We start from the raw sequence: 287,705 nt of genomic DNA, 5'->3' as shown, positions 1-287,705 counted from the left end.
TGGTGGCGCAGTGGTTGAGAGTCCGCCTGCCGATGCAGGGGACACGGGTTCGTGTGAGCCATGGCTGCTGAGCCTGCGCGTCCGGAGCCTGTGCTCCACAATGGGAGAGGCCACAACAGTGAGAGGCCCGCGTAACGCAAAAAAAAAAAAAAAAAAAAAAAAAAAAAGGCACCAGGCTGAGGGAACAAAAACCCTTTCTCTAATTTGTCCTTCAAGAGGGTGCACTTTTTCTGTTGGCCAAAGACTAATGGAGGCACTGAATAGGAACAGAGAAAAGCAGCTTGTTAGGCTGGAAGAGGGCGAATGGAGCACAGCATGGGATGAGGCTGGAAGGCCTTGAAGACTGTTAAAGACTCTGGATTTTGTTCCAAAAAATGAGGGAAGCCATTGGAGAGTTTTAAGCAGGAGAAGGACACAATCTAATTCTCATTTTTTAAAGACCCCTCTGGCTGGGGTGGGAGCATAACAGATAAGTAAGGGGACATAACCCTGCCTTTTCCCACCCTCACTTCATCTCCCATCATTCTCTTTGAAGATGGTCGGCCCCTTCTCACGCCTACCCTCTACTTTCCAAAACATTCAGGCAGCCCGTGCCCCACTTTCTATAGAAAAAAGTACAATTATTTCTTGGATCTAAAGACCTGTGAGTGGGACTTCCCTAGTGGCTCAGTGGTTAAGAATCCACCTGCCAATATAGGGGACATGGGTTCGAGCCCAGGTCCGGGAAGATCCCACATGCCGCGGAGCGGCTGGGCCCGTGCGCCACAACTACTGCATCCCGCATGCCTCGAGTCTGTGCTCCACAACAAAGAGAAGCCACCGCAATGAAAAGTCCGCGCACCACAACAAAGAGTAGCCCCCACTCGCTGCAACTAGAGAAAACCCATGCACAGCAACGAAAAAAAAAAAAGACTAGTGAGTGGAACACAGTGCGCCCTGGAGACCTCTTACTAGTGGCTGAGAAATAGGCAGTTGTTTGGAGGTCTGATGTGAGGGGCATCCCCCCAACACACTCCAAATTATCTGCCACGCTGCCTACAAAACCACTGTTAGAGCGGCTTCTCCCTTCAGGCTAAGCATTGCTCACTCCAAATGATGGCTAATGGGTACAGGGTTTCTTTCGGGGGGGGGGTGCAGAAAATCTTCTAAAATTAGATTACGGTGAGAGTTGCACAACCCTGTGAATATATAGGGCTGGCCAAGAAGTTCGTTCGGCTCTTTCCGTTAAAAACGCGAGCGAATTTTTTGGCCAACCCTATACTAAAACCCATTGAACTGTACACTTGAAGTGGGTGGATGTTATGGTATGTGAAATATGTTGATAAAGATGTTTTAAAAAAAAAGAATTGAGCTGTCCACTGTGCCTAAAAGCTCATCATCAGAGCAGCTTCACTTCTGGTTAAGCATTGCCCACTTGGGGCTCCTTTTGGCAGTGCTCACTTAAATATGAAGGAGGGGTACCCTACAGAGGGAGAGAAGAAGAGGTGTCAACCCAATCCCTCTTGGGCTGCACAACTTTCCGAATGGCACTTAACCTCTCTAATCCTCTATTTCCTCCTCTGAAAAGTAGAGGTAAAACCTTGCCCTCCCCTGTGGCGTGAAGTTGTTGTGAGGAATGAGTGGTACCATTGATGAGCTCATGCCATGTTGGTTAAAAGCAGAAGCTGTGGTCCCAGACACCGTGGATTCAAATCCCTGCTCTGCTGTTTACCAGCTGTGTGACCTTGAGCAATTAAGCCTCTGGCCTTCAATCTTCTCATCTGTAAAATTAGGATCATAATAATACCCATCTCAAAGCGTGGTTATGAGAATCACATCTACGTGAAATCTGTGGTACAGTATCTGACAAGCAGTAATCAAAGTTGGCACTAAATATTAATAAACCCATTAATCCTCACTCTACTGTAAGGACTATATCTGGCTTGCCACAGTTCTCTTCCCAATGCCTGCCGTATGGGCGACACTCAATAAATATTTAGTTTTTAAATGATCTGGGATTTGAACCCAAAACCACTTTGTCATGATTTTCAAAGTATGATCCAGGGCTGCCTGCCTGGATGGGCCTGACCCCAAGAATCAGAACCACTGCCTGGCTAGAAATCTGGGTTCAGTGATAGATTCACCGTGTGGCTGGTCTTCCCCCACCTCGGTCTCAGCCTCCTTTTCTGTAAAAGCAAGGACCCTCTGGACTTCCAGGAAAGGAATCCAATAAAGTGAACTCTGGCAACTATTAAAGAATCTTTTCTTGCTGAGACATTTTCATTTTAACAGAAGCTCCTTAGGGTCCCGAAAGCTATTAAGACCTGTTGAAATGAGGCTATGGCTCAAATTTTAGATGCTGCCAATTGCAGAGGCGGAGAAGGGGTGGAGGGAGACATGGGAGGGTTTTCAAGTTCCTTAGAGTTTCCCCGGGGTGAGAGCCTGTGTATCCTCATGGCCAGCCCTGCTTCAGCAGGTGACATCTCCTGGCATCCCAAGTAGGTGACACAATCTCAAACCACATTGGATCGGCACTGACAGTACTATTTTTTTTTTTCTGTAAATCCACATGCCTCAGGGCTCATGCATGTGTGTGTGTGTGTGTGTGTGTGTTCATGCACACACATCACAGATCTGCAGGTGACTGGGTTGAGAGAGGGGGCAGCCATAGACATCAAACTCCAGAGTGCCTACAGAGCTCCAAAAAGGCAGGTCTTCACGACATCCTTCTCTTCAACTAGAGCCAATGTGCTCAGGAGTGCAGGCACCATCATAGAAAACTGTGCCGAAAATAAGAGTGAACAGAGGTAGAAAATCACTGAGCTTGGAGGGAACTTGAGGCCCACTTAGTCCATTGTTCTCAAAGTACAGTCCAGGATTGCCACCACCTGGAGCTTGTGAGACAAGCAGAGTCTCAGCTACCAAAGGAACGTGATGAATCAGAATTTGTATTTCACAAGATCCCTGGTATATATATACATACCACAACTTCCTTATCCATTCATCCGTTGACGGACTCTTGGGTTGTTTCCATGTCTTGGCTACTGTGAATAATGCTGCAATAAACACTGGGGTGCGGATATCTCTTCAACATCCTGTTTTCATTTCCTTTGCATATATATCCAGAAGTGGAATTGCTGGATCATACAGCAGTTCTATTTTTAATCTTTTGAGGGACTTCCATACTCTTTCCCTAGTGGCTGTACCAATTTACATTCCCACCAACAGTCTACAAGCATTCCCTTATCTCCACATCTGGAATTTGTATATCTATACGCAATGGACTATTATTCAGCCATGAAAAAGGAGGGAATCCTGTCATTTGCAATGACATGGCCCTTGAGGGCATTATGCTAAGCAAAAAAAAAGATAAATATTGTATGATATCATTTATAGGTGGAGTCTAAAAGAGCTGAGCTCGTAAAAATGAGAGTAGAATGGTGATTACTGGGAGCCTGGGGCAGGGGGGAACTGGGGAGATGATATTTAAGGGTCCAAACTTGGAACTAGTAGATAAATAAGTCCTGTAGGTCTAATGCACAGCATCGTGATTACAGACAACAATACTGTATCATAAACTTCAAAGTTGCTAAGGAACTAGATCTTACTTATTCCCACCACAAAAGAGAAATGATAATTGTGTGCTGTGATAGAGGTGTCAGCTAACGCTACAGTGGTGATCATACTACAATATATAAATACATCAAGTCAACACGCTGTACAGCTTAAACTTACCTGTCAATTATATGTCAATGAAAATAAATTTTAAAATAAAATAAATAAATGAGATCCCTGGGATCCCAGGAACACTGTCCTAGTCCAACACCTTCATCTGCATTTGGAGGCAAAGTGAGGATCAGAGAGGGGCATGGTTTACCCCGTGTCACACAGCACATCAGGAGCAGAGCCTAGACAGGGACCCAGGCTTCCTTGCTGCCAGTGCGTCACATGTTCTGGCTCTGTGTTTCGACACACCCTGCTTCCTTCTCTTGGACGCTCTCGGCTCTCTCCTCTGCAAAACCACGTGTGACCTACAAGACCCAAGAGGATCTCACCTCCCCATGGAAGCTGGCCCCCAGAGACATCCTTGGTGGCAGAGTGAGGGTTGCTCTGTACTTTTAGTTCTGTCTCACAGGCTACTGTTCCCGCACAAGACCTGTTCAGACTTTGGAAAAGAATTCAGAGCTCTCCACGAGAGGAAGGCATTTGCTACAAAAGGTCAACAACAGAAGAAATACTCAGTGTACCAACTGTGTCCATCAGGGTCTAGGCAGGAAATCAGAATCCAGCTCAGATGGTTCTCGGGATTCGAATGAAGGGGCTATTTACAGAGCTGGGGGACAGGCTTAAGGAAACCTGTGAAGGATGGGAGGCCCCCAGGAACTAGCCTCCCTAGGCTTGAAGCAGCAAAGAAAGCAGTAGGGGAGTCCCAGCCTGGGGGGGAGATGGGGAGGCTGGAGCCAAGGGTGAGAGGAGTGTCAAGAGTGATGCAACCGCAGCCAGACTTAAAATCCAAAGCAAGGAGGACGCAGGGAGAAGGGCCTGACCCTGCTGTCTTCCTAACCTCCGACCTCCTGCCGTGCTGGCCTTTGGCTGAGCCCAGCTACAGATGAGAAAAGTGAGTCCGCGTGCCCAAGGTCACCCAGTGGGCGAGCCAGGATTCAAAGCCAGGCCACCTGGTCCCAGCATCCATGCCCTTAACCTTTTACTTTTCCCATTTACGTTCATTCACTCAATTATCTACTATGTGCTGCTCAGTATTCCAGGCACTGTGGTTTCCAGATTCTGGGTTTTCCAAATTCTTTTCGAGACTTTTGTAATCAGAACACACTAAACACCGTTCCTGCTAAAAGGGAGAGCGTTTTCTCTGCTGTAGGACTTGATGGTGGGGGAGTGACAGCGGCTTTGGCTTTCGTGGAGATGGATGGACAGACTGGTAGGAGAAAAGTCCAGGGGTTCTGACCAGTGTTGGATTCATGCTGCTCCCAGGGGCCTCTGCTGGGTCCTGGGTCACCAGCAGGGACCTTGACCTGGGGGTGGGCACCTGTGGCGGTGGAGGCCGGGCCTGGGCCCGTGGGGCACGCTGGCCAGCCGGGGAGTTCTAAGGTCCAAAGCTCACTGCTATGGGAACTCCCGCCCCTGCAAACAGCCCCCAGCCTGGACGTTCTCAGACCTCTGCCAGAGGAAGAGTGACATCTGTGTCCCCATGAGGTCCTCACTCTCTAGAATGTCCTCCCTCGTCTCCAAGCTGGAAGGGCCCATGGGAGTCACCTGCTCTGTCCCCCTCATTTTACAGAGGGAAACTTGGGCGCAGGAGGAGACAAGGCTTGCCGAGGGCCCCATGGCCAGGCAGAAGCCAGATCCGAACCTTGGTTTCCCGGCTCCCAGCCCAGGGCCCCTCCCTACCTCCACAGTCAGAGTCCAGGGAGCAGATGCCCCCAGGCACACTGCTGCCAGGCTTTTGTCCTTGTTCTTTGCTGGCCTGGAATGGCTCTTCCAAAGGTCACATCGTCCTCATCCTTAGGGTCCCAGCTCAGCCTGTCACCTCAGAGAAGCCTTCTCTGACCATCGCTTTGGAATGGCATTCCACTGATCCGGGTTCAAACCCCTGCTGGGTGACTATGGCTTAATTACTTCGCCCCTCTGAGCCTCAGTTTTTTCAGCTCAAAACGAGACTTCAACACTCACCGTAATGGGCTGCTGCAGGGCCGAGAGGGGGTGTGTGGCATAACCAGCATGGTGGCCCGCACATAGTAGGCGCTCAATAAATGCTGCTTTCCTGCCAGTTCCCACCCGAAGCTGGAAGGATCATAGGATTCACAAGGCTCAGCCCTGCCCTCAGGCCTCTTGCAGGGGGATTGGGGGGTGGAACACAGGAGCCCAGAAACCTCAGCCTGATGGACAGAAACAACAGGACACAGAGGAGCAGAGAGGCCCCAGTGTGGGCTTCCCTGCGCTCGGCGTGGGAAGTTCTGATCCCAACCCCAAATCCAGTGCCTTTTATGACCCACTGGGAAGAAACCCTGTCCCTCCTGCCACAGTCAGTGTATTGAGGCAGTCCAAAGACCCACCCAATTTCAAGATGAAGACACAGAGACCCCACCTTTTGATGGAAAGAGTATCAAAGAATTTGTGGGCATATTTTTAAAGTACCACAATTACAGAAAAGCAGAGAGTGGTTAATGCTATGATGGAGAAAGTACAAAGGTTTCTGGGATCTCAGAGGAGGACCTTCCTCTAATCCAGGGAAATATTGAGGTGATCGGGGAAGGCTTCCTGGAGGTGGGGGCAAAACAAAACTCACGAATATAGGGAGTTCTTGGGAGGCGAGAGATCCTTACAAATTAAGCACAATCCCTACTATAAATTTTGTTTCCCAAAATAAAATTTTATTTTCTCTACTTACTGCAAATACAATATATCCCAAGAAAATAAAAATTGAAATACCAGCAAACAAAAAGTTTTTCAAAACACTCATAATCCTGCCCATCCAACCAGAAACAATCCCTCGTAACTCCTTGCTAAGAATTTTCCAGATTGGCAAACGTGAGAATAGAACAAAGAAATAGAACCTCACCCTATGATGCCATTGGCAATGGGCCCCTCATAAGCATCTTTCTGAAGTATCAAGAAATACACTTATTTCTACAGTCTCACTTTAAATGTATGAGAGTTAGTATACCCAGTGCGCTTTTGTTGAACGCCTTAGGGTCCCACTCTGACCTTGCTGATGTCACACGGAGCAGCAAAGGGCATCCTACTGCTGTGACATATTTCCACACTGACTTAATTATGTACTTAGAGTCAAGTTCCAGCAGTAGAATTACTGGGTCACTGGGCATGCAGGTGTTTAAAGATTTGCCAAGTTGCCTTCCAGAAGATTTTACCACCAGCAAGGCTTGAGAAGCCTGTTTTCCCATAGGGGACGGGAAGCGGGGGTGTGGGGCGGAGATTTCTTTTTCACATAAACAGGTGAGTATATAACTCAGCTGGCTTGGACTCCCAGCTCTGCCACCTGCCGGGTGTGTGAGCTTGAGCCGGTGACCTGGCCCCTCTGAGCCTCTATAAAACCGGGCCTTCCTGGAAATGAACATGCGGTCTTTTTGTGGGAAGAGGGGACAAACAGTGTCACCTGGGCCCAGGCCAACCCATCCTCTCACCCGGGGCGGCGACAACAGGCTTTTAAGTATGACCCATGACCCCAACAGTGTTGCAAGCAGGTTCCAGTCACTAGGCCTCCCCTTCCTGATTCCAGGAACCCGCCCCACTCAGGAGCTGCCCCAGGGCTCAGGCCTCAGTTACTTAAGGGAGCTGGGCCCAGCCTGAGGCTGCGACAGACCTGGCCCAGCCCTCTGGGAGCCCAGGATGGGGACCTCGGCTGGGGCCCTGTCCTCCCTCCTGCTGGGAATACTGCTCACATCCACCCCGGGGGCCCTGGGTGCCAACCCTGGCCTGGTCGCCAGGATCACCGACAAGGGCTTGGAGTATGGTAAGGAGCTCTGGTTGTTGGCTGGACTTGGCTGACCCGCTTGGCCCCAGGCGGCGCTGGGTACGGCAGGGGACACAGAGGGGACTCTCTCCCTTGGGGTGGTGCAGCCTTCCCGGCCAGGCAAACCTGGCTCGGGTTCTGGCCTCGTCACCCAACCCCTGGGCCACTTGGGCACGTTACTTGTCTTAGCTGTTCCCCACTAGCCAACAGAGATAAAGATTTGGGTGCGAGTAGTTGATTTGGGAGATTGATTCCGGGAAACACTGTAAGAGAGTAGTGATGTGAGATGAGAAAGGCAAGGTGGCCAGGAGAGGCGTATCATTAAACCAGCTACCGCCTCAGTGATGGGAACAGTTCCGCTGGAAAATTTTTGCTCGAGTTTGAAAACATATGCCTTAAAACTAGATGTCAGGGACTTCCCTGGCAGTCCAGTGGTTAAGACTCTGCACTTCCAGTGCAGGGGGCACAGGTTTGATCCCTGGTCGGGGAACTAAGATCCCACATGCTGTGCAGCACAGCCAAAAAATAAATAAAAAACAAAAAAATATATATTAAAAAAAAAACCAAAAAACTAGGGACTTCCCTGGGGGAGCAGTGGTTAAGAATCCGCCTGCCAATGCAGGGACATGGGTTCGAGCCCTGGTCCAGGAAGATCCCACATGCTGCGGAGCAACTAAGCCTGTGTGCCACAACTACTGAGCCTGCGCTCCAGAGCCGGCGAGCCACAACTACTGAGCCCGCGTGCCACAACTATTGAAGCCCACACGCCTAGAGCCCGTGCTCCGCAGCAAGAGAAGCCACCGCAATGAGAAGCCCGCCTACTGAAACGAAGAGTAGCCCCCGCTCGCGGCAACTAGAGAAAGCCCAAGTGCAGCAACGAAGACCCAACGCAGCCAATAAATAAATACATTTAAAAAATTGATGTCAGAATGGTGGTTACTACCCAGAAGGGGCACAGGGAGCCTGCAGGGGTGCTGGGAATGAATGCCCTGCATCTTGCTCTGGGCGGTGGCTACATGGGTGCATAAACATGTAAAAATTACCTGGCAATACCTTTAAGATTAGTGCCCTTTAGGTTACACCTCTACGGATGTTATACCTCAGTTTTAAAGAATTGGAATATAGTTGATTTACAATATTGTGTTAGTTTCAGGGATACAGCAAACTGATTCAGGGTTTTTTTTTTTGGCAGATTATATTCCATTATAGGTTATTACAAGATACTGAATATAGTTCCCTGTGCTATACAGTAGATCCTTGTGTATCTATTTTATGTGCAGCAGTTTGTATCTGTTAATCCCATACTCCTAATTTGTCCCTCCCCCACACCTTTCATAACCATGCTGTTTTCTATGTCTGTTTGTTTCTGTTTTGTATATAGATTCATTTGTAGTATTTTTTTAAAAGATGCTAAAACAAAGCCTCAGAAATAAACTGTCCAAGGGGCAAGGGATCTAGGGTGTTTATGTACCGCTCCCCTCAGCACTGGATGGAGGGCTGCTCCTCAAATTTATGGAGGCTCAATTGCCTTATCTGTTTACTGGGGTCATAACATTCCCTCAGGTAGAGCTGTTGGGAGCCCAGATTGGCTGGGGACAGAGAGAGGGAAATCAAGGAAGGGTTCTTGGAGGAGGTGAGGTAGAAAAGATACATTAACCAGGGACAAGAGATAGCATTTTCGCAGAGACCAGCTCATGCATTTGCTGGAGGGAGGACTGCAAAGTGGTATGAGGCGGAGTCGGGGACACCCCTGGTCATCTGTGTATACACACCCTCCCTGAGGGCAGAATCCTGGGTCTCACATACCTCAGATAAACAGAAGGTCCTGCTGAATGCTGTTTATATTGAAACGCTAGATCAGGCAAAATTTGCCTTTGGCTCCTTTCCACTGTGTAAATGTAACCAGTCCTCCAGAGTTGGACATTTTGGTCCTTTCTATATATATATATATATATTTTTTGTTTGTTTGTTTGTTTGTTTGTTTTGTTTTGTTTTTTCCGGTACGCAGGCCTCTCACTGTTGTGGCCTCTCCCGTTGCGGAGCACAGGCTCTGGACGTGCAGGCTCAGTGGCCATGGCTCACGGGCCCAGCCGCTCCGTGGCATGTGGGATCTTCCTGGACCAGGGCACGAACCGCTGCCCCACCAGGGAAGCCCCTTTCCATATTTTTAATGACATAAACCCTGCATTTACTGAGTACCTGATGTGTCAGGCACCAAGCAAGGATGCTTTTTTAAATAAATTAAATTTAATTAATTAATTTATTTTTTAACATCTTTACTGGAGTATAGTTGCTTTACATTGCTGTGTTAATTTCTGCTGTATAACAAAGTGAATCAGCTATACATATACATATATCCCCACATCCCCTCTCTCTTGTGTCTCCCTCCCTCCCACTCTCCCTATCCCACCCCTCCAGGTGGACACAAAACACGAGTTGATCTCCCTGTGCTATGCGGCTGCTTCCCACTAGCTATCTATTTTACATTTGGTAGTGTATATATGTCACTGCTACTCTCGCACTTCATCAGAGCTTCCCCTTCGCCCCCTGTGTCCTCAAGTCCGTTCTCTATGTCTGTGTCTTTATTCCTGCCCTGCAACTAGGTTCATCAGCACCATTTTTTTAGATTCCATATATGTGTGTTATTTGTTTTTCTCTTTCTGACTTACTTCACTCTGTATGACAGACTCTAGGTCCATCCACCTCACTACGAATAACTCAATTTCGTTTCTTTTTATGGCTGAGTAATATTTCAGAGTGTATATGTGCCACATCTTTATCCATTCATCTGTCAACGGACATTTAGGTTGCTTTCATGACCTGGCTATTTTAAATAGAGCTGCAATGAACATTGTGGTACATGACTCTTTTTGAATTATGGTTTTCTCAGGGTATATGCCCAGTAGTGGGATTGCTAGGTCATATGGTAGTTCTATTTTTAGTTTTTTAAGGAACCTCCATACTGTTCTCTATAGTGGCTGTATCAATTTACATTCCCACCAACGGTGCAGGAGTGTTCCCTTTTCTCCACACCCTCTCCAGCATTTATTGTTTGTAGATTTTTTGATGGTGGCCATTCTGACCAGTGTGAGGTGATACCTCATTGTAGTTTTGATTTGCATTTCTCTAATGATTAGTGATGTTGAGCATCCTTTCATGTGTTTGTTGGCAATCTGTATATCTGCTTTAGAGAACTGTCTGTTTAGGTCTTCTGCCCATTTTTGGACTGGGTTGTTTGTTTTTTTGATATTGAGCTGCATGAGATGCTTGTATATTTCAGAGATTAATCCTTTGTCCATTGCTTCATTTGCAAATATTTTCTCCCATTCTGAGGGTTGTCTTTTCATCTTGTTTATGGTTTCCTTTGCTGTGCAAAAGCTTTTAAGTTTCATTAGGTCCCATTTGTTTATTTTTGTTTTTATTTCCATTTCTCTAGGAGGTGGGTCAAAAAGGATAAGCAAGGGTGCTTTTTATCCTGTCAGCCCCTTTTTGCTTTGCAATGATCTCTTTTAACCCTCATGCCATCCCAATGAGGAAAGTATTATTATCATTGCTATTTGACCGACAGAGAACACCGAGGTTGAAAACTTGCTCAAGGTCACCCACCTAGAAAAGTGCCAACACCAGAATCCTAGCCCTAAAATCCTTACAGTCTATTCTACACAGGCTAGATGCCATGAAGGACAGGAAAGAGGGTCACCCTCCAAGCACACAGCACTCCTCCCTCTCAGAGCTGCTGACAAAGACATTGTGTCCTCATCCATAACATGGGCATGAACATAACTACCCCACCAGAAATGCAATGATGCCCCTGTGTGTTTCTCTTGCTACTTGGTGCTCTAGAGGGGCTCAATAACCTGCAACTGCAGTTAATGCTAATCAGGAAGTAGACCTCTTTCCCCAGGGCAGGTGGGAGCCACTGAAGTGTTTAGAGGGAGGGAGGCAGGCTGACTACGCTGACTCCCAGCTTTTTCCCATCCACAGTGGCCCAAGAGGAGCTGGTGGCTCTGCAGAGTAAACTGCATGATGTCACACTGCCCGACTTCAGTGGGGACGCCAAGATCAAATACCTCGGCAATGCGCACTATGAATTCCACAGGTGGGGCTCTGAGGTGACTGGACAGGGGCCCGGGGGTCCAGAGAGGAAGGGAGGGAGAGCCCCAGGAGTGGCTCGGGACGTCTCTAGGGCAGACGGTGGGATGGTTCCTCGCAGAATTCAGAGGGAAGTTTTGGGAGGAACTTGGGCCCCTTCATTCATTCATACAACAAATATTAATGAAGACCCGCTAGCTGTGTGACCTGAGCCTCAGCTTCCTTATCTGTAAAATGGGGATAATTTGCTGCCTCTTTGGAGTGATAATCCAGACTCTGGCCTGGCCACTGGATGTAGCCTGGAAGGGAAGCTAGACCTTAAACATTGTTTTAAATAAACCTTAAATTTTGGATGTAGTAGCCCTCTTAGCCCTGAGGTTGGCACATCTGGAGGAGTCAGCTAACGTTTCCTGGACGCAGTGGCATTTGAGCTGAGTCTTCAAAGGATATTTAGACCTGAGCAGCTGATGCTTTTTTAAAAAAAGGCATCAAACACTTTTTGAAGGATTGACAATGGAACGGGGGCAATCGAGCCCACAGCTCATCACGTACCTCTCTGCTCACCACTGATGGCTTCATTCAGTCCTTTTTTTATTCAGTCCATCAGTAAACATCTATTGGGTACCTACTGTGTACCGGGCAAAGAAGATGGAACTTGACCATTCTCTTCCCACTGTTGGCTCCACAATCCATGTCATCTTGGTTTGCTTCTCTCAGCCCTTTTGTGTCTCTTCTTGAGGCTGCCTTCGGCCTCTTCTGAATCTGATTCCCCCACCTGGAGGTGTGGAGGAAAGTGATGATGGGGTGCATCTATGCACCCTACTCAGGATCCCAGCCAGGGGCACATGAGCTCTGATCCTGACTGTGCAGCTTTGGGCAAATACATCCCTTCTGAGAGGTTCTATGTCCCCCTCTGTAAAAAGGGAACCTGAACAGTGCTGAACCCACCTGTGAGACAAACTGACATAATGCATGTAAAGTACTTGGCATGGCCGCCTGGTCAGCGCAGGGCACACAGCAGGTACGTGTGGGGAGCCAGAAGCCTGTCTGATGCAGGCTCAGCTGGTCTAGTCCCCGTAGGATGGGGGCGAGAGCAAGACCCCTGCTGAGGCTGGACCTGCCTCTGCCTCCGGGCTGATGCCGCTTCTGTGGGTCTCTCTCCAGCCTGAACATCCACAGCTGTGAGCTGCTCGGCTCTGCTCTGAAGCCCCTCCCCAGCCACGGCCTGCATTTCTCCATCTCCGACTCCTTCATCAGAGTCAAGGGCAAGTGGAAGGTGCGCAAGCGGATACTGTAAGTTGACTCTGCTTCCAGGCCCTCGGAACCTTGACTTTGGCTTTCATTCCACCCTTCCTGGGTCCAAGGTGTTCCTAGCTTCCCCCATAGCAGACCCCAAGGCAAGAATTCAAGTGCAAGTACTTTATCTGGGGAGCGACCTAAGGAAACATAGAGGGGGTGTGCAGAAGTGAGGTGGGGAAGAAGGAGGTCAGCTTGGCAGCTACCGGAGCTCAACCCTCCCAGGGACCCCTGGCGACAGTGTAGGCAGAGCACACCTCTGAGGTACCCCAACCTCCTGTTTGCCATTGGTCAAGGGTAGCTCTCAGGGGCACGACCTCTCCAGCACTTTGAACTGTTCTCTGACCTCTGAGGTCCTTGGATGGAAGGTGGGTGAGTCTCCTTGGGCTGCCATAATGAAATGTCACAGACTAGGGGGTTCAACCAACAGAAATTTATTTTCTCACACTTCTGGAGGCTGCAAGTCCAAGATCAAGATGTGGGCAGGTTTAGTTTCTTCTGAGACTTCTTTCCTGGGCTTGCAGATGCCTGCTCTGTTGCCATGTCCACACGTGGTCATCCCTCCATGAGCCAGCACCCCTGGTGCTTCTCTGTGTGTCCAAATCTCCTCTCCTTAGAATGACAGATTGGACTCTAGCCCACCCTAATGGTCTCATTTTAACTGAATCACTGTCTCAAATACAGTCACATTCTGGTTACTGAGGGACCTTCAACATTTGAATCTGGGGGGACACAGTTCAGCCCATAACAGGAGGGCAACTATGGGTGACCTGACCATATAGACACTGGAGACCTGCCCTGTCCTACACAGTAGCCTCTGGCCACATGTCCTTACTGAATACATGAAAAGTGGCTGGAACAGATGGGGATCTGTTGTAAGTGTGAAACACCATATTTGAAGATTCAGCACAAAAAAGAACATAAGAAATCTCATTAATAATTTTTACATTGATCACATGTTGAAATGATAATCATATACTATTAAAATGATTCTCACCTTTTTCCTTTTTTTAATGTGGCTGCTAGAAAATTTTAAATTACCCATGTAGTTCACATTATATTTCTGTTGCACAGCACTGCTTTAGAAAGATGCTCAGTATATAGGTCATCTATATTTGCATATTTATTCAATTTCCATGACAGGAATGAGGCCATACTCTTCAAGATCTCTTATATGAGCATACGAATATCTACCTCATTCTTTTTTTTAACTTTTTTTTAAGATTTTTTTTTTTTGATGTGGGCCATTTTTAAAGTCTTTATTGAATTTGTTACAATACTGCTTCTGTTTTATGTTTTGGTTTTTTGGCCACGAGGCATGTGGGATCTTAGCTCCCTGACCAGGGATCAAACTAGCACCCCCTGCATTGGAAGGGGAAGTCTTAACCACTGGACCACCAGGGAAGTCCCTGTAGTATTTTTATTCAGGTGAAATTCACATAACATGAAATTAACCATTTTAAAGTATACAATTCAGTGGCATCTAGTACATTCACAACGTTGTGCAACCACCACCTCTACCTAGTCCCACAATATTTCCATCACCCCAAAAGATGCTCCACACCTATTAAGCACTAACTCCCCATTTCCCCCTCCCCCAGTCCTGGGCCACCACCAACCCGCCTCTGTCTCTATGGATTTGCCAATCCGGGACATATAAATGAAATCGTATAGTATGTGACATTTTGTTTCTGGCTTTTGTCATGTAGATAATATTTTTGAGGTTTATCCACACTACAGCATGCATCAGTGCTTTATTCTTTTGTATGGATGGGTAATATTTCACTGTATAACTAGACCACATTTGGCTTCATTCTTTTTAAAGGCTGCATAGCATAGATGCCCACAACTTATGGAACCTATCCCAACTAGTTGACATTTAAGGTTGTCTCCTCATTTCTTGCTATTACCTATGATGCTTCAGTGAGCTGCCCCACACATACATCTTGACTGGACGAGCCACAGAGTAAAGACGTAGAAGTAAAATAACTGGGCCAAAGGTTTGTGGTTAAAATCAGGATAGATCCCACCAGCTTGTGTTCTAGATGTGCTTTCCCAACCGGTGTTTTGTTTTCCCATATCTTCACAAGCACTGGGTATGAAAACTTCTAAACTTTTTATCAACCTGTTAGGTGAAAACTGACATCATTGTTATTTTCACTTTTAATAACTTCTCATGTGCTTATTTGCAATTGAACTTCCTGTTCATATCTTTGATCCCTTGTTTTTCCTTTTGTCCTTTCCTTATTTCTTTGTATAGCCTTGTTCTTTGTGTATTAAGGAAATTAACTCATATATTAGCCCACATGTCATGGAAATTAGCTCTTTGCCTGGATCAAGAAGCAATTTTTTTTTTTTTTACTTTGCGTATGGAATTTTTTTGTTGCTGTTCACTAAAGTTTTAATTTTCAGTGCTGGCAAGTTTATCCACCATTTCCTTTAGGGCTGCTGAGACTTAGATCTAACCTAGAAAGGCTTTTGCCCATCCCTGACCATAAGTAAATGAACCCAAGCTTTCTTCTTGATCTTTTATGGTCTTATTTGTAATAAATCTTTGCTTTGTAATAAATATTTGTAATAATTTTTGTAATTAAATTTTTACTGCAGCTTCACTTATTTGGGGCTAAGAATTGAGATTTATATTTTCCCCCCAAATGGTGGCCGACCCTAGTCTAGGAATCAATTACTACTTCTCTTATCTCCTCTAGGAAACTAGATGGCTCCTTTGATGTGACAGTCAAGGGCATCACCATTTCAGTCAATCTTCTCTTGGGCAGCGACCCCTCTGGGAGACCCAAGGTCGCTGTTTCTAGCTGCAGCAGCGACATCCGTGATGTGGACGTGCACGTGTCGGGAGATTTGGGGTAGGTCACCATCGGGACACTCACCAGCTTGACCCCTGGCTGCAGCCACAGGCCCATTTAGCCCAAGGCCTGGTCACCCATAAGCATGAGGGTCCAGGCGTAATGCACGGGTATATCACGTGCACTTGGAGGTAATTCTTTGGGGGACCTGCTGAAATTAACAGAAGCAGATTTACGCTCGGAGTACTGGTGTGCCGTTGCCACCAAAAGACAAACTTCACCACCAACAGGCAAGTGCAGTCTGGCTACTGAAGAAACACAAAGGCTTTTGGCCAAAGGAGAGTTTGTGGAAAATATATAAACCCTTGAGCAAGTCTCTTCAAGTCTCAGTTTTGTTGATTAGAAAAACATGGGTTCTCCAGCCCCTCCCCCAAATCTACTGACTTTGGGGCACAGCAGGGGGCTGGGATGCCAGAGGCACTGAATCAGTGAGTGTGCTGGGAACTGGGACTCTGCATATTCATCCCATCTAGGGTTCTGGGACACAGCAGGGGACCAGAATGGGGTGGGGAGGGCTCCCTCGGGGACTGGCCTGGCTCTCCCTCCTGCCCCACTGTCCCTGCGTTCAGTGGCAACACACTGTGCTTCTCTCCCCAGGTGGTTGCTGCATCTCTTCCACCATCAGATCGAGTCCAAGTTCCGAAGAGTGTTGGAGAGCAAGGTAAGAACGTCCAGGCGGCTGGCGCTGCCGGGCCACTCGAGGGGCTCGGCCCAAGTCCTTCATGGGCTCTGGCCTCGAACAGCCCTAGGGGCTGGCCCAGGCACCCTTGGGCTCAAGGCCCAGAGAGGACAAATCAAGGTCATGAAGCTGGCGTGCGGCAAAGCTGGGGGCAAAATGTAGGTCTCTGGACTCCGAGTCTATCCAGTTAGACAGGAAGGGGTTAGATGCTTGGCCAAGGAGCCAAATGGGGCTGCTTGGCTTTGCTCACTGCCCGCCCCGGCCCTGCAGGCCACAAACGCAAAAAAGAAAATCAACACTTAGGTGGCTTCAGAGACCAAGCAGGAACCTTCGGGAGTGTGTGGACCAGGTGGGAGTTCTGGTTCCTACCTGGGCGATGAGCACCTGCTTTGTACGCGGAAGCAGCAACAGAGTGTCAGTTCTTCCCGTTAAAAAAATTATGTGAAATCTCCAAATTTTGGAATCTCTGGCTCAAAGAAAGAGGTTTCATGTTAACTTTCAGTTCTCGCACTCACTTCGCCCCAAAATCCCATTTCTGGGGTATCATATACCTGGAGCTGTGTCTGTAGCAATGACTGTGCTTGGGAAGGAGAAAGTAACAGAGGAAAAAACAGGCGCACACACCGCTCTTGGTACAACATCTGGTTTGGCTTTGAGTGCCTCCTGGTGGTTGAAGAGAGAATAGCATGCAGACCCCGCAGACTGGATGTAGCAAGCTGCCTTCTGTTCCCTGTCTTATCCTGGTGTCCTGGGGTCTAGGTGAGCTTGGGAAATATGCCAGCCTCCTTCTCAAGCACCCCATTGCCATGTTGCCATGCCTTTCTGAGTGGGACATAATATTCTTCAGTGGTTTGGATTTATACTCCCCTGCTGATGATGGAGATAATAATGATTAATAATAATAATATATAAAAATAGTACCATATTACAATTAATAATAATATAATAATTATCAGGGTAATAAGTTACCCTGATAATTATTATTTTGATAAATTAATATAATTAATGTTATACAGAATGTGTCACTCTATATAACTATTCTTATTTATAATAATAATGGTGGTTATTTGTTGAGCCTGTGGTTTGGCTAAGAATAATGTACTAATCACTTCACATAGGCAATGCCGCTGGATCTTAACCACAGCCTCTGAAGGAGATACCGTTTCCCACGTTTGAGGGAGAAGGCTCTGAGTGTGGAGTAACTTGTTCAGTGGTCACCTTGTTGACAGGAGGCTAGGTCAGGATTTGAATTTCCTGGAGCTGGGAGCAGCTTGTACCAAAGGCCTTGTGGGGGCTGGTGTCTCAGGAAAGATGGAGATCTCTCTCCCCTGACCCCTGATCTTTTTTTCTTAAATTTATTTAGTTATTTATTTTGGCTGCGTTGGGTCTTTGTTGCTGTGCGTGGGCTTTCTCTAGTTGCGGTGAGCGGGAGCTACTCTTCGTTGTGGTGCGCGGGCTTCTCGTTGCAGTGGTTTCACTTGTTGCAGAGCACGGGCTCTAGGCGCACGGGCTTCAGTAGTTGTGGCACGTGGGCTCACTAGTTGTGGCTCGCGGGCTCTAGAGCGCAGGCTCGGTAGTTGTGGCACACGGGCTTAGTTGCTCAGCCGCATGTGGGATCTTCCCGGACCAGGGCTCAAACCCGTGTCCCCTGCATTGGCAGGCGGATTCTTAACCACTGCGCCACCAGGGAAGTCCTGACCCCTGATCTTTATAGGGCTTCAGAAATCTTTCTCCCGGGGCAACTAAGAGCCTGGTGCAGGACCGTTCGGCTTCCCCATTCAGGGAGGGATGTGGTATCTGACTAGCAGGGCTAAGAATAATGAGTCCTTGCTGAGTGCTTACTCTCTGGGCCATACACACTCATCTTCTTATAACCTCACCCCACCCCCGCCAAACACCCTGGAAAGCACTGGGCCTTGTCACTGTATCCTGAGGTGAGGACCCCAAAGCAGAGAGAGATTCTGCAAAGGTCACACAGCCAGTGGAGACTTAGCAGGATTTGAACCCAGGTTTTCAGACTTCCCTACTACACCCTTAACCACTGCCCCAACCTGCCTCTCTGGGAGACCTTACTGCGTGTCTGGAGCCGAAGCACCTGAAGGCCTCCCTTCCCCCATTGGGTGAGGTCGACAGAGTTTCCTGGCTCCTTTGAAACCAACCATGAAGGTTCCTCACCACCTCTTTCCTTTATTTCTGGCATCTCCCCATTACCAAACTCTTCTCCCAGAAACTAGGCCAGCTGCAAAGGGAGGTAAAGATTTCACCCCTTGTCTGCCCAATCCCCAGCCTAGTCCTTCCCCACAACCCTGTGCCTGGTTTATGTCTGCTCACCCTTTAGCTTGCCCTTAAAATGCCACCTCTTCAAGGGAGCCGTCGGTGACTCCCTCACTAGGCCAGGGCCCCATCCATGCTCTTGGACCCCCCTGCCCACGTGCCCCTCCCTCCACTGTATCTGTGCATCCGTTTGCACCACAGGTGATAGCTGGTTAATCAAAAAAGCTGTTTAAAGTGAGGACTCACTCATACACACCTGAACAAAGAAAATATTTACATATGAATCCAATGTTTTAAGATACAGTAAATGTAAATGCAGTTGACCCAGGCCCAGAACTGTTCTTTGCAAACAGTCTCTTGATTGGCATTGCACTGTCCTTTCATTCAACAGGCATCTGCTACAAATTCCAGCTCAGATTTCTTTAACCACAATGAGAATCTAAAGACATTTGCAAAGCAATCCCAATGCAGAATCCTTCTAGATTTTTATGATTGTCTTCCTTGTAAGCTTTTCTGGTCCACACCAATTTACCAGCATTTTCTTTAAGCAACTCACCTTTCCAAAACACTTACTATAGGTTTTTGGGAATTCCCTGGTGGTCCAGTGGTTAGAACTCCGCGCTTTCACTGCCGAGGGTGTAGATTTGATCCCTGGTCAGGGCACTAAGATTCCTCAAGCCCTGAGGCATGGCCAAAAAAAAGAAAAAAAGAAGAAGGAAAGAAAACGTAGGTTTTCATAGAAACGACTCGTCTCAGTCGTATTTCATGGGTTTACATAAGAAATAATTTGAGAGATTGCAATAACAAGGAAAGCAAACAGGTTAGAGAACACACATTTCCTTTTCTTGAGACGCACGCCGTTCAACTGGGGCAAAAAATTCTGAGTGCTTAGTGTGTGCGGTAGTCCGCTGGATGGGAGGGTTCAGTCTTCCATGGGCAGCAGGGGACATGGGGACTATTGATCAATCCAGCTAACCTGTTAAGTGATGACATTTAAGAAGTATCTGCATTAAGTATACACTTATTTGTGTGGCCATTGCTACTTATTGTCTAGTTCTGCTATTTCAACTCTAGACCCTGGGAGACCAGGGCATCCCAAAGGCAAAGGTCCTTCATGATGGAGTTTCAGGCAGTGCCTCTAGCCATGTCCCCTCATCCGCTGCGTAGGTGACTACCTAGCTCCGATTTCCAGTCCTGGGATGGACTTTGACAGGACCAGCTGGACCCTATTGGGGTCGACATGGGGGCCGACATGTTTTTGATCATTTCTACTTTCTCAGTACATCATAAGCACTTATACATTTTTGTAGAATCAATGACCAGTTAGCAAATAAGTGAAATAATGGAACTAAGGCAATTAGCACAGGGCCAGACCAAAGCCAGGGAACTCACTCAGGCTTTCTCTTCCCATATTTTTCAGATTTGCAAAATAATCCAGAACTCGGTGACCTCTGACCTACAGCCTTACCTCCAAACTCTGCCAGGTAGGACACCCCACCCATCCCTGGGATACTTGATTTTTACTAATTTTTATAAGTGCATACATGTACCTTATAAAACCTTACATGGAAGAGAAGTGTTGAAAGTTAAAATTAAAATCCCCTTTTCTCCCCAAATTTTCTTCCAAGAGGTAACCTATTTCCTTTGAATGTTCAAATATAAATATACACATACATAAGCATATGACTATACATTCACATATGTATTCCTTTTGTTCATGAATATATGTGAATATGCATAATTATGAATATATATGTTAGTCTATAATAATAGAGACATTGTTCTTTTGTAACTTGTATACTTTGGAGATCTTTCTACATCAGCACATATAAATTGATCTCATTTTTTAAAACTTTTGTGTAGAAGTTAATACGGAGAGAAAAGTGCTCAAATCATAAGTGAAGAGTTTTTAGAAACTTTTCACGAACTGATCACATGCACGTACCAGCTTCCAGATCAATATACAGAACACGACTGGCCTTTCAGAGTCCTCCCGTGTCTCCTTCTGACACTGCCCACCCCTCAGGGTGACCACTAACCCAGCTTCTGCTAGCAAAGATTAGCTTTGCACTTTGTACATCAATGGAACCATACAGTAGAGTCTTTTATCAAGAGCTGGAGGCTTTCTCTATTCAACTTTTTTTTTAAAGGATACACATTTTATTTATTTATTTATTTTAATTTATTTTATTTATTTATTTTTGGCTGCGTTGGATCTTTGCTGCTGCGCGCAGGCTTTCTCTAGTTGCAGCGAGCAGGGGCTACTCTTCGTTGCGGTGCGCGGGTTTCTCATTTCGGTGGCTCCTCTTGTTGCGGAGCACGGGCTCTAGTCGTGTGGGTTTCAGTAGTTGTGGCACGCGGGCTCAGCAGTTGTGCCGCACGGGCTTAGTTGCTCTGCGATATGTGGGATCTTCTCAGACCAGGGATCGAACCCATGTCCTCTGCACTGGCAGGCAGATTCTTAACCACTGTGCCACCAGGGAAGCCCTATTCGACTTTAAAATATGAGGTCAATCCATATTGTTGCATATCGTGAGTTCATTCTCCTGCTGTGTAATCCACCGTGTCCATGTCTCTCCATTTATTTATCTATTGTACTATTGAAGCCCATTTGGGTAGTTTCAGTTTTAGACCATTGTGGGTAGGTGCTGTGAACATTCTACCTCCTGTGGATGCATGTCTTTGGGTATATACCCAGGAGAGAAATTACAGGTTCTTGTGGTGCACATAGGTTCAGCCTTAGCAGATCCTGCCAAACAGTTTTCCAAAGTGGTTTTAATAGACCTCTTTTTTTTTTTTCCTTTGGCCACGCCACGTGGCTTGCAGGATCTTAGTTCCCTGACCAGGGGTTGAACCTGTGCCCCCTGCAGTGTAAGCACAGAGTCCTAACTACTGGACCATGGGGAATTCATTTTAACAGCTGCACAGTGTTCTATCTTAATGGATGTCTCCATTTATTTAATAAGTCCCCAGCTGCTGGATAGGTAGGTTTGTTGCCGTCCTTTGCTATTGCCAACAGTGGGGCAGGGAGCGCCTCACACCACCTCTTCCCCTTCAAATGTAGCAAGTGGAGGCCCCGGATCTCGGCTACGCACATAAAGTTGGCAGAAACAGGCCCTGGCAAATTGTTGCGGTGTTCTCTCATGCCTTGGCCCCCAGGTCCTCCACACTCACCTGTTGACATTCCCGTTCAGCAGAGACCCAGGCAGGCACAGACACGCAAGTGCTTGGGACAGAAAACTCCCGTCCCTCCAGGGCCTTGGAGGGGAGTCTCTGGGCCCTTTGGACATGGCCCAGCCTTCCTGGTTATTTGGTTCGTACTGGTAGGAGGCTGGTTTCCTGGAAGATCAAGGTCTCGGTTGTAAACTTGGGGAGCAATAGCTTTGGCTGGAGAGTTTTTCCTATTGTGTGGCTTCCTAGGTGTGGAAGGGCTGCCAGACCTGAGCTCCTCCTGCCCTCAGGGGTGTGTGTGTGTGTGTGGGGGGGGGGCGGGGGAACTCCTCCGGCTCTGGGCTAAGCATACCAGCCCCCTTGTGGCTAAGTCACCAGTGGAACCGAAGAACCCATGTCAACTCTTTCTTGGCAAAGGAATTCTTTGCCCCCAGCACTGGGCTGGGTGGAGGGTCTTAAGGTAGAGGGGCAGGGGGCTCTGAAGAAAGTCACAGAGAGTGTGGGTCAGCCAGAGCCCTCACCCCTTCTCCCTCGGTCTGCCTCCTAATTCTGCCCTTCCCCCGTTCAGTCACCATGGAGATGGACATTTTCGCTGGGATTGATTACAGCTTAATGGAGGCCCCTCAGGCAACAGCGGAAATACTGGACGTGATGCTTAAGGTAAAAGGGTCTGGGGCGGGGGGCTTGGGCGTGTCCAGGCCCAGTGCGGGGTCGCCTCAGGGTCAGCCCTTCCTGGGGCCTCTTGTTCTCCTGGCTTCAGATCTGTCCTCATCTCCCCGTGGTTCCCACTGTGTCAAGGGCAGGGCGATATGGATTGCTGCGGGGTGTTCCCAGAGCCAGGATCCTCCCACGGTGTCTTTTTTTGTTTTTTTAAGCTTTTTTTTTTTTGGCTGTGCCTGTAGCTGTGGCGCACGAGCTTAGTTGCTCCGCGACGTGTGGGATGTTCCCGGACCAGGGCTCGAACCTGTGTCCCCTCCATTGGCGGGCGGATTCTTAACCACTGCGCCACAAAGGAAGCCCCTCCCACACTGTCTAAATCACTTAGGCCTTGAAACTTCCCTTCCCCCTTCCTCCCCTCTTTCACCTTTCCCACCAAGCAGGTGAGGTCAATCAGAGCTGGCCCTCAGTGGTGTAGAGGAGCTGGCCAGGAGGTCCTATAGGTTAATAGACCAAAGCTTCTGCGGATCGTTTCATTAAGGGATTCTGGATACACACTTTGATCCAAAGGAAAACATCCTTTTTATTTTTTAATTTTTATTGGATTATAGTTGATTTACAATGTTGTGTTAGTTTCAGGTATACAGCAAAGTGTATCAGTTATACATATACATATATCCTCTTTTTTTTTTATGTTGGGGGGTAGGAGTTTTATTAATTAATTTATTTACTTTTGCTGTGTTGGGTCTTCGTTTCTGTGCGAGGGCTTTCTCTAGTTGTGGCAAGCGGGGGCCACTCTTCATTGCGGTGCGCGGGCCTCTCACTATCACGGCCTCTTGTTGCGGAGCACAGCCTCCAGATGCGCAGGCTCAGTAGTTGTGGCTCACGGGCCCAGTTGCTCTGCGGCATGTGTGATCTTCCCAGACCAGGGCTCGAACCCGTGTCCCCTGCATTAGCAGGCAGATTCTCAACCACTGTGCCACCAGGGAAGCCCCCTTTTTTTTCTTTTTTTAAGATTCTTTTCCCATATAGGTCATTACAGAGCATTGAGTAGAGTTCCCTGTGCTATACAGCAGGTTCTTATTAGTTATCTATTTTACATATAGTAGTGTGTATATGTCAGTCCCAATCTCCCAATTTATACCTCCTTCCCTTATCCCCTGGTAACCATAAGTTTGTTTCCTACATCTGTGACTCTACTTCTGTTTTGTAAATAAGTTCATTTGTACCCTTTTTTTTTAGATTCCAAGGAAAACTTATTTAATGGTGGAGTTTCAGGCAGTGCCTCCAGTCCATGTTCCCTCATCAGACTCTATAGGCAACTACTTAGCTCAGATGTCCAGCCCTGGGATAGACTTAGAAAAGTTCAAATGGATTCTATCTCTCTCTCCAGGGTGAAATTTTTAGCCGTGATCACCGCTCCCCAGTTGCCTTCCTTGCGCCTGTCATGACCCTTCCAGAAGAACACAGCCGAATGATCTACTTTGCCATCTCTAATTATGTCTTCAACACTGCCAGCCTAGTTTATCACAAAGTGGGATACCTGAACTTTTCCATCACAGATGACATGGTGAGAATCATAGCACAACAGCTCCCACAAATGACACTGTCTCCTTCCTTCTTTCCTTTCCACGCATTTACATCAGTGAAATAGTAAATCATGACTAAGAAGAAAGATCAAGAGCAGGAAAATATGTTAGTATGATTTCCCTTTTCACTTCGGCTGCCAGAAAGCTCAAAGTCAAAGTTCTTTCTCCCTTAGAACAATTGTGGAAGACTTTGTGGCTTGCTTGTCTGTCTTTTACTTTTCCCTCCAGACTTGATCTGTTATTCTAATTCATACTTTCTTTCATCCTGATGGTCTGTGGAGGTTTAAAAAAAGATTTTAGTGAATGGGGCAGGACAATAGATACACTGATAAATGCAAAAGTTACATGGAATAGAAAATAAAGACCAAGTTAAAAGTAAAGCACAATTTTATAAAGACACTGGGCCCCCAAATTGATTTTTTTTAATATCACGAATCTCTGCAGGAGCTTCCTGTAGCCAAAATGGAAAGGGTACATGATTTAGTGATCCACAGCAAAAAGGAGAGACAAAGTCTTCCGAGCACTTAGCTCTGAAATAACTGTCTCTTTGTATAAAGAGATGTGGCTTTGTATGAAGGTTACTGAATTTTAGAGTGGATCACGTGGTTAATATTTCTTTCCGTTTCTTTAATATCTCTGGGGTTTAGATGGATGTTTCTTGTAGCTCTTTGTAAAAGCGAGGCCTCGTGAACAATGTAGGGAGGGTGGCGGAAACACAGTGCAGTCCAAACTGGATGGTCCAGCCTACCCTGGTAATAAATTGAGGACCAGCAGTGACGGATGGAGTGACATGTGTCCTTTGACTCCCCCACACCCAGGCCTTTTACTTCCATGGCCATGTTTGAGTCACCCTTCCCACCTGTGGTACAGTCCTTTCTTTCAGTGGGTGGGATTACGGTAGCTGTGTTTTACTGAGCGCTCACCGTGTGCTAAGCCTTGGGCTAGATGCTTTGTACCTACCATTTCCCTCAGCCCTCACAGTGACCCAACAAGTGGGGACGATAATTATCTCCATCTTATAGGTGAGGAAGCTGGGGCTCAGAGAGGTAAAGGCACTCACCTGACATCACATAGTCACGAAGCCAAGAGTCAAACCTAGATCTGCGTGATTGAAAATCTCACCCTTGTGGATCCTCTGATTGAGTCGTGAGTGTCACTTATGGCCCAAGGAGAGCAGTCAGGATCCCAAGGACTCGTGTGCTCATGGTGGATGCAGAACAGGCGTCTCGCCATTGCTATGGTAACCCGGAGCAGTCAAGAAGCTACATTATTGGGCTTCCCTGGTGGCACAGTGGTTGAGAGTCCGCCTGCCGATGTAGGGGACACGGGTTCGTGCCCCGGTCCGGGAAGATCCCACGTGCTGTGGAGTGGCTGGGCCCGTGAGCCATGGCCGCTGAGCCTGCGCTCCGCAACGGGAGAGGCCACAACAGTGAGAGGCCCACGTACCGCAAAAAAAAAAAAAAGAAGCTACATGATTGAATATCCCCCCACTTCCCCAACTCTCTTCAGACCTTCGGCTCCAGCCGGAGCACCTAAAACTTCTTTGTGTCCCTTTGCCGCAGGTTCCGCCTACTTCTCACATCCGACTGACCACCAAGTCCTTCCGCGCCTTCTGCCCCCGGGTAAGGCTTCCCTCAGCCCTCAGGGTGCAGGCTGAGCCCCCAATACTTCAGGGGTTTTCTTTAAAACCTCCACACTCCTCTCAGCTTGACCAAGAGTCAGAAGGCCAGCAGTGGGGCCCCCAGTGAAGGCCGTGGTGCTACAGGTTTGGGAACTCCCTTCCCTTCAAGGCCCAGATAACAGAGACCTGAGCCCTGTGTCTCATGGGACCACAGGTTGCCCAGTCTTTTGTTGACGATCTCTGACAATACCAAGGAATGCCGACATGTCCCACAAAATGTATCCTAATTAATAACACCAAGCAATTACAGAGGGCGTACTAGGGGTCAGGCACTGTTCTTGGCGCTTGAAAAGATTATTTTTTGAATGGATAATAAATTCTCACTGTTCAAGATTCAGAAGACATAGAAGGTTATAGAGTGGAAAGTCCCATCCACTCCTGTCCCCTAAACATCCAGTTCACACCCTGAGTCTATCAATATTGTCAGATCGTACACATCTTTCTGGGGCTATTCTAGTATATGTGAACAAATGTATGTCTTTCCTCCATTTTTTTACACAAATGGAGGTATACTTTACACTCCATTTTGTACCTTACTTTTTCCCTTAGTATACCAGGAGATGATTCCATGTAGGTAGATAAAGAGCTTCCTCACTCTTGTTTTCTTGGGAATCCAGTCTGCCATTGTATTATGGATGGACCATAGTTTGGGTAATCAGTCCCCCATGGAAGGACATTTACGTTGTTTCCAGTCTTTTGCTACATCAGTGTTGCAGTGAATAACCCTGTAGCTTGGTCTTTGCTGGACTAAGCTCTTCATGTTCCATATCTCATTTAATCCCACAGAAATCCACCTGTCCTGTCGCCTCTCCCCTACCTTCTGAGTCCCCCCAAGACACAGCTCAGACAGGTTGTAGTGTTTAAAGTTCCTTGCAGAAGGCTTGATGATGGCTGAGAGGAATTATAACGGTGGGAAAATGGTTGAACTTTAAATACTGCGGTACCTGGGTCACGTCCTTCCATAACATACCCTCACAGCAGGCCCTTTCTCTCCCTAGAGCCCCACAAAAGCCCAACCTGCCACCATGTTGTCGGCATTAGCTTTAGAGGGACCTTGGCTTCATCCTGGTTCCAACATCCCTTTTGCCCAAAAAGAGGAGGAAACTCTCCCTCTCCCTTCCTGCTCACATCATAATCAACCTGACACAGAAGCAGCTCGGGTCACCTTCTTAGTCAAGTGGTTTACCTCCTCAACCTCCTAAAGATCTCCCTTTTACAACTGAATGTAGATTTTATATTTGCATAACCAAAAAGCTCATGGGACTGTCGTTCCTCCACCAACTTCCCCCGTAAAAGGAACAGTCTTGACCCCAAAATAAATTCTAATTAAAAGGAAAATTGCCAGCTCTTTGAAATGGTGGGATCTAGGCGTGCTGTGCTTCAGAAACAGTGGTGTCTGGGCTTTGCATGTGCAGTTACCTGAGTGTGATGGGGGTATAGAGAAAAAAAGACCTCTCACCCATTGCCCAGGGAGGGGTGTGGAGTGAAAAAGACACCAGCCTAATCTTTCTGGAGGACAATCAAGCTTGGCAATCAATAACTGGCAGAAGCTTTAAAAATATCCCTGCCGGGGGCTTCCCTGGTGGCGCAGTGGTTGAGAGTCCGCCTGCCGATGCAGGGGACGCGGGTTCGTGCCCCGGTCCGGGAAGATCCCACATGCCGCGGAGCGGCTGGGCCCATGAGCCATGGCCACTGAGCCTGTGCGTCCAGAGCCTGTGCTCCGCAACGGGAGAAGCCACAACAGTGAGAGGCCCGCGTACCGCCAAAAAAAAAAAAAAAAATCCCTGCCCTTGGACTCAGCAATTCCATGTCTAGGAATGTATCCCCCAAAATAATAGCCAAGGGTACACAGGAGAGTGGTCTTTAAAATGGCAAAACCTTGGAGACAACTTGATGTGCAATAATGTTAGATCAATTGCAGTACCCATGCACAGTGGAATACAATGCATCCATGAGATATGTGACACAGACTCCGTATGTCTGACGTGGAAGGATATCCGGTTATACCTTCAAGAGAAAAAGGCACAGAGCATTTTGTGGAAATTAAACCAACCAAGAAGTGTCCTCAGCTTGATCTGACTCCCTCAAGGTTCTTCCAGCAAACCTGCATGTTTCCTTCTCTTGACATAATTTCTTCATTCTGCCCTCAGTTAGCCAGGCTGTACCCCAACATGAACTTAACGCTCCAAGGCACAGTGGTCTCTGCCCCGTTCCTGAACTTCAGCCCTGGGAATCTGTCCTCAGCTGCCCAGATGGAGATTGAGGCCTCTGTGCTCCTGCCCAACTCCATCAAGGAGCCCGTCTTCTGGCTTGGTGTGGTAAGGTCCAAAGGCTTGGCAAACATTGCTCCCTTTTCCTACATGCTTTTTCCCCCACTCCGCACCTGGCTAATTCCTTAAGATAGATCTCAACTTAAGTATCACTTCCTCAGATAGGCCTTTCTTGGTTGCCCTTACCCCTGATCTACCTTAGGCCCCTTGTCATTTTTTTTTCCTTGTGGCACCCTATTATTTTTCCTCATAGGACTTATTGTAAAGATACCAATGTAGCTGTTTGCAGGTTTATTTGCTTAATGTATGTTTGCCCAACTAAGTGAGTCTGGGCTATTGTGGGGAGGAAGGCAGAGGGGATCTTTGACCCGTTGCTCTGCTCTGTATCTATAGCTGACCCCTGAAGACTACATTTCCCAGGCTTCCTTGCACTGACTTCCAGCTAGGTCAGCCAATGGAAGACACTGTCAGGAGAACAGAGGGTGGGAGGAAGGAAGAAGCCAGAGTATTTCTTCTTCTCTCTTTATCTTGGACAGAGACTCAGGCACTGACTGTGTCTCCTCCGTGGTGCCTCCCCAATTCCTCCCTCTGTTCCTCCAGTCCTGGGGTGGAAGCAGCTTCCCACCTCTGCTAATCTCTGAGTTGCCTCTCCAACTCTTTTTTAACTTCTCAGCAATTCCATCATTTGTATAACCAATCCCCTGTATGAAATTCCCTCTTGGTTAAATATTGAGAGTTGTGTCTCCCTTCTCAATGGACCCTGTCAAACAGAGAAGGGATTCTGAGTTTTTTGGGGGTCCTGCTCACAGGATGGAGAACTTTGCTCTCTTGTTCCAGGTTTGAAACTCAGCAAGACAAATTTCTAGAAGAGTAATTGCTCCCAGATGTTATATCTGCAATTTGATATTGTTGTTATTGTTATCAAAATTGTTGTCAATATATTTTATTTTATTATTTTTTATTTTTATTATTTTGGTAAAGCAGAAAAGGATAGCTTTATTGCTTTGCCAGGCAAAGGGGAACACACCAGACTTCTGCCCTGAAAAACTACATGTCCCCGATATATTTTAAATTAAAACATAAGCTATTATTATTACTACTATTATTTACTCGGGCTGAACCTTGGCCCTGAGATAGCTAGAAATGGTCCCTTTAGAGATCTCCAGGCATAGGCCTCTATACCTTCTCTTGGTAGTATGTTCAAAGTTTAATTGCTATCATAGTCACCAATTTCAAGTAAAAATATTCAAGTCCAAGTTCAAATGTTTATTGAGCACCCATGATGAGCTTCCTGGGAGTCTAATCTAGTGGGCAAGTTCCGGCTTTAACTCAGATGTTTGCTTAGAGGAGACAGCAGGTCCTCATAGTTATCCGTTCTGTACATGACAACCTCCTTATTTAGACCTGTTTCTTTCTACTGGAATTACCAGGCCACTAATGTGTCTGTCATGTTGACCTTCAACACCAGCAAGATCACTGGATTCCTGAAGCCAGAAAAGTAAGTCAGCCTCGTGACTTACATGGGGGGCGCTCAACTGGGCTCCATCTGACGCTTCAGCTGATTCCCTGTAGCTGGAGGTGGGATGTAACCAGATCCCCCTGTCAAACCGTGGGGCCCACGGTTTGGGAAGGAAAGTTAAATTTTACCCCAGTTGGCCCAATTCCTTTGGCCAACTGGATCTGCCTCCATAAACTTCCTTTTCACCTAACCCCCATTACTTCCAAATTTCTAAAGAATTTACTAATACTGCTTTTTCTTAATCTATGAATTTTAGACATCAGCAATATTGACTTCCTGAAATTATAGAGACTGAGTTCTTTTATGCTACACACTTCCCCTCTGCAAGTCTTCCCAATAAGGTTGTATCATTGTTTTGGTTCCTCAATCACCTTTTTCACTCTCACTGCTACCACACCCTTGGCCCTGTGCCTTCTCAAGCTGGTGTCTCCTCCTTTCTGGGGATCCCTACATTGCTTAGGTTTCCCTTGAACATAATGCCCACATCTCTGAATCTTCTCTGATTTGTTATAGGATACAAGTGGAACTGAAAGAATCTAAAGTTGGAGTATTCAATGTAAGTTATTATTGTTTTTATTTATGAAATGATTAGGGTAATAATTAATTTAGAGTATTTACTAAACAATGCTTTGGCACCTATAATAGAAAATAGAAAAGGAGAAGAGCTACTCTCTGCCCTAGAAAAGCATAGAAGTTCTTGAAGACAGGAACCATAGGGCAGAGGAACAGTTACCCCCCCATATAAGACAGTATAATTAAATCATCTATTGGACAGAATTCTTTTAACTGCAAAGAATAGAAAGCCAACTAAAAGTGTCTTAAGCAAACAGAAGGAATGTATAGGATCATAACCAAAAAACAAAAACAAAAAAGCTAAGGCTAGAGGTTTCAGGCATAGCTGGATCCAGGTGTTCAAATTAGTACATCAAGAATCTCCAAGGGAAGGGGAGAGGGGCGATATAGGGATAGGGGGAAAACGGTTATTAAGGGATTATATAAAATCATGTGTGTGAAACTTTTAAAAATTGTAGAGCACTACAGAATTTAAAGAATCTTTCATTCAATTTTTTAGAAAGAAAAAATATATATATTCCAAAAAAAAAAAAAGAATATCTCTCCATTCTGCTTTCATCTGTGTTGGCTTCATTCTCAGGCAGGTTCTTCCCACTGGTGGAAAACTCACAAATTTCCTGTAGTTTCTTTTTTTTTTAACCCACCAAAAAAAAAAAAAAAAGCCCTCGTTGGATTAATCTATCTTGGTCATGTGCCCATTCTTTAGCCAATCACGTGGTCGGAAATTGGACAAGGTCAGTTGGCTGAGCTTGGGTTTAATCTACACTCCCCAAGCCAGGATTTGCAGTCCCAAACCACACGGACTGAGACTGGAAAGGAGGATTGCCCAGGAGAAAATAGGGACTATTATTAAAACAAAAGGAATTGAGTGCTGGGCAGGCAAAACCAAAAGATGATTTCCACAAAGAGGAAAAAGAATGGGAAGTTTTACGTGGGCTGAAACAGTCGAGGAGAGATTTCTGAAAAGAGGGAAGGTGAGGTGATGGCAGCTGCTCACAAGCCAAGGAGGAGATGGAAAGACTCATCTACAGTAGTTGGCTTCCTTTTTACCATCCTATGGATACTGGTTCCCTCTGACCACACTTTACCTGCCCCCCACTTCCCAGACTTTCCCTCAAGTAGAAGTGGAAAAAATACATCAAGTGTGGGGAGAAACATTGCCCACAGGGACCCTGAGGGATGACTCCTTTCAGAGTACAAAGGCTAAAGTCAATAATGACACACTAATATTGTATCTGTGCATGGCATGTAAAAATGTTCTATGAAGTAAATTATTCATATGTAAAGAGTCACAAAAAGACATCCTATCATGTTTTCAGAACATCGACTGTAAAAAATAAGACCTGTAGGGCTTCCCTGGTGGCGCAGTGGTTGAGAGTCCACCTGCCGATGCAGGGGACACGGGTTCGTGCCCTGGTCCGGGAAGGTCCCACATGCTGCGGAGCGGCTGGGCCCGTGAGCCATGGTCGCTGAGCCTGCGCATCCGGAGCCTGTGCTCCGCAACGGGAGAGGCCACAACAGTGAGAGGCCCACGTACCACAAAAAATAAAATAAAATAAAATAAGACCTGTAGAATCAGGTAAATCTGGATTCAAATTCAGACCCTGCTGCCCGATTTCTAGCAAGTCACTTTCATTCTGTGGGCCTCAGTTTTCTTATCTGTGAAATGGGGACATTAATATTAACTTTGAAGAGTTCTAGTGAAAATTGAATCAGGTGTAGATGTAATGCTCTGAGCCCTATACCTGGCACATAGCGAGTGTTAAAAGTTGGGTTTCATAATTTTTGTTTTGATTTAAAAATCTTTTTTATTATATAAGTAACTTATGAAAACATTTCCACTGTAAAAAGAAAAATTAACTACTAAAGATAAGGCTAAGCCAAACCTTGATGTTCTTCCTGGAGGATAGATAGTTGGGTGTGTAGTCTTCCAAATTTTTCTATCCCTTTGTACACGTATAAATGTGCATCTCAAAATAGTTTTATCTTATAAAGTAGTAGCATGATGTAGGTATCTACCTGAAATTTGCTTTTTTTCAAGCCTTTTGCCATGTCAGCACATACAAAACCACCCCACCCACGGGGTGGCCTCTCTGGAGGTTTGTTGGTGGGCAAGATGGTACATGTGGTTATGGTGTACCTCTCCTATTCTCCACCAGGTGGAGCTGTTGGAGGCGCTGCTCAATTACTACCTTCTCAGCACCCTCTACCCCAAGGTCAATGGTAAGTATCACTATGGATTTTTCCAAGTCAAGAGTGGACACTGCTCTTTCGGGGAAAGAAAGCTGGGACCAGGGCTCTCCTGCAGGCTGTGTGACCTTGGGCGAGTCACTTCTCTTCTCTGAGCTTCAGTGGCCTGTCTGTGAGACGGGAGTGTTGAAGTCGGCCTCACCTCATTCCAGGCCTCTAAGGAGGGTTGAGGATAGGGGCAGTTTTTGGAACACAGTAAACCTCCTCCTAAGAGAGAAAGAGGGGCTCACAGAAGTGCCCACACACACCCTGAAGTGACAGGTGAGACTGAGAACCAAGTTAATATACAGGGTACAAGGCAGCCCACCTCTAAAATCACATTCCCCAGTTAGTTGCCATCTCCCTGGTCAAAAAATAAAGCTTAAAGAGACCCTGCTTCATTTGGCTACAGTAGAAAGCAGGATGCAGGTGGGGGGCAGAGAGCAAATGCCCACTGGATTCTTATCATGAGTAGACGCTGCCCCATCCCTGCCACTGTCTCCACAGAGCACCATGGCTGAGGGCTCAGGCTCCTCTGTCAGTCTGTCTGGTATCAAATCCCAGTTCTTCCACTTTCTAGCTATGGAACCTAGGACAGGTTACTTGGCCACTCTATGCCTCAATTTCCTTATCTGTAACATGGGAATAATAATCCCAATCTTTGGTGGTAATTAAATGGGAATATACCATGTATAGGGTTTGCAGAGAGGAACTTCTTGGTGTAAAATTTTCTCTGTAATTATTTATTAACAAATCTCTCTCGATGTTTTGCTGCAACCTCCAGATAAGTTGGCAGAAGGCTTCCCGCTCCCTCTGCTAAAGCGTATTCAGCTCTATGACCCTGTTCTCCAGATCCACAAGGTCAGTGGGTTCAGCAGGGTTCTGAGGAACTGGGGAGGGGGGTTGGTTAGCTTTCCTGGTTTGCAGGCTATAACTCAGTGGGTGGGACCCAGCCCAGCCCTGCAGCTGGGAAAGCCTCCACGGGGGTGGGATGGTTCAGGGTCAGCTGGATGCCATGAAGCCGTCCATGTGTCCTTTAGAAGTGGCACCTCTATGGGGGCAGGAGGGATTTGACACAACCTGTGTCACAACTTTCCACCCCCCGCCGCCCCGTCCCCCGGCCGTGGGTGACCTGGGAGAACCTCAAGACCAGCTCGTTTTAAAAATACAGCAATCCTAGCCATGCCAACAGCTCAGGTTCTGAAAGCCATTTGTAAGTTTTTAAAATTTCTTCTAATTTCTTGGGAATTCCCTGGTGGTCCAGTGGTTAGGACTCAGCACTTTCATTGCTGAAGGCCCGGGTTCAATCCCTGGTCTGGGAACTGAGATCCCACAAGCCGTGTGGTGAGGCCAAAATTAATTAATTAATTAATTAAAATAAAATTTCTTCTAATTTCTTAAGTGGAAGAGCTTTGATGTATTAATAGATACATGTTTGGTGTGCCGTCCCTCAGAGACCTATTGCCCCACCACACTCATAGCTTGACTTCTGGTGTACTTCCTTCCAGCCTTTTGTCTCCTCCAAGCATTTTTTGAAATTGTTTTCTTGTTATGGATAGTTGCCTTGCTAGCGCTCAGACCTGTTTTCTTTTGGTTGCAGTCTAGTCTCCCTTCCCCCCACCAATGTTAAATTCTGTCCCAAGCATGCAAGGGACCATAATTTACTTAACTATTTGAATACCAAGGAATATGTCTGATTCTTCACCAGACTGTCCACTCTTCTGACCAAGCATTTTATGCGCCATCTGTGCCCCACGGTTCAGGTTATCTTTCTAGAAGAGCATCCGTAAGGTGGGATGACTGGGTTGGCAGGCTTGTGAGCATTAAAGGAGATGCTGCTTTGTGCCTGGTACATAGTCAACATCCAGCAAACAACAGCTACTAAAGAGAGGGACAGGCAGCAGAGCGATCAGGAACATTGAAACAGAGATCAACTGAGACATTTGAAAAACAAATATCCCGAGCCCTTTTGTGTCCAGAGATACTCAACATCCAACTATTGTTGAGAGTTTATAAGGAGTGAGACAGATCATTGTTCAAAGCAAGGACTGAGTGACGATTCATGCAGCTGGCCTCAGTTTTCTCCTGTGTAAAGTGGGGTGTAGCCCAGACCTCACTGGGCAGTTATGAAGATTAGAGCTTCTAGCTCAGTTTGGCACCATGGAAGTCATTAGAAATTTGTTAGATTGACCCTTGAACAACACGGGTTTGAATGGCCCCATGTCCGTGTATACGCAGGTTTTTTCAATAATAAATACAATACTATGGTACTACACACCATCTCTGCAGTTGGTTGAATCTGTGTATGAGGAACTGCGGCCGCGAGGAACCGCGGATACGGAGGGCTGACTCTAAATTATACGTGGATTTTCCCACCCATCGGTGCCCCTAACCCCGCAGTTGTTCAGCGGTCAACTGTATATACTATCATATCCAATAAAAATTTGAGATCAGCTCTGCCCATGTGTTTGACCCCCAAAGGCAGGGGATGGTTGCTGTGGGAAAGAATTGGATTTTGCTCTGAGTTCCGAATTCCCACCCCTTTGGTGATGGAAACTTATGAGGAAGTAGGAGAATAAACCCCAGCAGCTCACAGTTTTGTCTTATTCACCAAGGAGAGAGAATTTAGGTGACACAGGGGACATTTATGAGGTTTGCCAGGAAGCAGCAGCTTGGGAGATGACAGATTAATTGCCACCTTAGAGAAGGTAGCTGGCAAAAGCTGTGCTTTATGGAGACCTTGGGAACAGAGGCACACGCTCGTTTTACGCACTGACCTGCTTTCTGGCAGAGCTTGTGCTTCCCCAGACGTGGGCCTCCCTTTAAATCAGAGATGCATCTTTTTGGAGTAGAGGATGCTTTTACCATGCTGTCCTGTCTTGTCTCTCCTAGGACTTCCTGTTTTTGGGCACCAACGTCCGGTACCTGAGAGTTTGAGGACAGGGCGAAAGACAGGGCTTGGGGGCCACAGCTGGATTGCCAAGTTGCATTTCCAGATGTGCAGCATATTCCTGGAGATTCTGGGAGGATGAAGACCATTTCTGTTGTCAGCTCTGGGGGACTGGCCTCTGTCCCCACACTCCTCCTTTTCAGCACGTACACCCACACCCCCTCTAACTCTGGATTTTACTTTCCCACCAGGATGGACCGTCCTCCCCCACTAGCCTGTACTATCTTCAAGGGCAGGTTTTTTTATTCACCATCGGATCCCTGTGCCTAGCAGAGTGCTTACACTTAGTAGGTCCTCAATAAATATTTATTGAATGGCTCAGTGAAGGAACCATCTGGTACTCTAGCTGAACCCCCCTACTGCCAACCCTCTCTTATTTAAGGGATCTTTGGATGGTCAGCTCCATCTGTGGTCTTCAAGGATGAACCCTGACCACATTCCCATTTCTCAGCGCTGCTGCTGTGGGAACCTCAATGAGAGAACATGGGATTCCACTCCCTGCTCAGCCCTGGACCTGGTGCTGATGCTGGCTCTCTAAGGCAACTGTCCATCTCAGTTTGGGGGCAGTTCATGGGCTCATTTCAGTACGTGCTCCCTCTCTCCCTCCCTCTCTGTCTGCTGCAGACACAGGAGCCAGAGGGTCTCCGGGAGCAAAAACTCAGCCTCCTGCTGCCCTCCCCATTGAAACGGGTGTAAATTAGGAGGAAATGGATCTGTCTAGGTTTTGGGTCTGACCCGAATAAAAGACTCATCCAACTGTTGTTTATGAGCCCCAAGCCTGGAGGAAGAGGCCGTGATTTCTAATTACTGAACAACCAGCCTTTGATCAGACTTTACCGAACAGTCATTTCCAAGTTATGCGGTCGGGCCCCCGGGGACTGGGAATCAGAAGGCTCGTTGGATGCTTTCTTAATTGTGTAAATGAGCAGGTGGATGGAGCTGCCGGCTAGCAGATAATTCACAGGGAATAGACCCATTTACCCTGTGTGTGACAGAGATGCATTCCAAGATGGGACGATGCACTGTCACCCAACTGGAGGCGGGGTGAGCCATGGCTTCGCCTCGTCCCTTTTGTTCACTTGTCTGCCACCATCATCCATCCTGTGGTGGACTGTGAAGGGCTCGGCTTCATCCAGCACTGGCCACGTGGCCTTGGACCGGTCCCTTTCCCCCTTTCCCCCACTTTATCCTATGAAATAAGGATGATAATAATAGTAGCCATGTCCTAGGACTCTTATAATGATGATATTAGGTAATCCATGTAAAAGGATCTATTTAACCCTAGTGGGGATTCAATATTTATTGGCTGGACGTGCTTACTGAACATCCTCCTGTTTGCAGGCACTGAGTTGGTCAGCACAGGGGAACTAGAGGCAGCACAAACCCAGTTCCTATGTCTGTTTTTCAGGACATTGCCTCACCGTGGAAAGAGCCAGTCCTGACTCCAACTTACTTGTTTTGGGCCTTGGGGAAAGGCCTCTCTAAAGCCTGTGTCCTCCCCTGTCAAATTTGCTGGGAATACCTCCTTGCAGGGTGACTAGGGACTCAGTGGGTTCACATCCAGCTTCTGGGGGTGAGGGGAGGATAGGGCATAACCAGGTCCTGGTAAACAGCTGATGCGATTATCACCTGCCTTCCTTTGGGCTCCCCAGAAGCAGACTCTGAAACAAGGAGGCGGGTACAAGTAGTTTACTGGGAAGAGGATCCCAGGGAAATAACCAGTAGAGGAGAGAAAATGTGATGGTGGGGGGGGACGGGTTTCCCTGGTGGCGCAGTGGTTGAGAGTCCGCCTGCCAATGCAGGGGACACGGGTTCGAGCCCTGGTCTGGGAAGATCCCACATGCCGCGGAGCAACTGGGCCCGTGAGCCACAATTACTGAGCCTGTGCATGCGATGAAGAGTGGCCCCCGCTTGCCACAACGAGAGAAAGCCCTTGCGCAGAAACGAAGACCCAACACAGCCATAAATAAATAAATTAATTAATTTTTAAAAATTTGTAAAAAAAAAATGTGATGGGGAAGGGAAGGCAGCCTTTAAAGTGTTCATGATCAAACCAATTACCACCTTAATCCCACTCGGGAAACTCTGGGAGCCAGTGTAGAACACTCAGAGTATCCACCCAAGGGCTGAGATTGCCAGGATGCTTGTACATCGTCTCCCATCAACCACTGTTTGAGGGCAGCTCCTGGGGACATCAGTTCTCGGGTTCTTCTAGTCTGGGCAGGGCGGGCTCTAGCAGCTGTAGAAACCTCTCAGGCAAAGAAACGCAAGTGCCAGCAAGTGGAACTCAGGTTGGCGTGTGACTGGTAAGGTGGGTGGGGCCCACGCGTGGGGTAGGAGTTCACCAGCTCAAAATCCTGGATGTGATATGAGACTGTTGGCCACATTGCCTGGAAAAGCTGTGGGTTGGTCTCCTCTGCATATTTGTAAGAAACTCAGCCTAGTTTTCAAGCAAGCCTTCATTTCAGAGCATTCTAGAACGCTCCAGGACATTCCAGGGGATGGCCCCAAGAAAGGACTCCGGGAAGCCCAGGCACGTACTTGATGAGTACGGGGCAGCCAGGTTTGCTATGAAACAGGGGAAAAAAACAATTCTTTGTGAAAGAACAAAATATTTCTCATTCACCAAGCAAGGAAAGGCCATTCCTACCCCATGAGACTAAACACATTCATTCAGTAACAGAGCCTCAAGTTAGTGTCATCATATCTTGCTGGGGTAGCTCCAGGACAACCACTGCTGGCCCTGGGGTCCCCTAGCAGGTTCTGACACCCTGAAATCCGACTATAGACATGCAAGTATCCTCAAGAGCTCAGACCTTATAGGAGGACTGGCCTTGGGACAGCACATTCTGATATTGATGATCAGAACTCTGGGCTATCAAAGAACCATCGAGAGACTATAGAAGAACCATTGATAGTTATGCTGCCATAGAGCTCACGCCCACACAAACTAAGACGCCACCCTGGAGATGCTGCACCTCCTGGTTACAAACTGACTCCCCCTCTGCGCTTCACTAACTTCCCAAGAGCCCTCCTACAGCTACACACTGTTCCACGCTTGTGGACATACAAGACAACTTCCTCTTTCTTAGAGATTAATCAGATTTCCTGGTGGGGATGGACCACAATTTTTTTAACCAACCCCCTACTAATGGGTCCTTAGGCTGTTTCTGATATTTGGCTTTTATGAATGAGAAGTCCAGCTCCTTATTTTAACTGAAGTCCAGCATTTTAACCAAAATCTTATGTGTGATTTCTGGGGCCTGACCATAGGCAATTACAAAGGCTTTACCTGACAGGCCTCATGGAGGAAAGCTACCCTCCTCATCCCAGTCTCGGTGCCCAGACAAGGCACTGTGGTCTCTGAGGGGAGTTGCAGTCAAGGACTCAGGCACCCTGGACAGTTATGCTCTTTGCATATTTGCATTCCTAGCCCAGAAGCCTTTGTTCCTAAGTTTTGGGGGTTTTAAAATAAATTTATTTTATTTACTTTTATATTTGGCTGCATCGGGTCTTCGTTGCTGCACACGGGCTTTCTCTAGTTGCAGTGAGCGAGGGCTACTCTTTGTTGCGGTGCACGGGCTTCTCATTGCAGTGGCTTCTCTTGTGTGGATCACGGGCTCTAGGTGCATGGGCTTCAGTAGTTGTAGCACGCGGGCTCAGTAGTTGTGGTGCACGGGCTCTAGAGCACAGGCTCAGTAGTTGTGGCGGACGGGCTTAGTTGCTCCGCGGCATGTGGGATCTTCCCAGACCAGGGCTCGAACCCGTGTCCCCTGCATTGGCAGGCATATTCTTCACCACTGCACCACCAGGGAAGCCCTCGTTCCTAAGTCTCTTTACCTGAAACCTTAGGCAGAGGTTTTCAGAGGCCTTTGCCAAGGACTCTGTCAGGGAAAGAAGGGGGAACCTTGAAGATATTTTCCCCATAATGACTCACACTCAGTACTTTTCCACTCCCAGCCCTTCCCCCCTTCCCTCCCCCTGCTTCCCTGGCTCAGGGTCCAGGAACCTGACAGAGGTTTCTTTTGGGGGATCCTCATCAGTGAGACGACCCCAACACTTGCACCGAAACCCCTGATCCACCTGCACGTTGTCCCATGGGGGAAATGGAACAGGGGTGTCGGTGCTTTCTCTGGTTTGAGCCGCTCGCTTGTGCTATTGGAGTGAGTGACTGAAGGTTTCACTGTGGCTTTCATTTTGGCTTGTTGTTGCTTTAATCAACTCCTCCAACACTTGGCAGCCCAGGTCTCTCCAGTTCAGCTGAACCCTTGACAATAAATAGTGCTCCCGTGAAAAACTTCACCCATACATCATTTCTTATTCATGCATCCATAGAAACATAGGAGCACGTACATCTGTGAAATAAATGTCCAGAAATGGAATCCAACCATTTAAAGAGACCTTCCATCAATTTAGCAATGGTGTGTTTGCTCTCAGTCTCTCCTCTTTCACCCTCCCCCCTCCTCCTGAGTATGCAGGGGAGGGGACTCACATGGGCTCACAGTGGCGTGGGGGGAGGGTTATGTAATAAAGAATTCACCTTGGCTCAGAGAGGGGGCTGGTCTTTGCCCTCAGCCCCTGAGAAGTCATCTCTAGGCCCTTGGGAAGTCCTGCCTGATCAGAGTGGCTTGTCTAGCTGGGGGCACTGGACATGCCCGACAGTGTGATCTATGGTGGGGACTTTGGGTGACATGGTACCATCTGGACCTTCAAAGGGGCTGCAGATGGGGTCAACCACGTGGGTAGTCAACCATGTCTACAGATGGAGCCCCAGTAAAGACTGGACACCAAGGCTTGGGTGAGCTTCCCCAGTTGGCAACACTGTGCATATTGTCACACTGTGATGCTGAGAAAGTAAGGCCATCCACGGATCCACAGGGAAGGGCCAACTGGAAGCTCGGTGTTCGCAACTTCCCTGGATTCTGTTCTCTGCCCCTCTTCCACTGGCTGACTTTAATTGGTATCCTTTCCCTTTAACAAACTGTAACCAGGAGTGTAACCGATTTCCGTGAGTTCTAGAGTCCTTTTAGCCAATTATAGAACTTATGGGTGGTCTTGGGGACCCTCAAACTTGCAATTGATATCAGAAGTGAGGGTGGTCTTGTGACTGTGCTACCTCTAACTTCACAAGGGGTCTTGTATTCTCCGGCTCCGAAACACTGCTGGCCTCAGACTCTGAGCTCAAGGCCAGTGACACTGATATCTGTTCTCTGTGGTATGACCAGGCCTGGAGGGCCCTCATCTCCTGCCCCCCTGACTCATCCCCAGCTCTGTTCTTTTTGGTGCTACAAGTCCTGTACTGGTCAGGATCCCTAACTTCAAACTTCAGAATCCACTCTGGTTAATATAAGCAAGAAGGAGGTTTCAGTCTCCAAGGATTTGAAGACCATCAGTGGTTGCCATGAGCCCCGAGTATATGCCTTTGGTCCAGGCCTCTCTTCTGAGATCCCCACCTGTCCCATAACTATAGGCTTGACATTCACCTCCAGCTGACTGGATTAGGGGGCTGCACCTGGCTCATGTGACAAAGGAACCTGTCAAGGTATCCTGAGGATTTCCCTTGGAGTCAGGTACATAACTTCCCTCACAGCACATCTACGTGGGCCTCCAGCCCACAGAGGATTAAAACACAGCAGAATAGATGTCTGCTTTATGGCCACTAAAGAACCCAGAGCTGGATTCTCTCCATCCCTTAGAGAAGGCTCTCCTCCCACCTCAAGTGATCTCATGGTACCCTTAGTGCAGACCTATCATCGCAAACCCCAGGGACAGGTAGGCTGTTTTTGAAAGGATGCTCTCACCGCTGCCACCTCATCTTGGGGTGCAGGGCTAGTCCCAGAGCCATCACTGGCATCCCCCAGACCCAATCAAGCCCAGCTTTCTTTCAGCCCTACCCCTCCACCCCCAGCTAGCTTTCTAGGACCTGCGGTTCAATCAAAAGTGCCTCTCTAAGAACGCCCCCTGACAAAATCCAGGTGTTATCAGGAATGTGGAGTAACTGGAACACTTGTCCACTGCTGGTGGGAATGTAAATTGGTACAACCATTGGAAGGATCTGCTACAGTTGAACATGGATGTGCCCCATCACCCAGCAGTCAGACACCCAACTGAAATGCCCACCTATGTTCACCAAAGACGCATACTGGTGTGTTCATATACACTCTTCATCATAACCCCCAACTGAAAATAACCCAAATGTCCATCAGTAGTGGATGGATGCGTGGTGGAATATTCGCACAACAGAATATTAAGCAGCAGTGAGCACAAAAGAACTTCAACTGCGTACAGTAACATGGATACCTCCCACAAACAGAACGCCGAGTTAAAGAAATCTGACACAAAAGAGTACCTGCTGTATGAGTCCACTGACACAAAGTTCAAAAGCAGGTGAATCTAATTCATGGAAGCAGAGGTCAGGAGAGTGCTCATGCTGCCTGGGAGGAGGACTGACCAGAAGAGGACATGAAGAGCTCCTAAGGAGGTTTGATAGTGTTCTACTTCTTGATCTGTGTGCTGGTTGCATGGGTGAGTTCACTCTGTGAAGATCAATCTATCTGCACACTTATTATTTGTACACTTTTCTGCATGTATTCAAAGAAGTATGCAAAACATGCGTCAGTCTGTATTTATGAGACTTCTTATAGTGTCTTTTGTTATGTAGGCTCCCTAGAAACAAAGTTCGATTTTTCTGGGTTTATTCATCTACTATACCAGAGCTGCATGGGCTGTTTATTGTGGCATTGTTTGTGATAGCAAAACAATAACCAAACCCAACAAAACAAAAACTGAAGGCAACCCATGTGGCCCTCGATAAAGACTAACAGATAAATTATGGTGCGTCCACACAGAAGAATACTATGCAGTCACTGAGAAGAATGATTATATATGCAGACATGAAAAGACGTCAAGGCGTTATTAAGTAGAAAGTGTAAGCTATAGAACAGTAGGTACAGTATCATCTCCTTTTATTTAAGATGATATAGACATATGAATGCTTATATGTACACAGGAAATTTCTAGGAGGTTACCCGTTACTGGAAACAGAGGTTACCTCTGAAGAGTGGAAATAAAGTGTTCATTAGGTTGGGAAGTTTTCATTTTCCTTGTTGTGCCATTTTGTAGTTTGGATTTTTTTTACACAAGCGAATATTACTTTTTCAAAATAAAAATTGTAAGATGTCAATCAAAGCAATTTAGGCACATGCTTAAAAAAAATCAATGTACAAAATGGATAATCAACAAGGACCTACTGTATAGCACAGGGAACTCTACTCAGTATTCTGTAATAGGGACTTCCCTGGTGATCCAGCGGCTAGGGCTCCCCACTCCCAACTCAGGGGGCCCCGGTTTGATCTCTGGTCAGGGAACTAGATCCCACATGCCGCAGCTAAGAAGTCCGCATGCCACAACTAAAGATCCTGCATGTGGCAACGAAGATCCTGCATGCATCAGCTGAGACCCGGCACAGCCAAATAAATAAATAAATATTAAAAAAATATATTCTCTAATAACCTATATGAGAAAAGAATCTGAAAAAGAATGGATATATGTATATGTATAACTGAAGCACTTTGCTGTACACTTGAAATTAACGCAACATTGTAAATCAACTATACTCCAACATAAAATAAAAATTAAACTAAAAAAAAGAACAAAAACATCGATGTACAAAAGGGTCCATGATAAGCAGCAATGGTCTCAGAGGGAACAACTTTTAATTCCTTAAACGTTTCTGTTTTTAGTTCTGGATACCTCCAAATATTAAATAATGTTCCTGTTTCTCTCTCTCTCTCTCTCTCTCTCTCTTTTTATTCACCAATATTAAACAAAATTACTGACTTCATTAACCCACCCCATTTACAGTTCCTCTCTCAAAATAGTTATGTAACTTCATATTTTTGGCTTCTCTGTTGGTCAGTTTATAATTTCAGATACTATACTATAATTTCAGGTACTATACACATTTGTTTTTTGCTCCATCAACTATATATAGCTGGGGTCTCTCAATTTCTCTACTCACTGTGACCTAGCACCTCTCTGAGCCTAAGTTCCCTCACCTGAAAAAGAGCAGGTATGAAAGAGTCTGACTAGATAGCTAGTCACAAAACCATTTCTCTTTCTTCCTGGGCTCACAGCTGTTTCCCAGCCTCCCTTGCAGTTAGATGTGACCATGTAGCTGAGCTTTGGCAAGTGGAATGTGGGCAGAAGTGATGTGTGCCACTCTGGGTGTATGTAGCCCATAAACACCCCTATTTGAGTCTCATTCTCTCTCTCTCTCTCTCTCTCTCTCTTTCTCTCCCCTCCCACATCCAGATTTGACACCCAAGGTAACTTGAGATAAATGTACTGACGATGACAGAGCCTCCAGCAGCCTGGATTCCTGAATCATTCTGTATCACGGACTTCCAGTACTATGTTGAATAGAAGTGATAATAGTGGGCATCTTTGCCTTATTCCTAATCTTAGAGGAATAGCTTTCAATGTTTCACTAATGAGTATGATGTTTGTGGTGGGCTTGTCACATATGGACTTTGTTAGGTTGAGGTCATTTCCTTCTTCTCCTAGTTTGTTGAGTGTTTTTATCATGAAAGGGTGTTGAATTTTGTCAGATGCTTTTTCTGCATCTATTGAGATGATCATGTGATTTTTATCTTTCATTCTGTTAATGTGGTGTGTAATTTGCATATGTTGAACCGTCCTTGCCCCACACAGGTAAATCCCACTTGGTCATGTTGTATGATAATTTTAATGTGCCGTTGAATTTGATTTGCTAGTATTTTGTTGAGGATTTTTACATCTATAGTCATCAGAGATATTGGCCTGTAGTTTTCTTTTCTTGTACTGACTTTGGTTTTGACATCGGGGTAACACTGGCCTTATAAAAGGAGTTTGGAAGTATCCCTTCCTCTTTCGTATTTTGGAAGAGTTTGAGAGGTATTGGCATTAATTCTTCTTTAAATGTTTGGTAGAATTCTCAGTGAATCCATCTGGTCCTGGGCTTTTCTTTTGGGGGAGATTTTTGATTACTGATTCAATCTCTTACTAGTTACAGGTCTGCTCAGATTTTCTACTTCTTCATGATTCAACCTTCCTTGGTTGTATGTTTCTAGGAATGGTTCCATTTCTTCTGGCTTACCCAATTGTTCATTTCTGATTTTATTTGGATCTTCTTTTTTTTTTAAGTTTAGCTAAAAGTTTATCAATATCATTGATCTCTGTCAAAAAGCAGCTCTTAGTTTCATTGATTTGCCCTGCTCAGTTAACCCTTCGTTTCCCCCCAGCAAGAAAATATGCAGCCTATCTAGACCATAAATAACCAGATAATCTCTCCTGGTTCAGAATTCTAAAAACTTGTCATCAGCTCTACAGTTCACTTAGCAAATGATTGTGTGGCACTGTGAATTGCTATTTAAATATTTTGTTATCTTACGTCTCCTGAGTTTTATGTCTAACCTCTGTAAGTAGATTATACTTTCCTTGAGGGCAGGAAACAGATATTATATGTCTTTGTATCACCCATGCCTCATTGCAGTACTGAGTTGGGCACTTAATATGTATCTGGTGATTTGATTTGAAGTCTCTTGTCACTTAACCTAATTTTCCAATCTTTTCCCCAGCTATGGGCTGCCCCAGGCCCTTTTCACAAAGCTCCTCCAATTTAGAGTCTGCTGTTAATTGTCTCCATATCTTTGTCTATGCTGTGCTGCACATGCCCAGTGCCCCTGCGTTTGACTTTCATATCACTCCTGTTCAGATCACAGAGCTCCCCAAAGGATATCTCACCCGGTTCTCGCTCTTCCTGACGGGTCTAAGCCCTCTGTTGGGGCTCTGGAGGATATTCGGGAGGTAGATGAGCCATGAAATGTTAAGTCAGGAGGGTGGAAACCCAGGTCAGTAGGAAACAAGAGAGGATCTGAGAGGCCTACATTTTAAAGGGTCATCAAGGGTTGCAGGGATTAGCATAGTTAATATTTTGGTGAATTTCCTTGGTGACTTTCCATTTTAGGAGAGCCTGGGCATGGTTAAGGTCATGCAGAGAGGAACTATAGAGTGGGGTGGCTTCATAGAAAAAGTCCCTTTTGGATCTAATACTCCATGATTCAAAATTACTTACCGTTATGTGTTGAATTTTGTCCTCCAAAACAGATACGATGAAGTCCTAACCCCCAACACTTCAAAATGTGATTTTATTTGTAAATAGGATCTTGATAGAGATAATCAAGTTAAAATGAGGTCATTCAGGTGGTCCCTAATCCAATATGACTGGTGTCCTTATAGATTTGGACATAGAGACAGACACCCACAGAGAGACAAGATGATGACAGAGGCAGAGATCAGACATGCAGTTTCAAGTCAAAAAATGCTTGAGGCTACCAGAAGCTAAGAAGAGGTAAAGAAGGATTCTACCCAGAATCTCTGAGGAAGCATTGCCCCATGGATATCTTGATTTCAGAATTCTGGCCTCCAGAACTGTGAGACAATAAATTTCTGTTGTTTTAAGCCACCCAGTTTGTGGTACTTTTTTGCAGCAGCCCTAGGAAACTAACACACTTATCTTCTCCATGCTTCCTTCCCCCATCCATGAAATGGGCACCTAATGTCAACTTCACAAGAGTGGGAGGCTTTTTACTGAGATAAAAATATCAGTGGATTTTTATTTTTTAAACATTTATTTATTTATTTGACTGCGCCGGGTCTTAGTTGCGGCACACGGCATCTTCGATCTTCATTTTGGCATGCGGGATCTTTAGTTGCGGCATGCGAACTCTTATTTAAGGCATGTGGGATCTAGTTCCCTGAGCCGGGATTGAACCCAGGCCCCTGCATTGGGAGTGCAGAGTCTTAGCCACTGGACCACCAGGGAAGTCCCACCAAGGGGTTTCTAATTAGTTATGCAAAAGTCAGCTTCTCACTGAGTTTGCAAAATAAGCACAACTGTTCCAAGTATGCTTTTTTTTTTTTTTTTTGGCTGTGTTGGGTCTTCATTGCTGCGTGCGGGCTTTCTTTAGTTGTGGCGAGCAGGGACTACTATTCCTTGCAGTGGGCTCTCACTGAGAGCCTCTCACTGAGGTTGCTTCTCTTGTTGCAGAGCACGGGCTCTAGGTGCGTGGGCTTCAGTAGTTGGAGCATGCAGGCTCAGTAGTTGTGGCTCATGGGCTTAGTTGCTCCACAGCATGTGGGATCTTCCCGGACCAGGGCTCAAACCCATGTCCCCTGCATTGGCAGGATTCTTAACCACTGTGCCACCAGGGAAGTCCCTTGACTATACTTTTTTATTCTTTAACTATATTACTAGATTCTACCTCTTAATCTTTCATGAAGAAGTTCTGCTTCAATATTCGTAGATTAAATTAGTCTGTGAATTTCTTTTTGTTGCTTTGTCAGGTTTCGGTATTTATCTTAGTCAACTCAGGCTGCTATAACAAAACACTGGGGTGGCTTTAACAACAGAAACTTATGTCTCACAGTTCTGGAGGCTGAGAAGTCTAAGATCAAAGTCCCACCAATTTGCTTTCTGGTTAGGGTCTAATTCCTGGCTTACAGATGGTCATCTTCTGGCTGTCTTAACATAGCAAAGAGAAAGGGAGATGTCTCTCAGGACACTTTTTATAAGGACACTAATCCCATCATGGGGGCTCCATCCTCATGACCTCATCCAAACCTAACCACCTCCCAGTTGGAAGGCCCCACTTCCCAATACCATCACATTGGGAGTTAGGGCTTCAACATATGAATTTGGGGGGAGGACACAATACAATCCGTATCCGTATTAATACCCTTCCAAAAAAAAAATCACTGGGCAGTTTCCTTCTTTCTTTTTTCTCTGGAAGAGTTTGGTGAGTTTTGGAATTACCTGTCACTTGTAGATTTGAAAGAAACCATGGGGTTGTCTTGGACAACTTCCTCAGCTACTTCCATAGTTATTAGTCTGTTCAGGTTTTCTATTTCTTCTTAAGCCAGTCTTGGGAATTTTTATTTTTTTAATTTATTTTGGTTTTAAATCATCCAAATTTTCAAGAGGATTAACATTGCATTGTGTTAAATGGGCCTTCATCATTTCCCCCTTACCTTTATACTGTGTAATATCATGCAACAATTAAAGAGAATAAAGTAGATCTATATATGCTGACATGGAAAGATCTACGGTACGCGGGCCTCTCACTGTTGTGGCCTCTCCCGTTGCAGAGCACAGGCTTCCGGACGCGCAGGCTCAGCGGCCATGGCTCACGGGCCCAGCCACTCCATGGCATGTGGGATCATCCCGGACCAGGGCACGAACCCGTGTCCCCTGCATCGGCAGGCGGACTCTCAACCACTGCGCCACCAGGGAAGCCCGAGAATCCATTTTTTAAAATAAGCTTTTATTTTGGAATTAGAATCTCCTTTTTATGTATTAAATGGATGTAAAATGGTCTAAAAAGATACCCACAAATATCTAGTTGTAGCAGTATTCCCCTTAGACCTGAGCAAGAGGGACCTCCCCGTCGGGCTTGCTCTTTAGAGGGGCTGCTCATCCTCCTTCCAGATGCAACACATCCACAGAGGACATGCCCATCTAGAGTCTGAACCTTCCTTCTAGACCAGCCTTCCTATTCCTGGGACCCCAGCATTCATTCCAGAGTCTGTGGGGACCTTGCCTCAGGTGTGTCTTCCTGAGGATGGAGTGTACCACTGCTGTGACCACTGCTAGGTCCTGTTTGAGGGGTGTGTGGAGAAACCTGGATGTGCAGGTTGGAGTCTCCATCTGTGTATGCATGAGGCCCTGGTGGTGTAGACGGAGCCGGGCAAGGGAAGAGAAGGGAGGCCTTACACCACATTCTAGGAAGAAACTCTGGAGAGTCCAGGAATTCTAAATCCAAACGTGGTTTCTCAGGTCAATATGAAGGTATATTTGTCCAGGTAGCATGATAGAATGTTTCTATTTAACAGTTTGTTAGCTGGATTTACAAAAAGTATGTAGATATATGGTATGTGGGCCTTGGTTTGACTCTTGTCCTGGGCCCCGCAAATGTCATGGGGTTAATCATATTATTTCTGGGAGAAACGTGGAACTTGAGGGGGGAAAAGAGAGAGAGTGTGTCATGGGCTGAACTGTGTCCCGCAAAATTCATATACTAAAGCCCCAAACCCCACCCCACCCCCTGTACCTAAGAATGTGACTCTATTTGGAGATGGGGCCTTTTAATGTGTCGATGAACTTAAAATTAGGCTGGGCCCTAATCAAACTGACTGGTATCCTTCTAAGAAGAGGAAACTTGGACACACAAAGAGACACCAGAGGCTCATGTACAGAGGGGCGAACGTGTAAAGAGGGGAACTGTCTGCACCCCAAGGAGAGAGGCCTCAGAGGAAACCAACTGTGTGGGCACCCTGAGTTTGGACTTCCAGCCTCAGAACTATAAGAAAATAAATGTCTATTGTTTAAGCCACACCCAGTCTGTGGTATTCTGTTCTGGCAGCCTGAGCTGACTTTAACTTTTTACTCTATCTTTTTCTTCTTCTTTGACTTTTATTTCTAATGCCTATGTATCCGTGCATTATTTATGTAATTAAAAAATACATATTAAAATGTTCTCTTATCATGCTTGTCTTTCATTTCTCATCCTAATTATGTGTTCTCTGTATGTGGTCTTTTTCCTCTTGATTAGGCTGGCTAGTGGCTTCTCTATTTTACTGTGCAGGGTTTTTTCCACAATGAATCAACTCTTCCATTTACCAATTCTACCTTTGTTTCGTACTTTAATTCATTAATTTCTGCTTGTCTTTGTTCTGCCCTTCTTTCCTTAGTTTTTTTTTTTTTTCTTTTTTTTTTTTTTGCGGTACGTGGGCCTCTCACTGTTGTGGCCTCTCCCACTGCAGAGCACAGGCTCCAGATGCGCAGGCTCAGCGGCCATGGCTCACGGGCCCAGCCGCTCCGCGGCATGTGGGATCTTCCCGGACCAGGGCACGAACCCGCCTCCCCTGCATTGGACTCTCAACCGCTGCGCCACCAGGGAAGCCGTTTCCTTAGATGTATTTTGTTGCTCATTTTGTATCTTCCAGCTTTGAATGCTTGATTCATTTATATTTGTCTTTCTTTTTTCTTTTTCAGAAATATAAGTGTTTAAGAAGAAATTTCCCTCTCATAATGTTTTTTTATTTTATTTTATTTACTTTTGTCTGCGTTGGGTCTCCATTGCTGTGCGTGGGCTTTCTCTAGTTGAAGCGAGCAGGGGCTACTCTTTATTCCAGTGCGTGGGCTTCTCATTGTGGTGGCTTCTCTTGTTGCAGAGAACCGGCTCTAGGCGCGCGGGCCTCAGTAGCTGCGGCTCAAGGGCTCTAGAGCGCAGGCTCAGTAGTTGTGGCACACGGGCTTAGTTGCTCTGTGGCATGTGGGATCTTCCAGACCAGGGATCAAACCCATGTCCCCTGCATTGGCAAGCGGATTCTTATGCACTGGGCCACCAAGGAAGTCCCTCCCATAATGGTTTTAGCTGTATCTGATTGTTTTAGACACATAGTGTTTTCATCTTTGTTTTCCAATCTTGTTTGAACTTACAATTCTGACTTTCTTTTGTTCTCAAATGGAGTTTTAAAATTTGAGGAGGGGGTGCAACTAGAGATTATCATACTAAATGAAGTAAGTCAGAAAGAGAAAGACAAAACTTATATGATATCACCTATATGTGGAATCTAAAGTATGACACCAATGAACTTATCTATGAAACTGAAACAGAATCATGGACATAGAGAACAGACTGGTGGCTGCCAAGGGAAGGGGGTTGGGGGAGGGATGGAGTGGCAGGTTAGGGTTAGCGGATAAGCTTTTATATAGAGAATGGATAAACAACAAGATCCTACTGTATAGCACAGAGAACTATAGTCAATATCCTATGTTAAACCATAATGGAAAAGAATATTTTTAAAAAGAATGTATACATGTGTATAACTGAATCGTTTTGTTGTATAGCAGTAATTAACACAACACTGTAAATCAACTATACTTTGATTTTTAAATGAGTAAATAAATTTTGAGGAGGGTTTTTAAAAATATTTTATTTATTTATTTGGTTGCACTGGCTCTTAGTTGCGGCATGCGGGCCCCTTAGTTGCAGGTCCCTGGCTCCTTCGTTGTGGCATGCAAACCCTTAGCTGCCGCACGCATGTGGGATCTACTTCCCTGACCAGGGATCGAACCCAGACCCCCTGCATTGGGAGTGCAGAGTCTTAACCACTGCACCACCAGGGAAGTCCTGAGGAGGGGGTTTAATTTTTCCATATGGTTGGGTTTTTGTCTCATTTCTACTTTTTAATTTCTGGTTTTATTACTTGGTGGTCAAAGAAGTCTCTACTATGTCTACTTGGGGGAAAATTACTGATATTTTCTTTATAGCCATGGTCAAGTTTTGTAACTATTCTCATGGGTGTTTCAATGGGAGACATATTCGCTGTTTACATATCCATTTATTTGCACGATGCCGTATTATCACTAATATCAACCTGATTCATTATTTGATTCGGATCTTCTGTATCCCTTTGTGACCTGTGGCTCTTGGTAAAGCCCTTTAGCCAGTGTGGTTGAGCTGATTCATCTCTGTTCAGCTGGCATTGTACAAGGGTGATATCAGAGTGTGATTCTCACCTTTCTCTCCTCACCTTGCCCTTAGCTTGTTGGCTTGATATAGGAGCCCAGCTCGGAGAATTACAAGGGTGGTAAAGTTACAGGGTCATCCTTACAGCCCTGGTTCCCATCAACCCGGGGCTTGAAGACAGTCGCAAGGTGTGACCTTCCCTAACACTCTTGAGTCCTCTTTTGCTCTGAGTTCTCATCTTTCCAAGTAAAGATATTGGCCAGACCCTTCCAGACCCTCTTACTTACTTTTAGGAAATCTGTACCTACTTAATATCCAGGAGATAGGCAGGGACTCTCCATGTCTTCCTTAAATGTATTAGAGATATCTCTGTGCGTCTGGAAGGTACTCTTGCCAATTTGCTCAACTCTGCCACATTCATTTCAGATGACACGTGCTTCTGTTACTTGCTCCATCAATTTGTCTCTGCTGCTGCTGTTGTTCACCTGAAAGGTGCTGGAGAGGGTCAGCGGGGCTTTCACTCTGCCACCTTTTCCTCCTCATACCCATCAAAGCCAATTGCTTCTGTCTCTTGCCACGTTCTATGAAAGCCAATAGCTGGATCCTCACTAAATTGAGAGACTGTGTGCTGGTGTCTGACTCAGAATAAAAGCTATTAACTTTATGGATCCTTGGGGACACCTCAAAGGTCATTCTGAAACTAGAGTTCAGCGGGAAGCCCATGTGCTTGCTGATGAGGACAGACAAGGCATGTTAAGATGTCTTTGAGAGAGAGCACAATGGCTTCAATCATATGTCTTGAGGACAGAGAGATTCTCCCTATTGTGTCTCCCACAGGCAATTCGAAGTGGCTTCTACATAAGCAGAAATCAGGCTGCTCTGGTTTAATAATATTCCTCTTATTTTTCTGAGCAATACCAAGGAGTCAGTTGAGCTGTCTATAAACACAGTATTCTCAAATTATTTTTGCTTTTTCTTTACTATTTTACCTTTCTCTTTCTCCTTCCCATTTTGTTCTTTTTTCTTTCTTCTCCTGCTCCTGTAATAAATTTGAAAGCATCAGTGTTTCTAATGTCCAGGAAGTATTTTTATGACTCTTTTTCTTTGCTTTAGAACTTATTGGCTCTTTCTTTAACCATAATTCTCACCTCCTCATAGTATTTTACAAAACAGGAAATTTCTATTTACTGTAACTGGCAATTATTATATAAACATTCTTCATGTGTATTGGTCAGGTTTCAGCATGTTGTGCTGCAGAACAAACAACCCCAAGATCTTAGTGGCTGACCACCACAGTGGTTTATTTCTCACTCACGTGACATGTCAGTTGCAGCTCTGTGCCAAGTCCTCTTCATTCTGGATCCAGGATGCAGGAAGAAAGGGAAGATCCAAGTGCAAAAGGGACAAACTAGCCAAATCTAATCCCTTTTAGAGGGCTTTTCCAGGAGCCCACCCTTTCCTGGTTCAGGTGGGTCACTCAGCAGCCTCCTACAGAGCAGGCAGCTGCTCCAGCACCTGTTCCTAGTCTACAGCAGCCAGAAGCACTGAAAGGCTGGTAGCTTCCTCCAGCACCCCCACCTTTGGCAATTTTGTATTCAAGTGCTTCCATTGAGATACCTCAGTGGTATCAGGATAGCTTTCCCTTGTATGACAGAGGGCAGTTTTCTGGCAAGTTCCACTAGGGCAGACCTCAGTAACTTCTCTGCTGTTCAGTGAACCATAGCTGTGCCCAATCCAACAAAGTCTGGACCTCAGCACTGGGGGGAGGGCATAGGGGAGGGAAAGCTCTTTCTCAGCCCTGAGAGTCATGACTGCTCCTTATATCTGCTACTTCACCCGTATTCTTCAGAGTTCTCTTTACCTCTTACTAGGCAACCCCTCATTACTTCAATCCTCTGCTATAGTCAATAATTCTTTATATTACACTTTTCCTATTCAAATTACCATGTGGTTTTTCTCTCCTGATTGAATCCAGACTAATACACCAGCCCAGCTTTGTTGGCTCACATCTCATTAGCCAGGACTAGCTGCCAGTGCTGGGAAATGTAGCTCTTTAGCTGGGCAGGTGGCCACTTCAACTAATCCAGGGTTCTGCTAACAACAAAGAAGGGGAGTTGAGGTCTTGCATAAACAATGTGCGGCTTTGACCTCAACAGAAGTACATATTGATAAGGATGCCTTCCAGATCTCCAGTCAAACTTCTCTGCTTTCTAGGACATTTCCCTTGACCACACCCATTGGAGAAAATCCCCACCTTCCCACATCTCCAGGTGAACATTCTTACCTGTCCACGTCTCCAGGCTCATTTCACACCATCCTCCCCGATACCATGGATCCCTTCCCTTGAAAATCCCCTCAGTCCTCTTAGAAAAGGATTAAATAAGCGGAAACAAATTCAACAAGTATGATTTGCTCTATTATGAGCATTACACAAACTGAATGTCCCACAGTGTTCCCCTGAAACAGGTGGGAAGGGGGCAAGGCACAACCTTTAAAAGAATGACATAGCCTTTGGATGTGACATAAACTGGTTAGAACCAACTAGGTCCAAGATGGCAGAAGATTCTACGTCCAGTATAACTTGAGCTTCATTTTATGCTCACTGTAATACATTAGCATATGCTAAATGATACCAGGGCCATGACAGTTCTGAGACTAACCATAAAAGGCCAAAAAGTGGGCGGTGCCCCAATTCCTGGAAATCTCCACCCCTTCCCCAAGATAGTTGGAATAATCCTCCCACTCATTAGCCTATGAAATTACCCAGCCCATAAAAACTAACCACCCATATTTCGGGGCCTCTCGCCTTCTGAGATGGCCCACGCTCTGTCCGTGGAGGGTGATTCTCCCAGGGCCACTCTCGCCTTTCGAGGCACACCACACTCCATCTATGGAATGTGTATCCCTCTAAGTAAATCCACTTTTTACCTATTGCTTTGTCTCTCACTGAATTGCTGAGACATAAAGACCCTGAACTTCAGTAGGTCCTGAGACCAGATATGTGATTTTAATTAAAAGACAGTGGATTCAAGTCCCCATCTGGGTTTTGGCCAGGTTCGAGTCCCGGCCCATGGGTTCAAATCCCAATCTGAGTTGTGCGGTTTCACCCCCAGTCTTTGAAAACCCCCCAGTCCCTCCAGCCTCTCAGAGTCTCTAGACAGCCTGCCCACTGGCCCTCTATGTGCTGTGACCCATGTCGTGTCTGCCTCCCTAAACAGTTGAAGCCCCCTTAACAGGGGGACTGACCCAGTGTCTGTCCCTTGCAGCTCCCTGCCCAGTCACCCTGGCCCCCAAGGCAGGGAAGGGCATCCCCTCCTTTCTCAGGACGCTCCCCAAGCTCTCAGAGCCTGGGCCTGAGACACAGACATTATTGCTCCCCGTCTGCAACTCTGACTCAAGCACAAGTTCCAGCCAAGATGGAAACAGGAGGTAGTGATGGGAACTTGCTGTGTGACTGTGGGAAGGTTAACAATCTCCTTCTCAGGGGCAGCTGTGAGAGTTAAATGAGAAGGTGAGAGTCTTGCTAGTCACACAGTAAGTTCTCAGTAAATGCTAGTTGGGGTATTAAGATTTTACAGTTGCTTGGCTACCTCTTCAGAAAGAGAGGTCTCTCACCTCGAGGAGTTTAGGAACCTCCAAGTGAGTTCTGACCACTTTGAGGTCCTGGGGCATCAAGAGAAGTCACTCTAGGGCTTCCCTGGTGGCGCAGTGCTTGAGAGTCCGCCTGCCGATGCAGGGGATCCGGGTTCGTGCCCTGGTCCAGGAAGATCCCACATGCCGCGGAGCGGCTGGGCCCGTGAGCCATGGCCGCTGAGCCTGCGCGTCCGGAGCCTGTGCTCCGCAACGGGACAGGCCACAGCAGTGAGAGGCCCGCGTACCGCAAAAAAAAAAAAAAAAAGAGAAGTCACTCTGAAGGGACAGGACGGGAGAGCAGCTTAAGCAGTCAAGCTCTCCTGGTGGATGTTAACTTGAATTCACAGGAAGTTTCACAGGGAGATCTTTCCAGAAATGCAGAAGCTGCATTGAAAGTGCACACTGCACCGCCATCTACTGGCCATGTCTTGGAAGGAACGTAGACAAGTAGACAACTGGTCACATTGCTGCTGGTTAATCAAGTAGATTCCTGGCCCACACTCTCAGGGGTACTGGGGTGTCTGCATGTTTATCGAGTCCTTCAGTGGATTCTTGTGCAGGTGGTCCAGTGCCCCCCAGCTCTTCCCATGAGGGGACCCTATTTTAAGGCATGAACAAAAATATTCACAATGATGTGATGCACTGAAATGTACTCTGGCCCAAAACACAACCTGAATCTAATTATGAGGAAACATCAGACAAACCTAAAGAGAGTGACTGGCCTATATATACTCTTCAAAAATGTCAAGGTCATGAGAGACAAGAAGACTGGGAAACTGTTACCAGGAGACTGTTACAAGGAGACTAAAGAGAAAGGAAAACTGAATGTAATATATGATCCAAGATTTTCATTCGTTATGTAGGATGTTATGGGACAGTTGACAAAATCTGAATATAGTCTGCTGAAAATAGTATTGTATAAGTGTCAGTTTCATGATTTTAATCATTGTACTATGACTATATAAGAGAATGTCCTTGCTTTTAGGGAATACACACTTAAGTGTTTAGGGGTAAAAGGCCAACAGGTTTGCATCTGACTCGCAAACAGTTCAGGAGGGAAATTTATGTATATATATATGTATAATATTGATGAAGGGTGTTCAGGAATTCTTTGTACTCTTTTTGCAACTTTTTTAGCAGTCTGAAATTACACTAAAATAAGAAAAAAATTTTTCACAGCCCTACTGAGAAAATAGTGACATAATGCCACCATAAATCAGTTACACATTAAAACCTCACCTTTTTACAGAGCACTTAGTAGGTGCTGGACGTGTGCTTTTCATGGTTTATCTCATTAAATGCTCACAGCAATCCTATAAGAGAAATGCTACTATTACCTTCCAATTTTCACATGAAGAAAGCTTCACCTCAGACAGGTGAAGTAATCTGCCCAAGATCACACAGCCAGTAGGTGATAGAACTGGGATGGGCTCTGTCAATCCAGAGTCATAAGAATCCAACTAGCAGCACGTAGGGTCCACAACACTAGAAGACACGGTTCTCATTATTGAAAGGACTGGGGACCACTCCTGCAGTTGCCAGATTGAACTCTACCATATCCTCCAAACATACCTGGGCCTTGACTCTGCCTCTGTGCAGACCATTGCTCCTGACCGCTTTTGCTGTCTTTAGTGTCCCTCCCCTACATCCTCTTCGGGGCTGAGAAACCTCTTCCCCCATAGCTCCTTCCCAAGCCCTGTACCTAGGAGGGACCTGTCCCTGCTGTGCAGTCCCACAGCCCTATACCTGTCCTTCTCTCAGAGAATATCCTATTCTCCATCTCCCGCTATAATCCTTTGGCAGAGGCAGAAGAGGGAAGCTATTGCTGGCTCCAGCTCTGCACTCAGACAGACCTGGATTTGAAACTTGGCTCTGCCGTTTACTGGCTGTGTGATCTTGGGCAAGTCACTTCACCTCTCTGAGCATCTTATAAGTAAAACAGAGCTATGATAACCCAACTCATTATAAAGAGAAAGAAAGATGAGCTATATAAGACATTTCCTATAATATCTGGCAAGCAGCAAGTACTTAAAAATGTTAATTACTATTCCTGTGTCCTACCTCCATAATGACTGTTTTAAATTTTTTCAGATAAATTAGTTATAAGCTTGTGACAAAGTTTTACTTTGATCATGCCACAAAGCCAAGTCAGAGTTCCCTTTTGTTAAGGACATTTCCCAGGAAAACAGAACGGTTGGATAAGCATTATTAAACTTGTATCTTGAATACAAGATAAAGAATGTCTGATAATCAGCTGAGTGTTTGGGTAGCTGATTTCTCCAAGGAGGTTTTAATCTTGTTAGAGTTTATCAGAAAATTGCTTAAACATTTATCAAGAATGCTAATTTCCTCCCAGAAGGAGATTGTGAATTGCATCAAGCAAGAGAGTTCTATACCAGATCGTGATGGGAACACTCTGCTCTTAATCAAACTCATAATAATCAAGGCTGACATTTCGTGGGGGTTCACGATACACCCAGCATGGAGCTGTGTCACAGGCCTAGCCTTGAAGCAGATCCTGGATGTATTTTGTCACTGTGCCCTGTTCTGACTTAGTTCAGAGTCAGACTATGCAGGAGGCTACAAAATGCTGGTGGAATGTGTGAACGGGAGCAGCGGCCATCACGTCCCAGGACTTTGCATGATGTGGGACACACACCCTCTCCTGTCCTGCACACCACCAAGATGGAAACAAACAGGTTTCTGAGAGTAGAGACCATCCACTGTTCCCCCAATATAATGGGATGTAAGTCCATGACTTGGTTAGGCTTTCTGGTTCAATACTGACAAAGTGCTTAATTCTGGCCACAGAGCCTGGCAGAGAGACCAAAGGCTCATTACCAAGCATGGATGCCTTTCCTCTGGCAGACAATAAGGAGTTGGATCCAAGCTGCTCATTAGTTTCTTTAGGGATTTGTTGGACATCTTGCTACTACGTGAACAAACAGATGGACTTGGCTGTTGGCCACAAGGATATTTAAGAAGGAACGGATCTGCCTACCCATTGTGAGAAGCAAAACACTGTGTCTGAAGGGGGTGCACTGCCTCCCATATGGCTTGGGGATGAAGTCAGTGGTCTTCAAAGTGGGGTCCCCTGACCGGCAGCATCAGTATCACCTGGGAATTTGTTAGAAATGCGAAGTCTTGGTCCCCACCCCAAACTCACTGAATCAGAAACTCTGAGGTGGGATCCAGCACTCTGCTTTAACAAGCCTTCTAGGTGATTTGGATGCACATTCAAGTTTGAGTTAAATGGGGTTAAGTTGTAATACGTTTTCCTCTTTCTGTCTTCTCTGGCTTCCCCACATCTTCTCTTCCTCCCCATCATCGCCCATCTTTCTCCTCTACAAACCAACACCTTCTCATAATCTCCTGGGATTGAATATAAGTACTCAACTGGGTTGTGAGACCATCCGTGGATCACCAAGAAAGACGGAAGATTATCAAACTCCAGAAAATTGTCACATTCTCCCAGCTGAATGTTTGAGAACAGGCCTGCCTGGATGAGCTAGAAGACACCTTGATGGCATCTGAGGCCACAGCACCACATGCTTCTGAGGCAGAAACAAGATCAGGCCAGAGTTTGGGGCCTGTGCTGTCCTGGAGCCAGCCATGGCTGCTCAGAGGATGTTCAGAGCAAAATAGCTTAGGGGAAGAACAGCAACTGGGAGAGGAGGTGAAGAAATGGCTGTAGGTGACCACAAAGAGGCCTGGCACAATGGAGCCATGCAGAGGAAAATGCAGCAGCGACAGGATGGATCTATGGAAACACACCAGCATGTACTGGGCTCTTGAATGGATTTCCTGCAGGTCTGGGAGCTGATATTCAGTGTATGTTCAAGGAAAGGGTGACTCCTGAAGGCTGGAGAACTTGGGACACTCATGTGACACCTACAAAAAGAAGGCACAGTCAACTGATTCTTTTAATAAACATTTGCAATTCACCATGGCATATGCTGAATTTTTGGCAGAGGGCAGATCTGGTACCTCACTCTGGTACTGTGGTCCCTTCTAGCAAGCTCTCCATCCAGCTCCACAGCCATCTCTAGGTCTACTTAGACCACTTAGGATCCCAGGCAGCTCAGGGAAGCTAAATTTCAAAGCCTCCTGCTATGGACAGAGTTATGTAACCCCAAAATTCATATGTTGAAGCCTAACCCCCAGTGTGCCGGTATTTGGAGTAAGGAACTAATTAAGGTTAAATGAAGTCATAAGAGGGAAGCCCTAATCTGGTAAAATGAGTGTCCTTATAAGAGACACCAGGCATATATACAATGGAATATTACTAAGCCATAAAAAGAATGAACTTTTGCCATTTGCAACATCATGGATGGACCTGGAGGGTATTATGCTAAGTGAAATAAGTTAGATAGAGAAAGTCAAATACTGTATGTTATCACTTATACGTGAAACCTAAAATATAAAACAGGTGAATGAATACAATAACAACAACAAAAAGAGACACCAGGGAGGCCACTCTCTGTCTCTCTCTTGTCTCTGCTATGTGAGGACATGGTGAGAAGGCGGTCATCTGCAAGTCAGGAAGAGAGACCCCACGGGAAACCAAATTGGCTGGCCCAATAATCTTAGACTTCCTGGCCTCCAGAACTGTGAGAAAATAAATTATTTTATTTAAGCCACCCAGTCTATGGTATTTTGTTTTGACAGCCCAAGATAATGAAGATAGCTCCCTCTGCCTGACCTCACCAGGCTGTCCAGTTGTCCTGGATATACTACAGGGTAGGACAGGGGATAGTTCAAGAAGTGGCTTCTTTCAGATTGCTAAATGGGAAGCAGAGTAAATGATTTCCCTCCTGTCCTCAGTGTTCCCTCTAATGCACCTTTCCCCCTGCAAGCCAAAGTCCACAGAAGAGACACCTTGGACCCCTCAGCCCTCTGTCCAGGATCCAGTCTCCCTCACCAGTGGGCCAACACTAGCCTTGGGACATCCCAGATACTGCAGCCAGTTGTATCAGGAACTGGTCCCACCACCAACAGGCTGACACTAAATCTGAGACCCCCAGCCCCACAGTCACCCACTCCAGAACCCAGCCCTGCCCACCAGTGAGCCAGCACTAGCTCCAGAACCACCCCAGGACCACAAAGCCAGCAGCCCCATGACCCAGCCCTGCCAGCCAACCAGTGGCTGGCAGCCTCTACACAAGGTAGGGCCTGACAACAAACGAGACCAAGTGCCAGCCACACCTACCAGGTTGCCCACAGCAGTCAGTCTGCCACAACACTCAGCCCAAATAGTGGGCACCCCTAGAGCATATAGGGCTCTGGTGACCAGAGAGAGGAGTGTGCTGCTGAGATACATAGGACGTCTCCTACAAAAGGCCACTTCTCCAAGGATGGGAAATGTAAACAACCTACCAGATACACAGAAATAAAAAGAGCAAATTAGGCAAAATGAGGTGACAGAGGAATATCTTCCAAATGAAAGATCAAGATAAAACCTCAGCAGAAGAACTAAGTGAAGCTGAGATAGGCCATCTACCCCACAGAGAGTTCAAGGTAATGATCATAAGAATGTTCAAAGAAGTTGGGAGAATATTGGATGAACAGAGTGAGAAGTTAGAATTTTTTTAACAAGGTTAGAAAATATAAAGAAGAACCAGAGATGAAGAATACAATAATTGAAATGAAAAATACCTAGAAGGAATTTCTAGAAAATTTCCTAGGAGGAGTCAACAGTAGACTAAATAATACAGAGGAATTGATCAGCAAGCTGGAAGACAGATTAGTGGAAACCAATGAAGCTGAAAGAAAAAAGAATAAAGATTAAAAAGAAATAAGGACAGTTTAAGAGATCTCTGAGACATCAAGCATATTAATATTCACATTATAGGGGTCCCAGAAGAAGAGAGAGAGAAAGGGGCAGAGAACATATTTGAAGATATAATAGCTGAAAATTTCCCTAACCTGGGAAAGGAAACTGACATCCGGGTCCAGGAAGCACATAGAGTCCCAAACAGGATCAACACTAAGAGGACCACACCAAGACACATTGTAATTAAAATGGAAAAAAATTAAAGGGAGAATATTTGAAGCAGCAAGAGAAAAACAACTAGTTACATACAGGGGAACTCCAACAAGAATACCAGCTGACTTTTCAGCAGAAACTCTGCATGCCAGAAGGGAATGGCATGATATATTCAAAGTGATGAAAGGGGAAAGCCTACAACCAAAAATACTCTACCCAGCAAGGCTCTTTTCCTTCAGACTTGATGGAGAGATCAAAAGTTTTACAGGCAGGCTGGGCTTCCCTGGTGATGCAGTGGTTAAGGATCCGCCTGCCAATGCAGGGGACGTGGGTTTGAGCCCTGGTCCGGGAAGATCCCACGTGCCACGGAACAACTAGGCCTGTGAACCACAACTACTGAGCCTGCGTGTCTGGAGCCTGTGCTCGGCAACTAGAGAGGCCGCGATAGTGAGAGGCCCGTGCACCGCGATGAAGAGTGGCCCCCACTTGCCACAACTAGAGAAAGCCCTCACACAGAAACGAGGACCCAACACAGCCAAAAATAAATATAAAAATAAATTAATTAATTTTAAAAGAAAAGACCTAAAGAAGAAATACGTGGCGAATATCTTAAAAAAAAAAAAGTTTTACAAGCAGGCAAAAGCTAAGAGTTCAGCACCACCAAACCAACCTTAAGAGAAATGTTAAAGGGACTTCTCTAAGTGAAAAAGGAAGGGCCACAACTAGAAACAAGAAAATTACAATGGGAAAAAATCTCATTGATAAAGGCAAATACACAATAAAGGTAAATTAGCAGTGTGTAAAGCTACTGTGAAGGTTGAAAGACGAAAGTAGTAAAATCATCTATGACTGCAATAAGTAGTTAAGCGATACACACAAAAAAAGATGTAAAATATGATGTTGAAAACAGTAAATGTGGGGGTGGGGAAGGTAAAAATGCAGGGTTGTAAAAATGTATTTGAACTTAAGAGATCAGGAACTCAAAATAATCACATATAGCCGCGGAGCGGCTGGGCCCGTGAGCCATGGCCGCTGAGCCTGCACGTCCGGAGCCTGTGCTCCTCAACGGGAGAGGCCACAACAGTGAGAGGCCCGCATACCGCAAAAAAAAAAAAAAAAAAAAAAAAATCACATATAGATTGCTATATACAGTGGGGGGAATATAGTAAATAACTATGCAGTATCTTTGTATGGCGACATATTGTAACTAGACTTATGGTGGTGATCATTTTGAAATGAATAGAAATACCAAATCACCATGTTATGTAACAGGAGCTAACATAGTGTTGTAGGTCAGTTATACTTCAAAAACAAACACATAAACAAACTCATAGAAAAAGAGATCAGATTTGTGGTTACCAGAGGCAGAGGGTGAGGAAAGGGGGAACTGAATGAAGGCAGTCAAAAGGTACAAATTCTCCATTATAAGATGAATAAGTACTAGGGATGTCATGTACAACATGATAAATATAATGAACACTGCTGTACGGTATATATGAAAGTTGTTAAGAGAGCAAATTTTAAGAGTTCACATCACAAGAAAAACTTTTTTTCTATTTTTTTTTTTTTTTTTTTTTTGGCTGCATTGGGTCTTTGTTGCCACACACGGCTTTCTCTAGTTGCGGCGAGCGTTGACTACTCTTCATTGCAGTGTGCGGGCTTCTCATTGTGATGGTTTCTCTTGTTGCAGAGCACAGGCTCTAGGTGCGTGGGCTTCAGCAGTTGTGGCACGTAGGCTCAGTAGTTGTGGCTCGCGGGCTCTAGAGCACAGGCTCAGTGGTTGTGGTGCACGGGCTTAGTTGCTCCGTGGCATGTGGGATCTTCCCAAACCAGAGCTTGAACCTGTGTCCCCTGTGTTGGCAGCGGATTCTTAACCACTGTGCAACCAGGGAAGTTCCTCTATTTCTTTAATTTTGCATCTATATGAGATAATGAATGTTCACTAAACTTATTGTGATAATCATTTCATGACGTATGTAAGTCAAATCATTAGGCTGTACACTTTAAACTTATATAGTGCTGTATGTCAATTATATCTCAATAAAACTGGAAGGAAATTAATAATAATAAAACATACATACTACGCAATCTACAGACTCAATGCAATTCCTATCAAAATTCCAATGGCATAATTCACAGAAATAGAACAAACAAGTCTAAAATTTATATGGAACCATAAAAGACCACAAAGAGCCAAAGCAATCTTAAGGAATAAGACCACAGCCAGAGGCATCACACATCCTGATTTCAAACTATATTACAAAGCTGCAGTTATCAAAACAGTGTGGTATTGGCATAAAATCAGAAACATAAATGAATGTAACAGAATAGAGAGCCCAGAAGTAAACCCACGTGTATAAGGTCAATTACTTTACAACATAGGAGCCAAGAATACACAATGAGTAAAGAACAGTCTCTTTAATAAATGGTGTTGGGAAAACTGGAAATATACATGCAAAAGAATCAAACTGGACCCCACTCTTACTCCATACACAAAAATTTAACTCAAAATGGATTAAAAACTTGAATGTAAAACCTGAAACCAGAAAACTTCTAGAAGAAAACATAGATGGTAACCTTGACATCGGTCTTGGCACTGATTTTTTGGATTTGACCTGAAAAGCAGAGGTAACAAAAGCAAAAATAAGCAAGTGGGACTACATTAAACTCAAAAGCTTCTGCACAGTGAAGGAAACTGTCAACTAAATGAAAACACAACCTACTGAATGGGAGAAAATATTTGCAAATCATGTATCTGATAAGAGGTTAATAATCAAAATAGATAAAGAACTCATAAATTCAATGGGAAAAAAATCTGATTTTTAAATAGGCAAAGGATCTAAATAGATGTTTGCCAAAAGAAGATATACAGATGGCCAACAGGTACAGGAAAAGATACTCAACATCACTAATCATCAGGGAAATGCAAATGAAAACCACAATGAGATATCACCTCACACCTGTTGGAATTATTATCAAATAATATTTAATAATAGCTATTATCAAAAAGACAAGAAATAACAAGTTTCGGCTTGACATGGAGAAAAGGAAACCCTTGTGCATGCCCTGTTGGTGGGAATATAAATTGGTGCAGCCACTATGGAAAACAGCATGGAGTTTCCTCAAAAATTTAAAAATAGAACTACCATGTGATTCAGCAATTTCACTTTTGGGTATTTATCCAAAGAAAACAAAACCACTAAAGTGCAAAGATATATGCACCATGTTCACTGCAATATTATTTGTAAGATATAAAAACACCTAAGTGTCCATCAAAGGGTGAATGGATAAAGGAAATGTGGTATATATATTCAGCTATAAAAAAGGACATCTTGCCAGTGGTGACAACATGGATGGACCTTGAGGGCATTATGATAAGTGAAATAAGTCAGACAGAGAAAGACAAATACTGTATGATCTCACTTATCTGTGGAATCTAAAGAAAGAACAAGCTCATAGATACAGAGAACAGATCGGTGATTGCCAGAAGTGGCGGGCAGGGAATGGGCAAAATGGGTGAAGAGAGTCGAAAGGTACAAACTTTTAGTTATAAAATAGATAAGTCATGGGGATATAATGTACAGCATGGTAACCCTAGTTAATAATACTGCATTGCATTTTTAAAAAGCAATTATTGTGTTGGCCAAAAAGTTCATTCGGGTTTTTGCATCATCTTACAGAAAGACCCAAACGAACTTTTTGGTCAACCCAATATCTCATACCATTTTCAGGAAGATGACTTAAGTTTCTTTTATGATGGTTGTCAGAGGCATTTTTAAGAAATAACCTAACTTTCACTTGTGTTCGTGAAATAAGCTGGATTTAGTTTTGCTTGTGTGCTTAAATGGTTTTGTCTGCTCAGGGAATTCTCAAGTCCAGTCTCATTTTGTATTTAAGTTTAACACTTCTTTGAACCATTGTTTGTAATATGCAGTCCAATCTAAATTTAAATAATACAATGGCAAAGAGACACATGGGGAAGTCTGCAGCGTCTGCAGTGGGGCTTCTGGGGAAGTTTTTCATTTCTAAGAAAGAGACACAAGGAAGAAACAGTGTTTCTGTTTTTCCTGTGGGTGCTGTCATGTCAGGATACACCAAAGCAAAGTTGATAGCCACCAGAGGATGGTAACACATGGCGATGAGCAGGTTCAAGAGAATCACGGGGAAGGACAGCAAAACCAAAAGCACGCTGTGCCTGCAGCCCAACTTAACACTGCACCTCTTGTCATGACAGATGATAAATTTTCTTATTGCCCAAGCCAGAGGGCATCATGGATTTTGATTCCTTGCTGCCAAAATCCTGATACCCACCCTACTAAAATTTAAGGTCCATAGGGTAGCAGCTCTGCCTGTTTTGTTCATGGCTTTATCCCCAGCATCTAAAATACCACCCAGCACATGATAGATGCTCAATAAATCCTTGGTAAGGAATTAATAGATGAATTTGCTAAGTGGAAATAATGATATCCATTTGAGATAATAGACGTGAAAGTCCTTTGAGAAATGGAAAGCACCAGGCAAAACAGCCCATTATTTACTATCACTGCTAACTGAAAAGAGCAGCAGCCACCATTCCCGACAGAGGGGTTGGCCTGAAGCTCTCTGGTCATGCTCAGCATCTACCGCTATCGCCCAGCACCTGCACGGTCCAGTGGGCCTCAAGTATCAGGCCCTCCCTCCCCGCCTTCACAATTCTGCCTGAGCCAAAGACCATCTGTACCACTATGTACTATTTCATTAAGTCCGCTTTATATTAGCACACTCTTTAAACTCAGTTTCCTCCTAAACGATAACATTCATGAAAACAGAGTTTTGACATCCTGGTTATGTTTTTTTCCTCAAATAGACTAAAATAATTCTCTAACTATCAAAACTTAAAATATGCATTCAGGAATCATCTAAAGTGCATGTTGGCAAACATTTTCTATAAAGGACAGATAATATTTTCAGCATCATGGACTATATCTTCACAACTATTCGATTCTGTTGTAGTGTGAAAGCAGCCATAGGCAATGGGTAAATTCGTTAGTGTGACTGTGTCCCAATAACATTTTATTCTCAAAAAGAGATGGTGGGGACTTCCCTGGTGGCACAGAGGTTAAGAATCCGTCTGCCAATGCAAGGGATACGGGTTCGGACCCTGGTCTGGGAAGACCCCACATGCCGCGGAGCAACAAAGCCCCTGTGCCACAATTACTGAGCCTGTGCTCTAGAGCCCGCGAGCCACAGCTACTGAAGCCCACGCACCACGACTACTGAAGCCCGCGCGCCTAGACCCCGTTCTCCAAAAGAATTGAAAGTAGGAACATAAATGGCTATTTGTACACTGATGTTCATAGCAGCATTATTCACAATAGCCAAAAGGTGGAAACCACACAAATGTCCATCAACAGATGAATGTATAAACAAGATGTGATAGATACAAACAATGGAATATTATTCAGTGAATACAACTGACATATGCTATGTGAGATTTTTGGCAAGGATGGTGAAAGATAATGAACCAACGCCAAATATTATCCTGGAATGCTTGGTTAGTTAGCAAAGAAAGTTACGATTTTTCCTGCAGATTACTGTATCCAATCTACTGCTCTAATCATGGGCTATTTGAAAAAAACTTATTATAAAAACTTTCCAGTCTCCTTGGCCCCTCCTTCTCTGTTTCTGCATCTTTTGGCAGCAATAGGTTCCCCAGTTTCTCATGGGTTTTCCTGACCAAGGTCATTGGACAACCCTGCCTACTTTCCTGGATTTTCAGGGTAGAAGCATGTCCCCTCCAACCACAAAGGCCCACTTCACACACCACACACCCACCCACACACACCCACCCACACACACACACACACACACACACACACTCTCTCTCTCTCTCTCTCTCTCTCTCTCCCCTCCCACTGGCAGGAGGCATGTCTGCTATTTTTAATGTCAGCAGACACGTAGGTAGATTGACAAACAAGGCTGAGCCTGAGAATGGATTGTTGTCTGGAGGCTGGGAGTGACAGCTGACACACACTTATTTAAACGGATCAGCTGGTCCCCTTGCCTTCTGGACTTCTGCGTTAGCTAGGCCAGCACCACAAGCAGGCAAGTCTTCCTGAAGAAGTACACCACCTGCTGGGCCTCACGCCAGGGCCGGGCCCATCATAGGATACCCTAATAAGCATCATACCTGACAAGCTTAGAAAAAGAATCGATGATGCTTTGGATTATAGGTGACAGACACCCAGCTTGACTGGGTTTATGCAGAATAATAGACTTGATCAGAAAGTTCTTGTAAGCAAAAGCCAACATTGGCGGGAAGATTTTAAAGGCCTGACCAATGTTTCTCATGCATGTCCTGTCTACAACCAAATTCCGACAAAACTGCGGACAGTCTGAAGCCAGAGCCCAGGGTCCCTTCAACCTCCTCCAAATGGACTGCATTCAATTGTCCCTTAACAACGGGACATATGTTTTGGTCATTATATGTCTATTCAAGAAAGGATCAAAAATTCCTCTTGTGAGAAAGTCACAGCTTTAACAGTGACCAAAAAAGTTTATGTTGCAACAGGAGAATAAATCTGACTTTATTATTCCCTTGTGGTCTTTTATCAGATGGGTTTTATCAGACTATTCAAGTTTTCTTTCTCTTTGAGGCAACTTTTTTGGATGTTTTCTAGAAATGTGCTCATTTTGTCAAAGTTAAAATTTTTTTTTTGGCCGCGCCATGCAGCTTGCGGGATCTTAGTTCCCCGACCAGGGATTGAACCCTGGCCCTGGCAGTGAGAGCACAGAGTCCTCACCACTGGACCGCCAGGGAAGTCCCAAAGTTTAAATTTTTATAGGTGAAAAGTAATCTGTATTTTTTTAATCCCAGTTCTGTCCTATGTCCTTTTCCCTTCCTGAAATTATTTTTCTTCATCAGTTTCATGACTTTTCAAAGAACCAACTCTTAGCCATGTTGATTATTGTTGTATTTTTGCCCTCTACTTTAGTTTCTGCTCTAATTTTTATTCTCATTGCTTCTATTTTTTTATTACTTATTAATAAAAATTATTCAGCCTTTCTTCTAATATAAGCACGTGAGGCACAAACTTCTTCAGAATTACTTTAGCTACATCTCACAAGTACTGGTATGTAGAAATTTTCATTATCATTCAGTTCTAAGTAGTTTCTAATTCCCCTCTGGTTTCATCTTTGACGAGTTATTTTTGAACGCTTTAAATTTTCCAAATATATGGATTTTTCCAAACCCATTTTTGTTGTTATCGTCCTTAATTATACTGTAGTATGATACAAATGTAATCTGAATAACTGATTCTTTGGTATTTGTGACTTGTTTTGTAACCTGGAACATAAAAAGTATTTGTAAATGTAGGTGCTTGAGAAAAGCATATATCCTCTAATTTGGGGGTATATGTTTCTAGATATTTATTAACCATCGCATTATACATATCTTAAGTTGTAAAAGGAGGGGAACTATTTTTGCTTTCCTGGAAACTTCAGCATTACAGGCTATACCCTGAAAGCCTCAAGGCCGAAAAAAGACAAAAAAAAATTGAAGAGGAAACTTCAATAAATAATAATAGCTATCAGTTATTGAACACTTTCTGAAGCCACACCCTACACAGGCTTCCACATACAAGTCTGTTTAATCCTTACCTCACCATATTCCTGTGGAGGTGTGGTTCTCATTTCACAAGGGGAAACGGAGGTCAGGTGATGGAAACCCACATTATGTCACCCTGCTGGGTTAGACCCCAGGTCTGTGACTCGGAAGCCAGTGCTCTCACACCCCCTCCGGGCTGATGCCCCCAATTTACCCAACCCCCCCACTCATAATCACAGGAATGCAGCGCCAGGCACAGCAGCCCTCTTTGGACTCCTCAAATGACAGCCTTTCTGTAAAGGTGTCCCAGCAACTCCTTTCATGGAACTCAACGCCTTGTTTTCCAGACTGGCGCTGTCTGAACTTCCTGCAGTGACGGGAATATTCTATGTATCTGCACTGTCCAACCCCGCAGCTACCTGTGGCTACTGAGCACTTGAAATGTGGCTGATAAAACTGAAGACCTGAATTTTAAGTTTTATTAAAAGAGCCACAAGTGTCTGGTGGCTTGCCATAATGGACAGCAGTTCTAAGCAAGCTCCAGGAGGCACCCCGTTTTGTTTAAAGCTGCATCCCCAACACCTACAGTGCCCAGCACTGCATGTCCTGTAATGTTTGGTGTGTGGAGACATTATCTATATATTTATTGGTGACCCCTTTTAGGGCACAAACTGTCTTATTCACCATTGTACCCCTATATCTAGTATGATGTCTGGTTAATCTCCCACCAGCTGCTCCAGTGAGGCCTAGTTTCCCAGCCAAGGTTTGTGCCTTACTGACCTTAAGCCTGGTTCCTGGGTCACCCTGGATGAATGCTCTCCTCAGATCTCCTCAGGCCCTACAGACCTGGGATGGCTCGTGCTTCACACACTGCGGTAGAACAGGGCTAGCATGATGACCAGCGCCTGGTGTCCCCAGGAACACTTGTTCAGGACTGGCCTGTGTCCCACTGCTGCTGTTCCTGCATGGCAGCAAACACCACGCTCAGTCACAGCTAGCTCCAGTGGACCCAGACTCCTTCTCTTGGCATCTTTCCAGGCAGCTACAACCAGCTGAATAAAGGTGGCAAACAGAAGTCAGAGGACAGTCCTCGGAGTGAGACAGAAAAAGAACTGCCCGCTTCTACCAGGCAGAAGCCTGAAGCCTCTACCAGGAACTGGCTAGCAGGGCAGAACATTTCAGCCATGAAGAATGGCTAGCAGGGCAGAACGTTTCAGCCATGAAGAATGCCTGCCCCTGCACAGACCTTCAGGGTGTCAAAGCCAGCAGGCAGGCCTGACAGCCTGAATCCTGCCTCAGCTTAGCCAAGGTGGTTTCAATTCCAAATGCAGAAACTGGACAATTAAGTAGAGCCTTTCATCACGCCTTTGGGACATACTTTCTCATGTAGACGCCTCCATCTATAAAATGGAGATTAAAAAGTTCACATACGTGTCCTCAGTGCAACTGTTGATTTTACCCCAATTATCTCCAAAAGACTGAGTCCACCAATGGCAGCTCCACGTTCACCATTCTCACCTTTACTCAGTAACCTGTCCTCTCAAGTTGACACCATGTATTTTACACCCAGATAAGTTGGCCAACTTGTTCCAGTTTGCCCAGGACTTTCCTGGTTTTGGCAATAAAAGTCCCATGTCTGAGAAAGCTCTCAATTCCAGGCAAACTAGGCCAGTTGGTCACACAAGCAGGTACGTACTCATTAGCCAGGCACCCACAGCTTCCCCAAGACATCAGCACCTGTCTCACTCCGGTCCCCATCACCCTTCCCAAGCCCTGGCCTGACTGTTCCTCGACGCCCTCAACTCTCATAGGTCCTAACCTGAGCCAACCACCAGCGTTTGTTCACACCCGTCCTAACAGAACACCTCAAACAACAGCCCACGTGCCAAGCCTCAGGAGCAGGACGGAAAGGCTCAGAGTGGAAACAGGATTTGGCCTGTGACCCACTTTCTCCCTGCCCAGTCTCGCTGGCACGTGGCTTGTTACTGACTTAAAACGCAGGTGGGGTGGGTGCATACGGTGTATTGAATGGATGGGTGGAGAGAAACGCAGGTGGGGCGGGTGCATACGGTGTATTGAATGGATGGGTGGAGAGAAAAGTGATGATGATGAGCAGCAGCCAACTCAAGAGAAAAACTCTTGGTCGCTGAAGTCACGCAGGCATGGCAGAGGGACGGGGAAAGGCCTTCCCTGTCCATGGCGCCCAAGGGCACTGCTGTCGGGACTCAGAGCCAGCTGAAGGGGGCCCCAAGCCCCCAGTCCCAGTGCTTTGCCCTGATTTCTGAGTAAACAGTTTTTACCCTGCCTTTGCTGAGTAAACAGTTCTCCCATGACACTCTGAGCAGGCGGCGGGGAGCTCTTCATGTGTGGACTGCACTCTCCACTCTCTGCCCCGCTGGTGTCCACGAACAAAAGGAATCTACAAGAAAGGACAGACGAGACCAACGGTTGGGAGTTCCCATTTGCATAAACTCAAACCAGCCAACCCTCTGGCGGTGGATTCCCAGCCCATGGCATTAACTCACCTTGGGGAGAAATACCAGCAATGCCAGATCCCAAGTCACCCCAAAGTCACTGACTCATGGCCTTGGGACTTCCTCAACGATCTCCAGATCGAACGCTGACCTAGGAGGGAGAAGAACCATACAAGCATTTAATCTGCAGCACCATCTTCTCCCCAAGTAACATCACTGAGAGGGTCCCAATAGACTAGGCCCTACTAGGTATCACCAGAATAGGATTTCCCTGGTGGTCCAGAGGCTAAGACTCCACGCTCCCCAATGCAGAGGGCCCGGGTTCGATCCCTGGTCAGGGAACTAGATCCCACATGCCGCCAACTAAGACCCAGCACAGCCAAATAAATAAATATTAAAACAAACAAACAAAAAAAACTGACCTTAGATATCACCAGAATAGATGGGATAATAAAGGAAAACACCTCAAAGGTTCGGTTTTTAGAATAAACAATTTTCTTTCAAACAGTTCCCAATAAAGGCAACTGGCCAGATACACCAGAGCTCAGTCTGATCTCACTGTCAGAGACTTTGACACCAAGTTCCTACTGCATCTTGATCAAAGGATGGACCATCGTCCTCAGCAGTTCTCCCACCACTGTCATTACTTCTCTGCCCAGTCCGTCCCAAGGCCCCAGCAGATGTCATCCTATTCTGCAAAGACCCACTTAATATGCCCACCCAAGAAAGGCAAATGAAAGAGAAACTTCCAGAAAGACTCATTAGGTGCCCAGATGGGTGAAAATCAAGACTGCCAGGCCCATTTGAAGGAATAATGAGAAAATATCATTAATGCTTGAGGACACTACACAAGTGACCCCCAACTCAACGTGTGGGACTTTGCACCCAGAGGTTTAAAGTGCCAGGTCTGGGATGGGGAGGGACGGGGGGTAGCTAAAGTCTTTTCAAAATGGTCACCACCAGCCATTAAATGCTCCAGGCTGGCTAAGGAGCCCCAGGACCAGGGACTAGGCTGTGGGACAGGATAAGCCTCTGATGCAAAGGGGCAGAGGGCAGGTTTGAAAGACAAGGGAAGTCTCAGATTTGTTAGACGGCTACTGAGGACCAGGTGGTTCACAAATATTAGTCTCATCATGAGATGCGAACAAAAACATCTGGCAAAACAGGATCAAACAGGAGAAACTTGAATGTAGATGGAAGAAAAGGAGCCCTCAGGCCAAAAGTGGGGGGTGAGTGGGACCTGACCTCACCTGTTTGTCTGGGAGCCAGACATGCCTCTTGGGAGCACCACGTTGCCCCTGCAGAGTCTACTAAGTGAAGGCGCCAGGGCAGAGTTGCGGCCTCCACCCAACACATCTGCAGCGCAGAAAGGGAGAAGGGCAGCCCCCTGCTGACGGCTGACTACACGGCGGGAGAGTCCTCCTGCCGCACCACATCCTAACATGAACCAGAAAGCAAGCCTTGAGTCTACAGACACAGACTCACAGACCCACAGGCCTGGAATTTCTTCCCTAGTGAACACCTGGGGTCACCCTTTTTAAAAGAGAACCCACCAAAGCACAGATTAAAAGCAGGGGCTACAAAGAAGTTGGTGAGTCAAGGCACTCTTCTCTCTTCAGTGACTGACAAGAGAACTCCTCGGGCTTCTGGCAGACCATGACAAATGGAACCTTTCTGAATGATTCAGAATTGGTAGAACCCCTCTTTGCTCCTACATCTGGCCCACCTTTATTTTTCTTTCGACACCACTGGCTGCTCCTGGAGAAGCAATACACATTGTGCTCAAGAAACAGTAAAGGGGGGCTCCCCTGGTGGCGCAGTGGTTGAGAGTCCGCCTGCCGATGCAGGGGACACAGGTTCGTGCCCCGGTCCAGGAAGATCCCACATGCCGCGGAGCGGCTGAGCCCGTGAGCCATGGCCGCTGGGCCTGCGCATCCGGAGCCTGTGCTCTGCAACGGGAGAGGCCACAACAGTGAGAGGCCCGCGTACCGCAAAAAAAAGAAAAAAAATAAACAGTAAAGGGAAAAAACCCAAAAGAGTAAAGGAGCAAAGTCAACACACAAACAAGCATGTCGGTCATGGGCTGCCTTGAATAATGTATTATGGGTTGTCCTCCATTCCTGTTAAGTTCATAGAGCAGAACCCACGATTTACAGTTCTCCCATGTGCCCTTCAGCATTATCTGAACTTATTCCAGTGTGAGGTCCAAATACAAATGTATGGACTGGTTTCTGTCCGGAGGCTCCTTTACTTCAAAGACAAAGTGAACCTCCACAAGTCCGGGGCCCAGCCCGGTCACCATATCACATGTGGGCCGGCAAAGGCCCGTGCGCTGAAGGAAATGGCAGGACCAAAAAGCTAGTGTGTGAAAGCTCCAGGGTTTGGAGGGGACAACTGGGCCCTCCAAACACGGGGAAAGGCTTCCAGCGACTCCTGTCCCTGCACTATTGGTGACCAGGGCATGGGCAGCCCACGATCACTTGCGATGCAGGAACAGAAAAGGGCAGAAAGAGCCAGGAAGGACAGGAGGCTGGAGCCAGGGGCCTGGGTCAGGGAGAGCAGCCCAGCCTAGCCGAGTCCCAGCAGTTTCTGTCGTGTCCTGCCAAGACCCCACAAAACCTCTCTGCCAGGGGGAGTCAAGACACTTCCAGCATAAAAAACTGCAAATGCTTTCGGGCTGAAAAGATCAGGATCATGTGGTCATGGCAACACCATGAAAAATTTTTTAGAACTTTTGCTGCTATCCCAGCTTTGCTCTTCAGATGAAGACGTGGAGTCTGAGATGGGGTCACAGTGCTAGACAGGTTGAGAGGCGGGACCGGTCTCCATCACAACGGTACTTGCACTGACACCCCAGAGCTCGGAAGGGAGATGCCCCGGGGAGCCCTTCACCCAAGCAGGTTTCTAGGGCCCTCCCCTAGGCATGTGGGGGACTGCCCCACAGCAGGATGCTACTGTCACCGCACTTCCCCTTACACGATCACCCAAGCCCCAGAAAACACACACGTGACTTTACAAAAAACACAACATTCCAGAGAAAGGTCCAAAAGCCTTACCTGGGGCCCCGGGGCCTAGAGCCTGGCTGACACGAAGATGATGCCTCCTGTGGAGCCTCTGTGCACACAGACCCAGCTGCAAAGGAAAATCGGTGAACGGGCACTCACAGCAGGCCCTGGGGGACGCACAGAACACTTGGCACAGCAGCTGGCAGTCTCTAGCACCCACGAAGGCAGGCTGTTACTGCAGTACCTGAACGGCCACACTACGGTCTCAGGAACAAGGACGATTTAACCCTAGGAGGGGGTCTGCAGGTCATCTCTGACAGGAATAATACCTACGTTACCCTATGTGCCAACTGTGATCAATTTGCTGCTAACCAGTCTGCAGGCTGTGGCTGCCTGGCAATGACTAGAATGGACCGGGAGGGGTAACAGGTGGGGGGAGGGCCCCGTGCCTGCTACGTAGTATAAGGGCGACTTACATATGCATCCTCAACTATACTGGGCTTTGTCCAGGTCGGTCACTAGAAAAACACCCACAGCGGACCACGGGCCCTGCTCATGACCAGTAAGTCTACCTAGATTATAGTAAGTCTACCTTTCATTACAGAAACAATTCCAGTGGAGAAAAGGAAGCTGACCCGGTAGGCTGGCTTGCTGGAGGGCTTGGTTCCCTGACACTCTGCAATGGGAGGAGCCCTGTCACCTCACAACAGATGGGTCATCTCCACCTCTTTGGGGGTTTTTTTTGGTCCCGGTGCTGTGCATCAGGCACCAGACGCAACGCAAAACAAGGAGGCGCTGCCCTCAAGATTACAGCATAAGGGGCCAGATCAGCAAATCAACACTTTCTAGGCGATCAGCGCTGAGGGGCGGGGCTGAGGATGCGGGATGAGGAAGGGGTACGATGGGGAATCAGAGAAAACATCCAGAGGGGAGCCCTCCACTGCCAGCCCGTGAACTGCTAAGGCAGGGCCCTGTTCGGGAACAGGGGCACTCAGCGAGCACACAGCGCCAGGGACCAGGAAGCAACACAAATCAGTGGGAAGAAAGACATGTACGAAAGCTCCAGAGTTTGCAAGGGACAGGACTGAACCCTCCAAACACGGGGAAACGCTTTCAGCAACTCCTCTCCCTGCACTATCAATGACCAGGGCACGGGCAGCCCACGATCACTTCCGAATGCAGGTGCAGAAAAGGGCAGTGAGGCAGCGGAGAAGGGAGGCCACTGCCAGCATCCTGGGAAACGGCCTGGCCTAGGAACAGACCAGCAGACAGGTCACTGACCAGACTTCCAGCCTAAGATGACAGAACCACCCGATTGTTCACCAGTCCCTGCCAAGAGCTGAAGAGAAGACTAACGGCAGAAATACTGAGAACTCTTAGGTCCTGAAGGAATGTGTGTAAGTGGCACCAGGATCGAACACCTGACAGAATTCTCGCTCAGGCTCACAGAAGAGCACTTGGCTGGTCACTGGATGTGAATCTCTGTCCTCTGAACATCACAGCAGCCTCCATCCAGGCTCTCAGGAGCAGAAGGGGGCCCAAGCCTCCACTGCACCCTCGCTCTCCACACCTCAGCACCCAACATCTCTGGCCTCACAGCCTGCACACAACTCAAGTACTAGAGAACGGGCGGGACACCACTTACCTGGGACTCAGTCCCGGCTCTCCCTGACGACACGCTCTCCCTGACGACACGTCTCATGCAACAGCAGCCATGTGACACTCCCGCAGGGGACAAGAAGCCATCACGTGATCTGCCCAACTGGCAGGAAACCATTATGCTCATCGACAGGAAAACACGGTGTGTGTGTTGGGGGGATTCGGGTCTTAGGCAATGAACGCACTACAGCCTGACTCTCTCCATCCTCGGACTGCCTCATGCTTGGTCACTGCTAGTCACTGAAGGCTGTCCTGTATGGAAGAGACAAGTATGGGTCCCCTGAACATGGGGAAAGTCTTGCAACTTTTCCTTGGCCCATATTACCAATGACCAGGACACAGGCAGCCTGTAACCACTTCAAATCCAGAGGCAGAAAAGAACACAGGGCTGCTGAGACTGGAGACCAGGGTCAGAAGACCACAGCTGTGGCAAGACCCACTCCCATTCTCCTTTTTTAAAGCCTCAGAAACCAGCACCAAGCCAGGCAGAGGGCACTCAACAGACACCAGGTGCCAGGAGACATCGAAAGAGGTGCTGGGGGAATTCCCTGGAGGTCCAGTGGTTAGGACTCCGTGCGCTTTCACTGCCACGGCCTTGATTCAATTCCTGGTCAGGGAACTAAGATCCAGCAAGCCGTGCGGTGTGCAGTAATTATTAAAATATTAAAATAGTAAAATAATAAAAAGGCGGCGGGAGGACGGCCAAGTGGGACAGCTCCAGAGTTGGGAAGGGATAGGAGTGAACCCTCCAAACACGGGGAAACACTTTCAGCAACTCCTCTGCCGGCACTACCAGTGACCAGGGCACGGGCAGCCCATGATCGCTTCCAAATGCAGGGGCAACAAAGGACAGAAAAAGAGCCAGGCAGAGGAGCCCATGTCAGCAGCCGGCTCTCCGCCCAGGCAGGGGAAAGCTGCCCAGCCAAGCCCGGGACCCCAACACTATCCTCACTTCATGGAAAGACTCAATCTCCCCTCAGCAACAGAGGCCACAGGAAGACCAACTTCTCGCAAAAATGCCTCAAGTACTCCTCCACCCACAAAATACCAACTAAGTACCTACTAACCACCTGCCTGGCACTGGAGGTTCAAAGACACAGACCAGGCCTCTGCCCTCCCGACTGCTTGCTGTTTCCCCCCTGGAAGGAAAGGAAAGCTCAGGAGAATGAAGTAACTCACCCGAGGTTCCACGGCTAACGAGGGGCTGCGTCAGCATCTGAACTCAGGCCTTTCTGGCCCCCAAACCCAGCCCCAATCTCCTGCACAAGGCTTTGCAAGACAGTTCCCAGAACCCCCCTGAGCCCAGGGACCACCCCCTCTGCCGCATGGCAGGAAGGCCACGGCCCCCAGTTCAAGGCCCTCAGGAGCAGCACTTGCCCAAGGGGCTGGGGCGCCCTCACTTTAAAGCTCAAACACCCGTTTGTTAAAAGGAGGTTTCAACACTTTCCCTTAAAGCTTATTAGGAGGAAATGGGCTAACGCTCACCAGAGTACTTGGCCGGTAACCGACGAGCGGCTTTGGGGCCTGAAACGCTGGAGTCGGAGGTGATGGGCAGTGAATCAGGGGTTCTGGCGCCCCTCGGGCCAGGTTCACACGGGCTCTGCACGACCCCCTGCGGGACCTCGGGCCCACGCGTCACCCGACCGGTCTCTCAACATCAGCGGGCACAAGTCTCCCTACGGGGCGGGTGAGGCTCCGAGACGGCGCCGGCCGGTGGCGCGGTGACCCGAGGCCTCTTTGTCGAAGACACGAGGGCCGAGAAGTCGACAAGTGGCCCTCCCCGCCCCCTCGGGCCTCAGTTTCCCCTTAGGGTGGGGGGAGGGGGCGGAGCAGACCACGTGCCCAGCGCTCCCCTCAGTAACGCACCCGGGTCGCCGTGAGAGATGGCGCGGGACAGAGGAGGAAACACTGCAGCCAGTGCGGGAAGATGCGGACGTCCGCGGATGTTGGGAGATGGCGTGGATCCAAGAGAAACAGAAGCCACCGGAACCGGGAACCTCCTCCACCCGCTCAGCGGCGGCGGAACTGCAGCAGAGACGAGGCCTGCGGCCTAGAGCGGCGTGGCCGGGAGCGGATCCCTCGCTCGCGGTCCTGCAGCGATCTCTGGTGGATCGGAGCCCGAGTTCTGCGTCAGGATGACTTGGTAATTTCCAGAAGCAGTCTGAAATTTTGAAAATAACATTCCCTCACCTGTTTTGCTTTTCTGCGTGTGTTCTGTTTGTTGTCACTGATTTGTCATTAATTTGTAGGAATGCTGACTCTTCCACATGAGGAGCTTTAATTGGCAAAAGCTCTTTCTTTTTTATTTTTAATATCCAAGTATAGTTGATTAATAATGTTGTGTTAGCTTCAGGTGTACAGCGGAGTGATTCAGTTATACAGTTACATATATATATATTCTTTTTGAAATTCTTTTCCCATTTAGGTTATTACAGAGTATTGAGCAGAGTTACCCCTGCTATACAGTAGGTCCTTGTTGGTTATCCATTCTAAATATAGCAGCGTGTACATGTCAATCCCAATCTCCCAATTTATACCTCCCCTGTCACCCTTTCCTGCTGGTAATCATAAATTCGTTCTCTAAGTCTGTGAGTGTGTTTCTGTTTTGTAAATAAGTTTGTTTGATCATTTTTTTAAGATTCCACATGTAAGCAATATCCTATGATATTTGTCTTTGTCTGATACTTCGCTCAGTATGACAATCTCCAGGTCCATCCATGTTGCTGCAAGTGGCATTATTTCATTCTTTTTAATGGCTGAGTAGTATTCCATTGTATATCTGTACCACATCTTCTTTATCCATTCATCTGTTGATGGATATTTAGGTTGAAGAACTCACGTATTGTGTGGACAATAGGCATCTTGTCCGATTGACCATTGTATTGAGTTTAGTGGCTGGCACAGTTGAACAAATGAATGAATTCTGGCCATATAGTTATTTGGACACATCACCAGACTAAAATATTGTTCAGATGACCTGAAACTGGATCATGAGGGTGACAAGGAGATAAGCCTACAGAGGCGGGCAGGTGCTTTGCTAAAATGCCATCCTAAAAGTAAAAGCAGTCTTGAATCAGAGGGACTTGATCAAATTTGCATTTGGGGGACCTGGTCAGATTTGCATTGTGCCAGAGAAGACAGACAGAGGTCCCATAGTCCCGCGGGCACTGCAGAGAGGCTTGAGGGGGGGCTCACGGCCCCTAATCCCGCAAGCACTAACACTGCCTGCATCCTAGGCCGGGCGTCTCTCTCAGACCTGAGGCAACCCCGCCACTAACTTGGTCCACATTCTGAAGTGCAAACAGCCCACGCTGGTGTCCGAGCAAGCATCTCCCCACTTCAGATTCCTGGCGCTTCACGAAGTCAGCACAATGTGGAAATCCAGGCCTGACCGATGCGGCGGCGAAGGAAATGGGGTGGGGGGCCTCTGAGGGTGAGAACACTCCATCTTCTGTACCTGAGAGGAGCCTGTGGGATTCTAACACTGTGAGAACATTGGGGATCTCCGTGATGAGGAGGGGCCATGGGATGCTGTGGCTGGAAGGATACTGGACAAAGGGGTCAGGTGTGCACACAGCCCCAGTGTCCTCTGCTGCCTCCTGCTCTTGCCCTTACTCTCCCTGTGGCTTTGGCTAAGTGACCTAACTTTGCCCAGCCTTAGTTTTCCTTTTCTGGTAATGGGCAGAGTCTTAGTCCTCCCTCCCCCAACAGTGCTGCTGTGAGAATTAAGTGAAACAATGCACACCGAGAACACAGCACAGAGCAGATGGCCAAGCGCGGTAGTTGCTATACTTTGGTATTTCTGAGAAAGCCCAGGGCTTCTGTCACTGTGAGGACACCGTGACGTTATTTATGAGGCAGAGAGAGGGTGCTGTATTTGAAGAGCCTAAGGCAGCACTCTCCAGTAGAAACATAATGCCGGCCGGCCGCAAGTGTAATTTTAAACCTTCCAGGAGCCACATTAAAAAGGTACCAAATGTACAGAACATATAAACAACAAGGTCCTACTGCACAGCACAGCGAACTATATTCAATATCCTAGGATAAACCATAATGGAAAAGACTATAAAAAACAATGTATATATGTGCATAACTGATTCACTTTGCTGTACAGCAGAAATTAACACAACATTGTAAATCAATTCTACTGCAATAAAAATACATAAATTAAAGATAAAAAATTTAGGGACTTCCCTGGCAATCCAGTGGTTAAGACTCCATGTTTCCACTGCAGGGGGCACAAGTTCCATCCCTGGTTAGGGAACTAAGATCCCACATGCCACATGAGGTATGGCCAAAAATTTTTTTAAAACTTTAAAAAAATAAATAAATAAGGCTTCCCTGGTGGCGCAGTGGTTGAGAGTCCGCCTGCCGATGCAGGGGACGCAGGTTCGTGCCCCGATCTGGGAAGATCCCACATGCCGCAGAGTGGCTGGGCCCGTGAGCCATGGCCGCTGAGCCTACGCGTCTGGAGCCTGTGCTCCGCAACGGGAGAGGCCACAACACTGAGAGGCCCGCGTACCGCAAAAAAAAATAAAAATAAATTAAAAGAAAATAAAAAGGTACCCAAAAAGGTGAAATTAATTTTAATAGTATATTTTATTTAACCCAAGATAACCAAAATATTACATTTCAGTGTGTAATCAATATTTTTAACTTATTAATAAGATATTTATGATTTCTTTTCCTTTGTTCAAAGTCTTTGGACTCAGTGCTTGTTTTATACTGACAGTGCATTGCAGTTGGGACTGGCTACATTTCCAGTGCTCTGTGCCACATGTGGCTGCATGTGCCTGGTGGCTGCCGTATATCAGAACACGTCTAAGGCCATCTGGCTTTGATCAGCTCTTCAGAGCCAGAGGAGAAAAGCAGCAAGCAGGAGACTGAGAGCATGTCCCTGCCACAGGCCCCCACCACCCATGAGCCTGGAACATCCTAGGAGAGTCTGGGCCTCCTGCAACACTCAGGTTGGGAGCCTCGTTGTTCTGAGCTGGAGATTAAGGGAAAGGTGCCTTCTAAAAGCTGGGAAGGGGCAGAGCCACAATTCCAACCTAGATGATCTCCTGTACCCTTTGCACCCACGATGCTAGGGAGGGGATCTAGGCTGGTTCATTTCTGCATCCCCAGTGCCTAGAGAAGGCTGGGCATCTAAGAGGCATGGTTGATGTTTGCTGTTAGTGTAACAGGATATTAAAATGGACATTTCAGCTCAAGCACCAAGGAGGCACCAAGATAGTGGAATGAACAGTGGAACAACAACGAATCACAGCTGTGGTAGGTAAAAGGTGGTTCAATCTTGGCAGGTTTTGAAGGTTCCACCTGCTATCATGGCAGCGGCCTTCTAAAGAAGACATTGGACCAGATGCAGAATTTAGGAAGAAAATAACTGGAAAATGGTTACTTGTGACTCAATTCTCTCTTCTAATTTGAGGGTCTTAACAGTACAGTGTTAGACATGAAAAAGAGAGGGAATTATGGACTCTGTGTCTTAAAATATTCCCCCCACCTTGCCCCCAAGAGGGAGAGTAGGAGGAATTTCCCCTTTCTCTGGTGATCCTCATACCAGGAGCTTCAGCAGGAACACATGGGAGCTTGATAAGTGTCACCTGGAATTGGGGAGCACAGGTGACCCGTGCCCAACCCACTCCTCAGTCAAAAGTTCATTGTCGGGCTTCCCTGGTGGCGCAGTGGTTGAGAGTCCGCCTGCCGATGCAGGGGACGCGGGATCGTGCCCCGGTCCGGGAAGATCCCACATGCCGCGGAGCGGCTGGGCCCGTGAGCCATGGCCGCTAAGCCTGCGCATCCGGAGCCTGTGCTCCGCAACGGGAGAGGCCACAACAGTGAGGCCCACGTACCGCAAAAAAAAAAAAAAAAAAAAAAAGTTCATTGTCTCCTTCAACAAGTGTAAAATCTGGGATAGGACTGTCCACCTGCTGCCCAAGAGGTTCTGCCCTACAGGGAGCCTGCTAGGGGGAGGGGACACCAAGAAGAGGGCCTGTTCATATCACCGGGGGTACAGTCAAAGGGCACCAGGAGGGGATCTCTGAAGAACCCTTGAAACAGGGGCTGAGGGAGAATGCTCAGCATTAATTTCATGACCAGCCTGGAGAGAAATGTTCCCCCATCTCACTCGTCATTCCATCTGATCCTGATCCTGGAGGTACTGGGAGTGGGGGTGGGCTGGGGAGAGTGAGCAGAAACCTGGTGAAGAGAAACACATTTGGATAAGTAAGGGGAGAAGGTTCCCATCCCCTCCCAGCAGACAGCAACCCACCCTGTGCTTGGCGCCAGTTGGTGGAGAGCAGAGAAGTCTGACCTATCAATGATCATTGAAAACACGATTGATACATGAGATGGACATTTAAAATAATTGAATGAAAACTATGTTCCCCATTTTTAGTAATACAAGACTTGTTACTTAAGAATGATCAGAAGACTGATGACGACTGCCTGATATTTTTCTAGGGGCAGTGAAAAGATACTTCCACTTAGAAAGTTTAAAGAGACGGGCAAAAAAAAATGTTTTTATGATGACATACCAGAAGTCCCTCTTTCAACATACTGGTCACATTTATAAAGGATTGGGCTGTGGCTAGGAGGTCAGCATTCCATCATCTTGGAGTTTGTGACCTCACAGTGGCTGAGAGATTCCTGGAGCCTGGAGATGGGCGGGATGGGGAGATGGGGTCTCGGCTGGCTGGACAGATTGTCTGAAGGAGGTGATGCCCAGGGTCTAGGCTGGAAGCCAGCAGCTGGCCCGGTGAGCCCTGCAGGATCTCCAAGCCCTGTCCCTGCACTAAGAATGATCAGCATGCTGGCGGTCTTGCTTATTCTGTTCATCTTCCTCCTTGCCGTCTTACTGATTATCTGTTACTGCATCTATCGGGAGGAATAGGCTTGGGCTCCTGCAGGCTGGGACTGAGGCCCATTGGTAGCTTTGGCCAGTCCAGCCACCCAGGGCCTCTGCTGCCCCATGGCCTGGGTCTGGGCCTGTTTGGGAGCCTCCAGCAGCCCCCAGGCCCTCACTGGATGCTCAGACACACTGAGGTGAGACAGAGGGTCTCCCCACCAGGGTCAGTTCCCACCGAGGTGTCAGCATCCCCTCCTCCCTGTGTCCCCTCGCTGGTCCTCTGACCCCCACAGCCTCTTTGTCACTAGTTCTGCTTCTGCTTCATTTTTGTCCTGGGCTGAAGGCCCCTGGTTCCGGAGAGGGGGGTCAATGTTGGCTCAGTGAAAGTCTAAATGGCTCAGGCCTCTGCCATGCAGACAGACAGGAGAAGAGGTGGCCCGTTCCCTTCCCAAACAGGCAGGGCTGGGCCCTGGGGGACCGGAGTCCAAGCGAAAGACTGATAACCTTGGCCGGTGACATCAGACTTTCCTTCTATCTGCGGTGGACAATCCTTGAAAACAACCTTCTTGACTAATGAATCTGGATGGTCTTAGCTAATTAACTTGGGTTTCCCTGAACAACAACTTTGGACCTCCTTTGCTAACTAAATAACTGAGATGTTTGTGGCTAATTATACTTAAGCTTTCCTGGCTTGAGAATCAGGAACTTTCTTGCCTGAATACCTGGGCCTTCCGGGGTAACAATATTTGACGTTGGGTCATTATCTCTCACCATGCTAGCAGATTGTATCAATTCTTTACTCTTAAGACCTTGGGTTGTCCTGGCCAAGGGCAGCAGACATCCCTGACTACTTTTCTGGGACTTCTAGGATAAAAATAGAAGAATTCTTCTATGATTTCACCATTACATGTGATATTGACGGATGGTTTATGATGTATATTCTATTTTTAGAATTCTAAGACTCAAAGTTATGAATGAATAGTAATTTTTATCAAATTATGATAATCATGATGATGATGGTGATAGCTAACGATAAGCCAAAAGCTAAAAAAAAAAGCCCTTATGGTGTTCATGTATTTCAATGCATTATTTTACCTAATTTAAAATTTTTGAATTGTAAAGTACACATAACATAAAATTTACCATCTTAATCCTTTTTATTTTATTTCTTTATTTTTGGCTGCATTGGGTCTTCATTGCTGCACGTGGGCTTTCCCTAGTTGCAGCGAGCAGGGGCTACTCTTCATTGTGGTGCGCAGCCTTCTCATTGCGGTGGCTTCTCTTGTTGCGGAGCATGGGCTCTATAGCGCAGGCTCAGTAGTCGTGGTGCACAGGCTTAGTTGCTCCGCGGCACGTGGGGTCTCCCTGGACCAGTGCTCGAACCCGTGTCCCCTGCATTGGCAGGCGGATTCTTAACCACTGCACCACCAGCAAAGCCCCAGTCATTTTTAAATACTCAGTTCAGTAGTGTCAGGTACATTCACATCATTGTACAATCAATCCCCAGAACTCTTTTCATCTTTCAAGCTGAAACGCTGTACCTATTAAACACTAACTCCCTATTCCCCACTATCTCCAGCCCCTGACCACCACCATTCTACTTTCTGTCTCTGAATCTGACTACTCTGGGTACCTCATATAAGTGGAATCATGTAGTATTTGTCCTTTTATAACTGGCTTATTTTACTTAACGTAATATTATTCAGGTTCATCCATGTTGTAGCATTTGTCAGAATTCCCTTCCTTTTTAAGGCTGAATAACATTCCATTGTATGTAGAGACCACGTTCTGTTTATCTGTTCATCCATCAATGGACACTTGAGTAGCTTGTACCTTCTGGCTATCATGAATAGTACTGCCATGCACATGGGTGGACAAATATCCCTTTAAGACCCTGCGTTCATTCGTTTCGAGGATAAGTGGAATTGTTGGATCCTATGGCAATTCTGTTTTTAATTTTTTGAGCAACCACCATCCTATTTTCCATAGTGGCACCATTTTGCATATTTCATCTACTTTGAAGTTGAAAACTTGGGGTTCAGAAGGATTAAGTAGCTTGCTAATGTGTAAAACGTGGTAGACAAAAATTTCAAGTATGTCTATTGAATTCGTTTCCTAGGGCTGCCATAAGAAATTACCGCAAACTGGGTGGCTTAAAAGAGAAATTTATTCTCTCACTATTCTGGAGGTTAGAAGTCTGAAATCAACATGTCAGCAGGGCCATGCTCCCTCTAAAACTCTGGGTGGGAGTTTTCCTTTTCCTAGTGCTTGGTGGTGTCCATCAATCCTGCAGCTGTGTCACTCCAATCTCTGGCATTCTCCTGGGGTGTCTTTCTCCTCACTTATAAGGACACCAGTCATGTTGGAGTAATGGTCCTTCCTCCTGCAACATGACCTCATCTTAACTTACATCTTAGTTACATCTGCAAATACTATTTCCACATCAGGTCACATTCCCAGGTACCAGGTGTTAGGACTTCAACATAACACCTTTTGGGGTTATATAACTTAATCCATCGTATCTGTCTTCCTCCAAATTCTGTGATATTCACCATACTTTTGACCTCTTAATGTGATAAACTACTAGACTTCCCAATCGAAAGCCATGCTTGCATTTATGGGACAGAACTTCTTTGCTATTAGTGGATTATTAGACTATAAGCTTGGAGGAAGGCAGACACAATAGGCTTCTTTCATTCATCCCTTTGCCTCCCGTCATTATACAAAAACAAAAAACAGTATTGGAAAAGTGGTATAGCTTTTCCAGTGCCTTTATGGGGAAAAATCATTCGAACAGTTGTTTGGGGAATTATTTAGGTGGTAGTTTTTGTTGTTCCTTTCTCAATTTCCTGCCAATCAGGCTGTTGTTGACATCTGTTGGACACACCCACCAGCATAGTGCCCCATAGAGCGGAAGCGCTTATTTACCATGTATTGAATGAATGAATGAATTAATGAATAGAAGGTTCATTGGCTCAGCAGTGCCCCTGACCCCTTTTTGCTGCTACTGTTCTGTCTTGATGACCAGTGGCTCCAAGTGGCTGGTGGCTCTTCCTCCCCCTACAGCCTCCTTAAGCCCCCTGTGTCCACTCCTGAAAGAGCCTTGGTCCAGGCAGACCTAATCACCAGCCTACTCCTGCCTGGGTAGGTCCCCAACACACCCCCTTCTGGCAAAAGACCCACTTGAAACATCCATCCCTTCTGGAGCTTGCAGAGAGTACACTGCAGTTTTGTTTTGTTTTTAACGTCTGCAGACACACTGCTGACTGACAAATAAGGACAAGCCACTGATCATGGACTGTTATCTGAACGCCAAGAGCAAAGGTTGTCGTAACACATTTATTTCAAGACCTCAGCATGCTGCCCTGTTTGCTGGAATCTCCAGTTAGGTAGGCCAGTGTCGTAGATGGGAAAGTCATCTGAGATAAGCACGCAGTGCCTCGTGCAATGCCAACTCCCCACCCCCACCCCCAGTGATGGAATACCTTAATAACAGGCCATTTAGGATAAGTTAAGGAAAAGACTTGGGCATTTAGCCAGGAGTGTTAGTGACAGAAACTTAACTTATGCTAAAAAAAAAAAAAAAGAATTACATTCTTAGAAAGCTTATGTAACCGAACAAAAGGAAAGGCAGAGGTGGAACTGGGCTTCCAAGATGACAAACACCAGGGACTGAAATTCCACCAGTACTCTCTGTCCTGCATCTCCCCCTCTCTGTGTGTGTGGATTTCTGGCTTTACATTTACTCCGTTTCTTGTATATGGGGTGGGGGGGACATATGCTACATTTGCCCTGAAGTACATCTCCATACATCTTCCACTGTAGGTAGGCAGGATTGCCACATATGGTTGTGCAGGTTGTGTACTGCCCAACTCATGGATGTGCCATTCACATCATCTGGCTGAAAAGCAGAGATGTTAGGGATACTTGGCTGAACATAGAAAACACTTGATGTTTTCCTAGCACATCCTTCTCTCGTCCAGCAGAGTCACCCTACGTTCTACCATCCTGAAGGGAGGGGTTCAAAAATCTCCATTCTAATCCTTAAATGGTGGGCCCTTCTAATGAAGACTCTTGGGAATATCTTTAAAGGGCAACACTTTGGGGGAATTTTCTCACAAGCTTCATGAGGACAAACAACTAAGCCCGTGAGCCACAACTACTGAGCCTGTGCTCTAGAGCCTGCGAGCCACAACTACTGATCCTGCGTGCTGCAACTACTGAAGCCCGCACGCTGCAACTACTGAAGACTGCGCGCCTAGAGCCTGTACTCTGCAACAAGAGAAGCCACCACAATGAGAAGCCCGCGCACCGCAATGAAGAATAGCCCCTGCTCGCCACAACTAGAGAAAGCCCGCACGCAGCAACGAAGACCCAATGCAGCCAAAAAAATAAATCGATAAAATAAATAAATTAAAAATAATAATAATAAATAAATAAATTTATATTAAAAAAAGACACCTGGGTATGATGTTTTCTTTGTGGGAAGATTAACTGGTTCAATTTTTTTAAGTGTTATGAAATTATTTAGGTTTTCTATTTTTCCTTAAGGCAATTCTGTTAAATATATTCCAGGAATGCGTTCATTTTACCTAAATTTAAAACTTTATGGGCAAAAAGTCAAACATATTGTTCTCTAGCTTTTTACCCTCCGCTGACTGTACACAGCCCCTTTTCCCATTCCTAAAGTTGTATGGCTATGTTGCTCTAAATATGGTTAGGCTCATTTTCTGCCATTTTGGTTTCTACTCATTGTTTTATTGATTTTACTTTATTTGAATCATTTCAATTGTCCTTTTCCTCATTTTTTTAAGCCCTCAGAAACCAAGAGCAAACTGAGACACATGGACTTTTTCTTACATTTCAGAATCAAGTGAGTGCCTCTCCCATTGCAACAATGAGAATTTCTTTCTTCTCTTGTAACATTTAAAGATTCATCTATTACAGGCCATGCAATGAGATGCTCTATCCAGTTTCTAACTTTTTCACATCCAAACACATGTATCCACTCCCCCATCCCTTCCCCCACATCAGCTTGTGCATCTTCCTTTTCCTCCCTTTTCTGAACATCTTCCCATTCCCCCTTTCTGTTTGAGTCCTTCAAAACCCTGCTAAGGTACACCACCTACAAGAAACCACCTTAGTTTGGAAATTGAAGTATGACTCCACTCATAGCTCCACAACTAGCCTCCAAGCTCCTTTAGGATCCCTTCTCTCACACTTGAGATACATAATTAAGGAAGAAAGTATAATTTTCCCAGCTTGGGTCTCACGCCCAAACATTTCTCAGGAGAGGGCAAGACACCATAATTGATATTCCCAACAAGACTGAATTCGACAGGAAAAGTGAATGCCACAAGAAAATCAGGGAGAAGGAGTAGACAGGTCAAAACTACAGATGTCCTAGCCATTTAATATTCAGATTGGCGGTTGGGAAGAGGAAAGGATGCTTGGAGACTTGGCAGGTCAGAGTTTCCGTTCTAATCCACAAGGGGACGCGAAAGAACCGCTTGCGCGGGTTCCGCCCTGGGAGCTGCCGCTCTAGGCTGCATCCCGCACCTCAACTGCATTTCCGCTGGCGCTCCACCGCTGGAAGCTGCGTCTTGCGGCCTAGTTGCCGCGAACCGTGCAGCATCTTCTCTCGTCGTCCACTATGACCTGCAGCCGACAGTCCCGGCGCCCTGGGTGAGTAATTGCGGGGTCGCACTGCCCAGGGACCCCCGGCGGCCTCCAAGGCCGGTGCTCCGTCTCCCCGCCCCCGACAGGAGGGGAAACTGAGGCCTGAGATGGGGGGAGCTCCAGCCGCAGGTCACCTCGGAGCCCTTGTTCGCTCCCTGTTCTGAGCCCGTCCCCCCTGCCGCGTGTGGACCTTTCGGGACTCGTGTCCTAGACAAAGAGGCCTCGGGTCACCGCGCCACCGGCCGGCGCCGGTTCGGAGCGTGAGGTCCCCTGGCCTCACCCGCCCCGTGGGGAGACTTGTGCTCGCTGATGTCGAGAGACCGGTCGGGTGACGCGTGGGCCCGAGGTCCCGCAGGGGGTCGTGCAGAGCCCGTGTGAACCTGGCCCGAGGGGCGCCAGAACCCCTGATTCACTGCCCATCATCTCCGACTCTAGCGTTTCAGGCCCCAAAGCCGCTCGTCGGTTACCGGTCAAATACTCTGGTGAGCGTTAGCCCATTTCCGCCTAATAAGCTTTAAGGGAAAGTGTTGAAACCTCCATTTTCCAAACGGGTGTTTGAGCTTTAAAGTGAGGGCGCCCCAGCCCCTAGGGCAAGTGCTCCTGAGGGCCTTGAACTGGGGGCCGTGGCCTTCCTGCCATGCGGCAGAGGGGGTGGTCCCTGGGCTCCGGGGGGTTCTGGGAACTGTCTTGCAAAGCCTTGTGCAGGAGAATGGGGCTGGGTTTGGGGGCCAGAAAGGCCTGAGTTCAGATGCTGACGCAGCCCCTCGTTAGCTGTGGAACCTCGGGTGAGTTACTTCATTCTCCTGAGCTTTCCTTTCCTTCCAGGGGGGAAACAGCAAGCAGTCGGGAGGGCAGAGGCCTGGTCTGTGTCTTTGAACCCCAGTGCCTGGCAAGTGGTTAGTAGGTACTTAGTTGGTATTTTGTGGGTGGAGGAGTACTCGAGGCATTTTTACGAGAAGTTGGTCTTCCTGTGGCCTCTGTTGCTGAGGGGAGATGGAGTCTTTCCATGAAGTGAGGATAGTGTTGGGGTCCCGGGCTTGGCTGGGCAGCTTTCCCCTGCCTGGGCGGAGAGCCGGCTGCTGACATGGGCTCCTCTGCCTGGCTCTTCTTCTGCCCTTTGTTGCCTCTGCATTCAGAAGTGATCGTGGGCTGCCCGTGCCCTGGTCACTGGTAGTGCCGGCAGAGGAGTTGCTGAAAGCGTTTCCCCGTGTTTGGAGGGTTCACTCCTGTTCCTTCCCAACTCTGGAGCTGTCCCACTCGGCCGTCCTCCCGCCGCCTTTACATATGCTTCCTGGCCCCTGGTGTGCGGCTTACTGAGTGTTCCCTATGCGAGGCCCAGTGCTAGTTGCAGAGAAGCTTTTAGAAAAGGAAGGTAAAGCATGGGCTGTGTCTAAGGAGCTATGGGCTGGCTGTGGAGCCACTGTTCGGGTAATTTTCACCAAGGGCTTCCCTCCAGGAAGCCAGGTCTGCCTCCCCCCTCTCCCCTTTCCAGGTCCTTAGTCAAGCATGTTTCCTGGTGTGATGTAGTGGGGGAAGTGGCTTGATGTGAGATGAGGGCACTAATCATACTTCATGGAAATCGTTGGTTTTCTTGTTTTTTTGCCTCTCTCTGCTCTGATCTCAAGGTCAGTGTGTGAGTTTTGCCTCTCCGCAGCCTCAGTGCCTGGCAGGTGTCCGGTGCTCAGCAACTGTGCAACAACTGCCCAGGAGGAAAGAAGGAAAGGACAGACGCATCCCGGTGAGGTGGCATGGCCCATCATGTCATGGAGAATCAGGGGAAGACTGCTTGTGAGCCAGCCAGCCAGGGGAGAGGTGGGGGCACTTCCTGTGTTTCCTTTTCTTGGAATTGTTCTTCTTGTTGGCCAGTATTTATCCCTTGGAGGTCCCTTGGCATGAGATGGAGCCCAGTCCACCAGGGGAGACTTTCCCCATGGCCTGCAGTTATGGTGGCAGGAACCAGAGCAGTATTGCACTTGGACAAGGCTTCAATAGACACCAGACCTCACCTCTGCAGGCAGCCTGAGGTGCCTCTACCCCTCCTACCCCACCCCTGGGTCAAGGCCAGACCAGGCCAGGCAGGTGCTGCACGCTCCCAGACCTGTCCTGGACTTTTATCCTGTTCAAGATCCAGCTTCCAGAAACTGTACAGTGTCATTAGAGTTTGCACAAAAGATGATCTGAAAAGGCCTCTGCCTCAGATGCAGATGAGCTGTTGTCCCATGTGGAGTTATAACTTCCGTCCTGTTCATGAGTGGTGGCGTGGCTCGTGGGTGGTACCAGCAGCGCATGTTTGTGAAGTGGCCGCGATGCACGTACTCGGCCTGGGCTTCCCAGCACGTGCTGTGGCCAGGTGGGATCTAGGTCACTCATCCAGGGCTTCTCGATTGTTGCAGAGGAGACCCTTGAGATGTGTCCCCATCCTGTCAAGAAGTGGCTGGACCACGTGCTGCTGAGGTGAGCTCTGTTCCCTGGAGATCTGGGGCTTTGCCTCCCTCAAGGTACACACAGGTCCCGCCGTGGTCCTGGAAGCAGCTAGAGGAGAGACGAGAGTGGCTTCGACCCGGCCCTCAGCGTTACCCTGTCTGGGGCCTTTGGGAACACACTTGGTTCCTCTTTACGTGCTTGTTTCTGAGAGCCCCTGGGGAGCCCTTCCTCAGACTGTTTGTTATGTTGGCAGCAGAATGTGTGAACGGAGGCAGGGAAAGGATTTCGGTATGCCCACCTGTACCCAGGTGTCAGTCACTTCTCTGCCTCCTCCTAACTTTGGGACCTTCTCTTATCGCTGGTTTCATCCTCCATAAAGCAGGACTACAATGAGGCCATTTGTCCTCAGATCACCTAGTCCCTGTCTTTTACAACCTAAGAACTCTGTCACTTTTCTTTCAGAGGTGTCCTTCCTTTGTCTCTCCCTTCCGGGCCACGTGGAAGGCTTTTTTGCAGGATTAGAAGCACATACTGGGTCCTTGTGCTCTGTTAGGCCGACTGCTCCAGGCCTCTGCCATTGGCCTCGTTTTTCAGCAAGCCCTCTGTCCTTTCCTGCCCCTGCACTTGGAAGTGATCACGGGCTGCCTGTGGCCTGCATTTTGGTAGTGCAGGCAGAGGAAACGTAGGGTTGTCCTGCATTTGGAGGGTTCACATCCTCACCCTGTAGTTCGGGAGCTTTCCCACACACTCCTGCTTCTTCCCTGCCACACCTCGGACCTCCAGGGCCTTGGGGTCTATCATGCGTGCATTAGTGTCGTTGTTGGGGCATTCGCTTCCTGCCCCTGCTGTTGGGAACCAGGCCCTGTGTGCTGCTTAAGTTCCCCTTGATGCCCAGTTGCTATCAGTCGGCCATGGCACGTTCCCGTAAACCTGGCAATGGCATCCTTTTCCGCCTTCACTGGTCAATTACACATTGGTCAGCGTTGGCCACCCTGCCATAGGCCATCCACTGTCTCCCTTTTTAGAGTTAACTACTGTTTTTTAATGAGGAAATAGTGTGTCTGTTCAGGAAATAATAACAGCCAACATCTGCAGAACGTTTACTGTCTGGTAACTCTTGCACTAAGTCCTTTCCTGGTGCCTGACGTGCTCTGCTGTGAGCAGGGACGAGGCGGGTGCTCATCCTTGGCTTCTTGTCTGTTGCAGATGAGTCCACTGTGTGCAGAGGTGTCATGGAACTTGTCATCAGGAGTGGTCTAGACCCCAGTGTCCTTGAGGAAAGATCTCTGGTCCATTCTCTGGAGTGTTGGGTCCTCTGATCCGGTAGTCGTGTGTGTGTGTTCCCAGGGGCTTTGGGTGAAGATGTAGGGGAGCCGAGAGGTGAGCTGAAGGCAGCATCCACGAGTCCCCAGGTCTGCTCACCACCCCAGCTCTGGGCATCCTGGACCACATCTGGCCCTTCACTGTCTGCAGTGGCTGCTGCAGGGGTGGAGCCTCTAGAGTTCCACTGGGGCAGTGAGAGTTGTGGGGTATCTGTCCTTCCCTGGAGTGTGGGCAGAAGGATGTTGTGATGGAAAATGGGGGGACCTGGGCATCAGAGATTCCTCCCCTGGCTTTGAATCCCCTTCTGCTGCTGGCTTAGTCAGTGTCCTGTTCAGAACCTTGTTTTCTTCATTTGTAAAACCAAAGCTGTGTTAGAGGTGACTTTGTGGTTGTTAAGACCACATGATTTCTGTAATTTCCAACTGCAATATTTTCCCATTTTTGTCCAAAGTGACTTCTCTTTTTTTTTTTTTGAGTGGATTTTTTACTGTGCTGTTTTTTTTTTAATTTATTTTTGGCTGTGTTGGGTCTTTGTTGCTGTCTGCGGGCTTCCTCTAGTTGCGGTGAGCAGGGGCTACCCTTCGTTGTGGTGCGCAGGCTTCTTATTGTCGTGGCTTCTCTTGTTGCGGAGCATGGGCTCTAGGCGCACACGCTTCAGTAGTTGTGGGTTGCGGGCTCTAGAGTGCAGGCTCAGTAGTTGTGGCACATGGGCTTAGTTGCTCCGCGGCATGTGGGATCTTACCCGGCCAGCGCTCAAACCTGTGTCCCTTGCATTGACAGGCAGATTCTTAACCACTGCGCCACCAGGGAAGCCCCAAAGTGACTTCTCTTTGATTCCCCTTGGGAGAAGGTTCCTGTTGGGCTTTTGCAGGAAAGAATGGCCACTCCGTGGGTCCTGTGCTTGGCTGGGTGGTTTTCCCAGACTCAGTCTACCGTATAGGCCACTGGCACTCCCTTCTCTTCCTGGAGCTCTCTCTGCCTTGTACGCACCTGCATTCAAAAGGTGGCCATGGGCTGTCTGTGCTCTGGTCGTTGATAATGCAGGGAGAGGAATTGTGGAAAGCAATTTCCCGTGTTTGGAGGGTCCACACCTGTCCCTTTCAAATGCTGGCGCTTTCACACACTCCTGCTTCTCTCCAGCCCGTGCTTTCCAGCCCTCAGGCACTGGGGGCTGCTGTGTGACAGGCAGTGACAAGAGACTTCCGAGCTTGGCCTGTCTCAGCTTGGCCTCCTGTTAGCAGAGCCAGGCTACATCTGTGTCAGGTTTAGATACTTTACGGGTGTAAGGAACCAGGATGAATTATACGTAATGAATAAGCAGGATGTTGGGTGGTGTATAGTCGTTGCTGTAAGATTTTCAAAGGGAAGCAGCTTGTTGGAGGTGGCGGACCTGGCCTTTGAAGGAGTGGGATGTGATAGGCCATAGGAAGGTCTTGGGGGAAGGGAGGAACACGAGGACGATTTGAGGCTGGGGTGAGCATGAGCACCTGGGAGTCCGGTGTACAGGCAGTAATGACAGTGCGGGGGACAGCTGCTGGGGTGGCGGTCCCCGCTCCTGCCACAGGGGTAGGGCCGAGTGGGAAGAGCTCCTGAGAGCGAGGTCTCCAGCCGTCTCTCTGCCAGTTACTACATTTGCTCTGTCGCCATGAGAAGGCCCATTTTTTAAAGACTGTTCATTTTGACTCTTCTCTGGGAGTTTTGAGATTCCTTTTTCAGCCAGGTTTAGTGTGAAAAGTCCGCAGCTCATGCCTGACTAATTGGGGGCACTCTCACGCGTGTCAGCTTGAAGGAAGACGAGGTAACGTTGGAGAGTTATCCCTGGTCCTGACCTCCTGCCCCGTGGCCTCCTCGTCACTCTGCGGTGCTGCCTTGGAGGAAGCCTCAGGGATGGAAGCTCTGGCCTCTCAGGATGGTGACCTGGGTCCCAGCTCCCCTGGAAGGGCCTCCTCATGGTGAGTAACTGCCAAGGGGCTAAGTCGGCCTGTGTTTCTGAAATAGAAATTCCAAGCTGCCGGCCTCATGTGACTTCCTCCTTTAGGTTGTTCTGGGGCTGTTCACGGATGCTGGCGTAGCAGAGTGAAGAGGGGTGTTGCCGCCGATCATCACCAGACCTCCTTCTCCTGTTGCCTCAGCACAGTATGGAAGGGCTTTGTCCCTGTAAGCGGGGCAGAGGGCAAGTCCTGGGACTCTGGGGACTTGGGATTCAGAACTGGAGACCTTCAGCTGGCTCTGCCCTTCCCAGCAGGTGCCACAGAGCACCGCGGACCCAGAAGTCTGCTTTCCTTCCATCTGGACCAGGTCATCCAGTGGCCTCCGTGTCCCCTTGTCTGCTCCTGGTGTAACTTTTTAGAAACAAGAGTTCCCATTGGAGTCTTCTGTGCTGGCCATCGTGTCCTCTAACCCACTTCAATAAATCTTGAAACTGCCTTGCCGCCTTTTATGGTTTTGTTTTCTTTTTTTAATACTTGCTTCCATGTGCACAGCTGGGTATAGAGACAGTGGGTCACAGGGGCAGGTCTTCCAGGTTTCAGTCATTGAGACTTTCCACTTAGCACACTCCTGAGGCCTGACCTAGGGATGGGGGATGGGATGTAGACTTGACATGGGGTTGAATAATCCCAGGTGCTTCTGGGGGCTCAGGTTTAGCAGAGATGGGAATTGTTGGCGGAGGAATGTTTGCTCCAGGGCTTTGGAAGAGAGGATGAGGGTGCAGTGGATGTAGAGACAGTCAGGGGCTGAAGTCCTCGAGGAAGCAGGAGCGCCTTGGGCTCTGGGGGTGAAAGTACACGGGGTGAATTTGGGGAGATGGTTTGGAGCAGGGCTGGGAGAGGGATGTATGAGGAACAGCTGCCCTCGGGAGAACTCTGCGGGTGTGGTGGGCAAAGGCCAGGCGTTGGGGTTCCTGGTACAGTAACAATAACAGCAGTGGTGCGCTTCACCACCCTGTGGGTACATGGTACTCTGCTCACCTTTCAGGTGTCATCCACGCAGGGGAACTCTCCCAAAGGCCCTGGTGAGAAAGGAGGAGTTCGCTGTCCATTCCTTCCAGTGACGTTGAATCACCTTGACTGGGGCTGAGGTAGAAACCAGGTGGTCAGGCCCACCTTTGTGAGGTCAGCAAATTGCTGGCTTCTGTCAGTGGGAGGCATTCTTGGGCCTGGAGGGTCCACACTGCCGGGCAGCCGCAGCAGAGGTCCTTGTTTCTGCCGTTCCCCTCTCCTCGGTACCTGCCCAAGGGCCACGTGAAGTCTCCCATTTGCTCTCTTGAAGACCCCCCACCTGCTCTGACTCCTCTCTGGGCCAGTTTCATCCCACTGTGGCCCTAGTCCTCTAGTGAAAAAGGAGCAAGCACATGTCCGCCCACTTAGCCAAAGCCCCTTCCTTTCCAGCGAGATTTCGCTGCTGGTTGTTGCCTCGACACTTGGAGCCCTCTTTCTTTAACACCGACCATCCCCTCGTTGCTAAGCAACTTCCTGTAAGCTTTTGGTACCAGTGTCTATGCCCCACTCCCCTCCCCTTTATTCTGTTTATTCTTTCATGGTTTTCTGGACCCCCCCCACCTCAATCCTATAGCCTGGGGGTCCTTGGTGCCATTTTGTCTGTGTCCTGTGGGAGGGGGCGGCGATGGAGCACTGGAGAGGGGAGAGGCGCGAGGTGCTGTGGTTGGTGAAGTGGGGGCGGGGAGGGGAGTCACAAGCCTACGGAGGTGTGATCTCTGACCGTGGCTTGGCCCAAGGGCACCAAAATTTCCTTCGTAATTCGCCAGCCTGGTCACTTTCCGGAGGCGTCACTCATTCCTCGCCCTGTTTCTGTGGCATCCTGGTATAATGACTGGAGGTGGGGGTGGGTGAAGTAATGCATTAGAAACACAGGTTGCACCACCCCGCCTGCCTGCCCCGCATGTAGCACTCAGTAGAGGACAGCACTTCCTGGTCGTTAACCTGTTCACTTTCAAATTATAAATGATGCTCGCCCCTGACCCAGCCTCTTAAGTCTGCCCTCTCCTGCTCTCTGCTACCCTCGCCCACCTGACCCTCAGCCCCAGCTTAGGCTTCCCACTTACCAGGGTAGACACGCAGGGCCCTCCCCTGTGACCATGGTCTACTGTCCACCCGCATCTCACACATCATGCCCCACAAGCACCATAGGCCCCAGCCGTGCTACGACGTAAGGTTCCTGACCATGCTGCCCTTTTCCTGGCCTGCGTTTTGTGTGCCTGGAACGCCCCTTCCATTTCAGATGCTCGCCTGACTCAGCTTGTGTCACTTCCTGTAGGAAGCCTTCACTGGCTAAACCTCCACCCAGAGTGGATCCCCTGCCCTTCCTTCCATTCACATCAAGTTCAATTTTGGGTAGGCACAATTCTAGGAAATGATCAATAAAAGAAGGCAAAAGAGCGAAAACCCCTGCCTTTATGCTGCTTCCATTTTAGAGGACAGGGACATACCATAAACGAAGTATTGAAATGTCTAGTGTGCTAGAGAAGGACTGAGAAGAAAAATAGTCAAGCAGAGAAACAGGACAGGAAGTCTGGGGACAAGCAGGGGGCGTGGCCTTTGAATCTGGAGATGGAGAAGGCCTCACCTAGGAGGTGTGATTTGAGTAGAGGGAGGAGCTCTCACCTCTGGGCGTTCATGGCAGCCTGTGCAGTCTCCATCACGGCACGGACCAGCGATGGGAGGAATCTTCCCTCTGGGATACCAGGCCCAGGGAACTGGGGGGACAAGACACCTCTGAGGCCTCTGCAGGGCGACGGCTAATTAGCAACGTCTGCCATGTGGTGAGGGCAGCAGCCGAATCAAGTTGGGATTAGCTAGTCAGGCCAGGCTGTGCACGTCTGGAGGGCAGGCTCTGCACTGTCAGCGCGCAGCCCCTCGCCCCACCCCCCGACCACAGCTCAGTGGACTCGGTGCCATCACCCATGGGCAGGCCTAACCCATGACCTAGTCTAGGACCAAGAACAGTGCTAACCAAGCCAGGCGTGTTTTCCTCTTGGGGGGTTCTTAGCGTGTCAAGAGCCTGAGTGATTGGATGCAGGAACAAAAACAGGAAGAGATGGAAGAATTAAGTCCCTTTAACAGCAGAGTCCAGAGATGCAGAGCATTGAGCTCCTGTTGTAGGCAAGAGAACCATTTCTAGAATGTTTACAGGGAGAGGATGAGATTCCAATTTCCAAACCATGTTTGTGCTGCTATACAAGGCCTGGCTATGGAGTCTGAGCAGCACTTGCTACAAGGCCTGGGGTTCAGTTTTCCCTGAATTCTTATAAGCATGGCCAAGTGACCAAAATCCTCGTCTTCCTTTTCTTTCTAAGAGAAGTTACATACACCATCACTGTACCATTAGTAGAGGGAGCTAAATGAGTCTCTGCTCATAACAGCCTACAGGGTATTACTTACCAGTGTAGTGGCTGACACAGGCGAGGAGCTCAATCTGCATTGAAGGATGAGGGATGAAGCCAGTGGTGGCCTCGACCATGGGTACCAGGAATAGTTCACTGAGGCCCCTCTGCCCCCATGACTACAACTGGCATGTCACCAGGATACCTAACTCCGCCTGCATTAGGAAGCGACCTAGAGAAACCATTAAGAGCCTGTTGAATTCTGATGTCCCTTAATTGCTGTGGGGCCTGGAGCACATTCTTTTGCCTCCTTGAGCCTCGGTTTCTGGCTCTGTAGTTTGACCATCAGAATAGGACCTACCACGAATAGTAATGATGAAATAAGATGATGCTTGTTAAATGCATAACACAGTACCTGCCTCACACTGGGTGCTCTGTACACATCAGCTATTTTTATTCGGTGAGCATGTCTAGCTTGATAGTTAAAATGAAGAACAAATATAAAATGTCATTATGACAGACTCATCAGTCATCTATTAACGTGACACCGTAAATACTTCTTTGCAAATTTGCAGACGTCCCAGTGGGGCTGGTGTTAATCATCCCTACCATTGATTGAACTTTTATTAAATTGCATGCACTGTACTAAGTGAGCCTGTATATATAATTACTTCACTTAATCTTCACAACAACCAGTGAGGTAGACTTAATTATTCTCCATTTTATAAATGAGGAAACCAAAGCTCAGAGAAATGAAGGGACCTGTCTCCCTTCCAATGAATGGTTCAGCTGGCTTACCATTTCCTGGTGTATCAAGTAGTGAAAAATGTTGCAGGCTGATTTCATAAATAGCACAAGCATACGAGGCTGTCAGATGCTTGTTTGTACTGGGAAACTGGAAATTAGGATATTTTACTATTCCCTCCATCTGTTTCAAATTATGGCCTATTATCCAGTCTTCCTAAAATACTCCCCATCTAGATCACCAGTCTTGAGGACTGAACTTGTGAACCTGACATGTACAGAGACGATAGGCATGTTTCAGCCAACGCCAAAGTATCAAGTGCGCATCTCATTACGGCTGTGTCTGAGGCAGGAGTCATCCTAGGTCTCCTAAGCTTGAAAAAACCTTGGCAGGGTATGACCGAGGTGGCCCAAGAACCAGGATTAGGGTCAGAAGGGCTATGATCCTATCAGCAAGTTGGTGCCTGGTACCAGAGGTGAGGCAGCTGGTGGGAGTTTTATGTATAGTATAATCAAGCCAGGAGAACGGCCATCTGGGAGAATGAAGGTTTATTTGTCCATGCAAAAAAGATTTGTCAGGCACTGTGCTGAGAAGCAGGATCTGCCCTCATGGGGATCACATACAGGTATATACATAATAAATTCTGTTTCCAGATATTTATGGAACAGTCACTATGTGTGGGCCTTGCTCTAAGCTGTGCACACAATCCTGAACAAAGCTGAGGAGGGGCCTCATGGAGTGTACAGTCTAGAACAGCACTGTCCAATATAAACCCATACATGTAATTTAAAATTTTTCGGGCTTCCCTGGTGGCGCAGTGGTAGAGAGTCCACCTGCCGATGCAGGGGACACAGGTTCGTGCTCAGGTCCGGGAAGATCCCGCATGCCGCAGAGTGGCTGGGCCCGTGAGCCATGGCTGTTGAGCCTGTGTGTCCGGAGCCTGTGCTCCGCAACGGGAGAGGCCACAACAGTGAGAGGCCCGCGTACCGCAAAAAAAAAAGGAAAAATTTTCCTACTAGCTGCGTTAAAGAAATAAAAAGCAGATGAAATACATTTTAGTAATATGGTTTTATTTGATTCACTACATCAAAAAATACTTTCATTTCAACATATAATTAATATAAAAATCATTGAGATGTTTTATATTTTTCCCCCAAACTAAATATTTGAAATCTAGTGTACATTTCATGCTTATAGCACATCTTGGTTATGCTTACAGCACATGTGGCTGGTGGCTACCTTATTGGACAGCACACAGATCTAGATGATGAGGGGTTCGAGGCTAATTCCACGAAAGAAGAGTGTTGCAAGGATGCCTTCTTTACAGGAAGGCTGCTGCATCTGGTACAGAAGCTCCTCCAGCCTGGGTTCCCCATCCCCTGGAATCCCTCTTCCCCATCTTGGCAGAGCAGGGCCAGGTATATATCAGGTGTGCCGGATGGAATCCCTGCATCATGTTCCAGAAGCTACTGGAGGCAGGATGCCAAGTTCCGTAGTGCTTGCCCAGCATAAGCCGCACCTCCTAGAGTTAACCTTAGTGTGCTGGGAGTGCGTTCATTCAGTCAGTTACTACTTGTTAATTGAGCACCTACTAAGTGCCAGCCTCTGTGCTAAGTAAGCACTGGGAACACACACCAGTGAACATAGACAGTTGATAGCTCACAGTCCCATCATGATAAACAAGTAACCCACAAATGAAGAAATCATTAAAAACTGTAAGAAATGCTATGGAGGACAAATGACAGGTGCTGTGAGATTCAACAGGACCACCTGACCTCTTTGGGGGTCAGAGAAGTTATCCCGGAGGAAGTAGAATTAACTGGGCAAAGGAGGAGTGGTCCACGTGCAAAAGCAGCATGGGGGATGCAGGGAGGAGCTCTAAGACAGCCAGTGGGGATGGCATGCACCATTGAGGATTAGGGCAGCAGCCTGGAGTGGCTGGGAGAGCGCTAGCTTTGGAGTCGCACGGATCTGGTCCAACCCAACCAGAAACTTGGGTGACAAGTTTCAACCTGTCTGGGCCCCAGTTACCTCCTTTAGAGGGATGTGGTGAAGATTAAACAGAGTGATGTATGAAAACTCTTGATATAGCAAATGCCCTACCTCATTGTTAAATTATTGACCTTTGTTATTATTTATTGAAGGTTCTTCTGTACCATATCAAGAAGATGGCTAAGTTTTGTGTTTGTTTCCTTCTCTTGGGGACTTCAGAAGGCTCCAAAGTAGAAGTGTTTGGAGAAGTGGAGACAGAAACCTCCCCCACCCCTTTATTTTTTCCCTTGCTTTATTTTTACTAGAAAATTTGAACAGTACAAGTAATAGATGACTTTTAAAAATAAACCTTTTATTTTGATAGTTTTAGATTTGCAGAAAAGTTTAAAACCTAGTACAAAGAGTTCCCATGTATCCTTCACCCAGGTGCCCCTAATAAGCACATTTGTCAAAATTAAGAAGTTAATACTGGTACCTTACCATTAACTGAACTCCAAGTTCAGTTTGGATTTCACCAGTTTCCCCACTCATGTCCATTTTCTGTGCCAGGATCCAATCCAGAATACCACATTACATTTAGTCATTATGTTTCCTTAATATCCTCCAATCTGCAACAGTTTCTCAGTCTTTCCTTATTTTTCATGACCTTGACAGTTTTTTGTTTTTGTTTTTGGCTGCTAAGTATGTGGGATCTTAGTTCCCCGACCAGGAATCGAACCTGTGCCGCTTGCATTGGGAGCACGGAGTCTTTTTTTTTTTTTTTTTAAGGTCACTGCAGTAGTGGTTGGAATAAGAGGCTGAAAGGATTTTTGTTTTTTGTTTTTTTTTTGGCTGTGTTGGATCTTTGTTGCTGCGCGCGCGCTTTCTCTAGTTGCGGCAAGTGGGGGGCTACTCTTCGTTGCTGTGCACAGGCTTCTCATTGCGGTGGCTTCTCTTGTTGCGGAGCACGGGCTCTAGGCACGCGGGCTCAGTAGCTGTGGCTCGCGGGCCCTAGAGCGCAGGCTCGGTAGTTGTGGCACCTCGGCCTAGGTGCTCTGTGGCATGTGGGATCTTCCTGGATCTGGGATCGAACCTGTGCCTGCATTGGCAGGCAGATTCTTAACCACTGGGCCACCAGGGAAGTCCCGACGTTGACAGTTTTGAAATGTGTTGGTAAGATATTTTGTAGAATGTCTCTCAATTTGGACTTTTCTGATGTTTTCTCATGATTAGACTGGAGTTATGGGTTTGGGGGAAGAATATCACAGAGGTGAAAAGGCCCTCTTAGCACATCCTATCGGAGTATATAACATGACTTATCACCAGTGATATTAACCTTGATTACTTGGTTAAGGTGGTAGCTGCCAGACTTCCCCACTATAAAGTTACTATTTTTTCTTTCCATACTCTAGTCTTTGGAATATAGGCTTGATTTTAATCGATTTTTAAGAAAACATATTTGGAAATCTTTGCCCAACAGTGAGAGAGTATATCTCTTTCTCAAGCACATTTGAAGTATTTACAAATAATGACCACATTATCTGCTGCAAAGCGAATCTCAAATACCAATGCATCAGTATCACATAGATTACAATATGACTATAACATAAAGACACGTAAAAACAAAACTTTAGACAATACTTAGACTTGAACTATTACGAACATACCGTATATCAAAACTTGGGGAATGCAGCTAAAACAGTACATAAGGAGAAGTTTATAACTTTGAAGGCCTTCATTGAGAAATTCCCTACAGTAAGGGGAGCCTGTGACTCATCACACAGGAGACTTACCTCCACTGACCAGTGTGGACAGGAGTTCAGAGGGTTTCTCCCCAGTGTTATGGTCTTGGGCACTCCTCCAGGACTTTAGCAAAACCCTGAGGGAATCAGAACCGCAGTGAACCACTGAGATTGAATGGCCCACCAGTTCCGAAAAATGGAGGCACAGAACAGTTCCTATTCGATTCTACAAAGAAAAGGGATAAAGGGAACTATGTTCAATATGCTGTGATAGGGACTTCCCTGGTGGTCCAGTGGTTAAGACTCTGCGCTTCCAATGCAAGGGGCGCAGGTTTGATCCCTGGTCAGGGGACTAAGATCCCACATGCATGCCGTAACTAAGAGTTTGCATGCCACAACTAAGGAGCCCGCCTGCCGCAATAAAACCCAACTCAACCAAATAAATAAATAAATATTTTAAAAAATCCTGTGGGGCTTCCCTGGTGGCGCGGTGGTTGAGAGTCCACCTGCCGATGCAGGGGACGTGGGTTCGTGCCCTGGTCCGGGAGGATCCCACATGCCGCGGAGCGGCTGGGCCCGTGATCCATGGCCGCTGAGCCTGCGCGTCCGGAGCCTGTGCTCCGCAACGGGAGAGGCCACAACAGTGAGAGGCCCGCGTACCGCAAAAAAAAAAAAAAAAAAAAATCCTGTGATAAACCATAAAGGAAAAGAATATAAAAAAGAATATATATACGTGTATAACTGAGTCACTATGCTGTACAGCAGAGATTGGCACAGCATTGTAAATCAACTATACTTCAATTAAAAAAAAAAAAAAGGGATGAGATATTTTCCCCACCCTAGCTTTGTGAAATAAGTTTCAGTTGTGATATCCATCAGAGGTGTTGAGGGAAACCAGAGTTTACATTATCTTTGATTTAGATCTGCTAAAGACATTGTTTTGTTGGGAGCAAGAGTTTTATAATTTTTTTAAAAAGCCGTCCTTTCCAAATGCAAGAAAGACAGCTTCTCAACAGTGAAAAAAGTACACAAGAATATAGGTTTAACCTCTTCTTAAAATAAAAAATTCTAAGTAACGAAGTTTGCTCCAACGTCACAGGTATTGCCTTTAAGTGCTACCTTTTTCAGAATGTGCCACCTCCTTGTAAAACTCTCGCCACTTCTAATAGACCCTGCGTGGGTTCTGCTCTCATAGGTTTAGCTGTCTTCTGCTTGAGGTGATCAAGCCTGGGAATACAAAGCTTCAAAGTGCCGATTCTTTGAGCTGTTCCCTGGCAGCCTTACCAGGGAGATCGTTAACGGTTAGGGTGGGATTCCTTGAGCTCCCTTGGAATGGGCTTGTTGAGGACCACCCTTCCCCACCAGAGAAGAATGTACTAAGAAAACCTACCCTTCTCTTTCAGTCAAGCATTTTCTATGGCATGCGCTCAACCAAGCATCCCCAGCATCTCTGCTTCTCAGCTATGAAGTATGATGTGAATGGCTCCCAGGAGGGGTACAGTGCACATCCCTATGTGGCAAACCTGCCTACCTTCAGTGGAAGGTGGATGGAGACATGCCTGGGATAAACCTAGAGTATGTCTCTAACCGTATGCAAAAAACCAGAATGAGTGTGGAGTTAGAAGTCCACACATAGGGAGAGGCAGAGCTGCAGGACAGGGAGTCCCAGAGGAATTCCAGTCCCCCGTGCTTGTTGTCTTGAAGGCCCAACTTGACCTCTGCCCTCCCCTTATTTGATGACATAAGCTTTCCAATAAATATTTCTTTTTAAAGTATAAGTTAGATTTCCGTCGCCAATGCATCCTCGCTAAAAGCCTGAGTTTTCCCCTTAACTTGCCCCAAATGGCCAGTTGTTAAGGTGTTCCATGGAGGGTTTGCTTATCCCGGTTGATCTTGCCTACCTAACGGGGATTCCAGCAAACAGGGCAGTGTATTGAGGTCTCAGAATAAACATGTAGTGACAGCCTTTGCTCCTGGCATTCAGACATCCGTCTATTCTCAGTGGCTTGTCCTTATTTGTCGGTCACTAAATTTATTTCCTGGTATTAAAAATAAGAGTAGGCACACTCCGTCCATGCGGGAGATGTATGTGTGATTTGGACCTTTTAACTGGAGGGGATGTTCTGGGGCAGCCACTCCAGTGGGGGCCCAAGTTGGCAATTAAGACTGCCTGGAAAATGGTGCTTTCAAGAGTGGGGGAAGTGAGCTCAGAGGAGCTCAAGGGGCCTATAGCGAGAAGAGGACACCAGCCAAGGCAGTCCTAGTATGTGCAAGGCCTTGGCAAATATTTTTTGTATAGCCCCTGTCTATATAAACAATTTTCTTAAAAATGTATTACAGAGGGGAAATCCCTGGTGGTCCAGTGGTTAGGACTCTGTGCCCTCACTGCCAAGGGCCTGGGTTCCATCCCTGGTCGGGGAACTAAGATCCCACGAGCCACGCTGCATGACAAAAAAAAAAAAAAAAAAAAAAAAAATTCTTGGGCCCCATGTGGAGCACTGTGATTTACTGATGAAGATTTAGATAATGGGTAGAGAAGAGGTGCTGAGACTTTATTTCTTGTCCTATCAGTGCACGTGAAGATTCTTGGTAATATCCAGACATCATCTCTTCCTCTTCAACTCCAAGAGCCATCTTTTCATGTTATTTATTGTAAAATGTGCCATTCTTGCTTAGTTTCTTATTTCCCACTGCAAAAAAAGGTATGCCCTTTGGAACCTGTTAGTATTGAAGCAATATAGATCTTCTTAACTTCGTATTTCTCTAATACATTTCTTTCCTTATATATTACATTACAATTCATACATTACTCATGATGCAGCATCCATGGTGGTGATCCCTACGTACTGGTTTCCAAGGACTCTCTCAAAGATTTTTACTGTGCCTCATTGATGAGAACTACGAATATAAATCTTACCCAGAGTATGCGGGAAAATGAGAATGATGATTTATTTTCTGGTCATGTTAAATTTATCATTTGCAATACTGTTTTGGAAATGTGGAGTAATACATCTTCCAATCATGACTTGAACTCTCTTTTTTTTTTTTGGTAGAAAGGAAAGTTGCTTTAATCAGAAAGCCAGCAATCTGGGGAGAAGGTAGACTCATGTCCCAAGAACAACTCCAAAGATTCTGCTAAGCCATGACAATTTTTAAAGGGAAAAAGGGGAAATAATCGCAGTTAAATATTAAGGAGGTCATATTCTTTGTCATTTTTCCGTTGCGTGCAGACCTGCTGACTTCTGATCTTCCTCTGGGTGCTCTCCTGCCCACGTGGTCTGCCTGCAAGTTTACCAAGGGGAAGCTAGGGGTAGATAGTAAGTCATTCTTTAACTACTTAATTCTTCATTATTACTCCTTCTAATCCAGGAAAGGAATCAACAGGTTAGGCAAGGCATTGTGTACATTCAGTAAAGCAAAAATCAGAAGTTAGGTTAAACGTTACCTAGTGATATCATTTTTATGATTAAGGTCTGAGAAAAACAGAGATGAACAAACAGAAAAGGTACAAAAGAGATGCTTACATATCTACTGTACAAAAGCCTAGATTTGCTAAGATGACTGTATTTCTCTTTTTATTACAAGTCTTTTCTCTGAAGTCAATATTTCATTCTCTTTCTTGGTAATATATATTTTCTCTCTCTTTAACTTTATTCTTTTTTTCCAATTCTGGTTTCATTTATTTAAATTAATTTTTATTGGAGTATAGTTGCTTTACAATGTTGTGTTAGTTTCTACTGTACAGCAAAATGAATCAGCTATACATACACATATATTCCCTCTTTTTCAGGTTTCCTTCCCATTTAGGTCACCACAGTGCATTAAGTAGTTCCCTGTGCTATACAGTATGTTCTCATTAGTTATCTATTTTATACATAGTATCAATAGTGTATGTATGTCAATCCCAATGCATCCATCTTTATTAAATTCCTTCTTGAGAAATTCTTTCATTTTTATTTCTGGCTCCCTAGCATCGCTTTGGATTTGGACTCTGCTATCCAGAGTATTCACCAAGCCTCAGGGCTTCATGTCTTTTGAGAATCGGCTCAGCTGGTTTTCTAGGTTCTCATCCAAGTCTCTGCAAGAAACTATTGGTTCAACCAGAGCTTAGGGCTGAGTCCTCTAGGATGCTATTGGAACACACTCTCCAGCTTGGCTTTGACCCTTTGGAGACTGACTGAACTCGCTAGGTAGTCAACCAACTGCGTTATTGCCCAGCTTACATCTCTTTATCTCAGTTAAAAAGTTATCATGAGGGTTTGGGTCAAGGGCCTTTCAGGCATAATATGGTTACACACAGGCGTTCCCAACCTATTAGTCTCTGATTCTATCACAAAACCCAGAAAGGATTACTTGCTATAACTTATTCTTGGGAATCCCTTACTGGCTCCTAGAGCTCATTGGTCCCTCTCTAAGGGTCTACATACTACCTATTTGGGAACAATTATAGTTTTGGTTTTTTTTTAAATAAATTTATTTATTTTATTTATTTATTTTTGGCTGCTTTGGTTCTTAGTTGCTGTGCACGGCTTTCTCTAGTTGGGGCGAGCGGAGGCCACTCTTCGGTGCGGTGCGCAGGCTTCTCATTGCAGTGGCTTCGCTTGTGGTGGAGCACGGGCTGTAGGCACGCGGGCTTCAGTAGTTGTGGCTCACAGGCTCTAGAGCGCAGGCTCAGTAGTTGTGGCGCATGGGCTTGGTTGCTCCGCAGCATGTGGGATCTTCCCAGACCAGGGATTGAATCCGTGTCCCCTGCAGTGGCAGGCGGATTCTTAACCACTGCGCCACCAGGGAAGCCCCTTGATTATAGTTTTGAGTGAGTTAGAATTCGCCACACAGTTTGTCAGGTCTATCAGAATTTATTGAAGGGCTTCTTAACCTAGGGTTTGTGAACTTGCATGGGAATAAGTTACATCTTTATTTTCACTAATCTCTGACTGAAATTTCGCATGTTTTCTAATTGTTAATGTAAGCAACAAATCACAGTAATATTAGCATGACCTTGACTTTGTCGCCAATACAAATCATGGATTTTTCACATCATGCTGGAGTCGTTGTAGACATTTCAAAACATCTTTCAAGTTCACAACTACTTCAAAATTATGGTACTTATAAGACCTGCTGCTAGATCTTGTTATTTAATGCATTACTAAAGAGGCACATATATTACCATATTGCAGGTTTAAAAAATATTCTAATAGCTTTATTTTAATATAATCGGCCTCCCTTGCAATCTGACATATCTCATTTGATGCATTTAAAAATACGACTCTGAGAAGAAGTCTGTAGGTGTCACCAGTTTGCCACAGGGGCTCATGTACAGAAATTCATGCTTGTCATGATGGTAGCAGCTCCTCCTCAGAAGCCTCAGGGGCCAGAGCTCTGCCCAGAGCTCCCTTTGCCCAGACAGATCTCTCGAGGGGCAAAAGAACCCTCAGCCTCAACTTTGGGTTCTTGTCTCCTCTTCACTCAGACTAAGCTAACGCTAGTGAAGCTTTCCTTTCGACTACCTGTCTTGAACTCTTTAGGCCATAATCACTGCATTCCTGAATTATGATTGCTTTCAATGCTGACCACAGTCCTGCCTTCCACACACCACACCAGCAGGAGCACAGGAAAGGGGCCTGTGAGCAGAGTGAGAAGAGTGGCCCCCTTTGTACAAGATACATCCATCCCTTGTTCTCCATGGCTTAAGACAGATGAGAGCACCATGTCATTACACTGGTTGGAGGCATGAAAAGTACATCGATGGAAAGAGCACATCGGCATTGCAGATCAACATCTCAAAAGTCCTTGGAGGAAACAGGCATGGCTGCTTCTGCCAAAGGGAGTGAGGTGACCACCCTGGGGGCTAGCTGGGGAAGGGACAGCAGAACACCCAGAGTAAAGGACATCTGCTGCCCTTTTCTCCCATTTCCCTGGCTTAAGTAGGTCAGAGGGGCACTGTGGTCTGAACAGAGAAGTGCAAGCCAATACCTGGGTCCACACTTGCAGCTCAAGCGTCTGCAATGCATTGTTGGTGGCTCACAATCTTAAACCTAGCCTGGTTCCAAAGTGAGTGAGAATCACCAAAATCATACTAAAACTATTTTGGCAGCCCAATATTGCACAAAGGGTGAAAGAACTACTGTATCCGATAGCAAGAGTGAGGTCCTTGCCTGGCTGTCCTCTTGGAACCAGAGCTGGCTATGGGGCTCCATGACATGAGTCCTAGAGTATCTCAGGGCATCTGGGCAACCCCACACATAAGTGAGAGAGGGGTGGGGGTAAGATAGAGGGTTGAAGAGTTCTTCAAAGAAAAGAAATGGAGAATGAGACGCACCCGGGATGGACATGGTCTGGGACAGGGTAGCTGTTCCTAGACGGCACCTCTGGCCAGCCCCAACCACTGAAGTGAGACTTATAAGATTTCAAGGTAGAAAGTTATGGCCAACAGGACCCACATGGGGCCTGGTCTGGATTGGGGCACCTGACCAAGATGGCATTGGTGGCCTTGGAGGGGCACTCAGAAAATTTTGGGGAATACCAATCCAAAATGCAGTACCATTTGAGGCAAAAGGTCTGGGGCAGGGGACCTCTTACCTAGATCTAATTGATATTTTCTACCTCTACCACTGGATATTATTCACGAAGACTTACCGGTCCAGCAAGAAACTGGGTTCAACACTGAGCCAATGAATCTTCCAGCCACTCACCCATCCATCCAACAAATGTTCATTGAGCACATACACTGTGCTAGTATTGCATTAGGTTCAGGAGAAATAGAAGTGGATCTTCTCAGCCATTATCCACACCAAGCTAGTTCTGCACAACTGAAAAAGGAAGAAAAGGAAAAAAACTGGCTACAGATGACATACCTCTCATACATCTGTTCAGTTAAACACTTTTCTCAATTACGACTTTTGAAAACTGTTCCATTTACTATGGTTCCACACAATTTACCCGAAAACTTAGTGGCTTAGAACAATGACAATATTTATTTTGCTCATGAATCTGCTATTTGGGCTGGGGTTATCTTGTCTCTACTTTGCTTGCTTTCAGGTGAGTTGGCTTGAAGCCTGGGGACTGGAATCATCTGAAGCCTTCCTCACTCACATGTCTGGCCATTGATGTTGTCAGCTGAGACAGGTTGTCTCAGATTGTCAGCTGGAACATCTCCACATGCTCTCTTCATGTGGTCTGAGCTTCCTCCCAGTATGGTGACTGGGTACTGAGGGTGAGCATTGCAAAAGGGGGTAAGCCAGGTGGAAGCTGACTCCTCTTAATGACCTAGCCCCAGAAGTCGCCAAGCATTACTTCTGCCCTATTGGCCAGAACAGTCACAGCAGCCAACCAGACTCAAGGAGAGGAAATATGGATCCATTTCTCAGTGGGAAGATGTTGGTTACATTGTAAGAAGAACTGGGGGATGGATTATATATATTGGTGAGGTCAATTCAGGAAAAACGTCTGCCACATAAGGTTGATACAACTGCTCCATTTTTTTTCGTTTTTCAAATGCAATACCTTTTAATACACAGTAATTAGGTACATGATACAAAGTGATTATTCTGACAGTACAGTTTCAGACGAAGACAATTCCCCAATTCATTCTACTTTTATAGTGAGAATTTACAATGTAGAACAGATTTGAATTGTGCCCTGTTTGGAGAATCCAAATGTTTTATTCTGTATAGCATTTCATATGTCTTTTCAGTCTATTGTGCATGCACAATTTTCGCATATGTTTCAAAGTGTTCTGATGTTTAATTTTCCCTCAAGGTGTTTTGTGTGTGTTGTAACTTTATTTTTATGTTGGTTTAAGAGAAACCCTGAAAAATTTTTTAAAAATTGGAAAAGAAAAAGATGCAGAAATATAATATCACCTTTAAAAAATGACTGCTCACTTGTATCTTTCCTCCACCCACCACCCCTAACCTAATATTAAATCTTGTCTTCTTGGTCAGTACATTAGTCCTTATACATTACATTCTTTATGTAGAAGCCACATTCTTTTTTTTTAGCATTTTATTTTATATTGGAGTATAGTAGATTAACAGTATTGTGTTATTTTCAGGTGTACAGCAAAGTGATTCAGTTTCATTTATTTATTTATTTTTTGGCCACACCATGTGGCCTGTGGGATCTTAGTTCCCCAACCGAGGATCGAACCCGTGCCCCCTGCATTGGGAGCGCAGAGTCTTAACCACTGGACTTCCAGGGAAGTCCCACAAAGTGATTCAGTTACACGTATACATGTATCTATTCTTTTTCAAATTCTTTTCCCATTTAGATTGTTACATATTATTGAGCAGAGCTCCCTGAGCTCTACAGTAGGTCCTTGTTGGTTATCCATTTTAAATATAGCAGTGTGTACATATCAATCCCAAACCCCCTAACTATCCTTCCCCCCCGCAGAAGCCATATTCTTAATTTAAAATTATTTATTTATTGCTTATATGATTTTTGTTTCCATTGTTCCATTGCTACATTTTTGTCTGTTAAAAATATTTAGGTGTCTTGGGTTGGAATTGAACACCTATCTTTTTCCCATTAAAATTAATGGAATGGCTTCCCTGGTGGTGCAGTGGTTGAGAATCCACCTGCCAATGCAGGGGACACGGGTTCGAGCCCTGGTCCGGGAAGATCCCACATACCACGGAGCAACTAAGCCAGTGCGCCACAACTACTGAGCCTGTGCACTAGAGCCCGTGAGCCACAGCTACTGAGCCCACGTGCTACAACTACTGAAGCCCATGTGCCTAGAGCCTGTGCTCCGTGACAAGAGAAGCCACCACAATGAGAAGCCTGCGCACCACAACAAAGAGTAGCCCCCGCTCTCTGCAACTAGAGAAAGCCTGCGCACAGCAACGAAGACCCAATGCAGCCAAAAATAAATAAATTAAATAAATAAAATTAAAAAAATAATGGAAATATATATTTTTTTCATTTATCAGCTTTTCACTTAGAGGCAGAATTTTCAGGAATGAATTAAAGTCATCAGGTGAGAGATAGATGTACTTTCATCATCTCCCTAAAAGCTTTGACAGCCTCCCAGTCCTCTGTGTCTGTCATTTTTCCAGTTCCCATCACCCATTGCTCTTCTAAGCTATCACCTCCATTATCAGCTCCTTACCTGTCTGACATATTACAGATGTTCCATATTTATTATGTTAGGAATGAGTCTGGTTGAAAGTAACAGGTAATTTGACAAACTGTGGTCTAAAAAAGATTTTTCCCCCCCTCATAAAACAGGAAGGCAGTCCAGGGTTTGTGCAGCTGCTTGAGTATGACCTAAGGTACCAGGCTTCTTTTGTCCTTTTATTTCATCTTCCTTAGCACAATCCTCCTCATGGTCTCAAGATGATTGCTGCACCTCCGGGTGTTGTGCCTTAATTCCAAGCATGAAGTAGGGGAAGGGTGAAGGTCACAAACTTCTCCAAAGAGTTCCTTTTTATTGTGGAAGGGAAGCTGTCCCTTGGGACTTCTGCCTACATCTTATTGGCCAGGACTTTGTCTTATTGCCACTTCTAGCTGCAAGGGAAGGTGGGAACTGTGTGCTTTGCTTTCCAGCCTCTGTAGTTTGGAAAGGCAAGGGATAAGTGATTGGAATAAATATTGAGAGCCTCTTACAACATGTGCCACACTGCGTTTAATTGAAATGTATTGCTTCGATCCACAGAGTATCCTGGATGTAGCCTGTTCTTGTCCTGGAACATTCTTCCTTTTCCTTTTCTCTCCTCTAGTTACCTTCCTGGGTATGTATGTGTGTGTGTCGTGGGGAGGAGACAAAATATTGAGGAAACACTCTTATTTTTTTTTTTTTCCCATGAGGGTACCAGTTCCCTTGTTACTCCTTCCTCCATGGTCTCTTCTAACTGAGGGTAAGGAGGAGGAGTCAGCATCTTCTTTGCTCCGTTCTGCTCTTTTCAGACACCGTGACTTCAGCACTACTATCCTGATCCCTTCCTCTCTGAGTATCAAGGACAGTCAAGGCCAGGTTCTCCCTCCTCTTCTTTCTCAGCCCAAGTTTCCTCCTTTACACTCCCAAGGGACTTGAGCTGTATCTCTCTAATGGTATTTATCATTTTCTTCGTTGAAGCTGAAACCAAATGATTGGAAGTGGTACTGTTTACGAAATGTGTGGTGCATTGCAGGTGCTCAAACCGGTAGCTCTTGCTATTATTACTACTATTAATAATGTCTTATCGCCTATATCAGACTCAGCTCCTTAATGACAGGCTCTGAATCTGATGTCCGATTCATCTTTGTAACACACATCTGGCCTGGAACTGAACATTGCTCATAATGCTATCAATATAAGAGGGCGGCGGGTAAAGGACAACATTTCAAAGGAAGGGTGCTGTAATGGTGTGAGAAATTCCTAGAACCTGAGTGGGAGCCAGAATCTTGCAGAGAAGACCCTTACTCCGGCCGCATCCAAAACAGGCAGAGTCCCAACTGTTTCATAGGGACGCAAGTGGACCGCCTCCACGCCTGTATTGCGATGATGTAGGAGAGTCCGTCACTTCACCCCTCCTGCTCCTCCGGAAAGGGAGGCGGGACTATACCCCGCGCGCGGCGACCTGGGATAGCTGCGCACGCGCAGCTTCCGGCTCCGTGTCTTGGGAATTATTTGACGCCACCGCCTCGGCCCCACACAAGTCTCTGATCAGGCGCGCCGCGCACGCGCAGTGATCCTCTAGGCTCGGGGAGTTATTTGACGCTGCCGCCCCTGGCAGTCGGAAGTTGCCTGAGCAGAGCCCAGCCGGCCGGCCCGAGTGGCCTTCGTCGACCCGGGCGCCCTGGGAGAGTCGCTGACGGGTGGACGGAGCGACCGCTTGAGGACAGCCGGCCGGGGCAGCGAAAGCGCCGGGCCTATGGCGCGGGTGGCGTGAGGCGGAAGGCCGAGTGCGGCCGGCGGCGGCGGCGCCCGCCCCAGCAATGCGGGCCCCGCCCGTCGCCTCAGGTAACCGGGCGGCCCTCCCCGTCGCGGCCGGACCCTCCCCTCTCCTCCCCTCCGGGCGGTCTAGGGATGGCTAAGCCTTGTTTCTCGGCCCCGGTGGCTCCAGGGGCCCTTCGGAAGCGCATCTCATTTTGGGGGGGACCCACGGGGTCCGTGGGAGCTTGGTTGTGGAGTCGGCGGCTTCTGTCGGGTCTGTTCAAACCCGGGGTGGCCCTTGAGAGCTGCCCCGGCCGGGCGAAGCTCTTTCCTGGCAGCCTGGGGGAGGGGGCGGGTCTGGAGCGGAGCTAGACAACTCTGGCGAAGAATCTGGTCCAGCAGAAAGGTTGGTCGAGTGGCTGTCGCTCTGTGGGGACGATGCTGCCCGTTGCACGGTGACTGTCGGAGGAGGAAGAGTTAATAATGAGAATAAACAGCTAGCCCTTGTTAAGCACTTACTACACGCCGGCCATTGTGCCAGACCATTACGTTCACCCCATCTAACTTCACAACAGTCCGGTAAGGGAGGATGATTATCCCCATCTTACTTACGAGGCAACTGAGGCCCAGAATGGTTAGGTGATTTCTTTGCCCAAGGTCATGGAGCTGGTAAATTTGACTCGAGATTCAAGTTGTTGACAATTAGGTCAGTGGCTCTCCAACTTCGCTGCACGTAGAAATCACCTGGGGCAGCTTTTAAAGATTCCTGATGCCCACGTAGCAGAGCCAGGCCAATTAAATCACCGTGTTTGGGAGTGGGGTCGGTGGGGGAAGCCAGACAGCAGTATTTCTTGAAGATCCCCACATGAATTCAGTGTGCAGCAAAGTTTGGGAACTGCTACTGTAGATAATTCTGCATCTCGGTAAAACGTTTCAGTGTTTCTCCAGTTTAAGTGTGTAAGAGAATTTTCTGGGAGTTTGTTTAAAATGCAGTTTCCACCCGCAGAGATCTTTTCATTAGGCTCACGGACTACTACACCTTGTGAAAGCCTGTTGGGGGTGGGAAGTAACTTTCTTTGCAGGATTTGTGAGTCAGCTGGACCTTTTAAAGTGCGTGCATCTCATGCAAAAACTGTTAGTTTGCAATTTTCCTGGATACACAGTACTCATGGTTATAGTGTCTCTGATCTCTGGGTCTTGTTTGAATATGCTGTTCTCTGCCTAGTCTGTCCTCTGTGCTTTCTCCCTGCTCCGCCCAGACACACACACTTCTGCTGTTTCTTACACACATGCATGTAGCCGTTTCTTCCCATCTCTGGCTGCGTAACTCCCAGCATTCAAGAAGCCTCTGTGACCCTCACACCTCTCACTCCCAACCACCTTGGGCCTTTCCTGTTTGCTCTTTAGCATCATCATAATGGAATTTACCAGTGATTTTACTGTGTTGTATTTCTGTATTTTATTAGATTGTGAGCAACTGAGCCATGTTTTCTCATCTCTGTATTCCTCCCAGTTCTTTGACATAGAGACTCACAAAGGTTTTACTGAATGGAATGTTTGTGTCCCTTTTATGTCACAGACTGCATGCTGCAAACCAATTCTTCTCTATTTCCACCTTTGTAAAAGGTGTTTGGTAGTTCTTGCTCTACAGAGTTTTGTGCTTTTTGCTTGAAAATACTCTAGTTAGGTTCGTTAACTTTTCATTCAGCAGTTAAATAAACACATTGAGTTCTTACAACTGGCGAGACACTAGGGAAGACTAACTATGTGCAGTCAACATTGGTTGATTTTTTTTTATTTAATGACTTCTTACCATATTGTGTCATATAGTAAGATTTCATGATGTTTTCTTTTTTTAAAAATTTTATTTATTTATTTATTTATTTATGGCTGTGTTGGGTCTTCGTTTCTGTGCGAGGGCTTTCTCTGGTTGCAGCAAGTGGGGGCCACTCTTCATCGCGGTGCACGAGCCTCTCACTATCGCGGCCTCTCTTGTTGCGGAGCACAGGCTCCAGACGCGCAGGCTCAGTAATTGTGGCTCACGGGCCCAGTTGCTCCACGGCATGTGGGATCCTCCCAGACCAGGGCTCGAACCCGTGTCCCCCACATTGGCAGGCAGACCCTCAACCACTGTGCCACCAGGGAAGCCTGGTTGATTTTTAATATCTAGTTTTATCACAGTCAGATACAATCAGTTCTGTAGTGGAAACCTTTTTATTGCCCTTAGGCCTTTGCATGTGTTCCCTACTAAACACTGTGCCATCCAAACTAGTGTTTAGCTGTCATCCACTAAATGTTGTTACCTTGCTGGTACTTGGTAAATACTAGTAGATGGAAGTGCTGTTGGTAGTAGTTCATCCTGTTACCAGGAGAGATGACTTAAGAAGTACTTAATAAAGATTAAAACCTTGATGTCAGAGGAATTGACAAACTTAGTATAGATTTATTACAGAATGCCTGAACTGCTGTTGCCCAACATATTTACAAATTATAAAGGAAGGCAGCCCGGTAGTTCAGATTATATTTGTTCTTGGCTGGTCTTAAAACCACGTAAGGTTTATAAAAGTGAATGAGTGAGTATGCGTGTGAAGGTCATTATGAAGAGGTTTTTGGACAATAAGTATTTTCTATAGTAGTTAAATATGGTAAAGTATGTGGACTGAATAAGAAACACATTTCACGTAATGACATTCTTTACATCATACAGATTGTTATAAAAAGAGTTTTCTTGGTTCTGTTTTGTACTGTTTACTCAAATTTTAGGCTAAGGCTAATGTAGAAACTGATGGGATAATTTATGTTAAATTCAGATACTCAAGAAACTTGCCCTTGTTTCTCTGATCAGATATGGGCAGAGTATCCAGTTCTGGCCTCAGCACATGGAAGAAACTCAATCTTCAAGCCTGAGGTTTAAGTCTCTAGTTTGATCCCCCAGAAAAGGTGGAAAACTACACATGCTCAGTTAAAGACCAAAAATGACTCTAATCATGATAGCCTGAGCCCTAGAAATGGATTCTTTTTAATTTGAGGTACCCATCAGTGTTAGCAGATGTGTTCCCTGACATGTGTAAAGGGCTTTTCGATAGAATACATGATTTTCTTTGGTGCAAGACGATTAAACGTTTTAGAATTAAGGTACATGGAGTTTGAGTTTTAGATGCAGAAAATAGGTAGCTTGCCCAAGACTACATGGTTGGCTGTAGCACATCTAAGAATAGAATGCAGGTCTCCTTCCTCTGGACTCAGTATCCCCTTCCACCCTCATGTGAGATATGTCTTGTTTCTTATTTTTATTGGTGTGTGTGTGTGTGTGTTGGGGATGGGGGAAGTGGAGAGAGTAGTTTGCTATGTTTGAGATATTAAGTTAGATATATAATGAGTGCTTGTAGTATGACATGTACTTTGCTATATAAACTGGGGATATTAAGATAAATAAGACACAGCCCCTTTCCTTCAGGAATCTATAGTCTAGTCAGGGTTGTAATAAAAGTAAAAGTATAGTATCTAAGGCAGCTCTGTCAAATAGAAATTTCTACAATGATGGAACTGTTCTATATCTGCACTGTCTAATGTGGTAGCAGTTAACCACATGTGATACTGAGGACTTGAAATGTGACTAGTTTAAGGAACTGAATTTATAATTTAATTTAAATTTAAGTAACGTGGTTATGGCTGCTGTGTTAGAGCAAGTCTGAGGCATAAAAGATGAGAACTGTGGTGGGGGTGGGAGCAGGCAGGGTATCCATACTTTTTTGGACAGACTAGCAAAAACTACCTGTTTTCACTTTTGGGGAGGAATGCAGGCAGAACCTGTCTCCTTTTCTTGTAACTCAGGTGTTTGATAGGATCCTTAACAAATCTGGTGCACAGGTGAATACATTCCTTTTTGGCCAAGCTTGATTGATATTTGCCTTGGGGGTCAATAGGACTACAACAGAAATATGAAATATGTTCCTTTTGCCTTTATTAGTTGTAAAGGTTATATGGATGACCTTGAATGCACTTATGCACCTTAAAATCCAGCATTTATTTACTCAGTTGATTTATTCAGTGTTTTGGCACCCTGTACCCTATTTTTCCTAAGAGAAACAAGGCATGCCTGATAGTGTGTACCTTGCATTTGTACAGCTCAAAGTATGTTGACTTACGTTGTTTTATTTGATCCTTTTCCTAAATCACTTTAGCTAGGTACTGCAGGTATTCTCCCTGTTTTACAGGTGAGGAAACTATGACAAAGAAATGCCAAGTGATTTGTCTAAGGTCATATGGTGAGGTACGGAGTCAGAACAAAAGAAGGAGCGTTGGACTTCAAAGCAAGAGGTGGAGTTTCTTGTCCCAGCTCTACTGTTACTTGATGTGACCCTGAGCAAGTTGTAGAGGCTAGTGACATCTGTCTTGCTTAAATTTCTAGGCTTGTTATTGAACTGAAATGAAATAATATGTGAAAGCTCTTTGAAAATGATCAATTATGCAAAGGTACATTGTTATCAAGCAAGATCTGCAATAGTTTTTCTGTTGTAGGATGCCACCTTCGTAACTCATCACGTCAGTTACCATGTTGAATACTGCTGTATCATGGATTTATTCATCATGGATTTCTCTTGTCTTCTTCACTATGAAACTTTCTTTTGGGCAGCCATTGTGTCCTATTCATATCTGCCTCCCTACATGTTAGGACAATACCTGACACATAGCAGGTGTTTAATAAATGTTTGTTTAATGAAATGACTGATGTACGAATTTATAAAGTTAAAAAAAACCTGTTCTCTGTAATTAAATTTGAAGCTCCTTGGGAGCAAGGATGATGTTTATTCATTATTATAGTCCCTGTGCTTGGTGTATAGAAGGCATGTAATAAATATTGGCTGAGTTAATTGATGTAATTAATGCCAAGCTGTGGTCTTGGTGTGTCTACCACTGCATTGATCATTTTGGTAGTTTGTCAATTAGACCAAACCTTCATGTTACTTTGTGGTAGTACCTACAAGTCATAAACTGTTACCCAGCACACAGTGACCTGATAGTAGAAACATCCAGAGATTACCTAGAAAATGGATACATGCAGAGTTGGGAAGGCGATTAAGTGATCTGCAGGGTAGCACTGTCATCTTTGCTTTCCTCCTATCACTTCTGGAGTATTGAAAGTGGAGACTTCCCTGCTCGCAGCTCAAGTTGATAGCCAACAGAGCCTAGCTGGGAAGGAGACTCATAGGATCCTAACACAGCAGTCAAAGCTCTCAACCATCTGACTTCAGTATCTCACCATAGTGCCCAACCCTCCCTGCAATGTTCCCATCCTTCCTGCCCTCCCCTTCCTCAATATATTAGAGACACTGGAGTCTGCTTTCCTGCTGTCCCTTCAGCCTGTCTTAGATACTTCCGTCAAATTTCTTTAATAGGAATTCAGTTCCTTTTGTATTATTCCTATGATAAAGTTAAACTTTCTCTCATTCTCTGCCCTCAGTTTTTACTAAGTTAATTTCAAATCTCCAATCTGATGATTCATAGTATTCTTCCTCCATAAGAGCTATCGTTTGTTGATTGCTTACTGTGGACTAGATAGGACCAAACATCTTACATGTCTTGATTCTCTAATCACAACTCCAAAGTAGGCTGTTACCCTACTGTTATCTCCATTTAACAGATGAGGATGCTCAGACACAGAGATAGAGCAACTTTTGCAGGATTTTCCAACTTGCAGGTGGTGGAACTGGGATTTGAATCTAAGAAGTCTAGTTCCAGAGTCCTGGCTCTTAACCAGTCTCTTGTTTGTTTTCATGCTTCTCATCTCTGTGTTTAATGGCTACATTATAGTATATAGAGTTAATATGCCCTAATTGTGAAGGTATTCCATTATTGATGGACAGTTAAATTCTGATCACTTCCCCATCTTATGTGCAATTCACTACAGTGAATGAATGCCTCATGCATTTTTCTATTGAGTTGTTTATCAGGATAAATTAAGTGGTATTACTGGGTCAAAGCACCTGATATTACTATGTCTCCCACTATGTATTGGCAAAACATTCGTGCTATCTTTGGGTGAATGGTTAGAAAAATGGCATTAGGCTGAGGTGCCTTACAAGTGTGTCAATTTATCGGCAGGATAGAGCTACAAACAATTCCATGGCAAGTGGACTAGGCAATCAAGGCCCATCAGGGTTTTGCCATGGTGCTATCCTGAAAGGTTGATGCACATATGAACATCTTTGCCCAGGAGGACCTAGGCTGTGAAACAATTCTGGTTCTTGAAACTACAGATGTTCTCTGAGATCTCTGGGTTGCTTTGGACAGCCTGAGCTGCAACAGCAAGAGGAGGTTCATATTTGCGTGTTTAAGTCTAGGCTGGCCAGTGACAAAACTGGACCCAACGGGACTTACCCTGCCAAATCTGTGACATTACACTCTGCCCTCATCTTCTTTTTTCCTAACAGCAACAAACATGAAACAAAATGAAGTTATAGGACTTCCATAGTTGGGTTATAAGCCCAGACCCTGGAGCAGAGGTGGGTTAGGGTGACTTTCAGGGCAGCAATGGCTCATTCATAGTGTATGCCTCCCTACCTTCCCTCCACAAGAACCATGCTAATTCAGTTACCAAAACTAGCATATGCCTTTATCTTTGATCAGAGGTGTAAATTGACCCATAGATGAGTTCTTTTTAGCTTACATCCTGTTTTTTTTTTTTAAACTTGAATTAGTTGCCAACATTTAACGAGTGGACTTCACAGAGATGTCCAGATTTTCTGTGTCTCTTGAAAAACTGGATTATCAGCCAGCACTGGGGTCTACATTCCTTCAAGGTAATAGTTGGCTAGGGCTGAGTAGTGATTGTGTCCTTTAAAGAGAACCTTAATTCTCTAATTTGCCCCAATGTGCACCCTACCCACTTCACCCCATGTTTGGTTTCCTAGACTGGAGGTTTTCATCCTTCCCAGACCTAATATTGGTAATGACTGCTTCAGTATCCTGAAATTAACAGATAATATATAACCTACCAACACATAGAATTTTTAAAAAATCTGTGAAACTAACAATAACAAATGAAAACCATAAATTACTATCCTTCCAATAAAATTGGTATTTCAGTAAAAATGCTCAGGTAGAGCTATACTAGAGGACATAACAAAATGGTCAGATGCTTGTGTCTACTTATAACTGAGAAGTAAGACCGTAATATGGCACTTTATATTTGACATTTTGAAATAACGGCTAAGTAAGTAGCATGTAGTTCTTGTGATTGTGTTCCTGACAGCAGTGTGTGGTATTAGCAACTCAGACACCACAAAAGGTATGGCCTTTGGTGATGTGATTGTTCTGAAATGGTGAACAATTCTTGGTATGGTAAGGTTCCAAACATAAAAAAGTTGAATCTTTCCTCGGTTTGCATGGTTAATTGTGTTACTGGAAAATTAAGTGTATATTAAAATAGCACAAAATATTTTGTATTTATGAGTAAAATGAAGTTAGATTTTTAGCCTTAGACAATTAAGAACAGAATGATTTTCTGGCAGACATTAGAAAGTCAGGTGAAATGTAGCAAAATTATTCATTGTGCAGGACTGTCACCTGGGTTACAGGATGTCTAGATATCCTGAATCTGCCCATAAATACCAGTAACATGCCCCAGTTGTTGCGTTAACCAAAAGTGCACTTAATATTTCCAAAATACCCTGGGGGGGCAGTCCTTTTTTTTTTTTTAATTGAAAATCATTGCCCTAAACTCTTGAGTGTGTCCTGTTGGCCTTACCTCCTAAATCAGAGTGAGTTTTTATCACTCATTTTGCTAGTTTAATATTTACAAAATGATGCCTTAGTTACTTTACTTTGTGTTTCTTTGATTTTTTTTTATGTTTGTTTCCAGTGTTCATTTTCTCTTCATTGTTTAATTTGCCTCTGCAGTTGACCCTTTCTGTTAGTGGGTTCTGCGTTTGCAGATTCAACCAACCATGAATCAAAGATATTTGGGGGAAAAAAATCCAGAAAGTTCGAAAAAGAAAAACCTGAATTTGCTGTATGTAGGCAGCTATTTACACGGCATTTATATTGTACTTACAACTATTTACATAGCATTTACATTGTATTAGGTATTATAAATAATCTAGAGATGATTTAAAGTATATGGGAGGATGTGCATAGGTTATATGCCACATACTTTTATATAAGGGACTTGAGCATCTGTGATTTTGGTATTGTTGGAGGGTCCTCGAACCAGTTCCCCGTGGATACCAAGGGACAACTGTAATTATAAGGTACATCTTTGTCTTATTATTTTTTGTCTTTTATGTATTCTGTTGAAATTTAGCAGCTGTATTTTTCTGTTACATGTGTTAAATATTTTAGTTCAACTTTTTCTCTCGGTCTTAGTTGCAGTATGTGGGCTCTTTAGTTGGGGCACGTGGCATCTTTAGTTGCGACATGCGGACTTCTTAGTTGCGGCATGCATGCAGGATCTGATTCCTGGACGAGGGTTTGAAACCAGGCCCCCTGCATTGGGAGCGCAGAGTCTTACCCACTGGGCCACCAGGGAAGTCCCTACCTTACATGTTTCTTGAAGCATTTATTTCATTTTCTTCCATGTCATCATTTAAACATTAATAGATTTGAAGAATTTAAATCTCTTACATTTAAAAACTTTTTAAAAATTTTAAGAAGAATTTAAGAGCTATTAATCCTGTTTTGATTGGTCTTTCATAGTGTTTTTTTCAAGAAAGATACTCCTGTCTTTACTTCAGAATTGGGAAGGGTGGTAGCTGTTTGTTAAAAATGCAAATTCCCAGGCCCTAACCCAGACCTACAGAATTGAGCTTTTTAGGGATGGAGTTTTGAAATCTACATTTTAAACCAAAGGGCCCCCACCCCAATGATTCTTATGTATACAGTGGAGTTTGAGAGCTAGCTTGTCTTTTTTTTTTTTTTAAAACGTATTTTTCCCTCCAATAATGTATTATCCGAAATGGCCGCTAAATATTATTTAAATATTCCTTGAATATTTAAAAAACATCCAACTACTTTTTTTATACTAATAAATAGCTTAAAGCAAATGGACATTTTCAATTTTTATATGTATACAACATGCAAAATTTTGGACTTCCTTCAGTGGCATAAAGGGAACACCTTCTAACATCTTCCTTTTTCCCATTGATAAACCTTGGCATTCTGAAACATTCAGTATTCACTGTGTGCCAAGGACTTCTCAAAGATTCAGGAAGTGAGGCTTCCCCTCAAAAAAGGTTGACACACTTGTGGTGAAGATATCTTTACAAAGCTAACGAATAACCAAACGTGAAGCTTAATATGAATAGCCTATAGTAGGCACTCAGAGCTGGTGAAGAGCGGTGACTGGAGGAGTCAAAAAAAGTTTTACCAAAGAGGACATTTGAGCTGTGCTTTGAAGTGTGAAGACTTCATAAGGTGGAAAGAGGTGGGGAACAGCATGAGCAGTAATACAGGGTATGAACAAACTTGTCGGTTTTGAGCAATCATCAGTAGTTCTTTGGGTCATAGCTTGGAGGATGGGGTGGGAAAGTGGCCATAGAAGGTAAAACTGGGAACGTGGATAGCAATTTCAATTAGAATTTTAGGCAAGGTTTTTTTCTTTAATTGGATAAAGTCATAACTTTTATATAAAAGAGTAAATGCCTGAGGGTAGCTGATAAAGTTTTGAAAAAGAGTAGTCAAAGTAAAGGGGGCTTCCTTTTCAGATGTTAAAACATTCTATAAAGCCACTGAATTTAAATCATTATGGCTGGACTTCCTTGGTGGCGTAGTGATTAAGAATCCGCCAATGCAGGGGACGTGGGTTCTAGCCCAGGTCCAGGAAGATCCCACATGCTGCGGAGCAACCAAGCCCGTGCACCACAACTACTGAGGCTGCACTCTACAGCCCACAAGCCACAACTACTGAAGCCCGCGCGCCTAGAGCCCATGCTCCGCAACAAGAGAAGCCACCACAATGAGAAGCCCGTGCACCATAACAAAGAGTAGCCCCCGCTCACCACAACTAGAAAAAGCCCGCACGCAGCAACAAAGACCCAATGCAGCCAAAAATAAAAATTAATTAATTTTTAAAAATCGATATGGCGTTAGCATAGGAATAGACAAATAGTTGAACAGAACAGATTTGTAAATAGATTCCTATATAAATGAGAGTCTAATATATGACAAAATTGGTATTTCAGGTCAGTGGGAAAGGACATGCTTTTATTTTTTTGTTTTTTGGCTGCATTGGGTCTACGTTGCTGCGCATGGGCTTTCTCTAGTTGTGGCGAGTGGGGTCTACTCTTTGTTGAGGTGCGCGGGTTTCTCATTGCGGTGGCTTCTCTTGTTGTGGAACACGGGCTCTAGGCGCGTGGGCTTCAGTAGTTGCAGCATGCGTGCTCAGTAGTTGCAGCACATGGGCGTAGTTGTAAGGATGTGTTTTTTTTGTTTTTTTTAGATGTTGGGGGTAGGAGTTAATTAATTTATTTTTGCTGTGTTGGGTCTTCGTTTCTGTGCAAGGGCTTTCTCTAGTTGTGGCAAGCGGGGGCCACTCTTCATCACGGTGTGCGGGCCTTTCACTATCGTGGCCTCTCTTGTTGTGGAGCACAGGCTCCAGACGCGCAGGCTCAGCAGTTGTGGCTCACGGGCCTAGTTGCTCCACGGCATGTGGGATCCTCCCAGACCAGGGCGCGAACCCGTGTCCCCTGCATTAGCAGGCAGATTCTCAACCACTGCGCCACCAGGGAAGCCCAAGGATGTGTTTTTAATAGATGATGTTGACACAGCTTACTATACATCTCTAAGAAAATAAAATTGGATCTTTCCTATACCACTTGTAGAAGTAAATTCCAGGTGATATAAAACTTAAATGTGAAGAATTATCTTGCATGGAAATCTAGTAACTCCATTATACACTTTAGGGTTATGTCTTTAAACTTCTGGACCTAGACGCATAATAAATATTTTATGTATTTTACATTATGACCCAGAACATATGCATATATAAAAAATGAAACAAGTCTCACAGAACATTGCTTACCTTTACTGTGTGTGGTGCCTTTATTGTATATTCTATTCCATATAATTAAAAAGTATTATCTATTTCATTTATTTTATGACCCACAGTTTGGAAAACACTGATATAGGGGATAGGAGGGAGAAATCACCTAAGCGAGACTCAAAACTAGAAGTTATAAAATAAAAAAATATATATTTGGCTAGAATAATGAAATTTCATTTCATACCTACCAAATTGGCAAATAAATAAATGTGTAAATAAATCTGGTTCTTGGCAAAAGATTGGGAGTGAGAGGAGGGAAGGGCTCTAATCCATTCCTAATGTAAATGGGAGTTGTTACAGCTTCTTGGGAATCTGGCAAGACCTATTAACATTAAAAATACATATACTCCTTGATCCAGTTGTTTCACTCTTGGAAACTTGTTCCATAGAAATTAAAAGGCCACTACTTAAGGATATATAAGGAAGCATATTTATTGCATCATTATTTCCTGGTGACAAAATATGGGAAATGAAGTAAATGTAAATCATTGGGAGACTGAATAAATTGTACCATATCATGGAATATTACACAGCCATTAAAAATAATCTTATTGGAAGGATATTCATGAGGTACTGGTGAATGGAAAAAAGATGTAGAAAAGTATATAGTCCCTAGCTATGTGTGTATATAAATTATTTTAATATGACTGAGTTAGGGTGGAGCAAAATACACAAGGAAGTGTTAGGTTGGTTAATCTATTCAGGGAAGTGAATTATTTGGGTAGGGAATGAAGACAAATATAAAGGGTAAAAAATCACACTAAAACCAAACAAAAAACCTTGTAGTATAATGTTCTTGTGCATTTATTGAAGAGATTATAGTGTGTGTATTATACTATATACTGTATGTATATGTATGTGTGTGTCTGTTTATATATAGGTCCATAAAAAAAGGTGAGAAAAAATGTTGTGTGGGTGTAAGTTATACTCCGATGAGAATGGCAACCTATCAGAGTCTCCCCTTTTTTCCCTTCCATTTTTTAAAAAAATTCTTATTAGTCATCAGTTTTATACACATCAGTGTATACATGTCAATCCCAATTGCCCAATTCATCACACACACACACACACACACACACACACACACACACACACACACACACACCGTGGCTTACCCCCTTGGTGGCCATACGTTTGTTCTCTACATCTGTGTCTCAACTTCTGCCCTGCAAACCGGTTCATCTGTACCATTTTTCTAGGTTCTACATATATGAGTTAATATACGATATTTGTTTTTCTCTTTCTGACTTACTTCACTCTGTATGACAGTCTCTAGATCCATCCACGTCTCAACAAATGACCCAATTTCGTTCCTTTTTATGGCTGAGTAATATTCCATTGTATATATGTACCACATCTTCTTTATCCATTCATTTGTCGATGGGCATTTAGGTTGCTTCCATGACCTGGCTATTGTAAATAGCGCTGCAGTGAATACTGAGGTGCATGTGTCTTTTCGAATTATGGTTTTCTCTGGGTATATGCCCAGTAGTGGGATTGCTGGATCATATGGTAATTCTATTTTTAGTTTTTTAAGGAACCTCCATACTGTTCTCCATAGTGGCTGTATCAATTTACATTCCCACCAAGAGTGCAAGAGGATTCTCTTTTCTCCACACCCTCTCCAGCATTTGTTGTTTGTAGATTTTCTGATGATGCCCATTCTAACTGGTGTGAGGTGATACCTCATTGTAGTTTTGATTTGCATTTCTCTAATAGTGATGTCGAGCAGCTTTTCATGTGCCTCTTGGCCACCTGTATATCTTCTTTGGAGAAATGTCTATTTAGGTCTTCTGCCCATTTTTGGATTGGGTTGTTTGTTTCTTTTATATTGAGCTGCATGAGCTGTTTATATATTTTGGAGATTAATTCTTTGTCCGTTGATTTGTTTGCCAATATTTTCTCCCATTCTGAGGGTTGTCTTTTCATCTTGTTTATGGTTTCCTTTGCTGTGCAAAAGCTTTTAAGTTTCATTAGGTCCCATTTGTTTGTTTTTGTTTCCATTACTCTAAGAGGTGGATCAAAAAAGATCTTGCTGTGATTTATGTCAAAGAGTGTTCTTCCTATGTTTTCCTCTAAGAGTTTTATAGTGTCCGGTCTTACATTTAGGTCTCGAATCCATTTTGAGTTTACTTTTGTGTATGGTGTTAGGGAGTGTTCTAATTTCATTCTTTTACATGTAGCTGTCCAGTTTTCCCAGCACCACTTATTGAAGAGACTGTCTTTTCTCCATTGTATATTCTTGCCTCCTTTGTCATAGATTAGTTGACCATAGGTGCGTGGGTTTATCTCTGGGCTTTCTATCTTGTTCCATTAATCTATGTTTCTGTTTTTGTGCCAGTACCATATTGTCTTGATGACTGTAGCTTTGTAGTATAGTCTGAAGTCAGGGAGTCTGATTCCTCCAGCTCCGTTTTTTTCCCTCAAGACTGCTTTGGCTATTTGGGGTCTTCTGTGTCCCCATACAAATTTTAAGATTTTTTTGTTCTAGTTCCATAAAAAATGCCATTGGTAATTGGATAGTGATTGCATTGAATCTGTAAATTGATTTGAGTAGTATAGTCATTTTCACAATATTGATTCTTCCAATCCAAGAACATGGTATATCTCTCCATCTGTTGGTATCATCTTTAATTTCTTTCATCAGTGTCTTATAGTTTTTGCATACAGATCTTTTGTCTCCCTAGGTAGGTTTATTCCTAGGTATTTTATTCTTTTTGTTGCAATGGTAAATGGGAGTGTTTCCTTAATTTCTCTTTCAGATTTTTCATCATTAGTGTATAGGAATGCAAGAGATTTCTGTGCATTAATTTTGTATCCTGCAACCTTACCAGATTCATTGATTAGCTCTAGTAGATTTCTGGTGGCATCTTTAGGATTCTCTATGTATAGTATGTCATCTGCAAAGAGTGACAGTTTTACTTCTTCTTTTCCACTTTGTATTCCTTTTATTTCTTTTTCTTCTCTGATTGCCGTGGCTAGGATTTGCAAAACTATGTTGAATAATAGTGGTGAGAGTGGACATCCTTGTCTTGTTCCTGATCTTAGAGGAAATGCTTTCAGTTTTTCACCATTGAGAATGATGTTTGCTGTGGGTTTGTCGTATATAGCCTTTATTATTTTGAGGTAGGTTCCCTCTATGCCCACTTTCTGGAGAGTTTTTTTTTGTTTTTTTTATTTGCGGTACGCGGGCCTCTCACTGTTGTGGCCTCTCCCATTGCGGAGCACAGGCTCTGGACGCGCAGGCTCAGCGGCCATGGCTCACGGGCCCAGCCGCTTTGCGGCATGTGGAATCTTCCCGAACCGGGGCACGAACCCGTGTCCCCTGCATCGGCAGGTGGACTCTCAACCACTGCGCCACCAGGGAAGCCCTCTGGAGAGTTTTTATCATAAATGGGTATTGAATTTTGTCAGAAGCTTTTTCGGCATCTATTGAGATGATGGTTTTTCTTCTTCAATTTGTTAATATGGTGTATCACATTGACTGATTTGCGTATATTGAAGAATGCTTGCATCCCTGGGATAAATCCCACTTGATCATGGTGTATGATCCTTTTAATGTGTTGTTGGATTCTGTTTGCTGGTATTTTGTTGAGGATTTTTGCATCTATATTCATGAGTGATATTGGTCTGTAATTTTCTTTTTTTGTAGTATCTTGGTCTGGTTTTGGTATCAGGGTGATGGTGGCCTCATAGAATGAGTTTGGGAGTGTTCCTTCCTCCGCAGTTTTTTGGAAGAGTTTGAGAAGGATGGGTGTTAGCTCTTCTCTAAATGTTTGATAGAATTCACCTGTGAAGCCATCTGGTCCTGAACTTTTGTTTGTTGGAAGAGTTTTAATCACAGTTTCAATTTCATTACTTGTGATTGGTCTGTTCATATTTTCTATTTCTTCCTGGTTCAGTCTTGCAAGCTTATACCTTTCTAAGAATTTGTCCATTTCTTCCAGGTTGTCCATTTTATTGGCATAGAGTTGCTTGTAGTAGTCTCTTAGGATGCTTTGTATTTCTGTGGTGTCTATTGTAACCTCTCCTTTTTCATTTCTAGTTTTATTGATTTGAGTCCTCTCCCTCTTTTTCTTGATGAATCTGGCTAATGGTTTATCAATTTTGTTTATTTTCTCAAAGAACCAGCTTTTTGTTTTATTGATCTTTGCTCTTGTTTCCTTTGTTTCTATTTCATTTATTTCTGCTCTGATCTTTATGATTTCTTTCCTTCTGATAACTTTGTGTTTTGTTTGTTCTTCTTTCTGTAGTTCCTTTAGGTGTAAGCTTAGATTGATTGTTTGAGATGTTTCTTGTTTCTTGAGGTAGGCTTGTATAGCTATAAACTTCCCTCTTAGAACTGCTTTTGCTGCATCCCATAGGTTTTGGATTCTCTGTGTGTTCATTGTCATTTGTCTCTAGGTATTTTTTGATTTCCTCTTTGATTTCTTCAGTGATCTCTTGGTTATTTAGTAACGTATTGTTTAGCCTCCATGTGTTTGTGGTTTTTACGTTTTTTTCCCTGTAATTGATTTCTAATCTCATACTGTTGTGGTCAGAAAAGATGCTTGATATGATTTCAGTTTTCTTAAATTTACTGAGGCTTGATTTGTGACCCAAGATGTGATCTATCCTGGAGAATGTTCTGTGTGCACTTGAGAAGAAAGTGTAATCTGCTGTTTTTGGATGGAATGTCCTATAAATATCAATTAAATCTATCTGGTCTATTGTGTCATTTAAAGCTTCTGTTTCTTTATTTATTTTCATTTTGGTTGATCTGTCCATTGGTGTAATTGAGGTGTTAAAGTCCCCCACTATTATTGTATTACTCTCTATTTTCTCTTTTTTAGCTGTTAGCAGTTGCCTTATGTATTGAGGTGCTCCTATGTTGGGTGCCTATATATTTATAATCGTTATATCTTCTTCTTGGATTGATCCTTTCATCATTATGTAGTGTCCTTCCTTGTCTCTTATAACATTATTTTAAAGTCTATTTTATTTGATATGAGTATTGCTACTTCAGCTTTCTTTTGATTTCCATTGGCATGGAATATCTTTTTCCATCCCCTCACTTTCAGTTTGTATGTGTCCCTAGGTCTGAAGTGGGTCTCTTGTAGACAGCATATATATGGGTCTTGTTTTTGTATCCATTTAGTTAGCCTGTGTCTTTTGGTTGGAGCATTTAACCCATTCACGTTTAAGGTAATTATCGATATGTATGTTCCTATGACCATTTTCTTAATTGTTTTGGGTTTGTTTTTGTAGGTCCTTTTCTTCTCTTGAGCTTCCCACTTAGAGAAGTTCCTTTAGCATTTGTTGTAGAGCTGGTTTGCTGGTGCTGAATTCTCTTAGCTTTTGCTTGTCTGTAAAGCTTTTGATTTCTCCATTGAATCTGAATGAGATCCTTGCTGGATAGAGTAATCTTGGTTGTAGGTTCTTCCCTTTCATCACTTTAAGTATATCATGCTGCTCTCTTCTGGCTTGTAGAGTTTCTGCTGAGCAATCAGCTGTTAACCTTATGGGAGTTCCCTTGTATGTTATTTATCGTTTTTCCCTTGCTGCTTTCAATAATTTTTCTTTGTCTTTAACTTTTGCCAATTTGATTACTGTGTGTCTCCATGTGTTTCTCCTTGGGTTTATCCTGTATGGGACTCGCTGTGCTTCCTGGACTTGGGTGGCTATTTCCTTTCCCATGTTAGGGAAGTTTTCGACTATAACCTCTTCAAATATTTTCTCTGGTCCTTTCTCTCTCTCTTCTCCTTCTGGGACCCCTATAATGCGAATGTTGTTTAGTTTAATGTTGTCCCAGAGGTCTCTTAGGCTGTTTTCATTTCTTTTCATTCTTTTTTCTTTATTCTGTTCTGCAGCAGTGCATTCCACCATTCTGTCTTCCAGGTCACTTATTCGTTCTTCTGCCTCAGTTATTCTGCTATTGATTCCTTCCAGTGTAGTTTTCATTTCAGTTATTGTTCATCTCTGTTTTTTTGTTCTTTAATTCTTCTAGGTCTTTGTTAAACATTTTTTGCACCTTCTCGATCTTTGCCTGCATTCTTTTTCCGAGGTCCTGGATCATCTTCACTATCATTATTCTGAATTCTTTTTCTGGAAGGTTGCCTATCTCCACTTCATTTAGTTGTTTTTCTGGGGTTTTATCTTGTTCCTTCATCTGGTACATAGCCTTCTGCCTTTTCATCTTGTCCATCTTTCTGTGAATGTGGTTTTTGTTCCACAGGCTGCAGGATTGTAGTTCTTCTTGCTTCTGCTGTCTGCCCTCTGGTGGATGAGGCTATCTGAGAGGCTTGTGCAAGTTTCCTGTTGGGAGGGACTGGTGGTGCTCTGGTGGGCAGAACTCTGTAAAACTTTAATCCACTTGACTGCTGGTAGGTGGGGCTGGATTCCCTCCCTGTGGTTGTTTGGCCTGAGGCAACCTAACACTGGAGCCTACCTGGGCTCTTTGGTGGGGCTAATGGTGGACTCTGGGAGGGCTCACGCTAAGGAGTACTTCCCAGAACTTCTGTTGCCAGTGTACTTGTCCCCACGGTGAGCCACAGCCACCCCCCGCCTCTGCAGGAGACCCTCCAACACTAGCAGGTAGGTCTGGTTCAGTCTCCCCTGGGGTCACTGCTCCTTCCCCTGGGACCCGATGTGCACACTACTTTGTGTGTGCCCTCCAAGAGTGGAGTCTCTGTTTCCCCTAGTCCTGTTAAAGTCCTGCAATCAAATCCCGCTAGCCTTCAAAGTCTGATTCTCTAGGAATTCCTCCTCCCGTTGCTGGACCCCCAGGTTGGGAAGCCTGACATGGGGCTCAGAACCTTCACTCCAGTGGGTGGACTTCTGTGGTATAAATGTTCTCCAGTCTGTGAGCCACCCACCCGGCAGTTATGGGATTTGATTTTACTGTGATTGTGTCCCTCCTACCATCTCATTGCGGCTTCTCCTTTGTCTTTGGATGTGGGGTATCTTTTTTGGTATTCCAGTGTCTTTGTGTTGATGATCGTCCAGCAAGCTAGTTGTCATTCTGGTGTTCTCACAAGAGGGAGTGAGAGCACGTCCTTCTACTCCGTCATCTTGGTTCAGGGCCACAAATTTTCCTGTCTGTTTTTGAGAGTGCTTATTTTAGGGCGGTGGTGCTGGGGGCAGGGGGAACATCAGGATATCCTTAGGGGGGTTCCTTATAAATCCTAAGGAAATTGAGGCAACTTTAACAGTCGCATCCACCCATCCTTCACATTGTAGGTACCTTGTTCGATTCTGGTGCATCCTTTCTGCCTTCCCATTTTCAGGGCCTCTTGGTTCAGAGGAGGACCATATCCTCTTGAAAAACACTGATACTTATTGAGCTGGAATGAGGCTTTGTAAGATAAAATTAAACAAAGCTACCAGTTTGAAGAAAAACTAGTTTAAGGGATAGAACTTTTTAAAGCTTAAGTGTATCCTTAAACTCTGCTGGCTGGGCAAACAGATTTCAGAGCAAGTAGAAAATGAAAGTTAATAGAAATTAATTGGAAAGGACTAACCATCCTTGATTCTACTCATGAGTATGGCATTTATGATTGTAATATTTACATTGCATTCATATAGATATGTTTTCTGTGGCTGAAGTTTCTCATTTGTATGGTAGACTTAGATATCTTTTCATGGAGAATATACAGCATAGGGAAAAGCAGGACATGTCATGGATAATGTATAGGTTAGTGAGGGGCAGTACATGCTATGGTTAAGAGCATGGTCCCTGGAGCCCAACAGATGTGGACTCAAAACCCACCTCTACCATGTTATAGTTGTGAAGCCTCAGGGAAGCAGCAGACCTCTCTATGCCTCAGTTTTTTCATCTGTGAATTAGGGATAGCATTATTTAATTTTCATAGAGTTGTGTGATTTCATGAGTAGTGTGTAGTAAATGCTCAGTAAGTGGCAGGTCTTTACCTGTTTTCTGAAGGACATTGACTTCCAGGGGACCCATTACCAGAAGAATGCATGCCACTGCTGTAGAGAATGAAATATTCTCAAAGAATTTTATGTCTGATTTGAGGGCATTGGTGGGAAATTGCAGGGGTATGTTTCTAGCAAGTAATAGGTACTTGGAAACTGTTGACTGAAAAATCTGGGGCCTAGAGTAAACCCTTTCCTTTGTCTCCCTTTCCTACTTAGAGCATACCCTTCTTCTGTCTTTTTCTATTCTGGAACATGAAATGTAGAAGGTTCCCTCATGCTGTGAGTGTACCAAATTTGATTATTTTATCCCCTTGCACGGTGATCATCTGCCCCAGCTCTACTCTGGGCCTCTGAGGGCTCTTTTGGGGAGGTGCTCAGAGAGCTGCTTCCCAGGGTCTGCCTTTCCTACCTGATCTCACTAAGAGGCTGTTTAGGACATTCTCAAGACATTTAAATGTTTTTTTTCCTCAGTCTTCTCAAGGCAGTATATTTACAGCTTCTTTATCTTGCTATGTAGGGTAAATATGTATTTTACTAAGTTTTATTAGTGTTCAGCAATATAGTTTGACTTGTAATTCTCTTTTGTCTTTTCAGGTGCCATTTGGATAGTCCTTTAGCGGCACGATGTACTCTGAGTGGAGGTCGCTGCATTTGGTGATTCAGAATGATCAGGGCCACACCAGTGTGCTACACAGCTATCCAGAGAGCGTTGGGCGAGAGGTGGCCAATGCGGTGGTTCATCCTCTCGGGCAGGCCTTAGGTACCCTTTCAGCAGCTGGTGGTGAGAGTTTGTTGAAAACTGACAAAGAAGTAAGTGTTTTTTCATTTCATTCTACTCTGTGAAAATATCAGTTTGTTACAGAAGCATAATTTTTCTAACATTTTCTTTTTAAGTGGATTTCTGCTCAGTGTAGTGTGACGTCTTAATTTGACCGTATTTGGGTTGAGGGTTGGGGTCCAGAGTCTGTGGGAGTTATGAGGATTAGGTTGTACCATTGTGCTGTTGGGACTTCCTGCTAGCTGGACCCAGTTCTCCACTTGAGCTGTGAGCTGAGACAGAGACTTGCCTGTCAGGTCCCTTTCCCTAAGTTTTAGGCTTAGTCTTCAGATTTCAATTCAGAGGTTGTGTTTGGAAGGTCTTCATTCCTACGTCTAGATGGCCTCTGACTGAAGGCCCATCTTGTGTTGTCTTCAGGCTACACATGTGTGCTGCACTTGAGGCTCTCCCGCTGTCTCCATCCCTGTCTACCCTTGTCTGACTTCTAGGTTTAAGAGTGCTACAGAGCAGCTAAGTCTGTATAGCTGTGAGCCCTTGTGGTTGGAATGGGGGTTGTGTTTGCTGTTCCTAAAGATGAGGAGCTTTTGGAGTGGCTTGGCCTAGAGCTGATCCTCTGTTTTTGGGTTCAGGGGACGGGGCTGAAGTTAAGTTGCCAGTGGGGAGTCATGAAGGGGCCCTGAGAACGGAGTGATACAGAGCTTGCTAGTATGAGGTCTCGCTAAGATCAGGATTAGAACTTGTCCCCTGTGCTTGAGGACGTTCATACAACCTTTAGGCTTTGGGTTTACCTGTTTCTCAGACACCGCACCGTTTTTCACTTACATTTTGATTTCTTGTGAAGGAGAGATTAGGCTTAATCTAGATATAAGACAACTCTAGTTAGGAGACTAAGGTTTATAGCTCAGGAAGTATTTTATTTACCCTCTGTAGGCCAAAGAGCCTGGGTTGCCAAAGGGGAAGCCCCTCATACTGAGGAGCATTTTCTTCTCAGAGTGCCCTGGCAGAGACTTACCCCGAGGACCAGGACTTGTCCTGCGCACTCTCTTCTTGGTGTCTGTAATTCCTTCTGCCCTCTCCTGGGAAGAGATGGCATGTGAGTAGATAAAGGTGCTCAGTGCAGCCCTTGTTTTTTCTCCTTTCCTACCCTCAAAAGGATATGAGAGAATAGGTCTTGAATCCAGTGTTCTCTCGAATTATACAATTGAACTATTGTGTGAAGATATTACCAAAGATACCTTCTCCTTGGTCTTTCCTGTGATAATTAGGGACTTGCAACCTGTTTTAAAATTCTTTCTCTTGTTCAGCTAAATCCCACCCCCTCCATACCCCTTCCCACCTCATTTGTCACAGCTTCACTGTGTTTTTATAGTCACTCTTAACATTTATTGCTGTTATATGTTACTTTCTATTATATTATATTGTTGTTATGTATTTTCTACCCTTAGCCTTTGTAGTTCTGAGGTTAAAAATTTCAGTACATGTATTTATCTTGTTAGATTCAGCTTTAGTTTTAAGCTATTATAATCTTTTTTTAAAATTATTTTATTTATTTATGTTTGGCTGCGTTGGGTCTTCGTTGCTGTGCGCGGGCTTTCTCTAGTTGTGGCGAGCAGGGTCTACTCTTCATTGCGGTGCATGGGCTTCTTATTGGGGTGGCTCCTCTTGTTGTGAAGCACGGGCTCTAGGCATGCGGGCTTCAGTAGTTGTGGTGCATGGGCTTCAGTAGTTGTGGCTCGCAGGCTCTAGAGCGCAGGCTCAGTAGTTGTGGCACACGTAAGTGCTCCACGGCATGTGGGATCTTCCGGGACCAGGGCTTGAACCCGTGTCCCCTGCATTGGCAGGCGAATTCTTAACCACTGCGCCACCAGGGAAGCCCAAAGCTGTTATAATCTTTTTGAATCCTGAATTTCTATTTAACAAGTTAGTTTTTTTTTTTTTTTTAGCTTTGTGATATCTACAAATGGTCAGCATGTAATCTGTTTTTCTCCAAGTTAAAATCTTGGCAGAGCCTTTGGCATGCCATTGGGCATCTTCTTCCAAAATGATCTTGGTACAGTAATCCACTGCTATTCTGACATGTTATTTTGACCAGTTACAAATCCAACCATTCTACCTCCTTCTGGGCTGTATCTTTCCATCTTGTCCACAAGGACCAAATTTCTTGTTAAAGCCCAGTTCCCCCTTTGCCAGAGAAGGCTGTTAATGGCATGGTGAGAATAGCTTTAGATTTCTAGTTGGAAGACTAGATTTTCAGCTCCAGCATTTCCAAACGAGTGCCATGGTCCAAATTGCTTAATTTGCTAAACTTCAGTTTTCTTATGTATGAAATGAGGATGGGGACTTCCCTGGCGGTCCAGTGATTAAGACTCCACGCTTCCCTGGCGGTCCAGTGGTTAAGACTCCACGCTCCCACTGCAGGGGGTACACGTTTGATCCCTAGTTAGGGGACTAAGATCCCACGAGCCATGCAGTGTGGCCAGAAAATAAAAATAAAAATAAAATGAGGATAGTTTACCCTCTCACACCAGTTATTTTGATGTTTAGATAATATTTATGAAAGTACCTCAGAAACTGGTTTTAAATCAGTGCCAGGTTTCTACATTTGTCAGCTGCCTTCATAGTAACCCTCTTAATAAAGGAATGAAGCTTGTCTGGCATGACTTGTTCTTTTTGAGCAGGCTGGTTCTCAGTGACCCTGCTTCCCTTTCATAAGTGCTCACTGATCATCTGCTTAGTAATTTGTCCCAGAGTTTTGTCTGGAATTCACTTAAACTTTCCAGTCTACATTATCTGGAATATAGTTTCATCCTCTTTTGCAAATTAGGCCATTTCCCCTTTCTCATTGTGCCTTATTCGTTCATGACTGCAAGCAGTGGGTCAGCAGTCTCTTAGGCACCTTCTCTCGGCCCCTGTGATTCAGACAGGTCAGGAGGCTGGAACTCGTTTAGTGCAGCCAAGTGCCTTTTTAAGATCTTACCCAGCTTCAGTCCCTTCTGACCTCTGTTTGTTCTTGGCCTTCCATTTAAAATATTGTTTTCTTTGCCAATGAAAATAGTCACAAAATAAGAGTTGGGCAGTTCATCTTCCTTCCTGTTGTTTGTTAAAGTTGCATAATCTGGAAATGGAATATAATTAAATTTATGTAAGTGATTTCCTAAATGACACACATACCTGCATGCAAATTAAGTGGAGAAAAATATCTAAAATTTTCTATTTCTGTGCCTCCGATCTCTATGGAAAATCAAGATGACCTGTACTTTTTATTTTACAGAGCAAACAATAATAATATTTAAGGAGTGAAAGCCAAGATAGGCTTAATTAGAAATAAGTAATTTATTTTCTTCTTAAATCTTTTGCTTAGGAAACGTTGTCTATTTTTTTTTTTTTGCGGTACGCGGGCCTCTCACTGTTGTGGCCTCTCCCATTGCGGAGCACAGGCTCCGGACGCGCAGGCTCAGCGCCCATCGCTCACGGGCCCAGCCGCTCCGCGGCATGTGGAATCTTCCCGGACCGGGGCACAAACCCGTGTCCCCTGCATCGGCAGGCAGACGCTCAACCACTGCACCACCAGGGAAGCCCCCTGATTATGTCTTATACATGGAAAGTACATTCTGTAGAATTAATCTGATGTATGTTGAGATGAATATACTTCAGTTGAGAGGTTTTTGACAATAAGAGGTTAACATTTTAAATCAATCTACTGATACACAGATAGGAATGTGTAATAATTCTATATGTATATTTTTTTTTGTTTAGGTAAAATGGACCATGGAAGTAATTTGCTATGGACTGACCCTTCCATTGGACGGAGAGACTGTAAAATATTGTGTTGATGTATATACTGACTGGATTATGGCTTTAGTGTTGCCGAAAGATTCTATTCCATTGCCAGTTATTAAAGAGCCTAATCTATATGTTCAAAGTATACTAAAACACCTGCAGAATCTTTTTGTACCAAGGTAAGCTATACTAGTCTATCTGGCCTGTTATTAGGATCATAATAAACTACTCATCAATGTTACTTTTTTATATTATGGGAACTGATTTAATTGTTAAACCTTTGAACAGTAACTTTCATTACTTGTTCAGTTAAAGAGTGTGTTAATATGAATGAGAGAGATGGGCTTATATAATGTTTACTAGGACTCTTTAACAAGTGTGTGTTCATTTTAACAGGTTTTGGCTTTGCTTCTAAGATCTGATAGCTATTAGATGTTAAAATACTGTGACCCCTTTCCCTTCCAGTCAAAAAAACCCATACTTTTGCCTAACATAATTCTTGTCTCCACTTAAGCTAATGGCGACTAAGCCATCTACCTTAAAATGAATCTTTCTTATGAGAGAATGAAGACATTGAAGTAAGCAGATTTGAAATTATAGGCACATTTGTAGTAGACCAAAAGAATACTCTTGACAGTTTGTTATTGAGTTTTTCCCCTATCTCTGCGGCAGAGACCTTAAATATTGTAATGTAAGATTGCCTTACTTGTGCCTAAAACATTTTTTTCCCATTCTAAAAGAATTATATGTCACTATAAAGGATTTTGGAAATATAGAAAATAATGGAGAAGAGAGCATTAGTTGCCTACCTATTTGTAGGGATTTCCTTTGAGAAAAATCTGTTTTCAGCTGTTTTTTATGTCTGTGGAAGGGGCAAGTGGGCTTCCCTCCTTTTGGAAAAGTTCTGGTTAGGGCTTTTGATCTGTCAGATGATGAGGACTTTGAATCATCCAAAAACCCGCCCTGTAAATTTTAACTTTTTAAATTTAGAAGGAGGATTACTTTGGAAAAATCTGAATTAAAAAAGAGGAATCTCCATTAAGAGCTCTGGTCTATAGGATCAGTTGTACAAACATACCTCAAGATATTGCAGGTTTGGTTGCAGACCACCACAATAAAGCGATCATTGAAATAAAGCAAGTCACATGAATTTTTTGGTTTCCCAGTGCGTAAAAGTTTTTATACTATACTGTAGTCTGTAAATATGCAATAGCATTATGTCTAAAAAAACAATTACATATCTTGATTAAAAAATACTAGCATTGCTGAAAAATGCTAACCATCTGAGCCTTTAGTGAACTGAAATCTTTTTGCTGGTGGAGGGTTCTGCCTCAATGCGATGGCTGCTGACTGATCAGGGTGGTGGTTGCTGAAGCTTGGGTGGCTGTGGCGATGTGTTAAAATAAGACAGCAGTGAAGTCTGCCACATTGGTTTACTCTACAGTTCATGAATGATTTGTCTGTAGCATGCAATGTTGTTTGATAGCATTTTACCTACAGTAGTTCTTTCAAAATTGGAGTTAATCCTCTCAGACCCTGCTGCCGCTTTATCAATTAAGTTTATGTAATATTCTAAATTCTTTGTTGTCATTTCAATAATTTTCACAGCATCTTCACCGGGAGTAGATTCCATCTCAGGAAACCACTTTCTCTGCTCATCCATAAGAAGCACCTCCTCTTCCATTAAAGTTTTATTATGAGATTGCAGCAATTCAGTCACGTCTTCGCGCTCCACTTCTGATTTTAGTTCTCTTATTATTTCTGCCACATCTGCATTTACTTCCACCACTGAAGTCTTGAGCCCCTCAAAGTCATCCGTGAGGGTTGAAATCAGCTTCTTCCAGACTCTTATTAATATTGATGTTTTGATCTCTTCCCATGACATAAATATTCTTAATGCCATTTAGAATGGTGAATCCTTTCCAGAGGGTTTTCAATTTCCTTTGCCCAGATCCATCAGAGGAATCGCTGTCTGTGGCAGCTATAGTCTTAAGAAATGTATTTCTTAAATAATAAAACTTGAAAGTCGGAATTGCTCCTTGATCCGTGGGCAGCAGAATGGATTTTGGGTTAGCAGGCAAACATTAATCTTGTACATCTCAGTGTTGACTGAAAAAAATGCACAGTCGAAAAGTTGAGAATTATGTTTTATTTGGTGGACTTACTGAAGACTATAGCCTGGATACTGTTTCTCAGTTCTGAGGGGCTGTTCCAGAGAGGTAAGGGAGGAGCGAGGATGTATAGGAGTTTTGCTGGGAAAAAAACAAAACTGTGTAGTGGAACATCAAAAGATTACTGCTAATCAAAAAACAGACATCTCAAGTTAATGATTTTAGTGCCTTTCTGTGTATGGGAAGCTGCAAGAGTTTGGGTTCATTGAAATTATTCCTTTGGTATGCATCTTAACTACCTAGGGCCACTATTTTCTTTCTCTCTGTCCTGAAGTCCCCTCAGGGTGCACCATGGGGGTGGGGGGGCAGCTGCAGTGGCTGATGGCTTTATGGCCACAATATTGTTTGTTTACTGAAATGGCAGGAGACATTCTTTGTCCACATCCATTAGAGCTCTTGGTGACCCAGGTGCATTGTTAATGAGCAGTAATATTTTGAAAGGCATCTTTTCTTCTGAGCAGTAGGTCTCACCAGTGGGCTTAAAATGTTGTAAACAGATGTGCTGGCATCCAGGCTTTATTTCATTTATATGGCACAGGCAGAGTAGATTTAGCATAATTTTTAGGGGCCCTAGGATTTTCAGAATGGTGAATGAGCATTGGCTTCAACTTGAAGTCACCAGCTGCATTAGCCCCTAACCAGAGAGTCAGCTTGACTTTTGAAGCTTTGAAGCCAGGAGTTGACTTCTCTCTAGCTATGAAAGTCCTAGATGGCATCTTCTTCCAATAGAAGGCTGTAGGCTGTTTTGTCTCCATTGAAAATCTGTTGTTTAGTGTGGCCACTCTAATTATCTTGGCTAGATCTTCTGGATAACTTGCTACAGCTTTTACATTAGCAGTTGCCGCTTCATCTTGCACTTTTTTTTTTCTTTTAAATGGAGGCATTTCCTTAAACTTCATGAACCAGCCTCTGCTGGCTTCAGACTTTCCTTCTGCAGCTTCCTCACTGCTCTCAGCCTTCATAGAACTGAAGAGAGTTAGGGGCTTGCTCTGGATTAGGCTTTGGCTTAAGGCAGTGTTGTGGCTGGTTTGATCTTCTATCCAGACACTAAAACTTTCTTCATATCAGTAGTAAGCCTGTTTCTCTTCGTATCATTTGTGTGTTCACTGGAGTAGCACTTTTGGTATCCTTCAAGAACTTTTCGTTTGCATTCACAATTTGGCTAATTGGTGCAAGAGGCCTAGCTTCCAGCCTGTCTTGGCTTTTGACTTGCCTTCCTCACTAAGCTTAATCATTTCTACCTTTTTACAATGTTGTGTTAGATTCTGGTGTACAGCAGTGATTCAGTTTTTTGTGTATATATATATATATATATGTATATATACACGCATACATATATAAACACACATGTATATTCTTTTTCAGATTCTTTTCCATTATAGGTTATTACAGGGTACTGAATATGGTTCCCTGTGCTATAAGGTAGGTCCTTGTTGTTTCTAGCTTTTGATTTAAAGTGAGAGACATGATTCTTCCTTTCACTTGAACACTTAGAGGCCACTGTAGGGTTATTAAATGGCCTAATTTTAATATTGCTATCTCTCAGGGAATAGGGAGGCCTGAGGGGAGAGAGAGAGCAGGAAAATGGCCGGTTGGTGGAGCAGTCAGAACACACACAACATTTATCAGTTAAGTTCGCTGTCTTATATGGGCGTGGTTTGTAGTGCCCCAAAACAATTACAATCACCATAACAGATATAATAATGAAAATATTGCGAGAATTACCAAAATGTGCCACAGAGACACAAAGTGAGCAAATGCAGTTGGAAAAATGGTGCCGATAGACTTGCTCAATCAATGCAGGATTGCCACAAGTCTTCAGTTTGTAAAAAAACTGCAATATCTGTGAAGTGCAACAGAATGAAGTTCAATACAGTGAGGTATGCCTGTAAACTCCTTATCTTGTGTGAAATGCCTGCTGTAATCTGGCCCCTAACCAGATTAGCTGCTGCTAATTCTGCGTGAGCCCTGCTCTTTGGTCAGACTCATAAATTAAACATTCTCCCAAGACTCCTTAAAGATCTTCTCCATCATTACCTACTCTTTTTCCATCCTCATCCTCCTCTCCCTGTCCTAGATGTGTCCTAGTTGTCCACATCTCTCTCTTGATGGTTCATCTTAAATTCAGCCTTACCTGATCATCCAGGCCCATAGTGATCACACCTTCTTTGAGCCTGTAGGGTACTTCCTGTGTACTTCTTGTATCTCTCCAGTTTTATTGCTTATCTTTTAAAATGTGTATGTCTCATTTCCCCATCTAACCAACTTGAGGGTAGGAACTAGGTTGTATATAGTTTGGACTTCCACAGCACCTAGAGCAGTACTGGTATTACATTAGGGTGAATAAAATGCTGGTTGCTTATATTTATTGATTTCAAATAGAATTATAACAGGAAATGATGGGAAGTAAGTGACATATTGTTTGTGGCTAAGCGGGTTCTTCTAAAATGATGTAATACTTTTAATGCTTTCTTGTCATCCCATTTAGGAGACTAATTTACTCGGTTTTTTCTTAGTGCGTGGGACAGTCTCATTGATAGTACTGTCACTGTGTTTCTTTCCTCTTTGTACTCTTACCAACTCTCAGTGCTCAGTTTGTATTGATGAGAAAAATCAATGACATTTGAGATAATTAGGCTTTTGCTTTGGCTTTTCTCTTTTGAGAAACATGACTACCTTATAAATTGTTCATCTTACTGTTTGGTAGTTAGCTTATTTTCTCAAAAGTGTGTGTGTGTGCATACTTCTGAGTGGGTGCTGAACTGAGTATTAGAGTTCTCATGGCCAGTAATGTCTTAGGGAGCTGAATATTTTCAGTGCTAAATATTGGGAGTTATGATCTCATCTCCTATTACTGGAAGTTTCATTTTTTTTTAATTCAGATAGTTCATAAAATTGTCATCAAGTTTACTTAGTTAGTTGTTTTTATGAAAACTAACACGCAGAATAGAGGAAACAGCCTCTACTACTTCGCTAGAGATTAAGTCAGAGTGGATGTAGCCTTTCTCTTTTTGCCTATCAGTTTTTTTTTTTTTTTGCATAATTGAGTGAAGAGTGACCCATCATTTAAAATTGATTAGTGTCTTCATTGCTCAAATAAACTTCTTTAGAAAATGTGATGTTCTTCTAAAGCAGTGGTTGGCAAACTTTTTGTGAAGAGTCATATAGTAAATATTTTAGCCTTTGTGGGCCATACGGTGTCTGTCACAACTATTCAACTCTGCTGGTGTAGGGAAGCAGCCATAGATGATATATAAATAAATGAGCATGGTTGTGTTCCAATAAAACTTTATTTACAAAAACAGATATCAGGCCAGATTTGACCCATTGGCCATACATAATTCACCACCCCATGTTCTAGAACAGTTTTCTGAAGTTCACAAGTTGCTTTTGAAAATATTAAGGGGAAAGGAATATTTTTGGTGTTTAGACCTTTCTGTTTATTTTTCAGTAAAGATTACCTTGTTTCTCTTAGCTGTAGAAACTTGGACACTGCTCTTAAATTTAGGCTGTCTGAGTGAGGCTACAGTACCTAAGGAGCAGATGTTTCCTTTTCTGCCAGTGGGCAGGTGGTACCTAGAAAGGGTGGGTAGGCCTGGGTTACCATTTGGGAGGCTTCTAATGTCATTGCTATCTTGCAAGAGTGTCATCCCCAGGACTGCTAGTGGTATTTTTATTTCTTATTCTCGGTTCCCTCTTACATGGCTACATGAGGTTTGGGGCTGTTACGTATTTCTTACTCTTTAGTAAGTAGCCAGAGCAACAGACACAAACTTGAGCCTCATGGCTTCCCATGGACTGGATTCACATCAAACTGAACATGGGACATCTTCCTGCTCTTGGGGACTCTTGGCTTTTCCTAAGTGAATGTCTCATCATTTTACTTTAGATCTGACTTCTTTAGGGAAAACTTAAGGTTGTCATTTTTTTGCAACTCCAGTGTAAGTTTCTGGTTTTCTGGGTCATGGCCCAGAATCTGAGAATCTTTATTCTAAGGTTGTGATGGGAGTTCTAAGGTTGTGATGGGAGTTCTAAGGGCACTCACTTCAATTTCTGGATTTCTTGAGGCAGCTCTGCGATTCCCTACTCTCATTCAGACATGTTTTATGAATTTGTAACATGAGTCATAATATATAGAAACTTGGCCTCAAGATTTATTTCAGTAGTATTAGTTACTTGTCTTGGGTTTCACATGAGAACTCCGGAGGGCAGTTCAGCATTTGCTGGTGCAGTGGGTTTACTACGATTCTTGAAATTCTCAAGGTGATCCACTTCGGACAGTGGGGATAAGGGCTGGAGCTTGGACCTGATATATTGATCTAATTCTGTTGGAGAAAAATGGTCCTGTGGACTAAAAAGCGTTATAAAACTGTTCTTTGGGAGTATCTTGGGTACCTTTGGAGCCCCCATCTTGGGTTATGTTGCCTTTTTTTTTGTAGAGCAGCAGTAGCAGGTGCTCATTTTTGAGGCAATTGCCTCTATATCTCATCAGTTTTGGGGATCTGTTAGGATATTCCATTCTGTAGGCTCTTCTCTAGCAGACATTAGCTTCAGAGGGACTTGTGAGCACTATGAAATCACGTGCAGAATTCTTGTAAATGTGTGTTTAAAATTTTTTAGAAGAATACAAAGGCCATTCTGCTGTGTGAGCAGTGGAAGTGGCTGTGGGTATTTACTCATTCATTCAGCAGAATCCTATTGAGTATCTGTTGTATGCGCCAGGCACATTTCACACTTAGAAAATCTTGAGGTGAAGTTTACTTTCTATTATCCTCTAAAAATCTAGAGGTGAAGTTTACTTTCTATTATCCTCTAAAAATCTAGAGGTGAAGTTTACTTTCTATTATCCTCTATCTCCACAGGAGCTCTTCAGGCTTTTTAAGAGTGGTAGGCTGAGATCCCAGAGGGCCAAACTGTATGACGAGGAAGTAGCTTTGAACTGAAGAGGGTGCACCTAATTCTGTCTGCTGACGCCGTTAGGGAGTATCATTGGATCATTGCTTGCTGTGTCCAAAAGTCGCCTGTCCGTAACTGTTGCATTCTCTCCTCAAGGCTTGTCAGTGATGTCTGTTTGTCTTCTTCAGACAGGAACAGGGCTCCAGTCAGATCCGACTATGCTTACAGGTCCTGAGAGCCATTCAGAAACTGGCCCGTGAGTCATCCATTATGGCCCGAGAAACCTGGGAAGTCTTACTGTTGTTTCTTCTGCAGATTAATGACATACTTTTAGCACCACCAACTGTTCAAGGTTTGTTAATTTTTTTCTAATTTATTTCTGAACTCCAAATGCTGTTTACTTTTAGACTCAATGAGTAGTAGACTCTGTGGGGATTTAAATTTTGGCACTACAGTTGACAAACCAAGATGAACAGTTCTTAGAATGGAAAACCCTCAAAGGCACAATGGAAAGTTATGTTACCTTCAGTGATGATTTTGCTAATATAGTGAGGGGCTCAGTGAATTAGTGCATGTTTGATAATGACAGTAACAGTAGCTTGTTCAGTATATTAGGATAGAGCCTATATACGAAACAACTCATGTACCTGATTACAAAGTAGTTATCCAGGTAGACTCTGAAAACTTGATAGCTAGAGGATATTTTGTTTAGCAAATGAACCCTACAGAATCTTAAAGTGTTCTATTTGGAAGTATGACAGTATGTCATTCATTGCCTAGCCATTAAAAAGCCTCCAATTTTATAAGACTATAGAGTGTATTTTAGACATCCTGCTTTGTATGCACAGTATACACAGACAATAAGTTGATATTCTAGTTCCAAGTTCCCTTATTGCTTATTCATCTGTGTAGTCCCTTTGCTAACACATGTGAGTGTGCTTGTGCTCTCACACAAATGCAGTGTCCAGGAAGATATCTTAAAAAAACCCTAGAATTTTAGTGTTGCAAGGGACCCCATAATAGGAATACTCTGTCTGGTATTGATGATAGCTGGCCAGACACAGATAGTGTGTCTCTCTGCTACACACTCCCCATGGCAGGGATTTCAGCACCATAAGGCAGGCAATCCATCCACTTCTGGGGCTTATTATTGTTGAAACTTCATTTTTGCCCATTTGAAATAGGAATCCTTAGAACTTTTCCTTCTCGTCCCAAGTTTGTCTTTTGGAGCTATGCAGAGTACAGACCACTGCTGTTCTTCCTAGTTCCAGGGCTTGGAACAGAGGAGCCGCTCTGTTTTCATGGTTGAGGCTCTGTCCTGCCCAGTACCAGTCGTTCGGCTCCCTTCTTTGTCTCCCTCTCCCTTGAAGGGTCGCTTTCAAACACCTGAAGGATTTTATAGCAAAGTTTAGAGGTAAAAAGTCTTGGGTATTTGTTCTGATTCCTTTACTTATTGGCTGTGTGAACTTAGGCAAGTTACTTAAATTTCCTGAACCTGTTTTCTCATCTTCAAAATGGGTATAATCGATAATTGGTTAGAGATTATAAATACCTATCCTGCAGAATTAATGTGTATGAGCTGTGTGCACAGAAACTGACTCATAGCAGTCGTTCATTATAGACACTCATCCTTTCTTTTCTTCCCTCTGTACTCCTTGTCCCACTGCTGGAAGATTAAGATCTGCAATACGAACCGAGCAGGGCCACTTGAAAACTTTCAAAGTGATAATGGGTTGATATATCCATGATTTCCTTCATAGGAGCTTCTAAGAATAGTTTTTTGCTCTCTCTGTTAAGTGATTATTTGAAAGTCAAAACTTAACATTGCAGTTATTTTAATTTTTTGACCAGTTCTCCCAAGTCAGTGAATTAAAGATTCTGCTTTACAAATAAGTATGCCAAAGATGTTTTCTTTTTGTTGGTAAGGTGGCATTGCTGAGAATCTAGCAGAGAAGTTGATTGGTGTTCTCTTTGAGGTTTGGTTACTAGCTTGTACTCGGTGCTTCCCAACACCTCCTTACTGGAAAACAGCCAAGGAGATGGTGGCTAACTGGAGGCACCACCCAGCAGTGGTGGAGCAGTGGAGCAAGGTCATCTGTGCGCTCACTTCAAGGTAAGTTATCATCATCCACTTGCCTTCCTTCATCCGTCTGACCTTGGGTAGCTTTCCCCTAGTTCTGTGTCTTTCTGGGATTCACAGAGTACATGGTAAAAAGTCTCTATTCTGTGTCTCTCATTACTGTACTTTAGATAGAGAATCAAACCACTTTTTTAAAATAGATGTGTCAGTTTGGCTAGTGCCTGTCTAATCTAAAACATTTTAGATTAAGCAGTTTGGAGAGGCAGATAAATTCTGAGCCCTACCACTCCCACCCCCAAAATCCCACTCTTATTCTGATTATTAAAATATTCATGATCATTATTTTTAAAAAACAAACCAAAGAAAGGTATAACAGAAAGAGTTAAGTTCACCAGAAGTCTTATTATATATGTTTATACATAATTTTACAGAAATAGGAGCATACTATAATGTTCTCCTGTGTAACCAAAGTAGGCAGTATTTTATTATAATAATTTAACTTTTTTTTTTTTTTACCATTTATATATAATGCCATCACTATTCTGTGAGTAAACTGTTAGGCTTCATTTTTTTCAGACTTGTTTTTTTCATTTATTTTAATATGACTCTAAAAGTTGAGCATTCTTTTTTTTTAAATTTATTTACTTATTTATTTTTGGCTGTGTTGGGTCTTCGTTGCGTGCAGGCTTTCTCTAGTTGCAGCGAGTGGGAGCCACTCTTCGATGAGGTGCACAGGCTTCTCATTGCGGTGGCTTCTCTTGTTGCGGAGCAAGGGCTCGTGGTACGCGGGCTCTAGAGCGCAGGCTCAGTAGTTGTGGCGCACGGGGTTAGTTGCTCTGTGGCATGTGGGATCTTCCCGGACCAGGGCTCGAACCCCTGTCCCCTGCATTGGCAGGTGGATTCTTAACCACTGCGCCACCAGGGAAGCCCTGAGCATTCTTTTTTAAACATAATCACAATACCATTTATCACACCTAAACAAAATGTTAATAGTTTGTTAATATTGGTTAGCTGTTGAGTGTTCAGATGTCCCTGAATGTCTCAATTTTTTTTATAGTTGATTCCATTGAATCAGAACACAAACAAGGTTTGGACGTTGTATTTAGTTGACATGTTTCTTAATCCTATTTTAAACTGTAGGTTACTGTTCTCTCATTTTTATTTCCTTGCAGTTTTTTTGTTGAACTGGATTGTTTGTCTTATAGAATGCTTCACGTTTTGGATTTTTCTGATTATGTCCTAGTTGTGTTAATTAGCATGTTCCTCTGTCCCCTGTATTTCCTGTCGACTGGTGGTTAGATCTAGAGACTTGATCTGATTCAGATTTGATTGGGGGTGGGGTAGTGGTGGAGGTGAGAACAGATCATTCGTAGGTGGTATCATGTATCAGAAGGTAGACTGGTCATTTTGAGAGTTAATAAATGTTTATCTCTTTATCATCGTTTAAACTAAGATGAAGGTTTGGAGTATTCTGTTGATTCTGGTATATCTTTGTGAATGTCAATATTATGAATCTATTTTTAAATAATATATCATTTTATCTTGATTATAAAAGCAATACATGCTTATAATAGAAAATTTGGAAGATGTAGGAGGAAATATCCATCACTTACAAATAACCAAAGTTTGAATGTATTTTTCCTGTTTTCTCTTTTTTAAAAAATAAATTTGAGATTATTTGATATAGTATTATCTGCTTTTTTATTTGTTGTCTGATTCTTGTCCCAGTAATTACATGTACCTTTTTCTTCTTAAATAGATCTCAAGATCATTTTTTAATGGCTTTATAGTTTTTCATTTTTTAAATGGAATTATAATTCATTTAATAATTTCCCTGCTGTTTTGATATTTAAGTTTTTCCCTGTGTTTTAAAAATATTGTTGATATGTGAGTACTTTATACATAGTCTTTGTGTATATTCTGGTTATTTTATTAAGACATAATCTTTAGATTATATAACTATAATATAATAGATTATAATCTATTCTAATTATAATAGGTTAATAATTGGGTCAAAGGGCTTTGAACAGTTTTAATACATTTGGAATATTAATATTTAGTTAAGTAATTGAATTGTCAAATTCATTTTATGGCACACACACCATAAATTCTAAACTTCATTTAAAGTTATATAGCAGTTATTATGAATAGATTATAGCTTAGTTGTGTTGAAGGCATTTGCAGTGCAATGAATCTTTTAAAAATAATTTAAAGAATTTATTATTTGTATTACATGACTAATTATATAATCAACATAAGCATAATTGTGTATTATATGATTTGTTATTTGCAATTTTAAAGTAAACTTTTAGGTAATTTTTAATTTTATAAAGTAATATTTGATTTGTAATTTATGTTATAGTATATATTATAAAATTATATTATGTATAATTATTATATACACCATTGTATGTTACATGTTATACATATTATAATGTTATATACAAGATGTATTATAAAATTTATGAGATATAATATTTAATTTATAAAATCACTTATTTGATAATTATAATAAAATCATATAAGTAAAATAAAATTACAGTTAAATACATAAATTTATAAAATGATAAAGAAGTTTTATAAGTAAATAAAATAAATTTATAAATTATATAACTTAAAAATATATGAACTAAATTATAAATAACATTAATTATTTAAAAATAGAAATACATGTTTTAAAAAATCCTTTATAAAACTGGAAATCCTCTTCCAGTTTATCTATTTTATAAACAAGGGTTTTCATTTATTTTATTCACTTCAGTGAGGTATAATACAAGTTTCATCTCTTTTCTCTTATCATATTTCTCTTAGTATATTTTAATGTTTGAATGTATTTTCCATTCTGTTACAAAATGAACTTGCTGGTATGATTTTTTTTATTTTCTAGATTGCTACGCTTTACATATGGTCCTTCATTTCCTCCATTTAAAGTTCCCGATGAAGATGCCAGTCTGATCCCTCCTGAAATGGATAATGAGTGTGTTGCACAGACATGGTTTCGCTTTTTACATATGTTAAGGTACTGTTGTTGTTGTATTTCATGTGGTCTTTACGCAGTGAGTGTCTTAGGACAGGAACGGTGCTATAACTCCTTGTTAGAGTTCACAGTGTGGCTGTTAAGCCCAGTCATCAGATGGAGCCAAATTGGACAACACACACATCTACATCATGTGCCCCTGCTCTCCCTGTCCCAGCAGGGTCAGGCTGTCCTCAGCTGCTCTTGGGCCACACTCTCTAGAGGCTTGTTCCCTGCAGTAGGTGCAGCATTTGTTCTCTTGCCTGTTGGTGCAGCTTGGATGATGATCTCTCTCCCAGGACTTTGTCACATTCTGTGGGGACTGGAGACTAGCTTGTTCCTCTCTGTGACCAGCACTGACTGGTCAGTCTGGCTCTCAGGACCTCTCCTCTAGTAGCGTGGTTTAAAATTTCACTGAGGGTACACCACAGAATTTCACAGAGGGACAAATTGCTAAAAGTAATACTTCATGCTCTTTCTTTTTTTATAGTAATTCTATTCAATTCAATTTCATTGCTTCCTACCTTTCTCTCTACTAGCCCCATCCTTGTGCTCTGTGGAACTTTGGTTCTGTTGTATACTATTTGATTTGTAAACTTTTTCCTTGCATATCTTTTCTTTCTGGTTTGACGAGCCTCATTTTTCTATTTGTGTATTAGTGATTCTAAATTACTCTGTATGACCTGTTTATAAGTTAGGGATCTTAACCGTTTTCTATCATGTTTTTTTCAGTTTGTATTGTGTGTTTTTCATCTTTCGGTGATTTTAGTTTATTTTTTAAAATCTGTCTTTTTCTGTGATTATTTTCTGTTTCCTTTAAGATTAGAAAGTCTTCCTTTGTTCTTTGATCAGATAGATATTCACCTATGATTTCTTCTGACTTTGTTTCCTTTGTGCCATTAAGTTCTTTTATATATATGGATTTTGTCTTTGGGTCACATATTATTCCATTGATCTTTAATTCATTCTTATAGGAGATTAACACTTTTAATTATTTTAATCTTATAATAGTTATTGATATTTGGTGGGACTAATATCTTTTTCCCTAAAACATTTCTTGGAATATTTTTAAAAATCTCTTTTTGCCTGTTTAACATTTTAGATGAATTTTAGAATCCATTTGACATGTTACAAAACACAAGTGAACAGAAGAACCTCACAAAACCTTTTGGGGTTTGGAGTGTGTGTTAATTAGGGTAAGGAACATGTCCTCCTTTAGCAGATGAACCTGAAAATCTTAGTGGCTTAGTACAGTATGTTTCATAAAGTCTTGGGTAAGGAGCAGCTCTGCTTAGGTAGTTGTTCAGGGACCCAGGCTGGCAGAGTCTCTGCCATCTTCAACATGTGGCTTTATTAGGGCCTTAACTTTGTAGGCAGGTGCCTCTGTATCTGGCTAGAAGATGGAAAAGAGAGAGAGCAAGGAAAATTGTGTGGAAGGTTTTCATGGACCAGCTCCTGAACTGTGATGTAAATCACAGCTACCCATATTCCATTGGCTGGAACTCAAACATATGCCACACTTAATTGCAAGAGAACATAGGAGGAAAAGAGAAGCTAGTGAACATCTAACCAGACTCTGCCAAAGATGAGAATTGCATTAAGCTTGTATTTATATTTAGGAACAGCTGACATCTTAATATATTGTGTTTGCTTTTCTAAGAGTAGGTATTTTTCTTTTTTAGAATCTTAATTAATTAATTAATTAATTAATTAAGGTTGTGTTGGGTCTTCGTTGCTGTGCATGGGCTTTCTCTAGTTGAGGCAAGTGGGGGCTACCCTTCATTGCGGTGTGCAGGCTTCTCATTGTCATGGCTTCTCTTGTTGCAGAGCACAGGCTTTAGAGCATAGGCTCAGTAGTTGTGGCATGCGGGCTTAGTTGCTCCGCAGCATGTGGGATCTTCCTGGGCTAGGGATTGAACCCATGTCCCCTACATTGGCAGGCAGGTTCTTAACCACTGCACCACCAGGGAAGCCCCTAGAATCTTAAATATCTTGCAGAAATGTTTTGTAGTTTTCTTCACAGAGATCTGCATAATTTTTTTCTTTTTACCATTATTCCTGTGTATTTATTGCTGATGTTGTGAAAGGCTAACTTTTTTTCTACTGTTAAATCTTGTAAGTGGCTATTGCTGCTGTAAAGAAAATGTTTTACTTATTTTATTTTTGTATATTTTTTATATACTTGGGATTTAAAAATGCTCTGAGTATTTCACTGATTTCTTTTTAAATTTCTAGATATAATGAATACATATCTGCAAATAAATGTCTCCTTTCTAGTAATTCATACTCGAATCTGTGGTAATTAATTATAAGTGCTTTGATTGCAGTAAGATCTGTATATGAGTTCATGTTCTGCTACTTTTTTCTTTGTGAACTTGAGCAAGCAGTTTAGTCTCTCTGAGTCTCAGTCTCTTTTTAATCTATACAATGGGGATAATAATACTATCCATCTTGTTATAAGTATTGAAGAAAAAGTATGTAAAACAGTACATCTAATGCTTGAAAAGTTGCCATTGTTGTTATAATTATTTTTGTATGTGTTTTACTACATTAGGCAGAATTTCTAGAACATTGTTGAGTTAAAATGATACTGTTTTAGCATCCTTCTTTCATTCTGATTTTCATTGGAATGCCTCTGTTGTGTGAAATTTTGAGTGGGATATTGGTTGTTGATATTAGATAGTTATTCTTTTCTTTGTTCCTGATTTCCTAAGCAATGAAAAAATTTTAAATTTAAAAATATAAGTAAAATCAGAAATACTACTGCATTATTTTCAAATCATATTTTGGCATCCATTTAAGCAATTAAATGTTTTTCTTCTTTTACCTATTGATAGTATGTTAATTTTTCCCCAATACTGAATCATCCTTCATTGTTTAGAGAAAAATTCTGCTTGGTTATGGAATACTGTTCTATTGAATCATCCTTCATTCTTTAGAGAAAACTTCTGCTTGGTTATGGAATGCTATTTTAATGTTTTCCCAAATTATCTCCGTTTCTATTTTTTGACTAATTTATATTTTGGTAACTTAAATAGGAAACTACCTATCTTTTTCTATGCTCTGTTGCATGAAAGTTATATATTCCTTAAGAGTTTGTAGTTCTTGGATAATCTTTTCCTATTCCTTCACTATTAATTGATCTCTTCAGGCTCTATCTTTCTTCTTGAGCTGAAAGATTTTAGTATTTTAGTCAGGGTTTTTTTTTATATACAGAATAGGAACTTACTTAAACAAATGCAGGTGAAAAAGAGGGGTTATTGTGTGATGATAGAGCCGTCTCACTGGGCTCCAAGAAGCAGTGAACATTCAATCATGATAGGGAGGGATCAAGGCAGCCTTGGGACAGGCTGCTCTATTGTCTATCTCTTGGCTTTTTTGCTCCTCTTGTGCATATGCACTGCTCTCTTTCTCCGGCACGCTCCCCCTGAACCCCTGTTTCTTTCTCCCCAGTTTTCGGTATCAAACAGATATGAATTTAGCAGAGCTCTGCTGGACTGAGGTGTAGTCCATTCCAAGCTTACTGCTTATTTTTCTAATTTTTGAACAGAGAACTATAATCCCCAGTAGGTACTGCTTCTAGAGACTTCTTATCTTCCCTACGCCACATAGTGGACCACAGTTCTTTGGATACAGTGTACTAACACTAGAAGCCCCTTTTCCATACATGCACACACAGGCCCCTGTCCCCACTTGCAGTTATGTGAAATTCAGAGTCTGAGTAGATGGAAAAAGGTTTCAAAGGCCCAGGGCATCTATAAACCACTGATTTATGTTTCTCAGCCTGGTTCTTTTCGTCTTGAAGCTAGTGGAAGTTCTTTCCAGGTGCTGGCTGTAGGTTGACTAACAATATTACTTTGGGTTGGAAAGGCTGTTTAATGGACAGTTAAGCAGACTATTTTGAGTGGAAGCCAAAATCTATTTTTTAATGGAAATGTTTAAAATTATTTACATATAAAATATACCTCAAGCCCATTGTTTTAAATACATTGAAATGGGTCTGCTGCCCTATCCCACACGTCTGCCACACATGCTGGGGTGTTGCCCCAGGACCTTACTTCAGACATCCGTGTGGCTGACAGGGTCTTGGTGCTCCGGCCTGGTGTCAGGCCTGAGCCTCCAAGGTGGGAAAGCCAAGTCCAGGACATTGGACCACCAGAGACCTCCTGGCCCATGTAATATCAGTTGGAGAGAGCTCTCCCAGAGATCTCCATCTCAGTGCTAAGACCCAGCTCCACCCAACGGCCAGCAGGCTCCAACTTGGCTGGAGACATTCCATCGAAAAACAACAGAATACACTTTCTTCTCAAGTGCTCATAGAACATTCTCCAGGATAGATCATATCTTGGGTCACAAATCAAGCCTTGGTAAATTTAAGAAAATTGGAATTGTGTCAAGTATCTTTTCTGACCACAATGCTATGAGACTAGATATCAATTACAGGAAAAAAACTGTAAAAACTACAAACACATGGAGGCTAAACAATACGTTACTAAATAACCAAGATATCACTGAAGAAATCAAAGAGGAAATCAAAAAATACCTAGAAACAAATGACAATGAAAACACGACGACCCCAAACCTATGGGATGCAGCAAAAGCAGTTCTAAAAGGGAAGTTTATAGCAATACAGTCCTACCTCAAGAAACAAGACAAATCTCAAATAAACAACCTAACCTTACACCTAAAGCAGTTAGAGAAAGAAGAACAAAATAAACCCCAAAGTTAGCAGAAGGAAAGAAATCATAAACATCAGATCAGAAATAAATGAAAAAGAAATGAAGGAAACAATAGCAAAGGTCAGTAAAACAAAAAGCTGGTTCTTTGAGAAGATAAACAAAATTGATAAACCACCTGCCAGACTCATCAAGAAAAAAAGGGAGAAGACTCAAATCAACAGAATTAGAAACGAAAAAGGAGAAGTAACAACTGACACTGCAGAAATACAAAGGATCATGAGAGATTACTACAAGCAACTGTATGCCAATAAAATGGACAACCTGGAAGAAATGGACAAATTCTTGGAAAAGCACAACCTTCCAAGACTGAACCAGGAAGAAGTTGAAAATATAAACAGACCAATCACAAGCACTGAAATTGAAACTGTGATTAAAAATCTTTCAACAAACAAAAGCCCAGGACCAGATGGCTTCACAGGCAAATTCTACCAAACATTTAGAGAAGAGCTAACACCTATCCTTCTCAAACTCTTCCAAAATATAGCAGAGGGAGGAGCGCTCCCAAACTCGTTCTATGAGGCCACCATCACCCTGATACCAAAACCAAAGATGTCACAATAAAAGAAGACTACATGCCAGTATTACTGATGAACATAGATGCAAACATCCTCAACAAAATACTAGCAGACAGAATCCAACAGCACATTAAAAGAATCATACACCATGATCAAGTGGGATTTATCCCAGGAATGCAAGGATTCTTCAGTATATGCAAATCAATCAGTGTGATACACCATACTAACAGATTGAAGGGTAAAAACCATATGATCATCTCAACAGATGCAGAAAAAGCTTTCGACAAAATCAACACCCATTTATGATAAAAACTCTCCAGAAATCAGGCATAGAGGGAACCTACCTCAACATGATAAAGGCCTTATATGACAAACCCACAGCCAACATCATTCTCAGTGGTGAAAAACTGAAAAACCATTTCCTGTAAGATCAGGAACAAGACAAGGTTGCCCACTCTCACCACTGTTGTTCAACATAGTTTTGGAAGTTTTAGCCATGGCATTCAGAGAAGAAAAAGAAAGGAATCCAAATCGGAAAAGAAGAAGTAAAACTGTAACTGTTGGCAGATGACATGATACTATACATAGAGAAACCTAATGATGCTACCAGAAAACTACTAGAGCTAATCAGTGAATTTGGTAAAGTAGCAGGATGCAAAATTAATGCACAGAAACCTCTTGCATTCCTGTACACTAATGATGAAAAATCTGAAAGAGAAGTTAAGGAAACACTCCCACTTACCATTGCAACAAAAAGAATAAAATACTTAGGAATAAACCTACCTAAGGAGACAAAAGACCTGAATGCAGAAAACTATAAGACACTGGTGAAAGAAATTAAAGACGATATAAACAGGTGGAGAGATATACCATATTCTTGGACTGGAAGAATCAACATTGTGAAAATGACTGTACTACCCAAAGCAATCTACAGATTCAATGCAATACTTATCAAACGACCGATGGCATTTTTCACAGAACTAGAACAAAAAGTTTTGAAAATTGTATGGAAACACAAAGACCCCAAATAGCCAAAGCATCTTGAGAAAGAAAAACGGAGCCAGAGGAATCAGGCTCCCTGACTTCAGACTCTACTATGAAGCTACAGTAATCAGGACAGTATGGTACTGGCACAAAAAACAGACGTATAGATGACTGGAACAGGATAGAAAGCCCAGAGATAAACCCACACACATATGGTCACCTCATCTTTGATAAAGGAGGCAAGAATATACAATGGAGAAAAGATAGCCTCTTCAACAAGTGGTACTGGGAAAACTGGACAGCTACATGTAAAAGAATGAAATTAGAACACTTCCTAACACCATACACAAAAATAAACTCAAAACGGATTAAAGACTTAAATGTAAGGCCAGACACTATAAAACTCTTAGAGGGAAACATAGGAAGAACACTCTATGACATAAATCACAGCAAGATCTTTTTTGATCCACCTCCTGGAGAAATGGAAATAAAACCAAAAATAAACAAATGGGACCTAATGAAACTTAAAAGCTTTTGCACAGCAAAGGAAACCATAAACAAGATGAAAAGACAACCCTCAGAATGGGAGAAAATATTTGCAAACGAAGCAACTGACAAAGGATTAATCTCCAAAATATACAAGCAGTTTATGCAGCTCAATATCAAGAAAACAAACAACCCAATCTAAAAATGGATGGAAGACCTAAATAGACATTTCTCCAAAGAAGATATACAGATTGTCAACAAACACATGAAAGGATGCTCAATATCACTAATCATTAGAGAAATGCAAGTCAAAACTACAATGAGGTATCACTTCACACCGGTCAGAATGACCATCATCAAAAAATCTACCAACAATAAATGCTGGAGAGGGTGTGGAGAAAAGGGAACCCCCTTGCACTGTTATTGGGAATGTAAATTGATACAGCCACTATGGAGAACAGTATGGAGGTTCCTTAAAAAAACTAAAAATAGAACTACCATACGATCCAGCAATCCCACTACTGGGCATTTACCCTGAGAAAACCATAATTCAAAAAGAGCCATGTCCCACAATGTTCATTGCAGCACTATTTACAATAGCCAGGACATGGAAGCAACCTAAGTGTCCATCGACAGATGAATGGGTAAAGAAGATGTGGCACATATATACAGCCATAAAAAGAAACGAAATTGAGTTATTTGTAGTGAGGTTGATGGACCTAGAGTCTGTAATACAGAGTGAATGAATTAAATCAGAAGGAGGAAAATAAATACCATATGCTGACACATATATTTGGAATAAAAAAATGGATATGAGGAACCTAGGGGCAGGACAGGAATAAAGACGCAGACATAGAGAATGGAGTTGAGGACACGGGGGTGGGGAGGGAGGGGTAAGCTGGGACAAAGTGAGAGAGTAGCATGGACATACATACACTACCAAATGTAAAATAGCTAGCTAGTGGGAAGCAGCTGCATAGCACAGGGAGATCAGCTTGGTGTTTTGTAACCATCTAGAGGCATGGGATAGGGAGGGTGGGAGGGAGTCACAAGAGGGAGGGGATATGGGGATGTATGTGTACATATAGCTGATTCAGTTTGTTGTACAGCAGAAACTAACACAACATTGTAAAGCAATTATACTCCAATAAAGGTGTTAAAATAAATTAATTAAAAAAATATGGAACAGAAAAAAAATAAATACATTGAAATGTATGGCTTTAGTATGTGCACGTGAACACAAACACTAATCCCAATTTTCACATAGTTTTTAAAAAATTGGAAATGTTAATATTAAAGTAAGATTTTCTCCTTGGGTTTCTTGTTGATTTATTTATAGTTTTACCATTCCATTGCTTAATTCCAAACATATTACAAAATATCCATGTATACGTTAAAAAAATTAAAAACTAGTCTTATTTTGATTCTCATTCTCTGAATAGGCAAAGTAGGTTCATTTAAGCACACTTCTGCAAAGTAGTGTTGGTGTTTGAGTCCCTAGCTTATTAAATACAGATTAATCTCCTCTCTGAATCAAAGAAATAGGCACAAACGGCCTGTTCTTAAATTAGATTGCATGCATTTTATTGCTAAAGAGATTTCTAAATGTATAATTAATTCTTGCTCTCTCTTTTGATAGTAATCCCGTGGATTTGAGTAACCCAGCCATTGTAAGCTCTACTCCCAAATTTCAGGAACAGTTCTTAAATGTGAGCGGAATGCCGCAGGAATTGAATCAGTATCCCTGCCTTAAACATCTGCCTCAAATATTTTTTCGTGCCATGCGTGGAATCAGCTGTCTGGTGGATGCATTCTTAGGTGAATTTTGTGTATGTTGCTAGATGTTTGAAGATAACTTTAGAGTCTAGTTTTAGAAACTTTTGTGGACAGCCGAAAGCAAAAGATGATCAGAGTTGATTACAAATAATAAACTGGGAAAAATTATTTGCAACAAATGTGATAGCTAGAGGGTTTTTGTTATTATTATATAAATAGATCAAATAATGCAAAGAAAAAGAATAAGACCTGGTAGATAAATGGACAAAGACTATGAGGAGATAATTTGCAAAAGAGAAAAGTGTTCATTCTCACTAGTAATCCAAGAAAATACAGATTAAAATGCATTAGGTGTCATTCTTAGGTGAATCATTAGGAAGCAGTTTATACTTTTTGTGAACCATTGTTTTAAACTGTTTTTCACATGAAAAGTCAGAATTTTTTTAATCTGTTAAAAGGCAGTGGTATTTAATACCTATCATTTTCAAAAACGTTTTGTTATGTGCAATTAATGTATTACAGAGGTAATATATTAGTTCAGTTAGCTTTGGCTGCCACCTAGCCAAAAGTACTAGTGGTTTAAACAAGGTAGTTTACTTTCACACGTGTTAAACGCAGGGCTAAGCTGTATACAGGGCTGCTATAGCAGTTCCACCATTGTCAGAGACCCAAGGCCCTTCCATCTTCTGGCTCTTCATCCTTTGTGCACACTCTCATGGGCCATGATGGCTGAAAGAGTTTCAGCTATCCTGTTCAGGAATTGGGAAGGAAGGAGCATCTACCTTTGATTCGTTCTTTTAAGGAGATTTCTTGGGGAAGACCCACCCAATAATTGCCCACTTCTCTGTGGTCAGAACATGGCCACATCTGGCTGTAAGGGAGCCTTCAAAAGGCAGTTGTTTATTCTGCGTAGCCATGTCTAGCTAAAATTTGTGTTTTGTAACTCAGGAAGAAAGGACAAATTGATACTGGGAGGCAGCTAGCAGTCTCTGCTGTAGTCTGTTGTGAGCCTTCACTGGTGTTGCTTGAGGAAGATTTACTGACCACATATTTTGAACTATGAAGAATAAGTCCATTTGTCTTTCTTTAAAGGCATTTCTAGACCCCGATCAGACAGTGCTCCTCCAACACCCGTGAATAGATTGAGTATGCCTCAAAGCACTGCTGTCAATACCACCCCACCACATAACCGGAGGCACCGGGCTGTTACTGTGAACAAGGCCACCATGAAGACAAGCACAGTACGTTTTCATGACCATTGTTATACTGTATAAAATGGGCTTTTTAATCTGCCTTCCTTTTAAAAAATCCTGCTGTTTTCTTAAACTTTTCATGAGTGTGGCTATATTCTTGTGTTCTTCTAATAGGTTAGTACTGCTCACGCCTCAAAAGTTCAGCACCAGACATCCTCCACCTCTCCTCTGTCAAGTCCAAATCAGACTAGTTCAGAACCCCGGCCGCTGCCTGCCCCACAGAGACCAAAGGTTAACAGCATCTTGAATCTCTTTGGATCATGGTTATTTGATGCAGCATTTGTTCACTGTAAACTTCATAATGGGATAAACAGAGACAGCAGCATGACTGGTAAATATTGCTCAAGAAATACGTTGTCATTTTTTTCTTTTCTTTTTTTCTTTTTAATCTTTCCTACCTGCAAGATTAATATGTATCTTAAAAAGCTCTCTGTCTCTGACCAAGCAGTGTCTTGTGCTTAACCCCTTCCAGCTGAAGTAATTTTGAAAGTTTCCCTACTTGTCCTTTTTATGTTCGTTCTATGAGGTTTGGCTTTTGTCTAATACTTCAGGTTAGCCACGTTTTGTTAAACCAGATTCCTAGGTGACTTGGAAGTTCCCTTCATGTCAGCCAGGATAATAATATTGATATAAAGAATTAAACATAATTGACCAGAAATTTATTCATAAGAAGTGTTTTCTTAGATTTTGACAGCCATTCACTCATTACTACATATAAATATCAGAAAATTTCTGCTTCACAGAAGACTCTAACCTTTTAGGTTTTAGTCTAGAGAACTTTATTTCAAGGGCACACTTTGAAAAATATATTTTCTCTGTAAGTAAGACTGGTGAAGAATTAATAACTCAACCCTGATATCTTTATTTAGATTTTATTAGAGAAATGAAATTCTATCTAAATATGATTTATTTTTGTCATCTTACCATTACACATGGAAGTAGTGGCATAGGGTGCAGGATGGAAGGCTGAGGTACTGCAGAATATACTGAATATTTATGACTGTTTTATAGAGCTGAGCAATAATAATGGCTAGCACTTACTGAGCTGCAGTTACTCTGTGCCAGGCACTATGCTTTATGAATTAATTGTGCTTTATGTAATAATATAATTAATATTGGTTGGTTGGTAAAAGAAGCACTTTTCCACTGGGGTTGGAAATAACTTGAGATAAAAGGATGCCTAATTGCGTTAGATTATGCATCTCTAGGGAGAGTGTTAATTTCAAGGATAAAACTAATAAAATGGTCATAAGGGTCTCTGCTTTCTCTCAGAATGCATTCTTTGTTATTATGTATCATCTCGGAACTAAGGGTCTATGACTGTTAGCATTATATACATGTAAATTGTTTTGGTTGTTCTTACAAATCTTTAAATAATTTAGAAAAGTAGTGCATATAAAGGCATTTTCAGGAATATAATTTGAGATTGCATGATTGAGTTTAGGGATTCCTTTGTTTATTTTGTTCAAATCCAGACACTTTATATTCTACCATTTCCATATTTTATTTGCAAGTTTGACTTATGGATAAATAAATGTACGTATTTGATGACTAAATGAAAACATTTAAAAAACATTTTGGCTTATGTTTTCTAAAGTTCATGCGCCTTATATTTTGAGTTTTATGACCCATGTTTATATTTGTTAATTTGTATTGTATATTCTAGATTGAATTAGTCATATTTTTATTTTTTATTTTTATTAAGATACAATTCTTTACAGTGTAACTTTTGGGTATCAAGCTGTTGACACTAAAATCCCTGAATCCAGAGTGGTTCAACCTGCTGCTTCCTTGGTGGGCTTGCTTAAAGGGAATTTATAGATCTTCCCACTCTCTAGGGCGTTTTTAACAGCTTTTCTCACCCTCTTGTGCCAAAAGATAGAAACTAGAATTCAAATCATGTGTGGGCTACAAATTCCTACTTTTAACTCTTACCATTTTCTTTGGTGGGAAAAGGATAGAAGCTCTTCTTCCCCCACCTTGTGTTCAGAGATGAGAAAGGCTGTTGTATTACCCAGGAGATAGGAGGTGTCCAGATAGCTGAATGGGTTAAAGTGCTGTTGGGTGCTACTCTTGAGGTCTTGCGGGTGGTGGGAAGGTTGAGAATACTGACTCTGTTAGTCTGTTCTCTAAGTACTGGCTGCCATCAAGGAATTCTGCCATGTAGTTCACCTCTAAAAATGTTTGCTTCTGTGAACTGGTTAGCTTTAGAGTTACATGACAGTACACTGTGCTTTGTAATTGTAACATTGAGCTGGGAAGGGTTAATGAACTAAAATTTTAATGCACGTTATGGGCAGTTCAAAACCTCAATTTTTTGTAGTTGTGTAATTTTCTTCGTTCATTGTTTTGCATGATACAAAAATCATAATTTTGGATCTGAATGCACAATTTCCTGTTTTTGAACTAGCTTGTGGTATCATAAAGCTTTTAATCTAACTTTTAAAAAGCAAAAAAGCTTCTTAACTTATTGTAAAATTTCACCATCTTTAAAGTATTTTATAATTACTACTGTCCTTTGATTTGTTTCCATTTATTTCTATTATCTTGCAGCATCTTTTATCCAAATTCTTCTTTCTTATAAATCTTGTAAGTAGGAACCAGAAGCTTCTCCTTAATTGCAGTCATGTTTTTATTTTTTTCATAATTCCATTAAAAATTTTGATTGTCATTGTCTCTTGTAGTTTTTGCACTTGGGAAGAAAAATACTTTTCTGTGTTTTGAATGGGGAAGATTGTTGGCAAAAGCAAATTAATCTGCCTGAATCAGTCCCATTATTTTCGTACACTAGTCTGGTCATGTCATGAATTCCAGGATTTTGCACTAACTGTGTTTTGGCTTTTTTTTTTTTTTTTAATTTAAAGCTTTAAGCGTATTTTTATACAGATTTAGTGTTTGATTTGTATGCATTCTGCATGTAGTGTTTTTCAAATGTATTATTGCTGGATAGCTTATTCAGGACTAAAAATGGCTCATGGGAAGTTGCATAAAGATTTATGCTTGACTCTGCATTCTGTTAAATCTGTTATTACAAATAATTTAAACATTTCATGTAGAGTGATAAAAGATTTCAGAGTGATTTTCAATACACTGTGAAATCTTTTGTTAAAAATAAAAGCAACTTTCGAAGGGCTTCTGTTTCAGTGACAACGAATGACCATGATAATCTTTCTTACCAATCCAGTTTTCTGATTTATCAACCTCAAGTTAGCTGCTGTCTGTGGTTGTTAAAATTCATTCTCATTTTGCTTGGTTGGGCGATTCTTCGGTGTGTGTTTTGGAGTTGGTTGGGTGGTGGGAATGCTCTCTCTTCCTACCCATTTCTTATCCTTACCTTGCCCTCTCCCTAAAGTATACAACCTGGAATGGGATTACCCATTCAATTATGATGTCTGTCTGGGGTAATGTGTAAATTTGCAGTACCTATTTTTCTTAATGTTTAAGCATCATTTTTTAGGGAGAGAAAAAAACAGAATAAATAATAGAAAAGCCAAATCCTGTGTTATATATCTGTATGTATGTGAATACAGATATATACAAATGTACTCTGCTAATCAGAAATTCAGTTGAAAAATGCATCTTGTAGAATCTGTTAAACTGACAGTACCACTGTAAATTGTTACCCCTTTTCAAAGAAGATTTCAGAGAGCCCTTTAAAAAAAAAAATTAAGACATAATTGCTAAACAAAAGCATTATTGGATTCTATTCAAGTAGCAATTTAATGACACCAATATTTGATCTTTGTGTCCAGGGTCCCATGAGCCTATTTGCATATCAACAAATATAATAAAACCCTCCTTTTTTCTCCCCAGCCATTACAACACAAGCTAGCATGGAGTTTCGACGGAAAGGGTCACAAATGTCCACAGACACCATGGTTTCCAATCCTATGTTTGATGCAAGTGAATTTCCTGATAACTATGAAGCAGGAAGAGCTGAGGCTTGTGGGACACTGTGTAGGATTTTTTGTAGCAAGAAGACTGGAGAAGAGATTCTGCCAGCTTATTTATCCAGGTCTTAGAATTTTTTTTGTTTATTTTTCCATTTATATAGTTGTGATAGTGAAACTATTATAGCATGGCTTAGTAGGTTGAATTGATAAGTAAATGTTGGTTTGAAATACCTGCAAATGTATGTAAGTAACTGAAATTTTTTGCTTGAATTCTTCCTTTTTACCTACCTTACCAGATTTGGTGAGGACCCCTAACACCCTTTTTATTTTAGAAGTATTGTTAATTCCATCTTACATGACGTTTGTTAATTACAGAGAGATTTGAAGGGCCACACTAAATTTTTAATACATTTTTATCACAGTACTAGACAGTATAGATGGTCCAGAAATGTTAGCTGTCAATCCTGCCTCTAAGGAGCTTATTTTCTCAAGAGAGCAAAGCCATGTACACAAGTAACACCAATCCAATAGCAATAGGAAGCTGGTAAGAGAGAGACACAGAAAAAGTGCTATAGGCATTCAGAGGAAGCAGAAGCATACACTTGCCCTGGGGGTTCAGGAAAGAGTTACAGAGGATTGGATGATTGTGCTGGACTTATAAAAGATGACTAGTATTTAGACTATGTTAGCAAGTTGGGTAGGGCCATCCTATCCAAATTTATGACTTCAGCCAGTCATTTTGAATGGCTCTGCCATCCATTCAGTTGCTTATGCCAGAAACTAGGAGTCATTTTAGGCTTCTCTTCTCTCCCTCTGTGTCTTTAGATGGTCAACCGACTCTTGCCTTTCTGCTACTTAACCCTCTTTCTAATCTCTCCATTCTTCCCCACCATGACACTTCAGGCCTTGTCACTTTTTTGCTAAATTAACTTGTAATGGCCTGCTATTTTTCTTGACTGTCTTTTGCCCTCCTCAGCTGATCATTCACACAACTCCTGAAGTGATACTAATATTAATAAGAACATTCAGGTGTCTGTACATACTAGGTTCTCAGGAGAGAGGATTAAACTGACTCAGAAGGAAAAAGTGTAGAAGAATACAGATATGAAACAGAATGGTACATGCAGGGAAGTAAGCAGTATCTTAATAGGCCCTTGACTTTAAGTAACAGAAAACTCTTTCAATGTGACTTAAGCAAAAGGGGAATGAGTTAATGAGAAACTCACACTATTGAATACCTTCTAAGGTCAGGACATGCAGCAGGGTCTCACAAAGGACAGGAACCAAGAGCTAGAAAGTGTTCAGGGACCAAAACAACTTTCCTCCTTTTTGTTTCTCTGTCATCATGGTCTCCCAGAACTGCTTCATTCTTCTCTTACCTGCAGATCATGTTCTTATATTGTAGTATGCTTCTAAGTTCAAATTTCCGTGACCTTTGTCTGGGTGACCAGCAGGGCCAATTAGCATTCTGAATCCTAATTTCAGATTCCTGAGAAAGAGGATCTGATTAATCAGGTGTCTACCTCTGGTCTAATCAGCTACAGCTGTGAAGGTGGGTCACATTGGATACTGGCACCCCATGTGGTGGGGGCACATTTCTTAGGAGGGAGCCGATGGGTTGGGACGATACTCCAAAACGGTATCAATAGCAGTAAGGGAGAAGGCTGTGAACATGAGCCTTCCATCTGGCCCATAAGATTAGATGGGTGGTAGTGCGACTGAAGAGCGGATTTGTGACGGGGGCCAAGGATGGGGTTAGTGTTGAACCTGTTGAATTTGAGGTGCCTGCGGGCTGTTAATCAACAAATATTTATTAAGTTCCTACTTTGTGCCAGTCGCTGTGCACAGGGAGTACTAGAGTAATCAGTAGACATGTCCTGCCCTCAGGTCTGCAGTGTGCTTTTGGCTAGTAGATCTGGAGCTAGAGACTGATTTGATTATGTTTGGTGGCTTAAGTAGTGTTTAAAACCAGACTAGTAGAAGAGATAGCTTAGAGAACTGAGGTTGGCAGCTTGAGGAACCCCCAGTGTTAGGAGGCATGTGGAATAAGATCTGTTAAAGGAACTAGCCATAGAAGTCAGAGAAGAATTAAGAGCGGAAGGGAGTAATCAAAGGGTTGAATGCTTTAAAAAGGCAAAGTTAAGACTTAGACATGTCTTTTGGATTTAGCAATTGAGAGACCATTGGTTATTTGCTATAACATGGTTTTAGTTGATTTCTAGAAAGAGAAGATGGATTGAAATGGGTTGAGCAGTGACCAGGAGGTGAGGAAGTTGTTTCTGAGGAGTTTTGTGGAGAAAGGTACCTTACAGTAGCAGAAGAGTATACTAGGATAGTTGCTCTTGAATGATGGAAGATTGAATGCTTAGTTCATTGGGGGTTAGGGGAGGATGTTGAAAGTAAGATATGTTCAAGTACATTCCTAAAAGGATTCTTATTCAGAGTGACCTTCATATTGTGGTGAGTACAGGGTCGAATGAGGTTTCTTTCTTTCATTGTGCCCCCAAAAATAATGGGGGAGGGGGAAAGGGACACAACACACTTTTTTTCAGGAATTGTGAAACGCTACAAAATTTTACTGACATGGAAATCATTTCAGTAATTCCTCCAGTTTATTGATAATTACTGCAGCCTTTTGTTTTTATCAATAGTTACTTCATTTGCAGGCACCTGTAACTGAGTTGCAAGGCTTAAAACCTCAAGAAAGTGTAATAGACATGAATCTTTTTTTCCTTTTGATTAGGAAATATAACTTGGTTCCTAGTGTACTTGATTCTGAATTGTTCTGACTCCAGTAATACCTTTTAAAGGATAGAAGTAGTGAAGATTGGAAATAGACTTTAAGATGACTGTGTAGAAAATATTAATAATTATGAAAACAGTTGATCAGCAGTTTGTTTAAAATTTTTTTCTTGCTTTCCTAGATTTTACATGCTTTTAATTCAAGGTTTGCAGATAAATGATTATGTGTGCCATCCTGTCTTGGCCAGCGTTATTCTAAACTCCCCTCCTTTGTTCTGCTGTGACTTGAAAGGGATTGATGTTGTGGTTCCTTACTTTATTTCAGCTCTTGAAACCATTTTGCCTGACAGGTAAGCTTTCATTCTGTACTAGTATGTCAGTTGTTGGTTTTGGCCTGGTCTGTTTTGGTGCTTCCTCACCAGTTTCCCAATTTATCCTGTCCAGTTGTCTTCATAGCCCAGGGGGATTCAGGCCATATTAAATGAGTGTAGAACATCCAGGCCTACCTCGTCCCTGAACTCTTTCAGTTCTCTTTGTCCACGGGTGTGTTGAGTCCTTCTTGGTCTGGTCTAGAGGGGTAAGAATAGCCCCAGCCCAGAGGTCTTTTGTGGAGTAGGCCTTACATTTAAAATCAATCAATCAGTCAATCAGATTCTAGTTTAATTCCATAACAGTTTAACATAGAGATTCTCTCTCACACACACACAAATTGCAGAATATGAACTCAGTGGAAAGTAGTTACTGCATTCTTTATAAAACCAAACCCAGTACGTGTATTGTAAAAAATTGGCATAATGTATATTTGGCAAAGCTAAAAACATACTTTAGTTCAGAAATACTAATAGCTATCTTTTTTTTTTTGGCAGAGAACTCTCAAAATTCAAAAGCTATGTAAATCCAACAGAATTGAGAAGATCTTCCATTAATATCCTGCTTTCTTTGTTGCCCCTCCCACATCACTTTGGCACAGTCAAATCCGAGGTAAAGTTTTATTAAAGTTTTTTATGTTCTGTATTCTCTTGTGTGTGTTAATTCAAGTCAAGTTGTATTTTTTAAAATGGAACAGGAGCTTTTAAAAAATTTTTCAGATTATTTCAGGTGAATCAACAAAGTTGATTTGTTGAGGTATTTCTTCTGTCAGTGAGCCAGCATGCCCTTGGCCTACCATTTCAAGCAGTGATGGGCTGGTGATGTCTGATCTCATGTGTTGTGTGAGTTAGTGACACACTTAGCACAGTGGCTAATATTAGTCAGACTGAAAGCCTTGCTTGTTAGACTGATCTATGTGTCCACTGTAGCAGTTCCTACATGGGCGTAGTGTACCACAGCAGACGATGTTAAATGTTATTTGTTTCTTCCGTAGGTGGTCCTGGAAGGAAAATTTAGTAATGATGACAGCTCTTCTTATGATAAACCAATAACTTTTTTGTCACTGAAGCTGAGACTTGTGAATATACTAATAGGTGCCTTGCAAACGGAAACGGACCCCAACAACACTCAAATGATACTAGGTTTGTGTTCACATGATTTTTTGTAAGTGAAAACCCAGGTGGTATGTTGACCTCAGGCATGTTGAGGAGGCAGGGGTCAGGGATGGGAACCTAAGCATAATATAGCCCTACTTATTCTGAATCAGAGGCAGAATTTGTTTGCTTTTATATGTGAAAAATTTTGAAGGGGTGAGATGAGGGAAGGAAAGCATCCTAGTTGTCTTGGTAGGTGATGTTGGCTTAGTTTTATTTGTGTTCTTTATTTTCTCTTTCCCTCTTGCCCTTTCTCTCTCCTTCTCTCCCCTTTCCTCCCCTTCTTCTCCCCTTCCCTCTCTTCTCTTTCCTTTCTGTCCTCATTACTTCTGCCTCTGCCTCTTCCTCCTGCCTGTTATGTACATGTGAAAATATTTGGAGTTGGGTGTAATTCTGGAAGCCATGTTTGAACATGCCAGGAGGAGACTGAAGAGTAGCTGTTGCTGTGCCTCCTCCCTTTTTCCTTATTGTTTCCTGTTGGTTTTCTAATCATACTGACTCTCTGTCTTAAATGGCTCCTTATTATTATTGCCACTTACATATTTTAAACACTTATCACCTCTCAGCTTGGTTACTGCAGCTGTCTCTTACTGTACTTCTGGTTTTTTATCAAAGCCAAGGGCATAGTCCTATGTGCAGGTACTCCAAGGAGAAAGAAGAGAATGGCATGGCTTTTATCCTTGAGCAAGTTTCATTGCAGAGGTTGGAACACCTTCACAGAGTACTCAGATAACAGCAGAAGGCAGTGCTGATTGCATGTCATGTTGAGTGTCTTCAGGGTTGAGAAAGAAGAAACCAGAAGAGCAAGGAAACTTCATAGAGGGAAGTGGAAGTTAAATTGGATCTTGTAGGGCAGGATTTGAATAGGGGCCAGTGAGGTTAGGATTTCATTCCAGGAGAGGAAATGACAAGGCCAGAGAATTGGTGGTGGCAGTAGTGGTTGGAGTGGGTACTCAGGAAATACAGTATGTTATGCAACAAGAGAGGGGAATAAACAGGGAAGAGTAAATCCTTTCATTTTGGAAAGGAGTTGAAGGAACAGAGGTTAAATCTTGATATGAGAGAGCCTCCAAATTGTACTTCTTTAGGTTATTCAAATAACATCACTTGAAATCAGATAATTTCTACAGTTGATAGAGTATTTAGTTCTGCTTTATCCTTGTTCTGAAGAGGCTCCCTATGTGTGTTCCAAGGAAGAATCAATTGTTGGTCTTGCCATAGATTGGCAAAGCTGTGTCTGTCCTCTCTTTATCCATAGTGCACAAGAGCACTCCCCCACTGGGATGAGAAGCAGTGTGCTAGGCTCACTATCTTGTTTCTGTCCTAGTCTTCTAGGGCTATGAGTTCCTTGGTAATAAATACATGCAGCTTGCCTTCAGAATATGCAGCCATGGGCGAGCCCTAAACCATTCGTAAAAAGCAGTTGGTCAGAAAGATATAGCTGTGATTTTTATTTTGTTATTTTATATTGAAAAGATCAGGGCTTCCCTGGTGGCGCAGTGGTTAAGAATCTGCCTGCCAATGCAGGGGACATGGGTTCAAGCCCTGATCCGGGAAGATTCCACATGCCACGGAGCAACTAAGCCCGTGCACCATAACTACTGAGCCTGTGCGCCACAACTACTGAGGCCGTGTGCTACAACTACTGAAGCCTGCATGCCTAGAGCCCATGCTCTGCCACAAGAGAAGCCACCGCAATGAGAAGCCCACGCCCTGCAAGGAAGAGTAGCGTCCACTCACTGCAACTAGAGAAAGCCCGTGCGCAGCAACAAAGACCCAGTGCGGCCAAAAATAAATTTAAAAAATAAATAAATTTATTAAAAAAAGAAAAAGGAAAGATCAGAATCTGGTTTTGAAAGTATTACATAATATTTTTCTTAGTTTATATTACCCTCGAAATTGAGATGTTTACATCTGGTCTTTCACACCAATTAAAAAATACCTGAAAACGGTCATTTTTTTATATAAAGCAAAGTTTGACCTTCAGATTTATTTTAGGAAAATGTTATTTTAAAATTTGGGGGAGAGATCAGGAGATTAGGTCATTTCTAAAGAATATCTTTTCTGGGCTTCCCTGGTGGTGCAGTGGTTGAGAGTCCGCCTGCCGATGCAGGGGACACGGGTTTGTGCCCCTGTCCGGGAAGATCCCACGTGCCGCGGAGCGGCTAGGCCTGTGAGCCATGGCCGCTGAGCCTGTGCGTCCGGAGCCTATGCTCCGCAACAGGAGAGGCCACAACAGTGAGAGGCCCGCATACCGCCAAAAAAAAAAAAGATCTTTTCTGACCAACCAGTGGATTTATTAGTTATTTTATGGAACTTTCAGGAATACTCAGCTAAAGTAATATTCTTATCTCTGTATTAATGGAGATGTTTTAGCCATTTTAGTATTCTTGTCATGTATTTAAATGTATTTTTTTAACATCTTTATTGGGGTATAATTGCTTTACAATGGTGTGTTAGTTTCTGCTTTATAACAAAGTGAATCAGTTATACATATACATATGTTCCCATATCTCTTCCCTCTTGTGTCTCCCTCCCTTCCACCCTTCCTATCCCACCCCTCCAGGTGGTCACAAAGCACCAAGCCGATATCCCTGTGCCATGCGGCTGCTTCCCACTAGCTATCTACGTTATGTTTGTTAGTGTATATATGTCCATGCCTCTCTCGCCCTGTCACAGCTCACCCTTCTCCCCATATCCTCAAGTCCGTTCTCCAGTAGGTCTGTGTCTTTATTCCTGTCTTACCCCTAGGTTCTTCATGACATTTTTTTTTCTTAAATTCCATATATATGTGTTAGCATACGGTATTTGTCTTTCTCTTTCTGACTTACTTCACTCTGTATGACAGACTCTAGGTCTATCCACCTCATTACAAATAGCTCAATTTCGTTTCTTTTTATGGTTGAGTAATATTCCATTGTATATATGTGCCACATCTTCTTTATCCATTCATCCGATGATGGGCACTTAGGTTGTTTCCATCTCCGGGCTATTGTAAATAGAGCTGCAGTGAACATTTTGGTACATGAATCTTTTTGAATTTTGGTTTTCTCAGGGTATATGCCCAGTAGTGGGATTGCTGGGTCATATGGTAGTTCTATTTTTAGTTTTTTAAGGAACCTCCATACTGTTCTCCATAGTGGCTGAACCAATTCACATTCCCACCAGCAGTGCAAGAGTGTTCTCTTTTCTCCACACCCTCTCCAGCATTTATTGTTTCTAGATTTTTTGATGATGGCCATTCTGACTGGTGTGAGATGATATCTCATTGTTAAATGTATTTTTTTGTTGTTTCAGGGGCAATGTTAAATATTGTTCAAGATTCAGCACTTTTAGAAGCCATTGGTTGCCAGATGGAGATGGTAAGAAGTGTACAACATGTAATTTGTCAGAGAATATCAACTTCTGTTTTTATGTAAATTATATTCCCAAATGTCTGTCCTTGTGTTTTTTAAAGGCATTTGTTTGTAAATTCAGCTCACTGATTCAGAAGGGATCCTTTTAAAAATATCTGTTTTGAGGTTTCTTACCTTTCAGTGCCTCATCAAGTCCCTGAGAGATTCTGCATGAGAGAAATTCCAGCTAAACACTGTCTTTATTCCTGGACAGTGTTTACTTAAAGCTCTTCTTTTTTTTTTTTTTGCTGTACGCAGGCCTCTCACTGTTGTAGCCTCTCCCGTTGCGGAGCACAGGCTCCGGACGCGCAGGCTCAGCGGCCATGGCTCATGGGCCCAGCCGCTCTGCGGCATGTGGGATCTTCCCGGACTGGGGCACGAACCTGTGTTCCCTGCATCGGCAGGTGGACTCTCAACCACTGTGCCACTAGGGAAGCCCTAAAGCTCTTACTTCTTTTGCTGTGTTGGTGAATTGGCTTGAATAATCTAGAAAAAGTCCCCTACTCCATAATTCCTTGTATCCCTTGTAGATCTAGTGTTGGCTGTAAACAGCATCTAGTTTATTCTTTTCTATCTCATCAGCTCTTTCTGGCCCCTCTAGACCAAAGTTTGAAGATCCCCCCAAAGCACCAATGCTTCTAAATCAAAAAAACTTTCCAGAGACTCCCAGTTCCCCCTGCTTCTGTCTTCAAGATATGTGATCCCTCTACCTGGAGTAGAGGTGGAGCAGGGGGTGGGTGGAGAATTAATAGAGTATACTGGAGTGAGATGAGTGGGTGTTGGATGGGTGATCAAGTTATTATTAAGGAAATTATGTTCATGTCCCAGTAGGTGGCTAATAACAGTCACCGTATCTGGATAAAATGAATTGTGTTTGTAGGGGAAGAAAATGAGTAATGTCTTTAACAGACACCTTTGTTAGCCCCTATACATACAGGAGTTAATCTTTGTACTAATCATGTTTTATTGTTTGTGTTTTATCATATAACTACATTTGAAAGTTGTTGTTTGTTTATTTGTGTTTTGTTTTTTTAAGATTGTATTCCTGTTCTGATGTTTTGCTTGGGAGGCACTAGGGTATTTCTTTAAGGACCCAGAGTCATTAGCTAGTGAAGTCTAGTGAAGATGGAAAAGGGTCTGGCCCTTTTAAACAGCAGCAAAGAAAACCCCAGAATGGGCACCGCCTCTAATCATCAGACCCTTGATACCTTCAGTAGGTGGTGTTTATGTGAAAACACCACAGCAGTTTTAATCCTTTGTCAATTTTTATCTATATCAGTTTATGCTGTTCAGCTGGCACATTCCATGTTATCAACATGGCTTTAGTGATTGACTTCTGTCTATACTTGTAAACTGTGGGTCTAGCTGTCAAATATTTGATTCATTTTTATTTGACTAGGGTGGTGGAGAAAATAACTTGAAGAGTCATAGTCGCACGAATAGTGGTATTAGTTCAGCAAGTGGTGGAAGCACGGAGCCCACAACTCCTGACAGTGAAAGACCTGCTCAGGCTCTCCTAAGAGATTATGGTAATCCACGTTCGTTTGGCTTTTTTTGAAATCTAAAGTTTATAGAGTAACTTTTAACGCACAGATATACAAAACGAACAAGCAAAGAAAATTTAAACCAGATTTTAAGTTCATGACTTTTATGTATCCAAGTGTAACAGAGAGGCTATTAGTCCAAGACATTAAGAAAAAGAAAACATTTAGCTCTGTAGCTTTTAGTAGTTAGATTTTGCGTGGTTTCTTAGATTTTATAAGTGATTATAATGTGTGGTTAGGAAACATTTCTGAATTCTGTACCAGGTGCTACTACTAGTACAGAGTCAAATAGGATTTACGCTCTGCCTCAGAGTCTAATGGCAGAGTTGGCCAGTATATCAGTTTTTGCAGTGTGGTAAGGGTGGGTGATGGTTTATGCATTAGGTGGCAACCCAGAAGAGAGTCTGTCTTTGTGTTTGAAGGCTATATACCCTACTGTATCTGGTTAGATTCTTCAGTCACAAAATGTAAGGAAGAGTAAGGAAACACTTGCCATTAGAGCATCCTATTCAATAATGTCCTTTATCCTGGGCAGTTACTTTATGGGTTCTGTGAGTTTATGGGTGCCTTTATGTTTTTACACATAAATACTAATGGTGTATTGAATCTGTAAGTATTAATCCAGCTAGATTGGAATGAAATCTCGCTCCTTAGATGTGAGCTTAAGTTTTTTAATCATTTGGAGAGTTCATGAGCCCAGGAGTCCAGGCATATTTCAGTGATTTAAGTTTGTTTTAAGTATCCTTCAACATGTCAGATACATAAGGTCATTATGTGGCTATTAAACACATTTAAATATTGCATTTATGAAGAAGTTATTTAAATTGCTATCTTACTCATTATGCTTGTGGATTTAAGTGTAGGTGAAAATTTGTTTTATTTTTCATGTTTCTAAGACACTTTTAAACTAAAGAAATTTTCACATTATTATGTGTTCTAATATAAATGTTTGAAGTGGTTATTGTTTGTTTCAGTATTTTGAACTGGTGTTAGTGAGTTCTGCTTGTAATGTCATAAAATATTTTTCCTAAGAAATCCAGATTTGTGTTAGTGTCGCATGAATGTCTCTCTTTAATGATCATTCCTTTTTTTGTTGTCACTGCCCTCTTTCTGATAGGATCGACAGGTATAATGTCCCTAAAGCTTCCTTTATAAATTCAATTTAATTTGTCCTAATTTATTATTAACTAAGTAGTAATTACTTTTAAATATAGAATTGGAGGCTAAATAAAAACACAGTAATTTGGTTATTTAATTTTTTTAGAAGTATTAAAGTTGTCTTAGAGAATTCAATGTTAAAATTTGTTTGAAAAGGGATTGCATGTAACTTTTGGTGGTTTAAACCCTGAAAATAATTTCAGTAGATGCTTTAGGATAATTCCCAGCATCTGAGGAGATTCTAAAATTTGAATTCTTTCCTCTATAAAATTCCAAGGAAATAATTGATAGCCTTTTTATTGTTTTGCTTTTTTTTTTTAAATGTAACTCTGTGAGTTAATTTAGAAGTTTTAAGATTTACATTGTTATAAAAATGATATTGAAACTTTCAAATCCCAGTGGATGTCTATATGAAAGTACATGAGCTGGGAGCTAGAAGCTGCTCTGGTCCAGTGTGTGTGCCCTGTGCACTGTTGTTCAGTCAGGCTTGACGCTCAGGCCAGTGGGGCGGGGAGCATAGCGCTGTGTGGGTGCCCATCGTACTCACTGTGGCTGCTGTGGTCTGTGCCTAGTGGAATGCTGTGCTTCTCGTTACTAATGCTTAGTTGTTTTCCCTCCCTGTGGGATGTGGCATTGGGGTTATATCCTAGCTCTTAATACAGATTCAGCTGCCGGGCTCCTGATTCGCAGCATTCATCTCGTCACCCAAAGACTCAACTCCCAGTGGCGGCAAGACATGAGCATATCACTGGCAGCTCTAGAGCTCCTCTCTGGCCTGGCGAAGGTGAGAAGGACAATCCTTTTATTTTAGCCCAGCGGCCTTGGACTATGGCTCTCTTTTCTGTATCTCCTGACCCCTTCTTGGGGTATTGCGGTATTGGTTATATTCAATGCAGTTGATATCAGGGTGTGTAGAAATGAGCCTCCAAGTGAGGTTTTACAAAATGATCTTTACTATTTTGTTTAATAGGTTCAAAGAGTGTGAATGATATTTTTTGCTGTTAAATTACTGGAAACATTTCAATACTTGCTATTCATTTGTACATAATAATAGAATACCTGTTGATTTATACCTGTTGATTTTGTATTTGCTTATAATACCCTTAAATTTTCAACAACATTTTGTGCCATTATAAGATCATCTAACTTCAATGAACAAATGCAGATTTGGCAACAAAAGAAAAGCTTATCCTAAAATATGCCATTTGGGACTACCTGTGATTCTTCCATCTTCCATTATCAGAGATAAGTGAAAATTGGCTATATTTTCAAATTTCTTTCATAGGTCTTTTTCAGTTTTGTGGAACCTTAGAGCTGGGTGTCCATTTGCATTTCTCTAAGTATTTTCTTTTTTTTTTTATTGAGGTGAAATTCACATAACATAAAATTATCCTTTTAAAGTGAACAATTCAGTGCCTATTAGTACTTTCACCATGTTGTGCAACCACCACCTCTGTCTAGTTCCAAAACATTTATAACCCCAAAAAGAACCCTGTACCCATTAAGCGGTTGTTTCCTGGTCTCCGTTTCCCCTGATCCCTAACAACCGCCAATCTGCATTCTGTCTCTATGGATTTACCTATTTTGGATATTTCTTATAAATTAAATCATACAACCTATGACCTTTTATGTATGGCTTCCTTCACTTAATATGTTTTTGACGTTGATTTATGTTGTAGAGTCTGTCACAACTTCATTCCATTTTATGGTTGAATGATATTCCATTATATATTTATGTACCAATTTGTCCATTCCTTTGTTGCACATTTGGGCTGTTTCTACCTTTTGGCTATTGTGAATAGTGCTGCTATGAACATGGACATACATGTGTTTATTTGAATACCAATTTTCAGTTGTTTTGGGTATATACCTAGGAGTGGAATTGCTGGGTCATATGGTAATTCTATATGTAACTTTTTGAGGAGCTGCCAAACTGTTGTCCACAGCGACTGAATCACTTTACGTTTCCACCAGTGATATAGGAGGGTTCCAATTTCTCCACATCTTCACTAACATCTAAATGTTTTCTTATCTGTAAAATGGGCAGGATTATCTTTTGTGTATGTGTGTATATATATATATATATATATATATATCTTGTATAATACCTGGTGATGTGGGGATGAAATGAAATGAAATATATAGAACACTTTGTAAACACAAAGGTGATGTACACACATAAGGTGATATTGTCTGAGATAAAATTTAAGCCCTCATTTTACAGATGAGGGGACAGGTAAACAGAGGCTGTGACTTACCTAAGTCATGAGAGACAAAATAGGCAAGTCACCACCACTTAGAGCTTACCTTTACCTCAGAGATTCTCAAGGATAGATGAAATGGCCATAGTTTTGTGAGGAGCAGTATTGATGCAGAAGGTAAGAATAGCCATTTGTGAGACATGCAGGACCACACTGTCTTTGAGAGCAAGGTACTGTTGCCTGTGACCTTCAGTACACTTGCAGTGGTAAGGAATAATTAGTCCTAGATGGAGTGCTCTCTGGACCTAACGAACTATAAAGGGCTAACACTGCGTGATTTCAAGACTTGCTGTATAAAGCTATGGTAATCAAAACAGTCTGGTATTGGTATAGGGTTAGACAGCTAGATCAACAGCGTAGTATATAGGGAGTCCAGAAATAGATCCACACGTGTATGGACATCTGATTTTTGACAAAGGTGCCATGATAATTCAAAGGAGAAAGGATAGTCTTTTCAACAAATGGTGCTGGAACAATCAGATATTCATATATCCAAAAAAAAAAAGAACTTTGAATCATACTTTGTACTATGTACAAAAATTACCTCAAAATGGATTGTAGACCTAAATATAAAACCAAAACTCTAAACTTCTAGAAGAAATAATGGGAGAAAAATCTTTATTGGTTGTACAGAGATCTGGGTTATACAGAGATTTCTTAGATATTATACCATAGAGGAACAGACTATTAAATTGGACTTTATTAAAATTAAAAACTACCATTCTTCAAAAAGTACTGTTAAGAGAATGAGATGACAAGTCACAGATTGGGAGAAAATCTTTACAGAGTATGTATGTGGTGAGGGACCTGTATCCAGATCATGTAAAGAATGCTCAAAACTCAGTAATAGCCTTTTGTTTTGGTGGTGTGCAATAGTAATATGGTGGTGAAAATTTCCAAGAAGAGGACGTTTGTTGTTGATGGCTTTTTCAGAATTAAACTGAATGAGTTCCTCACTCAGAGGCTGGCTGAAGATGACTGCTCTGGAATTGAGGTCTGAATTATACCAACCAGGACAGAAATCATTACCTTGGCCTTCAGGAGCAGAATGTTCTTGGTGAGAAGAATCCAGGAATTGACTGATGTAGTTCAGAAGAAGTGTGGATTCCCTGAGAGCTACGTAGAGCTTTGTGCTGAAAAGGTGGCCACACAAGGTCTGTGTGCCATTGCCCAGACAGAATCTCTGCATTACAAACTGCTAGGAGGGCTTGCTCTGCAGAGAGCCTGCTGTGGGGTGCTGCAGTTCATCATGGAGAGGGGGGCCAAGGGCTTACAGGGTCATGAATGTCAGGGAAACTCCAAGGACAGAGGGCTGAATCCATGAAGTTTCTGGATGGTGTGATGATCCACAGTGGACCCCGTTAACTACTATATTGATACCCCTGTGTGTCAGTGTTGTGCTGGGCATCAGAGTGAAGATCATCTTGTCCTGGGATCCAAATGGTAAGACTGGCCCTAAGAAGCCCCTTTCTGACCACATGAACATTGTGGACTCTAAGGATGAGATGTTATCCATCATTTCCATCTTGGGACAGAAGGATAGGAAGCCAGAGCTACCTGCCATGCTCGAGCCATTCCCCACTGCATAACATGGTCTTCTTGGCACCTGCATCTGGAGTCTGGATGTTGCTTTGTAAAGACCTTTAATACAGTCTTTTAAAAAGACAGTATAACAGTGACAGCAAAAGCCCTCAATAATACAACAAACAACCCAGTTTTAAAATGGGCAAAAGATTGGACAGATATTTTACCAAAGAAGATATACTGATGGCAAATAAGCACATGAAAAGATGCTCATTATCATTACTTATTGGTGAAATGCAATTAAAATCACAGTGAGATACCACTCCATACCTTTTAGGATGGTTAAAATTTAAAAGACTGACCATACCAAATGTTTGGTGATGATGTAGAAGAATTAGAGCTCTCATATACTGTTGAAGGGAATGTTAGATGGTGCAACCATTTTAGAAAACAGCTTGGCAGGTCCTTAAAAAACTAAACATGCATCTATCATATGATTCAGTCAGTCCACTCCTAGAAAATAAGAGAGCATATACGTGTACAAAGACTTGTACATGAATGTTTTTAGCAGCTTTATTTGTAATATTCAGAAGCTGGAAACAATCCACATGCAACAGGTGACTGTATAAATTAATTGTGCTATAATCCATATAATGGAATACTACTCAGCAATAAAAAGGAATGAACAACTGATACACACAAAAATGTGGATAAATAATTGTGCTGAGTAAAAGAAGCCAGACTCTCCCCCCGACCCCCACCAAATAGTGCAGTACTCTATGATTTTATTTATATAGAACTCTAGAAAATGCAAGTTAACCTATAGTGACAGCAAATCAGCAGTAACCTAGGGAGGGGGCAAAAAGGAGTGAGAGGAAGGATTACAAGGGTGAATGAGATTTTGAGGGGTGATGAATATATCCACCGTCTTGATTGTTGTGATAGTTCACAGATGTATACTTAGGCTAAAATTTATCAAATTTTACACTTTAAATATATGTAGTTTACTATATGTTAATTATACCTCTGGGCAGCTGAACAGAACTTTGTAGCCCATAGAGCATTGCTGTGGAGTTGGGTTAGGGGGCTTAAAAAATGTGCACAAGTTCCATTGCCAGCTATTCTTGTGATTTGTGGCAGTGATGAGTAGCTGCACCCCAGGAGTTTTGGTTTTAGAGCATGAAAAAGTATGCTAAAGTGAAATACTGTTTTAGGGTTTGAAAAATGCCCTCTATTTTTATAGAGTAGTATATGTTAATACATCTGAAATGTTATGTTCTTCTATATAAATAATACTTTAAAAAGCAAGGCTTCCTGTGGTGTGTCATATTCTCAGAAAGGCTGGGCCTCAGTGTTGAGGATTTGACATTGGTACAGTGGTTCCTGGCTAACTGTGTTCACCGTACGAATACGCTCAGGTGAAGGTGATGGTTGACTCAGGTGACCGGAAGCGAGCCATCAGTTCCGTGTGCAGCTACATTGTGTACCAGTGTAGTCGGCCAGCTCCTCTTCACTCCCGGGATCTTCACTCCATGATAGTGGCAGCTTTTCAGTGTCTCTGTGTCTGGCTGACAGAGCACCCTGATATGCTTGATGAAAAGGTTAGTCTACTAGATCTTAAACCAGTAAATAGAAACAAAAATGTATGTTGGGAAAATATCTTTTGAAAGAGAATATCTAAATTTAAATACAACATTGCATACTTTAAACTGAATATACTTGTTATATTTCAGGAAAACACTTGTCCTAGTGAGCATAATTCAAAAACTGTCATCGTACTTATTACAGTTGACCCTTGAAGAATATGGGGTTGAACTGTGTGAGTCTACTTATATGCAAATTTTTAAAATAGTAAATACTACACTATTACATGATTCCTGATTGGTTGAACCCGTGAATGTGGAACTGTGGATAAGGAGGAACCGCATATATGGATATGGCTGACTATACATGTGGATTTTCGACTGAACTGAGGGTCAACGCCTCTAACCCCCATATTGTTCAAGGGTCAAATGTATTTGGTTGCAAATTAACCCATAGAGAAGTTCTTTTCAGAGATGGGCCTTTGAATAATTTATCTGTGAACTGTCAAGAGATGGCCAGTAGGTACTTTGGTCACCTGTCATCAAACCAAGAAGGGCAGTTGATAGCCAGGCTGCAAACCTAGAGCACTGCTTGTTCATAAAGGTTGCTTGTATCTAAAAATTTCATTTCACACACGTTTCTTTCTTTTCAAGTAGACACAGATATCTAGGCTGCTTTCTCTACCATTGTTCCATGTAATACTTTTCTTATGGGAAGGCAGACAGTTACAAAGAATTCACAGTGTAAATAAAAGAAGAGATACCAGGTTTATTGGAAAATTATAGAGAGCTTTATATAGTTTTTAAAAAATAATACTGTTGATTAACTCAGTCATTTTCATGATGACTTGTAAAGTTATCATACCAGAAATTGCTTTAAAATGTCAATAACCTATGAGCTTCCCTTTGGATAATGTAACATATTTTACACTATCTAGGTTTAACTGAATTACTGTTACATCTCTTTCACTCAGCCTTTCACGATTTACAGTCCATGGTAATTTTACAAGAATTGTGACTGAAAAAATTGAATTGAATTTATCATTACTTATTATCTAAATCTCTTAACACTCAAATTTAGTTCTTTAAAGAAAAATTGGGGGGGGACAAGTTTATTTTATTAAATTATTTTGAAGTTAATATATACCTATTCAAGAAAATGAGAAATTAGAGTCCCACCACCAAAACACATCCATATTGACACTTTCATGTATTTCCTTGTCGTTTCATAAGATAGGTGTATTACAAAAGCTAATCTGCTTTTCCTTTTTCTAGGACTGTCTTAAGGAAGTGCTAGAGATTGTGGAACTGGGTATTTCAGGAAGCAAGTCCAAGAACAGTGAGCAAGAGGTCAAGTACAAAGGAGATAAGGAGCCAAACCCTGCATCTATGAGGGTGAAGGATGCTGCTGAAGCCACCCTAACATGGTATGAAAGTGACTGCACAGGGATTGTGCCTAAGAGTTAGATGGGATTAGATGTGATCCTGTGTTGTTTCATCTCCTCCCCAGTTGTTCAGCATTAAGTGACACAACCCCATTTAGGATACTGTTTCTCCAGAAATAAAATGGAAAAGAAAATGTCTTGTTTTTTGGACCAAAGGAAACCAGGAACTTGGGGCTGAGAGTTTGGGTCCTTGTTTTTCTATGCTGGTTGTCAGTTAATTCAAGTCCTATCATTTTAGAGCTGGAAAGGATCTTGGAGAGCCTTACCCACCCCCTCATTTTGATGGCTGAGTCCAGAGACAGGGTATGTCTGGGTCACACCATTAGGTCTCCTACTTGCCAGCTCAGTGGTTTGTATTCTCTGCTATACCATTTATATTACATGTTATAGGTTCATTCAGCAAGATTTATAAACTTCCTCTTATGAACTGGTAATAGGATGTAAAGATAAATCAGATTCAGTTATCACCCTCAAAGAGCTTCTTGTCCAGTAGGGAAGATAAGATGTGAACACAAATATCTATAATGCTAGTTAGATTAAATGCTCCAAGAGACGAGGTACAAATAAAATGCTGGGGTGTTGGAAGGAGGAAATGAATACTTCCAGATTCAGGGAAATCAAAATAAGATTTCTAAGGAAAAGGACATGGACCTGACTCTTAGAGAATGGATAAAGTTTGAGCTATAAGTCAGATTGCAGGGTGGTTAGGCAGCAAGAGAAGACTCCTATGTCAAGCAATTTGGTTGTGAAAGGACAGAGACAGGTTGGTATCTTGAAAAAGTATTAGAGAGAATTGAAATAGTGTGTTTGGCCAGTTAGTGAGCAGAGTAGAAAGAGGGAAGAAAGGCAGTTTATCAACTGAAAGGAAGAGGTAGGTGGAGAAGATTAGGTGGAATTGGTACAGATGGAAAGATGAGACTTATGAAAGGGTAAATGTAGATGAGACCCCAGAACAACATAAAAACAGGAAGGAGGAATGTCAAGTCAGTCTGGGTTGGCTCATCTTGGTCTTCTTAGTAAAGTGGTAGATAAGACAGCTTGTAGATTTGTATGTAAATCAGCCCTTACCAAGATCCCAGAATCTTTTATGAGTTCTGTGACCTGTTGAAAGCTTCACACTAAAGTGTGCACAATAAAGTTGGGTTTATTTCAGTTCCTCATGGGCTTAGGTCATTCAGTAAAGTTTTAGAAGCACACTTGCTTTAGTTCAGTCCTGCTCACTATGCTAATGATGGGCTTTCATTGACTTTGTGGGGGTTTGGCTAATAGCTAGAAAATTAGAAAAATGCGATTGAGTACTAGAAATAATAAAAGTCCAGAGAGAAGACCTGTGTGGGCTGGGGTGGACTTAAAAGCATTATTAAAAAACTAAGACTTGATGTGTGTACCTTGAAGAGTAAGGGATATGGAGAAAGGGGGAAGGACATTTCTCACTGGGACTCTGCATTATATAAAAATAAGTTTGCTCCATCCTAGGCTGGATGGAACATTCCATTGAGAATATGATTGGCAGTGAGGATTGGATATGAGCTCAGAATAAGTAGAGAGTCCTGGGATGCTTCCAGAACTAGCCAGTAGTTATCGAGGTGGCTCATCTGTCTTATCTCTGCTGGCAACTCTACAAAAGGCATCTTTAGTTTTAAGTCTTGAAGAGGGCCCTGAAGAGTCATCATGAAACATATCCAAATCACATTTTCTCTGTTCCCTCACAATTACAGCTTTATGTCAGTATCATTGCTGTTTTCCAGTTACGCAAACACAAAACTTTGACTCATTTTCTGATTTATCTCTGCTTTATCTGTTATTCCCCATATGAAGCCAGTGACTGAGTCCAATAGACTTTACCTTTGAAAGTATTTCCTCCATTTGTTCTGACCTCAGATAGCATTCCCAGTCCAGGCCCTTATCACTTCTTGCCTGATTTCCCTGTTTTCAGTCTCTCACACTTTTTTGCATTCTGTTGCTGAACTCATCATCTTAGGTACTGTGCTTATTCTGCTGCTTGAGTGATTGAAAACTGAATAGATTGCTGTTTACTGCCATATGGTGTGAAATTTTTGGTCTCGTTTTCAAGGCCCTCCTTGAGTCCCCACTCAAACTGTCTGATCTTTCCCAGCACATCCCTCTGCCACAGCTGGCAGGCCACTTGTGGCCGTGAAGTGTACATGTTCATACCTGTCTGTATACTTCCCCTGGGTTTCAGGACTTCCCTCTTCTCCTCTTGGCCACATCCTCCATTGTTCGGTGCTCATATCATATCCACTACTTCCATGGACCTTCTTTGGTCATTCTGCTTCTTTTCCACACCTCTGTGCTCAATTAGTCTGACCTTACCACACTGCATGAATTCTACAGTGTCATGATCACACCTGGTTATATTTGATAACATGCTAGTGTTACCTCCCCAACCTGGGTAAAGGCCACATTTCCCTCTTCACATCCCTCACAGTGCTGAGCACACAGGAGATAGTTACGGAATGCAGATCAGCTGGTTGGTGTTTTTCCCCTTGTTGTATAATATACGTTAGGACTCTTGGAAGACATTTTAGCGGCCCCTCTGCTTAGTCACCTTTAAGACTTATTTACCAAGTTATTTGGCCTCTAATTTTGGGATACTTTAACCCCCAAGTTTGACCATTTCATTTTAATTGTTAAAAACTTGATGTTTACACTGAGCTGAAATTTCTCCCACTTTAACTTCTACCCATTGTTTCTGATTCAGACTTTTAATAATAAAACGCTTTTTTCTGAGGAGTGGTGGTGTCTGAAGACAGTGCTCATGTTCTTTCTAATTCATTTCTGCCAGTACCTTCAACTGTTTTTCATATGACAGAGATTTAGAGTACCTTTATCATCCTCGTCTTTTTTCCTTTCAATGGCGCAGGTTTGTCTGTGTACCTCTTTAAAGGTCAATGACCTTTAAATTGTAGAATATTATATTTTCATTAAAGTGTACTTAGAGACTGCATTGGGTTTTTGAGAACCTGGTGATTTGTACTAAGTCAACTAAAATCTTAGAGGCTTTTTTTTAACGCATTTACCTTTTGTCTTTCTCATCCTGTACTTATTTTTTGGGGGGGTATTTGGATGTAATGTACAGAATTTTACATTTAAACTTGAAATTTCTTTATGTAAGATTTACCTCATTATTGTTAATTTTTTAAGATTCTTTTGGATCCCAATTCTTACTCTGATATATTAACTCTGCAGCTCAACTTTTGGTCAACTGCAGATTTATTTTATTTATTTATTATTTTAAAATTTATTTATTTATTTATTATTTATTTTTGGCTGTGTTCGGTCTTTGTTACTGTGTGTGGGCTTTCTTTCAGTTGCAGCGAGCGGGGGCTACTCTTCATTGTGGTGCGCAGGCTTCTCATTGCGGTGGCTTCTCTTGTTGCAGAGCACGGGCTCTAGGCCAGCGGGCTCAGTAGTTGTGGCTCGTGGGCTCTAGAGCACAGGCTCAGTAGTTGTGGCGCACGGGCTTAGTTGCTCCGCGGCATGTGGGATCTTCCTGGACCAGGGCTTGAACCCATGTCCCCTGCATTGGCATGCGGATTCTTAGCCACTGCACCACCAAGGAAGTCCCCAACTGCAGATTTAATGAGCCTGCCCTGTGTGTCCTAATCAAAGATACTGATAGGGGTTTCCCTGGTGGCGCAGTGGTTGAGAGTCCGCCTGCCGATGCAGGGGACACGGGTTTGTGCCCCCGTCTGGGAAGATCCCACATGCCGCGGAGCAGCTAGGCCCGTGAGCCATGGCCGCTAAGCCTGCGCGTCCGGAGCCTGTGCTCCGCAACGGGAGAGGCCACAACAGTGAGAGGCCTGCGTACTGCAAAAAAAAAAAAAAAAAAGATACTGATAAAAATATTGAACAGGGTCTTCCCTGGTGGTCCAGTAGTTAAGACTCCGCTTCCATTGCAGGGGGCACAGGTTCTATCCCTGGTCGGTCGGGGAAGATCCTGCGTGCTGCACAGCGTGGCCAAAAAAATAAATAAATGGTTAGTTCTTTAAAGTGTATATATATATATATATATATATATATATATAGAACAGAGAAAGACTCACAAAGCACATTAGAGGTTTCCCTTCAGGTTCACAGAGGTTTTTAAATCTTGTCTGTAAGTTTATAATGATACACTGCCAAATACTTGCATGTCTTGATTTCAGAGATATTTCTCTGCCTTTCCAGTCTAGTAATCATCAAGAAGAGAAAATGTGGTTAGGCTGGTGTGACCTGTACCCTTGCCAGCAACCTATTTGATAATGTCTTAGAATCTTGCATGGAACGTAAGCTCACATGGTCCATATGCTTTGTGACAACCATCTCTGTCCCATGTTAGAAAACCCACATTTTCCCATTGCTTGTCTCTTGGTTTTTCATAAATTCTTAGGCCTGAACTCATCATGAAGTTCTCCTGGTCCTTGAAATTCTTAGATAGTCCTCCTAGGAGGAGAGAAAATGGAAGGAAAGTATCTGTTGAGCAGTGTTGCCTTCTATTATCAGAGAGATTTGGGTTCAAGCATTAGAATGAAAGAGAAAGGGAGAAGATTGCAATGGTGTTGGGGAATACTAGTTTTCAAATGAGTTACGTATGAAGGATCAGGTGATACTAGGACCACAAGGTAAAATCTTTAAGTTTTCTTAAGAAGATTCTTTCTGTGTTTCAGTTTCTTAATTATAAAATGGGAATAATAATGGTAGCTATCTCATAGGGTTGTTATGATAACTAAATAAAATGTGTAAAGTGCTTAGACCCAGTGCCTGGCACATGGTAAGTGGTATATGTAAGTTATTACTATTATGCATTGAAGGTATGCAGAAATCTCTGTGGATATAAACATTTCAGAATGGTAAGACTTGATCAGTTGAATTCCAGTTTATAAAGCATTTTTTCATATATATTCTCATTTAATAATTACAGTGGTTCTGTGAGATGTTAACTACTAGTGCATCAAGTTCCTTATCTGTAAAATGACGATATGTATTCATGGCCACACAGTGAGAAGGCAGTAGGCCCTGGTTTCTGGTCTCTTGATGATCACTTATCTCTTCTGAGCCTGAGTTTTCCCGTCTGAAAAATTGAGGGGTCTTGGCTGATCTTTGGATCCTTTTCTAGGTCTAGAATGCTTTAGCATTATCCTGAAACCTGGAGCACACACATTTTTTAAAATATATCTTTAGGAGCTTCATGATTTGGAAGTATGATTAGTCAGGTTCCCTGGGTAGCAAACTTCAAGAGAGAGAAATTTGCTTGCAGGAAGTTTATTGGAAAGTGCTCTCAGGATCAACCCTTATGAGGGAATGAAGGAAGTAGGATTGAGCAGAGGGAAGACATAAACTGTGATGCATTTGCAACAAAGAGCTCTGGAGCTGGGCTGGCCCTTCAGGATTCTCTCATGTTGGGGCCGGGGGGCTGGGACTTTATACCCCTGCATTAGCAGTTCATTGGACGAGAACTGCCCCAGGAGGAAGCTGTGATCTTGAGTGAAGTGGTTCTCATTGGCCTCTCCAGGACTCAGCTGAAAGCTATGGCCACCATCTCCCTGCATCTGGGGGACCGGGTCTTTCAGTCTTGGAGAGGGAAATCTGGACAGCACACCACAGCATCTGCCACAGGGAGTAAATCTGACTCTCAAAGAGGAAGCGTGGCTGTGGTCAGATAAATCCAAAAGAACAGAAGGACAGATTGATGCATGAGGTGAATTTAAGATTTCCCTTTGGGGATTAACTGTTATCTTTTGCATTCTCCGTAGTATTATGCAGTTGCTTGGCGCATTTCCTTCACCCAGTGGTCCTGCCTCTCCTTGTAGTCTGGTGAATGAGACCACTTTGATTAAATACTCCAGACTGCCAACCATAAACAAGCATAGTTTCCGGTACTTTGTCTTGGATAACAGTGTCATCCTGGCAATGCTGGAGCAACCTCTTGGAAATGAACAGAGTAAGTTTCAGCACTTTGGGCTTTTTCCATTGCTAAATCAACATGTTCATCAGTATTAGCAAGCTGTTTCCAGGATCGGGGAAGGAAAGACTGCAAATTCTAAGTAATTTTGCATTTGTCAGAAAGCCTTCTAGCTGATGAGATAATAGCAGCTAAAAAATAGAGGGTCAGAAAATACAATATACATATTAAATAGAATCTTTTAGAGGCCCTTTATATCTATTAGAAAAGAGCTCCATAATTTTATAAAAAGTTCAGTGGGATATTTCTGTTGTTTACTGTGTATAAAAATCATTATTACTCTTTCGTCCTTCTTGAACTTTGGATCCTGCCCCTCTCCTTTCCCGCCCTTCACTCCACATTGTTCTTTTTCAGTTATTGGTGCCACCCAAACAGGCTGGGAATTGGAGGAGTCATCTTTGCCTTCTCCTTCCTGTTACTCCCTTATGTAGTTGGTTTCCAAGTTTCTACCCCGCTAGTGACTTTGGAATCTTCTTTTCTCTGCATTCCTCCCAGTACAGCCAAATGCAGGACTTTATTATTTCTTATCTGGATTATTGCTTCCTACCTGATCTGATTCTTCCTCCTTCCAGTTCCAAAATTTGTTACCGTTACCTCCATCCTACTTGCTGCCACCATTGCATTCATCCTCAAATGCAGATCTGACCATGCCAGTGCCCTCCTGAAAATTCTTCAGTGATTTTCCATTGACATAACATGCACTGTTTTCTTCCCCTCTTTCCCCCAATTATAAACCATCTCAAGGTGTGTGATTACCACTGCAATGCAGACTGCTCAGAGTACATTTTTTTCTGATGGTAATTGGAATCAGCCAGTATGTAAAGGAAGCATGTTCTTAGAGAGACCCTTATTGCTGGGAAGGTAAAGGAAAGTGAAGGTTACAGAAAAGTTGGGCATACAGGGAATCACCTAGTGTGCAATTCCCTCATTTACAGGTTAAGAAACTGGGGCTCAGAGAGGGTATGTGACTTGTCCAGGGTTACTTGAGAAGTGTATGGTATGACCAGGACTAGAGTCCAAATTTTCTGAACCTCATACTGTCTCTTTGTTATTGTTGCCCCACAGTGATAGGATTTCCTCAGTGATTAGACATACCTTCTTACTTTTGCAAACGTGAAAAGGATCTTAGAGTCCCATGCAAATTCTGTTGAGTATATATCGGTAGGATCTCATAAATCCATAAAATGAAATGAGACGTTTCCCAGTAGTTCAGGGACGAGTGAATACCATCACAGCTTTCCTTCCTCTTGTGGTAAGATACAGTGACTTTAATATGAAGTGGATGGGGCCTTTAATCGTTGCCCAACTCCAGAAGCACTGGTCCCAAGTCTTTCCTTCTTAAGGCACCTCATCCTTCTCTACCTTAGACCTGGGTGTTGCTTGACTTTCTTCCCTGGTTTGTGCCAATTATTCATGATTCCTCCAGTTTCCCACTCCCGAGCCACCTGCTAAAGAGTCTATAAAATCCCAGTATCCTCTCCAGGTTTCCTGGCCTGAGGGGTAGATGTCAACCCTTTTCCAGATTTTTTAGGACTCCATTACTCTCATTCTAAGCAATTTCATTGCATTGGAATTCTACCAAAAATATAAACAATTGGGATTTTATAGAAGTACAAGGATATTTTAATGGTTCATTGTAATAGTTAATAACAGAAGTAAGAGAGAGAAGTTTGAACAAGTTTGACTCCTACACCAGAGACAAAAGAAGGGAGGGAATAGGAAGAAGGATCTGGGTACTCCGGCAGTCCATCCTGAGTTCTTTACCTCCCTTCTTCCTGCCCCTGAACTTGTGTTGGGATGAAACAGTGCCTGCCTGTGGTGGGCTGTGGTGCACAAAGGCATGGGTGAATGTAACATCAGCACCGCAAGCACCCAGCCTGTCTTCTGCATTTAGGTCATTCCCAACACTGAAAGTTAAGAGTATTTGCTAGGATAGTGTTACCCAAAAATGTGTATGTGTATTGCTGGAGGTATGTGAGATGATGTTGGTTGATACATCGGTGAACATTATTTTATGTATTTTTAAACATGTGTTTTAAAAATATATAATTAGCACACCAAAATTCATGATTTTCCTTTTAAGGTAGAAATATATCATTTCCTTCAAAAATTTTAAGTTTAAATTTAGATAGTAATAGTGGTACTTGAATATGGCAGAATCCACAGAGATGGTTCACAAAGGATAAAAGTTAGGGAAGCACTATGCTAGGGCTTTGATTGTTAGAGGCTCTAAAATTGACAATAGGTGTATTTTATATGTTGTCAGAAATAAAAACTTTTCCACCAACATTTTATTCTAGATGATTTTTTCCCCTCTGTCACTGTGCTGGTCCGGGGAATGTCTGGAAGACTTGCTTGGGCACAACAACTTTGCCTTTTACCCAGAGGAGCAAAAGCAAATCAGAAGGTATCCATCAGAAGTTACAGGGAAGTGACTAGGAGTGTGTGTGTGCATGTGTTTGTGTGTGTTGTGATTTAAAGGTTAAATAATATTACAACAAAAATCACAGATAAATATTTTTGATCCTAGCCAGATTCTCAGTCCATGAGTTCACATCAGAATCATCTTAGGAGCCTAGAATTCCAGGTCCACTGAAATACTCTTTAAAGACGTCTTCAAGGCAGGTGTATTTTCAGAAAACTTTCCAAGTGACTCTGACATCCACTTATGATTAAGAACTACTGTTCTGAACAGTGGACCGAATTTTTTCCATGCAGTGTTTAAAATAATAAAATTTAGGTACATGCCATTATGAAAAAAATTTTGCCAGAGCCTTGATGTCTCTGGCAACAGTACTTAGTTTCAGATTGTTTCATATAACTGTATAATTGGTAATATGCGCTATAATTATTTAATGTGCTGTATAATTTAATGAAATCTTTCTTTGGGGTGGCACAGTTTATTTTCTTTATAACAGTTGTAATCATGTGAATAAAATTTGCTTACGGGAGAAAGTTGGAAAATTCAGATAATAAAGAAGAAATTTTTAAATCACCTGTACTTTTACTCTCCAGAAGTAGATAGCCACTGTTAATATTTTAGTGGGTTTCCTTCCAATCTTTTTGTTCCTTTCTGTACATAACACTTAAATAGAATTTTAGTCATTTTTGTATATACTGCTCTTTTCACCTATCACACTGTAAGCTTTTACTTATGTTACTAAAAATTCTTTAAAACATAATAAAATTTTACCAGCATTTAAGAGAGACGCTCACAAAATTGGAGCAAATGCCTAAAACAATTGAACATTCCATATGTCTCTGTTAGATGAGATGTGTTTGCTGTGAGGAGCACACCCCTATTTGCTCCTGGTGGTGTCACACCAGTCACATTCTGTCAGCAGCACTGTATAAGCCACTGAATGCCATTAAAGACTGAGGAAGAAGGAGATCAGGAAAGGCACTAAAACTGTTCAGTAGTTTAATATGTGCCATATATTTTTTTGTTTAATCCTTATGACAGTCTTGTGGTGGATTATTTCCATTTTTCAGATGTGAAAATGGAAGTCACACAGCTAATATATATTAAAGCAGGGATTTGGCGCCTTGAAGACCTAGATTCGGTGCCATGTCTTTTCACTTAAGCCATGCTAAGGTTCTAATTATTGAACTCACTGTCTAGAGGTGCCCAGTGGATGTAAACTTGTACTTTATTATATGGAATGATTTGAGAGCCCTTAGGGAAGAAGGAAGTTTGAGCCTTAAGCTCTGAAATGCCTTACCTATTGGCTTACCACTGAATATGGAAGATTCAGGCCTGGTGCAGTGGAGGTCCGTAACCCATTTATCAGGCACAAAAGTCTGTCATAAGTTGATGAACATTTTTATAAAAATAAAAGAGTACATTGGTACCTTTACCATTAGCAGTAGTATTTGCAGATTCTTAACTGAATTTCTGTGTTATGCAATCCTAGGGAAACACAGGCTTCTAAGAGACCAGGGAAATACATGTCATTTCAGCTGGTACCCACATGTAATAAACATAATGTTATTTGTTTTATTTTAACAGCTTTTTGTGCCTGAACCTCGTCCAGTTCCTAAAAATGATGTTGGATTTAAATATACTGTGAAACATCGACCATTTCCTGAAGAGGTGGACAAGATTCCTTTTGTGAAAGCAGATCTGAGCATTCCAGATTTGCATGAAATTGTTACTGAAGAGGTAAGATAAATTATTATCAGCTGTTGTTAAGAGAATGACTATTAACATTCTTCAACAACTTCTGTGGTCAAGACACTGCCTTTCTTTGGTATTCCTGGGGGTGATTCATAAGATGACCTGGGTATTTGTCATCCAGGAGGTTACCATGTAGTAAGACAAATATAGATTGTGGCTGATTGAAAGAAACTGGACATATCTTATAGAGAGGTGGCACTGGGCTGCCTGGGCTGGTCTGTGGTTTCAGTAGTGTTCTGATATGATCAGACCCTAGTGGAGGATATTTGGAGAAGGGAGCCCAATTCAGAGACAGTTATGACAATCTAGGCAGGGGATGGGAAGGACTACCTCATTGATAGTGGAAGTTTAAATATATGGCATGTCTTGTAGAGGTAGATCCAGACAGTCTTGGATTGATGAGGGAAGGAAAAGAGCCAAAGAACTTTAGATTTCAGGCTTGAGTGACAAAGATAACAGTGCCATTTATAGAAATATAGACATTAGGAAGAGGACAGGTTTGGGAAAATAGGAGAAATTTATTTGGGTTTAGATTAATTTAGATACTTAAATAGATTAAGTAATTGGTCACTTAGGTCAAGAGAGAAGAATTTTAAGAAATGGAAGACAGGTATGTCAGGGCATGAGAGAATATAAGGTTAGGAATGGAGGCTGCCTGCAGTTTCCAATGCTAGAGAGATCAAGGAGAAGGAGCACTAAGAAGAGGCCCCTGGATTTTGTCATGAAATGTTGGTGACCTTTGAGAGCAAGTTCAAAGGAGTATTAAAGTGTAAGGGTCTGGGGAATGAATGGTTAAAGAGGAAAAGGCAGTGAATATAAACTACACTGTTACTGTTAACAGTAAAGGGAGGGGTACAGAGTGAAAAAGAATGTGAGGAAATAGCCTTAGCTAAGGAAACGCAAGGCTGGTTTTTCTTTTTCTTTCTTTTTTTTAATTCAAGAAGAATTAGAGGTGGAAGGAGCCAGTGGAAAAGGGTCTGCACCTGCCAACACTGTAAGGTGGGCTGGGGAAATGATGAGTAACAGAGTAAAGCCCTGGAGGCAGTAGGGTCAAGAACCTGTGATTGAGTTTAGAAAAGGGACACTTCTGGTAAAACAGGAGAGGAGAGGGTCAGTGAAGGTTCAGAGACATTTAGAGGTGGAAAGGAGGAAAATTAAAGCAGCTTATATAAATTTTAATCTTAGTTCTTAGCAATGAAATAGGGAAGCAAAGATGATTCTTAAAATTGCCAGGCAGCCCAGCTAGGTTTAAGTAGCATCATCTGTAGTGAAGTTACTTAATGCACTCTGCTGACTTTCTCCAAAAGTCCTTGGTATCCAGGGCTTCCCTGGTGGCGCAGTGGTTGAGAGTCTGCCTGCCGATGCAGGGGACACGGGTCCGTGCCCCGGTCCGGGAAGATCCCACATGCTGCGGAGAGGCTGAGCCTGCGCGTCCGGAGCCTGCGCTCCGCAGCGGGAGAGGCCACAGCAGTGAGAGGCCCGCATATCGCAAAAAAAAAAAAAAGTCCTTGGTATCCAGAGGCATAAGTAAAAAATTTGAATGGTGTGGAGATTGGCTGGGTGAATAAGGAAGAATAAGGAACAACACAGCCATGTTATATGCTTAGAAGAGGGTATAAGATGTCAGATTCGGGGATTTAGTTTTGGTGGGGAGGTAGATGAAGCCAGAAGGATGCTAATGGCTTGGGGAAATACGGGGAGGGGTTGTTTGCCTCTCAGTGATAGTAAAGGGGGAGTAGGAGTTTGGGTGAGCTGTAGGAAAGGAATTTCAGGATGGTAGCTCTTGAAAATACAGCACATCTGAGGTACAAAGTGTGTCATGGATGGCAAGTGTTGTGAAGGTTGAGGAGGTTGTAGGAATATAAGCCAGGCTGTTCACCAAAGAGGATGGAATTTTAAATAGGATGGATCAGAAGGGAAGCAGAGGTAATAACTCCGAGTATAGCAACTAATGCTATGGTTATGGACTTCAAAACATGAGGGGATCACTGCAGGATGAAGATGGACAGGGATCTGGCAGAGAGCAACAACTCTGCCCCCTTTCTTGCCGATGTGAAGGGAAGCAGAGAGAGTGGTTTCACTTACAGCAAGGAGATGAAGGAGCAATTTTTGAGGCTGTAGGGACATGTTTTGGGTATTTGTTTTAACCTTGTAACGTATTTGCTTGATTGTATGCTCTTGGTTGTACTGAATTGAAACTCAGTGTTGATCACTGAAAATTATCTTCATTTATTTTGTTGCTTGTAGCTTTATTTTCATTTAAAACTTGATTAATTCTATTACTTTTATGATAATTCCAAAAAAATGAAATGTTCGGTTTATTTCAGTTAGAAGAGAGACATGAAAAATTAAGGAATGGCATGGCCCAGCAGATTGCTTATGAAATACACCTTGAACAACAAAGTGAGGAGGAATTGCAGAAGAGAAGTTTTCCTGATCCGATTACAGATTGTAAGCCCCCACCTCCTGCCCAGGAATTCCAAACAGCACGCCTTTTCCTTTCACACTTTGGATTTTTGTCCTTAGAAGCATTGAAGGTAATTTCTGTAAACTTTTATGAGTAAATATATTCATATATTAACATTCAGCTGCTGATAGCTAAAGCATTTTTATGAAGATAGAAGGAATTTTAAAAAACAAACTGTTTAAAACCTTACCCTTCATACAAGGAAATGAAATTCCATGATGCTGTAGGTCATAATATGAGCTCCAAGACAGTTTTCCCATGAATATATTTAGAGTTCTGTCTGAGGGGACTGCTTATAATATAATAATATATGCGCCTCTGAATTTTCCTAGGTAATGTAGGACTCATATCACACATATTAATGAAATCTATAGATAATTAGAAAAAAGAATGTTAAAACTCTTCCCCAGTACACTTTATTACTGAAAGTATGGGCTACAATTTACTCTGCTCTTCTATGCCACTTTTAAAAAGGAACAAGTATAAGCACTTCTTATGTTGTGCAGTTCCTGAGATCAGACTGTCTAGGTTTATGTCCTGGCATCACTACTTGCCAGCTATGTGATCTTGGGCAAGTTGCCCAACTTTTCTGAGTCTTAGTTCCTCATCTATAAAATAGGGGTGGGCTTCCCTGGTGTTGCAGTGGTTAAGAATCCTCCTGCCAATGCAGGGGACACGGGTTCGAGCCCTGGTCTGGGAGGATCCCACATACCACAGAGCAACTAAGCCCTTGCGCCACGACTACTGAGCCTGCGTTCTAGAGCTCGTGCACTGCAACTACTGAGCCTGCCAGCCACAGCTACTGAAGCCCGTGCACCTAGAGCCCGTGCTCCACACAAGAGAAGCCACTGCAATGAGAAGCCCACGCACCGCAACAAAGAGTAGCCCCCACTCGCTGCAACTAGAGAAAGCCCGTGCACAGCAACAAAGACCCAATGCAGCCAAAAATAAATAAATAAATAGATAAATAGGGGTGATAAGGGTATCCATCTCATTATGATCGTGTCAGGTGCTTCATGTAGTACGTAGTACAAAGTCAACCAGCCTGTAAGGTAAATAATGTCATTATTCTTAATTCCATTAAAACAATTTTACAAGGAAAGTAATGGTATCTCTATTTCACAGATGTGGAAACAGGGCCTCAAAAATGTGAAATGGCTTCCCTGAATGTGGATTTAGAGTTTGTACTAAGGCCTGTTTGTTTTGAAAAGCACAACTGAAGATTGCCAGGCAAGAAGTTGTTTATTGCACAAGTTGCCCCCTGCCCTTACTCGCCAACAGCTACTTGGTTAAAGGCCATTTAACTTTTAAGGAAAGCAGAGGGGAACATTGCTGACTGAGTTTGGATTTCAGCATGTAGATGAAAAATATTTTATGTTGTAGAAAATCGAGTTAGTGGTGGAGAGTAAAAAGTAAAAAACTCTTAAAATGCAGAAGAAAACAACAGAAAGAGGAAAACAATGAGAAATACAGTGGTAAATATGGAAGGCCAGGAACAAAGATACAACCTAAAAATGATTAGTGGTATTCCTAGTGGAGAAAATTGAACAGAGTAGAAGCAGTAAATAAAAACATACTAGAAGAAAATATTACATTCTGTGGACTGAAGGGAGACAAGAAGAGGCATGGAGTGAAGGGAGACAAAAAGAGCCTTAACAGCCCTGTCTCTGAGATTGAAGTTTTCCTTTCATGTTATCTATTCTGCTTGAAATTTTTAAGCTTTCAAGGAAATAATTCTCATGCTTTCTCACCTGGTTCAGAACATAGGAAAAAGGGACTTCCCTGGTGGTCCAGTGGTTAAGACTCTGCACTCTCAATGCAGGGGGCCCAGGTTCAATCCCGGGAATTAGATCCCACATGCCACAACTAAGAGCCTGCATGCTGCGATGAAGATCCCGCGTGCTGCAACTAAGACCCAGCACAGCCAAATAAATATTTTTTTAAAAAAAGAGAACATAGGAAAAAGTCAGAAAGTAAACTGGTTTATTTTATGAATCTTACCTTATCTCTAGTAACTTATACCAGACAGCACACACATGAAAAAGCTATAAACCAATCTTTACTTAGAATATATGTGCAAAAGTGTTGAGGAGAATGCTAGTAAAATTGAATTCAGCAGCGTGTTAAACAAATTAACTTCTACAACCAAGTAAGGTTTATCCTAGGAACTTAAGGAGAGTCAGTTATTGGTAAATATTAGTAAAGTTATTAAGAAAATAATTTGATCCTATTTTAGCAGATCAGTCAATAAAACAGTCAGTATTCAGTAGAATAATATTCAGTCTGATTTTTAAAAAATGAATAAACAAAAAACCAAAAACTTAGTTAGGGCCAGTAATGTAGATCTCAGTAAATGGCAGCCTGTTTAGGAAACGAGATGGGGAATGAGGAAACTAGAACCACCCTTTGTTAAAAATCAGAGGTAAAGGATATCTACCTTGGCCACTGTTTAACACTGAGAGTTTTTTAGTTAATGAAAAGTTATTTTAATTTTTAATTAAAAAAAATTTTTTTTTGGGCTGTGTTGGGTCTTCATTGCTGCACGTGGGCTTTCTCTAGTTGTGGCGAGTGAGGGCTACTCTTCATTGAGGTGCATGGGTTTCTCATTGCGGTGGCTTCTCTTGTTGCGGAGCATAGGCTCTAGGCGCGTGGGCTTCAGTTGTTGCAGCACGTGGGCTCCGTAGTTGTGGCAGGCGGGCCCTAGAGCATGCAGGCTTCAGTAATTGCAGCGAGTGGGCTTAGTTGCTCCGTGGCATGTAGGGTCTTCCCGGACCAGGGATTGAACCCATGTCCCCTGCATATGCAGGCGAATTCTTAACGACTGCACCACCAGGGAAGTCCCTATTTTAATTTTTAAATAATTATAGATTAACAGAAAGTTTTTTTTAAAAATGTGCAGGGAGGTTCCCCCAATGGGTAACATCTTACATAACTACAGTATAGTATCAAAACCAGGAAAGTCAGTGAAATATTAAAAGAAACTAAATAAGAGGAAAAAAACCATTGGAAAGGAAAAGACAGTTCTCAGGTAATATGATTTCTAATTAGACAGCCATAAGAGAATCAATAGAATGTTTAAAGTAAATGAGAATTAAGATCACACCAAGTATAGATATTAATGACTGTGGCTCTAATATGCAGTTACAAATATGATGCCAAAATACCTCAGTTACAACTGCGATATTGACAAAAGTTATTCTAAGAAAATGTATTAAAACACAGACCTAGAGAGAAAAACTTTAAAGTTATTAAGAGTTAAGAGGTATAAAATATATGCATGTTATGTTCCTGAATCAGAAGATCATCCAGAAGAGCAAGGTGATGAGATAGCTTATTTAAAAAAGAAAGAATGAGGAGCCTTTGTCCTATAAGGTGTATCATAGCATGCTACAGGTCTGTAGTTCCTTATCCATGATTTCAAAGTGAAAAATGAAAACTAGAAGTTCTTTTGTATGTTTGTATAAAATTCACTTAGTGGAAAAATCTGACCTGAATTGATGTGAGGCTATTTGTAGTGTTACTTATTTCATAGTGTGAATACTCTTCTGTTTGACTGCAAAAATAGTAATGTTTTTGATGATAGGGTGTTGCCTCAACCCTTGTTAGGAATGTTATATAATGGACTAGAAGACCAGGCTCCACGATCCTTGCTATTGTAGAAGAGAGTAATCCTTGCCATCTCTGGGGGATGCTTTCCTGAAAAATATCATGGATGGCCCAACCTGCTGGGCAAGATCAGGATCTCAAAGAAGATAAAGGATGGGGGGAAACAAAACAAAAAATGCCTTAAAAAATTAATAGACTATTTTTTAAAGCAGTTTTAGGTTTGCAGAACAATTGAGTAGAAAGTAGAGAGACTTCCCATATAACCTCTCTTCCTCCACACACACAGTTTCTCGTATTGTAACATCTTGCATTGTTGTGACACATCTGTAACAAGTGATGAACCAGTATGGGATGGATTATTAACTGAAGTCCATAGTTTACCTGAGTTCACTCTGTGTTGTACAATTCTGTGAGTTTTGACAAATGCGTATAATAACATGTGTCCATCATTATAGCATTATACAAAATAGTTTCACTGCCCTAAAAATCCAGTGTAGTCTTCTTAGTCATACTTCCTCCTCCTTCCCCCACCCAACCCCTGATTTTTTACTGTCTCTACAGTTTTGCCTTTTCCAGAATGTCATATAGTTGGAATCATATAGTATGTATCCTCTTCAGATTGGCTTCTTTCACTTAGTGATTTGCATTTAAGTTTCCTCCATGTCTTTTTGTGACTTGATAACACATTTCTTTTTATTACTGAATAATAGTCCATTGTGTGGATGTATCACAGTCTACTTATCCATTCACCTACAGAAAGACACCTTGGTTGCTTGCAAGTTTTGGCCATTATGAATAAAGCTGCTTGTAAACATTTGTGTGCAGGTTTTTGTGTAGGCATGTTTTAAATTCATATGGGAAAATACCAAGTTATGTAATTGCTTCACTGTATGGTAAGACTATGTTTAGCTTTGCAAGAAACTGCCAAATTGCCTCCGGGCATGGCTGTACCATTTTGCATTAAGACCGGCAATGAATAAGAATAAAATACATGTAAAATTTTTTGCTAGAAAGCTTGATATTTTATAGAGAAAATAGGATTTTAAATTATATACATATTAAGATTTCAACTGTCTTTCAGCAGAAAAAGGCAAATAAGAGAACTGGAAGGAAGAACACAAGCATGTTAAATAGTTTCTGTAGTTTGGGATTATGGTTGTGCTTATTGCTGCGACTTTATAATTTTTTTTTAACTTAATGTTTATTAAACCGTGAGCAAGTATTGCTTTTATAATTAGAATGATGAAGAGAGATAATAATTTCTCCTTTCTTCCTTTGGCGATAGGAACCTGCAAATAGTCGTCTACCTCCTCACCTTATTGCACTTGACTCCATGATACCTGGATTTTTTGATGACATTGGGTATCTGGATCTCTTGCCATGTCGTCCCTTCGACACAGTTTTTATTTTCTATATGAAGCCAGGTCAGAAAACAAACCAGGAGGTAAGATTTCTGGGTTTTGGGGGTAAATTTTTATGCTATAAATTTTATAAACCCTTGAGGTAATTGTTACACCGGTTGAGTTTCCTTGGCTTTCTAGGAACTGAGTGTGACTAGAAAACAATAAGATTCTCTGAGGCCTCCTTTAGAATGGCTGAGACCTGCCTTCCCTAGTCACAGGGAAGATTTAGATTAATTTCCAGCTGCCAGCCAGTGGCCTGCAAGTTGAATTTGACTTACTTATTGCATCTTGACTAAATTTTCAAGTTGTTTATTTAAAAGTTTCACTTCTGAAAAAAAATTTTAATTGGAAGAAAACGAGAACTGGCAGTCAAATCAGTTTCCTGGCACTTGGAAGGATATGAAGGGATATGGGTGAACTAAACAGGTACACTTCTAAGGAGATGATGTGTTTAAGAGATGATATGTTTAAGAGATAATGGCCTGGCAATGATGCCCAGTAGATTGAGAAGTATTCGACGTAACACACCACATATTTTGACTTCATTAGGCCTCCAGATGGTCTTGCCATAGATTAACATTGTATCAACTACATCAGTGATCTGTGGACTGGCTGCATCAAAAGTTACTTGGGAGAGCTTTTAAAAGTAGTAATTCCAGGATCTTATCTCTCCTGATCTGATAAAGAAGTTCTGGAGTAGGCTAAGAGAATCTTATGTTTTAAGAGATTCCCCAGGTGATGTTGATACACTACCCCTCTCCCCATCTCATTTTTAATTTGTAGAGGATTCCTCCTTTTTCTTCCTCTAGCATTAGGTTTTCAACAGAAGCACTGTTGCTATTTTGGGCCAGATAATTCCTTGTTATGGGAGCTGTTCTATAGAATAGGACATATAGCAGCATCTTTGGCGTCTACTCACTAGGTCCCAGCAGTGCCCCACCAGTTGTGATATCAAAAATGTCTCCAGACATTGCCAAATGTCCCCTGGAGAGCAAAGTCACCCCCATGAGAACCACTGTTTTAGAACAAGGGACTCTTCTTTCTGAGGCCCAGGAATTAAGTTTTGTACTTGGTGAAGAGGAGAGATCCTTCTGGTCACTTCATTTTTTTCTGGAATGGTTACATTCTCTTCTTTGGACTAAGAGAAGGATGTTTTCCCACTCATTAATTATTGAATTTGTAACAGGTTTATACTTTTTATAGCATTTGTCAAGATTTGTAAGTAAATAATCACATACCTATGTAATGTTTTTCACTAATCAGACTCTGTGAAGGCGGGGACTTAGTGTTTTTTGTTTACTTTTAGTAAACATGTCTAGCTCAATAATTATTTTGCTAGGGAGGGAGCTAAAGGATTTTCTTGTATTTCTTATCTCACCTAATCTTCACAGCCATCATTATTACTCACTTTATAGATGAAGAAACTGAAGCAGTGGGGTTAATAAACTCGCCCAAGGCCCAGCCAAGATTTGAACCCAAATCTATCTAACTTGGAAGCATGCATTTTTAACTACAGTGATATATATAGTCCCCAGTTTATTCTAAGCTTGGGCTTGATTATCAGACACTTCAAAGTGAATCGATTTTTATGAAGCTTATTTTGATATGCCCTTTTGTTTCCTTCATTATATCTGATGATTGGTATATATTTCAGATTTTAAAGAATGTGGAGTCTTCCAGAAATGTTCAGCCACATTTCCTAGAATTTTTGCTCTCCCTTGGCTGGGCGGTAGATGTGGGCAGACACCCTGGCTGGACTGGGCATGTTTCCACCAGTTGGTCTATTAACAGTTGCGATGATGGTGAAGGACCCGAACAAGGTAAAACTCGTATGTTCATTTGTTTTTTCTTGTTTTGTTACTCTTGGCTTTTCGCCCATTACTATTAGTTTGTAGTCTTATTAAAAAAAAAACAAGCAGAGGGCTTCCCTGGTGGCGCAGTGGTTGAGGGTCCGCCTGCCAATGCAGGGGACACGGGTTCGTGCCCCAGTCCGGGAAGATCCCACATGCCACGGAGCGGCTGGCCCCGTGAGCCATGGCCGCTGAGCCTGTGCGTCCGGAGCCTGTGCTCCACAATGGGAGAGGCCACAGCAGTGAGAGGCCTGCGTAGCGCAAAAAAAAAAACAAAAAAAAAACAAGCAGAGGTATAGAATGGAAAAGTCTCTTTCCTTTAATCCTCACAGGAGGTCACTTAATAATTGTATAGTCTTCCAGACATTTTCTGTTAATATGGGGAATACTTATGTATATGTATATATAAATGAATGTATATGTTATATACATATATAATGACAGAGTTAATTAATATAAAATTAATGGCATAATTATCACAAGGTTAATAAGTTCCTTTTTTTGTAGTGTGAGTGAACAAATTCCATTTTCTATAACAATATTATAATAAATTTAGATTATAGCAAACAGTACAGTTTCCTAACAAGTGTATTTTGTCTAATAAATATAGTTTTCTATTAACAGATGTGTTTTTTAGACTTTGTGGCTGTCATTTAAGTTACATTCTTGGGATATTATATAAAAATCTTTGTAGTAAACAGCTGACTGTCTCTGAGAGATTCATGCCCATCTCTGCAAATCCTCGTGAGGAGCTGTAATCAGGATAACAAGTACCAGAGCAAGTATAAGTTTAAACTTAAGGCCTTTGCACCACCTGGCTAGTGCTTTTTGTTCTGGGAGCTCTTGAAATCTTGAAATCACTGGAAAGTTTATAATACCTCTCTCAAGTGGGTAATGCCTGTGTCCAGTGCTTTGAATTAGCAAAGTTTTTCTGTCAGCAAGATTATACTCTCTCAAGGTTTCCCATTGAATATCATTGTGACTTGTGACTTGTAATTTTTTCTACTTTCAACCAAGGTTGAATCAAAGTATTTGAGGATATGCTCTAATTTTAATTGCCACATAACCTTTAATATGTGCTTGAGTGTATTTATAGACTAAGTTCTCATAAGTAGAATTGATAAAGGATTTGCACATTTTTTAGTTTGATAAATGTATAAATGTATCAGTTGGATGCTTAAGGTTGCAGGTAACAGAAAACCCAACCCAAATTGGCTTAGAGTTTGAAGGTCATTTATTGCCTCATATAACTGAAAATTCCAGAGATTAGTGTACATTTTTTGTTGCCATTTGATCAGCAGTCCTGTTCTATTTCTCTGCAGTTTTTCTTTAGCTCTGTTTTCCATGTATTGGCTTTGTCCCAGCCTGGCTTTCCTCATAGTGCAAATAAGGCAGTTCTAGGCTTTACATTCACATACCACGCTAGTCTGAAGAGGAGAGATTAGCTGAGTCTCAGAACCTCCCTTCTCCCCAAATCCTGAGATACGCAGTGATTGGACCACCCTGAGCCTGTCGCTGTGGCAAGAGAGATGGAATGATCCTGATAGAAACAAACAAGGTAGAGGAGGGGAGGGTGGAGTGGATGTTGGGGCAGTAACCACAGTGTGTACTGCAGTAGACACAAGTGCTTGCCCAGCATCTAAACCGGGAGTCAGCAACTACAGCCCATGCCTGTTTTTGTAAATAAAGTTTTTTTGGATCTCAGCCACACTTCTTTATGTATTATCTGACTGCTTTCATGCTACAACGGCAGACTTAAGTAGTCGTGGCAGAGACCATATGGCATGCAAAGCCTTATTTACTATCTGATCCTTTGCAGAAAATGTTTGCTAACCTCTGGTCTAAACTTCCTGTTTGCCACATCCTCACCAATTTAGGTGTCTTCCAGTCTGTTAGGTGAGGAATTTTCTATTTTTAATTATGATTAAGTTTCAGCATCTTCTCATATTTTTATTTCTTACCTGAGAACTACTTGTTTATTTCCTCTTCCCAGTTTTTTGTCAGGTTGTTGATCTTTTATGTATTACTGGCAGGGCATTGTGTCCATTTTAATTGAAAACTATACTAGCTCTCAGGAGTGTTACTTTTGTTAATTCAATCTTGCTGGCTTAGAGCAGATACTATTACTAAACAGCCTGTACACTTTCATATTATATCACTGATCACTGGGGAAAGTGGAACAGAAGCAAAGCTGAGGAGCAGTAGAGAGAGACCAGGGACAGGAAATGCCTTGAAAGCAAGAGTACACACACGCAGACATCTGTCCCCCTTCCCTTCAGAGGGACTGTGGTAGTCTTCTCCCTTTGATTACTGTTACCTCTTCCAAAAAGACTGTTGCCTAAATCCGCCTTATACAGATGAGCTAAAGGTCCTGCTAATCAGAAGTGGTCTGGTTTAGAGTAGTTTCAGAAAGTATGAAATTAAGATTTTATGATTTAAAGTTAGTGTATGTGCACCACAACTACTGAGCCTGCACTCTAGAGCCTGCACGCCACAACTACTGAGCCTGTGTGCCACAAGTACTGAAGCCCGTATGCCTAGAGCCCGTGCTCCACAACAAAGGGAAGCCACCACAATGAGAAGCCCATGCACTGCAACGAAGAGTAGCCCCCGCTCGCTGCAACTAGAGGAAGCCCGCACGCAGCAACAAAGACCCAATGCAGCCAAAAATGAATAAATAAAATAAATTTTTTAAAAATACAACTTCTAATTTAAAAAATAAAGTTAGTGTAAAGACATTTAATGAACATTTATGGTTTATTCTTCTTATACATTAATTGGTTCATGTCGAAAATGTACCTTCTATTTATTATCACTTTATTAACTAGTTAAAATTTCAGGAAGCAGGATGATATTGGTTTTCCCCACTTTTTAGAGCAGTAATATAGTGTTTCTCATTCCTAGATGAAGTGATTTCCTCTGAAGATGCTGGGGCTAGCATTTTCAACGGACAGAAGAAGGTGCTGTATTATGCTGATGCCCTTACAGAAATAGCTTTTGTGGTTCCTTCTTCTGTGGAGTCCTTAAGTAAGAGCAGTTTTTGTATGGAACTATTTTTGTATTCACTGGTTTGTGCAGTAATATTGCATTGGGGGAGATTCTGAAGTCATCTAAGACATTCTTCAGCTTCAAAGGCATGATGATAGCTTTTAGATTATGCAGAGGTACAGGATGTTATCCCCTCTTAACTAAAGGAAAGTAGTTAAAAACAAGAAGACTGGCCCTCTAATAATAATTTTTAAATAAAGGAGATCCACTTTGGCCCATTTTTTAACTTTTTTTCATCTGATTAATACATAGAAGCCCTATTTTCCAGTTTATTCATTTCTTTCTCTAATTATGAGTAAGCTCTCACCTGCTTCCCTGTTTCCATGTGAGAGCCTTTATATGGAACCCCAGAGAATCCTGCAGTTGGAAGGCCCTCATGATGGCATCTGGCTGATCTTCTAACACTGAGGAGGAGAAACTTCAGCCTAGAAAAGGTGGTGATTAAGCCTGTTCTTCTCAAGGATCAGGAGTGATCATTACTTCTCAGTCTGAATTCTTAGTCTTATTTTGCCTAGAACCTTTGCTTCTTGCAAATTAAACTCATTTCTTTGTGCCTGACCAAGCAGTAGGTGGAAAACTTCAGCTTCTTTATTGAGACCATCCATAGGATAGGATGCTGCACATCACACTTTGATGATCTCATCTCTAGGCTAATGACTTTTTGTGTACCCTAGCCTACCTAGGCAGCCTCCTCACCTTTGTATTTGGACCCTTAATTTTGCACTCTAGGCCCCTCTCTGTCTCTTACTCTGGGACCAGTTGTGTCCGTGGCAGGAGGGGCCTTCCATGTTCTAGGTCAGTGTCTTAGCAGCTGTTTGCCTTCATGTCAAGGCTGTGATCTACCACCTGAATTCCAGAAGCCAGGCCCCATCTGTCCTCTATGAACTGAGTCCCTGCCTGGTGTCTCTGGCCCAGCCTGTTTGCACCAACTCAGTAGAGCCAGAGCCAGCAAATTATGGCACACAGGCAAAATTCAGAACACTAAGAATGGTATTTACATTTTTAAAGTGTTGTAAATAAACTACAAAGAAGAATATGCAGTAGAGACCTGTATAGCCAGCAAAGCCTGAGATATTTATTACCTGATCCTTTGCAGAAAAACTTTGCCAACCCTTGCTCTAGAAGCAATGCTTTGCTTAAGTGACTTAGGTTGGACTGTTAGCATAACTAGTTTAATAAACACGTTTGCTCTAAGGAAGTAGTAGGTATTATAATTATTTTTTTTCTTTACGCTATAGCTGATTCATTGGAAAGTAACATCTCAGACCAAGACAGTGATTCAAATATGGATCTTATGCCAGGAATTCTGAAACAGCCATCCCTGACGCTTGAGCTTTTCCCTAATCACACAGACAATCTTAATTCCTCACAGAGGGTAAGTCACTTTGTTGATAAACCTCCAAAAATTTGTAGTGAAATGGAAGTAATTATAGAATCACACCTGAAAAGCTTTTAACTTTAACCCAGAGAGTAATTATAGCAGTACTGATTCATTAGTATCTTAATTTTTTTAATCAAATTCTTATGCTTTTCTTTTTTTCAGCTTGCAACAAATATTTAATTCTAATTCAGCCTTTGTTGTTTTCCTTGATTTAGCCATTTCAGTTCCGTGCTCGGTTCTTTCATCCATTCCGTCTCAAGCCTAGGTTTTTATTTGGTCCCTAAAATATCCACTAAAGGTACAACAGTTACTATACATTTCATAGCATTAATCATGCAAAATTCAACTTAAGTCTGACAACATACAGATGACAGCATTTTGAAGAATCGCCCAGTGTTTGAATAAATGCACTGAGTGAGGCAACACAGCAGCTACTACAAGAAGACAGCATTTTACTTTTATCCTTTTTTCTTACCTTATCAGATGTTATGTCTTATCTGTGTTCTCCCCTCATGTTATGTCTTAATCCTTAATCCTCTCCCCTCATGTTATGTCTTAATCCTTAAGGATTAATCCTTAATCCTTACTGGAAAGTGACTGAGTAAGTGATAACAAGACTACAGGATCAGTTTACAGGTGTAAGAAAATTGATTTAGAACAAATAGTAAAAAAGACAAAAGAAGTGTAGTGTAAACTTTTCTGAAGCCCTTCTTCCATTGTAAAGGAGTTTAATTTGGCTCTTTCTACACTTAAAATGATTTTTAACGTAAGTATTTGCTTAAAAGAATATGGGAGAGGTTCACCTTTAAAATTGATTTGGGAAAAAAAGTTAACTTGTATAAAACTCTCTGAAGTAGACTGATTTTGAAAATCATGAGTTGCTACCTTTAAAAAGGTTTTACAGAATACAGTTTGGAGAAGAACAAGTCAGGTAATGCAGAATTTTAGTCAGATCTAATGGTCAGGGATTGCTACTCATTTTCTGAATGCCAACGTGGTTACGATTAGAAGGGAACTTCCTCAACCTGAAACAGAACTCTGCTAGAAACCTGCAGCTAACATTATACTTACACATTATTCTGAAAGCTTTCCCCCCAAATGGAGTCAAGGATGTTTGCTCTCACTCCCTCTATTCACAAGATAGTAGAGGTTTTATGCAGGGAAATAAGAAAAAGAAATAAATCGCATAAAGCTTGGTTATTTCTTAAAATCCAAAGAATGACAACTCTTAAAGCACCATGTTTTCATTTACCACATACTTTGCAGACTACTAACAAACTTAAGGAAAGAAAAATCATATCAGTAGATACAGGAAAAGCTGTTGACAAGAATTCAACACTGAAAGGATCCCCAGGCAAATCAGTGATGTTGCTATGATGGAAAAATCGTCCTGCTTTCTGACCATAGAGATAGACTCAGATCCTTTTTAAGCACTCATTAAGGCATTGCATCAAATTTTATTTTTATAACTATAATTGTTTACTGTTCCTTATCTTTTTTTCATTTGAAGTTTCTAGACCTTCATTTCCTTGTTCTAGTTTGAGACTTGATAAACAGAGGAACCAAAGAAGGGCTTTTTTGCAAATGTATTTTATACTTTTTTCCAGAAGTGACTTCCCATGACGTGATCCTTATTTCACTGGGTAGCTTGATGAATGTATGGTTGTAGTTTTATTAAGCCAGTGTTTTTTATTTGTTTGTTTCTTTTTCTTCCCCTCTTCTGCTTTTCTCTGCCTCATATAGCTCAGTCCCAGTTCCAGAATGAAGAAGCTGCCTCAGGGGCGCCCTGTGCCTCCCCTTGGACCTGAGACAAGAGTTTCTGTAGTCTGGGTGGAACGTTATGATGATATAGGTACTGTGTAAGGACTTTGTCCATTAATAAGATTATAATAGGATGACGATGACTTGTTAAATGTCTAAAGGGAGTGGCAGCATAGGCCCTATATGGTGGCCAAGAGCTGGAACTGGAGTTTAGCAAGCCTGGATTTCATTAAGCCTTAGGTCACTCATGTGTTAAATGAGTGATCCAGCACTTATTTCATAGTTGTGAAGATTTGATGAGACTCATGGTTACAAAAAGCCTTTAGCTCTTCTTGGCATGACAGTTACTGGTTTGTGACCACTTGGTCCCACTGCATGTAGCCCCCAGTTACCCCAGAACCTCTGGAAAGGAGAAGGGGGAACACCTCCCTCACCCTCTTTCCACAGACCCTACTGTCTTATTTTAGTGTAAAGATTAATTTGTCCTTAGGGATTGTGCTATGGATATGTTTCTCATGATTTTTATGTAAGCTGCATTAAGAACATTAGAAATGTGTATGTATCCTAGAATCTCATCCAGCTCAGAGTTTATAAGAAAGTGTGAAAGTTGCTTTCCAGAACTTCTAAAGCTATTTCCAAGCCCTCTAAGACTATAGATTATGTTCTGTAAAAACTCTCTGCTTTAGATGAACTTATCTAAAATACGTCTTAAGGGAGAATTTTTTTTTTAATTTGTGAAGAATAGTTAGGATTATATATTTTAGGATAGCACAGTCCATATATATGTTGCCCGCTATGTGAAGAGATTAGGAAAATAGGTTTCCTAGGAGGGAGATATTAATTGTAATGCTATGATTTTCTTCCAGAAAACTTTCCCCTCTCAGACCTGATGACAGAAATCAGTACTGGTGTGGAGACTACTGCAAATAGTAGCACTTCTCTGAGGTACGCTCTATACTTGCTTGAAGTTTGTCAGCATTGTGTTTAAGCATAGAGAAACCTATTGTTTACAGTATGTTGATTGCAGTTTCATTAAGAGATAAGGACTTTAATGAAACAAAAGGGATGAAGGCAGTAAGAAGTAAACGTAATTAGGGGAGAAGAATCAAAGAGAGAAGTTTGTAGATTAATGCACAAGGTGATCAAATTAGCAAGGATTTTTAAGTAGCATAATTAATTGCTGTTTAAATTTATCTGAGGCAAAAAAGAAAGACGGAGAAGTGGAGGCAGTTAAGTATTAATGAAGGCTGATAATAGAGTAGCAATATTAGATAGAAATAATGGAATTAAATTGGTCAAAACATTCTGGATAGATAGCAGTTAAAATGTCCTCATCACATAGGAGCTATTTAATGGAAAAATATTTCTAAGTAAAACATAATACTAACTTTATTATAATACTAAGATTTTTATTTTAGCTTTTCATGCACAAAAAGGATAAAAACAGAATAATATGATTCTAAGAATAATAAGAATGTATCTGTGCAGGCTTTATTGTTTCAGAGCTTTTTGCTTGCTTGTCTTTGGTTTAAACAAATAATTTATATCAAGCTAAACTTGATATTTTAACTTTGAGTAAGTTCCTTCTGTTTCCATGATCTGGTTTGTATTGCACGTAAGGTGAATTTAGATTACTGTTGTAGAAACAAAGTCAGTAAAGGTGGTTTATTTTAACATTATCATATTAAATTTCTAGAATAGGGCAAGTCATTCTTAAAACTTCCATGTTTGCTTTCGGGTTTTTTTGGCCTCACTGCGTGGCATGCGGGATCTTATTCACAGTTCCCCGACCAGGGATCGGAACCTGTGCTCCCTGCAGTGGAAGCACAGAGTCTTAACCACTGGACTGCCAGGGAAGTCCCCATGTTTTTTATGCTAAAGTATTTTAAAGCAAATTACAGATTTTCTAACATTCTAAATATGCACCTCTGAAGATTAAGAACACTTTTCAAATAGATAAAGATAACATTATTACAGTAATAAAGTTAGTAGCAATTCCTTAATTTCATCTAGTAGCCAGCTCACATTCAAATTTCTCCATTTTCCCTAAAATAGTCTTTATAGCTGGTTTGTTTAAACCAGCATCCATTTCATCCATCTGGTGTTAATTCTTTCAGTCTCTCAATACAGAACAGTCCTGTTTTTTCTTTTTTTCGTCCATGACACTGACTTGCTGAAGAGACTAGGATAGATTTCATGAGGGGTACTTTTCTAGAACTAGTTTGGAAGAGAACTTTTAAGTGTCTTGTACTGTTTGTTGTTGTTTTAATCTTTTTAGGTCAAAAGTTCTAATATGATTGGACTGTAAAATTTGTGTTTTACTAGTAATTTAGCAAAGTTTAGAATTTGTCTTGGGGACAGAATTAGTATAGGATTGATTTTTATTAAATGTCTTAAAAAATTGACTCACTGTCCCTTTGGCCAAAATCACTTTAGAAAGAAAGCTCATTGTGTTGCAAAACAAAAGCAAACCAAAACCCTGGCATATAGCATCGAAGAGTAACATGGGTACCTCTAGATGCATTGGCATAGCCCTGACACATGATGTGTAATTCAGTCTTCTAAAAGTACGGTTGCTGACCTTGGCAGCTGTGTTACCTGTTCAGAGGCTTTGAGGGCTTTGACTGTGCTAAGATTCAGCCATTTATCACCTCTGCTGAGGAGGACAGTTGCAACTGACCCAGACTAAGGTCCTCCCGACCTCTTTCCCCAGCCCCTAAAAAAAATATCATATCAGGGATTCCCATAGTGAGCCTAAACTGTATTTCCACTTCTGCTCTGAGGTGCCAGCATTGACTGTGGTGGAATTCCCTGCCCTCTGGCCAGCCCCACTGTTGTTCCCTACAGGAGGGAGGAACTAAGTAAAAGTAAAAAAATGGCTGGTTGCTATTGATGGTTCCCCACCATACATTTTTCTGGCCTTTCCTTCCACCCCGTGTCCCCAGTGATTTTCTAAGCACAATTTTTAGCCCCTTTTTTGGTCAGCTTCAAAAGACCAACCCCATTCATGGGTAATTAGGGTCAGGTGTTGGTGTGGGGAGCTTCACCGTGGGCTCCCAGAAAGAAGATTCTGAGCAGACTGATCACTTGTCTCTTCTCAAATACTGCCTGGCAGTAAGTCCCCTTGGTATTCTTATATTATACATGGGGGACTTCAGCTCTTGAATATCTGGGGTAAAAAGAGTTTTTTCTTTTCTTAAGATCTACTGCTCTTGAAAAAGAAGTTCCTGTCATCTTCATCCACCCTTTAAACACTGGATTATTCCGGATTAAAATTCAAGGAGCCACTGGAAAATTTAACATGGTCATCCCTCTTGTGGATGGGATGATTGTCAGTAGGCGAGCACTCGGTAAGCTTCATATGTGGCTGAAGGATTGAATTTTCTTTTCATTTCTTTTTTTTTAAATAAATTTATTTATTTGTTTATTTATTTTTGGCTGTGTTGGGTCTTCGTGGCTGTGCGTGGGCTTTCTCTAGTTGCAGCAAGCAGGGACCACTCTTCATTGTGGTGAGTGGGCTTCTCACTGCGGTAGCTTCTCTTGTTGCGGAGCACAGGCTATAGGCTCGTGGGCTTCAGTAGTTGTGGCACACGGCCTCAGTAGTTGTGGCTCACGGGCTCTAGAGCACAGGCTCAGTAGTTGTGGCGCACCGGCTTAGTTGCTCCGCGGCATGTGGGATCTTCCCGGACCAGGGATCAAACTCGTGTCCCCTGCATTGGCAGGCGGATTCTTAACCACTGCGCCACCAGGGAAGTCCCATTGAGTTTTCTATTTTTTTTTTTTATTTAACATTTTCATGAACCAAAAAGAAGCATAAATAAGGAAATGATGATATTACTTAGTAGGTCCCACATGTGGAAAATCCTGTGGCTCTTGTTAAAAGGAAGCATGTTTGGCTCTGTTTTGAAGTGTGCTTAATCTGCTAAGTAGGAGCACAGCTGTAATTCACAAACTTCCAGTACTGGAAAACGAGCATAGTTGTTTACACTCCAGGGCAGGAAATGGGTTGTCAGGCTAGATTTTGATTTTGTTTTTCCATGTCATCGTGTGTTTCTTCTGACAGTTTTATCTTAGTAGAGCTCTGTCTCTCTGGGGACAAGGAGTTTTGCAAATGGAATGAAGTAGTTTGAGTTTGCAGAGAATAGTTCACTTGAATACTGATAGTTCATCTAGCTGACTAAAATCCTCTGTTTTCAAGGTTTTCTGGTGAGGCAGACTGTAATTAACATTTGTAGAAGAAAGAGACTGGAAAGTGACTCCTACAGTCCACCACATGTCCGCCGGAAACAGAAGATCACCGACATTGTCAACAAGTACCGGAACAAGCAGTTGGAGCCAGAGTTTTATACTTCACTTTTTCAGGAGGTTGGACTCAAGAACTGTAGTTCTTAGACCACTGTCTGTCTAGGACTATTGAACTCTAGTTTGGAGCTATAATATCAAAGCAAAACAATTTGATAGGTGATCACTGTAACAATAAAACAAATCACTCCCCAAGAGCTTACTGTTTAATCACCAGAATAGAAGAGACACATTATAAACCCATCTGAGAGAAGACTTTTCGGCTTTTTAGTGAAATGGGCTCCCAGACACAATCATATTCCTGCTGGTAATGATGATATACGTTTTAGCCATAAACTTTCTTTTAAAAGTGACAATTTTAGTTAAATATAAGCCTTTTGAGGAGAAAGGCTTTTATGCATCTCAGTTAAACATGTGCATTGGTAGTTTCAAATTTGCAAATTAGAAGTTGAAGATAGTTTTATACCTCACTTTTTAGGAGGTTGTGTTCAAAAGTAAATCTGTCTCAGAATCTTCCAGGACATTTAAAGACTCGTGTTGATAGCATGGAGGAGAAGGAAGGAAACCTCAACTTTCTGCTCACTCGTAGGTCCATTTGTCATCCAGCTCTCATCCAAATGTCAAACTGACGGAAAAGAACTTAAGTGTTTTTTGCTCAGATAAGAAGTCTGAGATTAAAATATTTCATAGTTTTTCTCCACACTTCAGAAAGTTACTCTCATCACTGCAAAGGTCTGTCTGAAGGCCTCAGTTTCTGGGCAGCCCAGGAACAGATCTAAAATGGAAGCATGGCCCAGTCCTTTAATGAGGATACAAATGGAGTTTGTGGAGTTAAGTTAGAAGACAGCTGTGATGCCTCCACTCTCTCCATTATTGTCTAGCTCCGTGACATTATGACAGGTTAACCATTTGTAATTCCTTGGTAATTTCTTGGTTAAATATTAAGAAATATAAATTCACAGCAAAGGTTAAACATTATTTGGTTTCATCCATTGTCTCATTTCAGGACCAAGCAGGAAACTGCAGTAGTTTATGAAGGATTCTAATTTGGGGTTCAGGAAATAGCCTCTCAACGCTACTAATTCAGATCTCTCCCAGAGAGCTACTAGATTTCATCATAATTGACAAACATTAGTGACCACCTCCTTGGGTGGCTGCTTTTGGAAATGGCTGTTGTCATATTTTCTGGACTTTGCCGGCTGAAGGCACAACAAATCCCTGCCCGGGTTTTTGAAATACTTCTGTTACCTCGCTGCTACTTTTCTGCCAGGGATAAATGTTTTGAGGTGGCCAGACCCAGAACATCCTTACAAGGATTCCTGTTACAGTGCTAGAGTATACACTGCTCATTTCTCCTATTCTTATGTACTTTCTTCTTTATTAAGGTTATTTTATGTTAAGAAAATAAGTGACATTTAAAAGTCCAAAGAGGAGTGATCACAGTTGTATAAGGGGTGATTTCCCACTTGAACTCTAATGTCAGTAGATTCTGTAGGTCAGGCCTACAACGGTCTGTTTGGTTTGATGTTTTGGTAGTTTAATTAGAGGGTGGGGAATAGTATAGGACCTAATTCCCTGTGCAGATATTTCTATTCCAGAAGTACATGTTGATATCTATGAGCAAGAAACGGCATAGCAGCTCTTGGTTTTAAGTTTGCCGTACCTTTTTCTTCGTGTTTGTTTTAAGCTCAGGTAAAGGTAACCTCCTCCTTCTATGACTCCAGTTTCCATTCAGGGTATAATATTATTCAGTAATTGATTTTCTTTTTAATCTGGGCAATAAATTGATGTTTCCAGATGGTAGCATGGGGGAGGGGGTTGTATGATTAGCGCGTTCTACCCTAAAAATGTTTTAGTAGCTCAGCAGGTGTAAAGTGAGGTTTAACAACTTTCATGGAAATTCCAGATTGACATTTCATGGGAAAAAATGAGCACTTGTTCTGATGGATGTGGACAAAGAAGCCTATAAATTAACGTGCAACTTATAACATTCCAGAGGTTAAAAATAACTGATGCAGGTGTACCTCTTCAGTGTGACTCTTCAGATAACACTTTTACCTTTGGCATAGTTCTGCTGTCAGCAAAATGTACGGTGGTGTGTGTGTTGGGGTGGCCTTCCTGATGCTTCAGTTTGCTCTAATTTCTGACAACTCTTTGTAATTCTAATGGCTTTGATAAGTCAGTGAACAACCATGTTGAATGCATTTATGATCTGGAAGACTTTGTGGGCTCCCAGGGAAGGAGGGATGGATTTAGGACTGTGCTGCTCCCAGAGACGTGAAACCCCAGTGTGCACAGCACAGACGGAGTATGGGGCACACATACCTCGTCAGGTGCCGACTCCTTCTGCTCAAAATCACATCTACCTAAAAAGGGAGTGTGGTGGGGACCCTTGGACCTTTCACTATTGTGGGTTTGAGTTCATGGTCACTAAATTCTCTCAACTGCCTTTGTAAAAGTCACTTTGAGTACAGTAATGCCGGAGGAGCATATTTAGTCTCTAATAATAATCTTTAGTAGTCCACTTGATAAATTTGCTAACATAGGTTCAGAACCTTTGGGGGGAAGCCAGGACCACTTCGGTCTTTGGCTTAAAACAGTTTAGTTGCTGCATGTGACAGGTGCACCAGGGTGTGGATGAGTGTGGCATTTGTTGACAAGGAAAGCATTACCCAGGGGACAGAGGCAGGTAGCCCCTCGTAGTCCCTTCTCACATTTGGGGGGTAGGGGCTCTCTCCCCCTCTCTGATTGGGAGCATTGAGGACAGAGGAGGGCTTTTGCCTTTTCCTGTTCAGCCGGCTCTCTTTTTGTCAGTGCTTCCTCCTAAGACCCCCTCCTGTCCGTTGGCCCTTTGACCTGGATAGTTACATGGTGGTTTGACTGCCTCCCGTCCTGGCAATATATACACACATGCATGCATGCTGTCCTCCACTTCCAGGTCTTCAGGTCCCCTGAGGCCACCCATTCTCCTCTGGACTCATTTATAAAAATAAAATACCTACATCTTTGGCCAGTAATGTCAGTTCCTACAGGTTTTGTGTGTGAGGGCTTCATGAATGGTTACTTCCTGCATACACTGAGGAAGCATTTGTCAGACTCTGCAGAGTGATTTTTAGAGAAGCAGTGTCTTCAAGAGTATTTATTTATATTGGAAGGTAGAATTTTACCCAAAGAAAGTGGGAGTCAGCCTTGCTCAAAGACATGTAGATGGTAAAAATGTATCGGAGGTAATTTGACACTCCTGCTGGTAGTTCTCCATTCAGCATTTTTAAACCCCTTCAGGTTATATCTTCTAAAAAGAATTGATTTATATGTTTACATGAAATGGTAAGTTGCGTTACGTGGTCTGTTTTAGGGATTTCCATGACAGCCTCTTTTCCCGAGATGGAGAGATTGGAGGTAATCCACCCGTTCAATGTGGAATCAAACTGTGGGTTCTCAGTAGCTAAAGAAGCCATGTACTGTATAGTGTTTTTCTCGGAGTATCAACTCATGTTTTTCAGATGCTTTTCTTTTTTTAATGGTGAGGGAAAGGTATAATTTGGGATTCCACAGTGCCTTGCATACAGTAGGCGCCCAATAAATATTTGTTGAAGCAAACCAAGTTTCCCAAGTCCTTGTCTCTTGCAGTGACCAAGAACATCTTTCTCCTCTGAAGGGCTTGGCAGTTGTGGCTAAAAAATAAGCAGTATCATTATTTGCTTGAAATCATATACACAATTTGTATGAATTTTGGTATGTTGCCAAGACATGATCTTTTTCTTATTGTATTTTCTGTAAATATTTCTGGCACTGAACTGTAAAGTAAAGGCGAAATGTAAATATGAAGGTGTCCTGTGTACCCTCGCCTCCTGTGTTTCCTCTTCGTCAGTTAGGGAAGAAGGCCCAGAGGCTTGTTTGTATTTATGCAGCCCCTTTGTCCAGAAGAAACCCATGGAATATTGAATGTAATACATTTAGTCAATTAAATTTTAAGGAGATTCTTATCTAAAAATGTCATGTGTGCTTTTGGTTTGATTCTGGCATGGGTGTTCTTCATAATTTAGATCAGTAGGTTTTCACCCTGGTTTTGTAGAGTATCATGAAATACTCAAAATTTGATAAATTTAAAAAGAAAATTATTTGGCCTTCTATGCTGGAAGGAGCTTGTGTAACTAAAGCCCTGCCAACAGAGGCCCACCTTACAGAGGCTAGCAGTTGCTGAGCGGCTGGCTGGCTCTCTGTGTCCTGGGAACACAGAAATGCCAGCTGAGCTCCCTGCCTGCAGAAGATCTGAGCTCTGCCAGGGCTGGCCAGTCAGGAAAGCAGAGATGCAGGGGGAGGTCCTCCCGCTGCCCACTGGCCCTTTGAGTAGGGTCTTGGCTGCAGAAGGTTCCATGGGGCCAGATTAACACCTAATGCCTAGGTCACACGTGGCGGGTGGGGGGGGGCGGGTGGTACCACTTGAGCAAACAGCTGTGGTGCATGACTCTGCCAAGAGCCACCCCTCCAGCCTGGCACTGACTCCACGTGACAATGCGTGGCCCCCCAAAGTGCAACTGGAAGCCAGGGCTGCGAGTTGCCTCCCCTCAGGTGTGTGTCCACACCTGCTTGCCTCCTCACCACAGGACCTGCTGCTGGGTTCTGGTGGCCGGGGGAGCTTAGCCCTGGGCTGACTGCACGGTGGCCCTGTTTTGGGGTCTGGCAAGGGTATGTGTGTTCAAGCCTTTCTCAACTGTGCTGCTCAGCTCTTTCTGACCCCCGCCCCTTCAGAACCCAGTGCCAAGGGACCTCCCTGGTGGTCCAGTGGCTAAGACTCCGTGCTCCCAATGCATGGGGCTCCGGTTCGATCCCTGGTCAGGGAACTGGATCCTGCATGCCACAACGAAGAGTTCGCATGCTGCAACTAAAGATCCTGCGTGCCACAATTACGACGGGCACAGCCAAAAACGAACAAACAAAAAACAGTGCCAAGAAATCACCCCAACCCAGACCGCCCAGCTCTTGGTCTTGGCCCCCGGGCCCCGAGCGGTACAGCTTGCCAGGCTACCGTGTTTCATGGGTGCACATTCTAATACCATCTGCCCTGACCCTCCTCTGCTGGGGACTTGGGTCATTCCACAGCTGGGCTAAGACTCCCTTTAAACACACTGGCCCTCCAAACCCCAGCTGTCCCCGCCCCCATTTTTACTGTGGCTGGACCCCTCTTACCCTTCTCCCTGGGCCAGTGTCTTCCTCTAAGGGGGTCCTTCCACTGCATGTCTCCCCTAGGTCTACCACCCACTTCCTACGGCGGCTCCCCCAGCCTGGAACTGGGTCTGCCTGACTTTCCAACCTATGCTCCATGAGATGCCGTGGTCTGAAAATCAAGTCGGCCTCAGACTGGTTGCCCATTGACGTGTGGCGTCCGAGCCTCACCCCCTGGAGGTTCTGACTCAGCAGAGCAGGGTGAGCACGCCAATCGGCATGTCTCATAAGTACCGTCCAGCCCCCTCCGCCCCTCTGCTGGCAGTGGCTGAGGCAGGTGGGCCAGTTGGAGAATACCACGCTTCCGCCTTCCTCCCCTCCATAAGCAGCAGCTGCTCTTCGTGTGGACTTCCCGCACCCACCAGGCTCCCAGCCTGGCCAGAGTGTCTCTCCAGCTTAGGGGCTGTCAGGCCCTGGGAGGTCCAGCGCCTTCTTCCTGTCGTGGGACCTGACGCGGAGATTTACTGACTACTCCATAATGAAAGAATGACAGAGGCGAGGGGGAGAGAGAAGCTCAGCATTTGGGGGTGTCTTGCCGATTTGGGAGATAAAGGAACAAGGTTCAAGTCTTAGAAGCTCTTCACTGAAAACCCTAATAAGGAGAGATGCAGAAGCTTCCAGATTAAATAACAGTCATTTACTGAGGGCCTTGCTGGCTCCAGAAGGAATATGTGACCTCAGATATATGAACACCCACCCGGGGGCAATTTGTATCCACTTTACTAACTTTTAGCAGCTTGGCGAGGTAAGGATTATTTCTGTTCTACAGGAGGGTCGGGGAGGTGTCACGTGAACCCACAGCATCTTACAAGGATTCAAACCCAGGCCAGGAAGCCTGAGCTTTTGTTCTCAGTCAAACTGTCCCACTGTCCCCAGTTTCTTCCCACTCGTCCAAAACAGCTCTCTCTTCAGCTGCCTGAAGGACCTTGTGGTTTCCTTATTACGTCACCCGTTCAGTCACAGTTGGGCTGAGAGCGGAGCGTGGCCCGGCCCGCCAGGTCCCCAGGGCAGCCCTGCCGGCCCAGCCCAGGCCAGCCTGGCCTAGCCACACACGCACCATGAAGTACCCTCTGGTGCCGCTGGTGAACGAGCTGACGTTTTCTTTCCTGGTGTTCTGGCTCTGTCTGCCCGTGGCTTTGCTGTTGTTCTTGCTGATCGTCTGGCTATACTTCTTACTCAGCCAAGGTGAGCTGCCCAGGCCCGGGCCCTAATCCTGGAGGCTGGGCAGGGCGTGGGATATGCTGGGAGTCCCCACACAACTGCCGAGAGAGGGGCGTCCTTCAGGCAGAGGGGTTTCCTGCTGGCTCCGGGAAAGCATGGACTTGGTAGTCTACCGTTTCTTAACCTGGAGTCCCAGAGTGAATCCTGAGTTTGGAAAACAATGTGTACGTGTGCACATCTGGCCCTTCAGGGGCCACTGCTAGCATATAAGGTCTTTGGTACATATGAAAGTATTGTGAATGTGATTGCGAATTTAGTTAAGATATTCTAGATAGAAGATAAAACGGTTTATTACTTTTGCGCTATAATATAAATATATTTGTGGTAAAATAAACTTGGAGCAGAAATGTACTTGGAATTGGTTATCGTGTATACAAAATTCATATTATTTCTGAAGAAGCAGTAGTCATGTACCACCGGTAATAGAAGCTATTATTATCAAAATGTGTATGTAAACTCTATATATATATATACAGAATAGTGGAACTATAATTTTTGTGTGAAATATGGTGTCAAATGTAAAATGTATGTTTCAGCATGGCAGTAAATGCTTTCTGTTTTTGTGACCAATCATTAATTTAGAAGGAATTGAATCTTTATAATAAATAAATAAATACACATACAAAAAGGTGTCCCTTCAGGCCCACAGCTAGCACATAAGGTCTTTGGTACAAATCAGAAAGAGGTGGCCCCTCTGGGCAGATGAATTAGTAAAAGACGTCCCTTCCTGTGAATGCAGCCAGGGCACAAGGCTTGGTGAGCAGAGCGTGGGCTGGCTTTCAGCCCCTCTCGGCCCTCAGCCCTGTGCTTTTGCAGTCAGCAACCAGCTTGATGGGTACAGCAGCCTTCAGCATTTAGCAGGCAGGTGCCCAGAGACCATTCACACAGTTTCATGCCCAGACCGCACATCAGGGAGGATCTGGGTTTCTGTGGGACACAGGATCACAGAAGCTGACCGACACCTGTCCTGAACTCAGCATGCCACCCAGAGGAGTGGGAGGCAGGGCGAAGCAGGCCTGAGGGAGGCTGGGAGCGGTGGGCCGGTGGGGACGGGGGACGGCCTGGCCACGTGGCAGGAATGACACTCTGCTCCTCAGGTGTCCCGTCTCCCCCGGCACTCCCATCACCTAGGGGCCTCTTCCTGGGGACTGCTTGACCTCCCACCTCCCGCTCAGCAGCCCCATGACCTTTGACCACCTGCGCAGGGAGGGCACTGAGTGTGCTGCCAGCTCTGCTCAGATGGTGCTCAGACAAGCTGAGCAGTTCACCCCCAACTTGCCCCATAATCTCACATGTAGGGGCCGGCAATTGTGCAATTGTTACGAGTTCCTGGCGAGAGCTTCCAGAAAATGTTTGTTTACCAGGGTGGACGGCAGCCCTCCCTGAGGGCCAGTGTTGGGTAGAAGGCAGAGCCCTTGCCTGCAGTGGCTATAAAATCCCGTTTCTCCAGAGTCTAGGGGATGTGGGCCCGGGTTTCAGCTTTGCCCCTTAATCGTTCATAACAATAGCTTTTTTGAACACTGTGCTAGGCCTGTGCTAAACACCTGGTGTACCTTATTTCATTTAATCCTCAGACTAACCCTGTGAAATAATCCTTATCATACAAGTGAGGAAACTGAGGTTTGGAGAGAAGTTACCTGTCCAAGGCCACACCCTTAAGAGTGCCGACTGTCCAGCGTCTCACCTGGGCTCTGACACCTACCAACTGTGGGACTTGGGGCGAATCCTCTCTGAGCCCCAGTTTTCTCACCTACAAAATGGAGATAATAACGGTCCCTACCCTTTGGGGCTGTGGAGAGATGCATGTCAGGGGCCGGGTACCTGTACACACATGGCACATAGCAGGTGTTTGGAAGCTGAGAAATAATCCAGGCAGTGTCGGTTTTGTCAAGGTAGGAGGAAGTGTAGGCGTAGCTTTGGATGGGTTTTCTGGAAGGTGGGACACCTTCCCTGAGGTCCAAGGCACTACCCTCCTCCAGCAATTCATTCTCCTTGGAGGCCCATCTCTAAGCCATCCACAACCTGCCCTGTCTGACCCCGCTCTCAGACTTTCTCCTGAGAGGCTGTTTACCCACTGACATCTCACACGGCAGTTTGAAACAGGTCCTTTTGTTGATTTTGCATTGAAGAGAAACTGTCCTTAAAGTGAGGCAAGCAGCCCTTCCTCAGGGTCCCCGTCTTCTTGGGAATCTCAGTATTTCTGTGTACTGTCTTTGTGCTGAGAATTGGCTCAAACCCAGGGTCTGGACCTGCCAGGGATTGGGGGGCTGGGGCTCGGGACACCCTGGCCTGGGGTTTTCTCTTCTGCCATGGATCTCTGGATTGGAATCAGTCTGGCCTGGAATCCAGTATGAACAGCCGTCAAGAGGAGCTCTGATTCCCCCCTCCCCACCCCCACCTGGCCTGGCTCAGCAGGGCAGTTTCAGAGCCCAGAAGGGAGAAGGTTGAGCAGCAAGTGCCACGTGGCCCACGAGGACGTGAGGATGCCAATGCGCTTTTCCAAGTGGAGGCTGGAGCAAGTGCGGGGGAGGGGGGAGCTGCCTGGTGAGATGGGTACAGAGGCAAGAAAAGATGGTTGGCAGCTGAGCCCTGGAGACGCTGGCCAGGGAGGGCAGTGCTGATCCCCAGCCTGACATAGGAAGGGAGGATGAAGCCTCCGAATTCCCTGCCTTTGGACAAGGGCCCCCATGGAACCGCATGGGACTGTGGAGCCGGGACCTGCTTTTGCGTCCAGCGCTGCCACCTCCCAGCGGCAGGAAAACCTACACGTGTTATTAGATGGGTACCTGAGCTTGCTAACACGGCATATCTCGGGAAGGCAAGGTAAGAAAAGAGGGAGAAGGGGGAGATTATTGTTTTTCTGAGTATACTCAAGTTGTTTCACTGGTTACAGAGAAGTAGAGGAGGTTGAAGACAGCCCCTCAGATTTCAGACCAAGAAAAGGCCGAGGGGGTTTCCTGGTGGTCTAGTGGTTAGGATTCGGTGCTTTCACTGCCAGGGCCTGGGTTTGATCCCTGGTGGGGGGCTTTGGTGGGTGAAGGGGGCGTTCTTTTTTTTAAAAAAGGGATTCTACCATATACTTCTCTGCAACTTTCTTGTAATATACCATAGACATCCAGCAAGTTACAAGATACAGATCTAATGCGGGTGTTTTGCAAGCCTCATGACATGCCACACGTGAGTGTGCCATACTTCATCACCCAGACCTCTCATGATGGACACACACATGGTTTCCAGGGTATTTTAGTGTGTGTGTGCGCGTGTGTGTGTTTCACCATAAAACAGTGCTGTAAGGGAAACCATTGGACACATATACTCAGACATTTGTTAATGAATGAACTGGTGGATGGATGGATGGACAGGTGGGTGGGTGGGCTTGTGTCTCCTCGGTGACCCCTCCTGGACCATGCTCAATACAGGTAGGCCATCTGCTCACCCCTGGGGTCCTTCCTCTTCTAGAAGATGGATGTGTCATGGGCCAACCTTCTTTCGTGGTCCCAGCTCACCATTCAAGGCCCTAAAGTCTTCCTGAGGTCTTGGGGCTGTCTCATCTGCCATGATTCTGCCTTGGCCCCCCCTCAGATAAGGCTGCAGGGGATGACTGGGCCCTGCAGGGGCTCCTTTAGCATCGAAAATAGGAGCTAGGATGTGACCACTGAAGAGGCCTTGTCTTGTCCCTCCACAGATTCAGAGGAAAATGACTCAGATGTTTGCTTTGATTGGGAGCCCTGGAGCAAAGTCCCCGCCAAGTTTTGCCAGAAGACGTTGCATAGCCAAGAGGAGGAGAGGCCCTGCTAGTGAGGCTCTTCTGCCAGGTGAGGCCCCTCTAAGAGGTGGGGGGCTGGAAACAGGAGCCTCAGTGCCTGCCCAAAGCCTGGGGCAGCTGCCATGTTGGAGCTCTCCTCCCTCTACCGTGTTGGAAATCTTGCTGTCTCTGCCATGTCAGAGAACCTTCTGCCTTATTGTGTGGGAGACCTGTTTTCGCCACGTTAGAGGACCAGTCACCTCTGCCGTGAAGAGTTTCTTTACAAAGGCCCCCCCTACCCATTATCTCTGTGACCTCACCTCCGATCACCCTCCTTAGGGTCTTTGCACTGGCTGTTCCCTCTGCCTGGAACCCTTCTCCCCACACATACCTCACCTCGAAGGGTGCTGCTCAAATGTCACTTTTTCAGTGACAGCCACCCTCCTTAACACTGTAATCTTTTCCCCACTCTGGCTCTGCTCTGTTTTCTTTTGCCATAGCACTTACTACCCATGACGTGCTCGATAATTGATGTCTCCAAAACATGCATAGCAATGCCTGACACACGATGGAGGCGCCAGAGATATTTGTAAAAGGAAGGAGAAAGACGTGATAACAATAGTAACTAATAATAATGGCTGATATTCATTGAGTGTTTAATAGGTACCAGAGCCCGTGCTAAACGTTCACAAGCGCATTTACGGAAGTCCTATGAAGAAGATACTATTTTTATCTTCATTTTACAGATGGGAATTCAGAGTGTCAGTGCAGTTAAATAATGTGCCCAAGTATCAGGGCTCTACCCTCACTGAACAGCGAGGACACCTCATCCATCCCAGTGGGATTAAATGCCGTTTCTATGCCAGTGACTCCAAATGTATCTCACTCTAATCTCCCTTCTGAGCTCTATTATCTGTCCCCTCCATGCCTTTTCATGGCTAGAATGGGATTCTTAATTCCCTTTGCTACCCAACAAAGCAAAACACAGCTCCCAATCTTCTGCCAGCTGGTCCGCATCTCCATGAACAGCATTGCCGTTGGTTGGTCTAGTTGCTTGAGCCGCGAGCCTGGGAGTCATCCGTCATGCCTTTCTTTTCCTCCCACCCACGTCCAGTCCATCAGCAAGTCCTAAATGCCATCTCTCATGCATCCACTTCTCTCTGTCCCCAGGGCCACCATGGCCTGCCCTACCCCAAGGTCTGTCCGTATGTCTCACTCTTGGAGCCCCTGCCTGTCCGAGTGGAGAAAGGAGGTGGTGGTGAGAAGCAGGGACCCTCACTTAACCTCAGTCACACTGACCTTGTCAGGTCATGACCTTGACAGTTGAAAAAGGAAGTTGAGGGCCCTTTCCCCAGAAAAACACACACTTGGACACGCACTCAGAGTTTTGTGCTCAGGGCCAGGTTCACAGGTTGTCACCTGTGCGGTTCCACAAGGTCACATGTTCAGAAGAGCCTCATGCTTTGTTTAATGTTCTGCTGTCACTGTCTTGAAATTCTTAATTTTTTTTTTTTTTTTTTTTGGCTGTGCCACGTGGCTTGTGGGATCTTAGTTCCACGACCAGGGATCGAACCCTGGCCCTCAGCAGTGAAAGCCCAGAGTCCTAACCACTGAACCACAAGGGAATTCCCTTGAAATTCTTAGTTTTTGAACAAGGGGACCCACATTGTTCATTTTTTTAATGGGCCTCACAAATCACATAGCCCGTACTGTTTGTGTACAATTAATGGAGTAAGAAAAGGAGATATTCGGACTCTGATATAGAGCCCTTCCTGCCCCATTGTGGTTCTGTCTCCCTCTTACTCTTTCATCTCATTGTCACCCTAGATCCAATGTTCCACTGCTTCCCAGCCTGGTTTTCCCAGAGTCAGCGGGGCTGCGGCAGCGACCGAGGTGGATGGGAGACTTGCCAGGGAGGGGAGAGGACTTTGGCGAGTGAGGTGCTCCCCAGGGACCCCCGACTCGTCTCCTCCACTGATGGACACACGAACGCCTCCAGAGACCCGGCTCTTCTCCGTTACAGACCACCTCCCAGTCCCCCCAGGGAGGAGCCTGAGCCTGTGAAGACAGTATAAGCTGGCCCTTGGGGAGAAGCTGCCGACTGAACTCAGAGGCCTGTGAGGGCAGGCCCCTGAGAAACCTGCTGGGCCTGACCAAGTCCACTCACTTGACAAGCTGTGCAGCCCGGGCCCAGCCCTGGTACCACCTTGAGCCATCCTGACCTTTGGGAATCTCTTTCCCACCTGTTCAAAGAGCTGGGGATCTTGCTCTGAACTTCTGTTCTCTAATTTCAAACTCACTGTATGTGAAATCAAGCTCAAAAATCACTCATCCTTTTTTTTTTTTTTTTTGGCCATGCCACACAACTTGCAGGATCTTAGTTCCCTGACCAGGGATTGAACCCCGGGTCCCCGGCAGTGAAAGTGCCGAGTCCTAACCGCTGGACCACCAGGGAATTCCCTCAAACTTACTCCTTGATTAGTCTTCAGGTTGATTTTAATAACAAATATTAATTTTATAACTATGTACATTATCTGCCATTTGCCTAGTTACAATAGGAAGAGCTCACCTTTAGTGGGTGCTTACTGTGTGCTAGGTGCTTCACTATGCATTTTTTATACACGATTGTTTTTTCTTTTTTTTTTTTTTTGCCGCGTTGGGTCTTCATTGCTCCACACGGGCTTTCTCTAGTTGCGGCGAGCGTGGGCTACACCTCGTTGCAGTGCACAGGCTTCTCATTGCGGTGGCTTCTCTTGTTGTGGAACACGGGCTCTAGGCACGCAGGCTTCAGTAGTTGTGGCACATGGGTTCATTAGTTGTGGCTCGTGGGCTCTAGAGCGCAGGCTCAGTAGTTGTGGCTCACGGGCTTGGTTGCTCTGCAGCATGTGGGCTCTTCCCGGACCAGGGCTCGAACCCATGTCCCCTGCATTGGCAGGTGGATTCTTAACCAATGCACCACCAGGGAAGTCCCACATGATGGTTTTTAATGCTCACAAGCATTCTGTGAGGTAGGGTCTTTGGTTATTCCTGGTTTACAGATGGGGAAACTGAGGCTCAGAGTGGTCAAGCAACTTGCTCAGAATCACACGGGTAGGGTTGGGATTTGAACCTGGACCCTGACTCTAGCGCCTGGTCCCTGTTCCACTGTGCCAGTTCTTCTCCAGGTTGGGGTGTTGGAGGAGAATATGGAGGAGACACAATGTTCTGACCTTTCAAGAAACCCCCTGTCCCTGTACCCCCGCTGGCTACGGGCAAGCAGCAGGGTTGATGGGCTGGAGAAGGGGACAGGCCCTCTCAGGGATCACCTGGGTGTCATCCTTGTGTCCCTTCTTTCTCTCTCACCCCACATCCCACCAGCCACCGTAAGACTTCTAAACAAAGGCAAGAGAATGAGTCTGAATTATTAGCGCCTGAATTATTAGCTAGTCTCCTGGACTTTGTTCTCTCTGGCTCTGCTTTTTTCTGCCCTATTAGAGCAATCCATCCAAAACACAAATCGGAGCATGTCTCTCCCCACCACCCCTATCTTTCTCCCTCTCTCTCCCTGTCTCTGTGTGTCTCTCTCTGTGTATGTTTGTGTGTGTGTGTGTCTCTCTCTCTCTCTCTCTCTCTCTCTCACACACACACACACACACACACACACACACACACGCCCCTTTCTCCCCACACGCTTTGTCACGAGCTTCTGTCAGTGCTGTGCTTTCTGGGGGCTTTCCTGGCATCGAATAAACACTTTTAATAACAAAAAGCTCCCCTTTGGCTGAAGCTCCCCCCCGCTGGCTTTGTCTGACATTTTCTCCAACTGCCCTGCTCCGTGCAATGCCATGTACCGTTTAGTGCCACTGCCCCTTTGCTCTCTGTAGGGGGCTGCTGGGGCATCGTTCGGCTTCCTGCTGACCCAGAAAAGCCACCAAGCCCCCCCGACCATCCACCACCCGCCCCCAGCCATTCTGGAGGAGCCAGAGGAGCCTCCTGGGGCGAGCTCAGGCCTTGAGGGAGGGTGGCCGCAGCCTGGCTCTGCAGGAAGAACGTCCGGCCGTGCTCCCGGAGCGGCGCCTGCAGCAGAAGGCGGGCCAGACAGCTCCCTGGGGCCCCTGGAAGGCTAGCAGCTCTGGAGGATTTTTGGCTGTGTGTGTACGGGTTGTCTGTGGAAAGATGCCCTCCCTGCTTGGGTGGGAGGCTGAGACCCCCGGCCTCTGAGGGAATGGATTGAGGCCCCCTTTCTGGCATTTTGTCTGGTAAGGCAGGAGGTGTGTGTGTGTGTGTGTGTGTGTCCTTCTCCCTGCTGCCCAGATGGCCCTGGTGGCCCTGGCTTCACCGTGTCCCCAGATCCCACGGGTCCTCATCGCCAGGCGGCTGGGGCGCTGTGTCTGCTGCTGGGCAGACCTGGGCTGCAGGTACAGGAATCCCAGGAGAGGAGAGGGAAGGTTTGGGCCACTGGTGTCTCAGGGCCAAGCCCGAGGGCCGAGGGGACCAAGTTGAGTACCCATATGTGCTGGGGGCGTGCATCATCTCACTTCATCCTCACCACACACTTGTGAAGCAAGAATTCCTCTCTCATCCTACAGATGAGGAAACAGACGCTCTGGGAGGTCAAGTAAATGGCCCAAGGTTACCGCCAAGGGGTGGAGTGGGTTTCTTTTTTTTTGACTGCATGTTGAATCCATGCCCCCTGCAATGGAAGCATGGTGTCTTAACCACTGGACCACCAGGGAAGTCCCTGGAGTGGGTTTCAAACCTTGGTCCGTGAGACCCCAAACCCAGGCCTTTCCTGGGCCACACACTACCCTGGGTCACTGACTTTTGGATACTTTGAGATGTGAGTAACCCCCAATATGTGCTGTTTCCCCTTCCTCTGGATGAAGAGAGTATTAGGGACTCCAGGGCTTCTTTGGGGCTCAGGATTCAGGACCCCAAACTGTGGAGTCTCAGCTGGGTTAGTGTGGTCATCTCGACTGAGAACTGTCACCCCCTTCCCCCTGCTCAGTGTGCCTCTCACAGCAAAACCAGAATTTTATTTATTAAAACAATGTCTTTAAATTTATTTTATTTATTTATTTTTTTTGGCGCCGTTGGGTCTTTGTTGCCGCGTGCAGGCTTTCTCTAGCTGTGGTGAGCAGGGGCTACCCTTCGTTGCAGTGTGCGGGCTTCTGATTGCGGTGGCTTCTCTTGTTGCGGAGCACGGGCTCTAGGCGTGAGGGCTTCAGTAGTTGTGGCTCGCAGGCTCAGTAGTTGTGACCCGTGGGCTCTAGAGCGCAGGCTCACTAGTCATGGTGCACGGGCTTAGCTGCTCCACGGCATGTGGGATCTTCCTGAACCGGGGCTCGAACCCATGTCCCCTGCATTGGCAGGCGGATTCTTAACCACTGCACCACCAGGGAAGCCCTAAAATTTTTATTTTTATTATTATTTTTGGCTGTGCTGTGCGGCTTGTGGAATCTTAGTTCCCCAAGCAGTGATTGAACCTGGACCCTCGGCATGGAAGCATGGAGTCCTAACCACTGGACCACTAGGGAATTGCCCAGATCAGAATTTTTAAAACGTCATTTCTCCTCGACTGTGATTACAGCATATTACAAACAATGTAATTCTGACAGAAATTCAAACAGTACAGAAGTATATGTGCCTATTTCCCAGAACCTACTACTGTTAAGGTTTGGACATATACCTTGGGAGAATGTTGTGACATATATAAAGCTGTACCTATATAGTTCTACGCAAATACAACCATGGTAGTGGTTGTGCCTTTAAGCTTCCTTTCAACCCTTAATTAATGTTATGGACATCTTTACATGTCAGTAACATAAGGATCTAACTTATTCATTTTAATGGTCTCCCAGAATCCAGTTTTATGGGTATCCTTTCGTTAATTAGTTCCTGGCTAATTTAGACATATAGATTGGCTCCAATTTTTAACCATTCTAAGCAATACTGTAACGGACATCTTTGGGGATTTGTGTGGGTAAAACTCATTCCTAGAAGGGTAATTGTAGGTTTTAAAGGAACAGTTAGAGTCTTGATAGTTCCTGCCCAATTGTCCTCCAAAAAATGCTGTAGCTCAGAACACGCCTGCAGCAAGGGAGCCCCGTTGCTCTCCTCGTTTCCACCTGAGGACCGGATTGCTGCCCCCGACCAGAGTTTCTAATTCAATAATTCTCCGGCAAAGACTGAGAATTGGCAGAGTAGATTCGCATATCCAAGTTTTCAAGCATCCAGTTTTAAATTTAAATTAGTTAAGATTAAATAAAAATTCATTTTCTCATTCATACCAACCACACTTCAAGAGCTCAGTAGCCACACGTGGCTAGTGGCTACTGCACTGGCCAACACAGCATAGAAAATAGCCTGATTAAGTGACTCAGGCAGGGACAGGCTAGTGTTTATGGTGGGGAAAGAATGGGTTCAGATCACTTCCTTCATACCTAAGGGCCTCCTGAAACCACAGCGCATACCAGTTGAGAGCACTAGAGCTGGGGCTTGCAACGTGGGTTTGAATCCTGGCTCTGCTGCTTGCCAGCTGGGTATGTATGGGTCGGTCATCTACTCCTGGGTCTGTTTCCTCATCTGTAAACTGGGGACAATAGCACCCACCTGTGAATATTAAACTGATGCCTGCGCGTGTCTGGTGCTGGGCATGTAGTCAGTGCTCAGGAAACACTGGAAACAAAATGACAACGGGAAACAGTTATTCATGCTGAGCACGGAGGATCTGTGCACTTTTCTGCATATACTGTACATCAGTAAAACACTGAAAACAGAACAAGCAAAAAATCAGCTGTTAGTGATGCTCAGAACAAATTTTGTGGATGTGCTGAGTGCCCTTGTTCTCTGGTAAAGTGGGGGACTCACTGCAGCACTGCGTCATGTGACCTTGGACAGTGACGCCATTGGAACTGTTAGGCTTTTATTTCATTTCTGTCCCTTCCTGCGTCCCATCTGACCTCCTCAAAAAGTTCACCCAAAGAAATGATCACTCCCCTCTCCCTGCTTAGCTGTCAAAACGGGGCCAAAGGTAATGACTTTTGTTTTGGTTAAGTCACTGCAGTTTTCAAATTGTCACAAAAACACCCAGAGGCTGGTAATTTCCAAGCAAATCACAAAGCAACTGAAGAAATCATGCTGTGCACCAGCAGGGGTTTCCAAACCGACACAGGAGCTTCCTGGACCGGCAGTTTTCTCGAAAAGCATAAATCAAGCTAAACGGCCAATTTTATAATTAACTGGGAATCAGTCTCCAGTTTACCTTCTGCTCGGTAAAATTGGCCAAGAGGTTGCCCAGGGAGAACTGGTGCCCTGCCTCTTCCTTCGGGCACTGGCAGACCTGAGATTGCTTTGCTTTACCACTTTCAAGGATGTTTCAGGATGGGAGGGTGGAGCTCAGCGTGTGGGCAGGACACTTGGGGGAAAGGCACAAGCCAGGGCCTGTGGGTAAGGTGCTGGCGGGACAGGCCACGTGCAAAATGAGCATGGGGGCCCCTGTTCAAAAATTATTAAGAATTTCAAGATGGTGATAGCAGAGCACTAAACCCAGCATGGGCTCCTCCTAAGCCTGGGATCCTGTGGGATTACCCAGGTCACACAGCTGTGATGCTGGTCCTAGGTACTGGATCACACCTCCAGAAGTTGGGGGGACATCCATGGGTGTCAGGCTGAGGGCAAAATACAGCCTCAGAGACTCCAGGGCACAGGACCCCACGAGGCAGAAGCCAGGTAGACAGCAGGAGCAAAATTGGCCCCCTGTTCCAGGCTATAGCAACTACGACAACAACAGAGAAAAATCCAATAGAACAATTCTGCGGGGGAGGCAATTTGGCAGGAAGTGTCAAAATTTTATGCAAACCCTTTGATTCAGCAATTCCACTTTCGACTCCCTTCCACTGCTACCTCTGCGCAAAGGTACAAGGTCATAAATACGAGGATGCTTTTTACTCATGATCTGGACCCGATGGAGGCAATCCAAGCATCTGTCAAAAGGGCATAGGTTAAAAAACCAAGCTACCTCCCCAGGTAAGGATATTTCAAATAAAATGCACTCTGTGGGTGAACTTCTTATGATTCGACTGCTCAAGATATTATCTAAGGCCCCGCTTTTAAAATTTCTTTTTATTGCTGTGCATGGTATCCACTTTGTTCTAAGCCCGGATCCCCGCTGGGTGACTGCCAACACCTGGGGGCTACTTATTTTTCGTACATGTCTTCAGCAAGTTGTCTACATCTCAGAATTCCCAACGAAAGTCCTGAGCTGTATCTTCTTGAAACAATTCCTGTGGCTGGAGGAATGCAAGCAATGGTTCTTTTCTTTTCAGTTTTTTTTTAAAACAATAGCTTTATTGAACTATAATTCACATATCATATAATTCACCCATTATAAAGTACACAGTCCAACCGTCTTCAATCTATTCCTAGAGTTGTGTAACCCTCATCACAATCGATCTTAGAACATTTTCATCCCCTTAAAAAAACGCTGTACTCATCGGCAGGCACTCACACAACAGTTCTTAATTCAAGCTTACCTGGACCTGCGTCTGTGACTAGGCTGTGTGTGTGGGGGGTGGTCAAAGCTGCTATAATGGGGGATGCGTGGAAAGGTTGCTGGGGAGGCAGCCACAAGGCCCACCGCATCTGTGCTCCGCTCACTCGTGACGTTGTGATGTCCCTTTGTCCTCGTCTGGCCCCGAGATGCTGATGGCCTCCTGCAATACGCCTTCCTTACCTCGCCAAGCTCTTATTGTAAGACTGCCTTTAGTGCAGTAAGAGTGGGCCAGATCTCATGTAAAAGGGATACGGTGGCCAGGATTGGGGAAACCCCAGCCCTGGCCGGGGGGACAAATTATGCAAAGACACGGAGGTCTAAGAGAAACTGGAGAACTTGCCAACTCATAACTGGAAAGCAACGTTCACGTGGGGAAATGGCAAATGATGAGGCCCACGTGTTTCTGTCAATCTCACATTTCTAGCCGTTCTTTTTATTTTTCTTGCTGTGCTATGAAGCGCATAAAGGTTCCTCACGGTCATAGTTTCTTTGTGGATTTACTCTTTTTCCCTCCTTGGAGTGCTTCTCAATCTGAAACTGCTATCGATATTCAGCCATTGTGTTAACATTTACCCAATATTTGGCCCCCCTTTTTTACTTTTAACTTTTGTTCTTGTACATTACGTGTGTTTTCCCCAGCTTTATTGAGATATACTTGACATATAACATTGTGTACGTTTAAGGTATTCAATGTGATGATTCGATACACATATATTTTGTGATTACCACAAAAAGGTTATTAAGATCTTTATCACCTCACAGAGTTAGCACTTGTGTGTGGTGAGAACATTTAAGATCTACTCTCTTAGCAATGTACAAGTATTTTAACTGTAGTCGCCATGCTAATCATTAGATCCCCAGAACTTACACGTTGTATAACTAGGAGTTGCCCTTTGACCCCATTGCCCCCACCAACCCCTAGCAACCACCGTTCCACTCTCTGTTTCTGTGAACTGTTTTAGATTCCATCATACAGTATTTGTCTCTGTCTGAATTATTTCACTTAGCATAATACCCTCAAGGTCCATCCATGTTGTCACAAATGGCAGGGACTGGGGAGCAGGGAACTACAGTCGTTTATGCTCTTCTTTATTTTCATTTATCCTTTACTTCTTTGCTTTTATGCATTGAAAGTCCTCCCTCATCCAGCAAACTATCCACCTACATGTGTTTTTCTAGTTGTGTTTTTTAAATTAATTTTGGTGTCTGGTGTGAGAGACCCACCTTCTTAGTTTTTTTCTTTTCCAAATGTTCAATTGTCCCAGTACAGTCCCAGACTCCCAGTAAAGTGCACAAATATTTACCTTGTACATCTTGATGTGTGTACCTGTGCAACTACCACCAGATCAAGATATAGAACACTCTCATCACCCCAAGTCTCCCGCATGTCCTTTCCCAGTTAATCCCCCCTCCCCCCAGGGTAACCAGGCTTCTGATCTCTCATCAGGAAGAGTCTTTCCCATGTCCTTGTGCTGCTGAAGGAAGAGGTTCTTCATTGATCATATTTTGATGTGACTGGATAATCCTAGGTAACGTTTTACTGAGGGCTTCCCTGCCCCAGGAGTTGTTCCAGAGGCATCGTTCACGTGCACTGGCTTATTTCCTTACCTCACCCTACGAGATGGGTGCTGTCATTGTACTCCCACTTTATAGATAGAAAAAAGAGAAGTGAAGCTCAGAGGGAAGTGATGGAGCTAACTGAGCCCCCAGCAGCTTGACCCACAGCCTTCCAGATTGACCATTACTCCTCTTGCTTAGGAAATTTGTCCAACACCCCCACAAGAACCCCACTCCAATGTGAAAGCACTGTCCTTCCCTCGAATGGAATCTTCTTTTAAACCTTTTGTTTTGAAATAATCTTAGACTCACAAGAAGTTGCAAAAATAGTACAGAGTTCCCATGTGTTCTTCACCTACTTTCCCCCAGTGTTAATATCTTATGTAACCATAGTTCATCAAATAAAATTGTTAAATAATGACTTTCTATTCCTAAAGCATCGGAGATAATTAATGTTCAACACTATCTTATCTTCTCATCTTGGTAATTTGATTTTCCGCACTCAGCTATGAATGATGATAATAATTAATGCTAAAGGGTACCACATATTGCTGACCTTTTACCGTGGATCAGTTATTAGACCAAGTACTTTATATACATGATTGAATTTCATTCTGTTATGTTGACAGTAATTATCTATAAATAAACTAAAAAATAGTAACAGTTATAATGACTGAGTACTCAGTATATGTCAGGTGATGTGGTTTTTGGCCACGTGGCTTTTGGGATCTTAGTTCCTCGACCAGGGATTGAACCCCGGCTCTCAGCAGCGAAAGCGTAGAATCCCAACCACTGGACCGCAAGGGAATTCCCTCAGGAACTGTGTTTTATACACTTTATCTAATTTAATATCCCCAACAACCTTGTGAAGTAGATGCTAATATTAGCCCCATTTTACAGATGAGAAACTTGACACACAAAAGGGTAAAATTACCCAAACTCACAGGTAAAGTCAGAATCCGAGCCCAGATAGTGTGACTCCATAGCCCATACAACGAGCACTAGGCTGTATTATAGCCACAACATTATTACCGACAACCACAGCATGATTCCTTTCCATTCTTAGAGCACTCTAATGGGGCACTGCGGAATATTCTGGTTAAGTCTTCTGGTAATACTGAAGAAATCTGTCCCCGCCTCTCTCGGCAATTTTCACCTCCCATAGCAGGAATGCCTGCAGATCCCCCCTATTGCCTCTAGATGGCGCAGTCTAACATCATTTATTTTTTCAATTAATATTCTGTCGTTACGTAGAGTGAGGAAGAGGAACATTGGAGCTGTGGGTGACACGGCCAAGCGTAGGGACAGATTGGGTGAGAGACAGCAACAAAGGACCTGAATAGACACAATGAGAAGAGGCCTGTGGGGTGACCACTTTCCTCCCGCCCCTCCTGTTGGAATGCAGGTAGTAAAAGCATCTTCCACTCACCGGGGCCTCTGGCACCCGAAGCACTTTACACCCCTTAGCCCACTTTACCATCGGAAAAACCTCACAAGGTAGGCACAATTTTATGATGACAAACGGGGAATTAGAGGCTCAGAATGTGACCCCATCAGTCAGAGGTAGAGCTTGAACTTGAACCTGGGATGGCGTCCTGAGCCCCTGCTCTTCTCCACTCTGCGCTTCCTCTTCCTGGTTGCCTGGGCGGATGGGGGAGCCTCAACGCACATACTGGTGCATGGCTTGAACGATTGTTTTTCCTTTTCTCCCTAGAAATTTAGGATCCCCAAGGGCAGACTTGGCCTGACTAGGGTAGGAGACTTGTCCTTACAGGATATCAGAAGGTCCCTGTCTTAGCCCTTATCGAGCTGACCACGCTCTGTGACGTCCTGGGCTTGGACCCGAAAAAGAGCAAGGCCGGCAAACGGAAGGCGACAGGTCAGCGGTCCCAGCGCATCAAAAACCCTGAGGCTAAAGTCCCAGCTTTCTCATCGAGGGAGCTGCCTGGGGAATGTTCCACCAAAACATGCTTAGCTGCGATATTTCATATATATATATATATATATAAAATTTTGCATGTGAAAACAATTCCTGCTCGTTGTAGGACATTTGGGAAATAGAGCAAAAATACAAAAATGAAAAATGCAATTCAGATATAAGCTCTATTAACTTTCAGGGTATCATCTTCCTTTTTGTTTTTCATGTGTGTGTATAGCCTTTTTTCACTAAATATTCTAGAATTATGGGCACTTCCCAGTCACTGTATCATTCAGCTATTGTCACAGTAATGCTACATGATAAGAACCCCAAAACTCATGACTTAAAACAATTATTTACTCTGTTTGGGGGTGAACTGGGGGTCAGTTGGCTGATCTAGGCTGTTGGCAGGGTCTGGGTCTGCTTCATATTTCTCTCATTCTCCTGGGACTAGAAGGCTATCTGGAGTCAGTCCTTATGGCAAGAGGGCACGAGAGGGCAAACCCTACCACACCATGCATTTTAAACCTCTGTGTGCATCACAGAATCTACTGTTCCACTGGCCAAAGCTGTCACCTGAATGACCAGCAAGGAGTGGGAAAGTACTTTCTGCTTCTTTCATGGGAAGGATTGCAAATTCACATGGCCAAGGATATGGGTACAAGGAGGGCTAATGAACTTGGAACAGTATTATCATTTACCACAACTATTAAACATTCTTTGAAAACATTATTTTTAATCAGGGCACTATTTCCCTCCTTGTGGATGTGATTTATTTAACCATTTCTTATTAGTGGACATTTATTATTTCATGATTTTCTATTATAAAACACAATCACTATGGCTGCACACACAACTTTGAATGCATCTTAGATTATTTTAGAATATACTTATTCAGTTCTTGGTATATATTAGCCTTCAATAGTGTATGAGAGTGTTCATCTCACTGCATCACTGTCAACATCACACACTGTGATTTTTTTTGTTTGCTTCTTCAAAGACAAGAGGATGGGGGATAAGAAAGGCCAGGGGTAGGGGTTTCGCAGAGAAACATGTAGGTGGTTGAAGGGAGAAGGAAGGAAATTAGAGAAGATTGGGAAGGAGGAATTTGCCCAAGAAGACTGCAAGGCAGGATGGGAAATACATTTCTTCAGAACTCAACCTGTCCTTGCAGACCTAGACCCTCTACCCCAGGCCATTGTCACATGTCATACCCAGCACGTTTTCCTTTGAGCATCTCTTCATCCAGCTGAGATTTTCTGCTCTGTGGTGCACCTAATGTTTTCATGATCACTGAGGCCAAAGGTTCTGTTGGAGAGATGTGGAGAATTTTTAGCTTGACCATCCTCCATAGAGCTCAGTCCTCACGCAGGGAAAAGCGTCTGATTCTAGTTACCCACAAGATCTCGCAGGTTGGACCCCAGCTGTCATTCCAGGAAGTGAAATGCCCCTTCTGCTCTTTGACTTCCGCAGAAACTTGCCTTTTCAGCGTGTCCCTCGACACCTTGCTAGAAGCCGACCGTAGATCCCTCCCCAGCACCCAGGTCCTGCTGGTCCTTCAAGCCGGAAGTTATCCCCAGATTGGGCTCATTTAGCCCATGAGAGGCTGGCTCTGGAGCCATTATTGGGAGATGTCTAGCCTGGGAGATAGGAGTGTGGACTATAGAATCAGGAGACTTGGGTTCAAATTCTGTCTCTGACATTTGGTAGCTGAGAAACTTGGGATGAATTTTTTTTTTGAATTTTTAACATAGGAGTCATTAATAATGTCTTAAACTTTAACAATTTTTGTACAATCAAATAACAGAATTTAACATTCAATTGGAAGAGAGTCAAATTTTTACGGTTGACCCTTGAACAGCACGGAGGTTAGTCCACGTGTAACTTATACTCATCTTTGGGGTGAATTTTTAAACTTCTATGAGCCTTTCTTTCAGTATCTGCAGAGGAAGGTTAGAATAACAGCATGCTCCTTTCATTACGGATGAAATGAGATAAATGCACGGAAAGCTCTCAGAACAATCCCTGGCTCATGGCAGCGGCCAAGAAAGCTGTTCTTCTCATTTTGAGGGAAATCTCCTCCAAACTCTCTCTTCTTTCTGGTTTTCATGGGAGACAAACACACATGTTTGAATCCCGGTTTCCAATGGTTGCTGGTTTAAACATTGGTTTCTTTCTCCCATAGCTGCTGTCCTGTTTGGAAGAGAGAGGGCTGGACACATCGGGCATTCTCAGGGTGCCAGGGTCAAAGTTATGGTTTGGCTTCCCCACTTCGTTGAGGCTGCGTCTCCCAGCACCCTCCTCCGTGCGTTAAGCCAGGAGGGAATCCATTTCATGGTTTATCAGTGTTCTGTCTTTGGTATCTGTTTGGGTCATGGAATCCCAGGAGGGTTCGGAAGGGTGAAGTTGGCACAATACAGCAGAGGGGTTGAGAGTGCGGGCCCTGGAGTCAGACCACTCACATTTATTGAGCAAAACCCTGTGCTGAGTGACTTACACACATTAGGCCATTAGACTTACACACATCTTATCACCACTTTGCGGATGAGGAAACTGAGGCCCAGAGGAGCGGCAGAGTGACTTTCACTGGAGCCTTGAGCCAACTTCTCATCAGCGCCCCTCCTTCCTTCAGGGGCTGGAACACAAGCTGAATCACAACGACGCATCTGATTTGCTCCAAATGCCCCTCCGGGCACTGCTGGCGCCTCTGCTCACCGCGGAGTACCTCCAGGCCTTCCCTGTGCTGCCCAGTGAGCATGCCCAGCCCTTTGTGTTTGGGGGGAAGAGTGTCATGGCACTGGCCTTGGCTGGAGAGGGGAAGTGGTGGGAAGACAGGACTGTCCCTGTGACCTCGAGCTGTGAGTGCGTGCACATTTGACTATGTGTGTGCGTGCTAAGTATATGTGCATGTGTGCATGCACGCACGTGTGTGCATGTGTATGGTGTAGATGTGTGTCCATGCATGTGCTGTGTGTGTATGCATGTGTGTGTGTGTGTGTCTGTGTGTGTAGTGTGACAGGGGAGGAGAGGAGGGTAAGGGTTTGCCCACCACAGTCCCTATCAGTCCCCACTGGACCGGTTTTCTTCCCTTCACGATATCCATGGGGTCGAGCCTATTGGGTTTGTCTAGTTGTGTATCTGTGGGCACATGTGTGCACATCCGTCCGTCTGTGTGCCCCTCTGCAGACCGGCGTGAATCACGCGGATCTCTCTCTGTTTATATCCCACATGTATAAGTTGCTGCCTGGACTTCCTCCCAATCCATAGAGAGTAAACACAGTCACTTCTGGTTTTCGCAGAAGAATAAAGCTTTCGACCTTGAGGGAAACCCAAGGATACGCTCTCTTTCTCTCTCTCTGTGATTCTCCAAAAAGCTTCAGAGCTCAGGCAGTCTGATCTCCACTCCCAAGCAGAGGGCAGGGACCCTGAGAAATCCTCTCCCACGTTTGCTTCTCATATAGATGGAATCAGAGCCGATCACTCAACAGCATCAAACCCTCTGAAACCCACTGGGAATAAACTCTGACTCTGTACCCAGCTCATGCCCCTCTCTGTCGCCACCACCCGGCCAGGCTCCCCTGCTTCGACGTGCCTGTTTCTCTTTCCTTCTTCTGAGTGCCTGCCCTTGCTGCTCTTTCTGCCTGGAAATTCACCCCTTTATTAGGCCGACTGCCTCTTGGCATTCACATGTCAGCTCAATGTCAGGGCTGGAAAGAGACCCTCCTGTCCTGGCAACCTGCCCACCCAGGCACCACTTGTTATAATACTCTGCTTATGGTCTTCTTAGTACAAATCAGTGTTTGAAGCTACTTAGTTATTTCTTTGCTTGATATTGTCTGTCTTCTCCCCCTGAAACATACACTCCACAAACCTGCCTCTTTGTTTCCTTCACCACAATGTCCTGGGTCCTCGGACTGGAGCCTGGCACCTAAAAGATGCTTAAAGATATTTGCTGAGTGAGTGAATGAATGAATGAAGGCCACACAGGATCTGAGGGACGAAATCCTAGGCACTCAGCCTCTGTGTCCCCCGCACAGCTGTTCCCCGGGCTCCGGCTGGCTCACTGCTGATGGGTGTGGTCTGGCTCTGGTGAACTGTTCCTCTGAATTCTGCAACTCCAGAGATCCTGACCTCAGGCGTGGGACAGCTTTTCCTTTCCAGCCCTCAAAACACGAAGGTTTTCATTAAACCTTGTCTCCAGGAGCTATTCACTTCCTAGAGGTGATGGCTGGTTCCTTGCCTTTCTGACCCTGGGCCATAGGTCTGAGGCTGCACATCTGGGCATGTGTGTGTGTGTGTGTGTGTGTGTGTGTGTGTGCACATGTCTGTGAATGTGTGTGTGCATGCACACATGTGTGTTACTTTTTATTCACACAGTGCAGAGAGTGAACCTCGAGGCCAGCACTGGCTGGGCCTCTATCTGAGCTACACTAGCCCGGGAAACAGTTCCGGGCCTTAGGAGGAAAGGTTTCCTGGCCGTTCCTGTTCTTTCCAGTTCTAGAATCTCCCCTCCTCGAGAAGGGGACTCCAACCCCAGGGAGGGATGGTTCCTGAACCTCGCATGGGGACGGGAGACCAAGCCCTCCCTCTTCCCGCAGACATCCCGGGCCTGACGCAGTGCCTGCAGGCCCTTCACTGTTTATCCAGATCCTCCCAGAACCCAGCAGGAACATCCCGAAGGAAAAGTTACCGCGAGCTGCCTTCACTCTATCACCTCGGCCTACACCCAAAATAACGCCTCCAAATGTGCTCATTCATTCATTCCACAACTATGCCAGGTGCTGGGGTGCAATGGTCACCAACCATGATGGCCAAGACTTTTTTTAAAAATAAATTTATTTAATTTATTTATTTTTGGCTGTGTTGGGTCTTCGTTGCTGCGCGCGGGCTTTCTCTAGTTGCGGCGAGCGGGGGCTACTCTTCGTTGCGGTGCGCGGGCTTCTCATTGCGGTGGCTTCTCTTGTTGCGGAGCACGGGCTCTAGGTGCGCAGGCTTCAGTAGTTGTGGCTCGTGGACTCTAGAGCGCAGGCTCAGTAGTGGTGGCACATGGGATTAGTTGCTCCGGGGCATGTGGGATCTTCCCAGAGCAGGGCTCGTACCTGTGTCCCCTGCACTGGCAGGCAGATTCTTAACCACTGCGCCACCAGGGAAGCCCCACCAAGTCTTTCCTGAGACTTTTTCCCTAAAGAAAGCAGATGGGTCCTGGAAGGAAATGGTGCTTCCCGGAGTGGGCACTGCGAACATTAGTGTTATGTGGTGTTAACAGGTGTCACTGGGAAAAGGGGCTCTGTATCCAAATAAGATGGGTCAACATTGAGTTAATGAAACAAAGTTAAGGATCATTCTTTCCTACAAGACTTCTCAGAGCCTTTGATATGCTAAGGCTTCCTGAGTTTCAAGTGGGACTAGAGAATATAGCATTTTCCAAACTCAGTTGTTCACGGACCTCTTTTGCTGTGGAAGACATTGCATGGCACTGGTATTCTCTGGGGCACCCATTTGGGAAACACTCTTAGGGAGTTCCCATTGTGTGTTATGAGAGTGGGTGCTCAGCACTGGGGGTGGGGCTGGATGTAGGCTTCACTTAGCTCCCAGCACCCTCCTGGCTATCCTTGGGTCGAACTCAAGATGCACCTCTAGGGTGAGGCTGTGAGGAAACACCAGGTCTACTGGAATCCTTGTCTGGAGTAAACATAGGAGCCCCCGAGAGGTCTCTGTAACCAGGTAGTGCTGGGCTCAGGGGACCTCCTCTCCTTATGCCTTAGCTTTGGTTACAGAGACAGGCTCTTAGAATTTCTGTTCCTTTTTCAGTAAACTGAGGATAATAATAGCATCTTGAGAGATTGGGGAATTACAAGAGCTAACACATGAGGAATCATAGAGTAGAAGATGTAATACTTTTCAGTATTTTCCCTTCCTTCTTTCCATCCTTTCTGCCTTCCATCATCCATCCATCCATCCATCCATCCATCCATCCATCTTTCCATCTTTCCATTCCTTCCTCCTTCCCTTCAGCCTTACTGCTATGTGGCCTTGGACACATTCTCCAAACCACAGTTTCCTTCTCTGTAAAATGGGTACAATAATAGAATCCGCTTTATAGAGTTGTGAGGATTAAGTGAGAAGATAAAAGTATGTAAGGTGCTAACAAAGGGGCCATGAGTGCAAAGAATACTTAATACATTGTAGCTGTTTTCATCTTCCCCCTTTCTTCCCATTGTCTCTGCTTCCCTATTCTTTCCTTTGCATCCTGGGCAGATGCAGACTTCAGAAGAAGGAGCTGACGTGAGGCTCTCCAGGAAAAGACCCACTTCCTGGAGTTGTGGTCCTTTCCTGCCTGGGAGCTGTGGTCTGAGCCAGATGTCTCAGTAACATCTGGGGGAGCAGGGAAGTGGGAAGGTTTGGACCACTTTTTGAGGAGCAGGAAACTGAGACACGGGTTGTGGGATGGGCTGATGGCAAAGCTGAAATCAAAACCCCTATTCCAGTCCCTGGCTCTTTCCAGGTGTCCCCAGGTTGTGCAGCATGACATTCTGGAAAAGGTAGGGAGCACCAGGGATGTGCTGAGATTTGAGGGAGGTTCTGTGTCCGCCTCCAGGCACTGCTGGAATTCTTCCCAGTGGCCCGGGAGCTGAGCAACAAGATGATGCTTTGGAGCGTTTCCACGGAGATGACACCTCATCTGTTCTAAGACTTGATTCTTTCTGGCCAGGAGGCCCCTGCCCTCCAGGATTGTGGGTACTGTCCTTTCAAATCCCCAGTGGTATCTCTTGCGGGACCTTTGCTGGATCCTACGTGTAAGCCAGAGTCTTCTTTCTCCCCCTGCCTTCGCATCCAAGAGGGGTCTACACTTTCTGTCTCCACTGCCGTCTGATGTACCCCAGGTTATGGGTGTTCTCTGAGCCCCCGCAAAGATTCCTTCACACCAAAGCGTTAATGATGCTGAGAAAGCCCCACCCCTGAGACTCAGGAGCACAGGGGCTGCCGAAGACAGAGGCCGGAGTCAGGTGACAAGGACACCCCCGCCCCACCGTGAGCCTTGCCCTGAGTGACAATCCAGAGCAAGAGGGAGGGGCAAGAGTAGGGAGAGAGACCCCTCTGCGGTCTACCTGTGGTCACACGCCAAGGCCCGTGGAAGTTGAGGGTGGGGCCGGAGCACAGAGAAGACCCGGCCGGCACCCCCATGACTGCAAGGTAGCACCGCCACCACTGCTTGTAAGGCCACTCCACTGAGACATGCAGCCTCCTCCATCCATCTCTCCGTTCGTCCTTTCATCTAGTCACCCATCCATACACCTCGATCCATCAGTCCACCCACCCACCCATCCATCCACCCCTCCACGCACCCATCCATCCGTCCATCCACTCACCTTTGGCCCCTCCCTTTCTCTCTCTCACCTTCCCGCTCTCCCTCTCTCCCTTCCTCCCTTCTATCCTTCCCTTCATCTCTAAAGTCATAAGATAGTTTATTTTTTTAATTCCAGAGACCCACAAGTGAAGCTTTCTGACTGTTTCCAGTTTCTCCCCCCTCCAGACTCAGGCAATCTTTTCTGTTCTAAATGTACCAAATACCAGCTCATTCTCCAAACTCATCCCGCGCTGCACGCCTCCGCGTTTTTGCTTGGGTACTTCACTCCGCCTGGGATTCCCTTCCATTCTAGAGAGAGCAGAAAGCTGGTACCCTCTGCTCATTCTTCAAGACCCGGTTCAAAAGTCAACTCTTCTGCTGAGAACTCCCACCCTTCCCCAGCACAGGTGCCTTCCTACACGCCCAGAGTCCCTTTTTTCTCTGTGCTCTTTCAGCTCTCTGGGCTAATGGGACTACTAAAACATTTTTTATTGTACGCTGTATTTTAAATTCAAGAAATACCTTAATGACCTCTTGTAAAACTTTCAGGCAACACGGATGTAGATAAAGTAAAATAGGAAGATCCTCTTCCTCCCCCTCTCATATGTGTCACCTTGTTTGGGTGTCACACAGCCAGTAAACAGAGGAGCCCAGAATGGAACCCAGTCCTGTCAGAGTCCAGGGCACATGCCCTTTATTATCAGGGTCCATGGAGTCTGGATTCTCCTGACTGTCTGCTGGGTTCTGATTCGACAGAGGGGTATGGGTTGATCCGGGGGTCTTTGGGGATCTGCCAGTGAGGGCTGGCTGGGGTTCTCAAAGCCTTAGCCCACTGCAGGTGTGTTCTTGGGGACACCCCTGCTTGGGTAAGACAATGAACACCTGTTCCACAGCAGGTGCAGTACCCTCCAGCCTCTGTCTTGGGAGATCCCTGTCAGGAAGCCCAAGGGTGGGTTCTGCTCTCAGAGTCCCCTACTCCATGGTCCCCTTTAGGGACTAAATGGCCCCCCTCCTCCCATCAAACTAGTGCGTCAGCCCCAAGTTCAACAAATACATATTGCCAAGCTCTGTTTGAGACGCTGGGACAGAGAAGAGGCCCCAGTGACCCTGGCGGCTCTGCTTCTCACCCCAGCAACCTGATGCCCCTGCTAAGACTTGATTCTTTCTGGCCAGGTTGCCTTTCTTGGTGGCCCAGGTGTGAGAACTGAACGACAGCATTCGCTGGTGCCCCCAGCTCTGCGATGGGGGACTCAAGACCTGGCTGCGAAGGATGCACGCAGACAGGAACAAGGCGACGGACGGCCCCGAGTTGGTAAGTGAGCCCTGTACCACTGCCCCGCCCCCACAGGTGGAAGAAGAAAGGGGCAAGGGGTGGCGGGAGGGTACCTGGTGGCCGTGCCTTCGCATCCTCTGCATCAGCCGGGACTCACGACTAGGCTGCCGGGAACGGCACTGCCAACTGTGGCCACCAGGGGGCGTCCCGGGCCCGTCGCAGCGAGAGAGGAGGCGGGGTCTCAGAAACGAGGGAGGTGACGCGGCTGAGCAAGGAGGAAACGGTGGGGCGGTACGTGGTCTTCTGGAAGCTATTACCGCTGCCTTATTTTCAGGCAGCACTTGTGTGCTTTGCCAAGGGTTAGGAAAGTGGGGTTTGCTTTGTGGGGTGTCGAGTGATTGGGGTGGGGAGGGGGGCAGTAGAAGAGAGGGGACTTCTAAGAATACAGTTTCCAGGAGGAGTCCAGAACGGGGAAGTTGGCAGTGTCGCCTTGTGCATCATGTGTATTTATGTAAACCTAGATGCACGCGTCTGGAGGTGCCCTGCACGCACTCCTGCTGTGTGTGAGGGTGAACGCATGTGCACACATGTTTCTATAGCCTGTGTTTATGTATGCACGCTTTGGGGGACATTGTGTATGTGGACATATGATCCGTGCACAAGCAGCTGGAGTGGGTGTGTTGTGTGTGTGCATACTGTATTCTGAGTTCAGGCCACCTTCCCTTACCCCTTACAGGAGCCTCTCCCCTGCAGGGAACAGGGTGCTGGTGCAGGGAGAGGTCAGCCCCTCGGAGCTGAAGGCCGTTGAGGGGAGTTGTGCCTGGAGTTGACCGTTCCCTTTCTGGGGTGGTCAGAGCTGGGTTCTCCAGCCTTCTCAGAGAACTTCTTGGCTCCAAATCGTAATGGTGATAGCCATGACTCATTCATTGATTCACTCATTCATTTCACAGCTATTTAATGAATGCCTATTCTAGACCAGGTACCATGTGGAATGCTAGAATCACAAGGAAAAGAACAGACAGGGGCCCTGGACCTACAAGTTCACAGCCCGGTGGAAGACATAGACATGAGTCAAATAGCCACAAAGTAAATATCAAGTTACAAGCTGTATTAGGTTGTATAAGAAATACAGGGAACAATGTGAATGTAAAACAAGGCAGCTGGTATAGTGTGGGAAATGAGGTAAGGCATCTAGGCACCAAAAACTGCATGTGCAAAGGTCCTGAGTCAGTGTGGCCAAAGAGCTGGAAGAGGATCCATGGGGATGATCTGCAGCTGTCACTCCAGGATGTAAGAAACAGCTTGAACTCTCAGGAGCCTCCTTGATGGAATTGGCACAAAGGGCTCTTGGACTGTTGGTCCTTAGCAAGTGTCTAGTCCAGTTCCTCCTTGTACAGATGGGAAAACCGAGGCTCAGAGAGGGAAAGGGCCTTGCCCAGAGCCACACAGCAAATTGGGGACAGACTTTGGAATTGAGCTCAGGATATCTATAAGTATCATATGATAATCATATGATACTTATATACTAATTATAATTAACATACATACTCATACAACATTCATAATCCATCTTGACTCAGAATTTGCCCCTCACTGCAGGCTCTTGTCCTCATCTGTCACTCATCCCACCACTTCCACAGCTTCCATTCTGATGCCCAGCAGGAAGGGGCCTTGTGGCAGGCGACCCATGGCTGGCCCTCCCCTAGTGCCGTCCAGCTGCCTCTTCCCTGCCTCTGGGTGCTGGGCTCCTTCCTGGGCTCCAGCTCTCTCGGGAGGGTCCGTATGTCTCATCTCCCACCTGTGACCAAAAATCAGTGAGACCGGCCTTTCCAGTCCTGGGCTCCACACGCAGTGGCTGTTCTCGCTGCCTCTAGAAGAGCCAGTGGCTTGCTTCTCTCTGTCTTACAGCAACAGGTCCATAAAGTCAGCCCGCATCCTCCTCCACGGAGTCAGAGGGAATATCAGTAAGTTTCCAGTGGGGAATGAGTCTGAGCCCAGGTCACTGGGAGCTCTTTGACCTTGAGGGTTCACTGGACCCCTCTGCGGGAGACCAGAGTCCACCCTGGGATGACTCTCCCCTTCAGGCCTCTGTCTCCTGTGAAACCAAGTGGAACCCTGCTGTGAGGTCAAGGGTCAGCTTGTGCATGCCTTAGGATTCCGTCCTGGAGTTTGGAGTTTTGCCTGGAGCTGGCATCAGACACGGAGGGGGCAGAATTTTTTGTTTAGTGTGACAGTTGTCAGTACCTCTAGTGAAATTGATGCTTCTGGGCCAGCCTAGCTGAAGTGGGCCTCCTCCCGGGCCAGTGACCATGGATTCCTTAAGGAATTCTGTAAACATGTGTCCAGCTCTGAGAGTCCCCCAGCTTTGTGGGGACCGAGGATGGGCAGCTGTCCTCAGCTGCATTCTCTGGAGCAGTGATTCTCAAACTTGAGTGGTGCATCAGAATCACCCCGAGGGCTATTAAGACGCAGGTGGCTGGGCCCTGAGAATCTGCATTTCTAACAAGTTTCCAGGTCCTGCTAACGCAAAGACCACACTTTGAGAGCCACCAGCTAAGGAGCAGAGGCTAAGACAAGGCTTTGGGTGTAGTGATGCTTTGAGGGAGGGTCCTCAGGCAAAGCCTTACAAGGGAGGGAAGGAAGGAGGAGAAGGGGTGATGTCCAGCCGTGGCCACAAGGGGGCTCTGGAGCACAAATTGCATCAGAGTGGCTCCCTTTGGCTGCGGGGAGAGAGGCTGGTCTTTCCTACCTCAACCTCCTTCAACCCTGCTTCCCACAGGTGAGCGTCGCCTGGACCCAGATGTCCACCTTTTAGATCTGTACCACACCAACCCCCATGGCGAGTGGGGGTCATCATACAGAACCCCACCTAAGCCCCTGGGCTCTAAGAAGCAGCCTGGATGCCGCATCCCTGCCCCTGTGGGCTGGGCGTACTCGGCGTGGGAGCACAGGTACTTAAGGAGAAGGTCGAGATTGTCCTCCAAGGTGACCTTCTCCTCTGAGATGCCTCTCAGAACCCACAAAGGACCCCGTAGAACCACACACATTGAGCCCTCACTCCAGGGTGGGCTCCTACACCACGCCTGCTGTATGCCAACACCTCTTGCGGACTTAGACCTGCATGGATTTTTGTCTGTGATTCCCAGCCCTGAGGAGAATAAAAAACATAGCACCCCTATCAAGGGGCAAGTTTTCCTTTTTTTCCAGGAAAAAATTGCTTTGAGAGTGGCCCTATGATGTATAGTGGACAGAACTGGAGAGGAAGCCAGGGGAGCTCTGTGGCCTTGGGCAAGCCTCTTGCCCTTTCTGAGCCCTTGTGAAAGAGGAGAGGATTGGGCCTCGGTGAAGGGGAGCAAGCACTGTGGCCAGGAACAGCCCCAGAGGGGACTGGAAAGAGGAAAAACCTCTCCCTTCACAGTGCCCATATTTTAAATATTTCTTTGGACAATCATGTCATTTTGTAAAATGGTATTTAAGTTCTGTTTGAACATTAAGGGCATAAGTTACATGTCACTTTTACTTCATTCAAGTTTTTTTCTCCCCAGTCTAGCTCTCAGTGGGTGTTGTCCTTCCAGTGAGCTAACATGGGAGCTTGGTGATGAGGACGTCTTGCTGTGTTTCTCAACGTGGTCTGTTCACACCTTGAACCTGCAGCCACCCAGAGGGGCCAGGAAGAGAATCAGAGGGGGAGGGTTGGAGTCATGATGACAGTTGTTGAAGGGCAGGGGGCTGCAGGGGCAGCTTCTCTGGGATCCTGTCCCACCCCTCTCCTATGGTCCCAGGTCTCTTCCTCCTCTTTCCGCTACCCTGGGTCTGTCTCCTTGGGACAGGTGAAGCCTCATTCATTCAACAATGAATTTATTAAGCCCTTCATATATGCCAGGAGCTTTATAAGTTTAATCTTCACAGTAATCCAGGTCTTCATTTGTGTTCCCCCAGAAGCAGACCCTGAAATCATGATTCAAGGGCAAAGAGTGATCCCAGGAAACACAAGGGAGTGGGAAGTTAAGAAGGGGCGGCAGCCCATAAAAGGATGCATCATCAAGCAAGTTACCACTGTGGGCACCAGAGCTTAATTCTCCTGGAGAACACTGAGAAACAATGGAGAAGATACTCATCAGTTATCCACACCCAGAGGGCAAGGGAGCTGGGTATTTATTCATCAGCTCCTGTGAGTGATTGGCTGAGGGCTCCTCCTGACGAGTGTGGGCATTTTGTTCCCTGCCACTTCCAGCCAGCATGAGCACAGGCATAGTTTGCTCCGGTAGCCAGAGATAGCCCTCAGGTAAAGGGATGTAGATGCTGGCAATTAGAAGTTAACCACTGGACACTGAAATGGTAGGTGATGAAAGGATATTGCTGGTGCATTGATAGTACCTGCTTGACCCTGTAAGGTGATGACGATGATGGTGATGATAATGGGTGTGATGGTGAGGACGGTGATGCTGTTACTTCTGCTGCAGCTGCTGTTAGTAGTGATGATGATAATGATGATGATGGTGATGGTGATGACAGTGATGATACCAAGAGTTTTATAAACTTAATCTTCACCATAATCCAGTGTTTTAGTTTGAGTGAGGATGTGAGGACGGCAGCTAATGGTCACTAAGCACTAAGTACATACCAGGTGCTTTACATATGTTAACTCCTTTAATCCTCACAACAATCTTCTGAAACACAATATTATTATGGCCAATAAATGACAGGATTCAATACCAATGCAGGTTAGTCTGGTGTCAAGATGCAAGCTCTTAACTATTTTAGACTACAAATCCATACTCTTTTGCCTTAAATATCTATATTTTAAACTATTTTCATGAAAATCACTTTCTCAGTCTCCGCTTCTCTCTCCCCACCTCCCACAATGCAAACACCCACAGAAGCAGAAAGAGGGAACCAAGAAAACTTAGCGAGGAGGGATCGACATTAATCCTAGAACTGCTGGCAGGGCATTTGGAGATTGTAGCAGGTTATGAGCCTTTAAGTGGTCTCAGTTTCCCCAGCAGCCACATCCGAAGAGCATAGAATGGATGAAGCATGAGTTTAGCCCAGCAGTAGCCCCAAAGTCCTGTGAAATAGGTATTACCATGGTCCCATTTTACATATGAAGGAATTGAAGTTCAGAGACGCTAAACTATGTGTCTAAAGTCACACTGAGAGTGAGAATCTTGGACGCCCGATTCCAAATCCATTGCTTTTTCAGCCACACCACAAGTGCCTGAAGCAGGAACAGGACCTGGTAGGTGCTAGTGGGAGAGGACAGTCAGGAGCAGACACAGGGAGATTGGGCACATTTTCCATGTGGGGCTCAGCTAGAGTTGCTGCTTCTGTTCCTCAATTCCTCCCTGCCCGCTGCAAACCACCTCCAAGCCCTGTTGGATCTCCCACCAAAATGTACCCCATTCCCCCCCCCACTTCACTCCTTTGCTCCTACTATCATCCTAGTCCAAGCCTCTGTCATCTAGATGCCTTTGATGATGATGATGATGGTAGTGATGGTGATGGTGGTGATGATGATGGTGATGGTGATGATGGTGATGATGGTGGTGGTGATGATGATGGTGGTAGTGGTGATGGTGATGATGATGATGGTGGTGGTGATAATGGTGGTGATGGTGATGATGATGATGGTGGTGGTGATAATGGTGGTGATGGTGATGATGATGGTGATGGTGTTGGTGATGGTGATGGTGATGATGATGATGGTGGTGGTGATAATGGTGGTGATGGTGATGATGATGGTGATGGTGTTGGTGATAATGACAGTGGTGGTGATGGTGATGGTGGTGATGATGATGGTGGTGGTGGTGGTGATGATGATGATGGTGGTGATGATGGTGGTGGTGATGGTGATGGTGGTGATGATGATGGTGATGGTGGTGGTGGTGGTGGTGATGGTGATGATGGTGATGATGATGGTGATGGTGGTGGTGATGGTGGTGATGATGGTGGAGGTGATGGTGGTGATGGTGATGACGATGGTGGTGATGGTGATGATGATGATGGTGGTGGTGATGATGATGGGGGTGGTGATGTTGATGGCAGTGGTGGTGGTAGTGGTGATGGTACAAAGTCTCAGTGGCTTCCATGCCTTTTAAATACTCTCTCTCCTTGCCCTCCTATCTATCCTCTGTATAGCAGCCATAGTGACGCTTGTAAAACAAAAATTCAATTCTACTAAAAGCCCTCTTACTGAAAACCTTCCAGAGGGATCCCACATCACTTAAAGTAGTATCCCAACTCCTTACCCTGGCCTATGAGGTCCATCCATTGTCTCTGATGACACTTCACCCACCCTGCCTGTCACTTTGCAGAGCCAGCCACATGAGCCTCCTTTCCATTCCTCAGACATACCAGGTTCATTCCTGCTTTTGGGCATCTGCACGTGCTGTTCTCTCTGCCCAGAACATTCTCCCCTCAGCTACTCTCACAGCCAGCTTCTTTCACCTCCTGGTCTCAGCTCACATGTCCCTTCTTTCCAGAGGCCTTCTCTGACCATCCCCTTTGAACTGTTTGAAGTTGCTTCCTCTCTTCCTCTCTCTCTCTCTCTCTCATCACCTTAATTAATTTTCTTCCTAGAATTTATCATTACCTGAAATTATCACATTTAATTAGTTTTTCCCCATCTGTGACCCTGACTAATATGTAACCCCGGGCTTCCCTGGTGGCGCAGTGGTTGGGAGTCCGCCTGCCGATGCGGGGGACGCGGGTTTGTGCCCCGGTCCGGGAGGATCCCACATGCCACGGAGCGGCTGGGCCCGTGAGCCATGGCCGCTGGGCCTGCGTGTCCGGAGCCTGTGCTCCACGGCGGGAGGGGCCACAGCAGTGAGAGGCCCATGTACCGCAAAAAAAAAAAAAAACCAAAAATGTAACCCCATGAAAGCAGAGACCATGTGGGACTTTGCTCACCTTTGTGGATATAATGGTGCATAGTAGGTGCTCAGTAGAAATCCACTGGATGAATGAACAGATACATGACTCCCTCTCTGCTCCTCTATTTCCTCCAGAAACTGTTGTCCTCACTACCTGACTTAACTCTACCTCCCTGGTTTGATGTGTGAAAATGAGGAAATGACCTATAGCAAGTGCTCATTCAGGGTTGTCATTATTATTATTAATTATCAACAAGAGCCAGGCAGCCTGAAATGGTGAGTGATGATATTATCTCCCCCATGGTTCTCAGCACCTGCTCTGGTCCCATGGCATGCCTCACCCCCTCATTAACAGGGCTGGGATCCCAGGGAGCTGTGTGGTTGGAGGGACAATCCTTTAACCTTAGCAGGAGGAGGGGCATGTGCTTCGGTGGGTGCCGGGAGCCCAGGTCTGGCTGTGTTAACTTTGTACTCAGAGAGGGCCACCAGCCATCAGCGGAGGAGGCCAGTTTAATCACATGTTAGTTTCCCTATTCATCTTCAGCGCTATCCAAGGGCTCACCTTTTCCCACCCTGTGGCATCATGGTGACTGATGATCTCACACCAGCCCTGCTGCTGGGTTAGCACAGCTCACAGAGGGTGCCCAGCTTCTGCAGGCTCTTTGCCGGCTGGACTTGGGCCGAGGTCATGTTTCTTTTAAGGCGCCTTGTTATGGACTGAATTCCATCCCCCACCCAAACTCATATGTTGAAGCCATAACCCCCCAAGGTGACTGTATTTGAAGATCCGGTTTTAAGGAGGTAACTGAGGTTAACCGAGGTCAGAACCCTAACCCTGATCCCATAGGACTGGTGTCCTTATAAGAAGATGAGACACTAACATGCTCTCTATATCTGTGGGCACACAGAGGAAAGGCCATGTGAGGACACAGTGAGGAGGCAGCTTTCTGCGAGCCAGGAAGAGAGTTCTCACCAGAAACCAAATTTTCTAGCACCTTGATATTGGACTTCTAGTTCCCAGAGCTGTGAGAAAATAAATGTCTGTTGTTTAAGCCCCCAGGCTGTGGTATTTTGTTATGGCAGCACAAACAGACTAAAACAAGCCCTTGCAGCCTCCAGTTTCTGAGAGGGAGGAGGGTGGGATTTGGAAAGGCGCCCTCCAGTGGGAGCATTTCCTTTGGCAAATGGTGAAAATGACCCCTGAGCAGAGGAAATGTCTCACCTGTCATTCAGGTGAGTGCTTCCCCGGGAGGGGCAGTGCTTACAGGGTGTCACCCCGGGCTGGCTGGTAGATGGGGCTCCAATCCAGCTCCATGGGGCTGCAGGTAACTTGCCCAAGAGAAAGATTCATCTGCTGTTTCTACACCACAGAGGGTGGGGAGGATGAAATGAGGGAGTCTGCAGTCACTCGCCAATGACATTCAATGCCAGCTAGAGCGCAGCGCTGGGTTAGGCTGGGGCTTGAGTAATAAACCATCAGGGAGGGTCCCAGGGCTCAGGGAACTCACAGACGACTGAGAAACACACACTAACTTAGAAACAAAATGATCTCACATCATGATAAAATTCAGAGAAAATGAAGCAGAGAGAGATGGGGCAGGAGAGAGACAGAGAGAATGCAGGGGGTGGGAACGTGGGTGGATCTTTTTTTCGAGTGGCCAGAAAAGGGTCTTAGATTTGGGGCCCCTAGGAGCAGACTCTGAGCCAAGTATTTGGGAGGTGGTCTCAGGAAGACCCAGTGAGAGTAGAGACGTGAGATGGGGAAGGGCTGGAGCCGGTGAAGGGTGCATCAGTGAGCGCGTTAGAGCCGTGGGCAGCTGGGGCTCAGTGCTGCATGGATTTCTGGGAAAATGTGTAGTTATGCCTCTAATGCAGGCCAACCCAGGAGTAAAGAAGATAGGGCATTATCCACCAACTCGTCCTTGATGGGTTGAGTGCCATCCCAGGAGTGCTAACTCCCTGCCTGGTCCACCAGTACTACAGGTACACAGGCTGGGCACCTTCCTGTGCCAGAGAAAGATCTCGCGCAGAGAGGCCGAGGTGCTTGCAATCGGAAGCCGTGGTGCTGTGCGCCAAGGGGCGTGCGTGGAGACAATGTGCACGGAGTGTCTGCTACTGAACACCTCTCTGAGGAGGTGACAATGGAACTGACACCGAAATGAGGAGAAGGGGCCAGCCATCAGAAGAGCTGGGAGAAGAGGTTTGCAGATAGAGGGAACAGAAACGACTCAGCCACGGCGGCCGTAGTTGCTGGAGCACCAGGGCAGAGAGGTTGTCTGGGGCAGCTGGGCTAAGGGAAGGATCAGGATCCCTCCCTGAGATTCCCCCACCCCTCCCCCACCCCTTCACCCAGGCCCCTTCCCCCCTTTGTCCTCACCTACAGCAGAGTCACTCCACACCTGTCCCCTTGCTCCTCTGCTCCCCATGTTGGCACCACGTTTTCTGAACTTACTCTGTCTTCTCTGGCCTCAGAGCCTTAGCTTGTGCTTTTCCCTCTTCTGAGAATGCACTTCCACCCCATTTCTGCCTGCTGAAAATTTCCAACATGCAATCAGCAAAAATTTCTACTGAGAGACAGGCACTGGAGATGGAGCGTTGAATAATCAACACAGACCTTCCTTTCAGAGTTTACCGGTCTAGTGAAGGAACAATGATGTTAAAATAACTCAGCCCACAAATTGCTATTTGTTACTTACCATTGTATTGCTAATTACAGTTGTGGGGAGTGAAAGGAAAGAGAGGGGAAGTGGACTAGGTCTGAAGTTTCCCATGAGGCTGAGAGACGAACAGGTGAGAGGTGGAAGGGCCCCCTGGGCAGGAGGGGGTGTGTTAGCCGCTGAGCGGAGGAAGTTAGTGTGGAGGAGACACTGAAAGGCTGACGTGGCTGGAGTTGAGAGAGGGCAAGGGGGCAGTGGGCAGACAGGGCAGGGACGGGAAATGGATCCAAAGAAGTTTGGGAAGACTGGAAGGGTTTAAATCTACCAAACCACCGGCCTGGAAATTCTGAGGCTGCCCCCAGGTTGGCTCTTAGCAAAACTAAATATGGCCCCAAACGCCCCTGTCTGTTGGTCTGCTCTGGGATCTGGTTGGTGTCCCTCACTGCCCCAGGCCCTCTCAAGGGGTCTCATATATTCTTCGAGGCCTTCATTCAAGTCCCTCCTCTCGGAGAAGCCTTCTAACCTTGAAATCAGAATAGATCTCGCCCCCCACGTCCTCCCCGCACTTGGCCCTTGGCTCTCAGGGGCCCTGGTGTGAAGGTGAACATTCCTCCGGCTGCCGCTGGGGGAAGGGCAGCCCAGGCTCTGCGGGGATGAGGATGGGAGGGTGCTGCCTGGTACCTGGCTGTGGGCAGGTGACTCTCCCCCTGCACGTCCCGGGATCCACACCCCTGCCTGCCCCTCACGCCTGGATTCTGTAGGATACGTGCAATTACGATCTATAAGGGACTTCATCCATAGACTGCGGGTGGCGGGGAGGGGTGATCTCCTGTCCTGATTTTCAGGTCTCGGTGGGGAACAAGCCAAGATCCACTGCTGTGCTTTGCAAGTCCCTGGAACCAGGGCTAGGGTGGTAGAAACGAAAAACGATTCCTGGCAAACCCATCCTGCTGCCTCCTGCCCCCTCCGCGGGCTGCTCAGAGGGTGGGAGATGCCTTCTATTGAGAACCCCTCTTTCCACACCAGCCACTTTACGTTCTGGGAGAGGGGAAGGGGAGCCACTTTCATTGTCCCTGAACGTTGACTGGCAGGAGGCCCAGGGAGGGAGCTCCTCAATAGGGAATCTGCAGCTGCCTGTCTTTAAGGTAAAATTACCGTAATTACTCCAATTACCAAATCCATCAAGAGCTTTGGACTGAGGAGGCCGGGTGAACAATCAGTTCTGAGGAGTGTGAGTCATGGGGTTGGAGGCACAAAGTGTAGGAGGGGGCAGCAGTTGATGTTAGACCAGGCTCTTGATTGGGGTGGGGGTGGGGAAATGCAGAGAAATCATGATTAGCCAAGACCCTGCTTTGCTGCCTCAGTGAGATTTTTCTCCTATATTGGAAAGAAAATTTTTTTAAAACCCTCTCTCTGGCTTCTCCTTTCACAGAACCCTGCACCCCGTGGCCAACTGACTTTGTTTGTCTTTACCTCCTATGAGAGTTAAAAGAAACAAAACAAAATAAAACAAAAAAAAGCAGCTGGCATCTCATACGCTCTTGCTGTGGGCCAAGCCCTGTGCAAAGAGCTTTTCCGCTTTCATCCCTTCCAACCTAATGGAGCAGGTTTACTCCAGTTTTACAGATGTGGGCGTTGTGCCTTTCCTCTTGGCTTAGATGGTCCAGACACCAGACCCTGGGCGTGGTTTGCTTCTGTGCGCCTCAGCCCTGTCGCACCTGGTAAATCTGCTCTTGGCACGTAAGAGATATTTGGTGAAGGAAATGGAGTATGAGGCTGGCAGGTTGGGTGGGTTACTGGGAAAATCACCTTACTGGTCAGGCCCCCTTAAACCACCCCATCTCCTCCCTCCCTTCTCCGTCCAGCTTACAGCCTGGACTTTGGGGCCTGGAGCTCCTGGGAGGGCTCACTCAGCCCGGAAGACGACCATGACCCCTGGGCCCACCCACTTAGACAGAAGGGTCACCCTGATCACCCATGAAGATGATTTCAGTGCTGTGGAGTTGTGTATATTTTACCACTACTCAAAAGGTATACATAACATAAAATCTACCATTTTAACCATTTTTAGGTGTGCAGTTCAGTGACATTAAGTACATTCACCTTGTTGTACAACCATCGCCACCATGCATCTTCAGAATGTTTTCATCTTCCCAAACAGAAACTCCGTACCCATTAAATAGTAACTCCCCACTCCCCTCTCCCTCCAGCCTCTACCAGTAACCACCGTTCTATTTTCCGTCTCTATGAATTTGACTCCTCTAGGTACCTCGTGTAAGTGGAATCATACAACATTTGTTCTTCTGTGTCTGGCTTATTTCACTTAGCAGGATGTCTTCAAGGTTCATCCATGTTGTAGCATGTGTCAGAATTTCATTCCTTTTAGAGGCTGAATAATGTTCCCTGGTATGTATAGACCACATTTTGTTTATTTGTTCGTCCATTGATGGACATTTGGTTGTTTCCGTCTTTCGGTTATTGTGAATAATGCTGCAATGCACAGGGGTGTAAAGTATCTGTTTGAGTCCCTGCTTTCAATTCTTTTGGGTATAGACCCAGAAGTGGAATTGCTGGATCATACAGTTATTCTATGTTTAATTTTTTAAGAAACCATCATACTGGTATATATATTTTTTACCACAATTTAAAAATACCCCCCAAAATGATGTTCACTGTTACATGATTATTTCCCCCACATGCTGAATAAAATGGACATTCCAAGAAGGGGCACCCTCTGCTACTCTGCCAGACGACTCATATACCCCTTTGAAAAGCGTGGCTATCATTCATTCATTTATTTACTAATTCTGCAAATATTGGCTGGATACCCTGTGTCAGGGACCCTACTAGATTCCAGGGATATAATGATGAGGAAACTGGACACAATCCCAGACTCCAGGGCTTGCAGCCTGGAGGGGAGGCAGGCCTCAGAGGCATCAAAGGTCCAGAGCCATTCTCAGAGCCCAGACCTAGAGGCAGTGTCTCAGCCCGCAGCAGGGATGCTGCTTGGTGGGCTGGCCCAGACCCTGGTGTCCCTTCTCTTCCCTAGGTCTCAGGTTTCTCATTTGTGAAATGGGGATGATCAGTCCCCCCTCCCCACTTTATTGGCGTGGCAAGATGGGACTCTCTTCCTCTCATTTTCCTTCCCCATGTGTGAGATCAGTAAGAGAATTATCATGCCCATTTTACTGACAAGCAGACTGAGGTTTAGTGAGGCAGAGCCAGTCCCGTGCCAGCCCTACTGAGTTCTCAGCAGGGTCTTTCACTGGACAGTCTCCCTCTGTGGATCTCCTCTCCAGTCCCCAGTCTTCCTCAGCCTGTGGGGCACTGACCACTCCTCCAGCTGGGCTCCTGCTGAAGGTGTCTGAGGGCAAAGACACTGGGGCTTCGCAGGAACCTCCCAGGGCATCTCCCCCTGACTTGCTTCCTTCTACCTGGCATGGAGCACTGGGCTCCAGCTGAGGCATCAGTTCCCACAGTTCTGGAAGTTGGAAGTCCAAGATCAAGATGAGGCAGGTTTGGTTCCTCCTGAGGTCTCTCTCCTTGCCTTGCAGGTGGCTGCCTTTTTGCTGCATCCTCACATGGCCTTTCCTCTGTGTGTGTGCATCCCTGGTGTCTCTTCCTCTTCTTATAAGGACCTCAGACTTTTATGACCTAACTTAACCTTAATTACCCCCTTAGAGGCCCTATCTCCAAATCCAATCACATTGGGGGTTAGGGCTTCAACCTCTGAAATTAGGGGGCGACACTTGTGGACACAATTCAATCCATAACAACTACTCAGAAACTAAAAGGAGGAAATTAATGATAAATAAGAGAAGCCAGACACAAAATGTATACACTGTGTGGTTCCCATGATACGAAATGCTAGAAAGGTCAAAACAAGTCTATGGTCATGGAAAGCACATCTGTGGCAGCTGGGGCTGGAGGGATGGGTGGGAGAGTCCGTGGGGGACTTGACTGCAAAGGTGCAAGAGGGAACTTTCTGGGGTGATGAAAATGTTGCATCTTGATTGGGGTGGTGGCTGTCTGGATGTATACATTTGCCCAAACTCACTGAACTGTACACTGAAAATGGGTGCATTTTATTCTATGTACAATTATGCCTCAATAAAACAACAAATTAAAAACCCTACTTCAAAGGGTTAAAAATAAGGTTCAAGTTAGGTGGTTGTTCAGAGTAGATGAGCTAACTGCCTGCAAAATGCTTAGATAGGAGTCTGACACAGAGTAAGTAAATGGTAACCATGGTAACCAGAAAACAAAACTTTTGCTCATAAGTGGGGCAAGAGAGAGAAATAAACACAGAGGGCACACGTGGGAGGGGAAGGGGAGGGGGATGAGGGGAGAGGAAGAGCAGAGAAGCAGGGGCTGTGAACTTGGTTCCCTGGGATCATCGCTCCCTGCTGACCCAGGGGAGGAGCCCCCATCACCTGTCAGCATCTTCTGGGCCCCGGGGACCCGCCACCCACAACTCAGCCCCTGCTCTGTCCCCAGCCTGCTTTTCTTCATTCATTCATTCATTCCTCCTCTGAACATACACACTGGACCACTACCCAGTACATCAAAAGGCATCAATAGCTGCTTGTATTTACTGAGTGCGTTTTGGGTGCAGGACACTGCTCAGCGCTGGACATTTTATGTTGAACCAAATGAAAGAGCAGATGTTTGACAGGTTTTCACTCCCAGAAACGGCAGCTTACTGTGGTTCAACCAGATACATGTTCACGTTCCATCCTCTGTAGAGGGGATACTGTAATTCTCCCCTTTGCGGCTGAGAAGAGTGATGTTTGGGAAGGTGAAGTGGCTGGCCCGAGGTCCCACAGCTATAAGTGGCTGGATTTGAATGCAGGTCTGACTCTGAAACCCTTATGTTACATGTTCCTTGCCCTTAAAGAGCCAGTCTAGTGGGGAGATGAACACATTAAGCATGTCTCCCTGGGTCTCCCCGCTGAGGATCTCCCCTGAGTCCCCAGACAGGCTGCCCCCTGCTCTTTAGACTCTGGGTATGAGAGTCCTTGGTCTTCTGAGGATGCCAAGGCCCTACCATGCCTGACCGCGACTCCCTTGCCCACCAGGACATCCTACCCCAGCCTGGCCTGCCTCCTTAGGCCTTGGGGGGCTTGTACGGGCAGAGCTTGCTGGGCCCCGGCTGCGGCAGTGTACGTCCTCTTCTGCTGCCCCAGGGTTTGGCCTCATTCTGCCCATCTTATCCTCACTCTGGGCCAGCCCCTCACCAGCCTTGCCCTCTTTCCAGCCTCCCTCTGAGTTTCTATTTGTCTTTAATTCACAGCTCATTAGCAGATGAAAGAAGTAGAGATACCCTGTGTCCAAGAGTCCCTCAGGCAGCCACCACCCCCCCAACCCCCAACCCCCCCCCCAATACTCTGTGATGTGCAGCCCTTGGCACGAGGCAAGGGACTCTCCCTTGGTTGCTCTTTGTGAAGCAAGAGAGAGGCCGGGACCTGGCTCCGGACTCCCCCATCCATAGCTGGGCCAGACACTGAGCTGGCGCTGAGGCCGAGGCGCTGGGAAGCAGCATCAGCCCCCTCCTCCAGAGCCTGAGCAGGACAAGGACAGTTAATTCCTCTGGTGTTATCAGCTGGGCACAGGCGCTGGTTGCATAGCAACCCAGATTGCTCTCTGTCTCCAGTGCTCAAAAAGAAAAAAAAAAATCAGCTTTTTCTCCAATTCCACATCAGTGAGATGGAAACGGACCCGGGGCAGCTCTGACTCCCTGCCCCCAAGTGTGACTAATTTCCAGGGAGCTTCTACCCATACCCCTTGGTGGGGTATGGCCTGCACCTCCCTCTTGCCTCGCACATACCAGGTTGGGTGTAGGAATCCACCAATCACAGTAGCATGCAGCTGGGCCAGGAGCTGAGTCTGGGTTTGTGCAGGGGAATGCTGGGCATGTCGGGGATCTGGGTGATAGGGTGTGAACTGTGGGAGCCCTGGCCAGTGCTGGCAATGGCATTGATTTCTTCATTCATGAAGAAATATTTATTGAGCACATACTGGATGCCATAACCCTAAACTCCCCAGATTTGGTGGCTGCAAATTCTTTGCCACCCCTCTCATGGACAAGTATAGTCTATTTCCCTTCCTCTTAAATCAGGGCTGGCTCTGTGGCCTCTTTGACCAGTAGAATGAGACAGTAGTGACACTGTGTAACTCTGAAACTGGGTCCTAGGAGATCAGCAGCTTCTGCCTTTGTCACTTGAAATACTTCTTCCTGGAACCCAGCCACCATGCTGTGAGGAAGCTCAAGCAGCCATGTGGAAAGGCCCTCCTGAAATCTGTATCATTTGCCATATGAGAAAGTCACATGATGGCATGTGAAGCAGAAAAATCATCCAGTTGAACCCTACCAAATCCTTGACCCACAGAATCACAAGCAAATAAAATTATTCTCGTTTTAAGCTAGTAAGTTTTTTAAAATTAATTTTTATTTTATATTGGGGTATAGTTGATTTACAGTGTTGGGTTAATTTCAGGTGTACAGAAAAGTGATTCAGTTATACATATACATGTATCCATTCTTTTTCAGATTCTTTTCCCATATAGGTTATTACAGAATATTGAGTAGAGTTCCCTGTGCTATACATAGGTCCTATCTATTGTTGATTATCTATCTTATATGTAGTAGTGTGTATCTGTTAATCCCAATCTCGTAATTTATCCCTCTCCCCTACTTTTCCCCTTTGGTAACCATAAGTTTGTTTTTGAAGTCTGTGAGTCTGTTTCTGTTCTGTAAAGAAGTTCATTTGTATCATCTTTTTAGATTCTGCATATAAGTGATATCATCTGATATTTGTCTTTGTCTGATTTACTTCACTTAGTATGATTATCTCTAGGTCCATCCACGTTGCTGCAAATGGCATTATTTCATTCTTTTTTATGGCTGAGTAATATTTCATTGTATATATGTACCACATCTTCTGTCGATAGACATCTAGGTTGCTTCCATGTCTTGGCTATTGTAAATAGTGCTGCAGTGAACATTGGGGAGCACATATCTTTTCAAAGTATGGTTTTCTCCGAAAGCTAGTACGTTTTGGAGCAGCTTGTTAGGCAATAATAACCGAGACACCAGGAAAACTTACTTTTTTCATTCATAGATTCCTAGATATCAACAACATGGCTTAGGTACCTGATGTTTCTGGGCCCTGTGCTAAGCTCCAAAGCAAAATGCCACCCAAGAGAGCTGAAGTCTAAAATGCTGGAGGGCTGAGGGGTATCAAGAGTTGGCAGAGACACAAGAGAATAGAACCAGGAGCTGAGACAGAAGCAGATAATGAATAGAGGCCATCTGTAATTAGAGGGGTCAAAAAGGAGGTGAGGAAGGCAATCTCAGTTCCTGACCAGACCACATAGTTTTAAATTTGGGTACCAGCTCTGCTTATTTGGAAATGGGTGTCTGCACCATATTGGGAAATATTCTGAAGCTAAGTCAGTTCCAGAGAGCTGTGATTGATTAGTGATGTCTGCAGTGGGTAGGCAAGGAGAGTAGAGACATATGTGTCATACATGTGCCTCTTGAGCCCACACTGTCTGCTGGCCTCAGTGACTAACTCTACTTGGCCTGCTTGGGTGTGGAGAGAGGCTGGAAAACAGGGTGTTCAGGCAGGTTTCAGGAGGGCTGGAGCAGAGAGGACCCCACGTGTGCACTCATACTTTGAGACCCGGAGTTGCAGAGCTCCACATAAACTAGCAGGGCAGCTTCAGAGGGTTCATTTTAGCTTAGTTTTTGTTTTGTTTTGTTCATGTCTTGTATTCAATTCATTTCAAAATTCCATTGTCTTATTCTGTGAGGTTGGGTCAGATTTTCTTGACCCCTACCACACATCAAAACCACTGATTGGGACTTCCCTGGCAGTCCAGTGGTTAAGACTCCACGCTTCCAACGCAGGGGGCGTGGGTTTTATCCCTGGTCAGGGAATTAAGATCCCACATGCCACGCAGCCAAAAGATTAAAAACAAAACAAAACAAAAAGCTGCTGATCATGGCCAACAGGCATGGGGTGGGTCAAAGTTGTGGTGTGTAGAGGGTGTGGGATGGAATGGGAGGAGATGTGGCTGGAGACCTGGGTTCTCAAAGTGTGATCCACTGACCAGCAGCATCGGCAGCCTGGGAAATTGGAAATGCAGATTCTTCGGCCTTTCCCCAAACCTACTAAATCAGAAACTCTGGGGCTGGGGCCAGAGGCTGTTTTAACAAGTCCTTCAGATGGTTCTGGCGCACGCTTACATTTTAGAAGCCCTGGGTTAGGAAGAGCAGAGAGAAGAGCCGTGGAGGGTCTTCTGTGTGACATGGAGGGATTCCGGGTGGTTTGCAGGTCTAGGACTACCCCCTTGCTGCCTCCAGAGTTTTCCTCCTTCTTGGAGACCCCTTGACAAGAGCTCAGTGGAAGAAGCAATTTCCTCACTCTCTTTTGGCAGCCCCTGTCCTTGTCTCTCTCTCCCACTCGAGGGACACTTTTGCCATGTATTCCAGCATCAGTCACAGTGACGTCATCACGGGTAACTGTGCGTAATTCCCTTACTCCGATATGTTCACGATGTGTGCAAGTATCATATCAACTACTCCTACAGTTCAGTCCTCGAGCCCTGACTTCCAAGTGAAATGTGACTTCTGAGTCAGCTTCATGTGTGTGAGGCCTGAAGAGGGCTCTGCCAGGCACTGATGGATTTGCTGATGGGATAGTGATGGAGAAGGAATCCTCTGGAAGCATCCTCCACTCCTTCACCCCAGTCTTTGACCTACTAACTGATTCCCACACCTGGCCTTCCTGGGATGCCCCCTCTTCCATGAAGCCCTCCCTGCTTGCCACTCCCCACCCCCATCTGGATTATGCCCCTCCATCACTATGAGCCTACAGCACCCTCGACTTTCCCCACTGTATCATCTTTCATGCTGTTCTCTGATCACTTGTTTAACTGTTTCTTTCTCCACCACAAGGCTGGGATCTTGTGCATCTTACTCAGCGTGACATCCCCAGGACCTGCCCACAGTCACCTCCATTCCAGTTCCAGTATCACGCCAAGGGCTTTATGGGCATTGTGTCATTTAAACGTGATACTTGCCCTATGAGATGGACATTTTTTTTCATCCCCATTTTACAGATGAGGAAACCGAGGAACAGGAATAAAATACATTGCCCAAAGTCACACAGCTAGTGAGTCACAGGCAGCCTGCCTCCAATAGATAACGACATCTGGTTTTGTGAGTATTATTGTTCTTTTTGTTTTTGTTCCAGGGAGGGGGAAGATGAAAAAATTTCCTGAGCATCTTCATGGCCCCTGGAGTCTGCAGCCCCCTCCTGACTGTTGGCCTGAAGTCCAAGCAACACTGCTTTCATTCTGAGGGACACTGAGGAAGGACCTGGCAGAGCTGAGTCTTGTCTGGGACCAGGGGCCACTACATTTTGGGGACAAGGAGCCAGTGTCTCTGCCTAGACTCGGCCATGGTCCAGGGATCTCAAGGGAACTGTCCCTGCAGGGCGCTGGCTGGCAGCTCTGGCAGAGAGTACCTCCCAGCTCCCCCTCACTGGGAGCTGTAGCCATTAGCTCTGCAAATTAGCATCGTAATTGCCTTTTAACTATTCATAGATGTGAAAGAGACCAGGCTGGCCCCACCCCTCCACCTCCCTACCCAGAGAATGCCTGGGCCTCCCTCTCTGGCCAGGAACACCCCGTGCCCACCCTCCCAAGAAGGGAGCTTCAGTTGCTCCATCCCCTAAGTGAAGGTGATGATCCAAACCTCAGAGGCCCATTGTGAGGCATGGAAAATGCCTGGCACAGTTCCTGACACCTGTGAGCTCTTGTTGTCGCTGTTGTTGTTGTGTTTGGAGACCCAGGGAGGGCAAACATTTGCAAGTCGGTAGCACTCAGGTTCTCTCTGCAATGAGCTCAGGGCTCGTCCTGCGCCGCTGTATCAGTCTTCATCTTTCCCTGCCAACCACGACTAGAGGACCTGCAATCACATGAGCGGAGGGTAAACAAGACTTGCCTAAACATATTCCCCTTTCTCATCATAATTTTAGAAGATGTTTTTTACTATAAACCAATCAGGGGTTAATTAAGACAGGGGATTTACCCCAACTGTGTTGACTACTGGATCACCTAGTTTGTCTACTGTAAATGTGAAGATGCAGCAGAGTCGTGGTTAAGGGGATTGATCCTACAGCCCAGGTGCCTGGGTTCAAATCCAGTTCTGCCACTTCCCACAGGGTGACCTTGGGCCAGTTGCTTAACCTCTCTGCGCTTCAGTTTCCCACTCTACAAAACAAGGATGAAAATAACAAACACCTCCCCTGTAGGACTGTTGAGAGGTACCAATTGGTCAATATGTGTGCAGTACCTGGAATAGTGCTAAGATATAGTAAGTACTAGGTGTTTGCCCTTATTACTTATTAGGTGTCTTTTTTTTACTCGCTTGTATGGCTTCTATATTGCATTTTTTGGGAGGGAGTTTCTGCAGTGATCTTCAGAAAGATGTTCTTAGGCCAGTCACCAACACATGGACCACAGACAAAGTGCTTTCTTGCCTTTAGTTTCTACTTGAATTTGAGTCAGGCCAGGAAGAGAGAGCCTCAAGCTGGCCCCATTAACAGATGGGAAAACTGAGGCTCAGGAAGGTTAAATGATTTACCCGAGGTCACACAACTAATGGGAAGCCTGGTCTTGAATGTAATCAAGCCACTGGTGCTGGGAGCCAAGTGGCCATGGCACACAGCAGGCCCTGCATCTTCTCAGCCCTCCCGGCAGCCTCTGTCACCAGCATCTCCATGTTGGATGCAAATACTAGATCCTTCTTCAATGTGAGAGGCAAGATACCAGGCAGTGGTTAAAAGCACTGATAAACTGAGGTTGATGCGAGGATTCAACAAACTAATATTTATAGTGACCAGCACGGTGGAGGGCACATAAGTGCACAATGAGTAACCTCTATTATTGTGTCTAGTCCTGTTATGATTTAGCTCAGAAGATCAGCCCTTAATGACCTCACCCGATACACCACTTCCAGGCCTGGATTTTAAATTACCTGCACAGTTTAGTGCTATGTCCTGGCTTCAAATAAGTAAATCCTGTTGTGAGAAGGACATGCCCTCATTAGTCATGTTTCAGTTTTGCTTGGGCAGAGAAGAAAGTAGCAGCTTGGTGCTGGTGTGTCTTTAACACCCGCCTAGCACTTCCAATCTCCTTTTTTAAGGGGAAAGCAAGCAGCCTTGTCTAACTTGAGATTTGTAGCATTGTGGTTTCACTGTGTTTATAGGTATTTTACATTTATGGCCAGAGCTACGGTTTTCCATTTATGGCAGTAATATGAATTCCCTATTAAATAAATGTAAAAATAGCAAATAGCAATAGTTGAAATTTAGTAAAGTAGTTGAAAATAGTACCAGTTGAGTCAATTTAAAGAAAAATATTAAGTAAATAATTAATAGTACAGATGGCATACAGATAAAGCATAACTTTTGGTGGTGATTTGTAGGTGATTAAAACAGGGAACGCTGGGACTTCCCTGGTGGTCCATGGTTAAGAATCTGGCTCCCAATGTAGGGGACGCGGGTTCAATCCCTCGTCAGGGAACGAAGATCCCACATGCCTCAGGGCAACTAAGCCTGTGCGCAGCAACTACTGAGCCCACACGCTGCAATGAAGAGCCTTCATGCCACAACTAAGACCCGACACAGCCAAAACTAAATAAATAAAATATTTTTAAAAATAAATAAAGCAGGGAACTCTGCCTTAATCTGGAGGGTAAGAAGCCTGAGCATTCAGAAAGAGGCCTGGAGGAGACTGGGGGCTGTGGGTATCCCTTGGAGCCATGGAGCCCAGAACTGGGATCAGCCAGGCCACTGCATACTTCCCCTAGTGTCATCTGTCAAAGGTAAGCAAAGCTGGACGCTGGCTGAACGTGGTAAGGACGGTTTTTAATCAGTAATGTACTACTGCAATAAAGAAAAGAGCTCAGTGTGAACTGAACTCAACCCTGATTTGTACAGTGGTGACTGGTCGTGTCAAAGGGAGAATGAGGGGATGAGGGTGGTGAGCGGGGGCTCAATGGAGTCAGTGAAAACTTACAAGAAGTGGGAATTGGGGATTGGTCCATGTGAAACCCATCTGGGTTTGCTCCCACCCTCCCGCAGAGGCAGGGAGACAGCGGCCCATTTTCAGGTGTTGGTTGGAAGACTTGAGTTTTCTCAGGCAGGCACTTTAAGGGGGGCTTAAGGTATCCTAGGGAAGTGGCCTTGAGCTCTTAGAAACGATGTTAGTGTTTGTTCAAGTCTTTATAGGCTAAGGTTGCGGCCTGGCTGAGAAGAGGGCTCAGAAAAGCAGCTGGAGTTTGGTCAAGGAGAGAATCTTTGCTGCTTCTGAGAGGGTCTCAGGCTAGCCAAGACCTGTGCTCTGCTTGGGGTATGTGGGTGCAGGCGTTGTCCCCAGGTCACATTTGTCCTCATTCAGTTTCCATTGTGTTTGTTGAAGTTCTGCTGCGAGCCCAGAGATTGGGGGAGGGGGCAGAAGTCATCCCCTGAGATGACCTTCAGAGTGTTTTAAATAATATAATGATGTCAACAGCTATCTATGAGGGCTCACGGTGTCAAGAGCCATCCACACGTCATTTAATCCTCCAAAAAACTGTGAGACAAATAATATTACCCATGTTTCACAGATGGGGAAACTGAGGTTCAGAGAGGTGAAGTGACTTGTCCAGGGACACCGAGTAGATGCATGGTGGAGTCAACGGGACCCAGATCTTGCTGATCCCAGAGTGTTTTTACTTGGCTAGTAGACAGCCAAAGGATACTGTGGTGGCTTTAAAACTTGCCCCCAAATTCTTGCACACTCACTGTCAAGAGGTAGAGTTTATTCCCCTCCCCTTGAACATGGCGGGCCTGGGGCCGAGGGGCAGAGCTACGGAGAAAATCAGACACTCAGCTCAGCACCGTCCAAAGGAAATATACTGCAAGCCATAAACGTAAGCCACATATATCATTTTACAGTTTTTAGTGGCCATATTTTAAAAAAATAACAAGAGAGGTGAAGTTAATTTTAGGAATATATTTTATTTAACTTAATGGATCCAAAATAGTATCATTTCAACAGAGAATCAATATAAAAAGTTATTAATGAGCTATCTTACATACTTTCCTTCACACTAAGGCTTCAAAGTTCCATCTGCATTTTATGTTTGCTCCACATCTCAAGTGGGACTCACCACCTTTCATGTGGCCAATGGCCATGTGGCTTGCGGCTCCTGTACAGGGCAGTGCATCCCTTCAGCGCCAGGTTCTCAGAGTCTGAGGCTGGATTGGCCATGGGGGCCTCGGGAGTCAGGTCAGAGAAGGCCCCGCCCACCACGAGCACTCGCCTTTCCTGACCTGACCTGCCAAGGAGATGCAGATGATCTGTCCACCCTGCCACCTTCTCTTCCATCATAGCTCCCTTGAGCCTTCACTTGTCAGGAAGAAGGAGGGGGAGGGGGAGGAGAAAGGCGAGAAGAGGAGGAGAAGGAAAAATAGAAGAACCTAAGACAGGCCAGGCACTCAGCTGTGTACTTGAGAAAGGGGTAGTGAGGGAGAAAGAGGCTGTCCTGCTTTGATGAAGCTTTAAATCAATCAATGTCTAATTACAAAATTTGCCATGCCTTGAAAGAGAAGAAAATCAACAGGGTGGTATAGGGACTGAGAGAAGTGTGGGGATTCTACTTCCGAAAGGATGTTCAAGGAGGGCTTCTGGAGGAGGTGACAGTTAGCCGAGAGGGAAGGAGCCAGTCAAGCAGAGTGGGTCAACAGCTTTCCAGGCAGAGGGAAGAACATGTGCAAAGACCCGAGGACACGAAAGCGATTGGCTTGTCCAGGAAACAGAAAGGACACTGATGTGTGGGGCACATTAAAGGGCACCGTGGTGGGCATGGGCTGCAGCAGGGGCGGGGGCTGACCCCACACGGTCTCGTCGCCATGGTGAGGAGTCAGGATTTATTCAACCCTGGGAGTCAGAGAGGATGGTCCACCCCAGTGCCCTGAAAGGACGCTGTATGTCCGGAAACACTCGAGGTTGGGCCCAGTCTGGCAGGCCCCGCAGCCGCTGGGGGCCCCAGGCTTAGCTCCTTTCTCTCTCCGCCCCCAGTTCTCCCAGGGCGGGGAGGGAGGGGACGCTAAAGGCCCCCCAGACCACGCCTGGCCCCTCCTGCCGTTGTTTAATCACAGGGCTCTCATTTTCCCGGCAACAAACAATTTTCCGCTCGGCTCCAAGCGGAACAGCAAAAGCAAAGCAGGGCTTTTTACTCGTCCACGGATGGCGGCAGAGCGAGCGAGCGAGCACCTCCTTATCTCGCGTCCAGGCCCGCTCCCGGTCCCCCCAGATCCCACTTTTGGACCGGAGAACCAGCACCGGACCCGACCTCCGACCTCCGTAGCCCGCCCTGTGGCGAGCGCCCGCCCCGCGCAGGCGCAGAGCGCGCGGCAGCCGCGGGGTTGGGGGCGTGGGTGGGGGCGCTCGGGCTCCTACAGGTGCGCGGGCGTCTGGCTCTTTGTTCTGCAGCTCCCGGGCGCCCCGGGCGAGCGCTGCACTGGGGACGGCACGTGGTCGCCGACCGGGAGCGCCCTCCGTCCCCCCGCCCAGCCCGTTATTCAGACTGGGGTGGCGGGTGGGAAGGGAGTTTGGGGGTGAGTTCTGATCAGTCTTACGCCAAGTCGCGGGACCCGGGTCTCACCCTGTGAGATCCGGGAAGGCCTCCTGGAGGAGGCGAGTCCACATTCCCGGAGCTGGGGTGGATGGGTTTTGGTCTTGGAGGGCCTTGAATTCCAGGCAAAGGACCTGAGGCCGTAACTGAGGGCAACAGGATCTGCAGGGAAACGAGGTTGGGGTGGGTAGTGGGTCTTGATCACATTTGTGTTCTAGAAAGATCCCTCTGGCTTTGGGGGCTGGAGGGATGGGGCGGGGAGGCTGGAGTCCAGGGCACCAGGAACCAGGATGCGGCAGGAGAGGCCATTGTGAAACCTGAGAGAGGTGGGTCAGGGGGACAGAGAGAAGACATGAAGAGCTATTTAGGAAGTAAAATCTACGGAGCTAGTGGCTGGTTATATTTAGGGAGAGGGGGAGGAGAAGCTGAGGACACCTCCGGATCGTGACTTCGGTGACCACGTGGAAGGTGGCACGACTCCTGAGAAGCGGGGAAGGAGGGAATGTTGCTGGATTCGGCAGAACCTTCCCCATAGCTCCCCATGCCCTGCCCCTGCCCACTCTTTCTCCACAGTAATGACCACCTGAAGTTGTATTTGGATTTGTCCATTGGTTTCTTGTCCGTCTGCCCCACTAGACTGGGAACTTCTTGAGGACAGGGCTTTCCTTTTGTTCTCTGCGGCATCCCCAGGTCTTGGAAGAGCACCGGCTGATATTTGTTTAATGAATGAAAGAGGTGGTGCAGGGACCAGGCCTTGCTGGTTTATCAGGCCCAGCCCTCAAGAGCACTTGCTTCTAGAAATCCATGAATGAATAAATGGTCACTTCAACACCTGGCAGATAAACTCCAGAGGCAGAATGTGAGAAGTGGTACCATGAGATACCACCGCAATAATAGATGAGTAATAGCTATGTTTATTGAGTGCCTCCTTCACCCCAGGGCAATGAGTTACCTCATTTAGTCCTTGCATCAACCCCATGAACCAAGGACTGTTGGTGCCCCCATTATGCAGATGAGGAAACTGAGGCTCAGAGAGGTGGAATAACATGTCCAAATTCTCATAGCTAGTAAGTGGCAGGACCAGGATCTGAACCGAAGAAGTTGGCTTCAGAAGCTGCACTATTACCACAGCACAGCACAGTAGGTAAATGCTATGGCTTGTTGGAAAGGGTCAAAGCATCCTCCCAGCCACATGCAAGGCTCCTCCCAGCTAAGATGATCCCCTTCCCAAGGGATCAGAGGCTCCACGTTGCCCCCAGCCAGGCCCAGGGCAGCACAGATCTGAGTGAGTGAAAACACCAGCACTGAGTCAGCTGGCCCTGGCCTCCACTGGGACTGTCACTCTACTTTAGGTGTGTTACAACATTTAATCTTCACAGCAAACTCAATGAAGCCCCCATTGTTATCATTATCCCCATTTTCCAGAAGGAGAAAGGGGGGCATAGTGGGGTTAGCCAGCTTACCTAAGGCTGCACAGCTATTATGTCAGAGAGCTGGCGTCCAAACGCTGTCAGTCTGACCCCAGGTACCACAATCTTGCTTCCTGTGTGTTGACAACAGTGGGAGGCCGGGTGTGGCTGGGCCAGCCCAGCCGACCAGTCGGTGTGCCAGGTGATGGCTGCCAGGTATGTCTGGGGCAGGATTTACCCTGTGGCCATCCTGTCTCTGCTCAGGGATGGGGCAGCCCCTGGGAGCATCATAAGCCCAGCTGAGGCTGAACCGAGATAGCAATCCTCATCCTCCATCCCCTGTCACTGGACATCCTGTATTCAATCACCCACATATTCATTTCTTTTAATCATTCTCTTCTTGACTGTGATAAAGTTATTTTTATAGCGCTGAGAACGTGCATTTCATTTGAATTAAGCGTGGCGGAGTCGATCAATTTTGTTGGAGAATCGGGCTGATAAAGGAAGACATATTTCAGTGGTTCCCTTCCTTTTAACTGATTGTTCTCCAGGACACTATTGTGAGTCTCATTCAGGGAGCGTTTGTATGTGACAATTTGCATACCGACTTCTACAGCTCTAGAATGCTAAGGAAGGCCACCTGGGAGCCTGTCTCTAGGAAGAGCTTCAGGGTTTTCAGACCCAGCAAGGGTCCCTGTGTACATGGTTGACATTCAGACCTCAGAACCACATGTCTTCAAGGACTCCAGTCAGCCCTCGGTATCCGCAGGTTGTTTGAGTCCGCGGATGGAGAAACCGCGGATACAGAACCTGTGGCTACGGAAGGCCAACTGTACTACACCATTTTATACAAGGAAGTTGAGCATCTGCAGGTTTTGTTATCCTGGGATGGACCAGGATGGTGGTGGTCCTGGAACCAGTCCCCCACAGATACAGAGAGATGACTGTATATGAGTTTGAACAATGAGCATTTCAATAGCGACCGGTGGGAATGGAGAACGAGAGGATTCTCCCCAAGTGACCTGCTCTGAGTAAACCCTTATGACCTCAACTCAACTGGCAGAGGCGGAGGTGAGGTGGAGAAGCTCAGTATGACTCGTTGAATTTTCTTCTTGGCCAGCTGGACGGGGATTTGAAACTGATCACATTTGATTTTAGGATATAAGTGATGGGACAATTCTGACTCCCAAAATGATGGAGTTAATTCAATTTATTTCAGGGTTGTTAAATGGGGTTGCACAAGTACCCCTGATCCTGGGAACCTCTTTTAAGTTCTTCCTCCTGTCAAGGTGATTGCTTTGTTATAAGAGCTGGCATCTCCAAGACGCCAGGTGTGCTGAGGCCTCACAACCAGTGGGCAACCTGTGGCTGAAAAGAGAGAATTTTTTTTTTTTAGATGTTGGGGGCAGGAGTTTATTAATTAATTTATTTATTTTTGCTGTGTTGGGTCTTCGTTTCTGTGCGAGGGCTTTCTCTAGTTGTGGCAAGCGGGGGCCACTCTTCATCGCGGTGCGCGGGTCTCTCACTATCACAGCCTCTCTTGTTGCGGAGCACAGGCTCCAGACGTGCAGGCTCAGTAGTTGTGGCTCACGGGCCTAGTTGCTCCGCGGCATGTGGGATCCTCCCAGACCAGGGCTCGAACCCGTGTCCCCTGCATTAGCAGGCAGATTCTCAACCACTGCACCACCAGGGAAGCCCGAAAAGAGAGACTTTTGAAAGCAGCCAGCCTGGGCCAGAGCTGCCATGTCTAGGGACAGCATGTCACCTACTCCCATGGGCCCACTCTGCCTTGGTTCCCTGCCTCATCTCATCCCCAGTCACCTCCTCCTTCCAGGGAGGGGCTTCAGCGTGGAGTCCCCCAGAGTGAGAGATGGCTATTAGGTACGTGACTGTGCGTGCATGTGCGGACCCCGGTGTGTGCATCTGTGCGGGTGTGCTTTTTGTGTGCATGCATTTTTGTGCCCTGCTTTGGGTGTGCATGTGCCTATGTGCTTTAGTCTTTATGCACGTTTGTGCCTGTCTCTGCATATGTGCGCACAGTCATATGTGTGTGCCTGTGTGACCACAGGAGGTGGGACCCTTTGGTGATGGGAGGAACTTCCTCCTACCTCACCTGCACCCACAGCAAGAAGATGTGTGTTGGCTAAGGAATGGGCTTCTGCAGCAAGGATTTACCTACTGGGTGGCCCAGGAGGTCCTAGTCACAATCTGGGGTCAGCTGCTTCTCTGCCTCAGAATTCTCCTTCATGGTCCAACCACTGAGAAGCAGGTTATTCCCACATCAGGAAAAAACAGTGACAACCTCAGTTCACCTGTTTGAAGAAACAGTGCAGCCCTGGCCCCAGACTGTCCAAGATTCTAGTATGTAGGTGGAGTGGTATCGTTCGAGCCATCCACTTCTTCTCTCCTCCACCAGTGAGTAGGAGAGGGATGTCCATCATAGAAGGGCCAGCCATTTTCACCTGGCTGTGCTAAGACCTTAGGAAAGTCATTTCACCTCTCTGAGCCTCAGGTCTCTTAATTAGATAGAAAACTGCACAAGATTGTTGCAAATTCCATAAAATTAAATCCTGCGTAAAATGAGAAAATGCCCTCTGACTGGGTTCTTCCTGAGGGCATGAGACATGTCTTCTTATCTTTGTCCCCTAGTACTTTGTAGGGGACTTGATGAGTGGCAAGCTCTTAGTTTGTGTTTCCTGGAGGCCTGGAAGAGTGGATGAAAAAAGGAAAGTGTCTGAAACACAGTGGGTACAAAATAAAAATTAGATTTAGTTTTCATGTACTCTCAGGCTAAATTTCTCAATTGTGTTCTAAAAGCATTATTGTTCCTTGAAGACTCAATAGGAAAAAAAAGTCATGGTAAAGGACTATTCTACAGTTAAATAATTTTGGAATATGGAAGCCCTTGGAGAGTCCCAATATTAATTAATTGAGTGCACATTTATTGAGCATCTACTATATGTCTGGCACCATTCTGGGTGTTGGGGATTGAAAGAGCTGTCAATAAGAGAGGAAAAAATCCCTGCACTCATGGAGCTTACTTTCTAGCGCATATTTGTATCTCACGTTAGGCTCTGAGGCCAGCAGTAAAGAAACTTGATAAATTTTGTTTGATCCAGTGTTCTCCATATTTATTTATTTATTTTTATTTTATTATTTTTTGGCTGCGTTGGGTCTTTGTTGCTGCGCAAGGGCTTTCTCTAGCTGTGGTGAGGGGGGGCTACTCTTCATTGGGGTGCATGGGCTTCTCATTGCGGTGGCTTCTCTTGTTGCGGAGCACAGGCTCTAGGCATGTGGGCTTCAATAGTTGTGGCACAGGGGCTCAGTAGCTGTGGCTTGCGGGCTCTAGAGCGTGGACTCAGTAGTTGTGGCCCATGGGCTTAGTTGCTCCACAGCATGTGGGATCTTCCTGGACCAGGGCTCGAACCCGTGTCCTCTGTGTTGGCAGGCGGGTTCTTAATCACTGTGCCACCAGGGAAGCCGTCCATATTTATTTAATTATGGAATCTTCCCCCTTTTTTCTGAAATGAAAATTTAATTTTGCCTCATTTCTCATTACCTGTCACACTCCAAACTCCAAGGTCCCCCAGAACTATGGAATATAGCAATGAAAATAATCAGTGCTAAAGCCAGGTTCGTGGTTCTGAATCACATTCCCACCACTTATTAGCTATGCGACCCTGGGTAAGACTCACTTTATCCATGTGTATAATGACGATAATAGCAAGGATTAAATGCTGTATTTTCAACAATGCTCAGTAATGTGCCTGGTATTTGGTAATTATTCTTTTAAATAGTATTTGTCACTCCAGGTCTCCTCAGAATCTACAAGATAATGGCCAAGTTCCTTACATGGTATCCAGTGCCCTACTCACCTCCCCAGAGTCACCTGAAATCATTCTCCCTTTTATGACCTGGTCATTCAGAACCACTTCCCAATCTCCATGGCTCCCAAACAGCCCCCAGCCAGTTCAGACCTTTGCTTACATGCCGATTCTTCTTCCTAAAATGTTCTTCTCAGTGCTGGCCACCTGGAAGACACATCTTCCAGACTCATTAGATTTGTACTCACTGTCTTATCCCCCAGCCCCAAAGGATCCACTTGCTGGTTACAGTTGTGTAAGTTACCCAGGCAAGGCCAGTAGAAGAATCACCCGATCAGCAGAATCACAATAAATAATTGTTGTGTTACGCCTCTACGTTTTAGGGGTGGTTTATTATCCAGAAATAGACAATTAATTCAAGCTCCTTGAAGTCAACAACAACTGGCTTTAATTCATCTTCATCACAACTGTCATGCAGACGAGTACATCGGAATCCCTAGAACCGCTGGTGAAGCCAGGAGATAGTGAATACACTGGATTATATTCACTCCAGACTATAGCTGGGATAAATGAGGGACATCCATACATCATCGATGGAAGGACCCTAGTAGGAAAGAACTGTCTGAGAGTGTGCCAATAGATCAATGACAGACACCTTGAGCTGTCCAGGGTGCTGACTCTCTTGTTCTCCATACCTGGCCTCTCCTGCCCCAGGATCACCCCACTCAGCCCCTACCCTAAGTTTGACAGCATCTGTCCATATCAAATTTAAGTCGAAGGTTTGTATCTTCACCTTACCTTCTCCCTTCCACCCTCCCTCTCGGGAACCATCTGACCATTATAATAAAAATCCAGCTTTATGTAAATACCCTATCCTCCAAGTAATAAATGCCATTAGCTAAGCCTGTCTGAGAAACCGCAGGCTTTTAAACATCCATTTGAAGATCTTTGAAAGCTCTCTCGAGGCTGTTTCTCATAATTCACTAAGTGGGTGTTGGTAATAACTGTGTTAAATGGCCAGGCCCAGCAATTCGCAGGAGGTGTGTCTGTTTGTGTGTTCGTGGTGGTGGCAGTGGGGGGATGTGCTGGGAAGAGGATGCCCTTTCTTCCATGCTGATCGGTTACTTATTTTTAAGAGTCCCCCTGGGGGCTCACAGTCCTTTGATGAGCTACTAATGAGAGAGCCAGATCTAACAATTAATTTCCCCAGAGTTATTATGTTGTTTTGGCAACAATTCTATGAAAAGCCTTAATGCTCACCTGGCTTCTCAATGGTTGAGGGGAGCCGTGAGTTGAGGGCAGAAATGGATTCTACTCATTCAACAGTCATGTATTGAGCTGTGTGCTAGGCACTGCATTAGATCAAGACACACCCTCTGCCTTCATGGATTCTTCAGTCTGGTGTATGAGTGGGAGTGTGGGGGTGTGGTTGAGACAGGCAAGTGAATAGGAAGTTACACTACATGTGATACATACTATGGAGAGGAAAATGGAGGGGGCTATGGGAGTACGGGGGGCACATAACCCAGATTTGAGGAGTCAGAGAAGGCTGCCAGGATTGAGAGTCCTTAATGACTGCCTAGACTTAGCAGGATAAATAAGAAAATAGGGAAAGAGAATGCTCTCAAAAGAAGGATCAGCACGTTCAAAGACTCTGAAAAGAGAGAGTATCCATAGAATTCTGGAGAGAAGGAGGAGTACCACAAACTATCAGTCATTGCTAGTGGGAGTGCAAGTTGGTACATTTTATAAAACAGCTGGGCATTATCTAGCAAAGTTGGAGATATGCAAGCCCTGTCACCCAGCAATTCCATTACTTTCCAGAGACAGTTATGTACATAACATTAGATGATTCACACACAATGATCATAGCAGCATGGTTTGTAATGGCTAATAACTGGAACCAACCCAAATACCCATCAACAGCATAATAATTAATTGTGGTGTAATCATATAATAGAATACTATACATCAGTGAAAATGAATGAACTATAGCCATGCATAGCAACATGGATAAATCTTTCTTATATTGACACCAAAGGATACCTACAACAGGAATCCATTTTTATTCAATTCATAGTAATCAAAACTAAGATACTGTTTTTGGATGCATGCGAATGTGGTAAAACTATAAAAGAAAGCAAGGAAATAAATGACTGTAGCAAACGGGATAGTGACTTATTCTAGGGGAAGGATGGGGGCATGATTGTAAAGGATCACATGGGGGGTTTCAGGCAATTTTCCATTTTTTAATTTGAGTGGTAGTTACACCGATGTCTACTTTAGAATTATTAAATAACCATGTACATTTATGTCATAAGTTTTTCTAGGTGTGTGGTATACTTCATAATTTTTGTTAACAAAGGGCAGACAAAGAAAGTATCATTGTAGCCTCAATGAGGGGTCTCTACTCTGGTCATGTCCATGAGAAGCCCAGCATGCTTATGGGAGGGCTGGAGGTGGTCTCAGGAACTGAAGCCAGCATCCTTCATCTATAAAGATAGAGAAATGGTAACACAGAGGGGAAATGAGTTGCTCAAGCACACCAGAGTGCAAATATCAGAGCTGGACAGGGTCACACCTCTAGATTCCCTACACAGGGTTTCTCACCCACTCTACAGCTTAGATCCTTGTGGTAAATTTTCTGGGAATTGCTAGAACAAATTTTCTCAGAGTATGATCTTCCTTCATCAGAATCATCTGGTGCTTCATTAAAATTCAGATTCTGGAGTCATACCCAAATCCTATCGAATCAGAATCTCTAGGAAGTAGAGCCAATGAATTTGCTAAGAGAGCTTTTAATGCTTTTCTTATATTCACTAAAGTTAGAGAACCATTACCCTAAAAGCTCAAAGTCCTTGCATAGGCACAAAGGGAACTGTCTAGGAAGACAGGGGTGGAGAAGTCAATGGAAAATGGCATAGTAACTCTTCCTTACACCACCACCAGCTGGAGAGAAAACCTTTAAGGCTGAAGCATCAAAACATAGTTATCGTTAGGGACCTCTTGGCCTCTTGCTGCCTTTAAGCCAAAAGCAAGCTTTTGTGGCAACAGAGGTGAATCTAATATATCACTTTCTTGCTGGTATAAAGGTGTAAGTGTCAATTTCTTCTCGTTTTTGTGAAGATTTGACAAAGCACTTAGAGCAGCACCCATTCTAATCAACAAAGAAGCCAGAAAGATCACAGGGCAGCAAGTGTGCTGTATCTGTCTGAGCTCTAGGTGGATTTGAAAATTGCACTTTTAATTAAAATTGGCATTTCTGAAGCTCAGAGTTGAAGCTGGCCGTTTTGCTGGGGAATTGCAGATCATGAGGCAAACAATCTGAGAGGGAGGTTTAAACGAGCAAAGAGGAAAGCCTGTGTATGAACAAGAGGTTCTTGTTTAAATAATGAAGTAGAGAAAAGATGATGTAAAAATGCCTTTGTCTGTGTTTAGATAGGTTTCCTCGGAGACCCGTGTAATTGTAGCTGAGCTGTCCGAGGTGCTGACGGCTGGATATGAGAGGAAAGCTTGTCAGAGGTAAATGCCTGGTGCATACTTCTCAGTCCACCAAGTTTGGCCTCTTTCAACAGTTTCTTTCCAGTCAATGATAAACACACAGCCAGATGTTATACTATAATATTATTCATTCAGTAAGTCTGCAAAAGTTACTGATTACCTACAATGTATAGTGGGTGGTGCTCTGAGGAATGGAAAAAGTGTCAACCCAGAATCGTTGAATTCTGTTTTTCAGATGTGGCAATGCGCCTCGAAGTTGATGTTATTCCAAGATTTAAGGAGTTTGTGAACCAGTAAAGTTAAAAACGATCAAGGACAATTCCAAGTAAAAGACATTTAAGAACATCAACTATCACCTACTCTCTCCATCTTTTAATAAAAATCAGCACATTTAAAAACTGAAAAAGTGGGAGGGTCATAAACTCAGACTAAAATACAGTTAGTTAAAATGAAGTTATAAAAACTCCCTTCATTGTACATATCTTAATAACTTCACTAAGAGCCACAGAAAATTTTATCATGCACTGGCATCATTTTCAAAACTGTCAGTTGGGAGTCATTGATCCAACATCCAGGCCCTTAGGAAATAAATAGAATCTCTATAAACATCCAAATCAGAGGTCTTCTACCTTCTAGGTGCACGTCTGACTTCCAGGTTAACCTGTTGGACAGTCTTGTAAGACATTTTTTCTCCTTTCCATAGTTACAGAGCCTTAAACATGGAGAGGAGAGTGTCTATGGGAGTGGGTGGGAGGGGGTGGAATTGCCACTTGTTGAGAACCCACTATGTGCCAGAACTGTGACTGCGACAGATCCTATACTTAATTTACTCCACGTAATCTGATGTTCACTCTCATTTTGTGAGGGGGGTATCACTAGCATTCTAATTTAGGGATGGAAAATGTGTTACCCATAATTATTTAATTTATAATAAAAGAACTTTCAAAGATCAATTTAGAGAGCAACAGTCAATAGATAGCATAAGGTTAATTGGTTAGGAAGAAAATATGTTTCGACCTTCACATCAGAGGAGTAATCAGATAAATTCCTAATGAATTAAATACCTAAATACAAACCATACAAACATATAAAGTATTTTTAAAATAGAAGACATGAAATTGAAAAGTTGTCAAATCTCAGGAGGAAAATAGATTTCCAAAGCTTAGAAACAATTGAGGAAAAGGAAAGTTGAACAATTTTAATTTCCAGGATGGAAGGATTCTATTACACTTTTAAATCTCATTTTGCAAAAGTTGTAATTTGTAATTGTGGATGCTTTAAATTTAAAAGCGAAACCCATAGTGATCACTTTTGGGGTAGAAGTATTGACTGGGAATCCTATAGGGGAAATATTCTCTATTTTGATCTGGGTGAAAATTCACCAAGCGGGATGTATACTTGAGATTAGAACACTTTACTGTGTGTTAGTTATACCTTGATTTAAAAAAAAAACAGGAAAAAGTAAAATGCAATCTAAATGTAATATCCCTATTTTGGACCACTTAGAGGAGGGAAACCAATTCCCTATTGCAGTAAAATCTCTTGAGATCATTGTGTTTTGTATGAATTCAGGCCAGACAATACTGACTCGATCCCAGTTCATATGAGAAAGATTTGAAGGTTCTAGTTGACCACAAACACACAAATGTCAACCAGGTGATTGAGCCAGTTATCAAGAAAATGCACAACCCAAGGTTTTACTGGTAAAGACATAGGGCCAATAAGGGAATAATAGACACCTGGTTTAGTGACCATTACCACACCAGACAGGCTAATTTTTGAATAAATTAGTGAAACTGACTTATTGTTCTACACGACAAAGTGTAAGGAGAAGGCAATCCAGCCTGAACTTTGGAGTTTGAATCCCAAATATACCAAGTACAAGTGAGGTAAGTCAAAAAGAAAAAGACAAATACCATAGGATATCACTTATATGTGGAATCTAAAATATGACACAAATGAACGTATCTATGAAAAGGAAACAGAAACAGAGACATAGAGAATAGACTGGTCGTTGCCAAGGGGGAAGGGCATGGGAGAGGGTTGGAGTGGGAGTCTGGGATTAACTCATGCAAAGTGGTATATACAGAATGGTTAGACAACAAGGTTCTACTCTATAGCACAGGGAACTATATTCAATATCCTGTGATAAAGCATAATGGAAAAGAATATGAAAAAGAATATACATACCTAATACTGTATAGCAGTAATAACGCAACATTGTAATTCAACTATACTTCAATAAAAAATAAATTTATAAAAAGAAAGCCAGGGAGTTCCCTGGTGGCTCAGTTGTTAAGACCCCCCTGCCAATGAAGGGGACATGGGTTCAATCCTTGGTCCGGGAAGATCTCACATGCCTCGAAGCAACTAAGCCCGTGTGCCACAACTACTGAACCCGTGTACCTCAACTACTGAAGCCCATGCACCTAGAGCCTGTGCTCTGCAACAAGAGAAGCCACCATAATGAGAAACCCGCGCACCGCAACAAAGAGCAGCCCCCTCACCGCAACTAGAAAAAGCCCGTGCGCAGCAACGAAGACCCAATGCAGCCAAAAATTAATTAATTAGTTTTAAAATAAAAAGAAAGCCAAATCTACCAAGTACATGTTGTATGAACTTAGGAAAATGTCACTTCTCTGAGCTCAGTCTCCTCATCTGCAAAATGGGAATATTAATAGTACCAGCATTGGAAGGCTGTTGTAAGAACTAAATGAGGTACTGCATGTAATACATTTGGTCCAGTGCCTAACATAATAACACCCCCCCCCAGTGTTAGTTATTGTTAATGGTATTATTAACCGTGAGTTCCAGGGATCCTGTTTGTATGTCATCTCCATGGTATTCTCGAGGAAGTTCCTCTTTTGAGGAGCTAGGAAAGTTGTTCAATCATTTGCGAAGAGAACCAAGTTGCCTCCACCCCTCCTCTCCCGCCACTGACCTAGAGATGCCCCAGAGCCTGCATGGTCTCATTTCGCTGCTTGAGTTGCTGCAATCAATGTCCAAGGCAGCAAGCAAGGCAGGGAAGGGGGCTGTGCAGGAGCGAGATGAAGAAATTGAGGAGCCAGCACAGCTGTGACAGGAGCTCATTGACTCCTTCTCCCCAAGGGCCAGCTCAGCCAGCTGGGGAGGCCTGTCATTAACTCTCTTTATTGTCTAAATTTTTTGCCTCACTGACTCATCTGAGAAGGCAAATGGGACTGGCTTTAAGTCACTCCTTGCAGGGACATTGCTTCATTGGCTTCTGGAGCTGGGAGGAGCTGGAATCACTGAAAACATTGACTGCCAAGGAAGCATTCACACGTGTGAAATGGGAAACTGAGTGCACATAACTTGGTGTTTTGTCTTGGGAATTCATCCTAAAGACTATGGTAGTTCCCACCCAATCACACCTTCTTTCAAGCCCAGAGTGTCCTACCACTGCCACTTGGAGGGTCAACCTTGTCCTTTCTGGCAAGACTCATAAACTCACCCATTCATTTTTTTTAATGTGTTCATATAGTATTCCCCCAGAGGCTAGAAGCAGTGTGGCATGGACTTTGCATGTAGACATTGATTTGTTGTATACTTGCCATGAAACCTTAGACTCTCTGAGCCTCAGTCTCCTTGTCTGTAAAATGGGGATGATTACACCTGTCTTGAAGGGCTGGGTGAAGATTAATAGCATTAGTCTCTATATTGAACATATACCAGACCCTAAATGCTTGAACAAGTTTTATCTAAATCTTACCCTCCGAACAATCCAATGAGGAAGGTACTAATATCATCCCCATTTTGATGATAAAGAAACAGACACAGAAAGGTTGAGCAACTTGTTCAAAGTAACTCATCTCTCTCCCAACCTCCTGCAGGGAATTCACTCATTTTCATAGCTTTTAATATCATCTTTAGACAATGGCTCCCATGTAATTTTTCCAGCCCCATCCTCGCTTCTGAGGTCCAGCCCTTTATATCCAATGGTCTACTTGACCTGTCAACTTGGGGGTTAAACAGATCTCTTGAATTTAACTGCCCTCAGACAGATGAAGAAACTAAGTGACTTTCCCAAGGTCAAACAACTATGGAGTCACCAAGCCAGAATCTGAACCTGGATCTTTGTCTGCAAAGCTTGAATCCTTGGGCATGCATTACCTATCTATTAACTGATTCACCCATCAAAATATCCCTCTACATTCTCTGGCTTACTAAACCAGATATTAGATAAGATCTTAGAAGTTTTATTAGTCAGATCTACCAGATCACCAGGAATTATGTCCCTGAAGATTCCTATGAGCATGAGGGAGGATTTCTGAGCTTCCCCAAAGAGTTAGAGTGTGTGACAACTCTCATTTATCCAGGCTACCAAAACCTTTTCCCATCTGCTGTCCACCTACCCCCAACTTGCCCAACGTTAAGCTCCCATTAACAGTGCTCCCTCCTCACATCTCCACCTCCAGTTTCATCCTCAGTGTAGAACACAGCCTCGGACACAGAGATGGGGCTATGCTACAAGGCAGTGAAGCCCTTCTTGACTTTCCAAAGAAAATTAGATGCAGAAAACTCACACCTATTCAGTAGCATGTGCCAAGTATCTACCCTGTTTGAAATTGTGGGGCCTCCATGATTTATGGAGAGAAGAGGTGTTTTGCTCAAGATCACTGAAGGTTGACAGCAAAGCTAAAGTTTGACCTTGGGTATATACTGCTTTTCAGCTATTCCTTTCACATTGGACCAGCCAAAGGCACATGGAGCTTTCCTGAGATAACCTTATATTTGATGCTATCAAAGGTCCATTTATATCACCCCACCTTGGGAATCAGCCACAGAGTGACTGCAAGTCAGACCTTGGGGCCTCCCCTGATCAGCAACCTCCCTGCTTCAGAACATAGGGAACAAAACAATGCACTGGCTGATTCCAGCCCAGGAAAATCTAAAAGAGCTTTTTAAGTTACAAGATGGAACCCAGAACTCCCCTTCTGCAAACATGAGGATACATGAGCCAATCAGTTAAGGAGACACCAGTTTTGTGTTGAAAGTTCAAAGAGATACAAGACGCTCAAAGAGGATGGGGGGTGATCAGGAAGGGGTGGAATGGAGGGGAAGGTAAGCAGGGATTTCGTTCTCCCCTAGTCCCAGACATTGCCATCTTCTATAGTGTGACTTCAGTCTAGTTATTAAGCCTCACTCGTATTCTGTTTCCTCATTTGTAATATGAGGGTTATGATAGCACCTATATCACAAGGTTGGTGGGTGGATTGCATGAGTTGCAACACATAAAGAACTTAGCAGAGACCATGACACAGTAAATTAACTGATTATTGTTGTCATTTCCCTCAAGTTCCTTCTTTGGTAGATATTGATGTGGAATCTCTAACTGCCCCAAGTTCTTCCTGTCTAACATCAGGAAGACTTAGCCTCACTCATTCTGCCTTGGCCAAACAGTCAACCTTTTCTTCAACCACTGAGCAAGCTGAAAAGTACAGACCCCAAAATAACACACCATTATTTGGCCTGCAAAAGAATTCTCCTTCCCCTTCCCTCACCATTCTCTGCCTCCTCCCTCCCCCCCTCCCTCTTTCCTTTCCTCCTTGCCTCCCTCCCTCCCTCCCTCCTTTTTTCCTTCCACCTTTTCGCGGAAAGCCTTGCGATACGCTGTCCTTGGTGCTGACTCTTTTTCCTCCCTTGTTCAGCTGGGGAAGGAAACTGTCCATAAGTGAAAAGATGTGTAATTCCACACAGCTAGTGAATGCTGAAGCTGGGGACATTCCCCAAGCTTAGTTCTGTGCCTTTGGCATGGCCAGAACTGCCACAGTGCCCCCAGAAATATGCCCGGAGATACTGACCTGGCCTGGAGATGCCAGTCTGGGTGTTACCGCCTCCCCACAGCCACTGACTTCAGAGCTCAGGGTACAGACAGGTAGTGCCTTATCTGGGTACCCCAGGGGCTGCTACTGGTACAGTGATGGCTCCACTGGGACCGTGAACGTGGAGCCCAAGCAGGATACACAGGTCGGAGATAAGGCCAAGAACAGATTCCCTTTGGCGCTAAGGTGCTGTTCATCAGAAATCGACAGCCCCACAGCCCTGGCTGGTGACAGGCACAGGATGAAAACAATGCCATGTGATCAGTGACCTCGGAAGACAGGCTGTCACTGGCTCACAGAGATAAGGGAAATATGAGCAACCCCTCCACCTAGGGAGGGGCCCTCAGAGAGCCTACAGGGCAAAGCAGCAGCAACTGAAGCTTGTCTCTGACCCCTACGCCTTGCCACAGCTCACTCCTCCCAGCAGGCCCCCAGAGTTCCCTCCTGTCATCCAGGGATCCTTAGTCCCCATTTTGCACCCACTTTTCCAACCCTTGTTCTCTGCACTTAATCATGCTATTTCTAGAGCACAAGTGTTAAAGGATGATAACAGAATAGAGGTTTCCTTCCTACCTCCCTGCCCCACAGAGGCTGCTGAGGGAGTGGAGTGTGTGTGGGGTAGCAGAGGGACAGAGCTTCCTCCAGATGGTTTATCTGCCCTACCCACTATAAAAGTGAACTGCACCAGGGCATGAATTCTAGGAGGTGAGAATTACTAGGGGCCATCCTGGAAGCTGGCTTCCACAGTGGGAGATGTTCCCAAGGGTGAAACCACCTGCTTGTTCATAAGTTCGGAGACTCTCAGTCATATCTGCCTGTGCTTTGGGGGATATCTGTTAGTCTTTCATTGTTTATCTCCCTTTGCATTCAAGCTCCATGAGGCCAACTAACAAAACATATTTCTCTTTCGTTACAAATGCAGGTGTATAAATTATCACCATGTCGCAGGTAATGATAACAGCCAACCCTGATGTAGCAGTTACTGTGTGCTGGGCGTGTCCTAAGCAATTTACATATATTAACTCGTTTGACTATCAAAAAACTCTATGAGGCAGAAGTTATCATTGTCCCCATTTTAGAGATGAGAAAACTGAGGCACAGAAAAGCAAAGTAACTTCCCCAAGGCCACATAGCCAGCAAGTATCAAAGCAAGGATTTGAACCAAGGAAATCTAGGGGGTAGTGCTCTTAACCATTGCACACTTGACCACTAGCAGAAGGGGTAATAGATTGAATGAGACGTGGGCGGTTTCCAAGTTCCCCTGGGAGCATTCAGAGAGGGTCAGTGACTGGGAGCTTGAAAGCACCAACACGTAAGGGCAGCAGCCAAGGAAGAGCTTGGGAAGGAGATGGGAAGGGACAAAGTAAGAGGTAAGAAAGAAGCAGGAGATGGGTGTTCTCTGGGAATCAGATGTGAGGGGATAGAATTTGGTCAAAAGCTGCACAGGCCACCGAGCTCTCGAGGAGAATGAGGATGACGTTAGAGGCTCCAGATGCAGCAGTTTGGAAGAATGGTGAGTGGGTCCCAGATTACAGTGGGCTGGAAGTGGATGGGAGGTAAAGCAGTGGATGTAGACCCCTGTAGGAGAGGGAGGCTGGCTGTGAATGAAGAGAGAAGCAGCATGGTAAGTGCAGGGAGAGAGGGAAAAGAGCCATCCCAGCATGACCTGAGGGGTCCAGGACAGAGATCAGCCTGAGCCCCTGCCTCCCACCCAGGCCAAGTCGAGCAGAATCTGCCTGGCAAAATTTGTTCTTGATCCCAGAAGGAAACGTCATCCCAGTGAGTGCCAAGCGAGGCCTGAAGACACAAATATTTGCTCGGCTTCTGCCTTTCTTGTTCAAATAGGGCTTTGGCTTTGGGGATTGAGGTTGGCTACGCTAGCAAGGAAGTGAGAAATCAGTGAGGGTGGAAGCGTGTATAGGCGCAGCAATTGCTCCTGGGGCCGGTAATGAATCCCCCAGGCTCACAGCTACCGGAATCCATTAGCTCATCAAAGCAGCTACATAACGCCCTGCTCCTTTCGTAGACATCTGTTCAAATAAAGGCAACCTTTCCTCTCACCATCAGTCTCCACTGCGCCCCGTGTCTGCCCTGCTCCGTCTGACTGTGGCTGAGTCAGTCGAGTCGGGTTGTGTGTTGCTGCCTCTCTGTGCCCCAGGCTGTAAGATGGTCTATTATTTCAACAGGGTGTGATGTTGTATTAAGACCATGACCGTGACCATGAGCTTCTCTGAGGCTGTGCTCTGTGTGGGTTTCTTTTTGCCTGTATGTAAGTGTCTGTGTTTGCTGCTGTGCCTGAGTTACTCTGTGTGTGTGTGTGTGTGTGTGTGTCTTTGTGACACCATCTTGCTGTGCAACTATATTATGTGGTGTGTGGCTATGTCACCACAGACTCTAAAGTGTTTTTTTCATGCTGTGACAATCTGTCTGCCACATGTTATTGTGAGGTGGTGTGCTACTATGGGTGATTTGGTGGTTTGCTGTGAGATTTCTCCTCTGTGTGTGTTGTGTGCACACACAGAGTAAAATTGTCCCTGAGTTTGTACATGGCTATATTATGCCATCTGCTTGTGTACAAAGGTACATGAACAGCGGTCAGCCTGTGTGACGCTCCTGGAATTGGGGACTGTGCTACATACATTGAAGTCATGGGCCACTCTGGGAAACAGTGTATTTTAGTAGGACGCCTTGCTGTGACTGCTGGTGTGAACAGAAGGACCTAAGTCTGATTTCGTTCCCCGTGGACCAGGGCTATCCTCAGGAGCATCTGGCCAGATGTGGCAGATGTGACTGGATGGTAGATGGGGTGGGGCACCACCTCTCGACTGCCGAATGAAGGTCCAAGCCCTAAATCCCACAAAGGACCCATCAAGGGCAGAGGCAACACCCAAGATGCAGCCATCCCAATAGCTGGTCAAGAGAAGGAGCCTGGAGAGAAGGGAGGGAGTCAGACAATGGAAACCAAGCCCAAGAGGTCAGGTGGTCAGGTGGAGGCAAAGGCAGGGCCTGGAGATTCCATAACTGACCAGAAATTCCCTGCTGTCACCTTGCTGTAATGGGGTTAGGCTAGCAACATCCACATGTATCAGATTCATTTGGGATATTTGTTTAAATGCAGGATCCTAGGCCCATAATAAAAGGTACTGGTTTAGTAGGGCTGAGGCCCTGCTCTCTGCATTTTTAACAAAAATCCCAGGTATCAAGGGGACCACACTTTAAGAAACATTAGATTCCAGGAACTCTTGGAAAAAATGCTGAGAACATGAGGCCCAGTAAGGATCTCAAGGTAAAAGGAGGAAAGAAGAGAGGGGAAAAAGGAGAAAGGGGAGGAAAGATGGAGAAGGGTGATATAGCAGGTGTCATCGGTACCTGCCCACATCTCATGAGAAATCCCCAACCCAATTTGCGCTGTGTCCTATGGGCTCTTCCCCTGAGCTGGTGTCTGGGGCAGCCCGGAATGCCTGAGAGTCCATCCCCTGCTCCGAGCTGCCCTCATCGGATGACGCCTGGGAGTGCGGGATACATGTCCTGATCCCTCATTCCTCGGGCCGCACAGGTGTGTTCTGTACTGTCTCCCAGGGGTCCCCAGCTGGGTCCCCGGCTGCCCTCAGCAGAACCTGCTCAGTGATGCCCTCCCATGTGTTTCTTAGCTCTCTTCCCTTCCCTCTCTTGCTTGTTCTCTTACTGAGGTTCCTGTAATCACCTGTCATCTAAGCTACCAGCACCCACATCCTTGTCTCAGGGTTGGCCTCTTGGGGCCCAACCAAAGACAGGTAAGGGAAAGGAACCCCAAATCTCCTCAGTGTGAAGGGTCAAGGGGTGCTGGGTGGAGCTGACCCACTGGAAATACAAGTGGGGAGGGGAGTCCCGGGCTTCCCCTCCCACTGGCTGTTTTAGACCCTCCCTTGCTCACAGTCCTGAGGACTGAGTAGAGAAGGTTACGTCATGGTGCCTGTGTCCGATCTGGTCTTTGCGGTTTCTGATCAATTTGATGGCTCCTTGGAAGTCTCCACCTCCAAAACGTTGTTCTTGAGGCCACAGAGTAAGATCCCCAGGCCTGGCAGTTCCACTCAAAGACATCTTCCAGGGCCACCCTCTTAGCTCCTGGCCTGGGGAGGCAGCAGGAGACCTGGGCAGGATCTGCTGGGACCTCCAGCAGCTCCAGTTCTGGAGGCCTCCTTCCTGCTCCATCTGGATGGAATTCCTCTGCTCAGACTCTTCCGAAGTGCTGCCTGTGCTGTCAGATGCTGCCGCTCTCTGGTAGACCCAGCCTGTCTCCCCTGGGTAGCCCCACCATCTGCTTTGGAAATTTCCTGCAGGAATGTACTGCATGAAAAGAAAGATCACTCTAGGATGAGACCCAGCTGCCCAAAGTTCAGCCCCAGTGAGCAGAGACTTTGGACTTTGTTCTGAGGTCATTTCAATGACACTCGCTGACAAACTCCCAGCACTTCTCAGTCTACACAGCACCGTTCCAGCCTTTCCCCCAGTGCTGGAAACCGGGGGCTCTGGGTCTGATCCGTGGGTCCATGCGTCTTCACTAGAACAGTGTCTGAACGTCCAGCCACCCCTCTGTACCGGGCACATGCTGAGGTGGCAATTGGGGGCATGCTGGGCCGCTTCTTGTCCACTGACCTGGGAGAGCTCCGGGCAAGGTCTAGGAACAGGGAATGTCAAGTGTGGAGGGAGTTAGGGAGCAGAGAAAACAAACTGGAAAGATAGAGCTGCCAGGCGGGATGTGATCACATTGTGTTCTAAATATCAGGAATCGGGACGCCATTGACCGTGACCTGCAACAAGGTCATAGAGTGGGGCTCACCTTAGGTAGCTTAGCTGTAGAGTAATGTGAGGGAGAGGTCCCCCGAAGAAACAGTCTCGTGACCAAAAGAACAAGTTGGGAAAAGGGATGTCCTAGCTTAAGGGCGCTCTCGGAAGCGTTCCGGAAAGAGGTGACACCTGGGTGACACCTGGGGGATGAGAACTGACGCACATGCTTGGGAGCGAGGCGAGGCTGGCACTGCCCCGTGCTCCTTAGAAATGTGGGGTTTGACAGCCCTGGGGTGGAAACTCAGATTTGCCACATACTAGCTCTGTGACCTTGGGCAAAGCACTTCAACTCTCTAAGTCTTCGCTGTCTCCTTTGTAAAATGGAAGTATTAATACCTGCTTTGCAGGGCTGCTGTGAGAGTCCATTGAAGTAATGAGCAGGAAGTGCTTCGCTTATGCCTGATATATAGTCAGAGCATCGTAAAGATAATTACCATGAGGGCTCCCTGGTGGCGCAGTGGTTGAGAGTCCGCCTGCCGATGCAGGGGACGCAGGTTTGTGCCCCGGTCTGGGAAGATGCCACATGCCATGGAGCCGCTGGGCCCGTGAGCCATGGCCACTGAGCCTGCGCGTCCGGAGCCTGTGCTCCGCAATGGGGGAGGCCACAACGGTGAGAGGCCCGCGTACAGCAAAAAAAAAAAAAAAAAAAAAAAAAAAAAAAAGATAATTACCATGAGAAAAATCAATTAGAAAACCTCTGCCACTTCTCCCACCAGAGCAGTGGCCAGGAGTGGACTTTTTGCTCAGACCTAACTGTGCGTGATTTGTGAAGACTCAGGATCCTCCAAGACCCAGCCATGGGGGGCTCAGGACAAGCCAGTTCAGGAATTTGTGTCGAGGACCTGGGCCATGGAAACCCTGGAGGTGATGAGGCTGAGGGGTGATGGGAATCTTAGCTGCAGGGCTGCAGAGGGGAAGCCTCCAGCTGTAGCTTTTCCCTTGGGTGTCCTCATCAGAGCTCTTCTTAGAGACAGAATGTTCAGTCCATAAGTCTTGACCTAAACACAAACTCCAATATGAGGATGGAGGATGAGACATCCACCAACCAGCAGTGGCCTGGTAGGCAGAGTAGCACCCAGGCCAGAGGGGGCTCCACTGCAGACCCCCAGCCTACATACCTCCCCTCGTCCACTTTGAGCTTCCTGCTGCTTCTTCTGCCTAGGATCACTCCTTTAATTCTCATCTAATGTGCAGACCAATCTCCAAACTTTTGGTGCAGGAAGGCCTCCCATAAATAAGCTCTGGTTTTGACTGGGTGAACTCACCCCTGTATCCTATGGGCTCTTGTCTGGTCTCTAGTTTGAGGACCTGCTTTTGCTTATAATACCAGAAATGTCACTTAACCTTGAGTGTTCATCTCCAGCCCAGGAGAGGTGAATAAAGAATGACCAACACAGAGCACTATCCCCTGCTACCCTCAGGGCAGACAACACTAATTGATCAGATAATCCTTCCCACTGAGATCCAGTGAGCCTCCGAATCCAAGTCTCCTGCAAGCCACTGCCGAACGATTAGGAAACCCATTTCATTCTAGCAAAGGTCTTCGGGCCTAAGTGATAGCAATGATAATGATGACGTTAATGACAGTGATGGTGATGATGATGATTTTATTCGCAGATGCACCTTGTGCCTTGGGGCTTGCAAAGTGCTATCAGCTACATTCTTTCCACAGTTTACCCCTATGACCCTCAACGATAGGTCATTGTATTATTCAGGCCTCTTGAGGTCATAAGGAAGAGGATTTTTTCTCAAACGTGCTAGAAGAAAATCCCCTGGGTCACATCTCTGTCCCTGGGACCTGCAGCGTTGGCCCCACCCATACCATAGGCACCAAGGAGGATTATTATGAAATGGGGGGCAGGGCAGGTGATTCTCCAAGAGAATGGATTCTGGAGGCAGAAAAAAGCACAAGTCCACAGGAGTATGATTGCCTCCTCCCCTACTCCTTTTTCCAGAGGAGGAAAGTGGTTGCTCAGAGACGGCAAGTGCATTGTCCAAAGTCACACAGCCAGTGGACAGAAAAGCCAGGACGAGAACACAGGGTCCTAAAACTCTGGGTCTTGGATGCTCTTCCCTTCACAAGAGCCGCTTCTCAGAGGCTAAAGCAAAGTGACCCTTAATGCCTTCGAGAAAGTACCCAAAACAGAGCACCCTGCAGTGGTCTCAAGTATCGCTGGCCAGAACCACTTTTTGTCAAAGTGGACAGAAGGTGCCTTTATTCTGCCATGGTTCCTCCCCAAATGGCCTGGGCATGGATTCCGAGGGGACAGTGGAGGGACACTCCCCTCCCAGCCATCAGCCAGCCCAGGCCCAGGCCCAGGCAGGAGCTGTCCTGTATCCTCCATCTAGGTGACAGCAGGAGTCCAAATAGGCAATTAATTACTGCCTGGCAGCCGCTGGCTCCCCTCCCCCTCTGCTCAGCCAAGTGTGTAATGGAAATGGGACCAAAACAGACTTCCCTGCCCAGAGGGACCCTGGCCCTCTCAGCAGAGGATGAGCTCCACGGGACCCGGGGAAGGGGGCTGAGATGCAGAGGTGAGTTTATTAAATCAATGAGCTTCGTTGGGCACCTTTCCCTGACTCTTGGCTGCAATACCATCTTCTCAGGGCCCTGCTCAGAAGCAAGCCCTTCCTGACAGCCTGAGTATAGGAGAACCGTAGGCATTCATCTCAGGTGATATTCATGGCAGTGTGTTGGGGAGTGTCTTACATACTTTACAGACATGATCCCTTAAAATCCTCAGGTCAGTCCTTTGATGTAATTTTTTATCCCCATTTTACAGATGAGAAAAGGTGAGGCCCAGAGAAGTGAAATGGGCTCTCAGGGAATGGGATAATGTGGTGGTTGGAGTACAGACCCACTTATGTCCCTTACTACTCATTCGGTCCAGGGAAGTTACTTAACTTCTCTGCTCCTCAGTTTCCTCATCTATGATGCGGCTATGATGGTTATATTCACCTCACAGTGTTGCTAGGACAGTGTGCCACGTGAAGCGTTTAATCAATGGCAGCCATCTGACTTTAGAAGGTAGCTGCTATTATACCCTTGTTCTATAATAACTTTAAAATAGCAAATGCACCAGAGGCATAAAGTGGATCATAATACGTACTATTTGCACCCCAGGCACATGACAAACACCACAAGGAACTAAGGAACTGTTCATTCACAAAATTTCAGGCGCATCCTGAATCTCCACACTCTGCCTCCTGTATCCCTCACCTGCCAACACCGCAGTCGGGTATTACTTTCTGTGCTTTGTGTTAAGAACATTATGGGAATTTTTGTTTGTTTCCAGAGGAGCCACGTAAATGCTGATGATGAATCTGCTTTTCTAACATTCAGGCAGGGACTTCGCTGGTGGTGCAGTGGTTAAGAATCTGTCTGCCAATGCAGGGGACACGGGTTCAATCCCTGGTCCGGGAAGATCCCACATGCCGCAGAGCAGCTAAGCCGGTGCACCACAACTACTGAGCCTGCGCTGTGAAGCCCGCGTGCCTAGAGCCCGTGCTCCGCAACAAGAGAAGCCACCGCAGTGAGAAGCCCAAGCACCACAACAAAGAGTAGCCCCTGCTCACTGCAACTAGAGAAAGCCCACGCGCAGCAGTGAAGACCCAACGCAGCCAGAAATAAATAAATAAATAAATTTAAAACTCAGACACACACACCCCTGCTAGAGATTTAGTAAAGGTAAGAAAGAAAAACCCAGTCCAGACCAGTGGCCTACAAAAGACAAGTCACTGACGACTAGAGGAAACCCGGGACTGCCCCCTCCCCACTCACAGCTTGCTGGGGGTGACTTGGCGCCCACCAGCCTCTGAGCCCTGAGGAAGGGGGCCTGGGCTAATTCATTTCTGCTGCCCCGGCACCCTGCACAGAGCAGTTGATTGGTGAACGGATGAATGAATGAATGGCATAGCTATTTGGGGGAAGCGGTAGAATATAAAGAAAAGAAGGAAGGAAAAATAATTAGAGAATGCTATTCTCAGCTCCTTTAGAATGCTGAGTAATTTCTATATTCTGATGTGAAAGATCTCCAAAGATAAATTCGGCAAAAAATTAACCCAAAAAGCGTAACAGGGTGTACAATGTGCCACCTTTTGTGTGACTAAGAAAGGAAAAGGACAATCAGAATATATATTTGTACTTGTTTGTATATTTATATTTGTTGTGTAGGCAAATGGAAGGAAGCCAGTAACAGCACCTGGGAGAATCACAAGGTAGGTGGATAGGAAATAGAAGTCGGAGGGAGACTTTTCACTATATACATTTTATATATATTTTTTCGCGACCATGTAAAACAAAAAGTAAATCAAGAAAGGAGAGGGCTTCCCTGGTGGCGCAGTGGTTGAGAGTCCGCCTGCCGATGCAGGGGACGCGGGTTCGTGCCCCGGTCCGGGAAGATCCCACATGCCGTGGAGCGGCTGGGCCCGTGAGCCATGGCCGATGAGCCTGTGCTTCCGGAGCCTATGCTCCGCAACGGGAGAGGCCACAACAGTGAGAGGCCCGCATACCGCAAAAAAAAAAAAAAAAAAGAAAGAAAAAGAAAAAGAAAGGAGAGAAAAACAACAGAAAGAGGAAATATCTGCTCCAAGAAAACGCTGACTAAGTCACCCCCTTGTTTGGAGGGAAAAGAATG

At 44.6% G+C, this 287,705-nt stretch overlaps 3 protein-coding genes, 4 long non-coding RNA genes and 5 other non-coding genes across 23 annotated transcripts; 7 read left to right on the top strand and 5 right to left on the bottom strand.

Annotated features, from left to right (window-relative positions):
* The first annotated feature begins 7,344 nt into the window (after window positions 1-7,344).
* LBP (lipopolysaccharide binding protein) lies at window positions 7,345-35,299 on the top strand. The gene is made up of 15 exons (XM_060124425.1): window positions 7,345-7,468; window positions 11,453-11,567; window positions 12,725-12,853; window positions 15,565-15,720; window positions 16,318-16,381; window positions 20,094-20,157; window positions 22,413-22,504; window positions 23,895-24,071; window positions 25,653-25,712; window positions 27,922-28,089; window positions 29,472-29,539; window positions 30,074-30,116; window positions 32,293-32,356; window positions 33,147-33,223; window positions 35,255-35,299. Exons 1-15 carry the CDS (start codon window positions 7,345-7,347, stop codon window positions 35,297-35,299), a joined length of 1,446 nt encoding a protein of 481 aa, XP_059980408.1.
* Window positions 35,300-50,348: 15,049 nt separating this feature from the next.
* On the bottom strand, window positions 50,349-70,368 carry LOC132505967 (uncharacterized). Its single transcript, XR_009535651.1, has 4 exons — window positions 68,872-70,368; window positions 58,292-58,408; window positions 55,757-55,830; window positions 50,349-55,115 (listed from the first exon to the last, which is right to left on the bottom strand). It is a non-coding gene; the product is annotated as an uncharacterized LOC132505967 (long non-coding RNA).
* Window positions 70,369-70,399: 31 nt separating this feature from the next.
* Window positions 70,400-73,611, bottom strand: LOC132504991 (uncharacterized). 2 transcript variants are annotated; one of them, XR_009535204.1, is made up of 4 exons: window positions 72,292-73,611; window positions 71,816-72,002; window positions 70,617-70,716; window positions 70,400-70,510 (listed from the first exon to the last, which is right to left on the bottom strand). It is a non-coding gene; the product is annotated as an uncharacterized LOC132504991 (long non-coding RNA). The 2 variants fall into 2 exon arrangements; XR_009535203.1 differs by lacking the exon at window positions 72,292-73,611 and having other exon boundaries at window positions 71,816-72,282.
* Window positions 72,928-73,058, bottom strand: LOC132506604 (small nucleolar RNA SNORA71). Its single transcript, XR_009535918.1, has one exon. It is a non-coding gene; the product is annotated as a small nucleolar RNA SNORA71 (small nucleolar RNA).
* A 1,009-nt stretch (window positions 73,612-74,620) lies between the features above and the next one.
* Window positions 74,621-74,754, bottom strand: LOC132506602 (small nucleolar RNA SNORA71). Its single transcript, XR_009535916.1, has one exon. It is a non-coding gene; the product is annotated as a small nucleolar RNA SNORA71 (small nucleolar RNA).
* Window positions 74,755-75,934: 1,180 nt separating this feature from the next.
* LOC132506607 (small nucleolar RNA SNORA71) lies at window positions 75,935-76,068 on the bottom strand. The gene has a single exon (XR_009535919.1). It is a non-coding gene; the product is annotated as a small nucleolar RNA SNORA71 (small nucleolar RNA).
* An 11,568-nt stretch (window positions 76,069-87,636) lies between these two features.
* On the top strand, window positions 87,637-91,460 carry LOC132505079 (uncharacterized). 2 transcript variants are annotated; one of them, XR_009535234.1, is made up of 4 exons: window positions 87,637-88,240; window positions 88,584-88,626; window positions 89,384-90,212; window positions 91,389-91,460. It is a non-coding gene; the product is annotated as an uncharacterized LOC132505079 (long non-coding RNA). The 2 variants fall into 2 exon arrangements; XR_009535235.1 differs by having other exon boundaries at window positions 88,584-88,654.
* LOC132506608 (small nucleolar RNA SNORA71) lies at window positions 88,883-89,016 on the top strand. The gene has a single exon (XR_009535920.1). It is a non-coding gene; the product is annotated as a small nucleolar RNA SNORA71 (small nucleolar RNA).
* An 823-nt stretch (window positions 91,461-92,283) lies between the features above and the next one.
* On the top strand, window positions 92,284-93,931 carry LOC132505077 (uncharacterized). Of its 3 annotated transcripts, XR_009535233.1 has the most exons (4): window positions 92,284-92,355; window positions 93,288-93,457; window positions 93,544-93,641; window positions 93,748-93,931. It is a non-coding gene; the product is annotated as an uncharacterized LOC132505077 (long non-coding RNA). The 3 variants fall into 3 exon arrangements; XR_009535232.1 differs by lacking the exon at window positions 92,284-92,355 and having other exon boundaries at window positions 92,392-93,457; window positions 93,751-93,931; XR_009535231.1 differs by lacking the exon at window positions 92,284-92,355 and having other exon boundaries at window positions 92,395-93,457.
* Window positions 92,494-92,628, top strand: LOC132506603 (small nucleolar RNA SNORA71). Its single transcript, XR_009535917.1, has one exon. It is a non-coding gene; the product is annotated as a small nucleolar RNA SNORA71 (small nucleolar RNA).
* An 18,217-nt stretch (window positions 93,932-112,148) lies between the features above and the next one.
* On the top strand, window positions 112,149-212,616 carry RALGAPB (Ral GTPase activating protein non-catalytic subunit beta). 5 transcript variants are annotated; one of them, XM_060124419.1, is made up of 31 exons: window positions 112,149-112,249; window positions 131,715-131,930; window positions 135,655-135,857; window positions 142,934-143,097; window positions 144,672-144,858; window positions 147,713-147,844; window positions 156,205-156,383; window positions 157,434-157,582; window positions 157,709-157,925; window positions 161,408-161,609; window positions 164,412-164,434; window positions 164,555-164,579; window positions 165,096-165,210; window positions 165,593-165,740; window positions 169,050-169,114; window positions 170,547-170,676; window positions 172,500-172,633; window positions 177,053-177,235; window positions 178,493-178,644; window positions 184,419-184,606; window positions 186,928-187,034; window positions 188,637-188,789; window positions 191,132-191,341; window positions 196,163-196,321; window positions 197,935-198,100; window positions 201,035-201,157; window positions 202,417-202,553; window positions 204,303-204,411; window positions 205,187-205,265; window positions 207,522-207,670; window positions 208,519-212,616. In XM_060124419.1, exons 2-31 carry the CDS (start codon window positions 131,745-131,747, stop codon window positions 208,710-208,712), a joined length of 4,368 nt encoding a protein of 1,455 aa, XP_059980402.1. In that variant the 5' UTR covers window positions 112,149-112,249; window positions 131,715-131,744; the 3' UTR covers window positions 208,713-212,616. The 5 variants fall into 5 exon arrangements, with proteins under 5 accessions (XP_059980402.1, XP_059980401.1, XP_059980400.1 ...); XM_060124418.1 differs by having other exon boundaries at window positions 164,412-164,579; window positions 172,512-172,633; XM_060124417.1 differs by having other exon boundaries at window positions 164,412-164,579.
* A 2,268-nt stretch (window positions 212,617-214,884) lies between these two features.
* Window positions 214,885-243,589, top strand: LOC132505980 (adipogenin). 4 transcript variants are annotated; one of them, XM_060124329.1, is made up of 5 exons: window positions 237,516-237,619; window positions 239,344-239,482; window positions 241,352-241,407; window positions 242,223-242,394; window positions 243,383-243,589. In XM_060124329.1, the coding sequence occupies exons 2-5, from the start codon at window positions 239,412-239,414 to the stop codon at window positions 243,393-243,395; spliced, it is 312 nt and encodes a 103-aa protein (XP_059980312.1). In that variant the 5' UTR covers window positions 237,516-237,619; window positions 239,344-239,411; the 3' UTR covers window positions 243,396-243,589. The 4 variants fall into 4 exon arrangements, with proteins under 4 accessions (XP_059980315.1, XP_059980314.1, XP_059980313.1 ...); XM_060124332.1 differs by lacking the exons at window positions 237,516-237,619; window positions 239,344-239,482; window positions 241,352-241,407; window positions 242,223-242,394; window positions 243,383-243,589 and adding exons at window positions 214,885-215,033; window positions 218,755-218,884; window positions 235,421-235,620; XM_060124331.1 differs by lacking the exons at window positions 237,516-237,619; window positions 239,344-239,482; window positions 241,352-241,407; window positions 242,223-242,394; window positions 243,383-243,589 and adding exons at window positions 214,885-215,033; window positions 218,755-218,884; window positions 220,642-220,856.
* The last annotated feature ends 44,116 nt before the right edge of the window (window positions 243,590-287,705 follow it).

The sequence above is a fragment of the Lagenorhynchus albirostris genome, chromosome 15, assembly GCF_949774975.1.
Source record: "Lagenorhynchus albirostris chromosome 15, mLagAlb1.1, whole genome shotgun sequence".
NCBI classification, from domain to species: Eukaryota; Metazoa; Chordata; class Mammalia; order Artiodactyla; family Delphinidae; genus Lagenorhynchus; species Lagenorhynchus albirostris.
This window is presented reverse-complemented; position numbering and strand designations above follow the sequence as displayed.

What these genes read in the sequence shown, in the direction of transcription:
- LBP (XM_060124425.1), top strand. Translation starts at nt 7,345, where the DNA reads ATGGGGACCTCGGCTGGGGCCCTGTCCTCCCTCCTGCTGGGAATACTG. An exon ending in TTACCTCCAAACTCTGCCAG is followed by an intron (nt 20,158 to 22,412) that starts GTAGGACACCCC and finishes TCCCCCGTTCAG; the next exon opens with TCACCATGGAGATGGACATT. An exon ending in CCTCTACCCCAAGGTCAATG is followed by an intron (nt 32,357 to 33,146) that starts GTAAGTATCACT and finishes TGCAACCTCCAG; the next exon opens with ATAAGTTGGCAGAAGGCTTC.
- RALGAPB (XM_060124417.1), top strand. Translation starts at nt 131,745, where the DNA reads ATGTACTCTGAGTGGAGGTCGCTGCATTTGGTGATTCAGAATGATCAG. An exon ending in CGCTTTTTACATATGTTAAG is followed by an intron (nt 147,845 to 156,204) that starts GTACTGTTGTTG and finishes CTCTTTTGATAG; the next exon opens with TAATCCCGTGGATTTGAGTA. An exon ending in TGTCAGTAGGCGAGCACTCG is followed by an intron (nt 207,671 to 208,518) that starts GTAAGCTTCATA and finishes TCTGTTTTCAAG; the next exon opens with GTTTTCTGGTGAGGCAGACT.
- LOC132505980 (XM_060124329.1), top strand. Translation starts at nt 239,412, where the DNA reads ATGGGGGACTCAAGACCTGGCTGCGAAGGATGCACGCAGACAGGAACA. An exon ending in CGACGGACGGCCCCGAGTTG is followed by an intron (nt 239,483 to 241,351) that starts GTAAGTGAGCCC and finishes TCTGTCTTACAG; the next exon opens with CAACAGGTCCATAAAGTCAG. An exon ending in CGGAGTCAGAGGGAATATCA is followed by an intron (nt 241,408 to 242,222) that starts GTAAGTTTCCAG and finishes TGCTTCCCACAG; the next exon opens with GTGAGCGTCGCCTGGACCCA.